Raw genomic sequence first — 279,588 nt, forward strand, 5'->3', positions numbered from 1 at the left:
CGCATATGGGCTATCTTTGGAGATATCAGTGAGATATCGATGTGAGTAAACGTGTTGTGAGTTGAAAGGTGAGTCGGGGAACCGTCGTTAAGAACAATTAGGCTGTTTTCAAGAATTACGCTTTCGATTTTTTTACCCCTTGTTTTTGTGCGCGGTGAACCCCATAAAGGACTCCATGAGCTTAGGTCACCCAGGAGTATTGTGGATCCATTAAGATTTTTTAGAGGATGAGAAAATTTGACTTGGTGGGATGTGTCATCTGATTCTGTTGTGTTGATTTTTGTTTGTAGGTTTGAGGTTTGTGAAGCAATTGATTCGTTAGAGTTGGATCTTGAGGTCATTAATGTATTGTTTTCGTCGTCGTAGGTTTGTCCTAATAGAGCATTTGCTTCCGCCCTGAGGGAGCGAGATCGTGTCTGGGTTTCGGGATTTTTTGACAAGCATAACGGATTCTGTGCTTTGGTTTGCGACGGTCGAGTAGGTAAGCGTGGGGTTATTTGTTGTGTTTTGTTGTTGTTTAAGTATAGTGCGAGCTTCATGGAAACTGCATTTTTTGCTTGTTTTGATGTTAAGCAGTTATTTTTGTGTTTTATATTGTGGGCATTCGGGTGAGGAGGCTGGGTGTTGGGTCGGCTGGGCCGGTGCAGTTTGCACAGAAAATGCGAGTGCATGGCACGGGAAGGTGGGGAGCGAGATTGCATGATACACAGGCGGGTGGGTTCTTGCAGTGCTTTGATGTGTGGCCTAATAATTGACAAGACATACATCTCATCGGGTTGGTTATATATTCTGACACCTTAACTGTGTGCCAGGAAACCGTTAGCTTACTGGGAAGATTGAAACGGTCAAACGTTACGAGAATTTTTCCAAAAGGTTTGGGGGTGCCGTGGATCATTTTGATGAATTTAAATACGCTGTGTAAATTTTGAGATTTTGGTTCCTCAACAATTTCGTTCGTGCCTTTCGTGCATTTCCTTTCGTGCCTTTGACAAAGTTAAGAGTGTTGTAGAGCAAGCACTCGATATCGCATAAGCCAGGTAAAGAGGTCATTTTGATAAATTTGTCACTTACTTCCCTGCAGTTAACCAGCAAGAGAAGGTTACCATCGCGAAGATTAGAGATGGATGTGATGTCTTTGCTGATATACTCAACGGCTCTATGGACGGCAAAGCCAGTTATAGTCGGATATGGTTTTCGGAGAGTTTTTTGATAAGACCACTAAATATCTCGGATTTTTGCACTGCGTTTCAGGGAGGTCTGAATATTGAATGTTTTTGGATTTGCACGTACGCGTTGATAAGAAGATCAAGAAGATAAGATGATAAATATCAATGTAACGGCGATGGTAATCACGCGATAAGCAAAGCGCACACAATTGGAAAGTCACAGACGTCCGCACTCGAAGAGAGATAGTCGGTGACTGACAACAATATTTGAATATATAACATATTTAATAAGGCGAAGTGAGAGCGACTAAGACGACTTCCTAAGTATGTTGCTTACTTGGCATGTCTTGACAGATTTCCCCTTCAGTGAGCGCATCACGGATAAACTCGGTTGTTTGGAATATGTTTATACCCTCTCCGCAGCATTTGAAAGGCTTTTGTTGCTATCATCTAATACAAAAGGTGTCTTAAGTCGGTCAACAGACATCGACATTTCCTTCATTTCAATGAAAAAGATATCTGTATGGCGATTGGTGCCTACGTCATAAAGGATATTGTTGAGAGCAGCCTCGAACTGTTTTCCTGATCCGTTAAAATGGTTTTCGTTGTACTAAAACGCGCAATTCAATGGGTCCAAAAAGCGGTGTCTATCGTCTCGGCAGTAATTCTTAAAGGTTGGCTTCTGGCCAACAGGAGGACCGATCAATCAGTGTTAGACATATCGCAAATTTTGATGAGCTGTCATGAATCAGTTCAGAACATCAATCAGTTTTCGTTAGTCTCCACAAGCCCCATTTTTATTGGCTACCATATGGAGTTTACTTGTTTTCAGAACTATGCGATCTACCAGAATATCGTATAGCTGTAGATTCCTTTATACGCTCGTATAAGATCGTACCAAATTTGCAACATCTTTGATCCCGGAATTATTATTATAAGTGCGAGTCATAGATGCTTCGAACATCTTATTGAAATGTTGTCCAAATCGGATTCCTCCCAGACGGTTAAAATTAGTCGATTTATTTATGATTGTGGTGTCTTTGACAATTTGTTGTTCACCAGAGGACGTGTTACTAGATCCTGCACAGATTAAAAAACACCTTCCTCCGAGTTGATGGTTATCAAATCGTTGAGTTCAACTACAACAAGATTCGTAGGTAAATATTTTTGAAAGGTGTGCTGACACGAGAGGTGGATTGGGTCAAAAATGACCTACCAAACGTCAAACGTTAACAACCTAGAAAAAAGGGAGCGTAATGCGTGGCCCGTGAAGAGTGATGAGGAGAGAAGGGAAGGTGGTCTAAACATTGTCTGATCGTTTTACGATCAAGCTAACAGCAAGCTTGTGAGACAGTAAGGACTGATGACTGACGAACGATACAAACTCATTTACTTTACAGGCACTTAATATTTATTCTCTTTATGTTGATGAGGTGAGAGGCTTACCAAGATCCCATGAACCAAATACGCGAGCTTAGGCTTGCAAACTGGTGTCTGAACATCGGATGCCTCTCCCTCTGCTGTACTACCCCAAGTAGCCAGGTTGCTTGTGAGGTTCGAGTCCGGGGAAATAGGAAAACTATTGTGGAGGAGAGGCTCGTGCACCGCGAAGTCCAAGCGCGGAAGACACCCGCCGACTATGTGAGAGTCTCGAAAACTGGGAAAACCAGCCAGAGGAGGTAGGTGGTCGGTGGTAGGAGGTGAAGCAGCCGGAGGAATAGAACTACCACCCCTAGGGTATCCTAGGTGTCGCGTCAGTGTGCTTCCGCGGTGCTTCCACCGGTTGGACAGGCGGGAACGAGAGCTAATGAAAATGAGCGCACAAATAAACGCTGTGAAGAAGAAGGTAGCTGAGTTACACGACGCAAACTTTTTGCCACTCCGCTCTAACGCCCACGAACCGTACAAAACTACCGCACCCACACTTTTGAAAAATGTTTTGAAATGTTTTTGTAGTTGTCTTGTCTTTTGTAGTAGTCTAGTATCGATATGCCACAACACGCTCGCTCTAACCCCAAAACTCCCACGTCAAAACAAAAATAAAAAATTGATTTGTGACCTCACCTAAGATTTGACATACAAAATTTTGCCGGCAACAAAAATTTTCGATTGGGCAAGGGTTCGATAAGTACGTCGACAAAAGTTATCACGATGGCTTCTATACTGTTGGTGTAACGAAACAAGCAGGTAAAAATACTTAAAAGAATTAATTAATTAATTTAAATGAGGACCAAAAGCGTTGTTTGTAAATAATGCTTTTTAATTTAATTACTTTAAGGGTATATAAAAGTAATTACAAACATCGGAATTAAAACTGTGAAAAAACGCTATATTGTCTCTTAATTGTTTACACAAAATTGTGATAGCAAAAATTTTGGGAAATCGAAAGATTTTGCGGAAATCGATGCGCTGCACGCGCAGAGTGGTAAACTTATGTCCGCATTACTAGGTGGTGGCGCTTGATCTAAAGCTGTATTTTTTTTCTATATCATATGACTTTACGGTTTCTATAAGCCAAAAACAAACACAGGCTATCATGCCCACAATTTTTAAAACAATTTCATTCTTCTTTAAACTGAAATTGATTCAATAAGCTTAACCAAAAATGAAATTTTTATAGATTTTTTTTTTCAAGCTTAAATCATTTATTATAATTCATTAGTCAGTATGAATCGTTCAGTTCCTTCTGATCTTAACATAATGTGTAGCTTAAAAGAAATTATGGATTCTGTTCCTTTATTATAGTGTATACAAATGTACCGTGGAAAGATTATGCTATCTTACGTTTAAGGAGTTCACGGTAATGTATTCTCTTCAGACGTCGGAGGGAAATTTTATCTGGTTTATCTGGTCTCCCAATGGGACAACTTTTAGGTATATTTCGATGGCTCGTTAGCTCACATACTAGGGTATCCCAGACGCATGTAGTGCCGCTCGCGATTGTATTACTCTAAGCCTATTGAGCTGAGAATTAGGGGCAGTTCCCCACACTTGAGTGGCGTAGGTCAGTGTTTGACCTAATATGGCTTTTATTAAGAGAGCCCTAGTTGCCATATGGAGTTCGCTTGAGTGGAAAAGCCAGCCCAGCTTTTTTCAGTTTCCAAGAGGAATTGGCTCTAACTGCCGTTATAGGGGCTTTCCAACTCAGCGTCCGATCAAGGTGAACTCCGAGGTAGCAGTGGGATGAGACGCAGTCAATGGTATTTCCGCCGAAGAGAAGACCTAGGCAGGTTTGAGGTCGCAGGGTAAATGTGACACAGGCAGGCAGTTAATGGCTATGTTCCATTTGGCAGTCCATCGCTCGAATGCATGCAGCCATTCCTGAACTGCATTGGAAGCGAATTGCAAGGATGAGTGCGACGCAAGCATTGCGGTGTCATCAGCGTAGGTAACCAGGATCAGCTGAGCAGGAGCAGCTGTTGACGGGTGTTGGCATGTCAGCAGTGTACAGGGTATACAGGAAGGGTCCAAGCACACTTCCCTGTGGAACCCCTGCATGAATGTGTTCCATGCTTGACCGAGAGTGTCGTACTGCAACATCGAAGGTCCGATCAGCGATGAAGGAGCTGAGGATGGAATAATGGGCTGCCTGGAGGAGATCTTTCATTTTATATAGCAGACCTTCATGCCACACTTTATTAAACGCTTGTTTCACGTCCAAAAATACGCCGACTGTGTAAAGCTTGTGCTGAAAGCCAAGCGTGATATGTTTAACAAGGCGATGGATTTGTTCGGGGCAACCATGAGACTTCCTGAAACTGAATTGGTGTTGTGGGATGTGTTCTCTTACATGCGGCAGTTCCATCAAGCGGGTAAGCAAAATTCGATCAATAACTTTGGAGAAAGTATGAGTCAATCAGTGTTAGTGAAATCCCCAAGATCATTACAATTCGTGCACGCTTCCATTGCCTAGGGAAATTACCTTATCTTAGCATATCATTTAACATTTTCACAAGAGCAAGCACTCATTTTTAAGAAGTGGATCTTTGTCACAGGCCACAAAATTACTTCGGTGACCGCCGAAGTGTGAAGACTTTTTTATCGAGCTCCGCACAAAATCGGTTGTTTTGAGTGAAGTGAACGCCAAATAAAGTAAACTAAATAAAAAATCGGAAATCGAAAGACACGCTCTATGCGATGCCAGATCGCTTAAATATATAGTGATTTGTTATCTTAAATTATAAAACTATGAGTCAGAACGACACTCGCGCTCAGCGTCAGCGCGAGCAAGACGAACGCCGGCTCTCAATTCAACGTAACTGGCCTGCTTACGGGGCACTGCCGACTTCGCAGTCATTTGCATAAGATTGGCATTGCAGACAGTAAACTCTGTCTCATCTGTTGCATGGAGGAGGAGAGCTCTGCACATATATATATATATACTGCACGGCGCTTTCCATTAGGAGGAACAGACTCCTGGGCATGTCGAGGCACAGCTAGGTCAACTGGGCGACCAATCAAAAAATCCTCCAACGGATCACGCCAAAGAATACAAGCAGAAAAGCACAAAAAAGTCACAGTGATTGTTTTCCCACGATGTTGTCGGAAAGATCTGTGAAATTGATGCAAGAACAAGGAGAGCTGCAGAACAAAATACTGCAAGCCATCAAGGAAAAGGCATCTATATCAGCAATAGGTGTATTGGTAGTCCGATTTACTACTAACAACAATGCGCTGGTAAAATTGGGAGTTGGCGATCATCAATATTTTAATGATAAAATATTTATGAAAACTATGGATGCTATCAAGGCCTACAAGGAGTCACTATTAAAGGTAGAAACACTTGAAGAAATATATATACCAAGCGGATCAAAATTATCTGATACCGCATCAGCTCGGAGCTCCAGTCCAGTTGCTAATCTGGTTCAACTGGTGCATAGAAGAGCGGACAGGGTAAGACAACAGATGAGCCTAATCTACGAAACCCTAGATAGTTCAAGTGAGATTGAACTAGTCAAGCAGCTGGCAATGACATACTGAACAGCTTGAAAACAAGTATGACAGAACTTCCATTGATCGAGATGAGGCAGACATTCTGCAATCTGAATTTTCCGCACTAGAGATTGTACTTCAAATGAAGTTGGAACAGTTCAAAAGTTTCAACTACGACGTGCCAGAACTCCCAAAAAATGGACCTTCCAACGTTCAATGGAAATGCGATGGAATGGCCAACATTCTCTGAGCTAATAGACAACAGGAAGGATCTCAGCAACACAAGGAAGCTGCGATATTTAAGAGCCTGCTTAAAAGGAGAAGCTCAAATGGTGGTTAGCCATTTTATAACGGGATCAGCGGCTAGCTATACAGCAGCGTGGGAGCTTATCTGCAAACGCTATGAGAATAGCAGAAAAATATTCTCCCAATACTTCAACAAATTAATGGAACTGGAGTGCTTGCTGCCCCATGATGAGAAAAATTTAAGGAAGTTTTTGGATACTGCGACTGAGAGCATATTCATCATAAAGGAAAAAGGAAAAATAGAAAGCTCTGCTGACGTAATTTTAGCAGAAATTCTACTGCGAAAATTTTCGCCAGAAGCCTTACAGCTGTATGAACAGCATGCAAAAAATGCACGAGCTATACAGTCCTTGCAAGACGTCCTGGAGTTTATTAAGCAACAATACAACTCAGTAAATGCCATTACCAAAAATACCGCTCAGCTTGCTACAAGAAAAGTGCAAGTTAGATCGTGTGCCTTTTGCTCTAAGGATGGCCACGATATGATAAAGTGTCTCAAATTAGAGCACAATCAATCGAAAAAACAAAATAATTCGTTTAAAAGAACAGCATGTGCTTTAGATGCTTTGGAAAGCATAATGCTATCGACTGCAGAAACAAAATTACATGCAATGGATGCTCCAAAGGACACAACAGCCTTCTTTATGAAGACACAAAACGCAGTATCAAAACAATAGCCTCAAGCAAGGCCAAGACACATACAGCTGTTGTTTCAGTGAAAAACAAAGCTGGAGGATTGTGATGGAGAAAATAAAAACCGTGAATGGAATCTTGGGACAAAAAAAAAACAGATTGTGTCCGGAAATATAACTCGAGCAGCACAAAATTATAAGTGCCACTACAACAATAAATCTAAAGGACCTGGAACGCTTTTGGGAATTGGAAGATGAAGCCGATGAGACGATTACAGACAATGCAGAATGCGAAAGAAAATTCCAAGAAACAACTGTCATCAACGAGAAAGGAAGATTTGTGGTTTCAATTCCATTCCACAAAGAGGCAAAGCTGGGAGACTCTTGCAAACAGGCAATTGTAAGGCTTATACAAATGGAAAAGAAGTTTCAAAGAAATCCAAAGAACTGGGCTGCATACAATGAATTCATGAAAGAATACCTTAAGATGGGACATATGGAATCTGTAAAGACAACGGATCAAGGAAAATACTATTTACGCCATCAAGCAATCATCAGGCATGGAAGCTTAACTACGAAGCTACGAGTAGTTTTTGACGCATCCGCAAAGGCGACAAATGGACTAAGCCTAAATGACGTTATTATAGCTGGTCCTAAGATTCAAAAGGATATATTCGATATTCTAATTAAATTGCGCAAGTGGCAATATGTTATGGTAGCTGACATTGAAAAAATGTATCGCCAAATAAAGGTTGCTGAGAAAGACCAAGAATACCAATATATCCTATGGAGAGATGATCCAAAATTGCCGATCAGTGAGTTTAAGTTAACAACCGTAACTTATGGCACATCGGCAGCACCTTTCTTATCAGTCCGATGTCTACGAGAGTTGGCAGATCGCTTTTGCCAAGAGGATAGCGTCTTAGCAAAAACAATTAGAGACGACTTTTATATGGATGACCTCATAACTGGAACAGACACAGTCAACGAGTGCTATGAACTTCAAAGGAAATTGAGACAAGTGATGGAGAATGCCGGCATGCATCTGCGAAAATGGGTTGCAAATGACGAACGTATTTTAGCTGACATTCAGGACGACGGTGCTACGGAGAAAATCTGCATTGAGGAGAATGAATCGATCAAAACCTTAGGACTTCAATGGGATCCGAAGAAGGATACGTTTACGTTTTCGGCAGAAAACCCAATGCTAACACGCATAACAAAGCGGTGAGTGTTATCACAGCTGTCCAGAATTTTCGAGCTCCAAAGGAATTATGGAGCTACATGGATTCTGCGATGCATCAGAGAAAGCATATGCAGCGGCTGTGTATACAAAAGTAGGCGACAGAGTTAGTTTGCTAGCAGCAAAAAGCAAAGTAAATCCTATAAAAAACAGGAAAACAATTCCAAAGTTGGAATTATGTGCTACGCATTTATTAGCAAAGTTATTAGCGAAGGTGCAGGCTATATGGTGCAACAAGATCACAACGCATGCATGGAGAAATTACTGTTGCTTGGATACAGAACAAGCGCAGCAAAGATAAGTTCGTCAGAACTAGAGTAGAAGAAATCAAGAAACTAATTCCCAATGTCAAATAGAATTACGTTAAATCGGAAGACAGTCCAGCAGACGTGGCTTCAAGAGGGATATCACCGCAAGCTCTTAAAATCTGTGAAATTCGGTGGAGAGGGCCTAATTGGCTAGCTATAGATGCACAACACTGGCCAACTCAAAAGGAAACGGAAATTGTTGTGGTATCCACATTGATAGAATCCGAATATCTTCAAAATCATCTTTTATCGAAGTATTCATCGATCGACAAACTTCTTAGAGTAATGGCGTATGTATTACGCTTCATAACAAAGCTGAGAGGAAAATCGCAGCAGCCGTCACATCTTACGGTGGAGGAATTAAAGCTAGCAAAGATTGCCGTGGTAAAGATACAACAATAGCTGGATTTTGGACACGAAGTCAGACTACTCAAAAACAAAAGACCCAAAAAACATTAGACTCAAAGAGCTAAATGGATAGTTATGGCGTACTTCGAGTTGGTGGACGATTGCAAAACGTAATGATACCCTATAATGTAAAACAACCAATTATACTGGATAAGTCACATTTGACTTGGTTAATTGCAAAGGATGCTCATAAAGAAACTCTGAATGGCGGAATTAACATTATGAGAACTTATATTCAGAGGGAGTTCTAGATATTTGGCATACAAAATTCCTTAAAGAAATATTTAAGGGAATGTATTGTATGCAAGTTATCCAACCCATGAACATAGATCCCTTCCACAGTTTATAAACAAATTTAAATTTTCAATCTCGTCGGCATTTCCTTTGTATTTGTTTTTGTCATTGCCTTTGCCAGCACTCAGCTACCCGCTAACATAAGCAACCCAAACTTAACGTAAACACAGCTTCCGCTTGGAGACCAAACCACGGCCAACTTATTGCGCATCAATCAAAAACTGCATCGATCAGCATAATTGAATTTCACAATGCAGTGGAATAATTTCAGCATAAAGCTTTTATCGAAAGTTCGGTAATTTTCCAAAAGAAAAGCTTCTGGCCGAGGTTGATTGGATTAGGACTTAGAATTTGAAGATCAGTCTGAATCGGGACGAGATCGTCAACAGCTTGAAGCTAAAGATAAGCTACCAACAAAGTGTCTCGTAATAGTATAAGTGAAAAAGTTTATCACCGAATAAAAGTTAAATAATAAAAAATAAAATTTATTTTTTTAAATAAATAAAGAGTAACAATTTTAATTTGCATACGATACAAGCAAAAGATGTCCAGTCAACTGATGGGAAATTTACCAGTTTATCGAGTAACGGCTGATTACTCGTTTCAAAATACTGGAATCGACTACGCCGGATTGTTCCAGATTCGCTGCTCAAAGGGAAGAGGTCAAAAAACGTATAAAGGATACATTTGTGTATTTGTTTGTATGGCAACAAAAGCGATACATCTGGAAGCTGTTAGCGACCTTTCCTCAGACAAATTCCTGGCAAGAGTGAGAACCTATACTCAGATAATGGATCAAACTTCGCGGGAGCTTCAAGAGTGTTGGACAAAGAATTTGTAGCCGCCATTAAAAACAATAATGAGTTAGCACCTACACTATAAAATGAAGGCATCAAGTGGCATTGTATTCCCCCGGGAAGCCCCCACATGGGAGGTTTATGGGAAGCCGGTGTAAGATCAGTGAAGCATCACCTTAAGCGAGTTATTGGTGAAAACAGCTTTACATATGAAGAATTCGCATCGCTGCTATGTCAAATCGAAGCAGTGCTAAACTCGCGTCCATTCACGTCACTGTAAAGAGCGAAAACGATGGTGAGGACATATTAACGCCGGGTCATTTACCTCTAATTGGAGCTCCTGAACATTTTGACGAAAGTAAGACAATCAGCTCTTTGGATAGATGGAAGCTTATTCAACGCATCAGAGGTGATTTTTGGAAGAAATGGAAAGAGGAGTATCAGGTGTCATTGCAACAGCGAACCAAATGGCGCCAAGAAAAGCCGAATCTGAAGGAGGGACAGCTGGTTCTTATAAAACATGAGAACACTCACCCTGCAAGATGGCCAATGGAAAGAATCATTAGTACGACTAAAGGACAAGATGATAAAGTACGGGTAGTCACAGTTAAAACAAAAGATGGGGAAGTAAAAAGATCGCGAAACAAGATCTGTCAACTTCCTGTTAGCGAAGCAAAACCATCTGGAGCTGCAACGCCATCTATAACGCAGTCAACGCATAAATGAGAGACGACTACTGGCCGTACACTTTTCCCCCCGGAGAATGTCTAAATATGTGTTTAGACCTGATAAGTAGGCAAACTATAAATATGTTCTATTTATGGGCTGCAATAAACATGTCACGGGACAGCATAAGTGGCAACTACAGATAAGTACGATTGCAGCGGCCTATTGCCGGAGTGTCAAGAGATATGACCGCGCGGGAGGTGATTAGACATAGATTTAAGAATAAAAATCAGCTGCATTTACCAACGCAGACTGCGGCGTCTTACAAGCGCTGCATTATATAATTAGATGATAAGAACCTATGTAAGAATGAGTAAAAGGCGAAGCCCTCGCAGCAGCGAGTCGTTAGATTCAAACACCCGAATTGAACTCATTAAGTGTACGCACAAGTTTATAGTGTGAACATTTTGGTCCTTCGAGAAATTCTGTTGTTTTTCCCCACCAGTTGTAAGAAACACAGAAGAAAAAAACAGCACTTCAAAGTTAAAAGAGCAAGGTTATTCGAGTGATTCTGTTGTTTCCCCCACCAGTGGTCAGAAACACAGAATAAAAGACCAAGCCTTAAAGTACTAGGACTATAAGGTGAAACATTGTGTTCTTGCTTTTCCTTGGCTGATCAATCAGCTGTGATTCGAGGCACAGCTAGGTCCACTGGGCGACCAATCAAAAAATCCTCCAACGGATCACGCCAAAGAATACAAGCAGAAAGCACAAAAAAGTCACAGTGATTGTTTTCCCAAGATGTTGTCGGAAAGATCTGTGAAATTGATGCAAGAACAAGGAGAGCTGCAGAACAAAATACAGGACAGGGTGAGGCAACAGATGAGCCCTAGATAGTTCAAGTGAGATTGAACTAGTCAAGCAGCTGGCCATTATGAAAAGTCATTGGTCCAACGTGACGGACACACTGAAACTGCTTGAAAACAAGTATGACAGAACTGCCTTTGATCAAGATGAGGCAGACATTCTGCAATCTGAAGTTGCCGCACTAGAGATGGTACTTAAAATGAAGTGGGAACAGTTCAAAAGTTCCAACTACGACGTGCCAGAACTCCAAAAATTTGACCTTCCAACGTTCAATGGAAATGCGAAGGAATGGCCAACATTTAACGAGCTGTTCTCTGAGCTAATAGACAGCACGAAGGATCTCAGCAACACAAGGAAGCTGGGATATTTAAGAGCTTGCTTAAAAGGAGAAGCTCAAATGGTGGTTAGCCATTTGATAACGGGATCAGCGGCTAGCTATACAGCAGCGTGGGAGCTTATCTGCTTATCTTCTCATAAGAATAGCAGAAAAATATTCTCCCAACACTTCAACAAATTAATGGAACTGAAGCACTCCAGTTGATGAGATGCCCCATGATGAGAAAAACTTAAGAAAGTTTTTGGATACTGCGACTGAGAGCATATTCATCATAAAGGAAAAAGTAAAAATAGAATGCTCTGCTGACGTAATTTTAGCAGAAATTCTACTGCGGAAATTTTCGCCAGAAGCCTTACAGCTGTATGAACAGCATGTAAAAAAGGCAAGAGCTATACAGTCCTTGCAAGACGTACTGGAGTTTATTGATCAACAAAACAACTCAGTAAATGCCATTACGAAAAATACTGCTCAGCTTTCTACAAGAAAAGTGCAAGCTAGATCGTGTGCCTTTTTCTCTAAGGATGGCCACGATATGATAAAGTGTCTCATATTCAGAGCACAATCAATCGAAAAAAGAAAAGAATTCGTTCAAAAGAACAGCATGTGCTTTAGATGCTTTGGAAAGCATAATGCTACCGACTGCAGAAAGGAAATTACATGCAATCGATGCTCCAAAGGACACAACAGCCTTCTTCACGAAGACACAAAACGCAGTATCAACAGCAATAGCCTCAAGCAAGGCCAAGACACACTATTGGCTACAGCTGTTGTTTTAGTGAAAAACAAAGCTGGAGGTTATAACGAGTTGGGGGTGCTTATTGACGGTGGATCCCAGAAGACGCTGAGTTCAGAGGAAGCAGCACAAATATTAAGGATTCCCAGAATAAGGAGTACTATAGAGGTCGAAGGTATCTCCCAGACAACTCAATTATCCAAAAATAGCTTCCACCTGACGATCAAACCAAAAATTCCAAGCAACTTCAAAACATCAACGGAAGCATTGCTTTTAGAAACACTCCATAGAGCCCTTCCCAGCAAAAAGTTTGATATTGATATCAAGAAAGAGTGGAAGGGCAACAGGCTATCAGATCCACCATTCAACAAGCCAAGCAGAATTGACAAGGTGATGGGTGTGGATCTATTTCCCCTGATTATGATGGAGAAAATAAAAACCGTGAATGGAATCTTGGGACAAAAAACCAGATTTGCATGGATTGTGTCCGGAAATATAACTCGAGCAGCAAAGCAAAAAATAATAAGTGCCACTACAACAATAAATCTAAAGGACCTGGAACACTTTTGGGAATTGGAAGATGAAGCCGAGGATACGATTACAGACAATGCAGAATGCGAAAGAAAATTCCAAGAAACAACTGTCACCAACGAGGAAGGCAGATTTGTGGTTTCAATTCCATTCCACAAAGAGGCAAAGCTGGGAGACTCTCGCAAACAGGCAATGGCAAGGCTTATACAAATGGAAAAGAAGTTTCAAAGAAATCCAAAGAACTGGGCTGCATACAATGAATTCATGAAAGAATACCTTAAGATGGGACATATGGAATCTGTAAAGACAACGGATCAAGGAAAATACTATTTACGCCATCAAGCAATCATCAGGCATGGAAGCTTAACTACGAAGCTACGAGTAGTTTTTGACGCATCCGCAAAGGCGACAAATGGACTAAGCCTAAATGACGTTATTATAGCTGGTCCTAAGATTCAAAAGGATATATTCGATATTCTAATTAAATTGCGCAAGTGGCAATATGTTATGGTAGCTGACATTGAAAAAATGTATCGCCAAATAAAGGTTGCTGAGAAAGACCAAGAATACCAATATATCCTATGGAGAGATGATCCAAAATTGCCGATCAGTGAGTTTAAGTTAACAACCGTAACTTATGGCACATCGGCAGCACCTTTCTTATCAGTCCGATGTCTACGAGAGTTGGCAGATCGCTTTTGCCAAGAGGATAGCGTCTTAGCAAAAACAATTAGAGACGACTTTTATATGGATGACCTCATAACTGGAACAGACACAGTCAACGAGTGCTATGAACTTCAAAGGAAATTGAGACAAGTGATGGAGAATGCCGGCATGCATCTGCGAAAATGGGTTGCAAATGACGAACGTATTTTAGCTGACATTCAGGACGACGGTGCTACGGAGAAAATCTGCATTGAGGAGAATGAATCGATCAAAACCTTAGGACTTCAATGGGATCCGAAGAAGGATACGTTTACGTTTTCGGCAGAAAACCCAATGCTAACACGCATAACAAAGCGGTGAGTGTTATCACAGCTGTCCAGAATTTTCGAGCTCCAAAGGAATTATGGAGCTACATGGATTCTGCGATGCATCAGAGAAAGCATATGCAGCGGCTGTGTATACAAAAGTAGGCGACAGAGTTAGTTTGCTAGCAGCAAAAAGCAAAGTAAATCCTATAAAAAACAGGAAAACAATTCCAAAGTTGGAATTATGTGCTACGCATTTATTAGCAAAGTTATTAGCGAAGGTGCAGGCTATATGGTGCAACAAGATCACAACGCATGCATGGAGAAATTACTGTTGCTTGGATACAGAACAAGCGCAGCAAAGATAAGTTCGTCAGAACTAGAGTAGAAGAAATCAAGAAACTAATTCCCAATGTCAAATAGAATTACGTTAAATCGGAAGACAGTCCAGCAGACGTGGCTTCAAGAGGGATATCACCGCAAGCTCTTAAAATCTGTGAAATTCGGTGGAGAGGGCCTAATTGGCTAGCTATAGATGCACAACACTGGCCAACTCAAAAGGAAACGGAAATTGTTGTGGTATCCACATTGATAGAATCCGAATATCTTCAAAATCATCTTTTATCGAAGTATTCATCGATCGACAAACTTCTTAGAGTAATGGCGTATGTATTACGCTTCATAACAAAGCTGAGAGGAAAATCGCAGCAGCCGTCACATCTTACGGTGGAGGAATTAAAGCTAGCAAAGATTGCCGTGGTAAAGATACAACAATAGCTGGATTTTGGACACGAAGTCAGACTACTCAAAAACAAAAGACCCAAAAAACATTAGACTCAAAGAGCTAAATGGATAGTTATGGCGTACTTCGAGTTGGTGGACGATTGCAAAACGTAATGATACCCTATAATGTAAAACAACCAATTATACTGGATAAGTCACATTTGACTTGGTTAATTGCAAAGGATGCTCATAAAGAAACTCTGAATGGCGGAATTAACATTATGAGAACTTATATTCAGAGGGAGTTCTAGATATTTGGCATACAAAATTCCTTAAAGAAATATTTAAGGGAATGTATTGTATGCAAGTTATCCAACCCATGAACATAGATCCCTTCCACAGTTTATAAACAAATTTAAATTTTCAATCTCGTCGGCATTTCCTTTGTATTTGTTTTTGTCATTGCCTTTGCCAGCACTCAGCTACCCGCTAACATAAGCAACCCAAACTTAACGTAAACACAGCTTCCGCTTGGAGACCAAACCACGGCCAACTTATTGCGCATCAATCAAAAACTGCATCGATCAGCATAATTGAATTTCACAATGCAGTGGAATAATTTCAGCATAAAGCTTTTATCGAAAGTTCGGTAATTTTCCAAAAGAAAAGCTTCTGGCCGAGGTTGATTGGATTAGGACTTAGAATTTGAAGATCAGTCTGAATCGGGACGAGATCGTCAACAGCTTGAAGCTAAAGATAAGCTACCAACAAAGTGTCTCGTAATAGTATAAGTGAAAAAGTTTATCACCGAATAAAAGTTAAATAATAAAAAATAAAATTTATTTTTTTAAATAAATAAAGAGTAACAATTTTAATTTGCATACGATACAAGCAAAAGATGTCCAGTCAACTGATGGGAAATTTACCAGTTTATCGAGTAACGGCTGATTACTCGTTTCAAAATACTGGAATCGACTACGCCGGATTGTTCCAGATTCGCTGCTCAAAGGGAAGAGGTCAAAAAACGTATAAAGGATACATTTGTGTATTTGTTTGTATGGCAACAAAAGCGATACATCTGGAAGCTGTTAGCGACCTTTCCTCAGACAAATTCCTGGCAAGAGTGAGAACCTATACTCAGATAATGGATCAAACTTCGCGGGAGCTTCAAGAGTGTTGGACAAAGAATTTGTAGCCGCCATTAAAAACAATAATGAGTTAGCACCTACACTATAAAATGAAGGCATCAAGTGGCACTGTATTCCCCCGGGAAGCCCCCACATGGGAGGTTTATGGGAAGCCGGTGTAAGATCAGTGAAGCATCACCTTAAGCGAGTTATTGGTGAAAACAGCTTTACATATGAAGAATTCGCATCGCTGCTATGTCAAATCGAAGCAGTGCTAAACTCGCGTCCATTCACGTCACTGTAAAGAGCGAAAACGATGGTGAGGACATATTAACGCCGGGTCATTTACCTCTAATTGGAGCTCCTGAACATTTTGACGAAAGTAAGACAATCAGCTCTTTGGATAGATGGAAGCTTATTCAACGCATCAGAGGTGATTTTTGGAAGAAATGGAAAGAGGAGTATCAGGTGTCATTGCAACAGCGAACCAAATGGCGCCAAGAAAAGCCGAATCTGAAGGAGGGACAGCTGGTTCTTATAAAACATGAGAACACTCACCCTGCAAGATGGCCAATGGAAAGAATCATTAGTACGACTAAAGGACAAGATGATAAAGTACGGGTAGTCACAGTTAAAACAAAAGATGGGGAAGTAAAAAGATCGCGAAACAAGATCTGTCAACTTCCTGTTAGCGAAGCAAAACCATCTGGAGCTGCAACGCCATCTATAACGCAGTCAACGCATAAATGAGAGACGACTACTGGCCGTACACTTTTCCCCCCGGAGAATGTCTAAATATGTGTTTAGACCTGATAAGTAGGCAAACTATAAATATGTTCTATTTATGGGCTGCAATAAACATGTCACGGGACAGCATAAGTGGCAACTACAGATAAGTACGATTGCAGCGGCCTATTGCCGGAGTGTCAAGAGATATGACCGCGCGGGAGGTGATTAGACATAGATTTAAGAATAAAAATCAGCTGCATTTACCAACGCAGACTGCGGCGTCTTACAAGCGCTGCATTATATAATTAGATGATAAGAACCTATGTAAGAATGAGTAAAAGGCGAAGCCCTCGCAGCAGCGAGTCGTTAGATTCAAACACCCGAATTGAACTCATTAAGTGTACGCACAAGTTTATAGTGTGAACATTTTGGTCCTTCGAGAAATTCTGTTGTTTTTCCCCACCAGTTGTAAGAAACACAGAAGAAAAAAACAGCACTTCAAAGTTAAAAGAGCAAGGTTATTCGAGTGATTCTGTTGTTTCCCCCACCAGTGGTCAGAAACACAGAATAAAAGACCAAGCCTTAAAGTACTAGGACTATAAGGTGAAACATTGTGTTCTTGCTTTTCCTTGGCTGATCAATCAGCTGTGATTCGAGGCACAGCTAGGTCCACTGGGCGACCAATCAAAAAATCCTCCAACGGATCACGCCAAAGAATACAAGCAGAAAGCACAAAAAAGTCACAGTGATTGTTTTCCCAAGATGTTGTCGGAAAGATCTGTGAAATTGATGCAAGAACAAGGAGAGCTGCAGAACAAAATACAGGACAGGGTGAGGCAACAGATGAGCCCTAGATAGTTCAAGTGAGATTGAACTAGTCAAGCAGCTGGCCATTATGAAAAGTCATTGGTCCAACGTGACGGACACACTGAAACTGCTTGAAAACAAGTATGACAGAACTGCCTTTGATCAAGATGAGGCAGACATTCTGCAATCTGAAGTTGCCGCACTAGAGATGGTACTTAAAATGAAGTGGGAACAGTTCAAAAGTTCCAACTACGACGTGCCAGAACTCCAAAAATTTGACCTTCCAACGTTCAATGGAAATGCGAAGGAATGGCCAACATTTAACGAGCTGTTCTCTGAGCTAATAGACAGCACGAAGGATCTCAGCAACACAAGGAAGCTGGGATATTTAAGAGCTTGCTTAAAAGGAGAAGCTCAAATGGTGGTTAGCCATTTGATAACGGGATCAGCGGCTAGCTATACAGCAGCGTGGGAGCTTATCTGCTTATCTTCTCATAAGAATAGCAGAAAAATATTCTCCCAACACTTCAACAAATTAATGGAACTGAAGCACTCCAGTTGATGAGATGCCCCATGATGAGAAAAACTTAAGAAAGTTTTTGGATACTGCGACTGAGAGCATATTCATCATAAAGGAAAAAGTAAAAATAGAATGCTCTGCTGACGTAATTTTAGCAGAAATTCTACTGCGGAAATTTTCGCCAGAAGCCTTACAGCTGTATGAACAGCATGTAAAAAAGGCAAGAGCTATACAGTCCTTGCAAGACGTACTGGAGTTTATTGATCAACAAAACAACTCAGTAAATGCCATTACGAAAAATACTGCTCAGCTTTCTACAAGAAAAGTGCAAGCTAGATCGTGTGCCTTTTTCTCTAAGGATGGCCACGATATGATAAAGTGTCTCATATTCAGAGCACAATCAATCGAAAAAAGAAAAGAATTCGTTCAAAAGAACAGCATGTGCTTTAGATGCTTTGGAAAGCATAATGCTACCGACTGCAGAAAGGAAATTACATGCAATCGATGCTCCAAAGGACACAACAGCCTTCTTCACGAAGACACAAAACGCAGTATCAACAGCAATAGCCTCAAGCAAGGCCAAGACACACTATTGGCTACAGCTGTTGTTTTAGTGAAAAACAAAGCTGGAGGTTATAACGAGTTGGGGGTGCTTATTGACGGTGGATCCCAGAAGACGCTGAGTTCAGAGGAAGCAGCACAAATATTAAGGATTCCCAGAATAAGGAGTACTATAGAGGTCGAAGGTATCTCCCAGACAACTCAATTATCCAAAAATAGCTTCCACCTGACGATCAAACCAAAAATTCCAAGCAACTTCAAAACATCAACGGAAGCATTGCTTTTAGAAACACTCCATAGAGCCCTTCCCAGCAAAAAGTTTGATATTGATATCAAGAAAGAGTGGAAGGGCAACAGGCTATCAGATCCACCATTCAACAAGCCAAGCAGAATTGACAAGGTGATGGGTGTGGATCTATTTCCCCTGATTATGATGGAGAAAATAAAAACCGTGAATGGAATCTTGGGACAAAAAACCAGATTTGCATGGATTGTGTCCGGAAATATAACTCGAGCAGCAAAGCAAAAAATAATAAGTGCCACTACAACAATAAATCTAAAGGACCTGGAACACTTTTGGGAATTGGAAGATGAAGCCGAGGATACGATTACAGACAATGCAGAATGCGAAAGAAAATTCCAAGAAACAACTGTCACCAACGAGGAAGGCAGATTTGTGGTTTCAATTCCATTCCACAAAGAGGCAAAGCTGGGAGACTCTCGCAAACAGGCAATGGCAAGGCTTATACAAATGGAAAAGAAGTTTCAAAGAAATCCAAAGAACTGGGCTGCATACAATGAATTCATGAAAGAATACCTTAAGATGGGACATATGGAATCTGTAAAGACAACGGATCAAGGAAAATACTATTTACGCCATCAAGCAATCATCAGGCATGGAAGCTTAACTACGAAGCTACGAGTAGTTTTTGACGCATCCGCAAAGGCGACAAATGGACTAAGCCTAAATGACGTTATTATAGCTGGTCCTAAGATTCAAAAGGATATATTCGATATTCTAATTAAATTGCGCAAGTGGCAATATGTTATGGTAGCTGACATTGAAAAAATGTATCGCCAAATAAAGGTTGCTGAGAAAGACCAAGAATACCAATATATCCTATGGAGAGATGATCCAAAATTGCCGATCAGTGAGTTTAAGTTAACAACCGTAACTTATGGCACATCGGCAGCACCTTTCTTATCAGTCCGATGTCTACGAGAGTTGGCAGATCGCTTTTGCCAAGAGGATAGCGTCTTAGCAAAAACAATTAGAGACGACTTTTATATGGATGACCTCATAACTGGAACAGACACAGTCAACGAGTGCTATGAACTTCAAAGGAAATTGAGACAAGTGATGGAGAATGCCGGCATGCATCTGCGAAAATGGGTTGCAAATGACGAACGTATTTTAGCTGACATTCAGGACGACGGTGCTACGGAGAAAATCTGCATTGAGGAGAATGAATCGATCAAAACCTTAGGACTTCAATGGGATCCGAAGAAGGATACGTTTACGTTTTCGGCAGAAAACCCAATGCTAACACGCATAACAAAGCGGTGAGTGTTATCACAGCTGTCCAGAATTTTCGAGCTCCAAAGGAATTATGGAGCTACATGGATTCTGCGATGCATCAGAGAAAGCATATGCAGCGGCTGTGTATACAAAAGTAGGCGACAGAGTTAGTTTGCTAGCAGCAAAAAGCAAAGTAAATCCTATAAAAAACAGGAAAACAATTCCAAAGTTGGAATTATGTGCTACGCATTTATTAGCAAAGTTATTAGCGAAGGTGCAGGCTATATGGTGCAACAAGATCACAACGCATGCATGGAGAAATTACTGTTGCTTGGATACAGAACAAGCGCAGCAAAGATAAGTTCGTCAGAACTAGAGTAGAAGAAATCAAGAAACTAATTCCCAATGTCAAATAGAATTACGTTAAATCGGAAGACAGTCCAGCAGACGTGGCTTCAAGAGGGATATCACCGCAAGCTCTTAAAATCTGTGAAATTCGGTGGAGAGGGCCTAATTGGCTAGCTATAGATGCACAACACTGGCCAACTCAAAAGGAAACGGAAATTGTTGTGGTATCCACATTGATAGAATCCGAATATCTTCAAAATCATCTTTTATCGAAGTATTCATCGATCGACAAACTTCTTAGAGTAATGGCGTATGTATTACGCTTCATAACAAAGCTGAGAGGAAAATCGCAGCAGCCGTCACATCTTACGGTGGAGGAATTAAAGCTAGCAAAGATTGCCGTGGTAAAGATACAACAATAGCTGGATTTTGGACACGAAGTCAGACTACTCAAAAACAAAAGACCCAAAAAACATTAGACTCAAAGAGCTAAATGGATAGTTATGGCGTACTTCGAGTTGGTGGACGATTGCAAAACGTAATGATACCCTATAATGTAAAACAACCAATTATACTGGATAAGTCACATTTGACTTGGTTAATTGCAAAGGATGCTCATAAAGAAACTCTGAATGGCGGAATTAACATTATGAGAACTTATATTCAGAGGGAGTTCTAGATATTTGGCATACAAAATTCCTTAAAGAAATATTTAAGGGAATGTATTGTATGCAAGTTATCCAACCCATGAACATAGATCCCTTCCACAGTTTATAAACAAATTTAAATTTTCAATCTCGTCGGCATTTCCTTTGTATTTGTTTTTGTCATTGCCTTTGCCAGCACTCAGCTACCCGCTAACATAAGCAACCCAAACTTAACGTAAACACAGCTTCCGCTTGGAGACCAAACCACGGCCAACTTATTGCGCATCAATCAAAAACTGCATCGATCAGCATAATTGAATTTCACAATGCAGTGGAATAATTTCAGCATAAAGCTTTTATCGAAAGTTCGGTAATTTTCCAAAAGAAAAGCTTCTGGCCGAGGTTGATTGGATTAGGACTTAGAATTTGAAGATCAGTCTGAATCGGGACGAGATCGTCAACAGCTTGAAGCTAAAGATAAGCTACCAACAAAGTGTCTCGTAATAGTATAAGTGAAAAAGTTTATCACCGAATAAAAGTTAAATAATAAAAAATAAAATTTATTTTTTTAAATAAATAAAGAGTAACAATTTTAATTTGCATACGATACAAGCAAAAGATGTCCAGTCAACTGATGGGAAATTTACCAGTTTATCGAGTAACGGCTGATTACTCGTTTCAAAATACTGGAATCGACTACGCCGGATTGTTCCAGATTCGCTGCTCAAAGGGAAGAGGTCAAAAAACGTATAAAGGATACATTTGTGTATTTGTTTGTATGGCAACAAAAGCGATACATCTGGAAGCTGTTAGCGACCTTTCCTCAGACAAATTCCTGGCAAGAGTGAGAACCTATACTCAGATAATGGATCAAACTTCGCGGGAGCTTCAAGAGTGTTGGACAAAGAATTTGTAGCCGCCATTAAAAACAATAATGAGTTAGCACCTACACTATAAAATGAAGGCATCAAGTGGCACTGTATTCCCCCGGGAAGCCCCCACATGGGAGGTTTATGGGAAGCCGGTGTAAGATCAGTGAAGCATCACCTTAAGCGAGTTATTGGTGAAAACAGCTTTACATATGAAGAATTCGCATCGCTGCTATGTCAAATCGAAGCAGTGCTAAACTCGCGTCCATTCACGTCACTGTAAAGAGCGAAAACGATGGTGAGGACATATTAACGCCGGGTCATTTACCTCTAATTGGAGCTCCTGAACATTTTGACGAAAGTAAGACAATCAGCTCTTTGGATAGATGGAAGCTTATTCAACGCATCAGAGGTGATTTTTGGAAGAAATGGAAAGAGGAGTATCAGGTGTCATTGCAACAGCGAACCAAATGGCGCCAAGAAAAGCCGAATCTGAAGGAGGGACAGCTGGTTCTTATAAAACATGAGAACACTCACCCTGCAAGATGGCCAATGGAAAGAATCATTAGTACGACTAAAGGACAAGATGATAAAGTACGGGTAGTCACAGTTAAAACAAAAGATGGGGAAGTAAAAAGATCGCGAAACAAGATCTGTCAACTTCCTGTTAGCGAAGCAAAACCATCTGGAGCTGCAACGCCATCTATAACGCAGTCAACGCATAAATGAGAGACGACTACTGGCCGTACACTTTTCCCCCCGGAGAATGTCTAAATATGTGTTTAGACCTGATAAGTAGGCAAACTATAAATATGTTCTATTTATGGGCTGCAATAAACATGTCACGGGACAGCATAAGTGGCAACTACAGATAAGTACGATTGCAGCGGCCTATTGCCGGAGTGTCAAGAGATATGACCGCGCGGGAGGTGATTAGACATAGATTTAAGAATAAAAATCAGCTGCATTTACCAACGCAGACTGCGGCGTCTTACAAGCGCTGCATTATATAATTAGATGATAAGAACCTATGTAAGAATGAGTAAAAGGCGAAGCCCTCGCAGCAGCGAGTCGTTAGATTCAAACACCCGAATTGAACTCATTAAGTGTACGCACAAGTTTATAGTGTGAACATTTTGGTCCTTCGAGAAATTCTGTTGTTTTTCCCCACCAGTTGTAAGAAACACAGAAGAAAAAAACAGCACTTCAAAGTTAAAAGAGCAAGGTTATTCGAGTGATTCTGTTGTTTCCCCCACCAGTGGTCAGAAACACAGAATAAAAGACCAAGCCTTAAAGTACTAGGACTATAAGGTGAAACATTGTGTTCTTGCTTTTCCTTGGCTGATCAATCAGCTGTGATTCGAGGCACAGCTAGGTCCACTGGGCGACCAATCAAAAAATCCTCCAACGGATCACGCCAAAGAATACAAGCAGAAAGCACAAAAAAGTCACAGTGATTGTTTTCCCAAGATGTTGTCGGAAAGATCTGTGAAATTGATGCAAGAACAAGGAGAGCTGCAGAACAAAATACAGGACAGGGTGAGGCAACAGATGAGCCCTAGATAGTTCAAGTGAGATTGAACTAGTCAAGCAGCTGGCCATTATGAAAAGTCATTGGTCCAACGTGACGGACACACTGAAACTGCTTGAAAACAAGTATGACAGAACTGCCTTTGATCAAGATGAGGCAGACATTCTGCAATCTGAAGTTGCCGCACTAGAGATGGTACTTAAAATGAAGTGGGAACAGTTCAAAAGTTCCAACTACGACGTGCCAGAACTCCAAAAATTTGACCTTCCAACGTTCAATGGAAATGCGAAGGAATGGCCAACATTTAACGAGCTGTTCTCTGAGCTAATAGACAGCACGAAGGATCTCAGCAACACAAGGAAGCTGGGATATTTAAGAGCTTGCTTAAAAGGAGAAGCTCAAATGGTGGTTAGCCATTTGATAACGGGATCAGCGGCTAGCTATACAGCAGCGTGGGAGCTTATCTGCTTATCTTCTCATAAGAATAGCAGAAAAATATTCTCCCAACACTTCAACAAATTAATGGAACTGAAGCACTCCAGTTGATGAGATGCCCCATGATGAGAAAAACTTAAGAAAGTTTTTGGATACTGCGACTGAGAGCATATTCATCATAAAGGAAAAAGTAAAAATAGAATGCTCTGCTGACGTAATTTTAGCAGAAATTCTACTGCGGAAATTTTCGCCAGAAGCCTTACAGCTGTATGAACAGCATGTAAAAAAGGCAAGAGCTATACAGTCCTTGCAAGACGTACTGGAGTTTATTGATCAACAAAACAACTCAGTAAATGCCATTACGAAAAATACTGCTCAGCTTTCTACAAGAAAAGTGCAAGCTAGATCGTGTGCCTTTTTCTCTAAGGATGGCCACGATATGATAAAGTGTCTCATATTCAGAGCACAATCAATCGAAAAAAGAAAAGAATTCGTTCAAAAGAACAGCATGTGCTTTAGATGCTTTGGAAAGCATAATGCTACCGACTGCAGAAAGGAAATTACATGCAATCGATGCTCCAAAGGACACAACAGCCTTCTTCACGAAGACACAAAACGCAGTATCAACAGCAATAGCCTCAAGCAAGGCCAAGACACACTATTGGCTACAGCTGTTGTTTTAGTGAAAAACAAAGCTGGAGGTTATAACGAGTTGGGGGTGCTTATTGACGGTGGATCCCAGAAGACGCTGAGTTCAGAGGAAGCAGCACAAATATTAAGGATTCCCAGAATAAGGAGTACTATAGAGGTCGAAGGTATCTCCCAGACAACTCAATTATCCAAAAATAGCTTCCACCTGACGATCAAACCAAAAATTCCAAGCAACTTCAAAACATCAACGGAAGCATTGCTTTTAGAAACACTCCATAGAGCCCTTCCCAGCAAAAAGTTTGATATTGATATCAAGAAAGAGTGGAAGGGCAACAGGCTATCAGATCCACCATTCAACAAGCCAAGCAGAATTGACAAGGTGATGGGTGTGGATCTATTTCCCCTGATTATGATGGAGAAAATAAAAACCGTGAATGGAATCTTGGGACAAAAAACCAGATTTGCATGGATTGTGTCCGGAAATATAACTCGAGCAGCAAAGCAAAAAATAATAAGTGCCACTACAACAATAAATCTAAAGGACCTGGAACACTTTTGGGAATTGGAAGATGAAGCCGAGGATACGATTACAGACAATGCAGAATGCGAAAGAAAATTCCAAGAAACAACTGTCACCAACGAGGAAGGCAGATTTGTGGTTTCAATTCCATTCCACAAAGAGGCAAAGCTGGGAGACTCTCGCAAACAGGCAATGGCAAGGCTTATACAAATGGAAAATAAGTTTTCATTTTCCAGTTTCCATTAAGCCCAAAGAAATGGGCTGCATACAACGAATTCATGAAAGAATACCTTAAGATGGGACATATGGAATCTGTAAAGACAACGGGTCAAGGAAAATACTATTTACCCCATCAAGCAATCTTCAGGCCTGGAAGCTTAAATACGAAGCTACGAGTAGTTTTTGACGCATCCGCAAAGACAACAAATGGACTAAGCCTAACTGACGTTATTATAGCTGATCGTAAGATTCAAAGGGATATATTCGATATTCTAATTAAATGGAGCAAGTGGCAATATGTTATCGTAGCTGACATTGAAAAAATGTATCGCCAAATAAAGGTTGCTGAGAAAGACCAAGAATACCAATATATCCTATGGAGAGATGATCCAAAATTGCCGATCAGTGAGTTTAAGTTAACAACCGTAACTTATGGCACATCGGCAGCACCTTTCTTATCAGTCCGATGTCTACGAGAGTTGGCAGATCGCTTTTGCCAAGAGGATAGCGTCTTAGCAAAAACAATTAGAGACGACTTTTATATGGATGACCTCATAACTGGAACAGACACAGTCAACGAGTGCTATGAACTTCAAAGGAAATTGAGACAAGTGATGGAGAATGCCGGCATGCATCTGCGAAAATGGGTTGCAAATGACGAACGTATTTTAGCTGACATTCAGGACGACGGTGCTACGGAGAAAATCTGCATTGAGGAGAATGAATCGATCAAAACCTTAGGACTTCAATGGGATCCGAAGAAGGATACGTTTACGTTTTCGGCAGAAAACCCAATGCTAACACGCATAACAAAGCGGTGAGTGTTATCACAGCTGTCCAGAATTTTCGAGCTCCAAAGGAATTATGGAGCTACATGGATTCTGCGATGCATCAGAGAAAGCATATGCAGCGGCTGTGTATACAAAAGTAGGCGACAGAGTTAGTTTGCTAGCAGCAAAAAGCAAAGTAAATCCTATAAAAAACAGGAAAACAATTCCAAAGTTGGAATTATGTGCTACGCATTTATTAGCAAAGTTATTAGCGAAGGTGCAGGCTATATGGTGCAACAAGATCACAACGCATGCATGGAGAAATTACTGTTGCTTGGATACAGAACAAGCGCAGCAAAGATAAGTTCGTCAAAACTAGAGTGGAAGAAATCAATAAGCTAATTCCCAATGTCAAATGGAATTACGTTAAATGGGAAGACAATCCAGCAGACGTGGCTTCAAGAGGGATATCACTGCAAGCTCTTAAAATCTGTGAAATTTGGGGGAGAGGGCCTAATTGGCTAGCTATGGATGCACTACACTGGCCCACTCAATAGGAATCGAAAATTGTTGTGGTATCCACATTGATAAAATCCGATCATCGATCGACAAACTTCTTAGAGTAATGGCGTATGTATTACGCTTCATAACAAAGCTGAGAGGAAAATCGCAGCAGCCGTCACATCTTACGGTGGAGGAATTAAAGCTAGCAAAGATTGCCGTGGTAAAGATACAACAATAGCTGGATTTTGGACACGAAGTCAGACTACTCAAAAACAAAAGACCCAAAAAACATTAGACTCAAAGAGCTAAATGGATAGTTATGGCGTACTTCGAGTTGGTGGACGATTGCAAAACGCAATGATACCCTATAATGTAAAACATCTAATTATACTGGATAAGTCACATTTGACTTGGTTAATTGCAAAGGATGCTCATAAAGAAACTCTGCATGGCGGAATTAACATTATGAGAACTTATATTCAGAGGGAGTTCTGGATATTTGGCATACAAAATTCCTTAAAGAAATATTTAAGGGAATGTATTGTATGCATACGATACAAGCAAGAGATGTCCAGTCAAGAGTGAGAACCTATACTCAGATAATGGAACAAACTTCGTGGGAGCTTCAAGAGTTTTGGGCAAAGAATTTGTAGCTGCCATTAAAAACAATAATGAGTTAGCACCTACACTAGAAAAAGAAGGCATCAAGTGGCACTTTAGTAAGAGCAACTACCATAGAAGCAAACCGGAATTTGGGAAAACTGACCCAACAAGTCAGTATTATTGCAGAAACCATGAAGGAGCACTTTATGGTATATAAGGAGTCAATTAAATTCCTTATGTTATCAAGTCAAGTGCGAAACTGGATTGAAGAGGCACAAAGCCCACAAGCAACAGCGATCTCAATGATAACAGACATTAGTGAAGGAAGAATTCATCCAACACTAATTGCGCCTAACAATATTCTGGAGGAGCTCGAAAAAGTTAAGCAAAAATTAGGACGAAAACAAATGCTACCGGGTGAATATAAAGTTATACAATTACCACTGATCTATAAACTGATGACGGCACAAGCTATATTGAAGATAGATAATAATAGACTATAGACTATAAACTTGTGCGTACACTTAATGAGTTCAATTCGGGTGTTTGATCTAACTGACTCGCTGCAGCGAGGGCTTCGCCTTTTATTCATTCTTACATAGGTTCTTATCATCTAATTATATAATGCAGCGCTTGTAAGACGCCGCAGTCTGCGTTGGTAAATGCAGCTGAGTTTTATTCTTAAATCTATGTTTGAGGCCTCCCGCGTGGTCATATCTCTTGACACTCCAAAAAAAGGCCGCTGCAATCGTACTTATCTGTAGTTGCCACTTATGCTGTCCCGTGACATGTTTATTGCAGCCCATAAATAAACATAAACATATTTATAGTTTGCCTACTTATGTCTAAACACATATTTAGACAGACTGCGATACAAATTTATTATTATAAATTCATGCTAAAAACAATTACTATCCGACTACTTATTTTCTGAAGATATAGTGTTTCAGCATTTGGCGACCGTGACAGAGCCAGTGTTGTTTTTGCTAATATTTTGTAATGGCTGTGGTTAACCTCATTCTGTCTCATCACATTGATTTCACTCTAGGCTTTGGGGAGCGAAAACTTTCCACTACATTTTGGGCATGGAAAAATGTCCTCGCAGGAGCAACTTAAGGCTCAGCAAAGCTTATGCGCATGAGCAAATCAGTGAAACCTGGTTTTAATTTATCTCCATTGGAACTATTTTATCGTTCGTCAATTTTGGAATCCTATTTTAGACCTGCATTAACTACTTATAAAGCCATAGAGCAAAAGGATCCACCTGAGATGCAGCGAAATGCTCGTTTTGAAATGGAGGACTTATTTATCCACGCCAAGGTCTGCGTTCAAGAACAACTTGGGCCAGGAGCAAACAACATTGGCATTATTGAATCCATTAATGGATTGGTCACCAATGTCTAAGATCGAGAAGTTCAAGCTGTATTTCAACTGTATTAGAGGAGCATTCCAGGTGACCGCAGACAACTACACGACGGATATGGATCGTTGGCAGCGCTATACCAACTGATCTCTCGTATTCTTTGACAACGTATTGTCCCTTATCGCAATGCCAACAGCCGCCAAGTGAAATGGTCAACAGTTGCTGAGGATCAGGGGAACAAAAGGAAGTGCAATTCTATTCCTTGTATTACATCATCTTGCCTTCGTGGAACAAATGCTTACAAGTCATCGATACCAACTGCTGAGGCCCCTATAAGCCAACCAGGTCATAGTGCCCGCTCGCAAACGAACCAGGCCAGTCTGTACTTCTATTAAAGAGCAAAAACTTATAAAATCTGTTTAGAACTGGACCACAAGTCCGTTGGATGTCCAAAATTTATTAATCTCGTCCTAGAAGTAAAAGCCCAAGCGCTATGCATTAATTGCCTTGGCAAGGGTTATCTTGTAGCTAACTGCCCGTCGACGGAGAGATGCTGCACCTGTAGCACATTACTTGCTGCTTTATCGACTTTCACCTAAATCGACCGCAGTTTGAAGTCTCACAGAACCTCGGTCCGATTGTGTCGTCATTAGCACTGTTCTGGTCAAATAGTTCGGACCAAGGCAGCCACGGAGCAAGCGCTGGTGAAACGCAAACGTAAATTTAACAACATTTAATCTCTAATATCACGTCGAGGCGCTTTTTGTGTAATAGCACGTCAATAAAGCTTAAAGTAGCTATCTACGTATATTGCAAGACAACGTCCCAGAAATCGGATCAGATTTTTAAAGGTCGGACATACCTTTTACCCAGAAATTTACACATTACTCATTCGTTTTCGTATACAACTCTAAACAATCACTGCTAATGTGGTTAAGATGTTACGCCAACTCAACGTGTCACCCGAGGACCGCAGTTTCCAATACATGTAGTTCTTTGCTTATATAGTTTCCTTTTAACAAGTAGTAAAGCTTATAAGTGTAACCAATCATTTATGTTCTTCAAGACTTCTCATTTAATTATTTAGAATTATTACGCAATTTATTATTTAGATTTAGGAACAACCGCTCTGAGCAACAACTTCACTCGACTCGACAATCTTCACTCCCGCTCCCTTTCTATCGATAGCTTGCTCTTGTCTAGGGTTGCATTTTAATCAGGGTTGCTTGTAGAAGTATCGAAAGATCTAATACCTATTCCCACTGCGAGTATTCTTACTCGAACCAATTCCCTCATACATTCCTTGGAGAGCTTGGCCTTCGCAACCATTGACCCCCGTAATGTATGGTACAGCGACATACACATGCATACATACATACGAAGCTTGCCATATCTAGACGAACAATTTATAAACAAATTGAAAATTAGGGCAAAAGCCATCAAATCGTCGTTCTATGAAGATTACTTCTTGGGCGGAGCGGATACGATAGCGGAGGAGCTACATCAACTAAACGGGGAACTTCCATTGATTCTACAGGATGGCCTACAAAAAGTTTTTAGATGACGCTGGAATCAAACATTTGCTGTTGGGACCAAGTACGGAACACATTCACGTTCTCACCAAAAGTAGATTCAGACCAAGCGCATCATTTCGTCCATAGTAACTTTACTGTTTGATCCGTTGGGATCATCATCGTTGAAAAATTACCTGTCAGGAGCTGTGGCAACTAAAACTGCACGGAGACAATTCAGTATCCCAAAGCATACCCTGCTTTCGTCGCTTTCGCAACATTAGTTTATTAAAATAAGTAACATTGTAAGTCCGAATGGCAAGAAATGTCCGAATACTGCATGCATATTTTAAGACCATCTACGTACACAAGAAGGTGTTATTACTAATAGAAGTCATCGTAGGTCCCATGTGGACATTGTTGTAATCTTGAAATAAATCTTATACCCAGCGTGCCACTATTGGCAGCTATGGCGGATGCATGCTTATGTATCCAATAGGAATTTTACATGTGCCTAGCTTACGCAGGAAAACACGTTCTTATCAATGCCAACGTTTCCTCGTAGTCCATCCGCTGTCCTCATAAACAGGTATTACGTGAACGGCCTTTCGTGAACTTGCTCTCTCTGCTGAACTGGAATTATTTCCATTGCCTGCAGCGGGGGAGAAAGTTAATATCGCACAATGGGTAACAATAGTTTGGCATCGCTATGGTGCTGTCATAGCAAATGGGGACTATTGGCTAGCTGAAAATAATTCATCATTTATGGATCTCGATTGATAACATATTGAGATATGAACGGCGTCTTCGATTGAAATTGTTTTTGTAATGACTTAGGATCGATTTTCAAATATTTTCCTTTTCGAAAACTTCAGTTTGGTATTACTTTTCAGTAGAGCGATTAAAGATTTTATCATCTGATTAGCGTACTCTTATGTGGAAATACTTTAAATTAAATGATTTACACTGTCCTCTCTTCTAAAGACCGAGTGGTTTTACCAGCCAGCTTCCTTGTCCGGGTACTAAGACATGATTTAACCGTTCCATGCATTTTTGTGAGAAGTTCTGGAGCTAGGTCGCAGTTATGAGCACATGCCAAAATCATTTGTCACTTACTGTCATATTTTAGATGATATTTATTCAATAAAAAGCATTTGTGATATATTTACAGGGGTAAAATGTAATTCTTCTAAACATTATGAACTACAACTTTTTGTTTAAACCTATCACAGTTTTTAAACAGCTATTAGCGTGTGTATTAAAATAAATTGAATCAAATTAGCGATTGAATTAACACTACGAGAGCTGTATTCTATAACTTAGTTTTATTAGCCAAAAACCTAATGTTCCAGATCGGTTACACATCCAAAACCACTAAATGGTGACTTCTCCATGGCGAGAAGCGAGCTGATAAACTTTGGGCTCCCTGAGTTACATGTCACCTGAAAAATAACATTATAGTTTGGTCAATTATTACTTTCGGTTAAAGAATTATTATTTAATATCCTTCCCAGGTCGCCACTCGCGAAAATAATAATTATTATTATGCATTTTGAACGACTATCGCATATATGTGTCTAACTATCATCAGTTAATGCTGGTTCATTATAAACGTTAAATTTTTGTTTTTAGGCGACAAAAATGGTTTTTTTGCGATATCTATAAAAAAATAGACCGCATTTTGCAAAAGCCTAATTGCAGCTTGCTATAGAATTCGATTCCTGTTTTCTACAGCACCCAACAACAACTCTCGAAATTCCTTATGCTGAGTTATGTATATTTTTGTCGATTAACTTTACTTTGCCGAACGAATGGCAAACTGCCGATCCTTAAAAGCTTTAAACGTTTAAGTAAAATAGCACAAAAAAATTAACAGGTTTATTCTACAAATTTGTAAAATAACTTAAGTGTAAAGAGCTTTTATACCTAAAGAGGATTGGAACAGAATATATGTACAATCAAAGAACGCAGTTGCAATATTTACGGATTTATCTAAGACTGAATACAGAACAGATGCCGAAAAATTCAGGGACCATATGAAGCACTTCGCCACTCCCCATATGCCCGGTAGATTATGGGCTTGAAAAGCTGCAAAGACGAGAAGAATCTGGACACTGTGAAGGACTACCGTGGACCTTTCGAAGTGTCATTAAGGAGTTGAGCACCCCCAAGAGGCCATTAGAAGCGTCCTCCCCCCATCAGAACCCAACCAGCAAAGCGGGTAAAGACCCCCAGCAAAAAATGGAGGAGACGGAAGCCATTCTGGACAACCTTTTAGCGAAGGTCAACCACAAGCGTTAATTTCGCAATGAAAAACTCATTTGCCAGATTGAAGGAGCTCCAACTGAAGCTGCGCACAAAGCAGCCGGAGGCGGAGAATTCGCATTTCGGACGCACCGCAAGCACCGATTCTAGCCAATAGACCACCCCTAAACGTCTCTCCAGCTACGAGGAACCGAGTAAGGGCAAGGACGGTCCTAAACCAAAGAAGCACACGGCGCTGTCCGCGCAGAAAGTCCAGCGATCAGACCCGCAGAAGGCAGCGGGACCTCAGCGCCAACTCAGGACTCCGCCCCACGCCACTGTAGCGGGAAGTAATCCACAAGCCAGACTGCAGCAGCGACCGCTCGAACCGCGCTGGTTATCACCCCATCAGCTGCCTTACCGTATAGCAAAGTGATGTCGAACCCCAATTATATGTTTGATTCAGCTTAACATTAATCACTGCACGGCAGCACAAGACCTGCTAGTGCAGACGGTGTGTGAACGCAGAGTGGAGCTTGCGCTACTTAGCGAGCCCTACCGAACGCTCTGGACACGCAGTTATTCCGAGAGCAGTTCGTACCCTCGCTGAGCAGAGAAGGAGCTGGGCTGACGGTAGTCGCGCTAAAGAGGCACTTGAAGGTCGCGTGCGACGTCAGCATGCAAACGAGCAGGACCCATAGCCGAAAAAGTGCCCCTGTCTACTGGTGGCTATACGAGTTTGCCTATCCGCCAGTCGTCGCTATCATCGCGCTAGAGGTGCGGAGTCCTTTGCCGAACGCCAATCCGAGTATAGAGCCCACAGGAAAGCACTCAAGATACGGGAGAGCAAGCGGAAATGCTTCTTCGACCTATGCGATTCTGCTGACAGCGACCCATGGGGAAGTGCCTACAATGTGGTGGTCAAGAAGACATATACGAGGACTCAATGTGGTGGTCAAGAAGACATATACGAGGACTCCCAAGCTACTGTACCCAGCGATGCTCCGCAGTGTAGCGGATTCCTTTGATGGATGGGTTACGCCCCGCCGACTCAGACACAGGGCACAACGTCGAAGCCGACGCCACGGTCAGCAGTAAGGAGATCCTGGAGCTGGCAAAAATTAGGAAAGAACGGCAAGACTCCCGGACCCGACGACATTCCGATCAGGGCGCTTCGGCTTGCTCTCTACCTCCAGCCAGACTCGTTTGCGAAAGAATTATCCAAGTGCCTGACTGAAGGAGTCTTCCCAAGTTGCTGGAAGATACAAAAGCTGTTGCTCCTCCCAAAACCAGGGAAGCCACCCGAGGAGCCTTCATCGTTTCGGCCGATATACCTCATCGATGGATCTGGCAAGCTCCTGGAGAAACTGGTGTGCATTCGGCTACAGAGGGCTATCGCTGACGCGGGTGACCATGCGTACTGCCTCATGGTCACACTAGACATCAGGAACGCCTTAAACACAGCGAGGTGGGACGGGATCCTAAAAGCATTAATTGGCTTCGGCGTTCCAGCCTACCTAGTCAGGTTCATTTGCAGCTACTTCTCGGAACGGGTCCTACTGTGCGAGTCGTCGGAAGGAGTCTTCAGGCACCAGGTCACCGGTGGAGTCCCGCAAGGCTCGGTTCTTGTCCCACTTCTGTGGAACGCCATATATGACGGGATACTTCGCTTACCGCTGGGTGAAAAAAGCGAGATCGTAGTGGAGACGGCCACTGTCGAAGTAGGCAGTTCCTCGGTGTCCTCCTCGGGCAATTAAGTACCTGGGAGTCATGATGGAGACCAGGCCTCGTCCCGTAAACACCTAGCGTACGCTAGCTCGAAAGCAGCAGGAGTAAATTGGACGTTATCAACCATATTGCTGAATACCAAACGCCCAAAACAGGCGAGAAGACGGCTGCTGACGAACATCACCCGCGCGACCATATGCCGTCCCGGTGTGGCCAAAAGCGCTTAATCAGAAAGCTACGCTCAGGGCCTAAATGTTACCCATAAACTGTCGGCACTACGTATCTGCTGCGCCTTCAGAACAGTGTCCAACGAGGCGGCATTGGTAATCGCAGGAATACCGCCTCTAGAACTACGAGCACAGGAAAACAAAGTGGTCTTCAACCAAACCCACGGTAGAACCGTCTTCTTCAGCCCCAAGAGGTCAATATGAGCAGAACCAAGGCAGTGCATTTTGGAGACATGGAAGCACAGGTGGAGCAACGGGCTAAAGGGTCGCTGGATGCAGCAGCTGATTCCTAATTTCACGCCGTGGATAGAACGGAAGCATGGCGAAATAACGTTCCATTTAACGCAGCTGATCAGTTCGCAGCGACCTTAAGCGCTTTGCACACGAGGAAATGTAAATGCCCATGATGCGGAAGTAGACGGTGCGAAGCCCCAGAGCACATTCTCTTCTCGTGCGAGCGTAAGGAGATCCCTGGAAGCCGTACTTTGCAGCAGATGTCAAATAAACAAATTAAAAAAAAATCTCTTTGCTGCTTGCACTTTTTTCGATGAAATGCTGCTATCTCAAACCGACCACTTCCAAAGGATCTCTTTCTTTCGCAAGGCCAAGATTTCGCTTCTATTCATTTTAAAAATTCTATAAAGTTTTTACAGTCCTAATTTCGCAAATAAAATCGTAAATAGATTTTTCGACCTGTATCTCCAAAGCTGCTTGCTATTAAAGTTAACCCACTTTTGGAATACAGCTTGCAAACAAACTTTATGACAACTCTGCTAAATCTCGCGCTTAAATGGCACGTATGTATCACTATTTTTTGCCGCACTCATACATGCATGTTTACGTTGCAATTTGGTGTCGGGACAACTTAGAACTACCGAGAACGGAGAAGGGTAGATATTGGTTTAGTGGGTTAGGCCACTTTTGGTTGTCTTTCCAGCACAAGATCCAACATACATTTCAGACAACGAAAAATTAATTTAATTTTCCAAAATGTAGATATTTTAAAAAGGCTCAGTAAGTTTCCCGCTTGTGTCTAAGGTGCCCGACATCCATTCCAAGTTTAATGGTGCTTGTGCAAAGAAATGAGAGAACATGAGAACATGGAATTAAGAAAAACAACCCAATTGGGAAACGGAAATTGTACATGTACCGATAAAAATATGGTGTCCTAAGAGTAATCTAGGGTAATCGCATGAAGGTCATTTTTGGCAGCGTTATCTTGGATCGTTCGTGGATGTTCATATCACTTAAACTGACAATGGTAAAAAGTTTGCTGGGCTTTAAGTCCATATACAAGGACTTTATGAATGTCCGGGGGCTCTTATCGTCTCTAAGTATAGTCTTAAAAATGTAACGTACAGCTTTGACAAAAGTTTCTAGTCGACTCCCACAAGCAGGTCCAGGCCTACTTTACCGATCACTAAAGAGATTGAAGAGTAATTAATGCTGTGAGCAGCGCACGGCGAAAAGGTGGTTCCTGCTCAAAAGCTGTTTGCAGAACAGTATTCATTTAGACCCGCTAAGCCTTAGCCCTTTTATGTTAGAGCGGAAGAGATATGCATTGAATGTTGATGAAACTCCACCAACAAAGCAGCTTGAAGCGAAGCATAATCTCCAAAAGCGCATACGCTCCAGATAGCGACGAAAGCGCAGATTCACAGAGAGCGATGAGAGTAATGCTATTCGCATGGCACATGAGAGGGAGGACACGAACGTTGTAATTAAGATTAAGGAGAGAAAGCGGGCGTGGCAACATGGGTCAATAAACTTGTGCACCGTCTTCGTCTCAAAGAATCTGTATGTCGAATCTCGACCTTCTAGCTTTTATAGTTCCTGAGATCTCGAAGTTCATACGGAAAGACGGATAGACGAACATGGCTAGATCGACTCGGCTATTGATCGGCTATTGACTACTTTATGTAGTCGGAAACGTTTCCTTCTGCCTGTTACATACTTTTCAACGAATCTAGTATACTCTATACTATAAAGAGCTGGATCTCTGATACAATGGTAACGCATTTATCGGTGCAGATATATCGTTTCTTTATCAGGTATCATTACAGAGAAGGCGGGATACTGACCGGAAAACGTATAGCCGACGCTGCCGACGTACTAGGCTACGGAGGTAGGTGGTGTAAGAGGTTTGAGTCTTTACGGCTTTTTATGCCTATTTTTGGGGGGACGATTTTAGTTTCTTTGGCCGACAATGTCGACGTACTAGGCCAAGCTACCACGGGTGAATTCCGAACTTATCAGTAATATTTTTTTTTTTTTTTTGGAGTAACTAATTCTATTTATTAAGATTTCAAAAGGAATCGTTCAGTAATTCCTCTGAACTTAACCTAATGTGTGATAAAGATAAATGAGACCAAGTGGTATCTTAATTATAAAGTACAAAAGAAAATGTAATATGTTATGTTATCCTCCGGGTAAGGAGATCGCTGGGGTGTACCCTCTTCAGTCTTCGGAGAGAGATGGGATCAGCTAGGATAGTTGCTAGTCGGTTCGGGTGGGCCATAAGCCTGTCGGCATAACGGCTGCTGTGGAAATTAATCTGATCCCCAAGAAGGGTAACTTTCAGATCTCTTTCGATGACTATGTTCGTCACGTACCAGGGGAGCCCAGATGCGTGACGTGCAGCTCTTGACTGGACCACACGGAGCCTATTAAGCTGGGATTTGGCGGCAGTTCCCCACACCTGGATGGCATAACTCCACGTTGGAGCGAGAATGGCTTTGATTAAAAGAGCCTTAGAGCTCATTTGAAGTTTGCTGGAGTGGAAGAGCCAGTCGAGCTTTTTTAGCTTCGCCAGTGACTTTGATTTGACCGACGTGATGTGGGCCCCCCAGGTCAGTCTCCGATCTAGATGAACTCCTAGGTAGCAGTGCGATCTAGCATTGGTGATAGGGCTTCCATTGAAGGTCAGATCTGTGCAGGTTCCGGGTCGCAGGGAAAAAGTTACACAGGCTGACTTTGAGGAGTTAATGGCCACATTCCATTTGGCAGTCCATTTTTCGATTGCGTGCAGCCAATCCTGGACCGCGTTGGAGGCAGTTTGCAGTGAAGGATGAGACATGTTTTCGACGAGTGGCGTGAGGTGGTTTTTGGACATATACGTATACGAAGTACTGTTTAATGTTGGCCAGTTCCCGTATGGAATATCGTAAAAGCTTCCTAGAAAAAGGAACCTCTGGTTTAGGTGGGCTGGGAGTTTGCCGATGAAAAAAAAACACATTTTGAATAGGTGTAACCAGTAACGTTTAACGAAATAAATTGATTGTAGGCAAGGGAACCTTGAAAGGCTGGTGCACGCTTAAGAGTCCAGTATACGATGTTAGATTAAGATTTATGTAAGTTTAAGAAACATTAAAAAAATTTTTTATTATTCAAGAAAAAAGTAATAATAAAATAGATGCTAAGATGACTAGATACTAAATATATTCTACAAAAATATTTGAATAATTTTTCCCCTATTTCAATTTCTTTCAGTGTTGTTCTTCTTCGCGATATTCTTGTTTCTATGGAAAGCTTTGGTTCAACCTAATAGACGATAGACCGCCACCATAGGGCTCATCTGACCCGGCAGGAGCCAGAGACGACAAGGGCCTGGCGTGGTCAGAAGGGACAGTGGAGACTTTGGTCGGTAAAGGTGGTTCTGGTAAGAGAGTTGGCTTGCACTAACGAACGATACACCTCCGCCACTATAACATCCCTTCTACGACGTGGGAAAACGAAGGCAGGACGATGTAGCAGTAACGCTGCGCAGCAGCCGTCGAGGACTGTAGGAGTCCATTGACCAGATAATAAAGCTTATCTAATCTGAAACCCTATTTTCTCCTTTGTTTAGACGAACAGAAAAGCTTTCTGAGCTGAGAAGAGTCAAGAAAAACTGTTTGTTACAGTGCCTAGTTTATTGATTTTATCGTTTGCAGTAGGATTCGCGGTATGAATATATGTATATAATAATAATATAAATTAAATATAATAAATATAAATAGTATTAAGATATAATTATGTGTTAAAAAGTTAAAATTGATTGCGTTAAGAACGGCAGAGAGACAAGATTACAGTCTATTATAGTAGAACATAATATTCTGTAGTATAGCTAAATGAGCTAAATATCAACAAATCAACAACGATTCAATATTAGGGGTATGTAGTTTCTAGTAAATCTATTTGGAACAGAGAAGTTTAGCCGACAAAACAAGTCGGGACCATCAACTTCCCCACAAATAAGCTTACAAATAAAGACTTTTCCAAGCATCAATTAACGGTTAGCTAGAGAATGTAAATTAATTAAAAGTAGTCTACTACGGAGGTAATATTAAGTTTGCATCCCAATTTATGCGCCGCAAGTCAAACAGTAAAAAGTTTTCCTAGCGCGACTATTTTTACATCGTATCTGCCATTTTGATTTACTTTGCTTAATGTGCATGCATGATCCGCTCAATAACCACCAGGTCGCCTTATATCCCATGACTCGGTTCTTTCCGCAGTTGTAGTTTCTTGGGCCTTCTGAATCTACCTTCTTCTCCATAGCCCAGGTTATCATTTTTCCAACACGTTATCGCAAACTTTGTTCTGCATATCCGGTCAGTGATGTGCTGCCGCTACCTTGCTCGTCCTGGTTTCGAACCCCCGCCTGATGGCGGATAGCGTCAGCCCTTGATTTTAGTACAATACTATCAAAAAGCCGAGCTTTTACAAAGTTCAATCTTATTTTGGTAAAACTACCCCTACTAATGTCTTTCTTATTTATTGACAATTGAAATTTATTTTGAAAAGAATATTGCCTTCTGAAGGATCGTCATAAAATTGAAGGAATATTACTTCAATTTGAACCTTATTTAATGTGACAATTGTGTTTGTAAAGAGGCCTCACATAAAGCAAACATCTACATTTGTTGCGATGATATTTTAAACTAAAATTTTTTTTTTATTCCTAGCCTAGGTGGCTAACATGAAATTCGCATATTCTAATCTTATCTCTAACATTAGAACGTTCTACCAAATTGCCTGCAGGGCTAGGGGCATATTTTAATTTTTGTACTGGCAACGGACGTGCAATGGTTATTGCTTTCATTTTTTGTCTAACAGCACATTTCCGTATGAAAAGTGTTATTAATATTACCATGATTATTAACCAGCATGTCCGAAAATATGATGGAAATCCAAATTTTTCAATTTGTATTGATGCTCTCATATATTTATACACCTCCTTAAGTTCCGTTTTCCTGGAATTCCTAAATTTTCAGAAAGTCCTTGCTGAATTTATCCAATTTCCATTTTAAGCTGATTTGGCCTAAGAATATTTGTATTTGTATAACCTACCAAGTTATAATAATTCCTTATAGACATAATAATTTTCTTTAAGAACTTCTGTCCCACTTTCAATTCATATTTGCATAATCCTCAAATCTGCGTTAACGTCTTCGATTGGTCACTTTAATAAATTAGTAGTTGAATCACTGATATTTGTTTTGGAATTAGTTTATCAAGGTTGTTCTGGCTATCAAAATAATCTTCATATTTTCTTCTAATTCATCTCTGATATTTTTATTTATTATACCAAATAAAATACGATACAATGAACCCATGAATTCCAACGGATCACGCTTACATTTGGATCTTGACTGCATCACAAACAATTTATGGTTTTTGTGGGAACCGGTGCGAGAGGAAGATGAGCGCAACTCACGCCCTCCCGATTAATCTAACATAAGCAGAGAGACGAGCGATCGGGCTGGAGGGAGAGAGGCAGTCGATTAAGGGAGTTGAATGTGAACACACGTATTAGAATACCATTGTGAACTAGTAATAAATAATATAACTAACTGTGAAATAAAGTGTATTGAAAAGAAGACTAAACTACCGAATTATTACAGTTTTCTTCAAGTTCCAATACATATATCTAAGTTAACACGCGCAAGTCGGAGGGGTACACCGAAATGTAACCCGAAACACAATATTGGGCCGGCCTAGTAACGCATTCCGATCTAGCATGAGCGGTGTACAACGGTCAGCATAATAAGGGGCGGGCAGGAGGAGCACTGGGCTCACTAAATAATCCATTTAAAATAATTAGCTAGTCGGTTTAATTTCTAAATTGGTCTTCAGCCTTTCGCAAACCTTATTCGTCCCCATTATAAGCGCATTTTGTTATCATATTAAGATAATTTTATAATATTTTATTTTATAATATATTACCAAATTCCAATAAGTGCTAATAATCTCCACATCTAAAAGATCTAAATATATTGCTGATGTCTTATTAACCTGCCTATGAAATATCTTGGTACCATATTTTTTGGTAATGCCCTAGAAATTGACATTTCAATACAAACGACAACATTGCCACGATAATTTCGATCATGGATGATGTTGCTTTGTTCGGTTTTTGGCCAAATTTTTTTTCAACATTTTATTCATTTTATGGACTTTTTCCATCTTTATTAAATATCGTCTTGCTGGAGGACAATTCTCATCCTTTAATAAAGCTATTTGCCCATATCACACAGAAATCTTTTCATATTTTTTGGATAAGTCTCCGACTATCCAAATTTCTGATTCGTTCACCTTCCATCGACTATTTCTAAGGTCGGTCTTCCAATGATGACCTGGCGTTACCACTTCTTGTTGGTCCATCTCAACAACCATAATCCTTTTTTTTAGTGTCTATATATTTATTTGCACTGGTTTTAGACTCGTTATAACTATTTTCATCTTCTTCGACTTCCAAATAGAGATTTAAATCTTTTAATTCCAGAAACTATCCTTCCGAGATCAGTGTTTTGCCCAAGAAGGCCGTCGAATCTAGTAAACCCCTTTACTCTACGAGTAATTATACTAGTACAGTTAAAGGGAATACTAGATTCGTCATAAAAAGTAGGTGTCGTGGCGAAATTATTTTTATTTTATTATTATTTATTCGATGATAGACTTTTTCACTTATACTATTACAAGATAGTACTATTACTTTATTAATAGCTTATCGTTGATTCGAAGCTGTTCACGATTTCGTTCCGATTCAGGCTGATCTTCTAAATCTTAATCCTAATCCACTCAACCTTGGCCAGAATCTTTTCTTTAGGATTTTCTTGAACTTTTAGATATGTTTAGCATAAAAGCTTTTTACTGAAAAATTTTCACTGCATTGTGAAATTCAAATATGCTGACTGGAGTTTACATTAAGTTTGGTTATTTATCGGGTGGCTAATTGTTGGCGACAAAAACCAGGGAAAAGAAAAGGAAATGAACCATCTCGAGGCGAGAGCGTTAGTTGTAGATTAGAAGACACAGCAGAGTGAACTCGTTGATGCACATAGCCTTACAAAATCGATCAACTTTTCAAGAAAAGATAGACAACAACACTTCAAATCCTGCTTTGACCAGTATAAATAGCCGAGTAGAGTTGGACCTGTCAGTCTATCCGTCCATCTATCCGAATGATGGTCGAGATCTCAGGAACTATAATATCTAGAATGTTGAGATCAAGCATGCAAAGAATACCTTATCCAAAAAGCCATTGGAATTCCATATCTAGTAATCTATTCCAAATGGAAATTGCGTACTTTGTTTATCGACTATTTTTCCTGATATATGGAGTTACAATTTGTACGGTCAATATCATCGGAATCAATTGGGGCCATGAAAAAATATTTTGTCGTTTCCCAACGTAAGTGCGGACTGATAACGGAAGACAATATATCAGTACGATATTCGAACAATACTGTAACACGAATGGCATTCAATTAATAAGGACTTCTCCATATTGACCTCAGGCGAATGTTGAGGTTGAAAATATGAATTGATCGTTAGTAGAGACTAAAAAGTGTCCATTGGAACAAATCCAATTTGTTACAAGCAATCAAGGTGTATGTTATTGCACAACTCCACATATCACGACAGGGACCTCCCCTTCCAAAATAATGTTCAACCGAATGATTGGAGAAAAAATCACTTATGTGTTAGATATATTGTATGAAGTTCATGATTCGGGAAAAAAAGACAACGACTGTATACGGAAACATAAGGGGAAATTAGATACTCATAAAAAGAGAGAAGGCAAAGATATGGTATTCCTTAAAAGGATAACACCAATCTTTGATACCACAACATATGAAGTATTAGAGCGTGAAGGCAGCATTGTTAAAGTGTCAGGTGTTACCCCCAACTCTCGTAACGAATGCTTGACACTTACGAATGCTAGACACTTAAAAAACTTTCAGATGCCAACCACAGAGATTCCATGACAACACCTTATGGAAGAAATTTCCACACAAACCAACGCATCGTCTGGACCTGGGTTGAAGCTCAAGCTGGTCAACAAGGGAGCTATGTGGGAACCGGCAGGTGGATTGGCCCGAAGCGATAAAGCGATAAAACTAGGGTAATTTCCAGAGGATGGAAAAATGTCTGATGACCCAGATAACCCCCTGCGTAACCCTATTTCAGCGCATCAGAACACGTCAATCGAATAACATTAGAAATATGAATTGCTTTTCTGACCTGGGATCCGTCAGAGAAGAGATAACTCGTCAAAAACATAAGTACATTAGCAAATTTACTTTACATCCTAACAACAACTAGAAGTCCAGCGCGGGTTTGCGACCGATCCTGACAGCGCCGTAGCGAAGACAGTTCTTAAGATTATTAAATACTGAACATTAAAAAAATTTGTAAAGTTTGTAGTCTCATAATTTTTGAGAACTATATAAATACTCAGGTGTGTGGCAAATTTGGTAGGTTTGTGGCCGTTAGAGAGGTTACAGCATCTACGATCATGACTGAGGGACACTGCGTTGGACACCAATCGCTCACTGAAAGTTTCGAAGGATAAATATGCTATAGCTTTGGATTTGTTACAAAACAGATTTAATAATCGGCGTCGATGCCGGGTCAGGCAATGCAACGATGCCCTTGCAGAATGCGCCTTCCCCGCATAAGCACCCACATCACCAATAGCATCCTCAGCAAAAGCATTTGCACCAGATGCCGTCCAACCACATTGCCCCGGTGAAAACGGGGTCGATATGGAGGAATCCTTATTAATTGAATGCCATTCATGATACAGTATTGTTCGAATATCGTACTGATATAACGGAAGACAATATTCCGTTATTAGTCCGCACATATATTGGGAAACGACAAATGGACAGCTCCATAAAAACAACATTTCCATGGTTCTAATCTGGAAGTAGCTCTAGTTCATCTTTTGGGCTCATGGTCGGCCTTATTCTTTTCAACAGATTTTTTTATTTCCAAAGAAAAAGTTCAGCAATGGGTCTTGTTTAAAATCCTTCCTTTATCTTTACTTTAGGCACCCGGACCTTATCATCATTCCCTTTGTCGAGCCGCCGACAATATCCAGGGAATGCCTTAAACGCTTATTGGCTTAGACAAATGAAGATGGTTTTATTCTATAGGAAAATAATAGTTTTGCAAGGCATTACACGTTTGACCTTACATCTGTTCTAAATTTTACGCACCGCAGTTTCTCTTCACTCACTCTTGGATATCGTCAGACGAACTGATCTGATTTCTACCTCTCCTTTCTTGCTGTATGACAATTCTTATCCTCTAATGTAACTATTTGACCTTCTACTTTATCTTTTTGTTTCTTAATATCAATCCTTTACTGCACCAGGAAAATTTTGGATAATTCGGTTATCGCAAATGAGGTGATTTTCAGAGGATCATGATTTCTGCTGATGGCCTAGAGCCAGGCTTCAGTTTCCGTTTAATTTATTTTCTAATCAAACCGTCGAGGAGTGAAGTCGTGAAAATTTCGTATCCGAGCTTAAATGGTTTTTATTCTCCTCTCGTGACGCACACCATTCCAAACACAGCTGGAACTGCAGCCGCGCGTAAACAGAAAAACTGCGATTTTTATTTAATTTAATTGCTGGAACATGTATTGATTAAAAAAAGGGAGCCCTAGGTAAAGTAAAGCTCGCGGACGAGAACAATGCAGGGTTAGGAGATATGAAAGCACTGGGAGAATTCCCAGTTTCAGAGAGTACGCGTTTAAATTTTCGGGTTAAATTTGGCAAAGAAAAGTTTATTTAAGTTCGTTTTGGTTCGAAAAATTGAGTGAAAGTTTGTGTTCGTATATTTTGAAAGTGTGCGTGGAAAACGCCACGCTATTATTGCAGCTCTTCTGCGCCGCGAGATCGATCTTTCGCCGAGGATTAAAATTGAGTGAGTTTTATCTGCATTAATATTTCTATTGGAAATAATACACAAAAACACACAGAAAGAAATTAAAAACAACATGTTACAAAGACAACTAAAAAAAAGAACAAAAAATAATACAAAAAATAAGACAATTTTAAAGTTTACACCGGGAAAAATCATGAAAGCTAACTAGGCAAAAGTCAATCAATTTTTTAATTTTTTTTGTGAAATATTTTTGATTTGCTTTCTTTGCTTTCAATATAAATTGAACAAATTTTACCCAAAATAACGCGACTAATAAATACACTGGAAACCATTTGTTGAACTCTAATAATATTTCTGAAGTTAACTGTTAAATATTAATTAAAGCTTAACCGAATAAACCCCCAAGCCATTCGCATAATTTTTTTTATTTTACTGATTCAAGAAACTAAATTGAAAAAAGTCATTGATGAAAAAAGATATCATGAAGAAGATCAACACTGAAAAAACTGAAATAAGGGAAAATTAATATATTTAATTATATTTAATTATAACTATTTTCTTTAACAAAAAAAAAAAAACACCCTTTACTGGACGCATCAAATTTAGTTCAATTTAATATGTACTTATTATTCTTCTTTTGCACATTGTTATTGATTATAAGTCACCAATATGAAAATAGAAATGAATATCTACAAATTTACATACTGAACTCGGCTGATGTTTCTCCGGACATAGGGCACACAAAGGGCCACTAGAGTCATGATCTTGAGGAATATGATTATAGGTAGGGTAGGACACAATTCCACCAGTGTTTCGCAGGCGACGAATTCTCAAGCTTTTCCTCCTGTTCTAGAACTGTCCCCTTCCGAATATATTTATTTGCTTCTTTTATTATATTCTTTTGTCGCAAGCACGCTCAATTCTCGATCTTATTTATTAATGTCTGTAGCAAAAAGGTATCTGTACAAGACAGACCACCACCACCCCCAACGCCGGCGAGCTAGAGCTGGATTCTAAAGCGTGCACCCGCCAGTGCATGTTCCCTTCCATCAATTTATTTCGTTACACGAGATGCTAAATCAACATTGGATTATGATCTGTCTTCACGTGATTTCATTCTGTGTTTGTTAATTTCCAAATGTAATCTGTCCTTCTTCTAATACATTTGATCTTATTTCGACCTCTGTTAATTCAGAGTAATTGTCAATTACTTCACTAAGCAAATGAGCTGCTTAGGGACTTGTCCTTTTATTTGTAATAGGATTGACTAAACTCTGCTCTATAATAGCTAGATATTAACATATTGTCCTACTTTGGCATAGACTACCGTGTATCGGTGTATCTGTATTACTGAAGACCTTTTTGAATTAATCAATCTTGGGATTCGAATTTTCTCTAAGAATAATAAATTATCTTTATATTCTTACTCGTTGAAAAGTGTGTAACAGGTAGAAGGTAGCGATTACGGCTAAAAAAATAACTGTTTATATTCTTGATTGGTATGGCCATGTCCGTATGAACGTCTCAATCTCATGAACTATAAAAGCTAGAAGATTAAGAATAAAGAAGACATAGAGACGTAGGCGCAGGGTAAAATTGTTGACCCATGCTGCCACGCACACTCGAACGCTCGCAAAACTGCCACGCCCACATGTATTGATACTATTTTATTGTTGTATTAGTTTTGTAAGTTTCTATCGATATGCCAATAACTTTTTGCCACGCCCACTCCAAATCCCACCAACCGCCCATTTTTATTATTATATTCGCCAATATCTATCGATATGACGGAGAAAAATAATTAAATGTCGCAATCTCACGGATGAGTAACGGGTATCTGTCTGATAGTTGGGAAACTCGACTAGAGTATTCTTTCTTGTTTTTATACCCCTTACTCGTAGAGTAAAAGGGTATATTCTTGATCAGGACCAATAGCCGAGTCGATCTGGCCATGTCCGTCTGTCAGTATGAACGTCGAGATCTCAGGAACTATCAAAACTAGAAGGTTGAGATTCAGCATACGGATTCTTAAGACAAAGCAAGAACCCACAAACCGCACAAAACTGCCACGCCCACACTTTTTCAAAATGTGTATTTTTACAATGCATCTAGAAAATTTATGAAGATAAGCAAAAGGCATATTTAATTACAGATAGATAGATAGCTTCAAGCTTAAAGAAAACAAGAGGTAATGCTATAGTCGAGTTCCCCGACTATCAGTTACCTTTTACTCAGCTAGTGTGAATGCGAACGCGCATTTTCTTCATTTTTCTGGGATATCGATAGATATTGGGGAATAAAATGAAAAAAAAATGTAAGATTGTTCCAAAGTGTGGGTGAGACCGCTACTCGTTACACTGACTTTCTTCAGCTTCTTTCCTGAATTTATCTATTCTCTTGTTGAGATAGGAACTGTGAACAAGACCACCATAGACGTAGCGCATGTTGGTTGACACACCCACTATAACGACCACAATCCTGTTACGCCCTCACTTTTAAAAAATATTTGTATCATTTTTCATATTTTTATTAGTCCTTTAATTTTCTATCGATTTGATATGACACTCCCACAAACCACCTTTTTTTGTCATTATATTCTCCAATATCTATATCAATCTGTACTTCAACCAAGGTGCGACGTTCTTACAAGATGCCCTGATACACAAAAAGGGTTTATAAGTTTAAAAATCTCAGAAACTAATTTTATAAGAGGTTTCTCCAGTGGGGTATTCCAGTTGATATACACATAAGAGAATTTCAGATCCTGAATATGTTCCTATATAATCACTATATCTTTGATATTCAATTCCAAAAAAAATCTACGTCAATACCTTCTGTAACCTATTTACTTCCTATTTCTCCAATTTTTCCTCTTATTTCCTATTTACAAACTTTATTTCGGCGGTTGCCTGGAATGACCAAGATGTAATCTAAAAATAGTCTACAGTGCAATGATCTAAATGCAATGTTGTATAGCAAATACTTGTCAACAATTGCTTCTTTGAACATTAACTAATGAACCGCTGACCTTGTTTGATGAGATTTTGGATATGTTAACCGGACAAGGCAATGACCGAATGTTTGAAACCCAGCAACGCAGCAATTGTCCGTATGCTCGTGCATAGCTAGCATAGACAGCTCTTTAAATTATTAAATTAGCTTTAAGTGAAAGAATGGGATTAAGTTTGATTTTTAAATTCGATGAATCGTTTTTCTCCTTTTCCCTGATTTTGGACTGTTCTGGATGGAGTGAGACTTAATGGTGAACTTATTTATAATGTACAAAATTTAATTCAAACTTTACTTAAAAGGTTTATGCTCTACTACAGATATATGAGCCAATTAAATGGTTTGGTTTATTGTTACGTAATTATAAAAATAAGTGCTTGTAATATATTATAATAATATTACCGTCCGTGTCCCGTTGGGTAAAATTACATTTTTAAACATTAAAGTTGATTCCTAAATCAACATTTCCATTTAATCAGCTAGTGCATGGAAAAATTATAACTTTGTTGATTTGAAATTGCAAAAAAAAATTTAAAAACGAAACATTTATAAACAATTAAGAGAGTGACAGATCGAACATTTTTTTTAATAGTGTGAGCGTGACAGTTTTGGACGGCTTGTGGACGTGGCTATTTTGCCATATCGATAGAAATTGGCAAGAGAAATCATAAACTAAAAACTAAACAACAACAAAAAAACTGTGTTGTTGAAAAGTTCTGAAACAAACTCGCGAAGTGTATTAGCTTTTATAATTCCCTGGTCCTGGAATTTCGTACGGACAGAGGGACACAATAACATGACTGCATTGTTAATTTAATTCTCAACATGCCATATTGTGGTAATTTCTAAGCTACACCCACCTGTTGCCTTAATGCAGCTGTTCTTCCCTTTTCAAAATCGTTTGCGGAGCTCGGCTCTCGGTGAAACACTCGACTCGTATATCGTCGCCGAGGCAGCATTTTTTTTCATCTGCGCAATAGCGGGTGCTTGTTGAAGTACGGGATATGGAAACAATATCACAGTCTCGCCCCTCGTCGCTGCTATCGCTCGTATCTAATAAAGCAGGTTCCATATCCAGGGCGTATGTTGTTTTTGAACTAAGTGCCGAGTCCTTGACTGTTTGCTTATTAACAGGATGCCTTACAACCGAAATATCATCTAGTAACTTAATATCGCACGCACTGTAAGCATGATTTGCTGTTTCTCCTGCGATGTTTTGAATTAAATTTGCTCGTACATATTTAACATCTGTTATATTAGCAGCTCGTCGGGAAAAGGTAGACATGTGAAGCGTGGCCTTGGTTATTGCATACCCCAAAAGACTTATTCCCAACAGGATGCCACTCCAAAAGCCTAAGGGATTAACTAACGGCAAAATGTTCAGGTAAAAGTTGAACCGCGAGTCCAAGCTGTCGGGCAGCTTTGACATCATCTGAAATAAACAATTCACAATGATGACATCGTAGTGGAAGTGTAGGTACTTACGATTTCAAACCACAACATTGGCACTGTTAGATGATTAAATACAGATACTACTGGAAAATTGCTCAGGTCCTTAAAGTGCATGTTAATTTGTACTTTTACAGAGAGTGACAACGGCAGGCCGGATTCCTAAAAAAAATAAAAAATACACATATTTTATAAGCGCCTTTAGTATTCTTTTACTGATTTATCTCAAAAGTTGTTATTGAAAAGCCAGGCAGCAGACAATTTCATGTAAATATACAATGAGACATATCTCTAATAGATGGAAAGGTAAGTTTGTTCCCGTATTGTTCAAAGGCTTATTTTTTGTCTCGCGTTTACGCTATAGGCGGGAATTAATTCCTATATGTCGTTAAATTGCAACTCTGGTATGAACTGCAATGCACGCATCTTATACATACATATATTAAAGTCTTTATGTCTATACAGTAGTATAAATAGAAGTGTAAGAAGACAAGAAGAGGTTCAGTCACAAATAAACTTTCATAGTGCTCACATGTACATAATCAACACAGAAGTTTTTACCGGGGCATATGTAGGAGTTCCACGTCGTTTATAATTTTGACGGCTAGCGCTCTAAACAGACCTCGCCCACCAAGGAGGCTCAACAGAAGGCAACCGACGTATAAGGTTTTGTAATGGGTCAACTCCATAAACTCACCCAAATAATAATTTATAAGCCATCGTGCACATAAGGGCGGTCGTCTAACAAACTACAGAGAGGGACTGCCTCCGAACAAAACAATTTCGGCCTTAACCGACACGAAGAGTATCGCCACTTTTATTTACAAGCTTAAATTAAAATTTTGTCTTGTGATGCAGAAGGCCCGAATCCTTCACTGTCCTCATAAGCAATGACCTAACCTTTTGGCCAATAACATAATGCAAATACGCGTTACATTTACTCGCTCATATTGAATAGGGTTTGTAACCATAGTAGAATAGAAGCCACTTTATCTCAAGCCTTTCAAGCAAAAATCAGTTTTTTAATTAGATCTGGCCTCTCGGCTGTGCAGTGTTTGTCAGTACTAACTGTCAATGCTAAGAACTATTTGAAGCCACCAAAGAGTATTGTTAAATACCACAAGCCTTGAAAAGAAGTGATTAAATTTGATTATTAATGCTGATTTAGTACTGCCATAATTTTTATTGGCCAATCAAGTGCACCCTTGTTATCGAACCCTTGAAAAGAAAGACGGGAACCAAATATATTATCACATTCTTATAGAGCACCTATTTATAGTTACTTAAGTTAATAAGTTAAAGATTAAAAGAATCGGCCACTTTAATCGGACCGATTTTTGTCTAGGATTATTTTTGTTTTACTTATGGAAATGCCTTTATCAGATCGACCATGGACCAGTGTGACCATATCAAGAAGATATCGATAGGGACCTACTGATAAGAATATCAATGGCTCTGACAGCTGTCACGTATAACAGCTTTGCCATCGCTGATCCAGAGGAGTTTCTGGAACCTTCTTTTTCCAACGAATATAGTTGTGCACAAAAAAAAAAATTTATACGAAAGCCCTTAGCCCCCGAATCTCAGTAATGTGTGCCTGGAATACTAAACGACGATCAGCAAATCTGTTTTGTAACAAATCTAATGCTATAGCATGGTTGCCAGCCAATATATCCAGTGAGCGAATGGTTTCCAGCGCATTGTCCCACAGACCTGATCGTAGATGCTGCAAAAGTTCAATGTTTGTGAGGTCAGGATGGCTATGCATTGTCGTCGTAGCCTCCAGCGAATTTTGGAAGCTAAAGAGGAGGCAGGGGCGGTGCCTTATGTCGGAGTGAACGCTTCTGATGGCCAGAATCACACGGAGAAAGTAGAAAAAGTTGAGTGGAAGTTCAGTTGGGAGACACGCTTTGAAATCTCCCCCGAACCGGGGATTGAAGAGTCACTCAAATTACTTTCAATTTCCTCAGAATCCAGGTTTTCGAGCTCTTTGAGAATTTTCCTAAACGTTTGCTGAAGCTCATCAATCAGCTCCAACCTCCATGAAGAACGGACTCATCAAATGACATTATCACAGAGCTTAGTAGGGAGTCTGCTAATCGTTCCACTCGATTATAAATTGCAGCCGCCTTGAACTTCAAAAATGGCACCCTGTTCGCATCAGCGGTAACGTTTCCAGAATTTGTAGCAGCCATGGCAACAGCAACAACAACGAAACGGCGGAAACAGCGACTCGAAATTCAGTTCAAGCGGGAAGATGAGCGCAAAAGAAGAATTAGCGGCAGCTTCCGTTATTTGGCTATGTACTCGCACATAAGTATTGCAGCGGAGCTTTTTTAATGTTCACTGACTTTAATTTGTCTGAATATTGCAGACAGAAATTGTAGTTCGACATCGCACTCAGCAACAATAGCGAATTAATTGATGTGTTAAAGCTTTAAAACAGCTTTGGAAGATTCGCACTATTTATTGAGAGAGTACAAGAGAAAGAGCTCACGGGGGCTTAGACAAGGAAATATAATGGCACAGCTGAGGTGCCGATAATTTGTGTCTCCAAAGTTGGCATCAAATATAAAAATACCAATATTAGTTGCACGACCCAACATACTCCCGCCAGTTGGAAGCGTGGCTTTCAACAGAATTCCTAAGGGGCAGCAGAGGCATCTTATTCAAATAGTTGTTTGCCAGATTGATAGAAATTTACATTACTAAGAGAAACATAAAAAATAAATAACAGCAAATTTTGCAAAAGTGTGAGCGTGGCCATTTTGGTTGGTTCATAAGCGTTGGTGTGGGCGTGACAACACTAATCAACAAAATTGTCAATGTCTCTGGCAACTGTATGCTTTCAACTTTCTAGCTTCTATAGTTCCTGAGAGCTCGACGATCATGCGGAAGGACGGACAGACGGACATGACTAGATCGACTCGGCTATACTACTAACTACCTTGTTGAGTCAGACTGAAGAGTGTCATAGTGAAAATAAGTGAATAGTTCACACGGAAGTTAAACTGAAGTAATAGGCACAGGAGGACATTGACTGCCAAAATAAGGAAAATAGTGGATTATTTCTCCTACGTGGGAAGACTTGGCCAATAGAGCCGATTATGGGAGTAGACCAGAGAGGGGATCTTCTTAAGAAAGACAGTGGCCGCCATGCCAGTAGGTATCACAAGGGGATCAACCACCTGGTGGTACGCGCCGTAATCGTGACACACTACTGGAAGTGCAACTACACTCTCCACGCGAGGGCGGCTGGAAACAGACTCATAGTTAGGTCATGTCTTTGCTAAGATTGCTGGCTAATCGTAGTTGGGCTGGAGCTGGAAACTCTTAAAATTTGCACATCTCTGGGCCGGACTAAGGTGTCATTCGACACGTGCCGAGAGTCTGCCAGGCTGTGGGGCCGGGAAACAATCGGGCAGCCACAGCGACTGTGGTCCAAGCTGGCCAAGCCGGACGGGCTAAAAACCCATTACCGCAACTTATGACCGGGACGACCCTAACCGTAAGAGGCTGAGCGGGGCTAGAACGATGTGGTATCTTCGTTATCTCCAGCAGGGCAAGTCACCTGCGGAAGCTTTGTCTCGGGCCAAGGTACCGCAGCCGCTAGAGGAAAGGCCCAACTCTGCTTCGAAGCGGTATGCAGAAGTATTAATTATTATATACTTACAGAATTTCTCACGTGGGACTGTGTACCGATCGTGGTAAAAGATGTGGGAGCAGCCAAGAAGACTGTGTTGTCATCGGCATTCTTTGCCGGTGACGAGCCGTTCCCACCGCCCGAAATCACTGCACTGGTTGAACACTGTAAGAAGATGCACTTACCCATCATCATTTGATGTGATGCAAATGCACATCACGGGATATGGGTCAGCAGCGACATGAATCAAAGAGGTGAGTCACTATTAGAATTTATCTTAAATAATAATCTGTCGGAAATGTTCCGAAATTTGTTACTAGGGTAAGATGTGATGTTCTGGACATTACACTTTCCAGCAGATCAGTGGCTTTGCATATAAGCGACTGGCACGTATGTCCTGAGGAGTCCATGTCAAATCACAAAATTATTCGTTTTAACATAGGTCTAAATCTAGAATGTAGCGAGAGTAGGCGCAATCCCAGGAATACGAACTGGGAAGGGTTCAATGCCTCCTTACTGTGAGATCGAGTTCCTGGGGTAACCGGGAAACTCCGTACCACTGTAGAACTGGAGCCCGCCGTAGAAGACATTAACTCGTGTCTGAAAAACGAGTTCAGAGAAAACTGCTCCCTTGGCCGAGCCGAGCTCGCAGTGCCGATCAGGAAAATGCTGATCAGCAGCCTAGCTTTAGGACACATACCTACTGCCTGGAGTATAGCAAAAGTGGTCTTCATTCCAAAAGCTGGAAAGAAAGACATCACTGAACCGAAGTCGTTCAGACGCATCAGCTTGACATCGTTTTTGCTAAAAACGTTGGAAAAGCTAGTGGATGTCAGCATTAGAAGCATTTTGCTTGTAGAGCATCCGCTCCAACGGACGCAGCATGCCTACAGGGCGGGCAGATCAACTGATACTGCCCTATATCACCTGAAAAGCCTTATTGAGGATTCACTTACTCATAAGGAAGTGGCGTTATGTGCCTTCTTAGACATACAGGGTGCATTCGACAATACCTCTAATGAGGCTGTCAACGCATCCATGGCAAGAAGAGGACTAGATGCAACAACCAGCAGATGGATTAAATTACTACTGGCATCTAGGCGAGCCATGGCCACTATAGGAGGACAGTCATCCACAGTATCTACCACAAGGGGTTGCCCCCAAGGGGGTGTCCTCTCGCCTCTCTTGTGGAGCTTGATGGTTGACGAGTTGCTGGACAGACTGACCCGCAGAGGTATACTTTGCCATGGCTATGCTGACGATATTGTCATTATAGCCAGATGTAAATATGAGGAAACACTCTGCAATATCATTCAACTGGGCCTCAATATGACCAGCGAATGGTGCAAGGAAGTAGGCCTGAGACTTAATCCCAGCAAAACTGTTATTGTTCCTTTCACAAAGAGGTACAAGCTACAGAGAATGAAGGCAACCTTGGATTTGGTTCGCAGGGTCTCGGAGTAGTACTTGAGTTTGATTTATTTGTATTATGCATAGCAATGTTCACGAAATTTTGATAGTTTCCCTTATTCTTAGAGGTTTGTTAGGATTGGAATTATTTTGGGGTCTTGTTCTGTCATTGAAAGTTATTTCGTATACACTTTCTTGTTGTGCTATTTGTTTGAGTTTAGATACTGTCGTAATATAAAAACTAGCAAGAGTCATAAAAAAGCTATCGGGCATGATTGTATTATTTAACGCATTTGTGTATAATACGGTATTATTGATATCATTTTCTAGCATAAGTTTATTCGATATCGGGAATGATTTTATTTGTAACTCTTCGTCGAACTTACGGATACTGGATACTGAAGGGTGGGTTGTAAAGACGACGGAGTAGTTCTTCACATGGTGTTTGGGTTTTATATTCGCTGATAAGCTCATTCATTAGGGTTGGCCAGGTTGTTGCTCCGGATAACTGGGATACTCGTTGAGCATCTCCTGCAAGTTGCATCTCAATTACGCTGAAGAATACATGCCTTTTCCTGGTGTCGGTTGATGGATAGAGCTGAAGTATGAACTCGAACCTTCGGATAAAGGCACTGAGTTCTTGGGTATTACCACTGAATGTTGGTATTTGCCTAATTTGGTTTAAGGCTTGATTCGGATGGGATTCCGATAACAGTTTGACTTGCTCGGTTGCCATGGTTGATGATTTTATTTTTATTTTTGTTTTTACACTATGCATTAGGTTTGACTATTGTGTATCAACCACCGATTATACGTAGTTCTTTTGCGGATAAAGAGTTAATTGTATTACGATTTTATGTTCACTTTAGCGCCGATTCGCGTGGTTCAATCTTAAAAGATACGCTTGGTCGTACGAGGATCTTTTGTCACTAGATTAATATTTGTAAACATTCGCACAATTTTTTTTTTTAATTTATCCTACCGACTGCGAGCAGTCTTCAGACCGAGAGTTTAATAAAAGAAAGGACAGAGTTAGGTTTTTTATGTATTATTAAACGTTTTTATTATTTCCAATAAGGGAAGATCTAGAGCCTTTGGATTATCACTAGGTTGGATAATGGACTTCGAAGTTGAAGTGGGCCTAGCCGTGTTATCGCGATTGATAACGTACTCAAAACTGAACTACTGTATGGGGACATGTTTGGGTTTATATAGGCAGATTGGGATAGCTTAAGAGCGAAGCTTAAGAGAATAAAGTTATCAACGTCTATTCTCCCGAAAAGAGAGGTGTCTATTCTCCCGTTAAGAGAGGAGCTCCCGCAAAATAGGAGTAATTTGAGAATCCTGAGACGATTGTGTGGGCGGAAGTTTTTGTTATTTCAGTTGGCTCACCAAGTGATCGAATGTTTAGGGGACGTGGACGTTGGCTCGCCCCAGAGTCTAGACTTAGGACTTTCGACTTTTGCACTTTTCTGTGCGTAAATGACAGCTAAGCATAATCAAAGGGCTCTCGATCTTTGATTACATTTCGTACTTAGACGTTAATGTGTGTGTGTGATAGTTTACAATAGTGTGTGTGGTTGGGGAGTTGTGGGTGTAGATATATTATTGCTGCCATATTTTTTGTTTTTGCCCCACCCAATCTAAAGTCCTAAAACCGCACAAAGCTACCCACTTTCAAAAAAGGTTTAGATTTTCCTTCGTTTTATTGTTTGTCCTGCCAATTATCACCTTTAAAGAATTTTTAATTTTTTCCTCATTTTCATCCCCCATATCTATCGATATTATAGAAAAATTATAAAATTTTGCATTCGCTATGGCTGAGTAACGGGGAACTCGACAATAGAAATCTTTTCGAGGAAATAAATATATGATAATATATAATATAAAAAATATATATTAGATATAAATCGTTTTAAGATCTAATTGTATGTTAAAAGAGTTAGAATTGATTGCGGCAGGGGTCATGCAACTCATTGCATTGGATTCCAAAATTTCAAAGCAGATATAAGATGTTTAGTTAGTAGAAATGCCAACCCGGCATTTGTTATTAAATCAAACAAGAAATATTGTATGTGCCTATAAAATTACGAAAGTTTGCCAGTGAGTGCAAGGAACGCCAGTAAAACGTATTTTGAAACTCTCGGGAGCAAAATTGAAACAGGATATGAGAAATATGTGAAGAGTCCGGCTGAAGACTGGAAAATGAATAGGCGGTCGAATCAATCCAATACCAATTTAGGCGCCGCAATGCAAACAGTAAGAAGTTTTATTTGACCGATTGAATGTCCGAGTGAACTGCGTATTGAGGACTCCAAAGAGGTGATCCATACTCAAGAATCGGACGGACTAGCGAAATGAATAATCCTAATTAAATTTGAAAGTTAATATAGTCAATTTATAATTAACAAGCCAAACCATGGTTAAATTTAAATTGAACTTATGAAAACAAAATAACAGGGGCTGAAAAAAGTTAGTTTCAATTTGTTGTACCGGTTGCACTCACCGGTTGAATGACAAACGTTGATGAGTGTTTATCCGGATCTGGACATATGCCGGTGACGTTTTTTTGGAGCTCCTCATCACCGTTCATGAAGTGTGGAAAACTTAAGGAGATTGGGAATCCGTAATAGCAGTCAGTAACATCAATAAGTCCAACCGGCTGACAGTCACCTAAGAACAGTCAATGATAAAATATCTCTTAATACGTGATATTTAAGACAAAAATTGAAAATAAAGAGAACTGAATAATTCAGTATTATACGTTGATACAGTGGATAACTGTGGTATGCGTACATATATATAGAGTACAATGTACTCAGAATACTTGCATAAATCACTAACATAATTACATACGCATTGGCAGTGCTAGCATAAACAGCCCACTTATGGAGCCGCTATGTTGACAATGTGCGCACAAAGCATTCTCTCTGAACGCTTCTCTGCCGGCTTCACCAGGCAGCGAAGGCGCACTTCATAGCCTAAGAGGAATATTGTATTAGCCCTAAGAGTCAGTCGAGTTTTACAACTGAAAGGAACTTCATTTAAAAATAAACGGAGCTATGCTCCAATAAAAATAGCTAGAGGATTTTATTCATAACATAACACTGAAACAACAAAGTGTACAGTACACAGATTATACAACGAAGGGTGTCTGTGTCCATTGATATTAAATATCTTATCTATCATAGTTTTACTACCGATAGATGAATGTTCAAATGCAACAACAAATACAAAAATGTATTAAAAAACTTTGAATCGGATGTTTTAACTTGAAAAAGTTGATCTCAAGACACTTAATTGGAGATCTAGGCCCTTTAAATCTCCAGAGTGTGTTTGAGAAGAAGACGAAGCCTGGATAACATAATAGAATAAAATAGAATAAGATAGAATATCTTTGCTCGTTTTTTGATAAACGAGTAATTTACTTGATGACTATGCAGACTGAATTGTATGTGCTACATGATCACGGAATTGAGTTTTAATGTACTGGACAGGATATCAAACGATACAATGGTATGTTGTTGTACTTGGGTGTTCTAAAATTACCAAAACTAAAAATGGATGGTCACAAGACTTAAAGCTTACAGCTATAAAAGATTCAATGCCACGCGGGAAGTTTGAAAAAAAATAAGATATGCTTACATTTTATCAAACTATGATAAGCTGTACAAGTACAAGATACACCCATTACTACAGATTGCCAAAAAATGTTGGTTTTTTTTTCCTCAGGAAGAACATCAAAGCGTTGATAAACAAATAATTATTTTTTGATATAAGGTTTACATGAGTAAGCCTTCTGATTTCGTTTTTGCAGGTGGTACTGTACATATGAGTCGTAAGAGGATCGTTTGTTGTAAAATGTGAGATCAACAATAATAATATACGTGTGAAATGGTTTGACAATAATCCAGTTCAACTTATATTCTCATGTCCAAGCCATGATCCCTTTGCAGGGTTAAGGATCTTCTATTGGTGCTTGGGAACATTGGTTACAAATGCTAGACTTTTTTTTAGAAAAAATTTTATTTGAACAAACCAACGAGCAAACACATGTCGCTTATTAAATTTCAAACATAAGTTGCAGAGTACTCCCACTATTACGGTCGAAAGAAAGAGGGGACCACAATCGAATGCCAAAAAGTATTGCTCTATTGTAGTCTTCGATACTATGTCGATAACAGTAGTCTGTCTTCCCCTCAGTCAAAAATCACAGGTTCCAGCTGAATCCATCATAAGTTTTGATAAAATATAACTTAGTGATGTATTTGGTTAATGAGACGTTATAAAACAAGAACACCTATATCCAAATGCCTAAAATGCAAAGTCCATATAACAAGAATGTTGGGGTCACGCAGCCGCCAAAAATTTCTAATACTATTATTTGTTTATTTGATGTCAACTTTGGAGCTCAAATAACGGAAGCGGCTGCTAATTCATCTTTGCGCTCACCTTCCCGCTGAATTTCCAGTCGCTGTTTCCGCCGTTTCGTTGCAACAGAAACAATTGCCGTGGCTGGGTGACATTTTTGAAGCGCAAGGCGGCAGAAATTTATAATCTAGTGGAATTCTTTGTTAAGTTCTGCGTTAATCTCGTTCAATGACTTCGATCTTCGTATAAGGTTGGAACTAATCGATGATAAACATTTAGAAAAATTGTCAACGAGTTCGAAAAACTTGATTTGGATGAAATCGAAAGTGACTTGGCTGAGAAGTTTGATGACATTTTCGTAACGCTTAAATCCTCTATTCCGGGGTAGATCTTAAAACGCGCCTCGCAAGTGAACTCTCACTCAACTTTTGATGAATTGCTATGCATGATTGTGGCCATTAGCAGCGTATACTCAGGAATAGGGCACCGTCGCTACCCCATCTTGTCCTTCCAAAATGCGCTGGAGGCTATGATAACTAGGTCAACATGGGTCCACCCACCACTAAGCTGCCACAATAACAAATGCTCATCAACACGGCCAGTGTCAAGAATAGGGTGCCAGTGATGCACCGGAAATGGTATACCGGAGCAAATATCTCAGGACAACGGAATAAGTTTTTGGGAAGCCCATCAGCAGCAATCGCATGTTGTTGGAGGACCAACCACCGCCGGAACAGGCATCACACGGCGGCGTCAAGACTGTCACAACTAGGACCCTGTGAAATGCTTAAACGACCTTACGGCACCGCCACCGTCACATTGTGGGGTCAACTGGTGTGCCAGGGGCCACTCAGCAGGCAATGCAGAGATGCCCTAGCATTATGAGCCTCTGATATTTATCGGCTACGCAAAGGTTCGTGGCTCGGTATTTCCGTTCAAGGGTAGGCATAGGCACCATAGTCTGTCCTGAATTTACTCGCAAGATAACGGGTGGTCGGGACATTTGATGAGAAATATTTAGAAATATCATACAAACTGGTTGTAAGATCTACGTTGTATACTGTTCGAGGTAATAATCTTTATTTGATATGTTGTATATGTATTATAACTTCATTCGACTACGGATTACTACTTACTAATCGATTACACAACAGCGAAGTTCTAGTCAGGGGTTGCCAGACGTAATTTAAAAGGGGACATGCAGCGTTGCCAGTAATATTAATGTTCTCAAAAGATACGTTTATATAAAAAGTCAATTAACCATAAAACCGTCAAAAACAGCCGTACCATTTTTATCGATATCCCAGGAGAATTACGCATTTACACTAACATCCGTAAGTGAGCCATAGTTTTTATAGGCATGTTTAGCTATTGAGCTTTTTCAATAGCTGTTGCGAATAATAAAAAACCGAAGAAAGTTTGTTTTTATGACGACAGTTTTTATTTTGCGAATTGTTTAAGGCAGCTAAGGCCTAAGCTAAGTCTTTTCCGAAACACGACGAAATGGCAATTGGCGAGCAGGCAGCCGAAATGCAGCGCCCAAGCTTAACGTAGGTAGCTAACAACAACAAACAAGGGATGAGAGCCGTACAGATAAATGCGTGCGAGAGCAGCGGTTTGCACTATGGGCATCGCAACTGCTACCACTGACTAATTTGGCTTAAATATTAACAAGTATGACATTAGTCTACTGCACAGTTTTGGCGGCTGCATGACCCAACAAGGCACATACAACATTTCTTGTTTGATTTAATAACAAATGCCGGGTTAGCATTTCTACTAACTAAACATCTTATATCTGCATTGACATTTGGGAATCCATAGCCATGAAAGCATCATTATAAGACTTAAATGACTCATTCAAAAAAGGGTGTCTGATTATTTTCAATAAGGCCAGAGGTCAAGGGAATTTGATGATCCTTATATGACCAAAACCTTATTTATTTCCCTAGTCCCTTCGATTCTATGGATACCCCGTATAGATTCCCCAATACGTATTTCACTCGGACCCCATTAAATTCGATCAAAAAACTTCTTACTGTTTGAACTCCGACATAATTTGGGATGGAAACCTTATATTACCTTTTTATTCCGGTAGACTATTTTTTATTAATTTACCTTTCCCAGCTTTCCTGGCTCAAAACGGATGGTGACAGAGCGAACGCATTTGCTGAACATTTGTTCTCCACCCCCTTCAAACTGACCGACAACACCCACCGAGAGGAATCTCAATCAGCCCACCCCATGAGATATATCACTCCATAAGAAGTCAGTCTGCACCTGAAGGCCCTGGAAAATAAAGTAAAAATATATAATATATATAAAATATATTTATATATATTATATATAAACTATGCTGAGTGGGAAAAACACACAGTCCGCATCCACTTAGTGTATAGATCAATATCCCAAGCGGACGATCCCACTCCCGAAATAATATAAACATATGGGCAATAGGTGACATAAAAATAATCAGCACTTTCGGAAGAAATAAGAATATGCAGAAGGGGGAATCCCACGCAATGTACACAATCCACATTCGCTAGATCTTTACAATCAATAGAAATAATGTGAACAACTTTCGGAAAACCATGTTAATGAACTACTTTATCAAATCAAGGAGATACCTGAATACGACGGAAACCCGAAAGGATCCAGTAATTACATTACTTAAGTCGAATTTTTTTAGAGTTATACCCCACGTAAGAAGTTCAACAACAACACATTATTTATGGAGCCATTAGAGGGACAATGATTGGCCCACCCCGAGAAGTAATCAATGAAGAAAGGGCAACTAACTGGATGGAAGCAAAAACAGGTTTAATCAAGGAGTTCAAAGATCTCAGACCATATGAAGACCTCATCAGCGATATATACAGGACACCATACCAGTGAACTTACCATCGGTAAATTCGTTAATGATCGGTAATGAATTAAAATTAAGAGTAATTAGAAATTAAGTAATAAAGAAGTTGAAAAAAGATCAATCAGATCAGAATAGTTTACACCAATGCACTAAATAAAACTATCAAGAATTTCATTGAAAGGAAAATTCCCATAATGGTTTATCAAAAAAAAGATATATCCACAATCGGAAACTTAAAAGAAGGGATGTAAATTTGAACATTTGAACACAAAAGAATTGAAATTCGGAAAACTTCAGTAAATAATAATAATACGTGACGAGGAAACTGCAACTTCTGGGTGAAACAGATATCAGCAGACAACTTTAGCCAAGCAGAATGAAGCGCCGAAGGTAAAATTTCGTCCCAATCAAGTTTTTCTCTCCAGATTTGTTGCAGCAGAATTTTGGGCTTCGTTATGACGGGGCAGATAAGACCAAGAGGGTCGTAAAAGCTGGATTGCTAGCTTTTAGAACTGCTTTCTTGGGCGAAATTGAATCCCAGGCGATACCAAGAGTTTTGGTAATGTTGCTGCCATTATCCTTTTCTGAATCGGGAATCCAATCGGTTGAGATCTAATTTTGATAGATTAGGCTCAGCAAACAAGGTGAGGGGGCCGTGCCTAAGAAGTGCGCTGGCGTTAGTACTTCAAGGTCGTGGGGGTGTTCTGAAAGAGTAACTAAAGGTCTTGAATTAATTATTGCCGCAATGTGGCAAATGAGCGTGCGCAGGTCATCAGCGGGCAAAACGGCAGGGCCAACAGCTCGGTAAAAATGATGCTTTGCTGTTTTGACAGCCGCCTCCCAGAGGCCTCCAAAATGCTGCAATCGAGGAGGGATGAATCGCCATTCAATGCTATCAGTCAAGCAGAATTCATGTACTGCAGTTTGATGTGATGTGTTCAGGAACAAACGGTTAGGATCTATCAGCTCATTCCGAGCGGCGACAAAATTGGTGGCGTTGTCTGACCATATGCGTCCAGGCTTTCCACGAGTCAGTATAAATCGACGCAATGCATTAAGAAATGCAAAAGTGGAGAGATCCTGAACCAGCTCATGGTAAACAGCCTTTTTAGAAAAGCAGATAAAGATGCAGATATAGCAGTTGAATGGGCCGCAAAAGTCCAGACCAGTGACCTTGAAGGAATATGAAGCTGTTACGCGGTCCTCATGAAGATCACCCATAATCCCCATCCCATCCCACCCATAATAATGCGACGAGCTGTCTGGCTTGGCTCGAAAACATATGATGCATTTGCTGACTGCACTTGCAGTGGTCTTGCGACCGCCAATGGGCCAGAACTGCAGTCGAATAGAAGCAAGTAGTGCGCTAGGTCAAGAATGCAGATGGCACGAGTGACTGGGTGCTGACGTGGCAATATGCTGTGCGTCATAGTCCAACGATGAGTGCTTCAGTCTGCCACCAACTCTCATAAGTCCAGAGTTGTCAATGATGGGTGCGAGGGATGCAATTAAGCTCGATGATTTTACTTGTCGTCTGTGGAGCAGGGCATTATAGTCCTCGTTAAGGTGTGCCACCTGAATGGAACGAATGATAGCCTTCATGCCTCCGGTGAGATGATTAACAGTCAGGCCAGGGTGCCTGGTACGATAACGAAACTTGAAGATGTATCCAAAAAGCTGCAATTTCGATGTCGGCAGGGGTCTTGAGAGTGATGAGGGTCTTCCTCCTGAGCTCAGGGAGATTCTTTGGGGTGAGACAAGATTCTGGCCAGAGCGATTTGTCTTCTTGAAGATAGTCAGGACCATGAGACCAAAGACTTGACTCGATCAGCTCACTAGGAAGTTCCCCTCTGGAAAGTATGTCCGCCGGATTGCCGGCTGTAGGAACATAATGCCATTCTATGGCATTTAACACCTCCTGGACTAAGAGATGCGATTAGAAATAAAAGTTTGAAGGCGTGATGATTCAACTAGAATCCAGGACAGCACCACAGCAGAGTCTGACCAGCAATAAACAGGGCATGAAATTAAGCCAAGCTGCAGGACTTCCCGCATTAGTTCAGCCAATTCCAATTTGGGCCCCGTGGGGCCACACGAGACTTAGCGCAGAAAAGGTGGGCTACTCGTTGACTTTGAGACATGGAGACTATATAGATGCATCCTCCATATGCATCAATGCTGGCATTACTGAATCCATGGATTTCGACCACGCTATTGGGTACCAGTGCGGGACGAGGAAACTCCAACTTCTGGCTGAAACAGATATCAGCAGACAAATTTAGCCAAGCAGAATGAAGCGCTGAAGCTAAACTTTCGTCCCAGTCAAGTTTTTCTCTCCAGATTTGCTGCAGCAGGATTTTGGCCTTCGTTATGACAAGGCAGATAAAACCAAGAGGGTCGTAAAAGCGAGCAATTGCTTTCATGAGCGATGTGTAGAACAGCAGAATATCCGAACTTGAGTCCCAGGCGATACCAAGAGTTTGGGTAATGTCGCTGCCATCATCAAATTTAAGAAAGGAATTCTTTTCTGAATCAGGAATCTGCTTCAAAATACCAGGATCATTTGAGCACCATTTTATTAATTTAAAATGACCTTTATCTAGAAATCCTATGGTCTGTCGCATGATCTCCAAGACTTTTTGGCCAAATCAGATTTTTTTTCTTCAGATTTAACAGTTAGTTTGGGATGGTTGTCCGCGATAGTAGGAGCTACCAAAGCTACGATATTGGCAACGAACTCTGTAGTTTGAGATATTAATATTTACAATATATTTATCTGATCTAAATCTGGATTCACCAATTCCAGAAACTGTAGCTGCAGACTTGTACTTGGGCAATTGCACAGTGTGTGCCAGACGAGAGGTGATTATGTGTAGTTGCGAGCCGGAGTCAAGCAAGGCGCGACAAGAAACCCAAGATCCTGATTTGAATATTGATGACGGCAGTGGCCAACAACACAAAGTCTGCTACAAGATTTTAATCCACTAAGGAAGAAGATTGACCAAGGCATGATTCCTGCGCAACGACTTCCAGTCCGTTGGAATGAGCATCAGAAGCTAGCGGAGGTTGAGCAGGCTGGAAGCGAGATGGCGACGGCATTGAGCCAAAATGTAGCAATTTGTTGTGCTTACTTCCACAAATACGACAGTGATCGGCATTGCAATTTCGTAGGTGATGTCCACCTTTAAGGCAGATTTGGCATAAAGCCAACCTTTTTGCCTCCTGTAAGCGATCTTGAGGCGACCGTTTTCTGTATTGTGGTCAATCAAAAATTATGTGGTCAACAGCATTGCAGACAGGGCAGCAAGCGACGGGTAGTGGTGACAAATGAATTTCTAGAGTTGTGGAAGGCTTTCCTAGGTTTTACAACCTCTGTCATGATTCCAAGTGCAATATTGATACGTTCGATGTTTTCAACCTTCTGGCATCTTGCCTCCAATTCTTAATAAATTCATTACATTTTGGAAGCCTTTCAGTGGAAGCAGCATCCTCCCATAATAGCTGGGTTTCACGGTCGATTTTTTAGAGAAGACAATAAATGAGAATAAACTCGGATATTTCCACAGGTGTACCCATGTTGTTAAGTGCCCGTAATCGCAGATTAATTTGGTCGGACAGTTCACGCAACTTTACAGAAGATGAACTCTCTACCTTTGGTACGTTCATGATCGCCGAAATGTGAGACTCGAAAATAAGCCGCTTATTGTTGTAGCGCTTATCTAACAATTCTTGGGCAGCCGGGTAATTTGCATCAGTAACCTCTAAAGCACCAACGGCATGCAAAGCGGGACCTTTTAGGCAAGACTTGAGTTGACTTAAAGCTTATCCATGTCAGCCAGTATTGGGTTTTTATCGAAGACAGTGGAAAGCATCGACATAAAATCTGTGTATTTAGTAAAATTTCCACTAAAGGTTGGTAGCTTCAGGTTAGGCACATTCGGTCGTCGAAATAGAGATCCAGAAGGCCACTTAGTTGCTAGATCTTGACGCATAGTTGAACAATCAATCTCTTGCACTTAGCGTCTACTGAGTTCCGTTTTTACAATATACCGCATTTCAAAGACAATGTCTTTCAACTGGTCACGCAATTCGCTTCCCATTTGACTGAGATGCAGGTACTCCATGGAATCGTGAGACAAGTTGAACGAAGTCTCTGTTTGGCTTATTAAGTCCAGCTTTAAATGCAGACCATCATCATTAAGGCAAGTGACCGATTCGGTGGTTAAACCTGCAGCAATTTTTTTAGCGTCGACAAAAATGAAGTTTTCCTTGCGCTTTAAAAATATTATCCTGTCAGCTGGCAAACTGACTGTGTCGTTGTTTGACGTTTTAATTTATTTTAATAATTCACGCACTGAATTTTAATCAGTCAGTGTAAAATGTACGCACAATGGTGAACAGTTTTACAAGCACTGTATTTGCACCGGCAACCAAACTGCACACACAATAGCAATAATGTGTGTAAGCTTATGCACAACGTCAATTTTTTTTGCACAGCCAAGACGATTCGAATTTGGCGGTAGGCAAAGAAGAAACCGAAAACGGGCGAGAGCAAGCGAAACGTGTGCAACTGACGCTATGCGAATAGGCTTGTAACTTATAACTGAGCTAGCTATGCAGAAGGCAAATTAGCAAGATTTACAGAATAAAGATTAATAGCTGTGTTCGCTCTCTATTGAAAGAGAGAGGAACATAGCATAAAGTACAAAACCTATTGCTGCACAGAGCAGTGTATAAGAGCGGTGAATAAATAACCGTAACTAAATAACGGTGAACTAAATAACTAACTGATGAGCTGCTGCTGTCTGCGGGCTGCATAACCAAACAATAACCAAAATCACCAATGATTAATCCAACGAATCATTTAAACCAAAATCATCACCATCAAAAAACTAACCCAAGAAACCCAAATTACAGCTCTGGCTATAATCCAAATTATTAAACTCTCAGCGTGTACCAAATATAAATCAAATTCCACCTCACCTGAGAGGAAACTTTCAAGAAAATTTCAATGAAAAGAATGGTTCATTGGAATTAAAAACTAGTGTAACATAAGAAACCAGTAAAATCTGCCCAATCATATTTTATATACATAAATTCTCAGATAATTACGATATTCTAATAGGCAGAGAGTATTTGAACAAAAGTAAAGCAAAAATTCAATATGAAACAGAAACTAGGGAACATACTACTAAATATCAAATATGATGGAGCAGACGTTAGAAGGGATGAGACCACATCTGAAAGCCTCAACACAATAATTTCAAAAGAAACAATTATTGAAGGTAATGTAAATGTAGTCGTGGCTGTTCTGTGCGGTGTGTGGGCGTTAGAGTGGGCGTGGTACGATGGGCAGTGTCTTTAGAAACTGTATGCTTAATCTCAGCCTTCTAGCTTTTATAGTTCCTGAGATCTTGACGTTTATAAAGACAGTCGGACAGACGGACATGGCTTGATCGATTCGGCTATTGATCCTGATCAAGAATATATATACTTTATTTAGTCGGAAACGATTCCTTCTGCGTGTTACAAACTTTAAAACGAATCTAGTATACCCTTTTACTCTGCGAGTAACGGGTATAATGTAAGCCATGAGGGGATGTTGTCGTAATCATTCCTGGCCTCCATTTCCGGCGTCAAAGATTGTAGCGTCGCACTTACTCTTGAGATGAAAATTGGATATAGGTTGGACCGACTTTATTCAGATGGAGGGTGAAACTTTATGATATTTGCACTGCGGTCATGTGTGTACGAAGTCGTCGTGTACGCCGGGTTGACGCGACCAGAAGTTCGGGACCAAATTCATTTTCCCCGTCTAAAATGAAATTATTGTAAAACCAAAGCTGGCCGTGCTATTCGATTAGACGGGCTTTCAATAGAGCTCAACCATTTCATATATAAACAACATCGAATTTTGATACTTATGGTGGCCGGATAACCCTTCTTAGTCGTACATGCAACCTCGTACAGGTGCGATGGTCACACTCCGTTTTAAATTCTCAAGTGTTTTGCGGCACTCCCAATCCATTCTGAACTTTCTTCAATAGCGTGATCATTAATTGTAATTGTATAAGGTGTTTTTGGGCCGCTGAATATATTTTTATGAAGTAACATTTTTCCCTATAGTCGGATAATTTGGTGTAAGGTACAATGGGTATTCATGGGTAGGGCGATGATTCTAAAGAAGGATGATTCCCTCGTAAAAATGTGGAACCTCATTGAGAATATTATATCTATTCTATTCATGATTGCTATTAATTCTAAGAATTCGTACATAAATTCTTTGATATTTAATATGTACGCCCTGTTCCTCTAATACACAACTCATTTGCTCGTTTCCTGCCTGTCGAATATAAATCTTGAGATAACTCCTATCTTTGTCAATAATAGGCTCTCGGCTGCATCATTTAGATTCAATCCCACCAGTCTATTGTTAATGAAATTCAGCTTTTGCTTTCTCTCAACATCCCTTCTTCTTCCTCCATTTTTCTTTAACTTCCTATTATGGATTTATCCACTGAGCCTAGTCCATTGATTAATCCGCTTTTTCCTTTATTCTTGGGACATATACTTTCCAATTAATAATATTATTCATTTGGTTTATTAATTTTTTTGATCTTTTCCTTGTGGATTTTTTGCGGTTTGATTCTTGTTCTCTTCTCTAAAAACGATGTTCCCTACCTGTAACGGGTCCAATTCCTGTTTGTCTGCATTAGCTAGCTCAATTCTCTTAATTTTTGATTTTCTACCATTTTCTTTATTTGTGGGTATACTTCGGCTTGAAATGCTTTGATCTTCTGCAAATAGTCGTGTTCATTATTGAATGTCTCGTTATTCAGAAATTTTCTTCAATATTTGCCTTTTGAAGAACTGATGAACTGTAAAGAGAAACATTCGTATTTTACTAACTCCTTCTAATAGCTAATAGTCCTTTAGTATTCTTATATATTGAAATGAAACGAATTTTGTTCATTTCCTCCACACTGGTGGTACTGCGATCTAGTGTCTTGGGCTCTTCCTTGTCCTGACCTTGTTATTGGATTTCCTCAGTACCCTAGTCCCAAGACTCCGTCGACTCTGGTGATTTCGGATCCGGATCGGTTTCTTCTAGTGCAACTAAGTTCTCCCTGCAGGCTATTTCAAAAGCTTTCACTATGTTTGGGACTTCTATGCTTTTACTCCGCACTGACCTGAGTGCTATAACTCCTACATTTCACTATTCCTCTCCTTTAATCAGTCCTAATACCTGCTCAATTAATCTCCACTACGTCTATTACCTTGATCGCTTGTCGATCCAATAGCTGCTGTCCCTTATTTTTCCACTTTCTTATGCTAAGCAGCCGCCCTGTTTTCACAGTGCTCTGTGTGCTAATACATGAGAACGAACCCCGATTGCTCGATTTACAAGTGGAAGTGTTAGACAAAGTAATTCTGGAGCCATCTAAACCTCTGGCTGAACAATTATAGTGATAATACCTCCTCTTCCTTCGGTGTCATAAAAGTCTTAAGCGCACCTATATCCGCAGTGACATCCACTACGATCAGCCGTCTTCTTGCTCCCAACTCTATGTGAGTGTGTCGCTGGCTACACTCGAAAGTCAGGTCATCCCGCGACCACATTCGGAACAAAAATTCAATCCAGGGTTTGTACAATATCCTGATAATACTGATGGGTGACGCCTTCATATAACGCTTCATATAGCGTTTCCCATCCTTAAAGTTCAAATGCTTCTCGACACTGATTGTCATCCATATATTCTCTTTGTTAGGTAGCTTCCAAAAAAATGCTTCATTCAGTCAAACGAGACTATCAAGTTATTCCGAAAAAATGCGTTCATACGCCTGACAAGCTTATTTCCAGAGCCTTTGCAAACAGGCCACAGCATGCTGATCACAGCATGCCCGTTTCATTATTCCCTTTTTCCTGCAATATCGATCGTTGAAATCCAGTATTCATGCTAAGACTCGAAATGGTCGAATTGTTCGAAACTTAACCTACTGCTATCGGGTCTCTCTCCATTCTTAACGACACTTTATTTTTTTATTTTCGATTCGTTTTCGCATATTGCCATCAAAAATATTATGCATATACAAAATAAATTAAAATTAAAAAAAAAAATATTTTTACATATTCAATCAAAGTTTTTCAATTTTTACAGTCAGAGACATTTAATTATTAATGAGAATCAAATTGTCTATCTAGGCAATATCACACCTTACTGCCAACCACCCGTTCTTAGTTAGAATGGCTCTGAAGACACTACTGCTGAGTACAAAGTCGGAGCCAATAGTTCGTGCCAATGCCAAGGAATTCATGTTTGGCTATCCCTCCGCCCTGGCCACTCTGGGCAACACCTTCCTTTGAAAAGGTTGGGTTATGTAAAAATGGTTCAAAAATGTGGGCGTGTTTCGGAGGTTTTGAGGCGTTAGAGTGAGCGTGGCAAAATTTTTTTCCAAATCGATAGAAATGTACCAGACTAATAAAAATGTGAAAAGATTTAAAAATGTTTTTCAAAAGTAAGGTCGTGGCTGTTCTGTGCGGTGTGTGGGCGTTAGAGTGGGCGTGGCAACATGGGCTGCGTCTTTGTCTCTAGAATCTGTACGCTTCATTTCAACTTTCTAGCTTTTATACGGACAGACAGACATGGCTAGATCGCCTCGGCTATTGATCCTGATCAAGAATATATATAAGCGCTTTATTCTTTCTTTTACATAATTTTTAACGAATCTAGTATACCCTTTTACTCTAAAAGTAACGGGTATAACAAGAAAAAATGCCAGAGATTCAATGTAAAAAGCGAAGATCACAAAGGACCACATAAGCTAAACACTTAAAAAAAACTCATGACATAAAAACTCGTGTGAAAAGACTTTCTTATACAAATTAGATAGCGAAAAATACTAGAAAACGGTAAAATTTCTTTACCTTTAGAAAATATTATATATGATTTTAACCGATATAGAAGCTATCAAAACGTATCTTTCGAATGGTTTTTCTTGAAATGACTTTTGACTGACTGGTGTGCAGGTATCTCAAAATGTTTTTGACAAATCGATCTGAAAATATGTGAGAATAATCTTCACTTAGTTGAGTGAGAATATGAATAAAAATGTTGGAATCGGACTAACCTTGCAGATCCTAGAGACGCGCTAGTTAACATACCCCCTCTCTCGGTCTACCCAGTACTGCAACGAGAGACAACACCGACCCAACAACAACTGAGAGCCGAGCGAAAGTTCAACGAAGATCGCCAATACGAACTCTGACGAAGATATTTGGGAGATACATATTTGTAATAAAGAATTCATATTATTCTCATTTCACACCTCAAACTGCTCAGTCGTTTTTTTGGAAGCTTTCCTCCCTCGGCCACGGGATTGTAACTGGCGCAGCCGGTCAACGGACAAGGGATTAACAATGCCCACTACGCTTATCGTTCTAATTCTAAAGAGGTGATGAACATGTGACGGCAGTGGTTGTGGGGATTTTATTAGTGAGTGGTGAAATAGAAAGGAATTGGATAAAGCGTATTGAAACATAATAACGTGCAAGTGCAAGTAAAACAAAGGAAACAATTGAAATCAAGTTCAAATTGCTTCACAGGCGACCGTATATGTGTACATCAAACGCTGATAAGGCACCGGGATCGCTTGTGCGGGACAATTTACAACAATTATACCAACAAGTTACTGTGTGTGATGACCGTATATGTGTACATCAATCGCTGATAAGGCACCGGGATCATCCATAAACCCTAACTCATAAAAATGGTAAATTAATCAACAACAAAAAAAATATTAATAAAAAAAAAAAAAAAATTAAAAGAGGAAAAATTTTTTTCTGACATGTTAAACTACTGTGTATGGTTACCATTTGTGTGTCGGAGAGCGCTTGGTGTGTGCGAGAGTATTGGTTGCTCTTTGGTTACTTCATAAGAATGGTAATTTCATCACTATGGTAATATTACATCAGCCTATATTCGCACTGCGAACGGTTGTTGTGTCTCTATAGTTCTGAGAACAACCGTTTGGCGCGGCGACAGAGCGACGTCGCTGCCGCAGAGTGTTGGTCCTTGTGCACAACAGAAAAGAGAATGGTAAAGAACGAGATCAGTCGAATATTAGACTACGTTGTGACCAGAACTCGCTCCGCAAAGAATAAATTTTGGACATCGATCGCCTCCGAGACAACGGGACCTCCTACACAAGAGTTTTTTTTTTTTTAAATAATAATAAATAAATAAATGTAAGTTGTGTGATTAACGACCGAATATGTGCACATCAATCGCTGATAAGGCACCGGGATCGTTTTCACTTAAAAATTTACATGAACACAAATTTTTTTTAACAAATACAGAACTCGCTGCGCAGGAGGTGAATTTGGACATCAGTCGCCTCCAAGGCAACGGGATCTAATTCACAGTGGGTTATAAAAATAAATGTGAGTTGTGTGATTACTTTCTGCTAACATTTTTTTTTTTGTTTTTAAACTTATTGCGTTATTTATTGGATCTTCTCTTTTTGTGAGACTAACAATAATTATTCAAATCTTATTATATAACTTATATTAATTACAATGTGAAGTAATTGTATTAGTTAGAGACGGCCCTAGGATTTCTTTGCTGGGCTGGAGAAACTTTGCGCTTCAGTCGGCACTGACTGTAGACTCGCGTAAGCGACTTCGCGAGAGGATTTTCGTGTCCGGCGAGCTTTGCTTTGTTTACTTTTTTTCATCTGAATTTCCTCATTGACAAGGTTTATGTGGAGGTCTCTATGGATGCTTTCGCTGCGTAGGTACCATGGTGCCCCAGTGATAGTTCGCAGAATCGTGGACTGAGCTCGCTGTATGATTTCAATGTTGGTTTTTGAAGCGTTTCCCCATAGTTCACAGCCGTATGTCCAGATGGGTTTCAGCACGGTATTGTAGAGGAGTACTTTGTATTCCAGACTAAGGGGAGAGTTGTAATTAATAAGCCAGTGAAGATTGGCTGCTTTAAGCTTCATATGAGTCCTCTTAGATTCTATATGTCGCCGGCAGGTGAGGCGTCTGTCTAGGTGAACGCCGAGATATGTTACAACGTCTGCTTGTGGGATAAATGTATTGTTCAGGGTACAGGGTGGGCAGGTTTGTCTGTTCAGTGTGAAGGTTACATGTCTGCTTTTGGTCTCGTTTATCTTAATGCGCCAGTCCGCAAACCATCTTTCCACTATTTTAAGATGGCAGGCAAGTTGCTCTGTTGCCTTTGCTGGGCATCTAGATCGGCTAAGTATTGCGGTATCGTCAGCAAACGTAGAGGTTGTGAGCTGATAGTTTGTAGGCATGTCTGCTGTGAATAGGGTGTAAAAAACGGGGCCCAGTACACTACCTTGTGGGACTCCAGCATTGATAACGCGGTCGTGTGAAGTCGAACTGTTACACCTGGTTGAGAACACTCTTTTGAAGAGATAAGATTCGAACACTTTGTGCGTGTTCTGGGGAAGCAGTTTTGTTATCTTGTACATTAGTCCTTCCAGCCAGACTGGGTCAAATGCTTGTGCAACATCTAAGAATATAGCTGAACAGTATTCCCGGTACTCAAAAGCGGTACGAATTTCGTTTGTGATGCGATTGACCTGTTCGATCGTTCCGTGATTTTTGCGAAAGCCAAACTGATGCGATGGTATTGTATTTCGCCTTCTTAATTAGGGAGTTAGTTGTTTTAAAAATGCCTTTTCAAACAGTTTCGAGAGACACGTTAGGAGACTGATTGGTCTGTAGGATGAGGGTTGCGTTTTGTCTTTGCCTGGCTTGGGAATCATTACTATAACCGCCTTTTTCCACCTTTTGGGATAGTATTCAAGTTTCGTAATAGCGTTGAAAAGATGGCATAAGGTCAGAACCGCACACGGTGGGAGTTCTATGATCATTTTTGGTGCCACCAAGTCATGTCCAGGTGATTTTTTGGGATTAAGATCTTTTATGATAGATGCTATCTCACTTTGGCTGAATGTTACTGGATTTATAGGGGACAAGCTTTTAGTTACTACAGGGAGGACAAATGAGTTGCTAGCAGGATTTGGTTGGAATACTTTCTGAAGGTGATCGGCGAACGCATTAGCTCTATCTTCGTCGCTGCGTATCCAGCTTCCAGAGGGACCTCGCAGTGGAACGACTGTTTCTGCCGGTGGCTGTATGCTTTTGTGTGCTTTCCACAAAGGGTTCCTTTTGCTGGTGGGCGATAGTTGTTTGATATATAGATGCTGGGCGTTGGTTTCCTCAAGCTTAAGTGCCCTGGTTAGTTTACGTGTTGCTATTTTTAGATGTTCTTTAGCCGTTGGGGATCTATGATTCTGCCATTCTCTTCTTAGTCTTCGTTTTTCAAGTACTAGCTGTTCGATTTCACGATTTGTCTTGCTATGATTTGTCATTTTGTGTGTGTCTGGAGGTGTAGAGGCCTTGGCTGCAGCAACAAGTGTTTCCTCTATCGATTTGACCAGACGATCAACATCCTCGTCGGTGAATACTGTTTGAGTTGGTTCCATGTGAGTACAAACATATTTCGCGTACCTTGCCCAGTTGGTTCTGTTGCCTGTCAGCCTGTAGGGCCGCTCAGTTATATGTGGTCGGTGCCAGAGAGTAAGTAGAACTGGAGAGTGATCAGATGATAGTTCTGCAAGTGACTCGGCCGTAATATTATTTCTTGGAATCTTTCTTGTTATTGCGAAGTCAATGAGATCCGGTAGCTTATTTGGATCTGCTGGCCAGTATGTAGGCCTACCCGGAGTCACATGATCGAGCTTGTTTCGCGGCTTAATGAGCGCGTTGTAAAGTTGTTTGCCCTTTGGGGTCAGAAGACGTGATCCCCAGTGCGTATGCTTGGCATTATAGTCACCGGCCGCTATGAATCGCTCACCTAGTGAGTTGAAAAATTCCGAGGATTGGTCCTCAGAAACTACAAAACGAGGTGGGCAGTAGACTGCGGCCAGAGTGAAGGGGCCGCTGCTGGATTGCGTGCTTATGGAAGTGGATTGCAGGTAGTCCATTTCAGTTCTGTTATAAAGGTGGTGTTTGATGCGACTTCTGATAAGTATACCAGTGCCCCCATGGGTTTTGCCGTCCGGATGGTTTGTGGCGTAGAATAAGTATCCTGGGATATGGAAGTTGTGCTTGTCTGTTAGATGTGTCTCGGAGAGGAGCATGATGTCAATATTTTTTTCGAATAAGAACTGGGCAAGTTCGTTTTTATGCCGTGAAACGCCATTCGCGTTCCACATAGATATTTGAAGTGGAGACATTATATTGATTTGGATGACATAAGAAGCTGTATCAGCATATTTTGGTTTCGCATAAGCTCTTGCATTGTGGTTTGCATGAATGTCATAAGCTCCTTTAGGGTTTGCTGGAGTGAGATCATCATCGTTTCAATGCCAGTTGATATATGCTGCGTTTGTTCGTTCAAGGTAGTTATTTTCTGTTCTTCCCGAGTAGAAGTCGACTTTTGTGTTAGCGGATTCACGGATTTAATTCCCGATTTTAAGGCACTAGCGAAGGAAACGCTAGGACTGGTACAATGTGTAGGGGGGGTGCAGTGTAGGACGGGCCCGATTGTGGCGGGGTGTGAGCGATGTGGGTGGTCTGAGCGCGTATTGATTCTCCGCGTTCGTTTAGGCGGTTCTTTAGTTCCTTGTATACTACACAGCCACGCCAGTTCGCTGTGTGACTTTCACCGCAGTTGCTGCACATTTTAACAAAGATGTCTTCCTTGTTCTTTTAGCAGTTCGCTGTGCTATGAGCTTCACTACAGACTACGCAAATAGATTTCAGCGTACAGTACGCCTTAGTGTGGCCATATTCTTGGCAGTTAGTGCACTGCACTGGGCGATTGCGCGTGTGTGGCTCTTCCACTGTGATACGCCGATGCAGTAGGAGCCGTAACTTGTAGATTGGATGAACTTCATTTTTTTTTTCAGTGTCTGGCGCTCTGGCTCCAACTCGATTTTGAACATTGGTTGTGGTTCCTTATTTTTGTTTAATATGTTCATGACCATTTTTGCACTAAAGTTCTTTTCCTTGAGCGCTTCTACGATTTCAGTGGTCGAAACAGTTGCCTCAATCCCTTTGAGAACAACCTGTAGGCCCCTTGCGCTTTTTAGTTGGTATGTATAAAAGTTTTTTCCTGCTTCATCCAAGAATTTGGTTAGTAGACGATGGTTATCCTCGGTTTCAGTTTGAACCTTTGTTTCATTTATGTTCCCTTTTCTTAAGGGTATTACGTAAAATGAGTTTTCTCCTATAAGTGTGGCTATTTTGTTCACTAATGCACTTGAGCTTTTTTCGCGAATGTATATTGGAGGAGGCTTGACCTTCTTAGGTGACTTGCCGGTTGTATACTTTCATCAGTAGAATTTGCCAGCAGCTCAAATCTGTTGGTGTTTTCTGGCGTTTTGTTAGTTAGCATGTTAGCATTGACGCGTGTAATTTTTGATTTGTTTTCTGTTTGTTGACTTTTGTAATTTTGGGAGCTAAGTTTTCTTTTTATTGTTATGTAGCGATCCATTCCAGTCTGTATGGTGGACCCGGCGTTCTTGTTTACGTTTTGGCTTGCTGATAGCGCAGCAGAACCGTTAAATTGCGTTTTTGTTTTGATCGCTGGCTCAGTAGGAGTAAATGCTTGCGTCGACGAAATTGAGTGAGCTGACGATACCGCTCCAGTTGTTGTTGTGATTGCAGTTGCAGTGGTTGTTGTTGTCACAGTACTAGTCACCGTAGGTAAGCGTAAAGAAATTTCGCAAGTGTTTGGAGATTGGGGGTTTTGTGACAGTAGTGAGGGAGAGCAAGAACGCGGTCTTTCTAGAGTTGTTGGCAATGGTAAACTTGTCGGGTTATGGGTGATTGACCGCCTGCTGTCTGCAGAAGTCGCGGAGACGTAAGAGAAGTACGCGTTGTTTCGTTGCAATGAGAGCCGGTGATCGTCTTGCTCGCGTTGTCGCTGAACGCGAGCGTCGTTCTGGCTCATAGTGTAAAACTACTTGCTTATACTATTTCAAACACAGAATATGTATTCGAGCGATGGTGCATCGCACAGAGCGTCTCTTTCGCTTTCGATTTATTTGTTTGCATTATATTAATAACCATTCACTTCACTAAAAACAACCGATTTTATACGGAACTCGATGAAAACACGTCTTCACACGTCAGCGACCGAATCGGGAACGCTAAAATAAGAAGCGATTTAATGTCACTCGCTAGAGAAGCCGACCCTAGTGCACACTCTCTCGCGGCCAAACGCGACCAATACGATAGATTCTGCCTAAATACATTCCTAACTGGATTAAAGGACCCACTTAGGTCAGCCATTAGGAATCAAAGGCCAGAGACAATCGATAAAGCATACGAGTACGGTCAGATTGAATTAAATTTCCATAGAAGCCTGAACAAACACCAAGATAACCGACGACGCGACAGCCCATTTCACAGGAATCACCCATACGCAAAAGGACAACCAACCAATAGCGACTACAACAGTCGCTACATACCACGACAACAGAACTATAATAATGGCAACAACGCTCGTCATGTACCACGATATGATAACAACAGCAACAACAATGATAGCCGCTTTATACAGAGACAACAAAATTTTAACAACAATAATAATAGACGCTTCACACGTCAACATAATTCCCATAACGATAGTAATGGTCGACAAGACAGAGAAACTCTGGGCAGGAACCCCTTCCACAATAATGAACAACCAGATCAGACCCTTAGTCACCAGAACAGGAACAACCATAACCCAAGCGCTCCCCTATGTAACATTAACGATGATGCAAATTTTCTACTAGAAGCCTCGGGAAGCCATTCGGCTACATAAGCAAGAAGACTCACGGATCTTCCTTGCCATTTGTTTTCTTATCACCAAACTCCATGGTGTCAAACCCTCTCAAATTCCTAATAGACACTGGATCTACTTACTCTTTCATAAATCCAGCACTTATTAACGAAGAGCACATCAAAAAATTAACCTCGGATATCAATATCCACACTGTTCTTAATACATTCAAAATTCGGGAATATACCGATAAAATAAATTTCAAACAATTCGAAAAAATACCCAATTTTAAGGTCTTATTATTTAATTTCCACTCCTACTTCAATGGCCACTTCATGGATATCCTATCTAGCCTAAATGCAAAAATAAACCTTGCCGAATCCATACTAGAAACACCAGAAACCGCCATCCCAATCCTCACAAGAGCAAACCCTGTAGACAAATTACATAACCTGCCACAAATTACCAAAATGCTACTTCCGCTCCCAGTAAACTTCATGGAGGGAGATTTTATATATGAAACCACCAATTTGGATAATCAAGTATCCATAACAGGCGGTTTAAACACCGCAAACGCAGGATCAGCTTATTTCGAGGTCTGCAATAACTCAGACCAGATCCAAACACTTTACCTCGAAGAACCGTTACAGGCAGAAGAGTTCTCTTCGCAAACCCACCAATACTTAAACTGCATGTCCGCGGCAACAGATACAGAACGACAAGACGACCAACAATTAAACATTCTGACGGAACACCTCAACAGCGAAGAAAAACAATACATACTTAAACTATGCAAGTCATTCAAAAGACTTTTCCACAACGAAAACAACCAACTAACGTTCTCTAACGCCATTAAACACTCTATACCAACAACAGATAATATACCGATTCACACAAAATCATACCGTTACCCATTTGTACATAATGACGAAGTCCGAAAGCAAATTTCAAAAATGCTCGAACAAAACATCATAAAAAACAGCCATTCCCCCTGGAGTGGACCCGTTTGGGTCGTACCTAAGAAAAGTGACAACATAGGAAATTAAACGAGAAGACTGTCTCTGATAGATACCTTATCCCAAACATTGCAGATATTCTAGACAGCATAGGAAAGACCATGTATTTCACAATTCACCAAGCTAGCGCAAGCCTACCCCCTTAGCAATAGAAATTTAATAAAGGTCGCCGATGCTCTATTACAATTCATAAGTCACTATGGCGCACCAATGGCTAAATTAAACAAGGACGGAGAGACACCAGTACAAGTCGAGCCTAATGATACAATATTTAGAAAAGAAAACCGCAGAAACAAGATAACACCGAAATTTTTAATACACAAAGTAGACACAAAGTAGGGACAAATGCGTCACTTTCCTAACAACTAAAGGTCAAAAGTTACACAAACAAGAAATTAGAGAACAATTACAGAACAAGAACAGTTAAGAAAACAGTGGCAGGAACATAAGAAAGACAAGCACTATTTCATAAATATATTATTATCAAACTATGTAACATAAAAACCCACATTAACAAGAAATAACACTTATTCATTATAAAGTAGGAATAGCTTCAATTTAGACACTTTGATTATCTAAATAAAGTAGTCGATAGCCATTAGCCAGTAAACTAAACATCATCCCTAAACTGTTATTTCATAAGAAACAAATAATAATATAAGATAGAAATTAAGTAAACAAAATGTAACTTTAGAATTAGATGTAACGTTTATATACACAACACTCATGTTTAACATTAAGATACCCATTTCAAAAAAAAAAAACTGTTAAATTCAAAATATCGTCGGAGTTCGTGGCATTTACCAACAACACGCCGCCTAATCACCTTGCTCCGATCCGGCCATTTCCCATTACGGCCTTCTCTTCGGACTGGGGGGGGAGGAGTTAACATACCCCCTCTCTCGGTCTACCCAGTACTGCAACGAGAGACAACATCGACCCAACAACAACTGAGAGCCGAGCGAAAGTTCAACGAAGATCGCCAATACGAACTCTGACGAAGATATTTGGGAGATACATACATATACATATTTGTAATAAAGAATTCATATTATTCTCATTTCACACCTCAAACTGCTCAGTCGTTTTTTTGGAAGCTTTCCTCCCTCCCCACCTTAACAATGCCCACTACTCTTATCGTTCTAATTCTAAAGAGGTGATGAACATGTGACGGCAGTGGTTGTGGGGATTTTATTAGTGAGTGGTGAAATAGAAAGGAATTGGATAAAGCGTATTGATTCTCCGCGTTTGTTAAGGCGGTTCTTTAGTTCCTTGTATACTACACAGCCACGCCAGTTCGCTGTGTGACTTTCACCGCAGTTGCTGCACATTTTAACAGAGATGTCTTCCTTGTTCTTTTAGCAGTTCGCTGTGCTATGAGCTTCACTACAGACTACGCAAATAGATTTCAGCGTACAGTACGCCTTAGTGTGGCCATATTCTTGGCAGTTAGTGCACTGCACTGGGCGATTGCGCGTGTGTGGCTCTTCCACTGTGATACGCCGATGCAGTAGGAGCTGTAACTTGTAGATTGGATGAACTTCATTTTTTTTTTCAGTGTCTGGCGCTCTGGCTCCAACTCGATTTTGAACATTGGTTGTGGTTCCTTATTTTTGTTTAATATGTTCATGACCATTTTTGCACTAAAGTTCTTTTCCTTGAGCGCTTCTACGATTTCAGTGGTCGAAACAGTTGCCTCAATCCCTTCGATAACAACCTGTAGGCCCCTTGCGCTTTTTAGTTGGTATGTATAAAAGTTTTTTCCTGCTTCATCCAAGAATTTGGTTAGTAGACGATGGTTATCCTCGGTTTCAGTTTGAACCTTTGTTTCATTTATGTTCCCTTTTCTTAAGGGTATTACGTAAAATGAGTTTTCTCCTATAAGTGTGGCTATTTTGTTCACTAATGCACTTGAGCTTTTTTCGCGAATGTATATTGGAGGAGGCTTGACCTTCTTAGGTGACTTTGCCGGTTGTATACTTTCATCAGTAGAATTTGCCAGCAGCTCAAATCTGTTGGTGTTTTCTGGCGTTTTGTTAGTTAGCATGTTAGCATTGACGCGTGTAATTTTTGATTTGTTTTCTGTTTGTTGACTTTTGTAATTTTGGGAGCTAAGTTTTCTTTTTATTGTTATGTAGCGATCCATTCCAGTCTGTATGGTGGACCCGGCGTTCTTGTTTACGTTTTGGCTTGCTGATAGCGCAGCAGAACCGTTAAATTGCGTTTTTGTTTTGATCGCTGGCTCAGTAGGAGTAAATGCTTGCGTCGACGAAATTGAGTGAGCTGACGATACCGCTCCAGTTGTTGTTGTGATTGCAGTTGCAGTGGTTGTTGTTGTCACAGTACTAGTCACCGTAGGTAAGCGTAAAGAAATTTCGCAAGTGTTTGGAGATTGGGGGTTTTGTGACAGTAGTGAGGGAGAGCAAGAACGCGGTCTTTCTAGAGTTGTTGGCAATGGTAAACTTGTCGGGTTATGGGTGATTGACCGCCTGCTGTCTGCAGAAGTCGCGGAGACGTAAGAGAAGTACGCGTTGTTTCGTTGCAATGAGAGCCGGTGATCGTCTTGCTCGCGTTGTCGCTGAACGCGAGCGTCGTTCTGGCTCATAGTGTAAAACTACTTGCTTATACTATTTCAAACACAGAATATGTATTCGAGCGATGGTGCATCGCACAGAGCGTCTCTTCCGCTTTCGATTTATTTGTTTGCATTATATTAATAACCATTCACTTCACTAAAAACAACCGATTTTATACGGAACTCGATGAAAACACGTCTTCACACGTCAGCGACCGAATCGGGAACGCTAAAATAAGAAGCGATTTAATGTCACTCGCTAGAGAAGCCGACCCTAGTGCACACTCTCTCGCGGCCAAACGCGACCAATACGATAGATTCTGCCTAAATACATTCCTAACTGGATTAAAGGACCCACTTAGGTCAGCCATTAGGAATCAAAGGCCAGAGACAATCGATAAAGCATACGAGTACGGTCAGATTGAATTAAATTTCCATAGAAGCCTGAACAAACACCAAGATAACCGACGACGCGACAGCCCATTTCACAGGAATCACCCATACGCAAAAGGACAACCAACCAATAGCGACTACAACAGTCGCTACATACCACGACAACAGAACTATAATAATGGCAACAACGCTCGTCATGTACCACGATATGATAACAACAGCAACAACAATGATAGCCGCTTTATACAGAGACAACAAAATTTTAACAACAATAATAATAGACGCTTCACACGTCAACATAATTCCCATAACGATAGTAATGGTCGACAAGACAGAGAAACTCTGGGCAGGAACCCCTTCCACAATAATGAACAACCAGATCAGACCCTTAGTCACCAGAACAGGAACAACCATAACCCAAGCGCTCCCCTATGTAACATTAACGATGATGCAAATTTTCTACTAGAAGCCTCGGGAAGCCATTCGGCTACATAAGCAAGAAGACTCACGGATCTTCCTTGCCATTTGTTTTCTTATCACCAAACTCCATGGTGTCAAACCCTCTCAAATTCCTAATAGACACTGGATCTACTTACTCTTTCATAAATCCAGCACTTATTAACGAAGAGCACATCAAAAAATTAACCTCGGATATCAATATCCACACTGTTCTTAATTCATTCAAAATTCGGGAATATACCGATAAAATAAATTTCAAACAATTCGAAAAAATACCCAATTTTAAGGTCTTATTATTTAATTTCCACTCCTACTTCAATGGCCACTTCATGGATATCCTATCTAGCCTAAATGCAAAAATAAACCTTGCCGAATCCATACTAGAAACACCAGAAACCGCCATCCCAATCCTCACAAGAGCAAACCCTGTAGACAAATTACATAACCTGCCACAAATTACCAAAATGCTACTTCCGCTCCCAGTAAACTTCATGGAGGGAGATTTTATATATGAAACCACCAATTTGGATAATCAAGTATCCATAACAGGCGGTTTATACACCGCAAACGCAGGATCAGCTTATTTCGAGGTCTGCAATAACTCAGACCAGATCCAAACACTTTACCTCGAAGAACCGTTACAGGCAGAAGAGTTCTCTTCGCAAACCCACCAATACTTAAACTGCATGTCCGCGGCAACAGATACAGAACGACAAGACGACCAACAATTAAACATTCTGACGGAACACCTCAACAGCGAAGAAAAACAATACATACTTAAACTATGCAAGTCATTCAAAAGACTTTTCCACAACGAAAACAACCAACTAACGTTCTCTAACGCCATTAAACACTCTATACCAACAACAGATAATATACCGATTCACACAAAATCATACCGTTACCCATTTGTACATAATGACGAAGTCCGAAAGCAAATTTCAAAAATGCTCGAACAAAACATCATAAAAAACAGCCATTCCCCCTGGAGTGGACCCGTTTGGGTCGTACCTAAGAAAAGTGACAACATAGGAAATTAAACGAGAAGACTGTCTCTGATAGATACCTTATCCCAAACATTGCAGATATACTAGACAGCATAGGAAAGACCATGTATTTCACAATTCACCAAGCTAGCGCAAGCCTACCCCCTTAGCAATAGAAATTTAATAAAGGTCGCCGATGCTCTATTACAATTCATAAGTCACTATGGCGCACCAATGGCTAAATTAAACAAGGACGGAGAGACACCAGTACAAGTCGAGCCTAATGATACAATATTTAGAAAAGAAAACCGCAGAAACAAGATAACACCGAAATTTTTAATACACAAAGTAGACACAAAGTAGGGACAAATGCGTCACTTTCCTAACAACTAAAGGTCAAAAGTTACACAAAAAAGAAATTAGAGAACAATTACAGAACAAGAACAGTTAAGAAAACAGTGGCAGGAACATAAGAAAGACAAGCACTATTTCATAAATATATTATTATCAAACTATGTAACATAAAAACCCACATTAACAAGAAATAACACTTATTCATTATAAAGTAGGAATAGCTTCAATTTAGACACTTTGATTATCTAAATAAAGTAGTCGATAGCCATTAGCCAGTAAACTAAACATCATCCCTAAACTGTTATTTCATAAGAAACAAATAATAATATAAGATAGAAATTAAGTAAACAAAATGTAACTTTAGAATTAGATGTAACGTTTATATACACAACACTCATGTTTAACATTAAGATACCCATTTCAAAAAAAAAAAAAACTGTTAAATTCAAAATATCGTCGGAGTTCGTGGCATTTACCAACAACACGCCGCCTAATCACCTTGCTCCGATCCGGCCATTTCCCATTACGGCCTTCTCTTCGGACTGGGGGGGGGAGGAGTTAACATACCCCCTCTCTCGGTCTACCCAGTACTGCAACGAGAGACAACATCGACCCAACAACAACTGAGAGCCGAGCGAAAGTTCAACGAAGATCGCCAATACGAACTCTGACGAAGATATTTGGGAGATACATACATATACATATTTGTAATAAAGAATTCATATTATTCTCATTTCACACTTCAAACTGCTCAGTCGTTTTTTTGGAAGCTTTCCTCCCTCGACCACGGGATTGTAACTGGCGCAGCCGGTCAACGGACAAGGGATTAACAATGCCCACTACTCTTATCGTTCTAATTCTAAAGAGGTGATGAACATGTGACGGCAGTGGTTGTGGGGATTTTATTAGTGAGTGGTGAAATAGAAAGGAATTGGATAAAGCGTATTGATTCTCCGCGTTTGTTAAGGCGGTTCTTTAGTTCCTTGTATACTACACAGCCACGCCAGTTCGCTGTGTGACTTTCACCGCAGTTGCTGCACATTTTAACAGAGATGTCTTCCTTGTTCTTTTAGCAGTTCGCTGTGCTATGAGCTTCACTACAGACTACGCAAATAGATTTCAGCGTACAGTACGCCTTAGTGTGGCCATATTCTTGGCAGTTAGTGCACTGCACTGGGCGATTGCGCGTGTGTGGCTCTTCCACTGTGATACGCCGATGCAGTAGGAGCCGTAACTTGTAGATTGGATGAACTTCATTTTTTTTTCAGTGTCTGGCGCTCTGGCTCCAACTCGATTTTGAACATTGGTTGTGGTTCCTTATTTTTGTTTAATATGTTCATGACCATTTTTGCACTAAAGTTCTTTTCCTTGAGCGCTTCTACGATTTCAGTGGTCGAAACAGTTGCCTCAATCCCTTTGAGAACAACCTGTAGGCCCCTTGCGCTTTTTAGTTGGTATGTATAAAAGTTTTTTCCTGCTTCATCCAAGAATTTGGTTAGTAGACGATGGTTATCCTCGGTTTCAGTTTGAACCTTTGTTTCATTTATGTTCCCTTTTCTTAAGGGTATTACGTAAAATGAGTTTTCTCCTATAAGTGTGGCTATTTTGTTCACTAATGCACTTGAGCTTTTTTCGCGAATGTATATTGGAGGAGGCTTGACCTTCTTAGGTGACTTTGCCGGTTGTATACTTTCATCAGTAGAATTTGCCAGCAGCTCAAATCTGTTGGTGTTTTCTGGCGTTTTGTTAGTTAGCATGTTAGCATTGACGCGTGTAATTTTTGATTTGTTTTCTGTTTGTTGACTTTTGTAATTTTGGGAGCTAAGTTTTCTTTTTATTGTTATGTAGCGATCCATTCCAGTCTGTATGGTGGACCCGGCGTTCTTGTTTACGTTTTGGCTTGCTGATAGCGCAGCAGAACCGTTAAATTGAGTTTTTGTTTTGATCGCTGGCTCAGTAGGAGTAAATGCTTGCGTCGACGAAATTGAGTAAGCTGACGATACCGCTCCAGTTGTTGTTGTGATTGCAGTTGCAGTGGTTGTTGTTGTCACAGTACTAGTCACCGTAGGTAAGCGTAAAGAAATTTCGCAAGTGTTTGGAGATTGGGGGTTTTGTGACAGTAGTGAGGGAGAGCAAGAACGCGGTCTTTCTAGAGTTGTTGGCAATGGTAAACTTGTCGGGTTATGGGTGATTGACCGCCTGCTGTCTGCAGAAGTCGCGGAGACGTAAATGAAGTACGCGTTGTTTCGTTGGAATGAGAGCCGGTGATCGTCTTGCTCGCGTTGTCGCTGAACGCGAGCGTCGTTCTGGCTCATAGTGTAAAACTACTTGCTTATACTATTTCAAACACAGAATATGTATTCGAGCGATGGTGCATCGCACAGAGCGTCTCTTCCGCTTTCGATTTATTTGTTTGCATTATATTAATAACCATTCACTTCACTAAAAACAACCGATTTTATACGGAACTCGATGAAAACACGTCTTCACACGTCAGCGACCGAATCGGGAACGCTAAAATAAGAAGCGATTTAATGTCACTCGCTAGAGAAGCCGACCCTAGTGCAGAGAGAGTCTCGCGGCCAAACGCGACCAATACGATAGATTCTGCCTAAATACATTCCTAACTGGATTAAAGGACCCACTTAGGTCAGCCATTAGGAATCAAAGGCCAGAGACAATCGATAAAGCATACGAGTACGGTCAGATTGAATTAAATTTCCATAGAAGCCTGAACAAACACCAAGATAACCGACGACGCGACAGCCCATTTCACAGGAATCACCCATACGCAAAAGGACAACCAACCAATAGCGACTACAACAGTCGCTATATACCACGACAACAGAACTATAATAATGGCAACAACGCTCGTCATGTACCACGATATGATAACAACAGCAACAACAATGATATCCGCTTTATACAGAGACAACAAAATTTTAACAACAATAATAATAGACGCTTCACACGTCAACATAATTCCCATAACGATAGTAATGGTCGACAAGACAGAGAAACTCTGGGCAGGAACCCCTTCCACAATAATGAACAACCAGATCAGACCCTTAGTCACCAGAACAGGAACAACCATAACCCAAGCGCTCCCCTATGTAACATTAACGATGATGCAAATTTTCTACTAGAAGCCTCGGGAAGCCATTCGGCTACATAAGCAAGAAGACTCACGGATCTTCCTTGCCATTTGTTTTCTTATCACCAAACTCCATGGTGTCAAACCCTCTCAAATTCCTAATAGACACTGGATCTACTTACTCTTTCATAAATCCAGCACTTATTAACGAAGAGCACATCAAAAAATTAACCTCGGATATCAATATCCACACTGTTCTTAATACATTCAAAATTCGGGAATATACCGATAAAATAAATTTCAAACAATTCGAAAAAATACCCAATTTTAAGGTCTTATTATTTAATTTCCACTCCCACTTCAATGGCCACTTCATGGATATCCTATCTAGCCTAAATGCAAAAATAAACCTTGCCGAATCCATACTAGAAACACCAGAAACCGCCATCCCAATCCTCACAAGAGCAAACCCTGTAGACAAATTACATAACCTGCCACAAATTACCAAAATGCTACTTCCGCTCCCAGTAAACTTCATGGAGGGAGATTTTATATATGAAACCACCAATTTGGATAATCAAGTATCCATAACAGGCGGTTTATACACCGCAAACGCAGGATCAGCTTATTTCGAGGTCTGCAATAACTCAGACCAGATCCAAACACTTTACCTCGAAGAACCGTTACAGGCAGAAGAGTTCTCTTCGCAAACCCACCAATACTTAAACTGCATGTCCGCGGCAACAGATACAGAACGACAAGACGACCAACAATTAAACATTCTGACGGAACACCTCAACAGCGAAGAAAAACAATACATACTTAAACTATGCAAGTCATTCAAAAGACTTTTCCACAACGAAAACAACCAACTAACGTTCTCTAACGCCATTAAACACTCTATACCAACAACAGATAATATACCGATTCACACAAAATCATACCGTTACCCATTTGTACATAATGACGAAGTCCGAAAGCAAATTTCAAAAATGCTCGAACAAAACATCATAAAAAACAGCCATTCCCCCTGGAGTGGACCCGTTTGGGTCGTACCTAAGAAAAGTGACAACATAGGAAATTAAACGAGAAGACTGTCTCTGATAGATACCTTATCCCAAACATTGCAGATATACTAGACAGCATAGGAAAGACCATGTATTTCACAATTCACCAAGCTAGCGCAAGCCTACCCCCTTAGCAATAGAAATTTAATAAAGGTCGCCGATGCTCTATTACAATTCATAAGTCACTATGGCGCACCAATGGCTAAATTAAACAAGGACGGAGAGACACCAGTACAAGTCGAGCCTAATGATACAATATTTAGAAAAGAAAACCGCAGAAACAAGATAACACCGAAATTTTTAATACACAAAGTAGACACAAAGTAGGGACAAATGCGTCACTTTCCTAACAACTAAAGGTCAAAAGTTACACAAAAAAGAAATTAGAGAACAATTACAGAACAAGAACAGTTAAGAAAACAGTGGCAGGAACATAAGAAAGACAAGCACTATTTCATAAATATATTATTATCAAACTATGTAACATAAAAACCACATTAACAAGAAATAACACTTATTCATTATAAAGTAGGAATAGCTTCAATTTAGACACTTTGATTATCTAAATAAAGTAGTCGATAGCCATTAGCCAGTAAACTAAACATCATCCCTAAACTGTTATTTCATAAGAAACAAATAATAATATAAGATAGAAATTAAGTAAACAAAATGTAACTTTAGAATTAGATGTAACGTTTATATACACAACACTCATGTTTAACATTAAGATACCCATTTCAAAAAAAAAAAAACTGTTAAATTCAAAATATCGTCGGAGTTCGTGGCATTTACCAACAACACGCCGCCTAATCACCTTGCTCCGATCCGGCCATTTCCCATTACGGGGAGGAGTTAACATACCCCCTCTCTCGGTCTACCCAGTACTGCAACGAGAGACAACATCGACCCAACAACAACTGAGAGCCGAGCGAAAGTTCAACGAAGATCGCCAATACGAACTCTGACGAAGATATTTGGGAGATACATACATATACATATTTGTAATAAAGAATTCATATTATTCTCATTTCACACCTCAAACTGCTCAGTCGTTTTTTTGGAAGCTTTCCTCCCTCGACCACGGGATTGTAACTGGCGCAGCCGGTCAACGGACAAGGGATTAACAATGCCCACTACTCTTATCGTTCTAATTCTAAAGAGGTGATGAACATGTGACGGCAGTGGTTGTGGGGATTTTATTAGTGAGTGGTGAAATAGAAAGGAATTGGATAAAGCGTATTGATTCTCCGCGTTTGTTAAGGCGGTTCTTTAGTTCCTTGTATACTACACAGCCACGCCAGTTCGCTGTGTGACTTTCACCGCAGTTGCTGCACATTTTAACAGAGATGTCTTCCTTGTTCTTTTAGCAGTTCGCTGTGCTATGAGCTTCACTACAGACTACGCAAATAGATTTCAGCGTACAGTACGCCTTAGTGTGGCCATATTCTTGGCAGTTAGTGCACTGCACTGGGCGATTGCGCGTGTGTGGCTCTTCCACTGTGATACGCCGATGCAGTAGGAGCTGTAACTTGTAGATTGGATGAACTTCATTTTTTTTTTCAGTGTCTGGCGCTCTGGCTCCAACTCGATTTTGAACATTGGTTGTGGTTCCTTATTTTTGTTTAATATGTTCATGACCATTTTTGCACTAAAGTTCTTTTCCTTGAGCGCTTCTACGATTTCAGTGGTCGAAACAGTTGCCTCAATCCCTTTGAGAACAACCTGTAGGCCCCTTGCGCTTTTTAGTTGGTATGTATAAAAGTTTTTTCCTGCTTCATCCAAGAATTTGGTTAGTAGACGATGGTTATCCTCGGTTTCAGTTTGAACCTTTGTTTCATTTATGTTCCCTTTTCTTAAGGGTATTACGTAAAATGAGTTTTCTCCTATAAGTGTGGCTATTTTGTTCACTAATGCACTTGAGCTTTTTTCGCGAATGTATATTGGAGGAGGCTTGACCTTCTTAGGTGACTTTGCCGGTTGTATACTTTCATCAGTAGAATTTGCCAGCAGCTCAAATCTGTTGGTGTTTTCTGGCGTTTTGTTAGTTAGCATGTTAGCATTGACGCGTGTAATTTTTGATTTGTTTTCTGTTTGTTGACTTTTGTAATTTTGGGAGCTAAGTTTTCTTTTTATTGTTATGTAGCGATCCATTCCAGTCTGTATGGTGGACCCGGCGTTCTTGTTTACGTTTTGGCTTGCTGATAGCGCAGCAGAACCGTTAAATTGCGTTTTTGTTTTGATCGCTGGCTCAGTAGGAGTAAATGCTTGCGTCGACGAAATTGAGTAAGCTGACGATACCGCTCCAGTTGTTGTTGTGATTGCAGTTGCAGTGGTTGTTGTTGTCACAGTACTAGTCACCGTAGGTAAGCGTAAAGAAATTTCGCAAGTGTTTGGAGATTGGGGGTTTTGTGACAGTAGTGAGGGAGAGCAAGAACGCGGTCTTTCTAGAGTTGTTGGCAATGGTAAACTTGTCGGGTTATGGGTGATTGACCGCCTGCTGTCTGCAGAAGTCGCGGAGACGTAAGAGAAGTACGCGTTGTTTCGTTGGAATGAGAGCCGGTGATCGTCTTGCTCGCGTTGTCGCTGAACGCGAGCGTCGTTCTGGCTCATAGTGTAAAACTACTTGCTTATACTATTTCAAACACAGAATATGTATTCGAGCGATGGTGCATCGCACAGAGCGTCTCTTCCGCTTTCGATTTATTTGTTTGCATTATATTAATAACCATTCACTTCACTAAAAACAACCGATTTTATACGGAACTCGATGAAAACACGTCTTCACACGTCAGCGACCGAATCGGGAACGCTAAAATAAGAAACGATTTAATGTCACTCGCTAGAGAAGCCGACCCTAGTGCAGAGAGAGTCTCGCGGCCAAACGCGACCAATACGATAGATTCTGCCTAAATACATTCCTAACTGGATTAAAGGACCCACTTAGGTCAGCCATTAGGAATCAAAGGCCAGAGACAATCGATAAAGCATACGAGTACAGTCAGATTGAATTAAATTTCCATAGAAGCCTGAACAAACACCAAGATAACCGACGACGCGACAGCCCATTTCACAGGAATCACCCATACGCAAAAGGACAACCAACCAATAGCGACTACAACAGTCGCTACATACCACGACAACAGAACTATAATAATGGCAACAACGCTCGTCATGTACCACGATATGATAACAACAGCAACAACAATGATAGCCGCTTTATACAGAGACAACAAAATTTTAACAACAATAATAATAGACGCTTCACACGTCAACATAATTCCCATAACGATAGTAATGGTCGACAAGACAGAGAAACTCTGGGCAGGAACCCCTTCCACAATAATGAACAACCAGATCAGACCCTTAGTCACCAGAACAGGAACAACCATAACCCAAGCGCTCCCCTATGTAACATTAACGATGATGCAAATTTTCTACTAGAAGCCTCGGGAAGCCATTCGGCTACATAAGCAAGAAGACTCACGGATCTTCCTTGCCATTTGTTTTCTTATCACCAAACTCCATGGTGTCAAACCCTCTCAAATTCCTAATAGACACTGGATCTACTTACTCTTTCATAAATCCAGCACTTATTAACGAAGAGCACATCAAAAAATTAACCTCGTATATCAATATCCACACTGTTCTTAATACATTCAAAATTCGGGAATATACCGATAAAATAAATTTCAAACAATTCGAAAAAATACCCAATTTTAAGGTCTTATTATTTAATTTCCACTCCCACTTCAATGGCCACTTCATGGATATCCTATCTAGCCTAAATGCAAAAATAAACCTTGCCGAATCCATACTAGAAACACCAGAAACCGCCATCCCAATCCTCACAAGAGCAAACCCTGTAGACAAATTACATAACCTGCCACAAATTACCAAAATGCTACTTCCGCTCCCAGTAAACTTCATGGAGGGAGATTTTATATATGAAACCACCAATTTGGATAATCAAGTATCCATAACAGGCGGTTTATACACCGCAAACGCAGGATCAGCTTATTTCGAGGTCTGCAATAACTCAGACCAGATCCAAACACTTTACCTCGAAGAACCGTTACAGGCAGAAGAGTTCTCTTCGCAAACCCACCAATACTTAAACTGCATGTCCGCGGCAACAGATACAGAACGACAAGACGACCAACAATTAAACATTCTGACGGAACACCTCAACAGCGAAGAAAAACAATACATACTTAAACTATGCAAGTCATTCAAAAGACTTTTCCACAACGAAAACAACCAACTAACGTTCTCTAACGCCATTAAACACTCTATACCAACAACAGATAATATACCGATTCACACAAAATCATACCGTTACCCATTTGTACATAATGACGAAGTCCGAAAGCAAATTTCAAAAATGCTCGAACAAAACATCATAAAAAACAGCCATTCCCCCTGGAGTGGACCCGTTTGGGTCGTACCTAAGAAAAGTGACAACATAGGAAATTAAACGAGAAGACTGTCTCTGATAGATACCTTATCCCAAACATTGCAGATATACTAGACAGCATAGGAAAGACCATGTATTTCACAATTCACCAAGCTAGCGCAAGCCTACCCCCTTAGCAATAGAAATTTAATAAAGGTCGCCGATGCTCTATTACAATTCATAAGTCACTATGGCGCACCAATGGCTAAATTAAACAAGGACGGAGAGACACCAGTACAAGTCGAGCCTAATGATACAATATTTAGAAAAGAAAACCGCAGAAACAAGATAACACCGAAATTTTTAATACACAAAGTAGACACAAAGTAGGGACAAATGCGTCACTTTCCTAACAACTAAAGGTCAAAAGTTACACAAAAAAGAAATTAGAGAACAATTACAGAACAAGAACAGTTAAGAAAACAGTGGCAGGAACATAAGAAAGACAAGCACTATTTCATAAATATATTATTATCAAACTATGTAACATAAAAACCCACATTAACAAGAAATAACACTTATTCATTATAAAGTAGGAATAGCTTCAATTTAGACACTTTGATTATCTAAATAAAGTAGTCGATAGCCATTAGCCAGTAAACTAAACATCATCCCTAAACTGTTATTTCATAAGAAACAAATAATAATATAAGATAGAAATTAAGTAAACAAAATGTAACTTTAGAATTAGATGTAACGTTTATATACACAACACTCATGTTTAACATTAAGATACCCATTTAAAAAAAAAAAAAAACTGTTAAATTCAAAATATCGTCGGAGTTCGTGGCATTTACCAACAACACGCCGCCTAATCACCTTGCTCCGATCCGGCCATTTCCCATTACGGGGAGGAGTTAACATACCCCCTCTCTCGGTCTACCCAGTACTGCAACGAGAGACAACATCGACCCAACAACAACTGAGAGCCGAGCGAAAGTTCAACGAAGATCGCCAATACGAACTCTGACGAAGATATTTGGGAGATACATACATATACATATTTGTAATAAAGAATTCATATTATTCTCATTTCACACCTCAAACTGCTCAGTCGTTTTTTTGGAAGCTTTCCTCCCTCGACCACGGGATTGTAACTGGCGCAGCCGGTCAACGGACAAGGGATTAACAATGCCCACTACTCTTATCGTTCTAATTCTAAAGAGGTGATGAACATGTGACGGCAGTGGTTGTGGGGATTTTATTAGTGAGTGGTGAAATAGAAAGGAATTGGATAAAGCGTATTGATTCTCCGCGTTTGTTAAGGCGGTTCTTTAGTTCCTTGTATACTACACAGCCACGCCAGTTCGCTGTGTGACTTTCACCGCAGTTGCTGCACATTTTAACAGAGATGTCTTCCTTGTTCTTTTAGCAGTTCGCTGTGCTATGAGCTTCACTACAGACTACGCAAATAGATTTCAGCGTACAGTACGCCTTAGTGTGGCCATATTCTTGGCAGTTAGTGCACTGCACTGGGCGATTGCGCGTGTGTGGCTCTTCCACTGTGATACGCCGATGCAGTAGGAGCTGTAACTTGTAGATTGGATGAACTTCATTTTTTTTTTCAGTGTCTGGCGCTCTGGCTCCAACTCGATTTTGAACATTGGTTGTGGTTCCTTATTTTTGTTTAATATGTTCATGACCATTTTTGCACTAAAGTTCTTTTCCTTGAGCGCTTCTACGATTTCAGTGGTCGAAACAGTTGCCTCAATCCCTTCGATAACAACCTGTAGGCCCCTTGCGCTTTTTAGTTGGTATGTATAAAAGTTTTTTCCTGCTTCATCCAAGAATTTGGTTAGTAGACGATGGTTATCCTCGGTTTCAGTTTGAACCTTTGTTTCATTTATGTTCCCTTTTCTTAAGGGTATTACGTAAAATGAGTTTTCTCCTATAAGTGTGGCTATTTTGTTCACTAATGCACTTGAGCTTTTTTCGCGAATGTATATTGGAGGAGGCTTGACCTTCTTAGGTGACTTTGCCGGTTGTATACTTTCATCAGTAGAATTTGCCAGCAGCTCAAATCTGTTGGTGTTTTCTGGCGTTTTGTTAGTTAGCATGTTAGCATTGACGCGTGTAATTTTTGATTTGTTTTCTGTTTGTTGACTTTTGTAATTTTGGGAGCTAAGTTTTCTTTTTATTGTTATGTAGCGATCCATTCCAGTCTGTATGGTGGACCCGGCGTTCTTGTTTACGTTTTGGCTTGCTGATAGCGCAGCAGAACCGTTAAATTGCGTTTTTGTTTTGATCGCTGGCTCAGTAGGAGTAAATGCTTGCGTCGACGAAATTGAGTGAGCTGACGATACCGCTCCAGTTGTTGTTGTGATTGCAGTTGCAGTGGTTGTTGTTGTCACAGTACTAGTCACCGTAGGTAAGCGTAAAGAAATTTCGCAAGTGTTTGGAGATTGGGGGTTTTGTGACAGTAGTGAGGGAGAGCAAGAACGCGGTCTTTCTAGAGTTGTTGGCAATGGTAAACTTGTCGGGTTATGGGTGATTGACCGCCTGCTGTCTGCAGAAGTCGCGGAGACGTAAGAGAAGTACGCGTTGTTTCGTTGCAATGAGAGCCGGTGATCGTCTTGCTCGCGTTGTCGCTGAACGCGAGCGTCGTTCTGGCTCATAGTGTAAAACTACTTGCTTATACTATTTCAAACACAGAATATGTATTCGAGCGATGGTGCATCGCACAGAGCGTCTCTTTCGCTTTCGATTTATTTGTTTGCATTATATTAATAACCATTCACTTCACTAAAAACAACCGATTTTATACGGAACTCGATGAAAACACGTCTTCACACGTCAGCGACCGAATCGGGAACGCTAAAATAAGAAGCGATTTAATGTCACTCGCTAGAGAAGCCGACCCTAGTGCACACTCTCTCGCGGCCAAACGCGACCAATACGATAGATTCTGCCTAAATACATTCCTAACTGGATTAAAGGACCCACTTAGGTCAGCCATTAGGAATCAAAGGCCAGAGACAATCGATAAAGCATACGAGTACGGTCAGATTGAATTAAATTTCCATAGAAGCCTGAACAAACACCAAGATAACCGACGACGCGACAGCCCATTTCACAGGAATCACCCATACGCAAAAGGACAACCAACCAATAGCGACTACAACAGTCGCTACATACCACGACAACAGAACTATAATAATGGCAACAACGCTCGTCATGTACCACGATATGATAACAACAGCAACAACAATGATAGCCGCTTTATACAGAGACAACAAAATTTTAACAACAATAATAATAGACGCTTCACACGTCAACATAATTCCCATAACGATAGTAATGGTCGACAAGACAGAGAAACTCTGGGCAGGAACCCCTTCCACAATAATGAACAACCAGATCAGACCCTTAGTCACCAGAACAGGAACAACCATAACCCAAGCGCTCCCCTATGTAACATTAACGATGATGCAAATTTTCTACTAGAAGCCTCGGGAAGCCATTCGGCTACATAAGCAAGAAGACTCACGGATCTTCCTTGCCATTTGTTTTCTTATCACCAAACTCCATGGTGTCAAACCCTCTCAAATTCCTAATAGACACTGGATCTACTTACTCTTTCATAAATCCAGCACTTATTAACGAAGAGCACATCAAAAAATTAACCTCGGATATCAATATCCACACTGTTCTTAATACATTTAAAATTCGGGAATATACCGATAAAATAAATTTCAAACAATTCGAAAAAATACCCAATTTTAAGGTCTTATTATTCAATTTCCACTCCCACTTCAATGGCCACTTCATGGATATCCTATCTAGCCTAAATGCAAAAATAAACCTTGCCGAATCCATACTAGAAACACCAGAAACCGCCATCCCAATCCTCACAAGAGCAAACCCTGTAGACACATTACATAACCTGCCACAAAATACCAAAATGCTACTTCCGCTCCCAGTAAACTTCATGGAGGGAGATTTTATATATGAAACCACCAATTTGGATAATCAAGTATCCATAACAGGCGGTTTATACACCGCAAACGCAGGATCAGCTTATTTCGAGGTCTGCAATAACTCAGACCAGATCCAAACACTTTACCTCGAAGAACCGTTACAGGCAGAAGAGTTCTCTTCGCAAACCCACCAATACTTAAACTGCATGTCCGCGGCAACAGATACAGAACGACAAGACGACCAACAATTAAACATTCTGACGGAACACCTCAACAGCGAAGAAAAACAATACATACTTAAACTATGCAAGTCATTCAAAAGACTTTTCCACAACGAAAACAACCAACTAACGTTCTCTAACGCCATTAAACACTCTATACCAACAACAGATAATATACCGATTCACACAAAATCATACCGTTACCCATTTGTACATAATGACGAAGTCCGAAAGCAAATTTCAAAAATGCTCGAACAAAACATCATAAAAAACAGCCATTCCCCCTGGAGTGGACCCGTTTGGGTCGTACCTAAGAAAAGTGACAACATAGGAAATTAAACGAGAAGACTGTCTCTGATAGATACCCTATCCCAAACATTGCAGATATACTAGACAGCATAGGAAAGACCATGTATTTCACAATTCACCAAGCTAGCGCAAGCCTACCCCCTTAGCAATAGAAATTTAATAAAGGTCGCCGATGCTCTATTACAATTCATAAGTCACTATGGCGCACCAATGGCTAAATTAAACAAGGACGGAGAGACACCAGTACAAGTCGAGCCTAATGATACAATATTTAGAAAAGAAAACCGCAGAAACAAGATAACACCGAAATTTTTAATACACAAAGTAGACACAAAGTAGGGACAAATGCGTCACTTTCCTAACAACTAAAGGTCAAAAGTTACACAAACAAGAAATTAGAGAACAATTAGAGAACAAGAACAGTTAAGAAAACAGTGGCAGGAACATAAGAAAGACAAGCACTATTTCATAAATATATTATTATCAAACTATGTAACATAAAAACCCACATTAACAAGAAATAACACTTATTCATTATAAAGTAGGAATAGCTTCAATTTAGACACTTTGATTATCTAAATAAAGTAGTCGATAGCCATTAGCCAGTAAACTAAACATCATCCCTAAACTGTTATTTCATAAGAAACAAATAATAATATAAGATAGAAATTAAGTAAACAAAATGTAACTTTAGAATTAGATGTAACGTTTATATACACAACACTCATGTTTAACATTAAGATACCCATTTCAAAAAAAAAAAAAACTGTTAAATTCAAAATATCGTCGGAGTTCGTGGCATTTACCAACAACACGCCGCCTAATCACCTTGCTCCGATCCGGCCATTTCCCATTACGGGGAGGAGTTAACATACCCCCTCTCTCGGTCTACCCAGTACTGCAACGAGAGACAACATCGACCCAACAACAACTGAGAGCCGAGCGAAAGTTCAACGAAGATCGCCAATACGAACTCTGACGAAGATATTTGGGAGATACATACATATACATATTTGTAATAAAGAATTCATATTATTCTCATTTCACACCTCAAACTGCTCAGTCGTTTTTTTGGAAGCTTTCCTCCCTCGACCACGGGATTGTAACTGGCGCAGCCGGTCAACGGACAAGGGATTAACAATGCCCACTACTCTTATCGTTCTAATTCTAAAGAGGTGATGAACATGTGACGGCAGTGGTTGTGGGGATTTTATTAGTGAGTGGTGAAATAGAAAGGAATTGGATAAAGCGTATTGAAACATAATAACGTGCAAGTGCAAGTAAAACAAAGGAAACAATTGAAATCAAGTTCAAATTGCTTCACAGGCGACCGTATATGTGTACATCAAACGCTGATAAGGCACCGGGATCGCTTGTGCGGGACAATTTACAACAATTATACCAACAAGTTACTGTGTGTGATGACCGTATATGTGTACATCAATCGCTGATAAGGCACCGGGATCATCCATAAACCCTAACTCATAAAAATGGTAAATTAATCAACAACAAAAAAAATATTAATAAAAAAAAAAAAAAAATTAAAAGAGGAAAAATTTTTTTCTGACATGTTAAACTACTGTGTATGGTTACCATTTGTGTGTCGGAGAGCGCTTGGTGTGTGCGAGAGTATTGGTTGCTCTTTGGTTACTTCATAAGAATGGTAATTTCATCACTATGGTAATATTACATCAGCCTATATTCGCACTGCGAACGGTTGTTGTGTCTCTATAGTTCTGAGAACAACCGTTTGGCGCGGCGACAGAGCGACGTCGCTGCCGCAGAGTGTTGGTCCTTGTGCACAACAGAAAAGAGAATGGTAAAGAACGAGATCAGTCGAATATTAGACTACGTTGTGACCAGAACTCGCTCCGCAAAGAATAAATTTTGGACATCGATCGCCTCCGAGACAACGGGACCTCCTACACAAGAGTTTTTTTTTTTTTAAATAATAATAAATAAATAAATGTAAGTTGTGTGATTAACGACCGAATATGTGCACATCAATCGCTGATAAGGCACCGGGATCGTTTTCACTTAAAAATTTACATGAACACAAATTTTTTTTAACAAATACAGAACTCGCTGCGCAGGAGGTGAATTTGGACATCAGTCGCCTCCAAGGCAACGGGATCTAATTCACAGTGGGTTATAAAAATAAATGTGAGTTGTGTGATTAAGGACCGAATATGTGTACACCAATCGCTGTTAAGGCACCGGTATCGTTTTCACTTATCCATTTACATGAAAAAAAAAAATAATAATAATAACAATCATAATAATACTAATAAATAAAAAAAAGACAAAAAAAAAAAAAAAAAAAATTAAAAAATTTGCACAGTGATACAGTTTCCTTCGGCAAAATCAAGTAAGCATGTATGTGTTTGTGTTGCGCCGCTTGTATAACCCTAGCGACGTCGACGCATCACTGTACATTGGCTGCCGCCAAAAGCTGATGTCGCGCCAGAGTGGCGGCGCGACGCTTGACGCCGTGCTCGCTTGTACACTGTTAAGTTCTGTTCAATTCAGTTGAATTCTTTTCGCACACCACGCACTACAAAAAAAAACCCACTCAATTAATTCAAGAAAAATAATACATATATGTATAGAAAAAAAAGAACAAAAAAAAAAAAAAAAAAACCAACAACTAGCATCACAGAATATAATACAATATATTACTACATTAATATACAAACGAAAACAAAACAAGCCTAACACCCAAAATTTTCCCTAAACAAAAAGATATTATTAATATACCTATTTTTACATATTATTACACATATCATAACCATACCCCAATATATAATTATTCACTATTATTTGCAAACAAAAAATACAGATTTCTTCCCAATACGTGTAAATGTTAGGAAAAAAAGCCAACATTAGTAATACAGTTAGGGGCAGATTAGGGCTAAGAACCGGATCTGGTCTATCTGAGATAAGGGAAGCGACAGGAACTAAAGAGAAAGACCAGTCGGTTCAATCCGAAGACAATAATCCCACCAACGCTATGGATTCCGGTAACGACACAGGGCCAATAAGTCCTATCGTTTAATTCATCAACAAACACAAACCTAAACCTACAACAATTACTAACCCTTGTACATCAACTACCAACCTACGAAGGCCCACCTGACAATCTTGATAGATTCATAGACAGAGTAGATCAGCTCCTTTTGTTAGCGTCATCAGTGGACCAAACAACAGGCGGACAGTACTTACTTGTAACTATCCGTGACAAAATTAAAGGCAGGGCAGACGAAGCACTGAATGTCTGCGATGTACTACTTACTTGGGATGACATCAAAATAAACCTCAAGCAAATATACTCTAGCAAGAAAACAGAAGAAATGCTTGTTAGAGAGCTACACAACCTTCCGGACGGACTCAGTATGGGAAAATTGTATTACTCAGCTGCTAACATTTTTTTTTTTTGTTTTTAAACTTATTGCGTTATTTATTGGATCTTCTCTTTTTGTGAGACTAACAATAATTATTCAAATCTTATTATATAACTTATATTAATTACAATGTGAAGTAATTGTATTAGTTAGAGACGGCCCTAGGATTTCTTTGCTGGGCTGGAGAATCTTTGCGCTTCAGTCGGCACTGACTGTAGACTCGCGTAAGCGACTTCGCGAGAGGATTTTCGTGTGCGGCGAGCTTTGCTTGATGTTTAATTTTTTTCATCTGAATTTCCTCATTGACAAGGTTTATGTGGAGGTCTCTATGGATGCTTTCGCTGCGTAAGTACCATGGTGCCCCAGTGATAGTTCGCAGAATCGTGGACTGAGCTCGCTGTATGATTTCAATGTTGGTTTTTGAAGCGTTTCCCCATAGTTCACAGCCGTATGTCCAGATGGGTTTCAGCACGGTATTGTAGAGGAGTACTTTGTATTCCAGACTAAGGGGAGAGTTGTAATTAATAAGCCAGTGAAGATTGGCTGCTTTAAGCTTCATATGAGTCCTCTTAGATTCTATATGTCGCCGGCAGGTGAGGCGTCTGTCTAGGTGAACGCCGAGATATGTTACAACGTCTGCTTGTGGGATAAATGTATTGTTCAGGGTACAGGGTGGGCAGGTTTGTCTGTTCAGTGTGAAGGTTACATGTCTGCTTTTGGTCTCGTTTATCTTAATGCGCCAGTCCGCAAACCATCTTTCCACTATTTTAAGATGGCAGGCAAGTTGCTCTGTTGCCTTTGCTGGGCATCTAGATCGGCTAAGTATTGCGGTATCGTCAGCAAACGTAGAGGTTGTGAGCTGATAGTTTGTAGGCATGTCTGCTGTGAATAGGGTGTAAAAAACGGGGCCCAGTACACTACCTTGTGGGACTCCAGCATTGATAACGCGGTCGTGTGAAGTCGAACTGTTACACCTGGTTGAGAACACTCTTTTGAAGAGATAAGATTCGAACACTTTGTGCGTGTTCTGGGGAAGCAGTTTTGTTATCTTGTACATTAGTCCTTCCAGCCAGACTCGGTCAAATGCTTGTGCAACATCTAAGAATATAGCTGAACAGTATTCCCGGTGCTCAAAAGCGGTACGAATTTCGTTTGTGATGCGATTGACCTGTTCGATCGTTCCGTGATTTTTGCGAAAGCCAAACTGATGCGATGGTATTGTATTTCGCCTTCTTAATTAGGGAGTTAGTTGTTTTAAAAATGCCTTTTCAAACAGTTTCGAGAGACACGTTAGGAGACTGATTGGTCTGTAGGATGAGGGTTGCGTTTTGTCTTTGCCTGGCTTGGGAATCATTACTATAATCGCCTTTTTCCACCTTTGGGGATAGTATTCAAGTTTCGTAATAGCGTTGAAGAGATGGCATAAGGTCAGAACCGCACACGGTGGGAGTTCTATGATCATTTTTGGTGCCACCAAGTCATGTCCAGGTGATTTTTTGGGATTAAGATCTTTTATGATAGATGCTATCTCACTTTGGCTGAATGTTACTGGATTTATAGGGGACAAGCTTTTAGTTACTACAGGGAGGACAAATGAGTTGCTAGCAGGATTTGGTTGGAATACTTTCTGAAGGTGATCAGCGAACGCATTAGCTCTATCTTCGTCGCTGCGTATCCAGCTTCCAGAGGGACCTCGCAGTGGAACGACTGTTTCTGCCGGTGGCTGAATGCTTTTGTGTGCTTTCCACAAAGGGTTCCTTTTGCTGGTGGGCGATAGTTGTTTGATATATAGATGCTGAGCGTTGGCTTCCTCAAGCTTAAGTGCCCTGGTTAGTTTACGTGTTGCTATTTTTAGATGTTCTTTAGCCGTTGGGGATCTATGATTCTGCCATTCTCTTCTTAGTCTTCGTTTTTCAAGTACTAGCTGTTCGATTTCACGATTTGTCTTGCTATGATTTGTCATTTTGTGTGTGTCTGGAGGTGTAGAGGCCTTGGCTGCAGCAACAAGTGTTTCCTCTATCGATTTGACCAGGCGATCAACATCCTCGTCGGTGAATACTGTTTGAGTTGGTTCCATGTGAGTACAAACATATTTCGCGTACCTTGCCCAGTTGGTTCTGTTGCCTGTCAGCCTGTAGGGCCGCTCAGTTATATGTGGTCGGTGCCAGAGAGTAAGTAGAACTGGAGAGTGATCAGATGATAGTTCTGCAAGTGACTCGGCCGTAATATTATTTCTTGGAATCTTTCTTGTTATAGCGAAGTCAATGAGATCCGGTAGCTTATTTGGATCTGCTGGCCAGTATGTAGGCCTACCCGGAGTCACATGATCGAGCTTGTTTCGCGGCTTAATGAGCGCGTTGTAAAGTTGTTTGCCCTTTGGGGTCAGAAGACGTGATCCCCAGTGCGTATGCTTGGCATTATAGTCACCGGCCGCTATGAATCGCTCACCTAGTGAGTTGAAAAATTCCGAGAATTGGTCCTCAGAAACTACAAAACGAGGTGGGCAGTAGACTGCGGCCAGAGTGACGGGGCCGCTGCTGGATTGCGTGCTTATGGAAGTGGATTGCAGGTAGTCCATTTCAGTTCTGTTATAAAGGTGGTGTTTGATGCGACTTCTGATAAGTATACCAGTGCCCCCATGGGTTTTGCCGTCCGGATGGTTTGTGGCGTAGAATAAGTATCCTGGGATATGGAAGTTGTGCTTGTCTGTTAGATGTGTCTCGGAGAGGAGCATGACGTCAATATTTTTTTCGAATAAGAACTGGGCAAGTTCGTTTTTATGCCGTGAAACGCCATTCGCGTTCCACATAGATATTTGAAGTGGAGACATTATATTGATTTGGATGACATAAGAAGCTGTATCAGCATATTTTGGTTTCGCATAAGCTCTTGCATTGTGGTTTGCATGAATGTCATAAGCTCTTTTAGGGTTTGCTGGAGTGAGATCATCATCGTTTCAATGCCAGTTGATATATGCTGCGTTTGTTCGTTCAAGGTAGTTATTTTCTGTTCTTCCCGAGTAGAAGTCGACTTTTGTGTTAGCGGATTCACGGATTTAATTCCCGATTTTAAGGCACTAGCGAAGGAAACGCTAGGACTGGTACAATGTGTAGGGGGGGTGCAGTGTAGGACGGGCCCGATTGTGGCGGGGTGTGAGCGATGTGGGTGGTCTGAGCGCGTATTGATTCTCCGCGTTTGTTAAGGCGGTTCTTTAGTTCCTTGTATACTACACAGCCACGCCAGTTCGCTGTGTGACTTTCACCGCAGTTGCTGCACATTTTAACAGAGATGTCTTCCTTGTTCTTTTAGCAGTTCGCTGTGCTATGAGCTTCACTACAGACTACGCAAATAGATTTCAGCGTACAGTACGCCTTAGTGTGGCCATATTCTTGGCAGTTAGTGCACTGCACTGGGCGATTGCGCGTGTGTGGCTCTTCCACTGTGATACGCCGATGCAGTAGGAGCTGTAACTTGTAGATTGGATGAACTTCATTTTTTTTTTCAGTGTCTGGCGCTCTGGCTCCAACTCGATTTTGAACATTGGTTGTGGTTCCTTATTTTTGTTTAATATGTTCATGACCATTTTTGCACTAAAGTTCTTTTCCTTGAGCGCTTCTACGATTTCAGTGGTCGAAACAGTTGCCTCAATCCCTTCGATAACAACCTGTAGGCCCCTTGCGCTTTTTAGTTGGTATGTATAAAAGTTTTTTCCTGCTTCATCCAAGAATTTGGTTAGTAGACGATGGTTATCCTCGGTTTCAGTTTGAACCTTTGTTTCATTTATGTTCCCTTTTCTTAAGGGTATTACGTAAAATGAGTTTTCTCCTATAAGTGTGGCTATTTTGTTCACTAATGCACTTGAGCTTTTTTCGCGAATGTATATTGGAGGAGGCTTGACCTTCTTAGGTGACTTTGCCGGTTGTATACTTTCATCAGTAGAATTTGCCAGCAGCTCAAATCTGTTGGTGTTTTCTGGCGTTTTGTTAGTTAGCATGTTAGCATTGACGCGTGTAATTTTTGATTTGTTTTCTGTTTGTTGACTTTTGTAATTTTGGGAGCTAAGTTTTCTTTTTATTGTTATGTAGCGATCCATTCCAGTCTGTATGGTGGACCCGGCGTTCTTGTTTACGTTTTGGCTTGCTGATAGCGCAGCAGAACCGTTAAATTGCGTTTTTATTTTGATCGCTGGCTCAGTAGGAGTAAATGCTTGCGTCGACGAAATTGAGTGAGCTGACGATACCGCTCCAGTTGTTGTTGTGATTGCAGTTGCAGTGGTTGTTGTTGTCACAGTACTAGTCACCGTAGGTAAGCGTAAAGAAATTTCGCAAGTGTTTGGAGATTGGGGGTTTTGTGACAGTAGTGAGGGAGAGCAAGAACGCGGTCTTTCTAGAGTTGTTGGCAATGATAAACTTGTCGGGTTATGGGTGATTGACCGCCCGCTGTCTGCAGAAGTCGCGGAGACGTAAGAGAAGTACGCGTTGTTTCGTTGCAATGAGAGCCGGTGATCGTCTTGCTCGCGTTGTCGCTGAACGCGAGCGTCGTTCTGGCTCATAGTGTAACTACTTGCTTATACTATTTCAAACACAGAATATGTATTCGAGCGATGGTGCATCGCACAGAGCATCTCGATTTATTTGTTTGCATTATATTAATAACCATTCACTTCACTAAAAACAACCGATTTTATACGGAACTCGATGAAAACACGTCTTCACACGTCAGCGACCGAATCGGGAACGCTAAAATAAGAAGCGATTTAATGTCACTCGCTAGAGAAGCCGACCCTAGTGCACACTCTCTCGCGGCCAAACGCGACCAATACGATAGATTCTGCCTAAATACATTCCTAACTGGATTAAAGGACCCACTTAGGTCAGCCATTAGGAATCAAAGGCCAGAGACAATCGATAAAGCATACGAGTACGGTCAGATTGAATTAAATTTCCATAGAAGCCTGAACAAACACCAAGATAACCGACGACGCGACAGCCCATTTCACAGGAATCACCCATACGCAAAAGGACAACCAACCAATAGCGACTACAACAGTCGCTACATACCACGACAACAGAACTATAATAATGGCAACAACGCTCGTCATGTACCACGATATGATAACAACAGCAACAACAATGATAGCCGCTTTATACAGAGACAACAAAATTTTAACAACAATAATAATAGACGCTTCACACGTCAACATAATTCCCATAACGATAGTAATGGTCGACAAGACAGAAAAACTGTGGGCAGGAACCCCTTCCACAATAATGAACAACCAGATCAGACCCTTAGTCACCAGAACAGGAACAACCATAACCCAAGCGCTCCCCTATGTAACATTAACGATGATGCAAATTTTCTACTAGAAGCCTCGGGAATCCATTCGGCTACATAAGCAAGAAGACTCACGGATCTTCCTTGCCATTTGTTTTCTTATCACCAAACTCCATGGTGTCAAACCCTCTCAAATTCCTAATAGACACTGGATCTACTTACTCTTGTATAAATCCAGCACTTATTAACGAAGAGCACATCAAAAAATTAACCTCGGATATCAATATCCACACTGTTCTTAATACATTCAAAATTCGGGAATATACCGATAAAATAAATTTCAAACAATTCGAAAAAATACCCAATTTTAAGGTCTTATTATTTAATTTCCACTCCCACTTCAATGGCCACTTCATGGATATCCTATCTAGCCTAAATGCAAAAATAAACCTTGCCGAATCCATACTAGAAACACCAGAAACCGCCATCCCAATCCTCACAAGAGCAAACCCTGTAGACACATTACATAACCTGCCACAAAATACCAAAATGCTACTTCCGCTCCCAGTAAACTTCATGGAGGGAGATTTTATATATGAAACCACCAATTTGGATAATCAAGTATCCATAACAGGCGGTTTATACACCGCAAACGCAGGATCAGCTTATTTCGAGGTCTGCAATAACTCAGACCAGATCCAAACACTTTACCTCGAAGAACCGTTACAGGCAGAAGAATTCTCTTCGCAAACCCACCAATACTTAAACTGCATGTCCGCGGCAACAGATACAGAACGACAAGACGACCAACAATTAAACATTTTGACGGAACACCTCAACAGCGAAGAAAAACAATACATACTTAAACTATGCAAGTCATTCAAAAGACTGTTCCACAACGAAAACAACCAACTAACGTTCTCTAACGCCATTAAACACTCTATACCAACAACAGATAATATACCGATTCACACAAAATCATACCGTTACCCATTTGTACATAAAGACGAAGTCCGAAAGCAAATTTCAAAAATGCTCGAACAAAACATCATAAAAAACAGCCATTCCCCCTGGAGTGGACCCGTTTGGGTCGTACCTAAGAAAAGTGACAACATAGGAAATTAAACGAGAAGACTATCTCTGATAGATACCCTATCCCAAACATTGCAGATATACTAGACAGCATAGGAAAGACCATGTATTTCACAATTCACCAAGCTAGCGCAAGCCTACCCCCTTAACAATAGAAATTCTATAAAGGTCGCCGATGCTCTATTACAATTCATAAGTCACTATGGCGCACCAATGGCTAAATTAAACAAGGACAGAGAGACACCAGTACAAGTCGAGCCTAATGATACAATATTTAGAAAAGAAAACCGCAGAAACAAGATAACACCGAAATTTTTAATACACAAAGTAGAGACAAAGTAGGGACAAAGGCGTCACTTTCCTAACAACTAAAGGTCAAAAGTTACACAAACAAGAAATTAGAAAAACAGTTAAGAAAACAGTGGCAGGAACATAAGAAAGACAAGCACTATTTCATAAATATATTAATATCAAACTATGTAACATAAAAACCCACATTAACAAGAAATAACACTTATTCATTATAAAGTAGGAATAGCTTCAATTTAGACACTTTGATTATGTAATAAAGTAGTCGATAGCCATTAGCCAGTAAACTAAACATTATCCCTAAACTGTTATTTCATAAGAATAATAATAATAATAATATAAGATATATATATATATCTTATATAATAATATAAGATATAATATAATAAAATAATAATTAAGTAAACAAAATGTAACTTTAGAATTAGATGTAACGTTTATATACACAACACTCATGTTTAACATTAAGATACCCATTTCAAAAAAAAAAACTGTTAAATTCAAAATATCGTCGGAGTTCGTGGCATTTACCAACAACACGCCGCCTAATCACCTTGCTCCGATCCGGCCATTTCCCATTACGGCCTTCTCTTCGGACTGGGGGGGGAGGAGTTAACATACCCCCTCTCTCGGTCTACCCAGTACTGCAACGAGAGACAACATCGACCCAACAACAACTGAGAGCCAAGCGAAAGTTCAACGAAGATCGCCAATACGAACTCTGACGAAGATATTTGGGAGATACATACATATACATATTTATAATAAAGAATTCATATTATTCTCATTTCACACCTCAAACTGCTCAGTCGTTTTTTTGGAAGCTTTCCTCCCTCGACCACGGGATTGTAACTCGCTCGCACCGCAAGTATGTATTGGAAGATTGTCAAGCCCACAAATTATTGCGCACACACTTTTGAGAAATGTTTTGATTCCCAACGGAAATGGTAGGGCGATTTATATGTAGCGATTTCGAACGATCATGTTTTATTGGTTTTAGCGAAATTTGAAATAATTAACGACTTAATAGAGGGAGCGGGACAGAGGGGAGCTTATATAACAAAGATATTGCTGCACAGCTGTGTAATGTTTAACTGTGTCACCAAAGTTGGCATGTTTACAAATAACAAATATAGGAATTGCTGGCGGCTTCGAGACCCGACATATCCCCCCATTGGGGGCATGATTTTCAACAGAAATTTTAAAGGTCAGCAGACGCAGCACATTTACTGCTCGCTTCGTTGATCCGGCTGCTGTATAATCTTTTGATACAATGAGTGTATTTCGGTCACTGAATCCAACGAATACTTCTCCAGCTGATCATGTACTCCACGAAGGTCACTGTGTCCACACTGCGTGAAAGCTAGGCACGCCAGCTTTGCCAATAAAGGCTATTCCACGAAATTTCAGTACTGGCTTCTTGGTTAATGTTGTAGGTGGCAAAGCAGGCCGTGAAGAGACTGACGTCGGCATTATCCGAGTCACAGGCAAGCGTTTCTTCAGCCTGTGATCTTTCATGTTGTGAGGCCAAATTTTCCAGATGAAGCAAAGTGTGGTGCTGAGATCCTCACACACGGCAATGCTGGTGTTGCACTGTCTCACTTGATGCCCAGTCTTGAGGCAATTTAAGCAAAGAGCCAGTCTCATCGCTTCTTAGAATCGACTTACTGGGTTCAGGTTCTCAAATCATTGGCATTGATGAATTGAGTACCAAGAAGCATTGCAGAAGGCACAGGTCGCAGATCTGAGGATTGTGGCAAGATGGACGCACCTACGCAGTTGATCCATTACATCCCACGAGTAATTGGCACAGGTAAAAAAAGCAGGACATTGACTCTCAAAATAGGGATTATTGTGAATTATTTTTCCTACGTGGAAACACTTGGCCAATAGAAACGATTATGGGATTAGACCAGAGAATGCTTTTAGACGGTATAAAAATTGTCGACAGGGAATCCTCTTAAGAAAGACAGTCTTGAGAAGGGATTTTTTTCGGTCTAAAAAAAAAGTTGTGATATTGTGATGAAGTACACCGAGAGCGAAGAGAAGTCATCGTCGCCCAGAATTCCAAAGTCCTGGGCTGGAAAGATACGGGGCAAGCCAAAGGACACATCGTAGAAAAAGATTTACTGTTTCAAACCAACAGATAGGAAGTCAAGAGGTCACATGGTAAAGGAAGACCTGCCATTCAGAGCAAGATATAATAAAGTTGAAGATGAGCTGCAAAGAGTCTGAGGCCTCTAACAATACGGACAATGTGATCAGAACCGTGGAAGTAATCAACCACATGAACGAGATCCTAAAGACAAAGACGCAGCGTAAGTTTGTTGGCCCATGCTGCCACGACCACTCTAACGCCCACAAGCCGTCCAAACTGCTACGCCCAGACTTTGAAAAATCTTTCGATATTTTTTTGATTTTCTATCAGTCTTGTAAGTTTTAGGGGCAATAGCAGCTGTGGTTTTTTTTATTATTATTCGACTTACGGTAGGAAAATTAAAATCTTTTAAAGATACCACCTACCGTACGTAGATGGCATGCACGATTCATAAACCCTATGGGAATTATGCCTACGTACTAAAACAAAAACCTCCGATTGCTGCCGGGACTGCCAATCAAGGAATGACTTCGGTGGGCAGGATGTGAGGCCAGGTCGCAATTAGGTTGTAGTCCAAGCATTTGTGTTGGCACTCTGCTCAAACCGTCATCTCTGGGATGAGCTGATAAGTCCACCTCCCCCGTCGCGACGTTTGCCATCTGCTCTGCCATTCACCCATTAGCCATTATGAGCCCCTGCAAGTGGCATTGCTCCAGATTGGTGCAGCGTATAGCAGCGAAGCCTTTGCTACCTGGCCGGGTGACTGCTGTGACTGCTGCCTTCTTGCTGGCGTAGCTCGCGTGATCCCTAAACGATAGTCTGTGGTCTATCATTACCCCCAGGTACTTTAGGAACTCTTGGGAGGTCACCTGTGTGCCATTGACGGAGACAAGCATGTTCTCCACTTTTTTCCTGCTGCTTAGTAGGACTGCTTCGGTCTTGTGAGCCGCTATTGCTAGCCCCAATCGTAGAGTTGCATTTGTCCTCCAACCCTGCGATTGTTGTTGAGACAGCTGTGATTGCCACATCGTCAGCAAAACAGTGCAGCTCTACTCCTACGGGCCTGTTGATGCACAAGATCCCATCGTACATAATGTTCCATAGTATTGGTCCAAGTACCGATCCTTGGGGAACACCTGCCGAAACTCGGAATCTTTTTGGGCCATCTTCCGTATCGTACCATAGGACCCGGGCCCTAAAGTAGCTGCCAACGACTATCCTTAGGTACTCCGGGATACCCATGCGGTTCATGGCTGCGAGGATTACGGGCCATCTGGCGGTGTTGAAAGCGTTCCTTACGTCCAGAGTCACTATTGCGCAGTATTCCTTCCTGCCCCCAAACCATCTATCACCAGAAAGAGCGGTCTTGGCGATGTTACTAACGGCAGAAAGAGCGTCCAGTGTGCTCTTTCCTTTCCAGGCCGTTGATGCTCTCTGTGATTGCCTCTATTCTTGTATACAGGATACGTTCGAACAGTTTTCCTACTATAACTAGTAGGCATATAGGGCGGTAGCATTTTGCAGCATGTGCTGGTCCCTTGCCTTTCGGCAACAGGACTAGCTTCTGGCTTTTCCACCTTGTTGGGAAGATTCCGTCCAGAAGGCATTTCTGGAAGGTGGCTCTGAAGATTTCAGGTCTACCCAGCGCCACTGCTTTTATAACAGCTCCAGGAATACCATCTAGTCCAGGGGCTTTGTTGGGTTTGATGCCCTTGGCTGCCTCGACGACTTCAAGTTCTGTGACGCTCGGGAAATCTGCCGTGCTTGAACTCTACGCGTTTCCTTCGGAAAGCCTCCAAGAGTTCCGCGTGGTGGGTACTGCCTCTGGCTCGTTGCGCCGTTCTCCTAGCCCTGAGCTTAGGGAGGCACTCCCCTATTTTTCCTTGGCATGGTTGCGTCGCAGATTCTTCCCAGCATATTCATGAGGCCTGAGGCCATACTCTCTGGGTCCCCATTTGCGATCTTCCTGGTGTCCCATGCTTTCCCGACTGTTCTACTCTGCCGTCTCCTGGGCATGCCCTCCGGAGAGAGACTGAAGGAGATCAGGGCGTGGTCGCTCAGCGTTATGACCCTCTGTTGACAAAGGTAACGTCAATAAATGACGTTGTTAAACGTCGGCTTCCGTTCGTCGTTCAGCAGTATAAGGTCCAGCATTCCCATGGCGTCAATCACAGCTCGGGCTCTGGTGTTGGATGTCCTGCTGCACCATTAGACTGCCCAGGCATTAAAGTCGCCGGCAATGACCTTCGGGCTTCGCCCTCTCGCATGGTCCACGAGCGCCTCCAGAAACTCCTCGAACTGATCGGGGGTGTTTTAACTTCGCATAAGCGATACCCCGCATAGGTAAAGCAGCCAGTTCCTGGACGTGGAGAGAGCTGCAGCACTTGATAGCTGCTTTACCTGTCTCGTCAATGATCATGGATGATTGTCCACTACCAGAGACGTAGGGTTCGCTTAGCAGCATGATGTCTACATTGCGCTCAACCGCAGTCTGGGCCAGGAGGCTCTGAGCTGCTGCGCAATGATTGACATTGAGCTGTACTACGCTAATATGGGCGTGCATTAAGGTAGCTCTTGGCTTCTTTTAGGGTCGCTCTGTAGGTCGGGCACGCAAAGCTACCCGTCGGGTGGTTTCTGTCCACCTAGCTGCTGCAGATCAGGCATTTTGGTGCTGCAACGCACCCCTTTGCCTTGTGCCCACGCTCACCGCATCTAAGACAGCAGTCTGCCCTGTCAATGTCCTTGCAGGTTGCTGATCGATGACCATAGCCCAGACACCTGTAGCATCTCGTGGGTCGGACGTCCTGGGTGATGCGACATCTTGACCATCCAACGATTAAGGTGCCCTGTTTAAGGACTGGTATCGCAACGTTCGCGTTCAGCAGCACTGAGGCTATCTGCGTACCATCCCGCATTCTGCGAAGACCCCTGATATCTTCAGGATTTACCTGCAGGCCCTGGAATTGGGCGACCATGCAGCTGTGGAGCTCCTCTGCTGTCGTAGCCTCGTCCAATCCGCTGCAAGATAGAGCTATTCTTTGCGCTCCCGTGCGCACAGAGGCCAAGTCATTGAGCGCCACTTCCAGGTCGCTCTTAAACTTGGGAACGCTTTCCGAAGCTTTCCCCTCTACCTCAAGCAACAGCTCACCTTTCTGAGTTCTCCGGATTTTTCGTACGTGACTGCACAGTTCACTAAGGCTCGGGTCCGATCTTAGCTTCCGCAGCAACTCTGCGTACGAAGCCTTACCTGTCTTTTTCACTATCAGTGCCTCAGGTTTTTTACGCAGGCGCATAGGCTTCACCTTGGTCCACTCTGCACCCGTGCTACCATTCTTGGCGACAGATGCGTAGCTGCATGGCTTGGACTCGTTAGGTCTGGATGTCTCCTTTTCTTCACCGTTGCCACCTAACGTAGGGTTGCTCGGCTTGCGCGCCTGGTCGTTTGGCGCTTGCCCTTGGGTACCTGCGCATTGTGAGGAGCCTTTTTGGTAGGCTTTTGTACCTCCGTCTGGATAGCACTGCTCTTCAAGCGGTGCTCGCTAGTAGTACCTTCGTACAGCTCTATCGCCCTGTTGTTAAGGGCTGAGAGTTCGGAAGCTATGCCCTTTGTCTCTCGTGTCACGTGCCGTTGGGTCTCGAATGCGGATAGCAGGATGTTGATCTTGCCATTCATCCTGGTGAGTATGCCCCTCAGGTCCTCGTTCTGGAGAGCCGTGGTCAGGTCCGAAGACCGATGAGGGGATCTAGCTGGGATCCCTCCCGTCTTTTGCGATGGCACGGCCATCGTCTTCTGACTTGTCGCCAAGTTCTCCACCTTTAAAGCATCGCTGCAGTCGCTAGTCAACGGCGGCTGGGGGCCTGTGTGCACACCCCTCGCCACCGCCGGAACCGAGATTACGTCACCATGAGTCGGGTTACCGACTTATCTGGTGGGGGATCTCGAAAGTCGGGAGCTCCTCCTAAACGGGTCGTTGCGATCAGGGGGACTGCCCCCCAATGCGCTGTCCATCAACTAAAGGATGGCCTACAGTTACCTAGGCGAAGCACCAGCCTTAGAAAGGGGTTACCACGTAGGCCACGGATTTCCCCCTGGCTTTTACGGATGGAGGTTTGATCCGCCTCGACTCGGACAGCAGAGCCTCTGCTTAGGCACCAGCACAGTGAGAGGATGATATTTGGTCTGTCCGCGACCATTGTGCCTTTTAAGAAAGGGGCTTAACGACTGGTGCGCTCCCAGTAACCAGTATCAAAATTAAATTAAATTAAATTTCAACGGTTTAATTTTTTAAATTTGATTTTGAATTTCGCGCCGTACTGTCGCAATACAACACTGATCACACGGTTGATCTGGCAACGCCTCACTCTCCATATCACACGCTGCGCCAAGTTGGCAGCGCTATCATCTGTTTTATCCGCTGCAACGATCGGAAGCTAATAAATTTCCTATTTACCTGAAACAGGCACACAATTAACTCGCGTGATTGCAGCGCAAAACTATGGCGCGACTCCACCGTGTTGGTTTTGCCAGTTTGCCACACACACCGCCCGACACAACTTCTTTAACTTCGAGTATTTCGCGCTGCGTTAATTTAAGACGTCCGTCTTCACGGCGATGTAGACTTGGTCTCAAGTGTGTGTGTGTCATATAGCAGATGTGGTGCCGCAATCAATGTGCGTTGATTCGTGCGCCACTGGTTTCAACCTCCCATCTCAAAGAATGACCGACAAATATCGATAGTTCAGCTGCAGACATCGGAGGGAACTGTTGCTCTCGCAGCCGCGTATCTGTCAAAAACTATCTGTTAAAATCTGTCTTTGAGTCCCAGCTAGCTCTGCTGGGTAAAAAAATGTATAGCATGTGGTGCTTAATTTTAACTGAAAACACGGTTGCTCACACAATTCTAGAGGCAAGTTAATGCAGAAAGCCATGGCTCAGTACCAAACCAATACCAAAGTCTGTTTACATAATCTAGATCCTCAAGTCAAAAAAACGAGCCCCTCCTATAGACCAATCAGACTCCTATAGACTTATTCCGTCCCTTGCCACCGCAAATATGCCCACCCATACAGAAATTAGCAATTGTAATCGGAATGAGCCTTTCATTCAAACATATGCTGATGACAGCTTATGCTTAAAAATAAACAGCTGAATTAACCTAGCAACTAGCTGACTAAAGCAGTACCTATACACATTTCAGAATTGGACTGCAAATTGGAACATCGGCATTAATGCAGATCACTTACTGGATAGTTTTAAAGCATAAGACTAATTACAAATACCTTAATGCCATACTAGAAAGAAGATATGCCTATGAAAGACACATCGGCACAGCAATCATTAAAGTCCAAGATTGCAAAATTGTACTGGCTGATGGCACCAAGAAAAAAGATGTCCTAAGAAAATAAAATTATGATCTGAAGGTGCGGTGTACGATATTTCTGCCAAACCCCACCTGAAAAAAATACGAGTACTACAATCGAAATCAGAAGCACTGATATTTAAAGTGATCTCAAGATCACAAAAGTAGGGGACAAAATCCAGGAGGTTGCCAAAAAAATACTAGACGGATTAACACCCCAACAGACTAGCAAGACCGGGCAAGAACAAGAAGAAGACTCTAACGACACCATCTCCAAACTTGCCATGTATGAAAGTTCCCTTTAATGTTATTTATGTTATCTATAGCCCCAACACAATTTAACTCTGTATAAATATGTAAAAGAAATAAATAATCGTATAAGTCAATTTTCGCATTGCCTATTTGTAGTAGTTCTTGTTTTCTATAAATTACCATTTCCATTAAAGGTTTAAAACAAAAAAAATCAAGAGATAGTCGAGTTCCCCCACTATAATATTCCCGTTACTCAGCTGGTGGAAATGCGATTTTTTCAGACAATACAATACAAACAATAAAACGAAGAAAAAATAAAAGCTTTTTTCAAAAGTGTGTGCGTGGCAGTTTTGGGCGTTAGAATGTGGCAAAAAGTTGTTTTGCAAATCCATAGAAATTTACAAAACTATTAAAAATATTATTAAAACATTTACGTGAAAATGTGCTCTCTTCAATTTAGCAATTTTCTGGTTTTTTTAGATTCCGAAATATCGATATTTAAATGAAATTTCTATTGCTTTCATATCTCAGTTTGAACCAGTAAAAATTATATACATACTTGACACATAATATTGTGAGGCATTGTTCAGCATACTGTACATTAGCATAATCCAATTGGTCCCAACACCCAACGGTTAAAGAAGTTAAATGTAAGTAGAAGTGTAATGTGAGATCAGAGCTCCTTCATTACTTACCTTTTCTACAAAAACATTTGTTAGCTTCATTAGTTGCCCCATTATCAAAGGCGTTATCCTCAAATACATAATTATATCCTTTAAGGCTCCCATAGGTTTTTTCGTTTCCCACCCGATACTAAAAGACAATATAAATTAGTTAGAGCTTGACACAGAATTTTTGTTAAAAACATACCAAGTTTATCGGTCTACACATGCTTTTTCGGAAGAACTTAACGGTCTCGTTTGGCTGAATGAAACTTTTGAACTTTGTACCATCAGATGCAAACTCTATATTGCTGCAATGGTCCCCGTCCCATTGTGGAAGCGTTGTCTCTCCGCGATACGATGCATATAATCCCGACAGCGCAGGATTGGGCACGCCTGTGTAGAACGTCTCGAAATCCGTTGAAAAGTCGTACATGCGATCGATAAGCCCAACCTTTTCAAAGGAAATCCAATTTGGAAGGAATGTGTTGCCGAGAGTGGCCAGGGCGGAGGGATAGCCAAACATAAATTCCTTGGCAGTGGCACGAACTATTGGCTCCGACTTTGTACTCAGCAGTAGTGTCTTCAGAGCCATTCTAACTAAGAACGGGTGGTTGGCAGTAAGGTGTGATATTGCCTAGATAGACAATTTGATTTTCATTAATAATTAAATGTCTCTGACTGTAAAAAATGAAAAACTTTGATTGAATATGTAAAAATATTTTTTTTTTTTAATTTTAATTTATTTTGTATATGCATAATATTTTTGATGGCAATATGCGAAAACGAATCGAAAATAAAAAAAATAAAGTGTCGTTAAGAATGAAGAGACCCGATAGCAGTAGGTATTTTTTTTTTTTTTTTATTACTTTGCTTTTTATTTATTGAATCTTCTTGTATAAGAACTAACAATAAGTTTAAAAATCTTAACTATAACAAGTATTTTTTGAACAGTTGTATTATTTTTCCAACTGTTCTATGATTAAACGGCCCTAATAATTTATTCGCTGGGTTGGTAGGTACTTTCGCCGGAGACGGGAACGGCTTCTGAGCTGGATTAGACCTCGCGCTAGGTGGTTGGGGTGCGTGTAAAGCTTGCTATGGTATTTTTCCTTAAGTTCCGTGATTGCGTTGGTAACTGATGGGATATTTAAGTCTCTTTGGATGTTTTCACTCCGAACGTACCACGGTGCCCCAGTGATGGTTCTCAGAATCTTTTATTGTGCTCGCTGTATGATGTCAATATTGCTGTTGCTGGCATTCAATATAGAATTGTAGAGCAAGACCTTGTGGTCTAGGCTGAGCGGAGAACCAGAGTTGATGAGCCAGTGTAAGTTGTTGTCTTTGAGTTTAAGCTGGGTTTTTTTGGCTTCAATGTGCCTGCGCCATGTGAGTCTTCTGTCAAGGTGTACTCCTAGGTACGCTACCTCATCTGCTTTCGGGAGTGGTATATTGTTCAACAAGAGCGGAGGACAGTCTTGTCTGTTTAGCGTAAACGTCACGTGCTTGCATTTTTGCTCGTTTACTTTTATTCGCCAGTCAGAGAGCCCCTTCTCAATGTCGATGAGGTACAGTGCCAACTGTTCTGTAGCTTGGATAGGGGACCTTGAACGACTAAGGATAGCTGTATCGTCGGCAAATGTGGATACTGTTAAGCGACTATTTGTAGGGATGTCGGCTGTATAGATGAGGTATAAGGTTGGCCCAAGAACGCTGCCTTGGGGGACTCCAGCCTCAATTGTATGATCAGTGGAAGTGGCAGTGTTGCACCGCACTGCAAACTTTCTGTCATAGAGGTAAGACTTTAGAAGTTTGTGTGTGCTTTCGGGTAGGGATGTTTTAATTTTAAAAATTAGGCCGTCGAGCCAGATTCTGTCGAATGCTTGGGATACGTCTAAAAATACTGATGTACAGTATTCGCGATATTCAAATGCAGTTCTTATTTCCGTTGTAATACGATTCACCTGTTCAATGGTTCCATGGCTTTCGCGAAATCCAAATTGGTGGGCTGGGATTATATTGTGGTATATCAGATGTTGATTAAGTCGGATCAGTAGGCATTTTTCGAATAGTTTCGAAATACATGAGAGTAGACTTATTGGTCTGTAAGATGAAGCGACTGTGTGGTTCTTACCAGGCTTTGGGATCATTATGATAATCGACCTCTTCCATCGTTTTGGAAAGTAACCAAGTTTGGTGATGGCATTAAAGAGCTTGGTTATGTAGCGAACTGCAGAATGTGGCAGCTGGATGATCATTTCCGGTGTTATAACGTCGCAGCCGGGGGATTTTTTCGGGCTGAGATTGTCTTTGATTATTTTAGTTACTTCTTTAGGACGAAACACAATTGGGGTGTGTTGCTGTTGGCGGTTTACGGGATAGGACGGTAGCGCGAATGTGCTAGTAGCCTGGTTTGGCGTGAACACATATTGTAGGTGAGCGGCAAATGTGGTGGCTCTGTCTTCATCACTACGGGCCCAACCACCTGAAGAATTCCTTATCGGCAAAACGGTTTCAGTCGGTGGGCGAAGAGTTGAGTGGGCTCGCCACAGTGACTTTTGTTTTGTGCCTGTTGGTGTGAGTTGCTCTATGTATCGGCGCTGATCGTCGTCCTCTTCTTGTTTCAGAGCGTTGGCCAGTTTCCGTGTGGCTACTTTTAGCTTTTGTTTTGCAGTTGGGGATCTGGAAGATTGCCATTCTCTGCGTAAGCGTCGTTTTACGTGGACGAGTTGCTCGATTTTTACGTTGGTCTTTTTTGAATTAATTGTATTATTTGTTATTTTGGGTGTTGCAGTAAGAGCTGCTGCAGTAAGGATGGATTGCAATGCACACGTGCAGCTCTCTATATCAGATTCAGTATTGAGTTTTGGGCTTAGCTCAATATGTGAACTTATATATTTTTTATACCTGAGCCAGTTTGTTTTGTGAGAAGTCAATCTGAATGGTGGTTTCACGTTTTCTGCGTACCGGCGGAGGTGAATTAGTACAGGCGAGTGATCAGATGACAGATCCGGCAGTATACGGCCGCTAGTGTAAGGAGAGTGTTGGAAGCTGAAGGAGCTGAATGTTGATAGATGTGGCCTGAAGATTATTTTCCGCAAATTCTTTGTAAAAGTGGTGCTTCATACGGTTCCTTATGAGTATGGCGGTGCCACCGTGTGCTTTTCCGTCGGGATGATTTGTACCGTAGAAATGGTAGTCTCTTATTTGAAAATTGTATTTGCTTGTGAGATGAGTTTCCGAAAGAAGCATTACGTCGATATGCTTCTCATGTAGGAATTGAGCTAGCTCAAGTTTGCTCTGTGAAACGCCATTGGCGTTCCACGTAGCTATGCGTAAGGTAGCCATTATTTATTTGATTGTTGGGCTACAAGCATTTGTATCAAAAGGTTTTGATTACGCATCATGTCTTGAATGGTGGTCTTCATAAATGTCATAAATTCCATCATGCTCTGTTGTAAGTCTTGCATCATAGCTTCAGTTTTTGTTTCCTGCTGCGCAGCTGGGTTATAGATTTGTTGTGTGTCTAATTTTGTGTGCACTTCTTGTGGAGTTCGTGAATTTTGGGTTGGAGGCGTCATACCTGATTTTAAAATGTTTGCAAATGTTATCTTGTTAGTGTTGGATGTAGGCCAGGAGCGAAACTTGCTGCTTTCGAGAAAATTACTTCAGGATTTGTCTCTGATGGTATCAGCGTAGCTGTTCCTTGGTGTGCCCGCGCCGTGTTCATTCTTTTGTGAAGACGGATTTTCAGCTCTTTGTAGATTGGACAGCCTCTGTAGTTTGCTGTGTGATTGCCCCCACAGTTATTGCATTTTTTCTCGCATGCATTTTTTTTGTTAGTTTGACACTGTTTGGAGTCGTGGAGATCTCCACAGGCTACGCACACCGGGCGAAGTGTACAATACGACCTCGTGTGGCCATACTCTTGGCAGTTTGTACATTGTACAGGAGCGTTACGTTTGTGCGGCTCTTCTACCGTGATCCTACGGTGCAGAAGGAGCTGGAGTTTGTAAATTGGGTGAACCTCGTTTTTTCTAGGAGGCTTGTTTTCTGGTTCAAGCTCAATCTTGAAGAGTGGTTGGGGCTGCCTGTTTCTGTTTTTGATATTGAACACGCTTTTGGCGTAAAATCCCTTTTCCTTTAGCGCCTCAGTTATCTCTTCGGGCGTAACATCAGACTCAATGCCCTTCAGGACTACTTGCAGGCCCTTGCTGCTTTTAAGCTGGTAAGTGTAGAAGCCTATTTTTTGTGCGGTAAAATAGTTTGTGACTTTTCTGTAGTTGTCCTCCGTTTTCGTCTGAAGTTTGATTTCATTGATAGTACCTCTTACGAGGGGAATTATATGAAAGCTATCTTTTCCAATAAGGCCAATCAAAGTATTTACAAAACCGCTTGTGCTCTTCTCGCGGATGTATATTGGCGGAGGTTTTGTTTTCTTCGGTTCGATATCAACGGATCCCAGCGGCACGTCCTCAGCGGTATCTACCAGCAAGGCAAATCTGTTGGTATTTGCAGGGGCTACATTTTTGATTAAGGTAGAGTTGTCGCGTGTATTTTTCGGCTTGTTTTCCAAATCTGAATTTTCCGGGCTGAGCTTTCGCTTTATTGTAATGTAGCGGTCCATTCCAGTCTGCCAGGTCGACCCAGCTTTTTAGTTTACGTTTTCGTTTTGTTTTGCTGGTAGTGCAGCAGTACCGTTTATTGCTTGCGGTTTTGCTTTCGCTGACTCAGTCAGAGCGTGAGCGGGTGCAGCCGATGACGAGGTAGAGCGGGCTGTCGGTCTATCTCCAGCTGTTGTTGTTGGAGGTAGCGGGGCTTCTGTCGGAGCTAAGAGAGCGGGAGAGCAGGAGCGCGCTCTTTCTTGATTTGTTGGTAGAAGAAGGTTTCTTGGGCTATGGGTTATTGACCGCTCGATGTCTGCGTTTGGGGTTATCGGTGAGACGTAGGAGAAGTACGCGTTGTTGCGTTGAATTGAGAGCCGGCGTTCGTCTTGCTCGCGCTGTCGCTGAGCGCGAGTGTCGTTCTGACTCATAGTTTTATAATTTAAGATAACAAATCACTATATATTAAAGCGATCTTGCATCGCATAGAGCGTCTCTTTCGCTTTCGGATTTTTTATTTAGTTTACTTTATTTGGCGTTCACTTCACTCAAAACAACCGATTTTGTGCGGAGCTCGATAAAAAACGTCTTCACACTTCGGCGGTCGGATTATGGCTTTTTGCAGTAGGTTAAGTTTCGAACAATTCGACCATTTCGAGTCTTAGCAGGAATACTGGATTTCAACGATCGATATTGCAGGAAAAAGGGAATAATGAAACGGGCATGCTGTGATCAGCATGCTGTGGCCTGTTTGCAAAGGCTCTGGAAATAAGTTTGTCAGGCGTATGAACGCATTTTTTCGGAATAACTTGATAGTCTCGTTTGACTGAATGAAGCATTTTTTGGAAGCTACGTAACAAAGAGAATATATGGATGACAATCAGTGTCGAGAAGCATTTGAACTTTAAGGATGGGAAACGCTATATGAAGCGTTATATGAAGGCGTCACCCATCAGTATTATCAGGATATTGTACAAACCCTGGATTGAATTTTTGTTCCGAATGTGGTCGCGGGATGACCTGACTTTCGAGTGTAGCCAGCGACACACTCACATAGAGTTGGGAGCAAGAAGACGGCTGATTGTAGTGGATGTCACTGCGGATATAGGTGCGCTTTAGACTTTTATGACACCGAAGGAAGAGGAGGTATTATCACTATAATTGTTCAGCCAGAGGTTTAGATGGCTCCAGAATTACTTTGTCTAACACTTCCACTTGTAATTCGAGCAATCGGGGTTCGTTCTCATGTATTAGCACACAGAGCACTGTGAGAACAGGGCGGCTGCTTAGTGGTAGAAAGTAGTAGAAAGTGGAAAAATAAGGGACAGCAGCTATTGGATCGACAAGCGATCAAGGTAATAGACGTAGTGGAGATTAATTGAGCAGGTATTAGGACTGATTAAAGGAGAGGAATAGTGAAATGTAGGAGTTATAGCACTCAGGTCAGTGCGGAGTAAAAGCATAGAAGTCCCAAACATAGTGAAAGCTTTTGAAATAGCCTGCAGGGAGAACTTAGTTGCACTAGAAGAAACCGATCCGGATCCGAAATCACCAGAGTCGACGGAGTCTTGGGACTAGGGTACTGAGGAAATCCAAAAACAAGGTCAGGACAAGGAAGAGCCCAAGACACTAGATCGCAGTACCACCAGTGTGGAGGAAATGAACAAAATTCGTTTCATTTCAATATATAAGAATACTAAAGGACTATTAGCTATTAGAAGGAGTTAGTAAAATACGAATGTTTCTCTTTACAGTTCATCAGTTCTTCAAAAGGCAAATATTGAAGAAAATTTCTGAATAACGAGACATTCAATAATGAACACGACTATTTGCAGAAGATCAAAGCATTTCAAGCCGAAGTATACCCACAAATAAAGAAAATGGTAGAAAATCAAAAATTAAGAGAATTGAGCTAGCTAATGCAGACAAACAGGAATTGGACCCGTTACAGGTAGGGAACATCGTATTTAGAGAAGAGAACAAGAATCAAACCGCAAAAAATCCACAAGGAAAAGATCAAAAAAATTAATAAACCAAATGAATAATATTATTAATTGGAAAGTATATGTCCCAAGAATAAAGGAAAAAGCGGATTAATCAATGGACTAGGCTCAGTGGATAAATCCATAATAGGAAGTTAAAGAAAAATGGAGGAAGAAGAAGGGATGTTGAGAGAAAGCAAAAGCTGAATTTCATTAACAATAGACTGGTGGGATTGAATCTAAATGATGCAGCCGAGAGCCTATTATTGACAAAGATAGGAGTTATCTCAAGATTTATATTCGACAGGCAGGAAACGAGCAAATGAGTTGTGTATTAGAGGAACAGGGCGTACATATTACATATCAAAGAATTTATGTACGAATTCTTAGAATTAATAGCAATCATGAATAGAATAGATATAATATTCTCAATGAGGTTCCACATTTTTACGAGGGAATCATCCTTCTTTAGAATCATCGCCCTACCCATGAATACCCATTGTACCTTACACCAAATTATCCGACTATAGGGAAAAATGTTACTTCATAAAAATATATTCAGCGGCCCAAAAACACCTTATACAATTACAATTAATGATCACGCTATTGAAGAAAGTTCAGAATGGATTGGGAGTGCCGCAAAACACTTGAGAATTTAAAACGGAGTCTGACCATCGCACCTGTACGAGGTTGCATGTACGACTAAGAAGGGTTATCCGGCCACCATAAGTATCAAAATTCGATGTTGTTTATATATGAAATGGTTGAGCTCTATTGAAAGCCCGTCTAATCGAATAGCACGGCCAGCTTTGGTTTTACAATAATTTCATTTTAGACGGGGAAAATGAATTTGGTCCCGAACTTCTGGTCGCGTCAACCCGGCGTACACGACGACTTCGTACACACATGACCGCAGTGCAAATATCATAAAGTTTCACCCTCCATCTGAATAAAGTCGGTCCAACCTATATCCAATTTTCATCTCAAGAGTAAGTGCGACGCTACAATCTTTGACGCCGGAAATGGAGGCCAGGAATGATTACGACAACATCCCCTCATGGCTTACATTATACCCGTTACTCGCAGAGTAAAAGGGTATACTAGATTCGTTTTAAAGTTTGTAACACGCAGAAGGAATCGTTTCCGACTAAATAAAGTATATATATTCTTGATCAGGATCAATAGCCGAATCGATCAAGCCATGTCCGTCTGTCCGACTGTCTTTATAAACGTCAAGATCTCAGGAACTATAAAAGCTAGAAGGCTGAGATTAAGCATACAGTTTCTAAAGACACTGCCCATCGTACCACGCCCACTCTAACGCCCACACACCGCACAGAACAGCCACGACTACATTTACATTACCTTCAATAATTGTTTCTTTTGAAATTATTGTGTTGAGGCTTTCAGATGTGGTCTCATCCCTTCTAACGTCTGCTCCATCATATTTGATATTTAGTAGTATGTTCCCTAGTTTCTGTTTCATATTGAATTTTTGCTTTACTTTTGTTCAAATACTCTCTGCCTATTAGAATATCGTAATTATCTGAGAATTTATGTATATAAAATATGATTGGGCAGATTTTACTGGTTTCTTATGTTACACTAGTTTTTAATTCCAATGAACCATTCTTTTCATTGAAATTTTCTTGAAAGTTTCCTCTCAGGTGAGGTGGAATTTGATTTATATTTGGTACACGCTGAGAGTTTAATAATTTGGATTATAGCCAGAGCTGTAATTTGGGTTTCTTGGGTTAGTTTTTTGATGGTGATGATTTTGGTTTAAATGATTCGTTGGATTAATCATTGGTGATTTTGGTTATTGTTTGGTTATGCAGCCCGCAGACAGCAGCAGCTCATCAGTTAGTTATTTAGTTCACCGTTATTTAGTTACGGTTATTTATTCACCGCTCTTATACACTGCTCTGTGCAGCAATAGGTTTTGTACTTTATGCTATGTTCCTCTCTCTCTCAATAGAGAGCGAACACAGCTATTAATCTTTATTCTGTAAATCTTGCTAATTTGCCTTCTGCATAGCAAGCTCAGTTATAAGTTACAAGCCTATTCGCATAGCGTCAGTTGCACACGTTTCGCTTGCTCTCGCCCGTTTTCGGTTTCTTCTTTGCCTACCGCCAAATTCGAATCGTCTTGGCTGTGCAAAAAAAATTGACGTTGTGCATAAGCTTACACACATTATTGCTATTGTGTGTGCAGTTTGGTTGCCGGTGCAAATACAGTGCTTGTAAAACTGTTCACAATTGTGCGTGCATTTTACACTGACTGATTAAAATTCAGTGCGTGAATTATTAAAATAAATTAAAATGTCAAACAACGACACAGTCAGTTTGCCAGCTGACAGGATAATATTTTTAAAGCGCAAGGAAAACTTCATTTTTGTCGACGCTAAAAAAATGGCTGCAGGATTGACCACCGAATCGGTCACTTGCCTGAATGATGGTGGTCTGCATTTAAAGCTGGATTTAATAAACCAGACAGAGGCTTCGTTTAACTTGGCTCACGATTCCCTGGAGTAACTGGATCTCAGTCAAATGGGAAGCGAATTGCGTGACCAGTTCACAGACATTGTCTTTGAAAAGCGGTATGTGATACAAACGGAACTCAGTAGACGCAAAGTGCGAGAGATCGCTTGTTCAACTATGCGTCAAAATCTAGGAACTGAGTGGTCTCCTGGTTCTCTATTTCGACGACCGAATGTGCCTGACCTGAAGCTAAATACACAGATTTTATGTCGATGTTTTCCACTGTCATCGATAAAAACCCAATGCTGGCTGACATGGAAAAGTTTCAACACCTCAAGTCTTGCCTAAGAGGTCCCGCTTTGGATGCCGTTGGTGCTTTGGAGGTTACTGATGCAAATTACCCGGCTGCCCAAGAATTGTTGGATAAGCGCTACAACAATAAGCGGCTTATTTTCGAGTCTCACATTTCGGCGATCATGAACTTACCAAAGGTAGAGAGTTAATCTTCTGTAAAGCGGCGTGATTATTGTCTTCTCCAAAAAATCGACCGTGAAACCCATCGCTAACTACATCGATGTGAATTGCCTTAGTAGTTAGGCATGCAAAATTGGCAACCTAGGCCTTTGCGATCCGTGGGCTTCTTCCCTTGGACTCGGCTGGCTGGAACTTGGGGAATGGGCAGAGCACCCATAATTTGGTGACTATTTCTCTTACGTTGAAGCAGAATTTTCAGTGGAATCTTCCTGAAGATTTTACAGTAATTCTCGCTTTGTAGGAGTACGGCTCCCATCGAAACAGTTGAGGGGCTGTGCAGGTTCGTAGCACCGATCTTCATCTGGCAAGGATTCTAAAAGGCGAGAACAGTTTGAACTCCATTTTCTAAATATAAATTTCGACTCTTCTAGCAGTCGTAGGCCAGTTGTTTTAAAACTCAAACCGCCAGAAACGAGGATGACGCCAAACCGTAGGTAACCGTCAAAAGGCGAAAATAAAGCAATGATGTAGGCTTTGGAGACTAGGATCCCTCGAAACAATTTTACGATATCGGCGCATAGTACAAATGTAAGTTAACACCACAAATTTTTGATAAGAACATTTGGAGCTGCACGCTCGTCAACAAAGGTACTTGGGTTGCGAAACATACGTTGCACCTGCATAACATAAAAGTGCAGACGTAGCGTCTGCCCAATTTCCGTGAGAATCAGCGAGCCAGCGAGTGCAGCAAAAATCAAAGCAGCGCAGCACCGACGCCGGCAGCATAGGTGGGTAGGCGAAGTTAGGTAGGGACAAATTTGTCAAACTAAAATCAGTTCTGTTTTTGCAATCAATTAATAAACCCCTTACGGTCCTAACACAATTAAAAATTTTTTTTTTATTTAATTGAAACTCATTTGGAGTTAACTTGTATGCTGCCGGAAGCGTAAGCAAACTCGAAGAAGGTCACGCTGAATCGGCGGTCTAACCTGAAGCCGGTCATTGAGGGACATTCCAGAGCTGTCCTTGCCAGACCACGTCCATCAATGACCTTGATTGGGTATAATTTAGCGTCAATACATTGTGACACTTTGTCATAATAAATATAAACATACAAATACACAAAACAACTAAATACATTTTTCCACGAGTACTCTTTACACTGGCTAGGTTGGGTACTGGCCATCTCCATAAACGACCGAACCATAGTGTCAAGATCCGCGTAATCAGTAACCGCAGATTCTGGGTGAGCATCACAATCAGGGTACGAAAGTGCAATAACCCAACCAAAGACTGTATAGAAAGCAATAGGAAAATCGTCAACAAACCGACCAGAGTTGCTGTTCTAACAATGACATTGATTGATCCCGGCGTTAAGAATGTTGGATCTGCTAAGGGAAACTCGCTGATCTGCCTCCACGTAGAAGAAGCCGTTTAAATCAATTGGAAATTGGAAGTGATGACGTCAGCGATGTTAAAATTAAAGAGGCCACTTCGAGTGTATGATCCAAATTGCGAGAGTCCGGAGTCCTTGGGTAACTCCAGCGCTGTTGGCTTAGATACCTAGAACGGAAATCCTCTGAACAAATGATTTGGGGGCAAGTGTTATTATAGACACAGTGTCTAGTACCATCATACACGTCGTAATATTTCCCCAGGCGTCGCGGACGTCTGCAAGAATTTTAATCTTAGATTAACATCGTCCTGCGGACGTTTGGTAAGTTGAAATTTCCGTGGATCAGTGCGAAACCAACTTAAGACGGTTGTCGAACCAGTAAAAGCTCGAATTAATTGGAAGGCGGTAATTGTTTGGAGATACTTAGGTAGGCTTTCATCCCTGTCAATAGACATTCGCCATCTCCTTCCAGTACGTTACGTTGTAGCAAAGTGAATTTGAATTTAAAAACGAGCTCGTCGGGTTCCGGCATACAATACTGACCGAGCACCTTAGATTTGTGACGCGTTTGGGGCACTCTGCGCTGTTGTGACTTGATTACTTTTATAGGATGTCGCACACTGTTTGAGCCTGTCGGGGTTCTGAATGTATTCGGCGGCAATCTCTCGTAGTGTACGTGCTGTGCCATGCCGTTAAATAGATACCGTTGCTTATTTAACGTTTGAGTCAAATTATAAGCCACAGTTGTGGTTGTTGTGAAGCTAGACGCCGATCTGTAGGCTTAATGTTGAAGTTATGCACTCCACTCCGATAAGCGGCTGTCCGAGAGCCGGTGATGAAGACTCTTGAGGTTTCCCCACATGCACTGGGTTTTCATGATCAAGAAGTAATTCTGCCGTAGCCTTCCCAGCTGCTGTCTCCTGCAAGTTGGTACTGCAGTCGCAACTCCAGTTATCGGCGCTGCCTGTGATATTAGCGCCAACGCACAAGAAATAGTACCACAAGTTGTAGTGTTTATTTTTTTTTTTTGCCGCAACAAGTGGTGATTTCTTAATTATTAGTAAATGTGTTTGCCAAAGATTTTGCACGTATAAATGTTGTTGGGTCATGCAGCCGAAAAAACTGTGCAGTAGACTAAACTATATTCTTTAATATTGTAAGCCGAATTAGTTAGTGGTAGCAGTTGCGATGCCCATAGTGCAAACCGCTGTTGTCGCACGCATTTATCTGTACGGCGCTCATTCCTTGTTCCTTTTGTATCTACCTACGTTAAACTTGGGCGCTGCATTTCGGCTGTCTGTCCCGCCAGTTGCCAATTCTTCGTGTTTCGGAAAAAAATAAACTTGTGCATTCGATATAGCTCTTAGTCGGCCATAGCTGCCGTAAACAATTCGCAGAATAAACAGTGTCGTAAAATAAACAAACTTTCTTCGGCTATTTATTATTCGCAACAGCTATTGAAAAAGCTCAATAGCTAAACATTGGTGACCCCGACGTGATAGTGTTAATTTGCATGCATTAATTAATGCACTTATCCCGTTTATAAATAAATATAAATGCATTAAATCGCAATCGGTTGGACAAGTGAGTGGTGATTTCGGTGATAGTGGCTGTGTTTAAGCGAGCTAGCATTGCATATATACATACATTGCTACATATATCGGTACGTGCATTGACTCCGCTTGCATTTTCGGCATTTATTTTGTGCTCATCTTCCCGCTGAACCGAATTAAAGGCGATTTGTTGCTATGCCCGCTGAAGGTGAAAAAAACAGGGTGACCTTTTTAAAGTGCAAAGCCAATGCGCTGTTCAGCAGGTTGCAGAGGCTACAAACGTAGCTGCCTAATGAGACGCTAAGCGGCAATTTACAGACTTAGCGCCAGTAGATCGTCTGCGCGAGGCAAAGAGACTAGCACTTTGCCTAAATTGCCTAAAGGCAGGTCACCGAGCCGCTGCCGCACCTGTGGAATCAGGCATCATACGCTGCTCCATCTAGATGGTCGGCCTTCCTCGCAGCCACGTGTTCCGGTGTCTTCAAGCTCCCACACTGAGCCTTCTGCCCCGCTTTCGAATTCTTCTACTCTAATTGCCCAGGATCTCGGTAGTGACCTTGTGCTGCTAGCCACTGCAACCGTTCTAGTGCAGAATCGATCGGGACTGTTCGTTCCCTGCAGGGCCTTGTTAGATTCTGGCTCTCAACTGCACTTGGTCACCTCTCGGTTTGCAAATCACCTGCAACTTAAGAGGTCGAGGTCGTCCGGCTCCGTCACTGGAATCGGGGATTCCAATTCCGCGACTGATGGATTCTCGGTAGGAATTGCGATTCGGTCTGTCACTTCGGACTTCTCAACGAGCATAACAGCAGTTATCGCTCCCAATATCACGGATCACCAGCCAAGTTCTAATGTGGACATTGGGGACTGGAAGATTCCAGAAAACCTGCAGCTCGCCGACCCGGAATTTCATAAAGCTCAGCGTGTTGACATGTTAATAGGAGCTAGCCTGTTTTATGAGCTGCTGTGCGTAGGTCAGATAAAGTTGTTGCCAGAACTGCCCCTGCGTCAAAAAACTCGTCTGGGCTGGGTTGTGTCTGGAGGCTGGGCGCGCCCTTGCGGTAGCGCCTTAATAGCTTCACGCGTTCCTTCTTCAGCCAGCAAGGAAAACATATTTGTGGCAAATCGGGTTGCTGCCATTCAGGCGCTGACAGATGTCACGGCTTGGCGTAATGTTCCAACAGCTTTAAATCCGGCTGACATCTTATCCAGAGGATCCCTGCCGTCTGAGCCTAGCGAATCGTCACTCTGGGCGCATGGACCCGCCTATCTTACGGAACCTGAAAGAGATTGACTAACAGCTGTTTGTCCTGACAAACCGGTGCTTGAGCTTCGTCGAAGTGTGTTCATCGTAAAGTCGCCGTACGTGGATGTAATTGCTAGCTCCAAATTTGCAAATTCTTACCCCTCACTGCAACGAGTGTTTGCATACATCTAAAAATTTTATTATGGAATTCGTCATCCTGGGCTCACCGTCGCACACATTCAAGAGGGTACTCATATGATGCTGCGGTTGGTGCAGCTCGCGCAGTTATCGGAGGACCTGCAGTCCCTAAAAACGCTGGGAAGAGTTTCCTCGTCTAGTCCCATATCCTCGTTCTCGCCGTTCCTGGATCAATTTGGACTTCTTAGAGTAGGCGGTCGCCTCCGGAATTGGACTTTGATGGCCGCCACCCGAAAATCCTTCCAAGGTCCCATCCGGTGACTCTGGCAATTATTTCGCATTACCATGAAAGCGATCTTCATGCTGGACCTCGAGCTCTTCTGGGTGCAATGCGATCCCAATATTGGCCTATTGGGGGGAGAAAGACGGTTACCAAGGCCGTTAACAGGTGCATCTGATGTTTTCGGATTAAGCCGCGGCTGATAGAGCACATAATGGCGGACCTTCCCAAGGAGCGCTTGGAAGGATCTCACGCTGTTGAGATTACTGGTATAGACTTCTGTGGACCCTTCTTTCACAATTCGGATACTCGCAACAAGCCCGCGGTTAAATGCTACGTCTGCGTATTTATATGCTTTGCAACCAAGGCACTGCACCTGGGGGTGATCAAGGATCTCTCGACAGTTGCGTTTCTGTGCGGACTCAAGACGTTCATATGCAACCGTGGACAACGTCGTTCTTGTTAAGGGCGAGAATCTACCCCCAATGAGATGCCCTTTGGTGAGAGTCATGCAGTTGATTCCTGGCAGAGACGGCGTCGCTCGAGTTGCAGAATTGAGGACCGCGTCTGGAGTAATAAGGCGGGCAGTGAACAAGCTGTGTCTGCTTCCCCTTGAGGACTCTGTTGGAAGCCAAGCTTCCAACGGGGGGAGGATGTTGGGTCATGCAGCCGAAAAAACTGTGCAGTAGACTAAATTATATTCTTTAATATTGTAAGCCGAATTAGTTAGTGGTAGCAGTTGCGATGCCCATAGTGCAAACCGCTGTTGTCGCACGCATTTATCTGTACGGCGCTCATTCCTTGTTCCTTTTGTATCTACCTACGTTAAACTTGGGCGCTGCATTTCGGCTGTCTGTCCCGCCAGTTGCCAATTCTTCGTGTTTCGGAAAAGACCAAACTTACGCATTCAATTATCGCTATCGTAAAAGAATAACAATTCGCAAAATAAACAGTGTCGTAATAAAAACAAACTTTCTTCGGTTTTTTATTATTCGCAACAGCTATTGAAAAAGCTCAATAGCTAAACAAATGTCTTTCGCCAAAATAAGTATTAAAGAATGTTGAGTTCGCGGACGCTAAGAAAGAGACGTTTCTAATAGCGGCCGAAATAAGTTCGCAGAAATTTGTACTGTTCAATATTTATTTTCACTGTGCAGTGAAAATAATTTTCGGATCGCTTTAAAACTTCGTTTAAGTCGTCCGTAGCACAACTAAATTCAGCTTTGTGAAGATGTGAGTTTAGAAAGCGTCGCAAGTAGCGGTTCATATATACTATTAATAAGTGGACAACAAAAACTGCACTATGGGCTTGGTTGCTAGTTTCGGCTGCAACAAGCGCCGTCAGCGTACTTGCGTGGGTGGTTGGTGTTAGGGCTGGTAGCAACAGGAAGCGTCATATAACTGTTTAAAAACGATCGGATTATAAGAGAGGCTTGGTCATATCGTTGCTGTAGCCGCTCTCAAGTTTTGGTGTTTATTCCTAATATTGTTTGCCTCACGCCCTAATTTTAAAAATAACAATTGTAATCTGTAATACCAAAATATCTGTACACTTGTAAATACATATTTTACAGATAAATGCTATTCGGAAAATTCCTACGCTCGGGTCACCATATTGCCATAAGTAGTAAGTAAGTAAGTAGATAAGTAGTTTTACGAATTTCACGTTAGCTACCTTAGCTAGGACTTATACAAAATAAATGCAGCTTGAATTTAACGCTCGCATTGATAAGTAGTTTTACGAATTACATGTTAGCTACCTTAGCTAACTTATACAAAAAAATTCAGCTTGAATTGAACGCTCGCATTGTTAGCAATCGATGCCGTAATCATGTCCGAAAAATGTTTCCAATCCTCATAATTCCCGGATTAGGTAGAAAGTTTATTTCGACTAAAAGTCGTTTGAACGACGCTCAGATACTGTTGGTCGTACCATAAGAAATTCTTCGAGGGTATGGCTAAGAATCGCGTATGTAGAGTATTAACGACTTTGATGCGTATGAGGAGAGGCACGCTAATACAAATATGTAAGAATTTCAAATAATGTAGTCAAAGTGTGGGCTGACGGACATGGCCAGTTCGACTCGGCTATTGATCCTGATCAAGAATATATATACTTTATATGGTCGGAAAAATCTGTGTAAACCGGATCAACGTAAAAAGGGCCTCAAAAGCTTTCATGCTGTGAGAATATTAGTGAATATTGATAATTTGGTAGTGGTTTAGGCAAAAACCCATACTAATTTCAATAGATATAAGCATGAATTAAGAAGGATATTTGTTTACAAAGTATTGCTGACTTCAGTAATTACACTGCAGTTGGAGACAACAGTTTTACTACCATTTTTGAGAATCGTCAAAAACGCAGCCATATTTATTCTAAAAATATAAATAGCCATTTATAATGAGGACAATAAAACTACGAGGATGCAGAAGACTCGAAACACAGTTTTTAAGAAGGGAGGCTTGAAATCTATCATTAAAGAGCAACATCGATTCAAAAATGTCGTCTTCAGTAATATCAACCGACACAGCATTGAAGATTTCCGGAATAGTGCCTAAAATATCTTGGGTAGAGAAATAAGAAGACGCATATAGGTTACAGATGCTGACAGTATTAACAAAGATTTCTTTTTAGAATTAATAAAGCTTTAGAATGTTAAGGCGTTCATCCTGAGGCAATTTTTAACATCAGAGATATACTGATTATACAACATTTTATTCAGGAACCTAAAGTACCGTCTGTGTTGTCTGTACCTCTTGCCTTTTCTTCATATGAATTACAGCATTGGAATTTTTATCTTCTGCCGGGCTGTTAGCCCCGCACCTTTGTTGAATGCCAGCATTCGAAGATATAAAACGCTCAAACTAACGTTAAATACAATCCCTATTAGCATCAAAGGTAGAAGTATTAGGATTTAATTTTGTAATTAAATAAGCTAATGGCACAAGATTTATAAATTTAATTTAGGAACTCAATTTGGAAATATAGTGACTGGTGATGTACAACACAACAAGAAATAGTAAATTCAACAGAACTAATCTAATTTAAATCAAGTAGATTTTGCGAAATTTTGAAAACAACAATTAGAGTGACTGGTTTAAACAAAAAAGCTTGTTTAAGTTCCAGACCGTTATTGTCCGAGGACCCCTCCCATCTGTTAGCGCTGACATCAAGCGCTTTTTGGTTGGCGGACCCTTACTGAAATAAGAAATAAAAACAATGAACTACCTGCCAATGGCGATAGTTTAGGCCGCGGTCTAGACGCCCTCTAGTATATTTTAATTCAAAGCAACTTACCCTTTGTGACCAATTCATTTCTAAAGAGCATATCCAAAAGTTTTTTAGGCTTCTGTCGGTCGAATTATGCAAAAGAATTATGCAACAACAAATTATTGTTATTCTAGTTTAAATAAAATTTAAAAAAATGGTATCTTTTAAGAGTGTCAATACTATAAAGCGGTTGAAATTTTGTAACTTTTGATATATAAAAAGGCACTCTAAATAATGCACAACAGGTCGATTTAAAAGCAAATTCTACGAATTTTCTACTTTTTTTACTTTACTTGTAAGTAAGAAGTGTGGCAAAGTGTTGCCTGGTTTATTTAGATTAAATTAATGTGTCCTCCTGGTCACTCCAGAAACACCTCGCAGACATAGAATTATTCTTATTAATTAAACTAGAAGAAGCCAATTTAACAATACAGCTTAATAAATAAATGGTTTTTTTAGGGCACTTCGTAACCTTGGGGTAGTTGGTTATTGCAATTGCAGATGTGTTGCCGTTGCCACACCGCAGGAACACTGCCCGAAACTCCGAACCCAAATGCAGTTGCTCCACCACTCAGCCCTAATATATCTGCTTATGAATCAGCTTATGCCGATAAAGCCGTCCGCCCCGTGGGTATAAATAAATCAAATTCCAACGTTTGAATAAATTTATATATCTCCAATCCTTGTTGAGCTAATGAAGAGTAGATTTTATTAGCTATTTTTAGGAATAAAACAATTTAAAATTAGCGTTTTTCGAATGAATGTACTTTTTTAGTTTAGTTGGATAAAGCAATGATTGAAGATAGATGTACTATGCATAGGTTACGAAAGAGAATGACAAGAGGGCCTTAGATGCGAGCATACAGGAGAAAGCTGAGCCAAAAGTAATAGCGAGTGGATAAAAGAAAGAGAGAGCGAAAGATTCATCTAAACAAAAAAAAAAAAAAAAAAAAAAAAAGATCCAGAGATGTACTGTGTTTTTGGAAACCATTATTACTATATATTAGTATTATAATCCTTTATTTAAAGGTTTAAGGTCCAGCAAGTGATAACGAATAATAGTACTAAAACAGCGGGAAAAGAGAAACTCAATTCTTAAGTATAACAAAAGTATAGAAGTGCAAGTCTATTACATCTTAGTTTTCTGGACAACCAGGTCTAGATTTTTTAAATGTCATCTGAGGGGGAAAAATCGTTGATTGGAATTTGCGATTTGGAAAGAGCGAAAACGTAGACCATATTCGTACTCCTCTAGTATAAAAATATGAAATTATGGCTACGTTTTCTGCAGCATGTAACATGAAAATACATTCGCAACGGAACTTTTTTGAGAATTTTTTTTAATTTTGAATTAGTTCAAGATACAGTTCTATTGCATTTGTGGTTACTGATCACCTTTTACACGAGACTTGTATAACCCACTATATACCTATTTGTTCACAAGGTATTCAGTGTAATGCACGGGTAGATGTGAAAGATTTGAAGAAATTTTTATCAATGAGACGTACTTCCCCAAACCACGGGAGCTGTTAGAAAGTATTACCATACTCGTTTACGGACAAAAACAGTAGGGGAAGTTTCCGAAACAGGATCAGGAGCTGGTGCAGCAGGAAAGGCGTGATTAAGCTGAAGATTCGGACACAAATCGTGGCAAATCGATACAAATTTACAAGACTAATATATGTGAAAAATTATCATATTTTTTAAAAATGTTGGCATGGCAGTTTTGTGCGGTTTGTGGGCGTTAAAGTGCGCATGGCAACATTGGCAACATCCTAGATTTGTAGTTCCTGAGATCTTGACGTTCATACGGACAGACGGACATGGCTAGATCGACTCGGATATTGATCCTGATCAAGAATAATATGTATACTTTTTATAGTCGAAAACGGTTCCTTCTGCCTGTTAGATACCATTCAATGAATTTAGTAAATCCTTTACTCTACGAGTAACGGATATAAAAAAAGTTGTATTGTTAGAAGTTGGATCTTTCGCCTCAAGAAGGAAGAAACGGAAAATTACCCAAAGCTCGCAGTAATCTGGATACAGTTAGAAGCAGGAAATCCAGGCCCTTTCCGCTGCATTTCGTCCATGCTCAGACTTGCGAAAAGGTGTTCGCTTTTCGGGTTCGCGAACTTTAACGCATAGGAAAGGTCAACTAAGAAAGTCGAGCAGGGAGAGTAGGCCAAGTCCAGAAAGAACCAGGCCAACCGGATCACGCCAAAATCCCGAAACAATTAAGGGTCAACAAATGGTCTTTCCTCTTTGACGGATCCCTTCGAGATCCTGGAGCAGGTGGAGTGATCCGCAAACACATATGGCTTTGCTTTGAGCATGCTTATGCTTTGCGGATGAGCATAAATTTAGACGAAACAAAGCCGCGGCCGCAAAATAGGTCATGTGTAGAAGGTGTGAGGACGCAAACGAACTAGGCACACAGGCCCAGGAACAGTGGGCGCAATCTAACCCGGTTCAGTCCAGGCGGCAGAACACAACCCTATGGAGATCGGCGGGCACTACCCAGAGACACAATTGAACGACACCCTGGGGCAACTCGGGTCAGAACCAAACTTAAATTGTTAATCCCCAAGAAGCCTGTCGCCGGTGCGGTGGACATGGACATTGGGCAAGAGGCTGCCGAAACCAGAGAATGCTGTTCTGCTGGATTAGAAGTATAGAATGTTGCCAGAGAGCGGGAAATGGCTATCTCAGCCGCAGAGAGACTAGCGGGGTCGCAAGGTGTCGCCTCTCCAAATTTACAGGCAAGTTAATCGAAGAGGAGCTCCAGTTCTCCGCAGCGTTGACGATTAGTGGGGACACATACAAGGCAACGATATACCGGGGACACCGGGGCAACAGCAAGCTTCGTAAGGGAAGAACTGACGGACAAGCTGGTTGCCCGTGAAACGATTACAAGAATAAGACGGCAAGTTAGGTTGGCAGGTGCAGCGAGATCAATACTTAGCTAAAGGTATTACCAGGGGTAGTGGATGCGTTGGCGCTGGGATGAAATTTCCTCACACAAGTCGGGGCCGAAATCAGGTGCGGCGGTCATGATATAAAGATACCGGCAGAATCACGGCCTTCATAGTTCCACAAAAAGGGCTGTTTCAATGGCGAGTGCCGTTTGGGCTTCCTTCCGCATCTGCCACATTTCAACGGGCACCGAACCAGGTAATTTGATCAGAAATGTCATTATCGTGATTGGTCGCACCCTAGAAGAGCACAAAAGAAACCTTAGGGAAGTGTTCTGCCGCTTGAGAAACCCAAACCTAAGGATAAACCCAGAAAAATGTCGATTCTCTAAGCAAGAACTACTGTACCCAGGGCAACGCGTCACAAGCAAAGGCATAGGTATGGACCCAGAAGAGGTAGCAGTCATATTCCAGTTAGAACCACCCTCATCGGTCCGAGAACTGAAGCAATACCTTGCAGTTGCATCTTGGTACTGACTTTTCATGCCTGACTTCGTAGGCATTGTGAGGCCACTCAACGACCTCCTCTGCAAGTGTGCCAAGTGGACTTAGTCACAGGACCACCAGGAAGCTTTTTAGGAGGTACAAGCTAAATTGGCCAGAGACCAAGTCCTGGGGTGCCCCGACTTCGAAAAAATTTTCAATCTGCAAACGGACGCCAGCAACTACGGGATAGGCGCAAATCTCACGTACGGTTAAGAAGATGGCGACAAAGCTATTTCGTACTTTAGCCGGACCGTAAATGGAGCCGAAAAGAACTACTCCACAACTGAGAAGGAGTGCTTGGCCATTGTGTGGGCAATTCGGAAATTAAAGCAATACCTGGAGGGCTACCACTTTAAGAAAGAAAGAAAGACCGCCGTGGGGGTTGTGGAGAAAAAGGGTAAGTTAAACGTGGTGGCAGATGCATTATCGAGCCAGCCAGTATCAGAATCGGTGGCCACAACACCAGAGACACTGCGAAGAACGCAGGATACAGAGGCCAAAGTAAAGTGCAACTGAATCACGAAAATGCTAGAGAAGATAAAGGCACATCCTTAGATGTTCTCAGACTATATATGCGAGGGCAGCACTCTGTACGGGCAGATTCCGCATAGAGCAGGGAACAAAGATGTGAAAGCTATGCATTTCGCGGCAACTAAGGGAAACCGTCCTGCGAGAGAACCACGACTACCCAGCAGCCGGTCATGTGGGCAGACGAAAGACAATAGCGCGGTTGGCAGCACGGTACTACTAACCAGGAATGCAGAGAGACGCAAGGGCGTACGTTCGAATATGCGAAGAGTGCGCAAGGTTTAAACCAAAACCAAATAAAATTTTGACGCAAATCCCGGATGTGCCCTAGGCAACAGTGTGTGGTGAATTCGTCGGACCATTGTCGAGGTCGAAGCACGGAAACAGTTGACACGGAAAACAGTTGTTTGTGCTGATCGACAGGTTTCCTAAATGGACTGAGTTTGTAACTTTGCGAACAGCGACGGCGGAGACGTTGCAGAAAGCGTTTAGGGAACACATAGTCGCGAGGTTTAGAATCCCGCAAGTGGTGACTACGGACAACGGCGTGCAGCTTACAAGCCAAGCTTTCAAGAAGTTTCTCAGCGACATGGGGATAAAGCAGCAGCTTTCGGCACCATACACCGCTCAGGAGAATCGGACGGAGAGAGCGAACCGCACTGTAAAGACTATGATACAACAGTTCACGGGACAGAACTAGAGGAATTGGGATGAAAGATGGCCAGAAATTATACTGGCTGTAAATTCCAGTGTATCAGTGTCTACAGGCTACTCACCGGCGTTTTTGACACACGGCCGCGAGCCGAGGATACCGGCAGCCTTATACGACAGAGAAACGCTTGGTACAAGAAGGTAGCCAGAGTCGCCAGAAAGAAAGGTTGCGAAGGTTGCGACTAGCAAGGCGTGTGGCATGAGGAGTGACATCATTTTAATTTTGCATTAAAGAATGATTATCTTTTAAGTATAGGTGATATGATTTTTGTTAAAATGGTCAAAACCGTCATTTAGTAGACGAAGCGTTTGGATAGAGATGATCAGCTTAAGTTATTTAGAAAGACATAATTTCAAGAAAAATATAAATATTGCATATGAAAAGAAGACGACTCAGTTCAATTTGTCAACACGACCAATTATCTATAAAGTGGGGCCCCAACCCCTAGAGGAAATTTCACTAAGAGTAATTTTACTAAAGCCCGTATAAGCGAACAGCAAGAAATTCTTATTACCAATTAGAAGATTAACAAGGTCAGATCCTTAACAGATGTATTTGAAGCTTCGCCCATAGATAAATAAAATTTGTGTTAAATTCCTTATATCAAGAACTATTTCACTTTGTCAGATCAAACAAGATTTAGAACGCGGAAAAAATGACTAAGTGGTTAAGTGATTTTTTTAAAGTCATCTAAACACGCACCAAAACAAACAATCTATATTTAGAGTTCTACCCCTGTCGCCCTTCCAATGTCAAACTATCTGCAGCGAAGTCACTGAAATGAAGCTTTTAGGGCAAACTCATGAGTCTACATGAGTCTATAAAATTGACATAGCGGATAATTTAAGTGTTGTTTAAGTTGTGGGCACATGTGGTTGATTATACAGTGTACGGCAGCATAATTTCCTTTTTTCAGAACTCAATGAAAATTATTGTAGACATCGGAAAATATGAATTTATTGTTATAATTTATATACATGTCTAAAGTTTTTATTTATATTTTTTTGAAGATGGAATCTGATAGGTGACGTCCCCTATTCTCCATACATTGCGTAAACCGATTTCTAGCGTTCGTTTGATCATCATGAAGAATTATTCTCACAGAACGATCGGATAGTCCAAGGGCAGACGCGTGTTTGCGCGCAGAACGCTGTGGAGATCGCAATATTGACGCTCTCACTGCTTCAATGTTCTCAGGTGATCTAACGGGTAGAGGGACTCCAGTTCTTCGTTTTGTCGCACTTGCAGTTTGCCTGAATGTAACAATTGACTTGAGGTCTGGGACGAGAGCCCACGGGGCTAAATTAAAGCGATTTCGAAATGCACACTGTGTTTTAATAACCGAACATCCAATTGAAAAGTAGGCCTCAACGGCAAAGACACTCTCCTCACTATTCCAACGCATTCAGTCACCAAAGCGTGTCGTGACAAAATTTTGCAGTAGCCCCTCTTGAACGGGACCACTAGCGATCCGCTATGACATCAACTTACTGAATGGCGCTCATTTAAAAAAAGGAAGTTATGCTGCCGCACCCTGTACAAGTGAAATCGTGCATTATGATTAAAGAGTTTTTATACACTCTCGAAGCAGTTTAAAGCAATGCCCTAATCAATGTCTTAAATCATATCATAACAGATGGCCTAGTCCCAGTAAGTTTCGTTCGATAACCAGCAAACTCTCACACTTAACTGGACGCATAAACATGGTTTTTGAGTGAACCCACATAAAACTGAGCGAGTGCTGATTATCCAAAAATATAATATGATATTAATCCTTACTACAAGCTAGGAATTTTACTAGAAAAGGATTAAAAAGCATTCGTGAGCTATCTGCAAATTGGGGTCTAGATTATAGGGAGTTACAGCGACTTCTGAAAATCTGGCTGAGCAAGGGAGGAACCGGAGACTGAATTATCTAGTTCATATTTCTGGGGACGTGGTCAAACAAACAAGCAAAACAAGAGAGAATGCTATAGTCGAGTTCCCCGACTATCAGATACCCGTTACTCAGCAAGTCTTCAGGATAGCGTCCCTTACGGTAATTTAAGTTTCTTCGATTCATTTTCTATGTGATATTCGACCATTTGGATGAGTAAATTAAATATATAGTGCATATAAAGACTCAGCACACTCATACAATGACATGATTTATAATGACATGAAATAAAAATCTGCTACAGTTTTCTGTAGCTGCAAAAAACTCAATAGCAAAGTCAAACGAGCAAAGCTACCTAATGGGACCTGTGGTGTGGATCCGTATAGGAAAAATGCATGCCTTAAGAGGGTCTGGGTAGATAGAAAGTTGGTAATCAAGTTACATATATTTCCTAAAAGTTTTTAACACAAGGTTTTATTAAATATTAAATATGTATTTATAAATATATATTTATTAAATATATTATAAATTATTAAATATTACTTATACAATAAATACTCACCAGCATGGCAATGTTGAGCATTACAACCTCATCGTCCTCACGACAGTTCCCAGACATTTCCTCCTGCCAGACTAAGGGATGACTGGGAGTGCTGGACATGGTGTTGTTCGCATTGAACGTTACATTCTCATGGGTCATTATCTCTCTAAAAGCCATAATTAATCATTGGTATTAATTATTTACTTTACACCTAACTTACTTATAAACATAGGGACCAACTTGTTCGACTCTAAGCTGCTCGCGACCCGCTAAAAACGCTTTGGCATTGGTTATGTTGAACAAATATATCTTAATATACAGATCGACTGGAGGCTGGGCCCACAGATTAAAGATCTCACCTCCCTCTGTCATGATTAACTTCTGCAAGAAGAAAGTTAGAGTAAATGTGTAAAAAGTTGTTTGTGTCTTACCCATTTAAATATCAAATCATATGGTTCCAAAACTTTAATCAGTGTAGCTGTTATAATAGCCAAAAATCCGATGACTAGAAGTATAAATAAGCCTGTAAAACACATAATTAATTAGATTGTAAGGCTCGCTTACGTTTATTGCTTTAAAATTAAATTATTTAATGAGTTCGTAATCACTTGAAATAATAATTATAATTTAAATGCCTTTTAACAATAATTTAACCGTAACTGTTACCAACTTGCCTGTTGAATATAATTGTTTTTATACCCGATACTCGTAGAGTAAAATTATATACTAGCCCCGTTGAAAAGTATACACGAGGCAGAAGGAAGCCTTTTCGACTATATAAAACATATATATTCTAGACCAGGATCAATAGCCGAGTCGATCTGGCCATGTCCGTCGTCCGTATGATCGTCGAGATCTCAGGAACATTAAAAGCTACAAGGTTAAGATTCAGCATATAGATTCTAGAGACTTTGGCGCAAAGAATGTTTGTTGACCTATGTTGCCACACCCACTCTAACGCCTACGCCCTTTTGAACAATGTGTTGATATTTTTTCACATTTATATTAGTCTTGTAAATTTATACCGATCTTCCAGAAAACTTTTTGCCTCTCCCACTCCAACGCCCTAAAGCCGCCAAACAAATCACGCCCACACTTTTGAACAATTTTTAATTTGTTCTCATTTTATTCCGCAATATCTATCGATATCCCAGAAAATGAAATGAATGAAATTTCACGTTCGGATTCACACTAGCTGAGTAAGCGGTATCTGATAGTCATGGAAATCGACTGTAGCATTTTCTCTTGTTTTAACTTTATATTTCGAATTTATAATAATAACGGTCACGAATTAATAAAATGAAAGAGAAAAAACAAAATCTTGGCGGAATTCGTTTCTACTTTAATTGTAAAAATATTTAATTAATACTAGATTCGTATTACATTATATATAGTCATGTATACCCTTACATACCCTCTTATTAGATTAAGTTATGTTAGAATACACATGGCGCTAAGCTTTTTGTCTGAGCTTAGCTTTATTTTTAGTCAGTAGATAAGAAGACCTCGATCTGTACACATCATTGAATAAACCCTCAATTTGTTAAGCGAAACCTTTCGTTTTGTTTTAACCCCTCTTTAATCGACAAAGAAGTCGATGGGTGCTTAACTGAGGAGTTCAACCTTCAACCTACAGACGACAACGAAGTCGTTTCTGGAGGCAACGATCTTTTGGACACAACGGTCTCTGCTCGGAAGGCCCTATCAACCTTCCACATAACTGGCGACGAGGATCAACACAGAAAAAATAAGGAAACCAGCCATACGTCAAGAAATTCAATCGGAACCACAGTAAGCTGTTCTTATGTAATTTAAGTCCGGAAATCTTCAATACGTTAACCAATGCACGTGGCCGAGTATAAAGAGGAACATAAAACATAACTGGAAAGCTTTGGAACACCTGCATGTACGGAGTGACGAAACCCAACCTGGAGAAGAAGAACTTAAGCTGATAAAATTTTTTTTTCTTCGACAAAGCTCTTTATACTAGCTAAGATAAGAAACTAAAAGCTAACTATTAATACTTGCGAACCTCGAGAGAAAACAAAGAAATCTAAAATGAACGAAAATAGCTTAGCCGCATTTAACTCAACAATGAACTGCATCAAGTTAATACAAAATTTTGATGGTACTGATACAAATCAATTGCCAGATTTAATTACACAAATAGAAAATATCCTTCCTTCTTTTGATGTTTTCGACACGAATACAAAAAATATTTTGTTTGGCTTTATAAAAAATAAATTTGTGGGATTATGCAGGCCAGTGATTCATAGGCATGGAAATATGACAGAGTGGGAAAGTTTTAAACGTGTAATTCTGAAAAATTTCGGGGAAAAAGAAACAAGCGATGTCTTAATGGATATGTTAAAATTGTGTCGAGTGGAATCAACTATAGAAGAATATTATAACAAAATTAATGAAATTTCGAATAGGGTACACAACCGGATACTGATCCATGACGACAAAACATACACCACATTAGAAGTGAACCGAATTGCACTCCGCGTTTTTAGAGACAACTTGCCTGAACCTACAAAAACGTTAATATTCGCGAGAAACCCAAATTCCGTAGAGGATGCCTATAAAATCATTGAAGATGCTCGGCATCAAAGCTACACATTATACGGACCAATTCGAAGAAATAATAGGTACAATAAACCCAACTTCAGAACCAATTTCAGTAATGATAATAGAAATGTAAACGAACCAGTCGTTACAGAAAGAAGCCTTGATGAAGCCAATAGGTTTCAACAAAATAATGTTGAACAACAAGAAAATTCAAGAACTGAAGGTACGCCTAGGGTAAATAATAGAAGGCATGGATATCAATATCAATCGAATAATAGCTCAACTTCTAATTCTGCTCGAGTCTCAACAAATAGTCGAAATGTGCAAAGCTCTGAGCAAAGCAGGCGTAGTTTCGAGCCAATGGATATTAATCAATCAAGTGTAAATTTTCAGATAGAGGATCAAGACGAATACCATATATAGAAGTTCAAGGTAAAAAGAGGCCATTATTATTTATTATTGACACTGGAGCAGAATTCAGTGTAATAAATGATAATTTGTGTCACCCGAAGTGGAAAACAGACATTGACATAGAAGTAAAAGCAATGGGAAACAAAATTAAAATAGGAAAATTATGCAGGTTTCCATGTTTTCAAGAATTTGAAGCTGAAGGTTATATTTGTGAATTTCTAGAGTATAATTTTCACAACTATTTCGATGGGCTAATTGGCTGTAACATACTTAATGACTTGCATGCAGTCATCGATTACTCAAACAAAAAGATTCAACTCAATAATGTTTATTTAGATCTTTTAGTTCAGGAAAACCACTTGGATCTTGGCATACATAACTTAATTCCAATGAACTTAATTTGTCCACAGGCCAGATCCTCAATAAATGAGCTTATACAAAAATTCGAACATATTTTTTACAAAGAAGGCCAAGACCTAAGTTTCACAAGTGAAATCAAACACAGGATTATTACAAAGAATGATCTTCCCATTTATTCGAAAACATACAAATACCCAGAAATTCACAAAGACGAAGTTAACCGGCAAATAGCAGAAATGTTAGATCAAGGAATTATAAGACACTCTAAAAGCCCATATAATAGTCCTTTGTGGGTTGTTCAGAAAAAAATGGACCAGTCCAATAAGCAAAAGTGGCGGCTCGTCGTAGACTACCGTAAACTTAATAAGGAAACCATTGAAGATCGATTCCCGATCCCAAATATAGACGAGATTTTCGACAAATTGGGCGACTGTAAAATTTTTTCAACTTTAGACCTTGCAAAAGGTTTCTATCAGATAGAAATGGACAACAAATATGTGCACAAAACAGCCTTTTCAACAACCAGTGGCCATTACGAGTTCCTTCGTATGCCTTTCGGACTACGGAACGCACCTTCAACATTTCAAAGGCTAATGAATAATATCCTTAGCCCCTATACCGGACAATTTTGCATTGTTTACATGGATGACATCCTTATATTTTCTAAGAATATAGGGGAACACGTCAATCATTTAAGCTGTATCTTCAGCTGTCTATCTAAGGCAAATTTAAAACTCCAATCAGACAAATGCGAGTTTGCCAGAGAGGAGATTGAATTTCTCGGACATACCATTAATTCAGAAGGTCTAAAGCCAAGTCAGAAGAAAATTGACGCAATTTGTAAGATAAATTTACCGACAAACCAGAAACAAATTAAAAGTTTTCTAGGCATCACAGGTTATTTGAGGCGCTACATAAAAGACTACTCCAAAATTGCCCAGCCCTTAATAAAATACTTAAAGAAAAATTCTAAAATAAACACACATGATCAAGAATACGTAGAAGCTTTTCAAAAAACTAAAAATCCTAATAACAAGCGATCCGATAGTCGTTTACCCAGATTTTAACAAACAATTCACGATAGTTACAGACGCAAGTAACTATGCATTAGGCGCCGTGCTCATGCAAGATAATAAAGTAATTTCTTATGCTAGTCGTTCTCTTAAAAATCATGAACTTAATTACAGTACAATAGAAAAAGAGCTTCTTGCAATCTATTGGTCAACAAAATTCTTTAAATATTATATTTATGGAAGAAAGTTTATAATTAAAACCGACCATAGACCCCTAGTTTGGCTTAATAATCTAAAGGAACCCAACCTAAAGTTACAACGTTGGAAAGTGCAATTAAACGAGTTTGATTTTGACATAACATTTATAAAAGGTTAAGAAAACGCGTTAGCAGACGGACTTAGCAGAATTGTCAAAGCATCAACAGAAGAGTATGATAAAAATGCCCAAACAAATATTATATATTATACAAATAGTTACGCCTAAGACAAAAATTATAAATGAAGATTTCTCGAAAGATCTAATTCATATATTTGCCAACGATATTGACGATTTGGAAACTATTCACAGTGCGGACTCAGACGATCTTAATTTTATTAGTATTACAACTAATTGTCTAAACGTTTTTAAAATCCAAATACAAATAATAGAAGCGGAAAGCGATTTAAGTACCTTCAAAATTTTGCATAACAAGAAAATACGACATATCTTTAAATCAAGCGGAAATCAGGAAAATATGCTTAAGTTCATGCAAGAGAAACTGCCAGAAAAAGGCTTAGTTGTAATATTTTGTGAAAATTTAAGTTTATTTGTAAAATTTCAAGAAATTTATAGGCAGTATTTTTCAAGTAATAAAAATTTAAGAATTCTAAAGTCAGGTACATTGTTAGAAGACATAAATGATAAAGAAAAACTCCTGAAGATTATCGAAAACGAACACATAAAGAATAATCACAGAGGCATTAACGGAATTTTTATATCTATAAGAGAAAAATACTATTATCCAAAAATGCAAAAGTTTATTCAAAATTATATTAACAATTGTAAAATTTGTAATTTAGCCAAATATGATAGACAACCTATAAAATATAATTTTAATATTACAGAAACGCCAGATAAAATAAACGATATAATTCACATAGACATCTGGTATCCTAAAAGAAACATTATGTACGTTACATCAATTGACAAAATGTCTAAATATGCCACTGCTCAACATATTAAAGACAGATCTTGGATTTCTTTGCTTAACGCAATCAAATTAAGAATTCAATACTTAGGAAAGCCGAAAAAGATTGTAACTGATAACGAATTCGATATTGTCGTAATTAAGCAATTTCTCCTCGAAAATAACATAGATATACACTTTACAACTCCTTATAAGAAAACTGGAAACTCTGATGTGGAAAGATTGCACTTAACCCTAAATGAACATATGCGATTGTATAATGCTGATCCAAACAATTTTGACACTATTCAAGAAAATGTTTATAAAGCAATTGTTTGCTATAATAACACAATTCATTCAACCACAAATATTAGACCGATAGATTTATTTAATAATATACTTTGTCACGAAGACATCTCTAAACTATCCGAAAAGCTAGTAAGAAACAAACAAACTTTAAATGCAAAACAGGATAACATAAACGAGTCAAACTTCTCAAATATATTTGTAAAAAATAATCAAGTAGGAAAATCAAATCCAAAATATAAAGAAATAAGTAATTACACTCAATACGGTAACTACTTGATTAATAATAAAGACAATAAACGAAAAATCTATAAGGATCAGGTGAAACGGAAATATAAATATCAAAATGAAGATTGTGAAACCTAACATTTCTGTACTCCTATTATTTACATATGTATTACTTAATGAAATAATTTCAACCACATACTTGAAACTTACGCTGGGGGAGTCATGTATACCCTTACATACCCTCTTATTAGATTAAGTTATGTTAGAATACACATGGCGCTAAGCTTTTTGTCTGAGCTTAGCTTTATTTTTAGTCAGTAGATAAGAAGACCTCGATCTGTACACATCATTGAATAAACCCTCAATTTGTTTTGTTTTAACCCCTCTTTAATCGACAAAGAAGTCGATGGGTGCTTAACTGAGGAGTTCAACCTTCAACCTACAGACGACAACGAAGTCGTTTCTGGAGGCAACGATCTTTTGGACACAACGGTCTCTGCTCGGAAGGCCCTATCAACCTTCCACATAACTATATTATGTTAAAATATAGGCTTCTCCGAGCGTATAGGTATAGTATATAAGATATGACTTAAAGATGGACGCGGCAAGGTAGTTGCCCGCGAACTCCTCCGCCTGCACCGTTGTTGCAGGGGGATGTCAACGTGGCACGTTGCTGCTCACGTAGTTGCTGAAGTGCGTTGCGGCGAGTTGCTGCCCACAACACAGTCACCTCGTTGTCGCCTCTGTAGCTGCGGTGTGGTGCAGAGTGCGGATCAGGACCAGGTAGTGGCCACGATCGGTGACTATAGCTGAAGTGACCAACTGGAATAAGCCGGTAGCAGGGTCGTAAATCCGACTTCATATTCACGGCAGGTATTTTACGATAACGTCACTTTATTTCGGATGTTAGATCAGAACTATATAATACAAAGAGAGAAAGCTTAAGATTACCATATCTCGCGCAGATCACGGCCGCCGACCAGCATCCGAAGTATAGCTTCGTGTGTCGTTCGTCGTCACACGCAGCTTTTCCTGATGTTACTTGTTAACTTATATATATATACAATGTTTTCACATAATAAGCACTGTCCATAGAAATAAGAATATGATGAGTGCCAAAACCGCAAGATCCACATCCACCTATTGTATACCATCATTATCCCAGGCGGACGATCTCGCGGCCGAAATAATTTTAACAAAGGGGCAATAGGTGACATATTAATATAATCAGTACTTTCGGAAGAAATAAGAATTTGCAGAGTGGCGAATCCCACGCAATGTACACAATCGAACTGTGTAAACGGTATACAATCAATATCCCAAGCGGGAGATCTCGCTCCAGAAATAATCTAAACAAAAGGGCAGTATATAAAGATTTTTGTCACTAACATTAAGTTTTAAGATGAGATCAAAAGAATTAAGACGCGAAAACTAACACTCCGATATTTTTTTATTTCTTAGCGTTGTCCTTAGTTAACTGACGGGACTCAAAATATTACAACTATTTTACTATATATATTCTCCTTCGCCACACACCACCCTCAATTGTTGCTAAGCGTTTATTTTTAAAATCTTGAACCACCTTCTTTGATAACCACGATTTTAATACCTTCTATGACCTGCTATGATATAAGCCAAAACAATTTCAACCAGAGATAAGGACATACTTAAGAGTAGTGATCGGCACGCTCTACCGGTCCACGGTAAGATTTTTCTCTGCTGCGGCAGAAAATGATATTAATTTCTATTCAGTCGTCAAATAAGAACTGCCCAGTCGGAAGGGACCGCGTTGAAAAAAAAAACGGCCCCAGGTTAAAATACCACGAATCAATGGGCAGATACACCAGCATTTTTCAAGCTGAAGTCTGTGCTATTGGACGCTGTTTAATCTGCAAAGGAACTATCATGGCAAGGACATTGCTATACTGTCTGATAGTCAAGCAGCCATAAAGGCGCTCAGCAAAGCTAAGATAACATATAAGCTAGTAAATGAAGTGAGGACAGCCCTAGACAAACTGGGAGCTGTCAACAAACTCACAATTAGGTGGGTCCCGGGACACAACAACATCCCGGGAAATGAGCTAGCGGACAACCTAGCCAGAAAAGGGGCAGAGAACCTTCTAATTGGGCCCGAACCATTCTGTGGTGTTGGTCACCACAGAGTACTGGGCTTACTTAAGTCAATAGAGGAAGAAAAACGTCTGTCCTTCTGGGAACACCTACCAGGACTTTGGCAGTCTAAGATTCTCCTTCATGAATATAACCACAAAAGATTCGAGACCTTAATGACACACGCATTTTAACTGGCCTTCTTACGGGGCACTGCCGACTTCGCAGTCATATGCATAAGATTGGCATTGCAGACAGTGAACTCTGTCGCTTCTGCTGCATGGAGGAGGAGAACTCTGCGCATATTATATGTGACTGCATGGCATGTATGTAGTCCCACGGGAAACAATTGCAGCCCTGAACCCTAAGAAAATTCTGGCATTTATACAGTGCATTGGACCTCAGGGCAATCTTTGACTCATGAACGACTGGGTCGCATTTCACATACAAACCCACTTAATAATAATAATTGTCCGAGATAGTTTGGCCGAGATGTGTCCTTATACTGAAGGTATAATTTAACATCGTCTGTGTACATAAGTACAAAAGAATGTTTTATTACTAAAGGAAGGTCGTTAATAAAAAAAGGTAAAAAGAAGCGGACCAAGGTGGCTCCCTTGTGGGACACCGGATGTCACTCGGAGAATAGAAGATAGAGAATTTTTAAAGAGGACTTTTTGCGTCCTGCCATTCAGATAACTTGAAATTCAATTAAGAAGGAAATTGGCTTTAAATGGTTAGGTGTTGTTGATCTGCGTTCCATGAAACCGTGTTGGCAAGGTGATCAAATTGACCTAGAAAGGAACTGCAAATGAGGAGTGACATCATTTTAATTTTGCATTAAAGAATGATTATCTTTTAAGTATAGGTTATATGATTTTTGTTAAAATGGTCAAAACCGTCATTTAGTAGACGAACCGTTTGGATAGAGATGATCAGCTTAAGTTATTTAGAAAGACATAATTTCAAGAAAAATATAAATATTGCATATGAAAAGCAGACGACTCAGTTCAATTTGTCAACACGACCAATTATCTATAAAGTGGGGCCCCAACCCCTAGAGGAAATTTCACTAAGAGTAATTTTACTAAAGCCCGTATAAGCGAACAGCAAGAAATTCTTATTACCAATTAGGAGATTAACAAGGTCAGATCCTTAACAGATGTATTTGAAGCTTCGCCCATAGATAAATAAAATTTGTGTTAAATTCCTTATATCAAGAACTATTTCACTTTGTCAGATCAAACAAGATTTAGAACGCGGAAAAAATGACTAAGTGGTTAAGTGATTTTTTTTAAAGTCATCTAAACACGCACCAAAACAAACAATCTATATTTAGAGTTCTACCCCTGTCGCCCTTCCAATGTCAAACTATCTGCAGCGAAGTCACTGAAATGAAGCTTTTAGGGCAAACTCATGAGTCTACATGAGTCTATAAAATTGACATAGCGGATAATTTAAGTGTTGTTTAAGTTGTGGGCACATGTGGTTGATTATACAGTGTACGGCAGCATAATTTCCTTTTTTCAGAACTCAATGAAAATTATTGTAGACATCGGAAAATATGAATTTATTGTTATAATTTATATACATGTCTAAAGTTTTTATTTATATTTTTTTGAAGATGGAATCTGATAGGTGACGTCCCCTATTCTCCATACATTGCGTAAACCGATTTCTAGCGTTCGTTTGATCATCATGAAGAATTATTCTCACAGAACGATCGGATAGTCCAAGGGCAGACGCGTGTTTGCGCGCAGAACGCTGTGGAGATCGCAATATTGACGCTCTCACTGCTTCAATGTTCTCAGGTGATCTAACGGGTAGAGGGACTCCAGTTCTTCGTTTTGTCGCACTTGCAGTTTGCCTGAATGTAACAATTGACTTGAGGTCTGGGACGAGAGCCCACGGGGCTAAATTAAAGCGATTTCGAAATGCACACTGTGTTTTAATAACCGAACATCCAATTGAAAAGTAGGCCTCAACGGCAAAGACACTCTCCTCACTATTCCAACGCATTCAGTCACCAAAGCGTGTCGGGACAAAACTTTGCAGTAGTCCCACTTGTTGTTAAATTTTTGACAGATTTCTACTATGCTAGTTTCAGTTAAATTCCATGTTAAAATTATATTTGTCTCAACATATTTAATCATTTCTTTTGAGGGGACTTGAATGAAATTGCGAATTGGATTTATACTTTTAATTATGTTTGTGATGCAATCATTATTTATTTTTTCATTTTTTTGATTAAAGATTTAATTTTTATTTTCGAAGTTAGACTTATGGTCTGAGTAATCCAACTGGTATCCCTTTTGATCAGGATGAGGGATAATTTTAATTGTGTTGTTCAGTGTTTGGTTAATGGGTATTCGCACATATGATTAGTAATTCGTTGTCTTTGGGATTCATCCAAGTTGATGTTTTAATGAGTAGTATGTTTTAACTGTTAACGTTATTTAATTTGTCGTAAGCAAGTAGTTTAGGGTTGAACATAGTTCATTTCATGAAGTTGTATCGAATTTTCAGCGATTGAAGCTAATTTCTCTTGAAAAGGCACTCGATCATTCTCATCAACGTTTAATAGTCCATGCTTCTGTCTATTTTTTTGGTGGATAGTTATTCCGTTTAATTCTTTTAGTAATTTATTATACAGATATTTCATCCGGTGTGTGTCTGTGTTGTTTAGTATTTTATTGTCGAAATAAGTAGTTAAAGTGTTTATTTTAGATAAATTAATTTTTAGGCAATGATGTTCAAATGCTGATGGTATTTGAATTGGTTTACTTGTAAGAAGAAGATAGCCGTGATTGGTGTCAATGTTGTTTATTTGAATTTGTAACATCATCATTATACGCCAGATTCCTTTGAAATTGGGACTTTATTAAACGTTTTCTTTTTCTTAAACTGTGTTTTATAGTAATGAGTGACTCTATTTCGATTTGTGATTTTATAATGATCGGAGTCTATTTGTTCTACATTTTTGTTTGCTTTAAATGGGTTTTCCAATTTTCCCTTCTGTAGAGGACCTTTTCAAAATCGAGTGTCTATATCAAATTCTTGTCTGTTACTATTTATTTTTCCTATTTGCCTCTCTTTAATTTTTTTAGTGTCTAAAATTGGTCGACCAGAGAAAAAAAAAATGTGAGCAGCGGTCTGTCCAGTAGTGTCATGCTTAGTTTTGTGATTGTATATGCGAAGAATAGTTTCAATTTTGCTTAGTTTAGCTTCCTTATCGTTAGATTAATTAATTTTGTGTTTAGTCGTAACTCAATCTCCTCACTTTCAAGCCATCGCTTAAAGACTAAGCTGGAGAATGCGCCGTCTCTATCTGTTTTTAATAATATGGGCTTGCCTAATTGATTAAAAATTCGCATTAATGCATTTCTACACTCTATCCAATCTTTTGTTTTAATTTGTTCACTACAACTAATGTAGTGTTTGACTTCAGATGAACATGACATTTAGTCTATTACAAATTTATCTCGACAGTGTTCAGGATTTGGTGTAATTTTGAAGGGCATTTTCGTATTTCTGTGCTCTGTTTTGGTCAAGTTACACAAGTAGCATTCATTTATTATGTTTTGAATTAGAGGTTGACAATTTGGAAAATAGTGGCTTTCTTTAAATAACTTTGTCATTTTTTGGATACCGGGGTGCAATAGTTTTTCATGTGATTGCAATATGATTTCTTTAAATTCTGCATTAATCTTCGAATAATCTTTGTGTAGTTGGTTTAATGATTTCTTTGTGTGCTGCTTGTATAAGTTCAAAATCTGCATCACTCATAATATACATGGCAATGTATTTGTAAATGAAATGGTCAAGTAAAAATTGTTTTGCTCTTTCTCTTGTCATTTTATCATACAAAATACTACTTTATTTTGATCTGTTTTAACGAATATGATTTGTTTATTAAAAATGTTTATTGGTTTTTCTGTTAAGTGAATAAGTTCACTATTGTCTTCCTCTGCACTATGTTGGGTGGCTTTGCTATAATGATTCTCTTCAATTTTAATCCGTGAAAATGCATCAGCTACTACGTTCTGTTTGCCCTTAATATAGTCGATAGTAAACTGAAATTCTTGTAATTTAGTTCTCCATCTTTGGAGTTTAGCATTTGGTTCTTTTAATGTATGTATCCATCTAAGAGGTTGATGGTCGCTAGCTATTTCGAATTGTCGTCCAAGTAAGTAGTGGCGCAAAGTTTTAGTTGCCCATACTATGGCGAGTAATTCCTTTTCTATCGCACTGTAATTTAATTCATGTTCGTTTAGTGTTCTGCTGATGAAAGATCTTGGATGACCGTTTTGAGAAAGAACGGCACCAAGGGCTACGTTACTAGCATCTGTAGTAAGTACGAATTTTTTTTCAAAATCGGGGAGTTGTAAAATTGGTTCGCTCATTATCAAGGCTTTTAGTTTCTCAAATGCATCTAAATAATTTTGATTTTTTGTGTCTATTTTCATTCCTTTTTTTAGACATTGTGTCAGAGGTTTTGCTATGTCAGCGTAATTAGGGATAAATTGGCGGTAATAACCGGTTAGTCCTAGGAATGCTCTGATCTCTTTTACTTTAGTTGGAATTGGGTATGAAACTATAGATTTTACTTTAAGAGGGTTTGGTTTAATTCCATTCGGAGTTACAATATGACCAAGAAAACTGTCTTCTTTTTTTAAGAATTCGCATTTGTTTATTTGCAATTTTAAATTTGCTTCGGACAATTTATTAAGAACCAATTGTAATGAATTTAGATGTTCATCAAGCGATGAAGAAAAAACAATTATGTCATCTAAGTAAACTAAACAATGCTTGTAGAGCAGTGGTCGGAGAATGTTATTCATGCACCTTTGAAATGTTGCGGGTGCGTTTCTGAGACCAAATGGCATCCGAACGTATTCGTAATGTCCGCTCTTGGTGGAGAATGCAGTTTTCTGAATTGAGTCTGGGTACATTTCTATTTGGTGGAAGCCTTTCGCTAGATCTATTGTTGTAAAATTTTCACATTGTCCTAGTTTACCAGGTATTTCATCTGTTTGGCCTTGGATATCTATCTGGAATTGTTATTTCGTTCAACTTCCTATAGTCATTTACAACTCTTTATTTCTGTTCACCTGAAGCGTCGAGTTTTTTTGATACTACCCAAGTAGGACTATTGTATGGTGAATTACTTTCTCCTGGTGGTGATCTCCTTCTTGATATTAAAGATTCTTGAATTTATTTAATAATATTTTTAATTTAGAACTTTCCTCTTCATTTAGATGATTTAATCGAAACAATTTAAAATCTATTTTTTTTAAGAAAGTTGGAATTAATTTCCCATCTGATATTGGTATTTTTTGTTTTTGAATGTAAAAAGAATGATTTTTATTTGGGTATGAATTAACTAATGGGTATACTTTATCATAAACTGAAACTGTGAAATTTTTATAATTTATAATGGAATGTCCATCACTGAGTAATTTTCTGTCAATTAATAAATCATAATCTTCTGAGAAATCATGTATATAAAATTGTTCAGGCCTATTAAAAATATTGTTACTGGATATGGTAATAAACTTGTTCAATATTATGGGATGTAAAAACATCTCATTTAGTGTTTTGAATTGGGATACTAAAGATCCTGTGTCAATGACACAGGATTGTATTGGTGTTGTCCGTGCTGGTAACCAAAAATTTCCGTTAGATTGAGAAATATTTTCATTTAATTGTGAAAGCGTTGTTAGTTGGTTACTGTCAGCCTGGGTTTGGTATGGATTGTAGTCAAGAAGTTCTTGTTCATAAAAGTGTGGATTACAGTTTGGGTCAGTTGGTTCATATTCTTGTGCGTCTTGTAGTCTAAGTTCGTCGATAGACATTCTTGATTGATCGCTGTCAGCTGGTCTAGGACGTTTAATAAGTTGATTAATGTTGAAATTGGGGTTATTAGTTATAGTTTGTTGCTTTTGTGGAAATGGATTCCTATTAAAATTAGGTTGGTCTCAATTAGGTCTCATGGATGGTCTGTTGAACATTCGTCGTTGTGGAGTTTGCATGAGTGGATATTGTGATTGAATGGGTGGATACTGGTATGGATTAGGAAAAGGCTTGTTGTTGATATGGTGGATATCTGGATTGATAGTAAGTTTGGAAGTTTGGGTATATTTTACTTGTATTTGCATGGAAAGTATTATTTTCAATTTTAGTTTAAATATTTTTTTTTCGAAATTTTGCTTCATATAAACATTTGCGTGTTCTTCATAAATCCCCTCATTTTGTGCTATGTTAATTAAGGTTCTTAAATCGGGAATTTCATGATGAGCCAAAATACAGAACAAATTAGTTGTTAATTTTGAATAAGTGCCTTAATAGAGTCCCTAATTGCTTGCAATTAAGGGTGAGGTCGGCATTATTACCTTCTAGATGTAGTTTAGTTATTAAGAGTTGACGCCTACTTTCAGCTTCCTCGCAGAATGCTCGTAAATTTCCTTTATATGGTGTCTCTCGGAAATTTTCCAGAAGTTTGAAAATTGGCGTTTGGGGTTTGTATTTAACAATTAACCCTGACCTCAAGCTGAGTCAGTCCTCGATGTTTATTACTTGTCAATCTATGTTTCGTTCTACAGCTCCGAGTAAAATGCGTGATTGTCGCTGGTCGTTATCGTAATCCACTCTATCTTACGTTCATTAAAGCGCTGATGGATCTCCATTAAATGGGAAAATGTCTTTCAGCTGTCTTCGCGCTTCACTTAGGTTGTTTTCGTTTAGGGTTACGAGTTGTGGTGCGGCAATCTTAGGTTGTTTTGTTTAGGTTGTATTTTGTTTTAGTTTTATTTCGATAGAGTTTATTAAGTTTTCACGTTTTATTCTTCTGGACTTTTTTATTGTTTTGATTTTTGCTTTTCTTATTTGGTAGCTTACTTGAAAAAATGTTTACTTTTCTAAAATTTTATTATTTGTAATGTTTCTCTCCCCTGCCGTTGGACTTATGGAATGAATTTTATATGGGGATTTTCTTTGTTTTCTTCTACTTTATTGGGCAAACCGAAATGGATTTAAAATCCAAGTTGAAGTAACGAAAATCACAAGCGTAATTGTAATTGTAATTGTTCACGTCTAGCATAATATAAAAGTTAATTTATTTTCCACTCGCGGTTCTTTTCTTGTTCGGATACCGACTGCGCCAGTAAAATAGTTTTTGTTTTGACTCAAATAAATGATCCGTATTTAACTAAGATCAACGCCGAAATAAATAAAAACTTCGAATGAATCCGCTTTGTGTTTTTATTAATTGAAAGTCGGCTCAAGACTGAAACAAATGGTGTGAGAAAATCTTAGATTTACTGGGTTAGTGGGCTTAAGGGGTTTACTTGATCTGCGCGAGAGCGCTTCTTGCTTCTGCTTATGTGCATACATATGGAACAAGAATTCTTATGTAGTACGTGGCTATGTGCCTGCCCAGTGGCTGGGTTTTGGTTACGGCTTGAGTGGATGCGCAATATCGGGAAATGTTTGTTTATTTAAGGTGGAATCGATACGGCGGACCACCGCGGTCGATCTTTTTTATAAGTAAGTTATGATGAAGACATCATGAAGACATTATGAGTAAGACATGTATGCTACATACATATATTCTTAATCGGGATTAATAGCCCTGTCGATCTTGCTCTGTATCTCCGTATGAACGTCGAGATCTCAGGAACTATAATAGCTAGGATGTTGAGAATAAGCATACAGATTGTAGTGACATAGATGTTTGTTGACCCATGTTGCCACGCCCACTCGAACGCCCACAACACGCTTAAAACTGCCATGCCCATACTTTTAAAAAATGTTTTGATATTTTTAATATTTCATAGTCTTGTAAAATTTATCGGTTCTGCAAGCAAATTTTGGCTCGCCCACAAACCGCCCGAAACGATCACGTACACACTTTTCTATCGATATTCCAAAACAATCATAAATTTCGCGTTCGCATATTAACTAATGGGTATCTGATAGTATCTGATAGGTAGGGAACTCGACTATAGCATTCTTTCTTGTTTGTAATAAGAAACGTTTTGTATTCCACAACTGGGAAAGGATACGGCACTCAAACCAAATGTCTTACGTTTAGGACCCGAAGCACAGAAAATTGACACCGTTCCCAAAGTGGAAAAGTCAGTCGGTAAATTGTCAATCGGTGCATAAAACCGATTCAGCAACCAATAACAAGGATATCAGTTGCACTTATGGACAAAGTAGTCGAGAAATTTGTATTGATATTATTGAGCCAGTAATAGGTCATTCTCTCTTGATATTACCCATGGAATTTACATTCATAAGGAATGGTGACATCAGGATTTGCATAGATATGAATATAAAGCAAGAGAGAATTATCCACCGCCTGTATTTAAGCCATTAAAGGCGAAATTAAGGGGAGCTAACTACTTCACACGATCCTAAAAACTTATTGTCATAAGATTGAGCTAGAAGAATCCAGCCGGAAAATAACCACGCTCATAACCCCGATTAGGTTAGTCAGGTACAACAAATTTATGTTTGGTGTTAACTCGGCTCCTACAACATGCTAAAATGTTATAAACGATATCTTTGGGAAAAACGAAAAATTGCTTGACTCAGTACAAAAAATGAAAGATATTCTGAAGGTAAACAATGTAATCTTGAATGATGAAAAATGTGTTTGGAAAGCACAGTAAGTTAAATTCTTGTGGTACATTTTATCAGATCCCGAAAAGGTGAAAATGATTCTTTTATTCATAAACCTCAAAAACAAGATGGAAAATCGAAGGTTCTTAAGACGCTACATAGTTTGGCAAATACATCCCCGTCGTACAAAGCAGGAAAAACGGAGATTGCTAAAAAGGGAAATTAAATTTAACTGGGGCGAGAATATGAAGTCCTAGAGCTCTATTTAGCAAATATTCCGAGATTATTATATTTTAAGCGAAACAATAAAAAAGGATTAGAAGCAGATGCCAGTCCAGTTGCGCTAGGATCAGAACTTCTTCCATTCGACACCACCGACGATGCGAAGATTGTTCCGTTTGCAAGCCGTAACTTGTAGAAGTAGAAAAATGGTACCGACTGAGAAAGAGAGCCTGGCTGTAGTGTGGGGAGTCAAGTTATATTTTTATTTAGCCGGACTAGAATTCAAATTGGTGACTGACCAAAAGCCGTTAAAAATCGTCTTTAAGAATGATTTTATTCCGACATGCCTTTAAATTGAAAGTAATCTTCAAAGCGGGTAAGGAGAACATTTGGTATGCTCTATCCCGACTATGCGAGTTTCCACCAATTGTATACATTGTCCCTACATCTTAAACATGGGAGACCTGCATTGACCTGTTTGGATGCAATCTTCTGGGATGCTGGTGCATATAACAGCTTCTAACTATTTGTTTCAAATGGAAAATACGACCTTTGTTTATCGACTATTTTTCCAGATATACGGAGTTAAAATTTGTACAGACAATAACATCGGAATCAGTTGGGGCCATGAACAAATATTTTATATATTTATGCCCAACTCTCGTAACGAATGCTAGACACTTAAAAAACTTTCAGATGCCAACCACAGAGATACCATGTCAACACCCTATGGAAGAAATCTCCGCATACACCAACACATCGTCTGGACCTGGGTTGAACCTCAAGTTGGTCAACAAAGGAGCTATGTGGGAACCGGAAGGTGAATTGTCCCAAAGTGATTAGGGCAAAGCTATCACATTTTTCGCAGCTATCACAAAACTAGGGTAATTTCCAGAGGATGGAAAAATGCCTGATGTCTGACCCTCTACGTAACCCTTTTTCAGCGCATCAGATCGGTTTTTAAGAGAATCATGGAGCTATTGAAGACGTCAATCGAATAACATCAGAAATATGAATTGCTTTCGAAAACAGAAGTATTTCAATATTTATTCAACAGGCAACGCTGTTCTCTGAAATAATAATAAAGCAATAAAGGAAATCCTCTGGTAAACATTATAGGTAGCCAGAGTTATTATTGTGTTCATTCGCCATATATGTTGTAGAAGGTGTCTCATTACATTCCAGTACGTTACGTTTTAGAAGAGCGAATTTGAATTTAAAAACAAGTTCGCCGATTCAATTTCAACTTGTTCCAGTGGGTTTGTAGAGGCGTCCAGTCTGTGGAGTATCTCTTTCGAGTTGGACTACCTGTTACGTACTTTAAAGGCTCACAATGCGTGACAAGCAATCAGTATGAAGACAGAGAATAGGGGACGATTCTTTACGATGTGACTAAACGCGATAAGAACTCAGTGCGTATCGTCCACGGGTTAAGACAACGATCGGCCTGGAACCACCTATGCCGACCACTGACTCCACTGTCCCTTTCAAGCACGACAGGTCCTTGTTTCACCACTTCAAGGATCGATCTACACTTGTATTGCTCGTCTGTGTCCTGCCCGACACTTTCATAGTTGTTTTTCGCTGACCGCCACTTCCACCGTGCGTTCTCGATTCGTGACCTTCTCCGCGCGTTCTAACTCACTGTCTATCTTCGACTCCGTTCCGACTGAAAATCGTACTTATGGCTCCTCGCGTGTTGTGATCCCGGCCGCGGGGATCCCGTTCCTTCCCCTTTTGCGCACTGCCCGTTCGGGTACAATGTCCAACTAATTTTCCGTTAGTTCACGGTGTGTCCGCTTTGAGCGTGTTCAAAGTCCTCACCGGTACCGTTCGTCCTTCGGTCCCATAGCCGGCTTCAAGATCCAGCGCGGTACCGTTATTTCACAGTCTCCCGCTTTGCCGGGTTCCAACGTCCATTAATTCCCGTTCGACCTGATCGCCCTTGTTACTTTTCGCATTCCAGCCGTCTTCGCCGTTGCGAGGCCGGTCCCCGCTTTAAGACTGCTCACAAAACAATAACGAAAAGAACACTTCTCTTATTGATACCGGAAGCAAATATAATTTAATAACATATGCTACTTACAATAAGCCTAACAAGTCAAAATTAAGTGACTCGGGTTTGGTAAGTCAGACAAAACTGGATCAAACCTTCAGTATCGTTTGAGCATAAAGTGCATAATTTGAAACAAATGATTGGCTATTCTAGCAGAGTTTTGCAATCAATCACAAGTTACAGCACACAATGACAGAGTAAGTTGTACAATGATCGATATTCTATTGTAGAAAACAACACTATACTTCCATGAAGCAAGGTCTTTTGCACAACGAGAGCGAACTCGTAGCTGTTCCTGCGGCTATGCAAGGAGATATCATTAAACAAGCACATGAGCACAGCTTTTTTTCAGTCAAGAAGGCTAAAGACGTAATTGGGAAAGATTGAAAAGAAGATCCTGAAATGCATACGCTGCTGCATACCATGAATTGTAAGCAACAGTTTACACTGCTTCACCTAACCTAATCCGACCAAATCAAGACCATTGCAAGATTTTAAGATCAAAGCAATACGACGTCAAAAATATGGGCGTAGAGTGGGCGTGGCAAAATTTTCGTTTCAAAATATCAACAGGGTGCTGCGGGCAGTATCTTTTATAACATTAATATTAAGTTCATCAATATTTGAACTTATAAGTCAAAAACACTTTCGATCTGGAATTGTTATTGTAAGGTATTATAAGTCATTATCATAAGACGGTCACACTTAAGCACATGCATGTCGTGTAAATGCTTGTACGGGGTCAGATAGTAAAATTATAATATTGAAAATGCGGGAAAGTTGTCCTCTGCTACCCAGAGCGCATACCCTTTACTTACAAGTTTCTTTGCCTATATCGCGGTTGGAGAACCCGATTTCATGAGGCATAAGGGTATATACAAATACAAAACAAATGCGTTTTTTTAAACTACAATTTTTACTTTCTGGGGCTTTTACTAAATTCTGTTAAAAGTTTGTTATTAAATTCATCCAAGTCGTCAATAATTAGTCATCGATGACTCATAAATTGCGTGCTGAATCGAATCAAGAACAGTCATCTCAGATGGATTTGTTTCCTTACAGCGCCACATTTGTTGCCAAAGCTCAATTTCATTTTTCAGGCTGGGTAAATCGTAAAACTGAGAAATTATTTCGCAACTTTTTATAAGTGTGTCTGCTGACATTATTTCCATTTTTGCCGGATGTAAATAGAACAAAGAAAATGATACATTATTCTTAACGGAAAACCGATTATCGAGTAAGGAATAGTCAATGACCTCCTCCACTACTCTGAGCTATTTTCAGCTGGGTGGTTTTTTCGGTGACATTGCGTGCTAAATATACTGGGAAGTGGTGTTATATCCTCCTCCAACCAAATTGTCTCTGCAACGACTGTTGCATCTCTTAATACTTCATCCGTTATACTATCAGGATCATCTCTATGGCTTCTTAACAAGTGTATTATGCGTTTAATGTGCTGAGAGGCATTGACCGCATCCAAAGCCGTTGATTGAAGCATGTTGAATACCGGCTCCAGCATCGCCGAGTATTTCGCAATTTTCGTTAGACACATAATAAATGTTATTCTGGAAGCAGCGCTATAAAGCCAGAAGGCAATATTTCGGGTAGCAGCATTGCCATCAGGTGACAACCCTTGCAATGCTTCCATTATATCGCCGAAATTTTCCTTAAAACGTTTGATAGCCTTGTATTTTTCGATCTATCTCGTTTCACAAACCTTGGATATGTTGGGAATTATATTCCTTCTCAGAACAGACTCGCGGAAAAATGTAATAATGTTTTTCGTTTTTCCAATGGTTTTCCGAATATCTGGCAGTGCATTAAGGACGTTGATGACTAAATTTAGGTTATGCGACGAACAATGAAAATATAAAGCTTTCTTGTTTTTATTGCGTAAGATTGCCTGCACACCGCCCTCCTTTCCAGCCATTGTTGAGCAGCCATCCAATCCCAGTCCAACGCATTTGTCAGGATTGAGATCTGCTTTAGTTAAGAAATCGTAACTAGCATTAGCTTTTGCATTTAGCATTTGGCAACCAACGTTTTTATTTCCACAAGCCCGACAAACGATTCTTGGACTTCGTTTTTGCCTTCATGAAAATACCTCAACCCTACTGACAATTGCTCTGTTCCAGACACATCAGCAGCTTCATCAGCTATAACGACATATGCGTATGCATTTTGAACTAATTGTATAAACTGTTTTTTTTAGGACTTCACCACAAAGGCTGATGATTTCATTTTGAATTTCAACTGATCGAAATCTTACATTTCTTTTTCCATGCTCCATATGCTCTTTTCAAACATTGTCTCCAGCGTCTATTCTAAGCTTGTATAAGTCCTCTACAATTCCTTCACCGAAGTGCTTGCCTCGCAACACCATTATAGATGTAATTACCTTTCTATTTTTTTGGGAGTATTTATTTATTTGTGCGTCCACAGGCACATTCTCTAGAAATAATCTAGCAGCTTCTTGCCGTCTTATGAAAGTGGTGTTCCAAGTGTTATTTTCTATGTTCGTAGAAATCTTTAAACTTGCAAAATGACTTAACGACAAAAGAACCCAATACTCCGTGAAATGAATTGGGATTTGGCGGAAATAAAGCGCGATATTTGCAAAAGGAACATTTTTGGCAAAGTGAATATACCAAACATGGCGAATACGCTTCTAACCACGCATAGTTGAATTTTCTTTTTAAATTCTTTGCGTCCAGGAAAAAATTATACGTCTTGGGCGGTGTCAAGCATTTTTTGAGCAGTTCGGTCTTTTTTTCATAGGATAAGAGCGATGAGCACCAACATATCGGCCAATATAGTTTTCATTGCAATCATCCTGGGCTAAATCTTCCGATAAGTTTGGTCTTGCCATTTTGGTTGAAGTGACCGCAGCACCTTTAGATATACCAATACCTATGTAAGTCGGGAGCAGGCACAGCTCTCTCAATTTCGTTTTCGTTTCTTCGTTTCGTTTCTTTTTTGTCATCGTCATTGTTGTTACTTTCTCCACCTTTCGTCACACTTTTTTGCTAAAAAGCCAACCAATAAAATATTTACGAACTTTGTAAAATAATAGCGCCAAAACAGAAACATTGATTTCTGAGGTCAACTCATACCTATTTACTTATCATAATCGGGCCTGCCTTAGTTCAACGCTTTTACTTGTTTGTTACTTGTTACTATATACGTACTTACCAAAAAATTTTCTTATGTCCATTGTTTGTACGTGCTGGGCTTATGCAACAAAATGTTTTTATTTCCAGAAATCGTTTCACAATTGAATTGAATTGCAAGCTTGGTACAAGTGTATAACGCAACACTTTAAGGCTAGATACGCGCGCTGTCAACCATGATCCAACAGCACAGGTCCCGCCGATCTCCGTCTGAAATTCGTCGTGTTCTGCACTGCCCACAATCGAATCCATTTTCCATGCATGTGGCGGGACCTGTGTAGTTGGATCATGCTGTTAACGGCACTTTTCCAATCAACGCGCACAAACTCCCGTTTCGTATCGTTTCAACATCTGGCAAGACTGGCAGAGCGGAGCGCAGCTAGCGTCTGATATCAGCGTTTAGAACTGTGTGGCCTTCAATCGCAGCTGCAGAGCAGGCCAAAGGTCACTGGCTGTCTATCCGGAGCGCGGGATGGCCACTCGGCCTGTGTCATTGGCAATAGTATGTACATCTTCGGTGGATTCGTCGATGAGATCAATGAGCTCAGCAGCGATGTGCATTCCTTTAATCTGGACACCATGGAGTGGCGATATGTTCAGACATTTGGCGTACCGCCCAGCTACAGAGATTTTCATTCGTCGGTGGCCTATGAGCAGGAGCGCATGTACATCTTTGGCGGGCATGGCGACTAGCACAGTCCGTACCACAGCCAGGAGGAGACCTACTGTCACGAGATCGTCTACCTGGACATAAAGTCTTCGGTGGCTATAATGGCCTGCTGGATCAGCAATTCAACGATCTGTACACCTTCGATTCGCGCACCAAGCTGTGGAACCTGATACGGGCCAACGGCAAAGCGGCGACGGCGCAGCGGGGACAGTGCGCCATTGTGATCGGCACTAGGATGTTTCTGTTTGGCTTCACCAGTCCGAGGAGCGGCTCCTCCAGCTCGCTGGCAGCTGTTTCACCCACTCAAGAGGCGGGCAGAGTTCTACCGCCCAGTGCGGCGCTTATCGACTACAGCGATCTGCATGTGCTCGACTTTGAGTCCACTCTGAAAACCCTGGCCACCATGGTGGTGCTCAAGCACATCAAGACATCTCGGAGCTGCCAAGGAGCTTACGCTCGGACCTGCAGATGCTGACACAGCCGAACAGTATTATCCGGCCCATCAACCAAGCCTTCTAGCGTCCAAAGCCGTAAGGAAATAGCCGGAGTCGACTGCCACAAAATGGAATGAGGTGGAAAAGGGTGTATCATCGAGGAGCCACTAGTCCGGTTCTTTGTATTTGAGCTCGAATAACATTTACGGGAGGGATGACGAATGGAGGACCTGAGCGAACGAGGGAGAAGCCCCAGTAATTACAAACTAGAAACTTGCTTTTAGAAACTTCTGATAGCTGCTAAATAATACACAATAATTATGACTATTCGAATATAGAATATACTTCATGAAACATTAAAAATCGTCCTTAAATGATACACAATAATTATGACTATGCGAATATAGAATATAATTCATGAAACTTTTATAAATCGTCTTTTCGCCAAACCGCCAGAAAATGAATATAATATCTCAAACTCATTAAAAACAAAACTTAAAACCCAGTAGAAAATTTTCTGCAAAATCATCTTCCAACACTGGAAACTCCTAGTGAAAGCACGTAGCAAACAGCTTATGTATGGGAAGCAGATCGATAGAAGTGGAGGCAGGTTGACTAAGAGAATAAGAACAGTATATAGCGTAAATAAACAAAGGGAAGTTTGCCTAAGTTTGCCTGCCTATTACGTCAGCAAGATATAACATTTCTTTAACATTCCTTTTAGGTAGAGGAGGGGGCAGCTGCCCTCCATTGCCCTACCCTGGCGACGCCCTTGTGTCCTACATAGCTTGTGGAGTCCACACTCACCGTTATGTGTTTCTAGGGCAAATCTAAGGCGAAACACAACGAAGGCAAAGGCAAATGCAAAGGCAAAAAGACGAAAGGCAAAGGTAAAGGCATGCAGAAAAAGGCATTTACGCATTGTGGCTGATGAAAGCATTACTCTGATGAATGCAATTACAAAGGCTATGACTGTCGTAATTGTGGCAAAAGGGGGCATCGGGCAACAGTTTGTAAATTAAAATCTGTAACTCATGTTTCAAAATTAAATAATTTAAATGTTAACTCAAATTTATTTAGTAAATTAATCAAAATTTTCAGTATTAAAAGTGGCTTCAACTACTACTATTTGTGATGCATATACGTTACCTGTTGATGAATGTCACATGAAAGTTGTTTGCGGCACTGGTGCACCTTGCACATTTATTCCAAAAGCAACATATGAAAAAGCAATTATGAAGCGGACACTAATTGTTGGTGCGTACGATGCAATGATTGAATATCGAGGCATAAAAAAAAAAACAAATGATAGTCGTAGTTACAAATACAACGAGTCCAGCTTAGCTTGGTAGGACATTTTTAAGAGCCTTTTACTTTGATTAAACAGCATAAATGTGAACGAGCAATACTCTTTATTTAAAACCGATTTAGGTTTATTCAACGCAAGTAAAGTAACATTGCATTTAAACCAATATTTTTCAAGCCAAGGCAGTTACCACTAGCCTGGAAAGATACAATTGAACAAAAGCTAAGAGATTTAATTGACTTAGGTGTTTTAGAGCACGTTAACAGTTCTGATTGGGGAACTCCATTGGTGCCAATTTTAAAACCAGATGGTGATATTAGAATATGTGGTGATTATAAATTACTTTAAACAAATGTCTGATTGATGTTAGTTACCCATTGCCGAGAATAGACGACATATTTTATATTCCCTTCAAGGACGCACATTATATACAATGCTTGATTTAAGCAACGCAAATCTTAACTAAGATGTACTTGGAGCACACACATTGGTATTTTAAAAGTAAAGCGATTACCTTTTGGTATAAAGACAGCAACAGCTATTTATTTATTTATTTACTTTGCAAGGCTTAGTAGTTTATCAAGATTATATTACTGTGACTGGTGCTAGTTTGCAGAAACATATAATAAATTAAAAAAATGAGCTTAGAAGGTTGAAGTCAGTAAAACTTAAATAAGTAGGTAACTTAAATTAAATGTCAAAAAATGTGAATTTTTCGTGTCCAAGATCCGTTATATGGGACTTTCTATCGATAAAAACGGTCTGAGCAAGAGCAAAGACAGCTTTTTTTATAACATCTGGACGATTGCAAAGGTGGACATTAATCTTATCTGGTTTTCAATTCTTAATTGAACACATTAATGGTTTGTCGAATGAAGCAGATAGCTTGTCATCATAATTCCGCAAATCGGAGTGATTGATAAGAATGATGATTTTAATTATGTCAACTTTAAACAATCAAACAGTCCATGCACATTGAATTTCACGAGTATTGCTCGTGAATCACGACATGATTCGATCTTGTCAAAAGTTTGTGAATCTTTAAAATTTGGATCACTACAAAAATTAAATAAAAATATATTTTGTACTTCATCAATAATGCCAATGAATTGCCTGTAGAATATGACTGTATAATGTGGGGTCATCGGGTCACTATCCCAACTAAACTTAGGCAACAGATTCTACAAGAATTTCATAAGTCACATCTTGGTATGCTGAAAAGCAAAAGCTCATACGTATGGTGGCCAAATATGGATTTAGAAATTGAAAAGTTGATTAGAAAATGTATTCCGTGTCAGGAGCAACAACCAAGCCCAGAAAAGTCTTCATTAATTCCATGGAAAACAAATGGACAAATTTCAATATTTCAACCTATAAGTCAAAAAAAGTTGCGATCTGGAATTGTTATTGTTAGGTATTATAAGTTTATCATAAGACGGCCACACTTAAGCACATGCAAATAATCAAACCCATAAATTTAGCAATCTGCCCCAGTTGATAAACAAATTTCAAACTCCAATCTCAGCATCATTGCCTTAACCCTTGTTTTAGTCGCCAACACTTAGCCACGCTTTGCCCTTGTTTTTGTCGCTAACACTTAGCCACCCGATAAATAACCAAAATTAAAGTAAACACAACCTCCACTTGGAGACCAAGCCATGAACAACTTATTGAGCTTCAATCAAACTGGACCAGTCAGCAAATTTCAATTTCACAATGCACTGTGGTCCAGAAGTCGATTTTTTTGGCATAAAGTCTAAAAATTGAGCTACAGACTTGAAACTTTGTACATTTTGTTGTTAAATCACAAATAGCTTGCGCACAAAATTTGGAGTCTGTGCGACCACGCCCTCTCTTGCCTCCCATATTAACTACTGGAATGACTCAGGAGTCAACGAAATTTCATTGTTTTTTTTTTTTTAAAGGTGTGTATATTGTTGTTTTAAAAATAATCGCCCTCTTCTTCTTTTAGTTCTACATTATAAATTTCCGAATCTGAACTCGAATCAGAATCAGAATGTGAATCCAATATTTTGTCTCATGGATCAGGTTTAAAATTAGACTGTATTTCCAAAAGACTTATACGGCCTTCGGAAGTGGTTTTTCCTATTTTTTCTCTCTCTTTCTTTTAAACAAATTGTTGATAATATTGGCTCCGAGGAATCAATCGCTCTGAGGAAAATATCACTCATCCTATTGATCCGACTATTTTTCCTTGCATGTGATAGTCGGTCCCTTTTGTAAAGTTTATTCCAGTCTTCGCTCGCATTTTCAGTTTCCTTCTTAATCTTTCTCCTGCATTTTGGTAAGATAAGTTTCGGCGTCCCATTTGCTGGGGTGTCTTGGAGTTTTCAAAATCACTAACAAGAATTGTTATCTTAGACGCCATCCACTTGGTATGTTTGGAAATAAATCGGTCTAGTTGTCTGTTTCACTCGGGCAGTTTTCTTTTAATAAATAATTCAAAATTTACTATTTTTTTGTCAATCTCTTCTGTCTTTTTCGATTCCTGATTATTGTTGTTGATTGCGGAATAAACGTAATCCGAAACATAATTTATTTGCCTATTGTTACGCCTCCAAATGTCCAGGAGGTCGCTATGTCTGAACTCGAACTTGAACTAAAATCAAATTTTTAAGAAAACGAGCAAAAATGGCCAAAGATATTACTTTACCGTGAAAGACAATAGTTAAAGGTACAAACTGACGTTTTTAACTTTTGTCAGAAATTGTCAGAAAATTAGTTATACTCCACGAAACACAGGGGACACGTTAGAATTTTCTGTTAAAATACACATAAATTGGATGTCACACAACATAAAAACAGTACAACTATACATATATTACCTACATAAATTAAAAACATCACACCTTGGCATTTATTTTCCATATTTTACTATAATTTTTGGATGCGTATTAACGATTGTACTACGTGCAAAAGTAAGCAAATAATTTGGCTGGAATTGCATTCTCTCAATCAGCTGTTTAACACTGCACCTTTTAAAGCTCATAAAAAGATTTAGTGAAGCTTTCGGTCAATTTTGTTTTTGGTTTTTATTTATATAATATATAATTATATAATAATTGCTAAATTACGATATATTTCCATAAAAATTTAGACTTTATGCCAAAAAAAACGAATTCTGGACCATAGGGCAATGTAGTGAAACAACTTCAGCTAAAGCTTTTATCCTAAACATAACTGAAAGTTCAAAAAGTTCAAATAAAAATCTTCTGACCGAGGTTGATTGGATCAGGATTAAGGATTAGAAGATCAGACTGATTCAGTCTGATCGGGACGATATCGTGAACGGCTTCAAAACAAAGTCAAGCAAGTAATAAAGTTTCTTGTAATAGTATAAGTGAAAAAATCTATCACCGCCTAAAATATAAAAACTATTTTTTTAAATAATTAAATAGTAACTTTTGAAATTTGTAACATAAATTTTCCAAAAAAGGAAAATACATATTAAAAATATATTTCATAAAATAATACAAATATAGATAGTTAAAAGTTCATATTTGTAAAATAAATACAAATATGAGACCAGCTCAATGCAAAATTAATTTTATGAGACACGACGTGCGGTCATAAGCACCTACGAATCGATGTCTACTGGACAATGTCTAACACGTCGCAAGCTGAATATTCTAATGACAATTGTTTTAAGTCATTTTTGAAATTTATTTTGTAATATTATGTACATATATTCAGCTATTACTATTTCTAAGCTATATTTAAATAATAATAACGTTAAGGCAATGCAAAGAACGCTATCAACATGTTTTGCAGCTATCACAAAATTAGGGTAATTTCCAAAGGATGGAAAACTGTATGATGACCCTGATAATCCCCTACGTAACCCTATTTCAGCGCACCAGGTCGGTTTTTAAGAGAATCATGCAGCTATTGAACACGTCAATCGAATAACATCAGAAATATGAATTGCCTTCGAAAAACAGAGTATTTCAATATTTATGGATGTGTCTCAGCAGTAACATTGACATTATTCAAAGGGCTTAATCGAAGTTACAGAGAACAATCACTAGAGCACCCTGGCTTATCCGAAATGAACATATGAAAAGAGACCTGAGAACCGTCAGAGAAGAGATAACTCGACAAAAACATAAGTGCATTAGCAAATTAACGTTAAATCCCAACAACAACGAGAATTCCAGCGCGGGTTGGCGACCGATTCTGACATCGCCGCAGCGAACACAGTTCAGAAAATATAAATAAATATTTAACATTAATAAAATTTGTAGTCTCATAATTTTTGATAAATAAATAAATAATTAAAGCAAAGTTATGTTAAAACAAAGGAGAATGCTATAGTCGAGTTCTTCGACTATCAGATATCCGTTATTCAACTATTGCGAATGCGAACGCTAAATTTCATCATTTCTGGGACATCGATAGATATTGGGGAATAAAATGAATACAATTTAAAAATCGATAGATATTTACACGACTAATAAAATTATGAAAAAATATCGAAATATTTTTCAAAAGTCTGGCTGTGACAGTTTTGGATGGTTTGTGGACGTTAGAGCGGGTGTGCCAACATGGGTCAACAAACTTTCGCTGCGCCAAGTCTCTAGAGCTCAACAAGGTACGGACATGGCCAGATCGATTGGGCTATTGATCCTAACTAAGAATATGTATACTTTATTTGGTCGCAAACGTTTCCTTCTGCCTGTTACATAGTTTTCAACGAATCTCGTGTACCCTTTTACTCTTTTACTCTACGAGTAACGTATACAAAAGAAACAAGGAAGCATGCTTGAAGCATTGAATAGAAAGCTTATTATACTGCTTTATAATGCATTTAGTTTTTAGATAAATAATAATAATAAATAATCCGATGATTAACAATTGCTTACATACTTACAATCGTGAATTTTCGGGTCAGACCGAAACATGTTTTGTATATAAACAATTTCTGCAAAAATAGTTGAACCTTTTTCACTTACATTTTAAGTAAACAATGCAGTCTTTTTAATAGATAATAATAATATACAATTTCGAACTAATAGGAATTGTTAAGGATTTGGGTCGGGTCCCACAGCTGCCTGCTGGTTCCAAAATTTGTTAAATGTAAAAGTGTCAACTTTGAAGACACAATTTACCTTATTTGTGCGATAATATTTGGCTAAGCGTTCTCCTGTTAAACTAAACATAATCATTTGAAATCTCTACACACATAAATCGTCTTTCATTAGCTTATTAGCTCAACATGTTTGTGACCCCGACGTGATTTGAGTACTAGGTAATACATTGTGTATACAAAGCTGTTTACGGCTCTAAATTTGATTATATCGCTGTTGTTGCAGTGTGTTGTTGAACAACAATATTGCTTAGCCATATTCATATGAACTTAAAGGCAATAAAAGCAATTCCGTTGGTAACGCAAATTTCATATACATGTAGGAATCAGAACCACGCAAGAAGAGCAAATTGGCCGACGCGGAGTGGTCGTCAGTTACAATAATGCCACAAGAGAGCGTGAGAGAATGGAGAGATAAATAAAATTAACGAGCAGTCGGTGACGAGATGTGTTACGCACATGAATCAAACATTTTTGTAAACTCAATAAAGTTAAAAACCACACACATACGTTTTGTTAATTATTAATAATATAATAAACAATTATAATAATACAACGTCGTCGCAGGAGTTTTTGTCATTAAATGGAAAACTGGGGCCACAATTTTGGGGGCTCAACCGGGATATTTGCAAGATCTGTCATCAAACGAAATTGTGTGTAAAGTGTGTGATATTAAAGAAATTATAAAACTCTGATGCGAAAACAAGAAGGCAAAAGGATTTGCAAAAAAAAAAAACAATTTAGATGGGCTATTTGCATCAGTAACATCTAATAATGTGCAGATAGGTCAACGTGTTGGGCGTAAACGGAATCCAGGTTAAGGTGGGAAGGATGGCCAAGTAGAAATTCTTAATTTAGAATGGTTATGGTTTACATTGAAGGATGTTAATAAAGGTGTATCACAGTTTTCGGGAAAAGTATCTGTACGCGTTAATGAAATTGGCCAAGCCAATTGATTTGATGATGAGAGCGTGATCGAATACTTTGTTGAAGGTATTCCAGACTGCAAGGTGAACAAGGCTTTATTATATCAAGCGAAAACTATGAGGCAGTTAAAAATTCAGATTAAAGCATATCAGAATATGAGATCATCGGTAAAGCAAGTCAAGTATAACTCTCAGGTCATTAAAGGTGAGAAAAATGTAGCTAAAGTAGTTGAGAAGGTTAGAAAATGTTTTAACTGTGGGGATGAGTCACACGTAAAAACAGATTGTCAAATGCAATCAACCAGGATAGGACGGTCCAATGCAATGTGGACATGGTAGCCAAACAGGAAAAGAACATAAATTTAGTACAGGTTAAGTTAAAAACAACTTTACTCAGTAAACCAGTTTCGACCATTCGGACGCTTCTAAGCTTGGGTTCGGCGCAGTCCTGTTGCAAAGGGATAGAGGAGACAGTCATTTACATCCCGTCGTGTACATGAGTCAAAAGACGAAGTCGCGTAAGGAAAAATGTCACTCATACGAACTGGAAGTTCTAGCAGTCATTGCAGCACTGACAAAATAGCGTGTGTAGGTGGGCAATGTTTTGACAAGACTATGACAACGAAATCAACATCGATCAGGAACAAAGACGAGGCATTCAGAAGAGAAAGGACGAGAAGCAGTACCAGGCAGTACAGGAACCAAGCCAGAAGAACAAATAGGCCGAGAGGCGCGGAGTGGTCGTCGGTTCTAATAACGCCATAAGTGCGTGAGAGAATAGAGAGAAGAGAGATGAATAAAATTGACGAGCAGTCGGTGCCAAGATCTCAAGCGTAACACATGAACCACACCTTTTTGTAAGCTTATTAAAGTTAAAAAAAATGTATTTGGCTCAATCTGAACAAATATCGCCCAAGTAATTGTCCAAAAGCTGGATCCGGCGAGTCATGCGAGCATTTGGAGGACCCAGTGTTCAAAAATCCAATAATATGGACATCCACACGCAAAGGATTAAGAGAACGCTGCCAGAAATTACCTTCATGCGATGAGTAAAACTTTCTTATCATCGCAAGTGGCCGTTTACTCTTAGGACACAATTTTTGTATCGTGTAACGAACTGTTTTCAATGGTTCTGCTCCCTACGAGTTGCAGCGGGTAGCTCAGAGTTTCTCTGTTCGTCCCACCAACTTTATGATTTGTGTGATAACCCGACCAAAGAGAAGACAGAGTTTTAGAATAAAGTCGCTTTATTGTAGTATTTCACAGCTGACTCCTCCGGTGATCGCCGTCTGCTGCGCGGGTTTGCTCCTGCTCCTGTGTGCCTTGCCTTTTTTGGCCTGTGTGTCCTTGACAATGGACCACGAGCGGGTCGAATGTTACTGTTGTAACTAAGAGGAACGGCTAAAGCTTGTCCTAGCACCCAGGCTAGGAAGCTGGCTGGTAAAATCACTCGGTCTTTGGAAGAGAGGATAATAAAATCTTTAATCGCTCTACTGAAAAGTAAGACCAAGCTGAAGTTTTCGAAAAGGAAAATATTTGAAAATCGATCCTAAGTCATTACAAAAACAATTTCAATCGAAGACGCCGTTCATATCTCAATATGTTATCAATCGAGATCCATAAATGATGAATTATTTTCAGCTAGCCAATAGTCCCCATATGCTATGACAGCACCATAGCGATGCCAAACTATCGTTACCCATTGTGCGATATTAACTTTCTCCCCCGCTGCAGGCAATGGAAATAATTCCAGTTCAGCAGAGAGAGCAAGTTCACGAAAGGCCGTTCACGTAATACATGTTTATGAGGACAGCGGATGGACTAAGAGGAAACGTTGGCATTGATAAGAACGTGTTTTCCTGCGTAAGCTAGGCACATGTAAAATTCCTATTGGATACATAAGCATGCATCCGCCATAGCTGCCAATAGTGGCACGCTGGGTATAAGATTTATTTCAAGATTACAACAATGTCCACATGCGACCTACGGTTAATTATTGATGACTTCTATTAGTTATAACACCTTCTTGTGTACGTAGATGGTCTTAAAATATGCATGCAGTATTCGGACATTTCTTGCCATTCGGACTTACAATCATTACTTAACCTAAATGGCTCTGTAAGCCTTCTTATTTTAATAAACTAATGTTGCGAAAGCGAGGAAAGCAGGGTATGCTTTGGGATACTGAGTTGTCTCCGTGCAGTTTTAGTTGCCACAGCTCCTGACAGGTAATTTTTCAACGATGATGATCCCAACGGATCAAACAGTAAAGTTACTATGGACGAAATGATGCGCTTGGTCTGAATCTACTTTTGGTGAGAACGTGAATGTGTTCCGTACTTGGTCCCAACAGCAAATGTTTGATTCCAGCGTCATCTAAAAACTTTTTGTAGGCCATCCTGTAGAATCAATGGAAGTTCCCCGTTTAGTTGATGTAGCTCCACCGCTATCGTATCCGCTCCACCCAAGAAGTAATCTACATAGAACTACGATTTGATGGCTTTTGCCCCAATTTTCAATATGTCTATAAATCTGACGAATGGAGTAGTGAATAAGCTGGGTCTGCTCCAGCTTGCGGACGCAGTTGAATGCCACGTTCCCCAGGGAGAAAGTATGTCGGGTCTCGCTGTCGGCAGCGGATTTAAAATGTATATCCTTTTTTTTTTAAAGGGAACTAATTCTATTTATTAAGATTTCAAAAAGGAATCGTTCAGTAATTCCTCTGAACATAACCTAATGTGTGATAAAGATAAATGAGACCAAGTGGTATCTTAATTATAAAGTACAAAAGAAAGAAAAATCTAGTCTAGTTATCAATTACTTGAAATGTAATATGTTATATTATCCTCCGGGTAAGGAGATCGCTGGGGTGTACCCTCTTCAGTCTTCCTGTAATCATGTCAACTTTTTATTATTATTTCATTATTATTTTCATTACGTGAATATACAGAGAAGCATTAATGATTATGGGTTCACCATCGCCCAGCAATCAAGGCTCTCGATCTATTTCACAATCGTAAGCTATGCATATGGGTAAGCAAACTTATATAAAATCTGTTTTTTTCGAAAATCTTTACATTTAAAATAGTAACAGTTAATAAAAATAACTTGTTAGTTCCAAAAAAAGTTTACTTATGACAGAATATTAACACTTATGCAATGGAAATTAATTCATTCAGTTAATTGCCTTTTTATATCCGTTACTCGTAGAGTAAAAGGGTATCCTAGACTCGTTGAAAAGTATGTAACAGGCAGAAGGAAGCGTTTTCCACCATATGAAGTATATATATTCTTAATCAAGATCATTTTTAGTCTTGTAAATTTCTATCGATTTGCCAAAAAACTTTTTGCCACGCCCTCTCTAACGCCGTAAAGCACACCTTTGAACAATTTTGAAATTTTTTTCTCATTTATCTCATTCTTCCACCAATATCAATATCCCAGAAAAATGATGAAAGTTCGCATTCACATTAGCTGAGTAACGGGTTTCCTCGTTTCTGTGCTCTTATTTATATCGGGACTACTTCTCGCGAATCGAGCCGCACGAAAATAAAATGGTCCTGATTGAGGAGAACACGGGGAATATGAGTTTAGCGTCAAAATTTAAAATGTTCTGAAATAATTAATAAGTTCTAGGAAAAACAATTGTCAACATATCTTGCATAATTTACGAGTTTTTAATTCATGCCAACATAACTATCGTAAAATACCTGCCGTGAATATCAAGTCGGAGCTACGACCCTGCTACCGGCTTATTCCAGTTGGTCACTTCAGCTATAGTCACCGATCGTGGACACCACCTGATCCCGATCCGCACTCTGCACCACACCGCAGCTACAGAGGCGACAACGAGGTGACTGTGTTGTGGGCAGCAACTCGCCGCAACACACTTCAGCAACTACGTGAGCAGCAACGTGCCACGTTGACATCCCCCTGCAACAACGGTGCAGGCGGAGGAGTTCGCGGGCAACTACCTTTCCGCGTCCATTTTCAAATCATATCTAATATTCTACATGAAGTTGGAGGCGAATTTTGACAACCGGGAGGTGTGTGACTTGATGATAATACTCATATTGATGGGTGAATATAAAATGTAAATATATGACTTGAGGGACCAAATAATGGCATGAACAAATTCTTATTTGCTTTCTCTCTCGTTGTTTTTTAACTCGTTTCTGCGTCAGATGAAAATTCCATATCCAACTTGTTTGTTGTTTTCTTTTTCAATAACAGTGATATTAAATTTACCCAGCCTTCACCCCACACCAATTTGAATTTAAATGCACTTATTCATAAAGCTGATGTCTTCGAAAGCTTAAAAAGTCCCAATTCTCATTTTCAACAGGACTTGATATGGTCCCTATTTGTATTCTTGAATATTTTGCAAACTGTCTTTTTCGTCAATGTAATTTTCCCCCTTAATGTAATAAGTTATTTGCTGTTCCGCTTTTTAAAATGGGAAACAGGTCAGGCATCGCTATCGCTGCATTGCTAGGCTCAGTTCTAATCCAAAATTATTGAAAAATTGTTCACTAAACAATAGTCACACAAATTCTTGTTTTTGTTGTTCTTGTAAATCTTCTGACTCAGTTACCAATAGAGTACTTAATGATCCAAAATGGATTGATAGTATATATCGATCTTAAAGAAGAGAATAACGTCAGCGCATGGAGCATACTAGTTGACAACGACAACAATACCCGACATGTGGCAAACTCGACTCTAACTCGCTTTTTCCAACAATACATAAAAGAATTCTACATTACTACCAATGAGGAACTGGAACATGGAAAAACAGCAAGGGCCATTATGTATCATTATGCATCTTGAAACCAGTAGCAGCAACCGAACCACAATTAATTGGTACACACTTACACTTACTTATGAATTTGCTATCTATAACCTTCTGGATTCAGAATAAATAAATAAATAAATTCATTTTTCAATCGAGTACAAGAAGCTTTGTAACATAAGATAGTGACCAAAAAGACCTCGATCGTCTCCTTACATCCCATATCCGACTTATCAGTATGGTAAAATAAGAAGAGTATGAACAAAGACACTAGAATAACAAGATGCGTAACGCCATACGATTTTTTGGCACACGATTTTTTGGCCGTGGCTCTAGACGTGGCTCCAGGCTCTCTCGAGTTTTTGTTCGAGAGAGAAAGAGCGGAGAGCGCTACAGCAAACAGCTCTTTTCTACGCATACAGTGATAGCATACAACTGTATGTGTGCACACGTATGCTCATGCATTGTAAATTTGACAAAATATGCCCTTCACCTTAGAAGTGCTTAGACTTTAAATCTATATTATTTTTGATCAATTGGCACCATGTACCAAATTCTTGTTTGGCATTGGCTTAATGTTATTATTATTTAAATATTGCTTAAAAATACACATTAATGTTTTTGAAATATTTTTAAAAATAATAAAAAACAAATGTGTATAAAAAAATGTATTGTTGAGCAATGCATTAAGTGCACAAATGAAAGTAGTGCCTTCTCATTATGTTTTTATGAAAATAATGAATGTTATGCACATAGAACAGATCTGTTTAACAAACTTATAAAAGTTTTCCTTTTTAAGCATTGCAAGTGGACTGTGATGATAGCTGATAGACAAAACAAGCAAGCTAAGCTCAGCATTCTATCTCATAATTAGAAAAATGAGCGATATTTAAATAATTGGCGACTGAAAAATGGACGCAAAATATAAAAAAAAAAGTATAGTTAGAAAAATAACTTAATTGGGGAAATTGGAAATGTTTTAATGTTAAACATTAAAATATTTCAAGTCGACTCGAAGGCCTAATAAAGGACCCCATTACAATTGTAATGGCCTCCCCGTGGTGTTCCCTGAGTACCGATTATTACATAAATTACACATAATTAATTAACATAATATAATATAAATAAAATAAAAATACATAAATATAAATATGTAAACGGTAGCTAATTCGAGCAGCGATTTTAACAAACGAATTTAAAAAACTTTAAAATTATTATTATTTTAGATGATGAACTAATTGCTACGAAATTGGCCACAACTCCAAATATGTAAATTCGTTTCTTCGATCAGAAATGATTTTGGCCCGAAAATCGTCTTCTAGCATAAGTACGCACACATACACACGTTCTCGTCTATTGTTTTTATTCACACAAGCAAGCAAATTTTTCTATTTTTAGATTTCTTACGCTCTCAGCGTAAGCGAGCGGACAGAGAGCAATATTGGCCTTCACCAAAAAAGTGGCTGCCAAACCAATGTATGGCCATCTCATCTTGTTATTCTAGTGTCTTTGGTTTCACCATATTTTAGGCCATGCTGCACTAATTGTAGGATTATCAATCATGGTAATTATTACGCGTCACTCGTAGAGTAAAGGTATTAATATATTTGCGCAAAATACTATACAGAAGTAAATAAAAATCTGTGGTTGTCCGATCATAACGGGATATACAATAATCGAAAAAAAAAAACAAAAAACAAAAAGGGAATACTTAGGCTTTAATATAATTTAACGAATAAGTAGGGATCACTGAAGATCTACAATCGGAGCTAGTGGAGCTGGTTTATTGTAATAGCCCGTTTTGCTAAAATAGATATTGAATAACGCACACCTCTAAAAATTAGCCCAATGTGTTTGGAACTTACAAAAATTACAAATTACAAAAATGGTTGACTGTTTTTTTTGTCTGGAAACAAAACTTCTTATCAAGACATTGCTGATATTAAGAATGGAAAGGATGCTAGCTACGACTTGCCCAAATTATTTATATATAAAAAAGATAAAATTGGGTATACCGAATAAGCCAGCTTAATGATATAATTGACCGATTTTTTCAAGTTACACCCAAATATACGACCGACTTTACAATAGAATTTTTGTAACTTTTCTGAATTCTTGTTAAAAGGGACAATTTTTATGACCAGGTGAGGAAATGCAATATTACATATCAATTATATTTTAAAAAAATCAAAACATTTCTTAAACGCGCTAGCGTGGCCGTATACATGGGCCGGTTTGTGGGCCTAAAATCAACTTGTAAGGATATCAAAAGAAATTGACAACATACATAAATTATACAATTAACGGGTTGAGGACGTTTGATCAGTGCTTAGGCGAATCCAAGGTCTGCATGCTTAATCGAACATTTTAGCTTTTATTGTTTCTTTTAATTTACGGGTATATTAATTATGTATATGTCATTAGATTGATTCATTAATTACATTTTTTATAATTACACATTCTTTGCTTCTCTCTCTAAGCGTTTGTATTTCTTAAATACTTGGTAACCGTTTAGTTTTTGCGATAGCTTTGATATGGTAATATCAGGTGGTGTGACCGGCCGATTACAGCAAAGTCGGATTTCCATCCACAGTAAGGGCAAGAGCTGACGCTATACCCGAAAATTAAAAATACATGGCTCAGCTAGTGCTGGGGAGGAGTTGCATCATTTTGGTGACATAGAGACACAAATTGGCAAAGAATAAACACAATAAACCAATAATTTACACAAGTGTGCGCGTTGCCAACATTATATTGGCATAGCAACAGGAAATGGGAAGAGAAATTAATAAATTAAATGCCTTGAAAGTTTTGGACTGTTTGTGGGAGTGTCAATATTTTAAAGCAAACCTGCGCTGCGTCTACGTCCCCAGAATCACCAATCCACGTCCCTAATCTCAACTTTCAAGTTTTTATAGTTTCTGAGACCACAGCGCTCATATGTACTGACAGACAGGCTGGTAGACAAACGGACAAATTGACTTAAAATCTCATTGATAATACTCACAAGGTTTTATACTATACTACAAGAACAAGTTTTTTTTCTGTTTGGCGTTATCACATACGTACCACAACATGAAATGACGCCGAAGTCATATCATGTTATACATACAAACACTTCAATAATATATAATATATACTTCTTTCGCAATATGAATCAAAACCGGAAATTTTTTAATCAGGTTCAGTTCAAAAACTAACTTACAAACTACTTCTTTCGTGTTTTGCACCAATATACAATTATCAAACAATTTCGCTTCGAATATATTTAAAAGCATATTATAAACGATACAGCTATACAAAATCCGGTTGTTACATTTAAAGAAAAAATGTAGTCCCATAAAATAAAGTGAAAATAAGGAGAATTAAGCGAACTGAGTTGAAACGCAGCGATCTATAAAGGACAATCTTTGGGAGTTTTTCATTAGAATATATTAAAATATATAAAAACAAGGTTTATTCTAATTTGAAAATGCGTTTCTTTTTCATACTTATCTTATATTAATAGCTGATACTGTACTGAAATACATTTTGAATTAGTAAGCACACATATTCTTGCCCGGCGAAGCAATACAGACAGGCTTAACATATGAGATTTTAAAATTCACGTATATCAGGTTTTAATATTGCGGTAGGTAGGGTATTAATATTGGGAATACCAGATTTGTTAAAAAGTATGTAACAGGTCGAAGGAAGCGTTTCTGACCATATAAAGTATATATATATTTTCTTGATCTATAGATCCTGATCCGAGTGGATCTGGCCATGTCGGTCTGTCTGTCCGTCCGTATGAACGTCGAGATCTCAGGATCTGTAAAAGCTAGAGGCTTGAGAATATGCACGCAGCTTCCAGAGACATAGACGCAGCGTTCCCATGTTGCCGAATCTAACGCCCACAAACCGCCCAAAACTGCCGCACTCACAGTTTAGGAAAATGTTTTGATATTTTTTTTATTTTTGTGTTAGTCTTTTAAGTTCCTATTGAATTGCAATACAACGTTTTTTCATGTCCACTCTAACGAACGAACATGCCACGCCCACACTTTTGAAAAGTGTTTTGATTTACCTTCTTTTCATAGTTGTCTTGCCCATTTCTATGGGTATATGTACCAAATACACTGTGGCCACGCCCCTTCTTACACCTACGAAATGGTCACGCCCAACTTTTGAACGATTTTAAATTTTTTCTTCACTTTATTCCTCAATATCTCGATAGATATTATAATATCTCGTATATTGGGGAATAACTTGAAAAATTATGCAATTTCGAGTTCGCATTCTCAATAGCTGAGTTAACTGGTATTTGATAGTCGGGGAACTCGACTATAGCATATTCGCTTTTTGTTATTTTATATTTTTAAGCAGATATTATATTTGTTTCAAAAAATGTTCGACGATCGTGCCGCCAATGTTTATAACCATTTTTGTATTTAATTTTATTTGTCAAGACACATTGAAGCAGGAAAGATTTCTAAAAATTATAAATAATGTAAATTGTTATTACTATTTGGAGAGTATCAGTAATACTTTAGAACAAAATAAACGGACATTGTACGGCAATCAAATTCATAAGAATGTTACGATTTCGATTTTGATCTCGAAAAATCGGTGCTCCGGTTCTCGAATTCGTAAGAATTATTTGATTTGTAAAACGGGCACTTTTGTCTGGCCGAAATGAAAAGAAAATTCCTTTTTTTAGATTAAATCAGATTTAATTTACTAAGGAAAAAAATAGGGTACCCAGTGGTCTATTGATGTTTATGTTTATTCCATGATATTATTTCTGAACCCACCTCTGATTTGACATACAAAATTATGCCGTCGGCAACAAAAATTTTCGATTTGGCAAGGGGTCGATAAGTACGTCGCCAAAAGTTATTGCGAAGGCTGCCGTACTGTTGGTAAAACTAAACAGGTGAAAATACTTATAAGATATAAAAGAATTCATTAATTAAGCTAAATGAGGGCCAAAGGTGTTGTTCGTAAATAATGCTATTGAATTTAATTACTTAAATGGTCAAAGTGCGGTAAAAAAGTAATTGCGAACACAGGAATTAAAACTGTGAATAAGGTGGCCGCTCTGAAGCTTACACAGCTTCTTACTATTTACGAAACATTCCGATAGTAAAAAGTTTGCTAAAAAACGAAATCAAAAACTTTTGACTAAATCGAAATAAAAAAAAATTACGAATACCGGACCATGCTTAGCAAACGTACGCATTTCTCGTTGCTTTTCATCTAAATTCGCAAGTAAAAGGAAAATAGACAGACCTATGTCCTCATATCGGCAATCCAGTAGAAGGTGTGAAGCGGACCATTACCACAAGATTGCGCTGCGTCTTCGTCTCTGGAATCTGCATATCTAATCTCTCTAAATATATAATTTCTAGCTTTTATAGTTCCTGGGATCTGGACGTTTATACCTGTTACATACTTCTCAACGAATCTGGTATTTACTCTACGATTAGCGGGTATATCGATTGTGTGAATGCGAATCAAAAAGTCGCGCAAAACAGTCGTCAAAACTAGGTGGATATTAAAACTGTTGTACTGAAGGTGCATTTTTTACCCCATGGCATATGTATCTTTAAAAGTGTGAAGATTTTACATTATACATTATTGTATATATATAAAAACTTGAAAATTAATTACAGGTAATTACAGGTCAAATTGTTATTAAATAATTAAAAAAAAAAACTTGTTCACATCCAAGTGCTTAAGAAAATCAATTAAAAATAGGGCATCGTAATACTAGACGAATTAAAGTATCACTTAAATCCAGTTTTCATTATATTTGGTTGATCTTTTTTAATGATTCTTACAATATAATGTGATGAAATTAAATGCCAAACATTTTTACATACAATTTTTTAGGAACTGCGTCCAATATTTATATATACATTTATAATATATATATAATTATATATATAATATATATAATAAAAATTAAATTTGTATTCTAAAAAAAATCGTAGCCAAGTGAAAAACACTTCAAAATTGTTGCATTAAATGTAAGTATAAGTTATAAATAAGTAATAATATACTATTTAATAACCTGTATGGTTATCGACTCAATATCCCCTTAAATTTTATCACAAAAACTTTCGATTTGCTTATATAAGCAAGGTCGTCAGCGCAATTTAAGGTCACCTTCGATCATTGTCGCCCTCTTCAGCATACTATGCAACAAGTCAAGTCAAGCAATCGTATTTGTCTCACTACTCATATAAGGAAAGTAACATGTTTTAAATGTTTCAGTTTCTGGTTGTTTGGGTTTGCTGTATGGTCAAGTTCAGGGTCGAACGGAATCCGTAAGTAATTGATATATGTAATTTGTTCACGATATTTTGTGGTTTGACAAGATAGTCAGCGAAATCGGAAATCCAAAATATTCCATTGTCGACATTGCTTTTAATTTTATTCGCTTTGATATTTAACAATCAAGGCAAAAACAAGCATAGAGTGCTATGCTAAACAACTTTAATGACTCTTTATCAGGTTTTTGTTGTCCCCCCAATGCGAACGATTTAAAGAAAATGTGTAAATTTAATCGAGAAAGCATGGTTCTCTTGATTCATAAAAACTCACGGGTAGGAACTCGATTCCGTTTGCCTTGGATTGGCTCGTTGAAAAAGCTGCTTAGTATGTCTATCGGATTCATTGAACGATTTGCCTTGAGACTTTTGCGGCGCTGGATGCGTTGCAGTGCTGCCTGAGCGGCACAAGCCACCGCAGGATCTGCGTCTGTGCTCAACCCAGATCCAGGGGCCACTGCTGAGTGCCGATGATTGCTGGCCTCTACGTCTCTTGATACTGAACTATATCGTCGCGCAAACATTTTGCTAAACTCCTTCATATTGGCTGTTTTTTTCTTTTTCAAATCATATATAGAGTTTAGTTTTTAGTTTAAAATATTGGTCAGAGATTTGGATTTTAGATTTTCTCTTCTGCCACGGCACTTAAAAACTTTCGTAAGCCTTTGCTGCTGCAGCTTCTTGTACATACGAGTACAATTTCTTTATCAAGGTATCTTTATCCCGTATCGCGTTGTCGCCCGTTCGCAAGCATTGCCCGCTTATGAATGAAAGCACGGGCGACATTATATGTTCAGTATTATCATCAAAAGAGCACATTCAGAAAGAGCGACAAAAGGAGAGGATCAGACAGAGAGCGCCCGCACTAACAGTCTAGGGTCGCGCGGATCGACATCTCAGCTGTTGCATTGTTTTCTGCCGGTCTTCTGATCTAGGCAAAAGACAAATCTCAATAGTTATCTTAAAGCAAAACCAGTTTAAGACCCTGTTGGAAGTTCGCTGGCCTGTCGTTGGCAAAGTACCATATCAGCTGCGTTTTCCAAAGAATTAACATTATATTGTTCTGTAAGTTTATTTGTCAAATTATAAATACCCTAAATTACCCTTTGTCCAGTCGTGTCGTGTAAGATAGTAATTAAGTACGTACACTCACAAGAAAATGTTGCTTACGCTAAGATTTAAGGAAATTAATAGAAGTCGAGCGCCTAAAAACGAAATATCGGTACTGTTATAACAAAGTTACCACACCACAAATAAATTTGCACCTGCTGATATCAGTTAAAAAATTTGGTTTCGGATGAAATTATATTTACATTTAATTACATCAGGCTTATTTATAAACCTGATGCTGACATCAGTGTTTAGTATTATAATACTTAATCTGCTAACATTTTTTGTATAACAATTCGTATTTACAGATAAAACAATCTTTAGTTAAAAAAAATCGTTAAATATACGTTACAGATTAAAGAGTTACGGTGGGCACAGGCAAATTGTGAACTTAAAATTATTTACGTAGGGGATTATAGTCTCCATGAAAATTCCCAATTCTCTTTTATTTTGTATACAGTTCCCGATATTACAATTTTATTACACAAATTCAATGTGAATAGACATATAATACATACATACATATGTACCATATGCTGTCGAAACGATGGATATTGCTGTTATGTAAATACTTATAACTTATACGACATACTATTTTACTCAATGAGTATCGCATCACAATATTACCATGATGTCAATTCATTGATTACTACGAAAAAATAGTTATTGATGGCTTCCAAGAAACGCAAAAACTAAACAATTCCTAGGGATTAATTTACAAAAAACATTTAAAACAATACAACTCTACAGGTATTGGGAGTGCAAGAAATACATTTTAGGGAACAATATATATTAAAAATATATTAAATGGGAGTGGCCAAAATGCTTTTGACATATCGATAAAAATTAACACAGAGACATTAAACATGAGAAAATGATACATATAGTCAAGTTCCCGGACTATCAGATACCCGTTACTCACCAAGTGGAAATTCGAACGCGAAATTTCATCATTTGCCTCGGATATCGATATATATTATGGAATGAAATTAGAAAAAAAAATTAAAATTACTCAAATTGGGCTTTGGAAGTTCGGTAAAGTAAATGAGGTGCGTAAGCAAATTGATTTTTTTGGTATACCGAAGGACAAGTGTGGCGTGGCAATTTCGGGCAGTTTATGGGCGTTGCAAAAAGTTTTTCAGCAAGACGATAAAAATTTACAAGGATAATATAATTTATAATAAATATCCATAATAATTTCAAAAATGTGGGCGCTGCAAAAAGTTTTGGAAACTCGATAGATATTTACACGACTAATAAAAATGTGAAAAATATCAACACACATATTAAAATAGCAATCCAGTTTTGTGCGGCTTGTGGGAGTTAGAGTAGGCGTGGCAACATGGGTCGGCAAACTTGCGCTGCGTCTTTGTCTCTAGAATCTGTATGCTGAATCTCAACCTTCTAGCTTTTATAGTTCCTGAGATCTCGACGTTCATACGGACAGACGGACATGACCAGATCGACTCGGCTATTGATCCTGATCCAGAATATATATAGATGGATATACTTTATATGGTCGGAAACGCTTCCTTCTGCCCTTTACACACTTTTCAACGAATATAGTATACCCTTTTACTTCTCGAGCAATGGATTTAAAAATTAAAAACATGTATTCGGCTGACCTGCCGGTGATACCGAGCCAGTACATTATGGCAGCCACTTACGCCGATGATACTGCGTTCCTAACAACAGCAGATACCCCAGCAGAGGCCTCCCAGACTATGCAGGAGCAACTAGATCTACTGAACACGTGGCACACGAGATGGAATATATCGGTAAACAGCGACAAGTCAACCGCTACCACCTTCGCAACTAGACGCGGCACTTGCCCACCAGTCAGTTTCAACGGGTTCCCAATCCCAGAGGTAGCCAATCCAAATTATCTTGGCTTTACACTGGACAGGAGACTTACATGGAGACCACACCTGCTAAAGAAGCGGAAACAGGCGGAGAACCGAGTCCGTGAATTCTACTGGCTGATGGGCAGACAATCTAAGCTACCGACTTCCACTAAGCTCCTTATCTACAAAGCGATCATAAGGCCAATCTGGACGTATGGCATTCAACTGTGGGGCACTGCATCGAAAAGTAACATCAACATTATCCAGACATTCGAAAACAAAACGCTCCGCACAGTCACAAACGCTCACCCTTTCCACGATAATGCCACTATACACGAGGTCCTCAGCTTCCCCTGGGTGAAGGATGAGATTAAGAAAAGCAGCAGGCAGTACATGCAGAGGCTTCAAGACCACCCAAACAACCTGGCACAAGACCTGCTGGACACCAGTCAACGCACCAGGAGGCTGCACCGATCACACCCTTTGGACCTCTCTGGGATTAGACACGCAAATTAAATTAAATTATATACATACATTATTATATACATCATACATACAATATCGACAGTTATTGTATAGTTTCGCAACAATTTATGTAATCAATTAATTCTCTACCGTTAAGTTTAGTCATCAAATTTAATGATTGTCCGCGAAGGACAGTTTTAAATTAATATATCCAAAAAAAAAAAAAAAAAAATGTTTTTAAGTGGGCGTGTCGACGATCTTATACAGAGTTGGACCAAAGACAGTATAATAACAAGATGCATAACGGCCATACATTGGTTTGGCACTATGCAGCCACTTTTTTGGTGAAGGCCAAATTTGATCTCTTTCCGCTCGCTTACGCTGGGAGCGTAAGAAATCTAAAAATAGAATTTTTTGCTTGTGTGAGTAAAAACAAGAGACGAGAACGCGTATATGTGTGCGTGTTGTGCTAGAAATCGATTTTCGTGCCGAAATCAATTCTGATCGAAGAAACGAACTTACATATTTGCAGTTGTGGCCAATTTTGTAGCAATATGATGATGGCGCGCTTTTTAAAAATATCAAATTGGAAAAGAACAAAAAAAAAAAAATAGCTGAACGCTGAATATAATGCGCTTTTTAAATAATAAAAATGGCTCATTTACATACATCATATTAAGTCAAATGACTTAATAAGTATACTAAATAATTAAAGCAAATACAAAGGAAATTATTATAACTACTGTAATTTGAAACATAAATTTTCCAAAAAGAAGACATTACATTGAGAAATAAATATTTCATAAAAATATGAATTATTTTTTAATTTCATAAAAGACAATAATTTTATTAACAAATAATAAAAATGATAATATTTCATAATAATAATTCATAAAAAATAATAATACGTAGTAAAAAATAAAAATTATTAAAATAAATAAAAATATGAAAACTATTTATTGCAAAAGTCATATCTGGAGGCACGAAGTGCGGACACAAGCACTCAACAATCATTGCCTATTAATTTTTCACACGTCGCACGCTCAATACTCTAATGACAAAAATTCTACTATAAAGTCATTTTAAAAATTTATTTTGTGATATTATGATTCTGCTATTACTATTTCTAAGCTATATTTAAATAATAGTAGCGTTAGGGCAAAAAATAATATAGACTTAAAGTCAACAAACTTCTAAGGTGAAGGGCATATTTTGTCAAATTTACAATTTACTGCTATCACTGTATTCGTAGAAAAGAGCTGTTTGCTGTAGCGCTCTCCGCTCTTTCTCTCTCGAACAAAAACTCGAGAGAGCCTGGAGCCACCTCTAGAGACAAGACCAAAAAATCGCGCGCCAAAAAATTGTATGGCGTTACGCATCTTGTTATTCCAGTGTCTTTGGTTGGGCAGCATGAGCGTCATGAGTTGGGGTTAAATAATAGGTGTGCCGGTTAAGCAAAAAGTTATTTCTCACTTTTATATTTTTCTTATTTTTTTCTTCTTCAGTTAAGTGAATAAGTTCTGTTTAAAGATGAGACGTTTTGTTTAGTCCTCGTCTATCGTTTAATTCTTTCTCACAACACAGTACTGTCCGGAGGCTAGATATTATTCGGGAAATGATTTCTTTCATATGTCGTAGTGCAAAATAATGATCGGTGCTCCTGTACTATGGTTACAAACGTGATTAATACTAATCAAACGCAATTAATAATTACATTTAATGTAACGAGTGGTTGGCATTTTGGCCTATTGGCCAAAAGGTTAAATCACTGCTTAGGAGGACTGTCAAGGATTCAGACTTTATGTAGGGGGCCTGCACCGTAAAAAAAACTTGTAACTTAAAAGTACATAACTAATTAAGAAGTTAGAAGACGAATCCAGGACAATAACCTCATTTCAAGAAGTCAAATACAAATTGCCTTGCAAGAACAGTTGAATTATGGGTACTGTTATGATTTGGATAAGTTTTTCATGTTATGGAGTTCAGTCGATATGCAAATTTAAAACCATCATGGATTGTTAGGTATCTGTCAACATTTTTAACAACGTGGTTCTCCCATATGCCATCTGATAATGATCTACGACATACAAATAAATGTGCCAAACAATACCATCACTTTTTACGCGTTTCGGAAAAAAAAATTAAAACGATATCATTAAACTTTGGTAAACGGCACAAAGTTCCTAGAATCCAATGACGGCGAAGATTGGCCATTGGCCAGAATGTAGTTTTTAAAGACGCTATGCGCCCTTTAATAAAAAGGAAAGTGATGAAACAAAATACAAAAATTAATTATTTTGTTTTTTTATTTTTTTTTATTAATTTTTGTTGACACTTTTAGTGCCCAAAAACCACTTAATACTGCAGCGCACACACTTAACAAAATGCTTAATATTTTTTCTTATTTTTATTAATCTTGTAAATCTCTTGTTTAAGATCACCTGCTATTAGTTTTAATCATTCAATATTTAAGTTATTTTTTTTGCTTTGATGATTTTTCCATGATCTACAACTAGTAATATTATTTTGACCGAGTAATTTTATGCCCCGTTACTCGTAATGTAAAAGGGTGTACTAGATTTCTTGAAATGTATGTAAAAGGCACAAGGAAGCATTCGCGATCATATAAAGTATATACATATGTATTTTTGATCAGGATCAATAGGCAAGTCGATCTTGCCATGTCCGTCTGTCCGTATGAACGTCGAGATCTCAGGAAAGCTAGAAGGTTGAGATTCAGCATTCAAATTCTAAAGACAAAGACGCAGCGCAAGTTGACCTATGTTGCCACGCCCACTCTAACGCCCGCAAGCCGCAAAAAACTGCCACGCCAACTCTTTTGAAAAATGTTTAAAGTTTTTTTCGTTTATTCTTTGACTTGCCAATTTATATCTGTGTACAAAGACACTGTATCCACGCCTTTAATTTTTTCTCATTTTATTCCACAATATCTATCTATATCCAGAAAAATGATGAAATTCGCGATCGCATTCACACTTGCTGAGTAACGGGTATCTTATAGTCGGGAAACTCGACTCTTTCATTCACTCTTCTTTTTAGGAGTGATTTTCCTTTTGACGCCTTAAATATATTGGTTTTGTTTTCGATTTTTTAAAAGAAAATCTAAAAGTTTTTATTTCGGGAACACTTTTCTGATTGCGTTAAAGAACTTTTTATGCAGGCACAATACAATGCAATACTTTCTCCATTTTATATGGATAATCCAGAAAAATTATAAATATTTTTGTTCGCCTTCCACTAGCTGAGTAACGGGTATCTGATAGTCGGGAAACTCGATTGTAGCATTGTAGGCAGCATTGAGTACACCGTAATTAAAACGGAGAAAACCAGTTCTCATAAATAAACAACAAAATTGTATATTTTGTAAAACCTTTAGTCGGCAATAGTGGCCACTATAGTCGAGTATCAGATATTCTTTACTCAGTTAGTGGAAGTGCAAACGAGAAATTTTAAAATTCTCATATAGAAATTGGAAAGAAATATAAAAAATTTAGATAGAATTCAACAAATTTTCAGTTTTTGGCGGCTTATGGGCGTTAGAGTGGGAGTGTCAACGCTCAAAAATCGCTTGCTTAAAAAATAATTGTAAGGGGAGAAAATATCAAAGGAATATTGAATTTTCAGTTTGCAAAAATTTAAATTGAAAATGGATTATTTTTTTTTAACTCGTAACTGTGTAGCCCTTACAATAACTTTTTATAACAAATTTCATAACCATGCTCTTTTCAATGCTTTGGAGTAACAAAACAGAAAAGTTCGTAATTCAGAACCATTTACACCTTTTAAGCAATTTATTTTTAATGTCCTCATACAAACGTTTTTTTTAGGCCAATGGATGTCAAACTATGCAAACCAAATTTGCAGATCGACAAGACTGATAGGTATTCTATATGTTAAATATTTCTTAAGTATATTAAGAAATTTAAGAAATTTACTGTATAGCGTTGAAAATTTCGTAATTGATCATATTATCATAAAAATGGCCACAAAAACAAACATTATGCGATTATTCAAATTATTTAAAGAGAGATAGTTAGTAGAAGAAGAAACTCTAGTACATAGAAGGATGGAACTAATCTTATATTGCGTAATAAGTCGATAAAGCAGCTATATGACCCCAGTAGCAAAACCCATCCAGTATCGGCAAAGTCAGGTTAAGCTCAAAAGGCAACCCACGTGAATGTGTAGAGGCGATTGAAGCGGTAAAATAATATAGTTCCCGATAAACAAACTTTAGGGAGCTTGCGCTCAGCTGTTACATACTAATTTAGGGTCATACTAGATGCAGTATTATGCAGCGGGAATTTACTAGACGGGATGCAACCCTTTTCAGCTGCACCCGGAAAATTTGGTTATCGTAAATAGAGTGAGTTTCAGCTGATCGTGATTTCCGGCGATGGCCTACACCTACACCACGGCTTGAGTTTCCGTTTTTTTTCTTTTCTAATGAAATAGTCGATGAGTCAAGTCGTGAAAAGTTCGTGTCGTGAAAAATCATAACCTGCGGGCGTGAGATTTTTTTTTTCTCTCTTCGCTTAAAATATTATTGCAGTGAGTTTTCCTCTACACAAAACGGTGCGCGGGTTAAGTTTTGCGTGTGTTTTCCAGGCATAAATTTAAGCTGGAAAAATCTTCGCTTGGCGTAGCCATCGCGCAGCACCATCGAACTTTTTAGGCGGGCAGAAAGAAAGAAAAGAACCTAGTCAGGCCGTCTAGTGGAGCGCCCTTCCCATCGATGGGCAGAAGAGGAGAAGAAGCAGCAGCGGGACCGCAGTCGAGGATAAGTCGAGACCTTGAGATGCGTATTTAATTTAATTGCCAAAAAAATGCATAACTAAAGAGTACCCCAAAGTGAGGTTAAAATCGGAAAAATTATCGGGATTCGGAGTCCAGAATACACAGTGCGAAGTTCCTGATGAAGTATACATGGGAAAAATCTAAAATATATGTGAAAATGCTTGATGAGCCCTGTCTGACATAACCCCACCTCGAAAAATTTATGAATCCAAGAATCGCATGAATTTTGCACTGAAAGAAATGAAGTTGTATTCATAAATTATTATTAGTGTTACCAGTATTCACAATAAGTTATAAAATTGTTTACTCGAGGAGGAGGCTTAGTTTATATCAAATTTGTATTTCTTAATTGTATTTAAATTGAATTCCTTTTAGTATTTAATAATTTTTATTTTTATATAAGCTAACCTAAATCTAATTATTTTTCTCAGATGAGTTCATTTTCAGAGAGTGCGCGTTTAAATTTTCGGGTAAAATTTGGAAAAGTTTGTTCAAAGTGTTCGTGGAAAATGCCACGCTTTCATTTCAGCTCATTTGCGCCGGGAGATCGATCTTTCGCCGAGGATTGAAAAGTTGAGTGAGTTTTATTTACAAAAATTTAGAAAAATTACTGAAGGTCACCATTTTGTTGGCGAACAGAATTTCATATTTATTATTTCATACACACCAGAAAAAAAAAACATAGAAGCTAAACAGTAAAAGTAAATAAATTTGGGAATTTTTTTTTATTAATTGTTAAACTTTTCTTTCCATGTGTTTTACGAGAAGAGAAAGAATTCGAATGAACACACTGCGTATAAATTATTTGTTCCTAATGGAGTGGCGGAAGTAGCCGGAATATAAAAAGAAAAATCTAACTGAATTTACTCTCGACACATTCTCACACTTCTTTTTTTATTTTTCTCTTTAATAATTCGTTATAATAATAATAATGATAGTAATTCATGAAACGAGATTATAGAGAAGAAAACTGCACTGGAAATTATGGGAGAATTTAACCAATTTAACCCTATAATTATAACTTTCTTGAATATCGTAATAAACCGTTTTTTTCTAAATTCGCAACAAAAACCAAAAAAAGAAGAAAAAACAAACAAAAACGCTTTGCCTTATATTCCCTCTATTTACTTTAGTTCGTATTTATTTACTTTATATTTTTACTTATAAATATTGTTATTAATTAATAATCGACAATGAATACAGAAGATATGAGTTTCTTTAAACTTAAATACTGACTCGGCTGATGTTTCTCCGGACGTAGGGTACCAAAGGGGCCACTAGAGCCATTCTCTTAAGGAAAGTGGTCATAGGTAGGGTAGGGCAATCCGCGAACACGATTCCACTGGTGTTTCGCAGACGATGAATTCTCATGCTTTTCCTCCTGTTCTAGAACTGTCCCCTTCCAAATATATTAATTTGCTTCCTCCGATTTTGTATACTATCTCCTCTATTTTGTTGTTGTAAGCACGCTAAACTCTTGATCTTATTCATTAATTTATGTAACGAAAAGATATCTGTACAAGCAAGACCACCACACCCAACGCCATGAGCTAGAGCCGGCCTCTAAAGCGTGCACCAGCAAGTAAAGGTACTCTCGCCTTCCATCCCTTTATTTCGTTACACGTTACAGTTTAGTTAAAAATAATAATAAATAAGTTAAGGTGGCGCCCAACGTGTGGGGCCTTAGTGAGTTTTTCAATTCATTTTCACTCTCGAATTAATATCTTCAATCCTTTCTTTTAAATTTTCCGTTTCAGTTTCATACTTCCAAAATTGTTGTGTTCAGAATTAGTTGTGGAGTCCACGTCAAGTTAATACTAGTATTGCTGACTGGCCATAACTAAGACTTATCCCAAAAATTATCCTAAGTGTAGCAAACGGAAAGGTGGATTTTGTTGAGGAAAACAGAGTAACAAGTAACTCCGGTTTGGTTTCTGTCCCGGTTTAATATACTTCGTTGAGCTAACTGAACGATATTCTGAAAAAAAAGATCCTTAATGTAACATGAAGGAAAATCTTGGTATCACTCGAGAGAAATGCCATATCCTCATATAGTTGATTTTCTTCTTCTTCACTATTCTTCTAAAATAAGATAGAGTTTCCTCTAGGTTGGAATATTCGTGTTGGTTTCGTTTTGAAATTTAGTCTAACAAATGGAATATCTTCTTTAAAGAAAACACCTTCTACGTCTTCTTGAGAATTTTAAGCTGAAATAATAGACAGTACTATGAAAGGAGAACATCAAGCCAAGAGTTCAGTTTTATTATCTTTCTCGCACCTTATCGTTAATTTTTTTTTGTATACAAATTTATTTTATATTTCTCTCTATTTTGGAAAGTGAGATTTTTCTGAAGTATGAAGTTGACAGAGAAGATGACAGATTTGGTACAAAACGCTATCACCGCAAGCATGCAGCGAGTAATGTCCAATCCCAGTCCGGTAGTATTCGTTACAGCCAGTGAAATGTCCGCTGATCAACCAAGTGCCTATGAGAGGCCGTATTTAGCAACGCCAAATCATATTCCTTCTTTACGAAGCGATACTTCCGATTTGTTTGATCGGCCGGATAAAGTCGTCCGCATACTGAATGGTTGGAAAATAAAATATTCCGGAGTAGGAGTGTCAGTGGACAATTTTATATAGAGTCGAAGCACTTACTAGGCAGACGTTGAATGGAAATTTCAACTTGGTATGTAGGAATATTAGCGTATTGTTTGAAGTCAAGGCTAATGACTTCTTTTGGCGCTATCATAAAGCCAACGGAGAATTCTGTGGGAAAGGTTTTGTACAGCTCTACAGACTGCAATTTCGACAGAGTCGCGACGATGGTGACATAGAGGAGTTGATTAGGAACACTAAACAAAAACCAAATGTAACTCGTTTAAACGTGAGATATCCGAGGTCTGTCATTAGATAAAAAATGAGGTGAGGTCAAAATACGGAAGTGAGAACGACATTGAAGCTTTTTAGGAATTGCCGAGTCGAAGGACACCGCTATCAAGAATTTCTATTGATTGAAATTGTTTTGGAAGAACTTTAAAATGTGTAAAGCCAGTTTGGATTATATTAGTTCTATCCCGACAGGACCTCGAGACCCTCAATTGTTCTTACCGATTCCTGTATTGAATCCCTGGTTTATGGATTGTTGGATTCAGGCTCGTCGATTAGTGGTATTGGAGGAGGGAGTTCTACCCGCTAACTTGAAAATAGCTTAAATATTGCCGCCCGAGCCAAGCCAGCAAGCCGTGATGGATCAGCACGAATAATGCGAAGGTGACAAAGATAAGTTAGCGAATGTGATCAATTGTTTTCCCTCATTTAGCCAGGAAGGGTAAGGTAAGACGAATTTAATCTCTTACTCGATTGATGTGGGAACAGCAACGGCCTGTGAAGCAACGGCATTTCTCTGTCTCCCCCGCTTTAGAAAAGACGATGTTTGCTGAAATTGACAGGATGTTGCGATTAGGGGTAATAGAAGAGTCTGAAAGTGTTTGGTCTTCGCCAATCGTGATGGTAACTAAGCCAGTTAAAGTAAGAATTTGTCTTGACTGTCGCAAGGTCAATAGTTTTACAGAAAAAGACGCATATCCGTTACCCCAAATAAACAGGATATTGAGTCGTTTACCGAGAGCCGAGTATATATCGAGCCTGCATCTAAAGGATGCATATTGACAGGTCCCTTCGGAACCTAAATCTCGAGACAAAACGGTTTTTCCGTCCAAGAGACCGTTATATCAATTTACAGTCATGCCTTTTGGGCTATGTAACGCCACAAGCACTATGTCCCGATAAATGGACAAAGTAGCGCCTGCTCATTTGAGAAATTAAGTTGTTATCTATCTAGACGAACTGTTGATAGTATCTTCCAGTTTTGAGGGCCATTTAAATGTACTGAGGGAGTTAGCCCTGCACATAAAGCGCGTGGGCTTAACGTTAAACGTCGCTAAAAGTCACTTTTGTATGCGACGAGTACGTTTGGGCCACATTATCGGAGACGGGGGAATACGAACGGACCCTGACAAGGTAGCCGCGATCACCGATTTTCCATTGCCGAAGAGTTTGAAAAGTTTGCGGAGCTTCATGGGATTGTGTGGATGGTACCGGAAATTCGTCGCAAACTACGCAACACTTTCTGAACTATTGACTGGCTTAATGACTACGAAGCGAATGTTTGGCTTAACGAAGGAGGCAATTGAAGCGTTCAGCAAACTCGAAGAGTGTCTCAGTAAAGCTCCGATCCTGTGTACTCCGGATTTTGCGAAGCCGTTTGCAATACATTGCGACGCTAGTAAGTCAGGCGTAGGGGCGGTGTTGGTGCAAGTATCTGAAGAGGGTGACGAGCGTCCCATCGCCTTCGTCTCAAAGAAACTGAATAAAGCTTACGCAATTACACAGTCACAGTGCAGGAATGTTTGGCCGATATAGTAGCTCTTAAGAACTTCAGAGCTTACGTGGAAGGACTCCCTTTCAATATGATAACTGACCATGCGTCGCTTAAGTGGTTAATTTACGACTAGCGCGAAGGGCATTAGCTTTGCAAAGATTCAATTTTGAGATTGAACACCGTAAGGGTTCTTTAAATGTTGTCCCGGATACATTGTGTCGTGTAAGCGAAGAGATTGTGTCCGCTGTGGATTGAAAGATAGCTTGATTATTGATTTAGATTCAGAATTTTTCCAGTCTAGTTTTTTTTTTTTATTATTATTTTTCTTGAAATTACAATCTGTTTTTTTTAAATTAATAATAAGTAATTGGTTGACTAGATGTGAAGAATAAAAGAAGCGGGCCTTCCCAGTGAAAGGATACGCTAATACATTAATAATTTAATAGTTTAATTCTTCATTATGTATATCTTCGAATCAAATGTACCATTCGACTTTTGTGATTATTCTAAGCATTTTTGATTGCGTTCACTGACTTAGCTGTAAGTGGGATTTACTGTCAGTTCCCCAGAGTTATATTCCATACGTCCATATTGGTTTTATTATCGCCTTGTATATTGCTATTTTATTATGTAATTATAGTTTTGAGTGTTTTCCTATTAGCCAGTTAAATTGTCGAAATTTGTTTTTCATTTTATTTCGTTTATTTAGAATGTGTTGTTTCCATGTTATTTTTGAGTCAATAGTTAGTCCAAGGTACTTGGCATATGGGTGTAATAATATTTGATTGTCATTGATTTTAATTGCGAAGTTTTTGGGTTGTCGTTTTGTGTATATTACTTGTTGAGTTTTGTCTTTATTTATCTCTATACCCCATCTCTTAAACCAGGATACTGTTTGTATCATGATTTGTTGTAGTGTACTTGAAGCTGTTCTTTTGCACGCGCTTGACGACATTAACACAGTATCGACCGCGAACGTCGCAATCATTGATCCAGGGGTAGTTGGCACTGGAATATCGGAGGTATAAATCAGGTATATGGGCCCAAGCACACTACCTTGGGGAACACCCGCTGACACTGGCATAATATCTGAGCATTCATTGTCGTATTTGATATAGAAATATCTGTCCGTTCTATAGCTTTGAAGGATGGTATATATGGTAATATATTTCTTAGCTTAGGCAGCAGTCATACTTTGTCAAATGCTTTAGCAGTGTCCAAGTACACAGTATAGCAAAATTTCTTTTTGTCTAAACCGTCACTTATTTTGTTAATTACTCGATGGACCCGTTGTACACTCGAGTGCTGCTTTCGAAAGCCGAATTGGTGGGGAGGTATTATGTTTTTTTGCTCTAGGATTGGCTCGATTCTATTAAATCGGACTTTTTCAAATACTTTTGAGAGGACAGGTAATAAGCTGAATGGTCTGTACGAGCATACAGTATTGGCGTTTTTGTTTGGTTTTGGAATTACTTTAATTTGGCCTACCTTACAAGTTTTGGGAAAGTACTGCAATCGAAAGATTCCGTTAAACAAGTATGTAATATAGCGTCCGGTAGTTCTTTAAGAATTTTTCCTCCAATTAAATCATATCCGGGGGCTTTCTTGTGTTTAATTTGTTTTATGTCAGATTTAATTTCTGCCTTTGTTATAGTTTTAATTGCACAATTTAAGTTGGTGATTTGTCTTGGAAGCTCAGCATTGTCGTTGTCCATGTCATTAGTAAATGATGTTTTAAAGTGCTTAGCAAGAGTGTCTGCTTTTTCTTTGTTTGATTTCGACCATGTGTTGTTGTTTCTTTTTATAGGTGACTTGTTTATAGTTGAGTTCGTCAATTTTTTGGTCACTTTCCACAGGGAATTGTAGATAAGGAAGTACGAAGTTTGCTAAGGTAGTTGAGGCCGGTTATCTTTGTCTTTCCTGAGAGTTCTCTTGAGCTCGTCTGTTGCCCTTTGCCATATCCTCCTAATTATTATCCATAATCCTCCTAAGTTTACGCTTTTGTCTGATTTTGTCTCTAATAAAATTGGGAGTTTTCTTTTTTTCTTCTTTAATGTGATCATTTTTACAGATGGTGTCGATTGCGTGGCTGCATAAATGATGTTGTCATTTAAATATGCTACTGCAGAGTCCAGTTCGTTGTTTGTCTTTAGAGAGATATTTATTTCCATGTTCTGTTCCAAAATGTCGCGAAACATGTTCCAATTTATTTTGTGGTTAAATAAAGGGGAGTCGTTTTCGTTTTCGTAATTAATATTGGGGAATGGTCGGAAGAGAGGTCTAGGCATGATTTTTTTGTTAGTTTCTCGCTTGTTATATTTCTTGTAAGTCAATTAAGTCCGGTAGTTTATTTGTGTCAGTTGGCCAGTATGTCGGCATTCCTGTGCTTAGAGCACGTCTATTATTATTTCTTATTGCTTCATACAGTTGACGTCCCGTTGCAGTGGTATGTCTGGACCCCCAAGTTATGTGTTTGGCATTATAGTCACCTCCTGCCAAGTACCGATTTCCCAGTGATTTTAGGAAATCGAGGTATTGGTCTTTTGTATTATTAAATTTAGGCGGGCAATAAACTGCCGATATATTTATTGGATCCGATGTGTCTGAGGTCGATATAGTAGTAGTCTGTATGTAGTCATACAGCCATCGAACTCTATGCACTTGATGCTTTTTTTAATTTTTACTGCAGTACCACCATGGGCCTTACCGATTATTAGTAGAGAAAATATTATAGTTAGGTATGTTTATATAGGTTTTCTCAGTTGAGTGTGTTTCAGAAATGAGCATGACGTCAATTTGCTTTTTATTTAAGAATGTTTTTAGTTCAAGTAAATGGCGTGAAAGTCCGTTAGCATTTGTTAGGTGTAGCGATTGTTAGGTGTTTATTTGTCAAGTTTAGATAATAAAACAGTGAAAATGTTCATCATATTTGTCATTTGGGCTATAAATTGTTTCATCATTTGTTTAAGTTCGTCAGAATCATTATGTGCAGTTTAGCTTAATTGAGTTGAAGCAGGCTGTATATCAGGTACAATAGTAGGTTGAGTTGGTTTGATGGCTAGTTACTTGGTTTTTATTTAAGCCTTCGGCATAGGATAAAGCTGGCGTCTTTAAGCTTACTAACTTATTTGTTGCGTTGTATTGTGTCGTTTGATGTGTTGTTTCTGTTACAGGTATTTCTTTTTTCCGAAGAGTTGGGTATTTTTGAATTTGCAGTGCTTTGAACACCATACAACCTTTATAGTTTGCAGTGTGGTTTCCACTGCATAGTGCACATTTAATGCTTGTTCTATCCGATCTTGTGTTAATAGTACAGTATGATGAGCTGTGTTTTCCAGCGCACTTTACACAAGTAGGGTCTTTGGTCCAGTAATTTTTTGTATGTCCATATTTTTGGCAGTTTGTGCATTGAGGAAGTGTTCGCTTTGGTCGCGATGGCTTAAAGATTACTTTGCAACGCATTGGGAAAATGGAAATGTTTTAATGTTAAACATTAAAATATTTCAAGTTGACTCGAAGGCCTAATAAAGGACACCATTACAATTGTAATGTCCTCCCCGTGGTGTTCCCTGGGTACCGATTATTACATAAACATAAATAATATAATAACATAACATAAATATATATAATATTATTATTATTAATATTAAGTTGGTTTCTATGTGTACTGCGACCCAGTAGGATCTATTGTACTACCCCTTCATGACTCAAAGATCTCCCTGAAGTCCAATGCACTGTATAAAAGCCAGAATTTTATTGGGGTTCAGGGCTGCAATTGTTTCCCGTGGGACTACATACATGCCCAGGAGTCTGTTCCGCCTGATGGAAAGCGCCGTGCAGTCACATATAATATGTGCAGAGCTCTCCTCCTCCATGGAACAGAAGCGACAGAGTTCACTGTCTGCAATGCCAATCTTATGCAAATGACTGCGAGGGCCAGTTAAAATGCGCACGGTGTTTTTCCCGTGTGTCATTAAGGTCTTGAATCTTTTGTGGTTATATTCATGAAGGAGAATCTTAGACTGCCACCTACCAGTGTTCCCAGAAGGACAGACGTTTTTCTTCCTCTATTGACTTAAGTAAGCCCAGTACTCTGTGGTGACCAACACCACAGAATGGTTCGGGCCCAATTAAAGGGTTCTCAGCCCCTTTCCTGACTGGGTTGTCCGCTAGCTCATTTCCCGGGATGTTATTGTGTCCCGGGACCCACCTTATTGTGAGTTTGTTGACAGCTCCCAGTTTATCTAGGGCTGTCCTCACTTCATTTACTAGCTTAGATGTTATCTTAGCTTTGCTGAGCGCGTTTATGGCTGCTTGACTATCAGACAGTATAGCAATGTCCTTGCCATGATAGTTCCTTTGCAGATTAAACAGCGTCCAATAGCACAGACCTCAGCTTGAAAAATGCTGGTGTATCTGCCCATTGATTCGTGGTATTTTAACCTGGGGCCTACAACCCCCAGCCCACTTCCCTCGTCGGTGAGGGATCCGTCTGTATGCCACTTTATTGTTTGTGGTTTCATAGGGTGTACTTTCCCCAGGGTTGTCCAACTGTTTTCATTACTGAGATGAGTGCTGAAGTTCTGAGCGAACCTGTGTTCAGCTGGCATCTCATCCCTTGGTTGCATCAGCAAAGGGATATCCCTTTTTAGGCTTTCAGCATCCTTTCTTGTAAGGTTGCACTCATTTCCTGCTCCCTCAATTCTTATTAAGGTGGCTTTCCATTTCATTTCAATGACGATATGAAGCGACGTTCCCTCCATTAGTACTTCTAGGGCTGCAGTGGGACAGGTGCGCATTGCTCCTGTCATGCATTTGCAGGCCATTCTTTGGAGCTTATGAAGTTTCACCTTAATGGGCTCCATCACTCCAGGCTATTACTCCATAGGTTAGTATGGGTCTGACTACCATGAGGTACAGCCATCTTATTATGCGTGGTGAGGTTCCCCACGATTTTCCAGCAATTTTCCTACACGTGAAAAGTGCTCTGGTGCACTTATCAATTGTGTTATCGACATGAGTTTTGAAGCTATGTTTGGAGTCGAGGGTTATCCAAAGATATTAACTTCTTTGCTGGCCTCTTTGCGACATTCTGATATGGTTATTGCCTTCATTCTCTGTAGCTTGTACCTATTTGTGAAAGGAACAATAATAGTTTTGCTAGGATTTAGGCTCAGGCCTACTTCCTTGCACCATTCGCTGGTCATGTTGAGGCCCCACGATTTTCCAGCAATTTTCCTACACGTGAAAAGTGCTCTGGTGCACTTATCAATTGTGTTATCGACATGAGTTTTGAAGCTATGTTTGGAGTCGAGGGTTATCCAAAGATATTAACTTCTTTGCTGGCCTCTTTGCGACATTCTGATATGGTTATTGCCTTCATTCTCTGTAGCTTGTACCTATTTGTGAAAGGAACAATAATAGTTTTGCTAGGATTTAGGCTCAGGCCTACTTCCTTGCACCATTCGCTGGTCATGTTGAGGCCCAGTTGAATGATATGTTTTTTCCTCATATGTGTTTCCTCATATTTACCTCTGGCTATAATGACAATATCGTCAGCATAGCCCTGGCAAAGTATACCTCTGCGGGTCAGTCTGTCCAGCAGCTCGTCTACCAACAAGCTCCACAAGAGAGGCGAGAGGACACACCCTTGGGGCATCCCCTTGTGGTAGATACTGTGGACGACTGTCCTCCTATAGTGACCATGGCTCGTCTAGATGCCAGTAGTGATTGGTCCATCTACTGGCTATTGCATCTAGTCCTCTTCTTGCCAGGGATGCGTTGACCGCCTCATGAGAGGTATTGTCGAATGCACCCTGTATGTCTAAGAAGGCACATAGCGCCACTTCCTTATGAGTAAGTGAATCCTCAATAAGGCTTTTAAGGTGATATAGGGCAGTATCAGTTGATCTTGATCGGTAGAGCGGATGCTCTAGAAGCAGAGTGCTTCTAATGCTGACATCCAGTAGCTTTTTCAACGTTTTTAGCAAAAACGATGTCAAGCTGATGGGTCTGAACGACTTCGGTTCAGTGATGTCTTTCTTTCCATCTTTTGGAATGAAGACCACTTTTGCTATACTCCAGGCAGTAGGTATGTGTCCTAAAGCTAGGCTGCTGATCAGTATTTTCCTGATAGGCACTGCGAGCTGATTTAGCGCTCGTTGTAGCAGGATTGGCTGAATGCCATCTGGACCAGGAGATTTGTAGGGCTGGAATGAACCAATTGCCCATCTTAATCTCTCCGTTGTTACTATTGATTTTACTTTGGCCCAATCAGTAGCACACGGTCTACTTTAAGCCGTTACCGGCGTATTCCCATTCGTTTGAAGCGTGCTTCCCGGAAAGTGAGTTGCCAGTAGTAGCTCAAGTTTCTCCTTACTTCCTATAGTATAGGAGTTATCCTCCGTACGTAGTGCCTGATTTGATTCTGGCACTCCTTTGGAGATTGCTCTGTGAAGTCTTGCGCCTTCACATGTGTTTACTATTGCCTCACAGAAGGTTCTATAGTTCCTTCGTTTGGCTTTCCTGATCTCATGGTTATACATAGTCAGTTTATTCCGGTAGGCATCCCAGTTCCCTTCTCTTTTTGCTTTGTTAAAGAGACGCCTGGTCGCTTTCCGTAACTTCTCCAATTGGTCGTTCCACCATGGAGCATCTTTTTCCCTCTTGGCTCGACCAAGGGAGCAGTTATCTCGAAACGCGTTAGTAAGCCACGAGTTAGTATCTTTTACGGCGGCCTCCAGTTCTAGAGTGGTACGGAGTTTCCCGGTTACCCCAGAAGCTGGATTCCGCAGTAAGGGGGCATTGAACCCTTCCCAGTTCGTATTCCTGGGATTGCGCCTACGCTCGCTACATTCTAGATTTAGCCCAATGTTAAAACGAATAATTCTGTGATCTGACATTGACTTCTCAGGAGATACGTGCCAGTCGCTTATATGCGAAGCCACTGATCTGCTGGAAAGTGTAATGTCCAGAACATCACATCTTACCCTAGTTACAAATTTCGGAACATTTCCGACAGTTAGGATTTCTAGATTATTATTTAAGATAAATTCTAAGAGTGACTCACCTCTTTGATTCACGTCGCTGCTGCCCCATATCACGTGATGTGCATTTGCATCACATCCGATGATGATGTGAGTGTGATGATGGGTGAGTGTGTCCTCTTGCGGTGGGCACGCCTCGTCACCGGCAAAGTATACCGATGCCACCACAGTCTTCATGGCTGCTCCCACATCTTCTACCACGATCGGTACACAGTCCCACGTGAGAAATTCTAATTAATACTTCTACATGCCAGGATACAGGCTCTAGGGCTAGAGGCCCGTTGATCCCAAATTACCTTGGCGTTCTTCACGTACAGTTCTTTTATTCCCTGGTTATACCAGGGTTCCTGTACCAGGGCTAGCCAAAGATATTGTTTGGTGAACATCCTTGCCAGCACAGCCGAGGCCGCCTTGGCGCGATGGATGTTCACCTGAGCTATCCCTGTACTTCCGACCATTAGATGATCGGCTCCATCGTCGGCGTTGCTGATCTGGAGATACCCAGATCACCATCCACCGGTATCGCTTCTTCCTTACTCAGCAGGTCTAGTTCCATGCCTAGCTCCTGAGAGGATAAGGGGGCTGATCCCCCATCTCGATGATTGTCGCATCAAGGTCCTCATCATCCGCCAGATCCTCGCTGGATTCGGAGAGCTTATTGGGCTTCTCCTTCTCCGCGGAGACTGGTGGATTTCGAGGAGTCTCGACCTGTCTTGTGCCGGATTTGATCGCTTTGGCCTTTTTTAGACCACAAACTGAGATGTCTCCAAACCTGAAGCTCAGCTTGTGGTCACTAGAGATAATCTTGGCGCAGGAGTTGTCATCAACTCCAAGGCTGAGGAGCGAGCCTTCCTTCTTCCTTGATATAAGACGCCAGTTCTCAGTGTCCAAGTCATTCTGTTTCTTGATCAATTCCATGATCCACTTTGTTGTTTTGGCCCCTGTCCTAGGGCAGAAGATGGTGATGTTGTGTGACGATGTCAGGTCGTCGCCCATCCTTACCTCCAGGGAGACACCGCTCCACTTACTGAGGCTGATTGCAGCCACTCAGTAGTGGTTGCGTTGCGGCTGTCCACTATCAGGTGGCCCACCCTGAAGTGGATTCCTCCAAACTTGATTGGAGAATCCCAACCAGAGAGGACTAGTTCCTCCAGTAGTGCGTCCTCGAGCTGTGAGAGGTTCTCACTGCTGAGGATGACTTTGGGTAGTCCTCTGGTTCGACCGTAACCTTAATGGCCCCAGTTACGGTCGCATATGATGGCTTGCGTACCTCAGTTGCCTTTGCATCCCTTGAGGTACTTGGGCCATCGAAGGGAGCAGTCAGTGGCCTGCTCTTCTCCACCTTCTGCCTCTTAGGCGTTTCCGTCGGAGGCGTCAGGGTGGTGTTTGCCCCCTTCGAAGCAGAGTTGGGCTTTTGCTCTAGCGGCTGCGGTGTCTTCGCCAGAGACAAAGCTTCTGCGGGTGACTTGCCCTGCTGAAGGTAACGAAGATACCACTTCGTTCTGGCCCTGCTCAGCCACTTACGGTTAGGGTCATCCCGGGCCCCAGGCTGACCAAGTTGCGGTAATGGGTTTTAGGCCCGTCCCGCTTGGCCGGCTTGGACCACATTCGAGTGACTCGGTGTGGCTGCCCGATTCTTCCCTCTCGCAACTGGGCGTGCTTGTGCCGTTGGCGCACTCCGTTTAGGACAATTTTTTGGTGTTACCACCGAAGTAGGCCGCTCTCCGTCAAGGAGACGGTCCTCGTAATGTCTTGCGACATTTCCCGCAGTCAAGGCCTGCGGTATTTAAAAATTATTTGGTCTATTGCTCATAGTACCCACGAGTTGCAAAGAAATAAAAGGTCAGCCCGGGCAAAGATCCGCAGTACCCGGGTAATGCTAACTAGACCGGGCGAACGCCACTTGCCCGGACTCTCCGTTATCGACTGGGCTTGTTATTACACGGGCCCCTAGCCTGGCAGACTTTCGGCACGGATCGAATGACACCTTAGTCTGGCCCGGAGGTGTGGAAATTTTTGAGAGTTACCAGCTCCAGCCCAACTACGATTAGCCAGCACTCTTAGCAGAGACATGACCTAACTAAGAGCCTGTTTCCAGCCGCCCTCGCATGGAGAGTGTAGTTGCACTTCCAATAGTGTGTCACAATTACGGCGCGTACCACCGTTGGTGGCGCGTTGATATCCTTGTGATACCTGCTGGCGTGGCGGCCAAGTGTTGGCATTAATTTAAAGTAATTGCAAATTGAGTAGTTTTTACTATGCATAGAAGGTACAGTTTTCAGCGGACTATTTTTTTACTATTTTTCAAATAGTAAAATCTGAGACACGTGCAAGAACACTGTGAATAGATAAGCACTTAGCTTAGCGCCTAGCTTGGCGAGCGATCAAATTTTTCTTACCTTTTTCTTGAATTCTGCACTTGTTTGCATTCGGACTTTGTATATGTGCGGGACTGCCAAATACCTTGACTGCGGTTGTATGAGCGAGACAGAGTCTGAAGAATTGGTTGATCAACTGAGTAAACTCGCTTTAACCGACGAGGCCGAACGTATAAGAAAGAAGACATACAATATGGATCCACAACAACTACAGGCAGTCATAAATGTAGCGGTATCGGCTGCATTAAATGTGCATAGAGAAGATTTTGAAAAGAAGTTGGAGGAAGTCAAAAATAAGTTTACCGCTTCAACAATATATGCTCCTGAGATTGCAGCCTATTGCTGTAACCGGCAATGTGAGTTGTGATGAAGGCCTCGGTGCGATAAAATCATTGCCAGAGTTTAATGGGTCTCAGGGAAAATATGTTTCTTGGCGACAAGCAGCAGCAGCTGCATATGAATTATTCAGAGAGTATAGGGGTAGTTCTAGGCATTACCAGGCTGTTCTCATAATCCGTAACAAAATTAGGGGATCTGCTGACTCTGTTCTTTCTTCATTTAATACAGTCCTTAATTTTGACGCCATTATTAGCCGCCTTGACTTTACCTATTCCGATAAACGCCCATTACATTTGCTCGAGCAAGAGCAAGAGATGTCAGTTTTATGAGGAGGTTGAGAAGAAACTCTCACTCCTTACAAACAAGACAACCATGACATATGAGACGGACCATGCCCGATATATGAATGATAAGCATAGGTCTGATGCTCTGCGTGTCTTTATTTCTGGGCTAAAGAGAAACTTAACTGATGTTCTATTTGCTGCTCAACCTGCAGCCCTAGCAATGGCTCAGGAAATAGAGGCAAATCACGAGAGGCATGCCTTTGCGACACAATATGCCAGGTCCATAGAAGAAAAATATCTCAGGCAGGCTCAAAATCGTCAATTACAAAGGACAACAGAATCCAACCATGAACCGACGTTCAAAAAGTGGGTAAAAAATCCATTTTTTACAAGGGACAATGGTGGACGACCCGTTGTTGACAATAGACCATTAGAGAAGATGGACGTAGATCCAACATTGTCGAGGTTTCGTCAGCTGACAAACTTTCAGCGCCCTCAGGGTTTTTCCATGCCACAGGCGCTTGACGCACAACAGCAGAGTGCACAAAATAGACCGACTAGCTCTCAAAGAATGTCTGATTTCAAGCGTCAAAGGGTTAACCATCTGTTTGAAGAAGATAGGAATGATCAAAAGGAGGATCATTATAATCAGATTGCTAACGATGCGGTGGATGACATAGGCGGTGAAGAGGAAACAGACTATGAAAGCGATTCCGTACATTTTTTAGGGGTTCATCCCTACTTCCGTTCGTCCAGGGAACAGTAGCGGGGGAGCAACGAAAATTTCTAGTGGATACGGGAGCCTCTAAAAGCTATATCAAGAAAGAGATAGGATTGCCGACTTCAGTTCCCGTCGATTCACCTTTTATTGTTAAGTCACTTCATGGCTTTGAAAAAATAGAACGCAAATGTGAGCTTAACCTGTTTGGTGTAGAGAGCCATTTCTTCTTATTACCCGGACTTATAACATTTGACGGCGTAGTTGGCCTTGACCTTTTAGCTCAGGTAGGTGCGACAATTGACCTCAAGGTCAGCAGATGATGTGTAAAAACTCGAGACCCTTTGATGACTCCAATGAGAAGTTACCATTCAACACAAATGTTGTAGCGACCAATCGAACAAAGGACAATGAGCCAGTTTATTTAAAATTGTACCCGTTTCCTATGGGTGTTTCCGATTTCGTGAATCGGGAGATCAAAGATCTACCCAGAAATGGCATTATTCGGCCATCCAGGTCGCCCTACAATAAATTTAAAATTTGCCGATATTTACCCGATGCCGAGTATAAATATGATACTGTCGAATCTCGGGAGGGCAAAATTTTTCACCAAATTTTTTTTTCATTTTTGCGGTCTCTGACAAGAACCCAAAATCAAAAATTAAGCGTTGGAAAGCCCGAATCGAAGAGAGCGGTGCAAAGGTTATGAATAAACCGGGGAAAGAATATTGCGTTGCGGACGCTCTGTCGCGACAAAATATTAATGCTTTGCAGAGCTCATCAGAGTCAGATCGAGCCACTATTCACAGTGAAGAATCCTCAACATTTGTCATTGAGGTCACGGAAAAGCCATTGAACTGTTTCCAAAATCAAATCAAATTGAAGGAGGCATCCGTGCCGAATAAGCGACTATTTTTAGTATTTGGTACTAAGACACGTCATCAAATCGATTTTACTGATTGGGAGACATTAGTGGACTTAGTGAAAGACGTAGTAACACCCATCGTAGTGAATGCCATACACTGTGAGCTTCCAGTCCTGCCCCGTATTCAAGATAGTCTGGTTCTGGTTTTGTAAGTCTTGGGTGGCGGACGTTATCAAGCCTGATGAACAATAAGAAATTGTAGTTATTGAACATAACAGAGCTCATAGGGCTGCTCAAGAGAACGTTAAGCAAGTGCTACTTGACTACTATTTTCCAAAAATTTAACGTTTTAAACTGCAGGGTTTGCCAAAAGGCAAAACACAACAGGCATCCAGTAAAACAGGAATTAGGTATAATCCCAATACCAACGCAGGTTGGGGAGATGTTACATACATCTTCGCAACAAGGGGAAAGTACTTCCTCGCGACTGTTGATAAATTTAGCAAGTTTGCGGTGGTTCAGCCAATTGCATCGCGTTCAATATCGGATGTAAAGGCCCCAATCCTTCAGCTGGTCAACCTTTTTCCTAATGTTAAATCGATATATTGCGATAACGAGGCATCGCTTAACTCCGAAACAATACGATCCATGGTAAAAAATCAATACGATATTACAATAGCAAATGCCCCACCTTTACACAGTAACAGGTCATTTCATACTGTCACGAATAGAAAACCTGTCGAGATCATCCATGCTAATGCAGACTTTGCCCCTGATATTATCATGAGCCTAAAGAAGGCACAGGTGGAGCAGTTAGATCGGAATAATCCGACTAGGCAGAAGACAGTATTTGAGAGGGGTGAGAAGGTGTAAGTTAAAACCAACAAGAGACTGGGGGATAAATTTACGCCCCTGTATGTCGAGAATAGGGTTGATGCTGATATAGGGACAACGGTCCTAATTCAAGGGAGGGTGGTCCACAAGGACAATATTCGGTAAGGCCACTTACAAGATTGATTTATAGGCTAAAAAGTTGTGGAAGATACTCTGGCGTTTTACCCAAAATTCAGGCTCGTATAAATGCTCACGCAACCATGGCAGTAAAACATTAATACTTTGTAAATTCAAATTTATTTAAATTAAAAAAATTCATATATAGCATTCTATATTTTATATTGCATATATTTTGCATTCTTTGAAGTTGCACTCTTGACCCAAATGCGATTCTAAATCGGTTTTACAACTGTTAACCTAAAATACTAGCAAATACTATGTTCATTACTAAATCTTGTACAATTAATTTAAGTTTGTATTGTAGATAATTTGAAAAGCGCACACCGACCGGATATCACACCTCGATGAAAACAAATGAATGCAAGGTCGAACTAGAAGCGTTGCTATCAGCTCATGGAATGGGGTACAATTAACCGTTTGCAGCTTGTTGGTCGGCTTATCTCATCGACCTAGCACGCACATCAAGGATAGGCCAACTACTCTTCGTCAACTTGCACCAGCAGCCTTAAGCCTGCCCTTTCTTCACTAGTCAAACGAAGAAGTGCTGCAGAATATAACTGGTTCAAATGCTTACCATCAGATGCCACCTTCACCAACATCAATCCGCTTTGCATTCTACGTTATGTTAAATATCATGATTTATCAGGCGGCAAGTGGAGCCTCGATGTCGACAACGCAAATCCTTGATAACATAGACATGGACGAGGACGCCCATTTTTAATGTGATAGGGAGTAGTTAACAAGTAACATCAGGAAAAACTGCGTGTGACGACGAACGACAAACGAAGCTATACTACGGATGCTGGCCGTGATCTGTGCGAGATAAGGTAATCTTAAGCTCTCTCTCTTTGTATTACTTAGTTCTAAACTGACAGTCGAAATAAAGAGACGTTATTGTAAAATACCTGCCGTAAATATAAAGTCGGAGCTACGACCCTGCTACCGGCTTATTCCTGTTGGTCACTTCAGTTATAGTCACCGATCGTGGCCACTACCTGGTCCCGATCCGCACTCTGTACCACACCGCAGCTACAGAGGCGACAACGAGGTGACTGTGTTGTGGGCAGCAACGTGCCACGTTGACATCCCCCTGCAACAACGGTGCTGGCGGAGGAGTTCGCGGGCAACTACATTGTCGCGTCCATCATTAAATCATATCTTACATACCTGGGAAGACTTCGGAGTTAAGTATCTCCGGCTTTAACCAAGTCTCTGTGAACACTATTATATGGGATGCAAAGGAAAGGCTATCACAATACAATTTCGTTAGTTTGCTACGCAAGCCTCTAGCATTTTGATAGGAAGTATTATTTTACAGACGATGCGGACATAAGATTCCCTATAGGGGTATCTGTGTGTTCTTTCAGCCAATCTGATTTTAAGTCTGCATGATCTAGGATATTTGGACTGACAATACTGATTTTCGCCATACTCCATCATTAGCATTCTATTCCTAGCCAGCAATGTCTCATATAAATGGCCCGTGTCAATTTGGGTATTTTTATGCGTTTTCAAGATTTGATTTACAGTTGTTGTTAGTTGACACGACTTTGTATTCTAGTATTAATTTTGATTTGCCTATTGTTTGGCTGTGTCAACTGCCACTCTGTGAACCTAACTCTTTCTAGATCGCCATCCTGCGTCCCCGCTACTACCATTAGCATTGAGCTCAGAAAATCTAAGCTCATTGCGATTCTGTGGTGGACTCTTAACGAATCCAGCGTGTCCCGAAGGTGCGAGGTGTCCACTTCTAGCAACTTCCTCATGTGAGACTGTGGAAACATCTCGTCCATGCTGCTTGTTTCTTCTATTACGCGCATGTATTCCGAAAGATTTGCCGAGTGGGTCACGCTCCTCACACACCAGGATCTCTCCATCTATGATGGGGATATACCTTGTTTGTGAATAGTTAGGTATGTGCGCTGATGGAAATGTATTTTTTAGTCCCTTTTTCTTGTTCGCTGAGGTTTAACCCATAACCAATTAATTTTATCCTAAAACTAAAACATCGTGCCTTTGGCAAACGGCTGATGATAGGTAGTAATAATAAAAAGTTTAAAATTTAGCGAGAGAGTCATATTAAGTTGTCTTTGTGGACCACCCTCCCTTCAATGAGGACCGTTGTCCCCAGGTCTGCTTGTATGGCTCATACAAGTTTATTGCCAAGCCTTCTATTAGTTTTGACCAAAACCCGTTCGCCCAATTCGAAGACTCTGTTTTGTCGAGATGCATTCTCTCTAGACCTTAGCGCGCCTTGAGCACTCTTTTTGTCAGCAATCCGCGTCGACTGGCCTCTTATCGATGACCGAATGGATTGATTTGTTATGTCTGGTAGTGGCTAACAAGATTATCTCCACAGTATCACTTATGACCTTGTAAATTTCTCTAGTAGAGTGCTGTGAAAACGTTCCACATGCCCGTTTGAGACACTGTGAAGGGGTGGCGCATTCGTGATGCTGACGCCAAAATGGTTGTATAGAATGGCCATGATCGTGTACGATTTTAACGATGGCTCGTTGTAGCAGTAAGTCCCTGGCCTGTAACAAGGCCGGTTTCAAGTCCTCAATTGTTCTTGACGGCACATGCTGTACGGCGGCGAATTTCGAAAATTTGTCAATGCAAGTAAGAAAATATTTTTTTCTCCTACACGAGAAGGAATCGGTGACTCGCCAATCTCTTGTTTCTTCAGATGCCTATCATATTTAGCTTTCGCGCATGTTTTGCAGTTTTGGACAATTTCATTGGCCATTTTGACTATTTTTGGGAAGTAGTTTTCTGCGAGAACCTGCTTCACATTTTCTTGGCCTGACCGGTGGGCTCTACTGTGTTCTGCTAATATGACTTCCCTCCTTACCTAGACCCCAAAAATATCTGTAACACGGTTTTTGCAGTACCAAAATGTTGTAGTCGGGAATCTCCGCACCAAGTCGTCCTGCACCGTTCCTTACGTGTGTAAATCGCAATGGAGGGCGTTTACGCCCTTGGGGACTATTGCATCCGCAAGGTCATTAAGTAATGACTACTTGTCGGTGAAGTTGAATCGCGTGTCGTTCCTTATTTTTGAAGAGAACGAAAGAGCGTTTCTGCGGAAAGCGGGCCTCTTCTAGAATTAGTTGGTTCTGAAAGCAGTTTAGGGGCTTATTCGTGGTTTCTATGGTGTGGGGGACGGAAATCTCACTGTGAATGGTCGCAAACACAAGATTATGCGTCCTGTTTTCCAATGGTATTAAATAGCTGCCTAGACAAGGCATCAGCAATCAAATTTTCTTTTCCCGGTTTATATACTTCGCACCCGTTTCCTCGATGCGACCCTTCCACCTATTAATTTTGCGTTATGTTTAGAATCTGATACCGAGAATGATAATGGCTGATGGTCAGTGAAGATAGTTATATCTTTCACCGCATATAAATAGTGTCGCAGTTTGGCCAACGCCCAAACGATGCCTAATAATTCTCTTTCATTTGTGGCGTAGTTCATTTCCCTATCCTTTAATGTCCTCGAGATCATTGTAATAGGACGGTTCTCTTGCGAAAGCACTGCTCCAATACCGTAGGCTGAAGCATCCGTCGTTAGATGGAATGGCTTCTTGTAATCCGGGTATCTGAGCATGACATCTTCTGATGCCAAAATGTTGCGCAGTTTTCGGAAAGAATTTTTAGCGCCTCATTGAATTGTACTTGGATGTGTCGCGATCTATGTCTGCTTACACTTCCATTTTCGCCTTTAAGATGTCCGAAATAGGCCTTGCTATAGCTGCACAGTCCTTAATAAAGCATCTGTAATAGCTCGCGCGACCTAGGAATGATCTAACCTCAGATACTGTCTTTGGTTCGGGGAACTCTCTTACGGCCCTGACCTTTTCTGGGTCGGTAGTGGTGCCATCACTGGTGACTATAAAGACAATAAAATTTACGCTTTCTTTAAAAAACGTAACTTTTTTACTAAGACTCTCATATTTGCATCGCTTATGGTTTTTAAAACCCAATCCACGTGCTTGATATTCCATCATCGACGTAGACATAGCTAGTCTTTCCGATTTGCTCTCTAAGAATGTCATCAATGGCTCTCTGGAAGATGCTACATTTCTTAATCCAAAGGGAAGCCTCTTGAATTCGTACTTCCCTCCGTTTACGGAGAAGGAAGTTTTTTGGCGGTCATTTTCCGCTTAGACGATCTGGTGATACCCGGACTTGAGGTCCAGTGTCGTAAAGAATTTGGCCTTGTCCAAGTTGCCCAGTATCATGGAGATATCTGGCATCGGGTATTTGTCCGGGATAGTCCTTTCGTTTAGCTTACGAAAGCCTATGACTAATCGTCTATTTTGATTGCCGGCCTCCTCGGTTCCTTTTTTATCAACCACCCATATTGAGTTGTCATAAGGAGACACCGACTTCTGAATTATAGCATTTTTAAGCAGGTCTTGGATGTCGTTGTTTACGAAACCTGCTGCCCCCATGGGGTATGGATATAATTTGACGTAAATGGGCTCTTCGCTAGTCGTTCTAATCGTGGCCACTACCGATGTGTTATATGGCAGGGCCTCGTTGGGATCTGCAAATGCGTTTTTTCGGCTTTTGATCATTCTCAGAAATGCCTTCTTCACCAAAGGTGGTGGATCTGCGCACTCCAAGCTCGTTACCCCACTTGAGTTGGGCGGAAGCAAGGCAAAGTGATGCGCTGGCCTGTGTTAACAGGTCGGCCTTGATTATCCCGTCGAATGTTGTAAAACCTGGTAGAATGAAAAAAAGTCGCTTTTAAATTAAAAATCGAGACGAAGCATTTTTTGTTACAGTGGTGGCGCCATGAATTGAGTGAACTTCGAAAGGAGAGTCCACTGGGCGGATACCCTTCAGCTCTTTGCGAGGTCGGATGCAATTTTTTGACGTGCCGGTTTCTAATAGGAAATCCATTGGTCTCTTCGTCTGATGACGGGTAACAAGGATTTTCCCCTAAAAAATTGACGTGGTCAGAGTCATACTCGGCAATGGCATCGTCGTCTATTTTCGATTCCGCTTTGGCGGCGGCGGCAGCATATGCTCTTGACTTTTCTTCCGCATTCTGCGAAAAGAAGTAAATTCTTTGCTGTTTCCTCACGGCGCCTGTGCGCTCAGAGGTTGCTGGCCTTCTATTCTGGTAGCCATTCGCCTGGGGCGGCTGCAGCAATTTATAAGATGAGGGATCGAGCTCCATAGGCTCTGGTGTGCCGTTGTTTTTGTAATTTTTGACATTTTGCGGGTCGGCGTGAGCCTGTGCCGTTGCTGCCTATTGAAATACGGATTTTAGGTATTATTATGTTGTGGGTCATGGTGGTCGTAGTAGTCAAGTTGACGACCCTGCGCTTTTGCAAAACTGTCTGCAAAAACATACCTTTCGTGGTTAGATTCCACTTCTTGCGCTAAAGCCAGAGCTGACGGCATGTCTTTCGGCTTTGCCGCGAAAAGCATGTCAGTAAGGTTGCGTTTAAGTCCCGAGATGAAAATACGCAACGCGTCCTCTCGGAATTTTTCGAACAATATTTTTGCCGTCGATGGCTCGTTAGACATATGAGCTTTATTTGTGAGTAAGGTGAGTTTTTTCTCGACCTCATCATAATATTGTAACGCTTGTCACTGTAAGTGAAATCGAGACGATTTACAATGGCATCGAAATTCACTACAGTGCACTGTGGTTTTTTATGCGTTTTTTTTGGCAGAAAGTCAAAAAAATTTTTGAACGGAATAAAAAAATTTTTAGTTTCTTTATATTTAGGATAGTCTAATTAGATAAAAAAAAGTCGATTTTTACTTTTTTATGCAACACTGGCTTATTGTCCACCTCTCAAAGACAGGTGATTGTCGATAGCATGCGTAAGACAAAATTGGCGGCAAATCATTTTGCAACATTTATGGTTAATATTTCCTCAGAGAATTAAAAAGTTTAAGGTGGTGTCATGGAAAACAGTAGGCCAGGTATGTAGATTTGTAGTTCAGTAAAATTTTTGTGTATGTTATATGTTTTTGTGTAGTTGTATCGTGTTTTGTTTATGTACCTTTTTTACAGTCAACTTAACAAATGTAGCTGTGTTTCGTGGAATATAACTTTTGTATGGCAAACCACTGCAAAAGAATTTTAACGGCAAGTTATTAACTAACATGTGTATAATATTATACAACTGGTTTCATTTGCACCTTTTTGTTCCTTTTTGAAAAAATTACGTTTTTGTAGATGTATACTTGTTTGGGCATGCAGAGCTGCTTGACATTTGGAGCAACAATAGTCGCTCTGAGGATGCAGTTAGGCAGCATATATTTAAAAAAATTGGTCAGAATAATTTAAATGAATGTTGTATTTCATTGATAAATAAAAAAGTTAAGTCCTTCTTTGATTACATAAGGAAACATTTGCCAGGTTGCAATAGATCGCTGGACAGGTTGAAGAAAAAACACTTCAAATGGCTGGCATGTAGTATTTGTATAATCGCTGATTGGAAAACTCCAAACAAAGTTGGTCGTCCAAAACTAGTTCATGAAAAGGCTAGTGCCATTAAAATTAGTAGACAATGAAAAAAAATAATTTGGATCAACAGATCGCCACAATCTATACGGTTTTGTCGTCCTTTAAAAATTGAATTTATTAAGGAAACTCGAGATTAGCAGAAAAAGAAAACTTGGATACCCAGATTTGTAATCTGCACATATATTTTTTCATAAAATAAACAACATTAAAATACTTGTAAAATATGTCGGTCAAATGACACTAATAGACGGTAAAGTCTTTAACATATTAACAGGATGTAACTCTTGCCAATGTTGCCCGATTTGCGGAGCAAAGTCAACGCATTTAATGAATGTGAATGATTTTAATTCAGATATTTTTGATGCTAAATATGATGCTAATATAATATAATTAAATATAGATACAAAATTTTTTTTTTTTTTGGTAAGGTAAATATATATCGGCCAGATCATTTATATGGCAGATATATGAAAGCTGACCAAATCACTTGAAACTTTGTGAATCATCTTGGGGGAAGAAAAGAGTAACACAAACCAAATTTGGTGAAGATAGGTCATCATTTCGAATTTCTGCCAAAAAAAACGCATAAAAAACCACAGTGCAGTGGCAAACGAGGATAAAACGTTATCGGCCGCGCCCTTAACTTTGTTTCTAATAATTGTCACTGCCTCGTAATGGCGAGATGTGCCGTTGAAATTTTTGAATATGCGATATGCGGCTATCGCCGCTTGTCGCCACGAAACATGTTATTCCTGTAACCCCGAGAGGGGTTAAATATTTAACGGCGTCTAAAGTCACGCCACATGGAAAGTTATTAGGTATATCTGTGGGTTCGTTGGTTCTGATTACGGGGGCCACGGCTGAGGTGGGCGCGACATATGCTGCTGCCAACCCGCTGGCCAGCTCCTGAATTTTCTGAGGCATTTCATTTTGTGCGAGTTCGTTTTTGGCGGCCTCCTCCGCTAAAGTACTGGCCACAATTGCCTGTATTACAGCTTTGAGCTGTTCTGGATCTATCGCCATTGCAGGGGGATTCGCGGGTTCACGTCTTAGAGGGGGAGCTTGATTTTCGCTATCGGACTCTGAGTCGGTGGAGTATGGTCTATTATTCCTATACTGTGAGAATCCAGGCTGCGTGAGCAGTCCAACTCGCTTAGGTATGCAAAAGCTGCCTGTGTGGGTGGCAGTTGACCAAAGACAAAGGAACAATAAATAAAGACAAAGGCTGCAGCGTCGAATGTCGCGCTTGAATCGAATGGAAATATAAAACGACATAAATAAATAAAAAGCGAACGTACGCGCTGTTTAAAAAAAAATAATTATATGATTTTTTTTTATTGTTTTGTTTAAAATATTTTTTGTTGGAAATAATTTTTTTTCACTGTAACATTGGCGTTAATTAACAATGCATTTTTTTTAACGCTTCTGTGCAGCGGTTTGTGGTACATAAACATATTAATAGACTTAAAATGCGTTTAGCATCGGTTCCCTTTCCCCTTCCCACTCACATGATTTTTTTTGGGGGTGTGTGTTATTTCGTCACTTATTCCCTTCACTTTTCCCGCGCCGCTGTCTTTTGCTTTGCCGCAAATTTAGAAGCTGTGTGGGCGGTGTTGGTGATGGTTAGTGGTGAGTGGTGGTTTTTACCACTAGTTGAGCGCCAATTATTTAAAGATTGATCGCACCGTCTTGCGATATTGTCGTCCGTCAGGTTTCATCCAGAGGTGAAGGGCTTCCTTCGCTGGCTGCTCCGAGGAGCAGAAGAAGATTATTTTTTACGTTGAGATGAACTTTCCTCTTTTAACTGCCAGCCTTGTGGTCTGGCAGAGTAAGTAATAAAAATGTGTTTTACGACGCTTAGACGAAGTTGACGAGCTGCCGCTCTTTATTCTGGCAAATGCAAATTCAAACTGAAACTTAAAATGATTCTTAAAGTTAACAAAGATTCGCAGCTGCGGACGGGTTTCCGGCCCAATGCTGGGTCAGCACTTTGATATTATGTTTCGCACACTAAGCCAACTGTTCTAGTTCGTTGGCTTGCGATAACTTATACATCGTAAAATATGACTAGCGCCAAAATACCGTTGCGAGTGAGGCGACGGCGTTGTCACGCTGTTGCCGAGTGTAGTCCAGCTAGCGTGTGTGAAGCATAGACGATTGAACACGCCGGTTGGAATTCGCTCCACTCGAATAGTTTGAAAGAATACTTGAATAGCCACAAGAAAATAATAACTCTCCGTCTGTATGAACGCCGAGATCTCAGGAACTTTAAAAACTAGAAGGTTCAGATTAAGCGTACAGATTTTAGAGACAAATACGCAGCGCAAGCTTGTTGACCCATGTTGCCACGAACACTCTAAAGCCAAAGACACTAGAATAACAAGATGCGTAACGCCATACGATTTTTTGGCACACGATTTTTTGGCCGTGGCTCTAAAGGTGGCCCCAGGCTGTCTCGAATTTTTGTTCGAGAGCGAGAGAACGGAGAGCGCTACAGCGAACAGCTCTTTTCTACGCATACAGTGATAGCAGACAACTGTATGTGTGCACACGTATGCTCATGTATTGTAAATTTGACAAAATATGCCCTTCATCTTTGAAGTTCTTAGACTTTAAATCTAAATTATTTTTGATCAATTGGCACATGCGAAAAATTCTTGTTTTGCATTGCCTTAATGTTATTATTATTTGAATAAAGCTTAGAAATAATAATAGCCAAATCACGAAAAAAATTTCAAAAATGACTATATTAGAATATTTGTCATTAGAGTATTCAGCTCGCGACGTGTGAAAACTTAATAAGGCAATGATTGTTGAGTCAAAGACACTAGAATAATAAGATGCGTAACGGCCATACATTCGTTTGGCACTATGCAGCCACTTTTTTGGTGAAGGCCAAATTTGCTCTCTTTCCGCTCGCTTACGCTGACAGCATAAGAAATCTAAAAATAGAATTTTCTTGCTTGTGTGAGTAAAAACAAGAGACGAGAACGCGTATATGTGTGCGTGTTGGGCTAGAAGACGATTTTCGGCCGAAATCAATTCTGATCGAAGAAACGAATTTACATATTTGGAGTTGTGGCCAATTTCGTAGCAAATGATGAACTAAAATAATAATTAATATAGATAAAAAAAAAAATTAAACTGCAAGCTGAATATAATGCGCATTTTTAATAATAAAAATGGTTCATTTACATACATCATATTAAGTCAAATGACTTAATAAGTATACTAAATAATTAAAGCAAATACAAAGGAAATTATTATAACTACTGTAATTTGAAACATAAATTTTCCAAAAAGAAGACATTACATTGAGAAATAAATATTTCATAAAAATAATTAATTTTTAATATCATTAAAAAATAATAATTTTATTAATAAATGTTGAATATATAATGAACATATATGTATAATGAACAACGATGCATGTATTAAAGAATCACTCAATTACTTGTGTACTCAAACACTCAAGTCGCCTGCGAGCAACGCTTAATTCCTTTTCGAGTGTTTTCGCTACTAATTGGCGATCACTCTTTGTTCGCATATTTTGACGCTGCCTGTGTGCAGCAAGTATACATAATTTGAATTCAGTTACCAATAAACCTCTGCGCTGTAAACACATTTAATAATAAATAATAAATAAAAATAAAACTAAAAATAATATTTCATAATAATTCATAAAAAATTATAAGACGTAGTAGAAAATAAAAATTATTAAAATAAATAAAAATATGAAAACTGTTTATTGCAAAAGTCATATCTGGAGGCACGAAGTGCGGACACAAGCACTCAACAATCACATCGCAAGCTGAATAATACCCTAATGACAAGTATTTTAATATAAAGTCATTTTCAAAATTTTTTTTGTGATGTACATAAATTCGTTAATATTAACGTTAAGGCAATGCAAAACAAGAATTTTTCGCATGGTGCCAATTGATAAAAAATAATATAGATTTAAAGTCAACGAATTTTTAAGATGAAGGTCATATTTTGTCAAATTTACAAAGCATACGTGTGCACACATACAGTTGTCTGCTATCACTGTATGCGTAGAAAAGAGCTGTTTGCTGTAGCGCTCTCCGCTCTTTCTCTCTCGAACAAAAACTCGAGAGAGCCTGGAGCCACCTCTAGAGCCACGACCAAAAAATCGCGTGCCAAAAAATCGTATGGCGTTACGCATCTTGGTATTCCAGTGTCTTTGGTTGAGTGTTTGTGTCTGCACTTCGTGATTCAAGATATGACTTTTGCAATAAACAGTTTTCATATTTTTATTTATTTTAAAAATTTTAATTTTTTACTACGTATTATTTTTATGAAATATTTATATCTCAATGTAATGTCTTCTTTTTTGAAAATGTATGTTTTAAATTACAGTAGTTATAATAATTTTCTTTGTATTTGCTTTAATTATGCAGTATATTTAATAAGTCATTTCACGTAATATGATGTATGTAAATGAACAATTTTATTTATTTAAAATGCAAATTAGATTCAGTTGTTTTTCAGTTTAAGTTTTTTTTTTATATTTCAATTTGATATTTTTAAAAAGCGTGCAATTTCATCATATTGCTAGGCAATTGGCCAAAACTTCCCAAATATGTAAATTCGTTTCTTCGATCAGAATTGATTTCGGCACGAAAATCGATTTCTAGCACAACACGCACACATATTCGCGTTCTCGTCTCTTGTTTTTGCTCACACAAGAAAGCAAATTATATTTTTAGATTTCTTACGCTCTCATCGTAAGCGAACGGAAAGAGAGAAATTTTGGCCTTAACCAAAAAAGTGGCTGCATAGTTCCTAAACCAATGTATGGTCCTTACGCATCTTGTTATTCTAGTGTCTCTTATTTTATTGAAAACGATATTAAATCATTTAGGATGAAAATATGATTAGATGTTGATGACAGGCAAACATTTGTCATATCTGAAGTAACAACCCCTGCCATGTTATCTACGGTTTTTCTTTCCGTACAATATTAAGTAACGCCTTTAGAATAAAGCAATCTGATGCGAAGAAAATCCCAACGCAAATGGTCTACTCTTGGTTGATGACATTATTAAGCGTCCGGCTGAAACCGAATTTGGCAAAAAACAGCTCCAGTGCTTTGGTGGGTTGCAGAGCCGGTTAAAATCCAGAACCACAACAAAAAGTAAATTTCACCAACTTTCAACCTTCGCAGGATTTATTAAACAACTGAGTCAGGTTCATACAGCACGATAGCACTTTGCCACGCCCACAATATTGAATTTTGTTTTGATATTTTCGGATTTTTTTATTAATTGTTTAACTTTTTGTCACACCCATCAAAACGGACGCCCACTTACGAAATTTTGTTTTTAATTTTTTTTCTCAATTTCTACCGATATTCCAAAACAAAAAATTTAAATTTCTCCTTCACACTTCAAACTTATTAACAGGTATCTGACGGTCGTATATCTCGACTATAGCGTTCTCTATTAGACCTTGCAGTTGGTTAAGCCCGAAAATATGACCAAATTAACGGTGCTGAAAGCAGTGACCAAAAAATCGCTGGAGACAATCATTTATTGTTAGCCTTACATTACTTCGTTCTGAATGAAACTATATAAAGAAAAGTTTATTAATAGAAAGAATAACAATATTTAAGTGTCTGTATTAATGAGAAATGTCTGTAGATCTACCAGATAAAACTTTCAATTAAAATTACATTTTAAGAACAATAATATTTGTAAAATATTTGGATTACCTGGTTAATAAATTTTCTAATAAATAAATGAAGTCGCTTAATATAACGCTATTCATTTCAAAATACAGCTCATTTTGAATATGTATGTGACGGTATTGCAAAACCAAAGTTGTTAATTGATGTATATTTCTTCCAAAGCTGCTATCTCCTAATATTAACCGTGTGTCCCAAACAAAAGATTCTATGACATTCTTTTTTTCCAAGAACTCCCAATGCTCCAGATTGCTCCTTAACTCAGGGTAGCGTGCTGATAGCACAAGATGTGCAAGCCGGCTCATTTCAGGGGTTATACACGAAAATTGAGTTAGTTTTTCACATTTAACTAAAATATCCTTGTAAAACTTTGAAATGATTCGTATGACCAACAGAAAATCGTCTGCATTTTGAAATCCATACTTGTGTGACGAACGAAGAGTTTGTTCGTCAGTAATATTTCCAATCAGGTAATCTATAGCCAAGTGAAGAATCTATTAAACTTTATTTCAATTATAGCAACTACATTGTAATGGGTTTCTTACCTCAATTATTATTTCTTTATTATCAATGAATTTTAAGGTGTTCATTTTCTTAAGAATTATCTTACTTCAAATATACATCTGAAATACATATACATCACAGTATTGAGGGTTTATTATCGACAACATTGGAACAGTGGAATAATAGACAAACATCCTCTTCCAACATGGTAGCTTTCGCATCAAAAGTGGACAAAAAGTGGAAATCAACGAATATTACATATTTTTCCCTATGTCATATTTGAACGAAGCGGAATACCTGTAGTTTTTCCAAAAATCTATCGAAAAAACGACACGTATTCAAATATATCATGAGATCCAAGAAAATAGTTCTTTATTTTTTTTTTTTTTTATCGCACGGGTCCCACGGCCACACCTCCCGCCCAACCGACCGAGGGGCGCTGCCGTGTATCGTACGGCTCGATTCGCGAGAAGATATAGACGCGATATAAAAAAGAGAACAGGAATGAGGAAATGAATGTAATGTGAAATAACTATGTTAAATATTTGTGTTAGTAGGATCTAATTATGTAATAGAAAAGTTAAAATCGATTGCTTTAAGAGCGGCAGAGAATCAAGATTACAGATAATAGGATAAAGTCTATTATAGTCAGAACATAAAACTCTGTAAGGGTCGTGCAACTCATAGTTAGATCTACAATGATTTAAGATAAGGGGTATATAGTCTAGATCGGATTGTAAGTCCAAATGCCAAGAAGTGTCCTTGTACTGGAGGCATAATTTAACATCGTCTGCGTACATAAGTACACGCGAATGTTTTATTATTAAGGGGAGGTCGTTAATGAATAAGGTAAAAAGAAGTGGACCAAGATGGCTTCCTTGTGGGACACCGGATGTGACTCGGAGAGTAGAAGATAACGAATTTTTAAAGAGGACTTGTTGTGTCCTGCCATTCAGAAAGCTTGAAATCCAATTTAGAAGATCAACAGGGAAACCTATGAGATCAAGTTTTTTTTATTAGTAGGTAATGATTAACAGAGTCAAATGCTTTACTAAAATCAGTGTAAATGACATCTGTCTGAAGATTATTTTTGAAACCCTGTATTACGAAAGAAGTAAGCTCCAACAGGTTAGTGGTTGTAGATCTGCGTTTCATAAAACCGTGTTGACACGGTGATATGATTGATCTACAAAGGTGCTGCAAATGAGGAGTGATAACATTTTCGAAAAGTTTTGGGATAGCCGACAATTTAGAGATTCCTCTGTAATTGATTGCAGCCAGGTTGCTACCTTTTTTGTGAAGAGGAATCACAAGGGACTCCTTCCATATATGAGGAAACTGTGAAGATTCCAGAGACAAGGTAAACAGTTTCAGTAAAGGCTTGCACAAGGCTTCCGCACAGAATCTGAGAGATTCCATCGGGACCCGGCGAATAGAGCGGTTTAACACCCTGAAGATCGTTAAGCAGTGAGCTTTCGTTTATAGTGGGGCAGAATATTAGAATCGACTTATATACCGCATAAGAGTATGGCTGTTCGGAGTGAGGTAAACTAGAATATGTTGTTTGAAAAAACTTGGCGAATAGATCGGCTATTGCCTGATCCGATGTTATCGTAGTGTTTTCAAAAAATAGCGAGGAAGGGTAAAAACTTGTTTTTCGCTTAGTGCTAACGAAATTGTAAAACTGTTGTAAAAATGTTGTTTGAAAAAACTTGGCGAATAGATCGGCTATTGCCTGATCCGATGTTATCGTAGTGTTTTCAAAAAATAGCGAGGAAGGGTAAAAACTTGTTTTTCGCTTAGTGCTAACGAAATTGGAAAACTGTTTCGGATCCTGTGCAAACTGGAACTTACAACGGTTTATATAATTTTTGTAGCACTGAGCATTAAGCACGGTAATGTTTAACCGAGCGCTTAAATATTTACAAAGAATGGACTGAGAACCGGTATTTTTAAATTTTATATAGAGTCTGGACTTTACATTTATTAGGTGTGTCAACTCTTTATTAAACCAAGGAGATTTAGAGATTGACGTATAATACATTGGAACACAAGAGTCAATGTCGCGAATCGAATATTGTTATCGATAGGCTAGTTAGTATTTTTGAGAAGTCCGAATGTGGAAGGATTTGTAAGCCCATATGTGTCTGGGCACATTGTTTTTTCGCCATTGTAAATTTAGCTTTTCATTGTCGTGTAAGAGTTGGAGGACACACTGCGGTGAGCTAATAAGTTAAGTTAGTTGCAATTGTGAAACATTGAATAAACGTGTTCTACTACCACGGATTAGTCTGCCCTTTCTTTCGGGAACTAATGCGTGGTGTAGCCGTTTAAGGCAACTCCATGTGACGCACGACGACAGTCAAAAAATGATTTAATTGCGGTATAAAACATATTAATCGCATCCGCCATTATGTTGCAGGAGTAAAGATCGGACCAATTAAAGCCAGCTATAAAATTGTTTAGCCTCCGAAAATTTGCCTTGCGAAAACAGGGAATGCGCTTTGTTGACTTCTCTGAATTTACTTTTAATACCGTACCTAAGTCGGTTTCCACCTCGAAAGTAGGATGATATTGATCTTCAGGTTGAGTAAGAGGTTCTACAATGGACAGAAACACACTTTCAGGACTTGTTACAATACATAGATCCAACAGTCGACCAAGAGAGTTTGGAATATAATTAACTTGCGACAGCGATAAGTCGAGCAAGCCGTCAATAAAGTAATGTTGTGCTAAAGGGAGAAGGATATTCCATTGTTTTTCAGGGGACCACATTGTGCCAGGTATATTAAAATCACCTAGAACTACCAATTGGTCCCTGTCAGACAGTTTATTCAAGATGGACTGGATAGCGGACAGATGATTCTGATATTCTGGGAATTCAGAAGATGGCGGAATATAGGAGCACGTAATATAAACTGATCTGTCGGAAAAAGACAGCTTTACACATACGAATTCCGAGTTAGGGGAATCGTCCAAAAGTAACTCCTCCGACGCGAAGGTAGATCTAACCGCAATTAAGACTCCACCTCCCCGTCTGGAGGGACGGTCAAACCTATATATAGTGTACATACCTGGGAAGACTTCGGAGTTAAGTATCTCCGGCTTTAACCAAGTCTCTGTGAGCACTATAATATGGGATGCAAATGAAAGACTATCACAATACAATTTGATTAATTTGCTACGCAAGCCTCTAACATTTTGATAGGAGATAGTAAGTTTTGTAGTTAGGTTTTTGAAGAGGAAGAAGATGAAGAGGCGGATGGTGCAGTGGTCTGGCCACGTGAGGGAAGTTTAATTCCCACGGGCACCTTTTTCTTATTTTTGATATTAGCTTCAAACTCTTTTACCACCATACTATCCGATCAAAAATCACCCGAACATATGGTCGAAAAGAGCTCGTTTGGGACAGTTATCTTGAAAGATGATATGTCCCTAGCGTAAGAAAAGTTAAATTTTTCCACTTTTATATTATCGGCTTTTGTTTTGTCTTGTATATAAGACAATACATCCGACGATGTTTGATCAGGGGAAGCCGAGAAACAAAAATTTGTTTCTTTAGTGGAACCACCGCGAGGGGTTTTGGCGCTGCAGATTGTATTTCTGAAGCGCCAACTTGTGCCGGTAGTCCGGACTCAATGTTCCCTTGTGGTGGTAAACTAATCGAGACAGGTGGAATCACTGGTTGAGAAACCAGTGCAGACAATTCGGAATTTTTAGCAATCACAGGGTGGGGTCCATCCACAGCTGATTGATCGGATTGCTCCGAATCTTTTTTAGCTGCCGATCTTAGCAGCATATGTGGATTTGCTGCGATTGACAGCTGATCAGTTGCGGAGTCCTGTTGATCAGTTGCCTGTGGTTGCGGGGCCTTAGGCAGCCTACCACCAGCGGCTTTTTTGCGCTTTGGAGATTCATCTAATAGCTTAAGGCCATTAAACTGTGAATTAAGCGCGGAAAGAAGATCATCGGCTCGACGAAAACTATCTCTAGCTACGCCAAAACTGTTAATCAGTTCTTTCAAGCCACCTTTAGTTTGGCGCATAAACGATTTCATCTCGTTCGCAACCACAAGGCAAGCATCACAACAGTAATTTAGATTTTTACCCTTTGCTAGGTCATCGCTTGTACGGCCATTATAACCAGCGCACTTAGTATGCACCATTCTATCACATAGCCAACAAGTCATTTTTGGCTGCTCAGGTTTTATAACCTGGCAACAATTTTTATAAAAGCAGACAACATTTACGGTTTCCATGTTTAACTGAAATCAGACCACTGTGCACGAAAACACAAGACCAAAACTTTCAAGCGAGCTGTTAAAAGAACCGCACGAGAGCAGTCTGCACGCTGAGAAATTTAGATTTTGTGTGGGAGAGCGAAAGAGAGATAGAGTGAGAGCGAAAAGTGCGGTTTATGTGCATGCAAAAATCAACACCAAACACCACTGCGAACAACGCACAAAAAGGGAGAGTAAACAAAACAAAGAGTCGAAAAATGCAAACTACTTTGTATATTTGTTTAAACTACTGCACAAATCACAAAAGAATCACTCGCGAAGCGAACGGATCTTTAATAATTATTGTTTGGGAACGAGACACCCTGTATATGCGAACAAGTCACCCTTTATCTTTGTTTACATTATCATTTGTCTGCAGCTTCAGCGGAGCTTATCAGCGGAATCAATGTAAGCATCGCACCGCTGTAATTGTCCGCGAGCTTGCCCAGTACTTTTCCAAACTTCTAACTCCCTTCTAACTGTAACTTGTTTACGTCTTATGCTAGTTTAATCGTATGGCGTGAGTACAGCCAAAGCTTAAGTTAGTCACATTTTTGATCTGCGAGAAAACGTACGCATCGGTGTCGAACTAATTAATATTAAGTGTCTGAAATTAACCAATAAATCAAACTAAACATTAACACTGGCGGGTTTATTTATGAACATAAAAATTGGTCCTTCGAGCCGGATTACTGCGTTTCTTTCGTGCATTTGATTTTGATTATTGGCCTTTTGGCAAACGATGATCTATAGATTCCTACATCGTATAGAATCGTTCCCTTCTTTCGACTACCATGCGGAGTGTGATTCAACAACGGGGCTTCTGCATAAGCCAAATTACTCGTGCGCATAATAATGCCTTAAAATTTGTTGATGACATTCATTCAGTGCAAAAAATAGTTGTCCGCCTGGCGCAACTACAGGAAAATTATTTGCGGTTCGTACGGCTCTCGGAAGAGCTGTATTCATTTAAATCGGAAGCCGATTGGGAGAACCCTGACGAGGATTTTGCCGCATATGAGGACAAACATTATGCTACACACGCTATTCTCAGCAATACTTTGGAGGAGTTGAGACGGATGTCACCTTAAACAGTATTGATGCCACAGTTCAAGCCGCAGACACATCCCAGAGAAGTCATGTCGATTTTCAGTTCGAGCGAATTAAACTTCCGACTTTTTCTGGAAATTATGAGGACTGGAAACATTTTTCGGACATGTTTATTGGATCGATTGCTTCCAATTCGAGCCTGACGGATTGCCAACGATTTCATTATTTAAAATCGTACCTTGCCGGAGACGCGCTTGCATTAGTTAAACATATTCCAGTTACTAATGACAACTATCGGGAAGCATGGGATCGGCTGGAACAGCGATATAACAAGCAATCGCTGGTCGTGGTCTACGAGCTCTTGATTGCGAAGAGAGGGATCCCTGGCTAATTTTTATTTTACTTTCAAAATTAGATAGCGATACCCGCCAAGCCTGGGCTCAGTGCGCAGAATCCGAGGAAAAAGGTGTGACCATCAACCGATTCTTGAAATTTCTCACGTCACGCTGCGATACGTTGGAGGCTTTTAAATTAACTCGATCAACCCAAGCTCGACGCGCAGCTACCACGCACCACGCAGACACGCATCCAAGACGGGAAGAGCCGAAGTGCACATCGTGCCAGCAGAATCACCAACTGTTTAAGTGTCCTCAATTCATCGCACTCGACATTGCATCTCGCCGAGACTTCCTCAAATCAAGAAAGCTCTGTTTCAATTGCCTCAGCCCGGCTCATATGATGGGCAACTGTACATCGAGGCATACTTGTCGGATCTGCCGCCGCAAGCATCATAGTTTGGTTCATGGCTCGTCGCAGCCAATTCAAAATGGCAACAACATTGACACAGCAAGTGTTGACAGCCGCGATCGACCAGCAGTCTCACATGCGGGATCTACAATTGGCCACAATCAACCGCTAGCTCGAGAAGGTCATCGCTTGGGAAGCGAGACTCCCGCGGAAAACAACTTTACGCATCATACTCTGGAGAATATTCCGGCGGCTGGTTCTCAGACTCTGTTGCCAACCATCCTTGCTGACGTCATCGACGCCTGGGGACACACTTCAACCTGCAGGCTGCTCCTGGACACTGGATCTACAATAACCTTGGCATCGGAATCATTTGTTCAGCGAATAGGCGTGCGTCGAACGCACGCACGGATTTCTATTCTCGGTCTCGCCGCCAACAGCGCGGGCGTTACCCTAGGACGCGCACATATCAAGCTGCGCTCTCGTCATTCGGGCCAAACTGTCGAATTGATCTCGTTCATTCTCAACTCGCTGACGTCATCACATCCTGCCCAAGTTATTGACACCTCATCCTCTACGTGGAGGCAAATCTGCGAGCTTCCTATACACAGGAGATCGAAAACACTTTGGTAACGACTTTCCTATCGCTCTCAATACTGTATTTGGTTGGATTCTGGCAGACTCTTACTCTGCATTCGATGATCACCCTACTTCTGCGGTTACTCAGCACGCGGACCTAGCCACGATGGTTCGTTCATTCATGGAGATGGACAGCATTCAGCCTAACCAGGCTCTCCTGGACGCCAGCGATCCCACAGAGCGTCATTTTGCTGCCACACACAAGCGCTCGACGGACGGGGTGTACGTCGTCGAGTATCCCTTCAAGGAGAAGGCACCGCCTATTGATTCGACCTTGCCACAGGCCATCAATCGCTTCTTCTCGCTGGAACGCAAATTTCGTCGGGATCCAGAATTGAAGCAGCAGTACGAAGCTTTCCTGGACGACTACTTGCAACGTGGACATATAGAACAACTGACCTCGGCTCAGGTTGAGGAGTCCCCAGACACCTGCTTCTATTTGCCGCACCACGTTGTTATCAAACTGGACAGTCTGACTACCAAATGTCGTGTAGTTTTTGATGGATCAGGAAAGGACAGCTCTGGAGTATCGCTCAATGACAGACTACATATTGGTCCACCGATTCAACGCGATCTTCTTGGCGTTTGTCTACGCTTCCGGCAGCACCAATATGTTTTATGCGCAGATGTCGAAAAGATGTTTCGAGGCATTAATATCTTTAAGCCACACACCAATTTTCAGCGCATTGTTTGGCGCACGATTGAGAATGAACCTCTGCTTCATTTTCGCCTGCTGACGGTTACCTACGGATTGCCACCGTCACCATTTCTGGCTGTTCGAGTTCTAAAGCAACTTGCCGACGATCATGGCCATGAATACCCTGCAGCAGCTCACGCTCTTCTGCACGATGCCTATGTGGACGATATCCCTACAGGACCCAACACATTCGAGGAGCTTATGATTCTCAAGGACGAGCTTATAGCCCTCTTGGATAAGGGAAAATTCAAGCTACGCAAATGGAGTTCTAATAGTTGGCGTCTTATGAAATCATTACCAGATGAAGATAGATGTTTTGAACCTATCCAGCTCCTCAACAAATCAGCTGCGGATTCACCTGTCAAGGTTCTTGGTATCCAATGGAACCCTGGGAAGGACGTTCTGTATCTCAACCTAAAGGGATGCGATGCGACCATTTCTCCGACGAAAAGAGAGCTCTTGTCTCAGCTATCAAGAATTTGTGATCCGCTTGGACTGGTAGCGCCGGTCACAGTTCTACTCAAGCTAATCTTCCAAGAAAGCTGGACAAGTGTCCTGCAGTGGGACGACCCCATTCCTGAAAGTCTACGTACGCGCTGGAGAGCCTTAGTAGAGGATTTGCCAGCACTTACGCAATGCCAAGTACCACGGTATATTGCGTCACCATTTTGAGATGTTCATCTACACGGATTCGCCAACGCATCCTCGCACGCCTACGGTGCGGTAGTTTACGCTCGAGTTGCAGTTGGATGCAGCTTTCAAGTAACTCTGGTTGCCGCCAAAACCCGGGTGGCCCCGATCAAGCCCGTATCAATTCCACGTTTGGAGCTAAACGCTGCGTTACTTCTATCTCGATTGCTTTCTATTGTCAAAACATCACTAACAATTCCGCTTTTCAGCACGAGCTGCTGGACAGATTCAGAAATTGTGCTACACTGGCTTTCAGCTCCCCCTCGACGGTGGAACACCTACGTCTGCAACCGAACTTCTGAGATATTGAGCGACTTTCCCCGTAGCTGCTGGAACCATGTTCGCACGGAAGACACTCCTGCAGATTGTGCTTCCCGAGGACTTCATCCGTCAAAGCTTCTGGAGCATCGACTGTGGTGGAAAGGTCCGTCCTGGCTGGCCACACCCACCTCTGAGTGGCCACCTTCTACAAGCAAGTTCAGCGTATCTTCAAGTTTCGATGTCAACACCGAAGAACGAGCCATAAAGCCCACGACTCTACATAACTTTCCTGATAAAAGTATACACGAGTTACTCATCCACAAATTCTCAACCTGGACGCGTCTTATAAGGGTATCTAGCTACTGTCATCGCTTTATTCACACTCTTCGATCCCATCATAGGAATTCGGCACCATTCCTTACGTCTGAAGAGTTGCTGGACGCACAGCGCCGACTTATTCGACATGTGCAACAAAAATCCTTTACCAGAGAATATGCGCAGCTAGAGAATCGACGTCAGCTTAACGCTAAATCGGATCTTATCCGGTTTTCTCCGTTTCTGGATGATTATGGAGTAATGCGAGTCGGTGGTAGAATCGAGCAATCTACACTCAACTACAACGCCAAGCACCCGATTCTGATACCTAAAGATACACCACTAGCTGGACTGCTGGTTCGACATTTTCATGTCTCCTATCTGCACACTGGAGTTGATGCAACGTTCACCAATCTTCGTCAGCAGTACTGGATTCTGGGAGCCCGCAATCTCGTCAGAAAGGCAGTCTTCCAATGCAAATCCTGTTTTCTTCAACGAAAGGGCACAAGCAACCAGATCATGGGAGAGCTACCAATTCCTCGAGTTCAAGCTAGCCGCTACTTTCAACACACAGGGCTGGACTACGCTGGACCGATCGCAATCAAGGAATCAAAGGGAAGAACTCCACGCATCGGAAAGGCATGGTTTTCTATTTTCGTGTGCCTACTACAAAGGCACTTCACATCGAGGTTGTTAGTGAGCTAACTACACAGGCTTTCATCGCAGCCTTTCAACGATTCATTATCCGCCGAGCGAAGCCTTCTGACCTGTATTCGGACAATGGAACTACATTTCATGGAGGCAAGCAAACTTTGGATGACATGAGACGTCTGGCCATTCAACAAGCCAAAGATGAGGAACTAGCAGGATTCTTTGCCAATGAAGGGATTTCTTGGCACTTTATACCCCCGTCTGCTCCCCATTTTGGAGGGATGTGGGAAGCTGGAATTCGCTCAATTAAACTCCATATGAAACGGATACTTGGATCAAAGGCATTAACGTTTGAGGAGCTCTCTACTGTCCTGACCCAAATTGAAGCTATCCTGAATTCACGCCCGCTGTGCCCAACTGGGGATAATCCTTTGGATCCACTGACGCCTGATCATTTTTTGATCTCTGGATCTCTGTCGTCTGGATATGCAAGTCAATCGATTGGAGAGGTGGAATCAGTTGGAAGCCATGGTTCAAGGCTTTAGGAAAAGGTGGCATATGGAATACCTGACATCTCTTCATGAGCGGACAAAGTGGTATCTGGAAACCGAGAATCTGAAGATCGACACACTGGTAGTACTCAAGGAGCCCAATCTACCGCCCTCTAAATGTATTCTTGGCCGCATCACCGCAGTGCACGCAGGAATCGACAACAAGGTCCGAGTCGTTACAGTGAAGACTGCTCACGGATTATACAAACGCCCAATTGCCAAAATCGCTGTACTGCCTCTCTGCTGAACAACCGTTCAGGGGGGCCGGTATGTTTGGGAACGTGACACCCTGTATACGCGAACAAGTCACCCTTTATCTTTGTTTACATTATCATTTGTCTGCAGCTTCAGCGGAGCTTATCAGCGGAATCAATGTAAGCATCGCACCGCTGTAATTGTCCGCGAGCTTGCCCAGTACTTTTCCAAATTTCTAACTCCCTTGTAACTGTAACTTGTTTACGTCTTATGCTAGTTTAACCGTATGGCGTGAGTACAGCCAAAGCTTAAGTTAGTCACATTTTTGATCTGCGAGAAAACGTACGCATCGGTGTCGAACTAATTAATATTAAGTGTCTGAAATTAACCAATAAATCAAACTAAACAGTAACACTGGCGGGTTTATTTATGAACAATTATGTTTAAATATATGATAATTAAAGAAAATTATTTAAAAACCACGGCTGGTTTTACGCATAGGTACAAGAAATGCACATTTGACCATGACCGGATCATCCTTTGCACAACCCGTGGTGTGGTTAGGTGGTACATCTTTTACCAATATTTTGTTAAACCAAGAATTACTAACCTCGAGCCAAATATTTAAAAAAAAATTGGTGTCGTTAGCAAGGTGTCGTTAGGACACCTTGGTGTCGTTAGGAATTGACAAGATAAATAATAAAACATAAACGAAATAAAAATGAAAAAGAGAGTGAAAAAATAACTTATTTTGCAATTGTTGCATTTTGCAAAACTTATCGTCAACTGCCGTCTGATTTCCAAAATAGCGCTTCTATTCTCCTTTTTAATAGTTGGAATATAAGCTATACACCCTTTAACTGGGTGCCATTTCAGAAGGTCCTCGATGTTAAGGAATGCCGAGGACGCACATGTTTCAAGTGTGACGAAAACATCAATTTACAAACGGGCATTCTCTGGTAATCGCTGCCACCCTTTTTCGAATTTGTATGAACTTTTCGATTTGTAAGTCGGGCACATTTGTCTGGTCGAAAAAAAAGATAAATGCCTTTTTTATATCAAATCAGAATCAGGATATTTAAAAGAAAATGTATTTGTGACCACATTTACAAACTTTACTTTACAAATTTTACCGTCGGCAACAAAAATTTTCGATATGGCAAGGTGTAACGTGTAACGAAATAAATTGATGGGAGACGAGAGTACCTGTACTTGCCGGTGCACGCTTTAGAGGCCGGCTCTAGCTCATGGCGTTGGGTGTGGTGGTCTTGCTTGTACAGATACCTTTTCGTTACATACATTATTTAATAAGATCAAGAAATTGATCGTGCTTACAACAACAAAATAGAGGAGGTAGTATACAAAGTCGGAGGAAGCAAATTAATAAATTCGGAAGGGGACAGTTTTAGAACAGGAGAAAAAGGTTGAGAATTCGTCGCCTGTGAAACACCGATAAAATCGTGTTCGCGGATGGCCCTACCCTACCTATGACCACTTTCCTTTAGAGAATGGCTCTAGTGGCCCCTTTGGTACCCTTCGTCCGGAGAAACGTCAGCCGAGTCAGTATTTAAGTTTTTAGAAACTCATATTTTCTGTATTCATGGTTGATTAATAATTAATAACAATATTAACAGCTAAAAATAAGTACATAATAAAGTAACTAAGTACATAAATAAATATGAACTAAAGTATGTGGGAATTTAAGGCAAAGGGTTCTTTTGTTTTTGGTTGCGAATTCAGAAAAAAAAGGTTTATAACGTTATTCAAGAAAGTTATAATTAGGGGTTTAAATGGTGCAGGTTGCTAAATATATATTTAAAAGAAGGAACTAAGCATTTATTTAAATGTTGCCATAATTTCCAGGGAAGTTTTCTTCTCTATAATCTTGTTACATGAATTACTATTATTATTATTGTTGTAATGAATTATTAAAGAGAAAATAAAAAAAAAATTGTGAGAGTGGGTCGCGAATAAATTCGGTTAGATTTTTCTTTTTATATTCAATCGGCTACTTCCGCCACTCCATTAGGAACAAATAATTTATTTATATAGTGTTCACCGAATTCTTTATTTTCTTGTAAAACACATTTTTTTTTTCGCACGGGTCCCACGTCCACACCTCCCGCCCAACCGATCGAGGGGCGCTGCCCTTTTTCGTACGGCTCGATTCGCGAGAAGTTAGACGCGATATAGAAAAGAGAACAGAATCGAGGAAATGAATATAATGTTAAATAACTATATTAAATATTAGTGTTAGTAGGATCTAATTATGTAATAGAAAAGTTAAAATCGATTGCTTTAAGAGCGGCAGAGAATCAAGATTACAGATAATAGGATAAAGTCTATTATAGTCAGAACATAAAACTCTGTAAGGGTCGTGCAACTCATAGTTAGATCTACAATGATTTAAGATAAGGGGTATATAGTTTCTAGTGAATCTACTTGGAACCGATAAGTTAAGCCGACTAATCAAGTCGGGACTCTCAACATCCGAATAAGCTTACAAATAAAGACTGTTCCAAGCATAGTTCTACGGTTAGCTAGGGACTGTAAATTAATTAAAAGTAGTCTACTGGAATAAGGAGGTAATATACGGTTTGCATCCCAATTTAGGCGCCGCAAGGCAAAAAGTAAGAAGTTTTTTTGGACCGATTCAATGCGGTCCGAGTGGACTGCGTATTGTGGACTCCAAACTGGTGATCCGTACTCGAGAATCGGACGGACTAACGAAATAAATAAGGTTTTAGTCATGTAAGGATCATCAAATTCCTTAGACCACCTTTTTATAAAAGCAAGCACACCCCTGGCCTTATTGACAATAGACGAAATATGGTCAGAAAATTTTAGTTTTGGGTCCAGAAGAACACCAAGATCATCAACTCGTGTTATTCTGTCCAGAGAGCACCCACTTAGAGTGTAAGTCGTGCGTATTGGGTTGGCACGACAAAAGGTCATAACTTTACACTTGGAGCCATTTAAGTCTAATATGTTATCACGGCACCATATTTGAAATCGGTCTAGATCGGATTTTAAGTCCAAATGCCAAGAAGTGTCCTTGTACTGGAGGCATAATTTAACATCGTCTGCGTACATAAGTACACGCGAATGTTTTATTATTAAGGGGAGGTCGTTAATGAATAAGGTAAAAAGAAGTGGACCAAGATGGCTTCCTTGTGGGACACCGGATGTGACTCGGAGAGTAGAAGATAACGAATTTTTAAAGAGGACTTGTTGTGTCCTGCCATTCAGAAAGCTTGAAATCCAATTTAGAAGATCAACAGGGAAACCTATGAGATCAAGTTTTTTTATTAGTAGGTAATGATTAACAGAGTCAAATGCTTTACTAAAATCAGTGTAAATGACATCTGTCTGAAGATTATTTTTGAAACCCTGTATTACGAAAGAAGTAAGCTCCAACAGGTTAGTGGTTGTAGATCTGCGTTTCATAAAACCGTGTTGACACGGTGATATGATTGATCTACAAAGGTGCTGCAAATGAGGAGTGATAACATTTTCGAAAAGTTTTGGGATAGCCGACAATTTAGAGATTCCTCTGTAATTGATTGCAGCCAGGTTGCTACCTTTTTTGTGAAGAGGAATCACAAGGGACTCCTTCCATATATGAGGAAACTGTGAAGATTCCAGAGACAAGGTAAACAGTTTCAGTAAAGGCTTGCACAAGGCTTCCGCACAGAATCTGAGAGATTCCATCGGGACCCGGCGAATAGAGCGGTCTAACACCCTGAAGATCGTTAAGCAGTGAGCTTTCGTTTATAGTGGGGCAGAATATTAGAATCGACTTATATACCGCATAAGAGTATGGCTGTTCGGAGTGAGGTAAACTAGAATATGTTGTTTGAAAAAACTTGGCGAATAGATCGGCTATTGCCTGATCCGATGTTATCGTAGTGTTTTCAAAAAATAGCGAGGAAGGGTAAAAACTTGTTTTTCGCTTAGTGCTAACGAAATTGGAAAACTGTTTCGGATCCTGTGCAAACTGGAACTTACAACGGTTTAAATAATTTTTGTAGCACTGAGCATTAAGCACGGTAATGTTTAACCGAGCGCTTAAATATTTACAAAGAATGGACTGAGAACCGGTATTTTTAAATTTTATATAGAGTCTGGACTTTACATTTATTAGGTGTGTCAACTCTTTATTAAACCAAGGAGATTTAGAGATTGACGTATAATACATTGGAACACAAGAGTCAATGTCGCGAATCGAATATTGTTATCGATAGGCTAGTTAGTATTTTTGAGAAGTCCGAATGTGGAAGGATTTGTAAGCCCATATGTGTCTGGGCACATTGTTTTTTCGCCATTGTAAATTGCCGGGAAAATTTAGCTTTTCATTGTCGTGTAAGAGTTGGAGGACACACTGCGGTGAGCTAATAAGTTAAGTTAGTTGCAATTGTGAAACATTGAATAAACGTGTTCTACTACCACGGATTAGTCTGCCCTTTCTTTCGGGAACTAATGCGTGGTGTAGCCGTTTAAGGCAACTCCATGTGACGCACGACGACAGTCAAAAAATGATTTAATTGCGGTATAAAACATATTAATCGCATCCGCCATTATGTTGCAGGAGTAAAGATCGGACCAATTAAAGCCAGCTATAAAATTGTTTAGCCTCCGAAAATTTGCCTTGCGAAAACAGAGAATGCGCTTTGTTGACTTCTCTGAATTTACTTTTAATACCGTACCTAAGTCGGTTTCCACCTCGAAAGTAGGATGATATTGATCTTCAGGTTGAGTAAGAGGTTCTACAATGGACAGAAACACACTTTCAGGACTTGTTACAATACATAGATCCAACAGTCGACCAAGAGAGTTTGGAATATAATTAACTTGCGATAGGGATAAGTCGAGCAAGCCGTCAATAAAGTAATGTTGTGCTAAAGGGAGAAGGATATTCCATTGTTTTTCAGGGGACCACATTGTGCCAGGTAATTAAAATCACCTAGAACTACCAATTGGTCCCTGTCAGACAGTTTATTCAAGATGGACTGGATAGCGGACAGATGATTCTGATATTCTGGGAATTCAGAAGATGGCGGAATATAGGAGCACGTAATATAAACTGATCTGTCGGAAAAAGACAGCTTTACACATACGAATTCCGAGTTAGGGGAATCGTCCAAAAGTAACTCCTCCGACGCGAGGGTAGATCTAACCGCAATTAAGACTCCACCTCCCCGTCTGGAGGGACGGTCAAACCTATATATAGTGTACATACCTGGGAAGACTTCGGAGTTAAGTATCTCCGGCTTTAACCAAGTCTCTGTGAGCACTATAATATGGGATGCAAATGAAAGACTATCACAATACAATTTGATTAATTTGCTACGCAAGCCTCTAACATTTTGATAGGAGATAGTAAGTTTTGTAGTTAGTTTTTTGGAGAGGAAGAAGATGAAGAGGCGGATGGTGCAGTGGTCTGGCCACGTGAGGGAAGTTTAATTCCCACGGGCACCTTTTTCTTATTTTTGATCTTAGCTTCAAACTCTTTTACCACCATACTATCCGATCAAAAATCACCCGAACATATGGTCGAAAAGAGCTCGTTTGGGACAGTTATCTTGAAAGATGATATGTCCCTAGCGTAAGAAAAGTTAAATTTTTCCACTTTTATATTATCGGCTTTTGTTTTGTCTTGTATATAAGACAATACATCCGACGATGTTTGATCAGGGGAAAGCCGAGAAACAAAAATTTGTTTCTTTAGTGGAACCACCGCGAGGGGTTTTGGCGCTGCAGATTGTATTTCTGAAGCGCCAACTTGTGCCGGTAGTCCGGACTCAATGTTCCCTTGTGGTGGTAAACTAATCGAGACAGGTGGAATCACTGGTTGAGAAACCAGTGCAGACAATTCGGAATTTTTAGCAATCACAGGGTGGGGTCCATCCACAGCTGATTGATCGGATTGCTCCGAATCTTTTTTAGCTGCCGATCTTAGCAGCATATGTGGATTTGCTGCGATTGACAGCTGATCAGTTGCGGAGTCCTGTTGATCAGTTGCCTGTGGTTGCGGGGCCTTAGGCAGCCTACCACCAGCGGCTTTTTTGCGCTTTGGAGATTCATCTAATAGCTTAAGGCCATTAAACTGTGAATTAAGCGCGGAAAGAAGATCATCGGCTCGACGAAAACTATCTCTAGCTACGCCAAAACTGTTAATCAGTTCTTTCAAGCCACCTTTAGTTTGGCGCATAAACGATTTCATCTCGTTCGCAACCACAAGGCAAGCATCACAACAGTAATTTAGATTTTTACCCTTTGCTAGGTCATCGCTTGTACGGCCATTATAACCAGCGCACTTAGTATGCACCATTCTATCACATAGCCAACAAGTCATTTTTGGCTGCTCAGGTTTTATAACCTGGCAACAATTTTTATAAAAGCAGACAACATTTACGGTTTCCATGTTTAACTGAAATCAGACCACTGTGCACGAAAACACAAGACCAAAACTTTCAAGCGAGCTGTTAAAAGAACCGCACGAGAGCAGTGGGAGAGCGAAAGAGAGAGAGAGTGAGAGCGAAAAGTGCAGTTTATGTGCATGCAAAAATCAACACCAAACACCACTGCGAACAACGCACAAAAAGGGAGAGTAAACAAAACAAAGAGTCGAAAAATGCAAACTACTTTGTATATTTGTTTAAACTACTGCACAAATCACAAAAGAATCACTCGCGAAGCGAACGGATCTTTAATAATTATTGTTTGCGAACGAGACACCCTGTATATGCGAACAAGTCACCCTTTATCTTTGTTTACATTATCATTTGTCTGCAGCTTCAGCGGAGCTTATCAGCGGAATCAATGTAAGCATCGCACCGCTGTAATTGTCCGCGAGCTTGCCCAGTACTTTTCCAAACTTCTAACTCCCTTCTAACTGTAACTTGTTTACGTCTTATGCTAGTTTAATCGTATGGCGTGAGTACAGCCAAAGCTTAAGTTAGTCACATTTTTGATCTGCGAGAAAACGTACGCATCGGTGTCGAACTAATTAATATTAAGTGTCTGAAATTAACCAATAAATCAAACTAAACATTAACACTGGCGGGTTTATTTATGAACATAAAAATTGGTCCTTCGAGCCGGATTACTGCGTTTCTTTCGTGCATTTGATTTTGATTATTGGCCTTTTGGCAAACGATGATCTATAGATTCCTACATCGTATAGAATCGTTCCCTTCTTTCGACTACCATGCGGAGTGTGATTCAACAACGGGGCTTCTGCAAAAGCCAAATTACTCGTGCGCATAATAATGCCTTAAAATTTGTTGATGATATTCATTCAGTGCAAACAATAGTTGTCCGCCTGGCGCAACTACAGGAAAATTATTTGCGGTTCGTACGGCTCTCGGAAGAGCTGTATTCATTTAAATCGGAAGCCGATTGGGAGAACCCTGACGAGGATTTTGCCGCATATGAGGACAAACATTATGCTACACACGCTATTCTCAGCAATACTTTGGAGGAGTTGAGACGGATATCACCTTAAACAGTATTGATGCCACAGTTCAAGCCGCAGACACATCCCAGAGAAGTCATGTCGATTTTCAGTTCGAGCGAATTAAACTTACGACTTTTTCTGGAAATTATGAGGACTGGAAACATTTTTCGGACATGTTTATTGGATCGATTGCTTCCAATTCGAGCCTGACGGATTGCCAACGATTTCATTATTTAAAATCGTACCTTGCCGGAGACGCGCTTGCATTAGTTAAACATATTCCAGTTACTAATGACAACTATCGGGAAGCATGGGATCGGCTGGAACAGCGATATAACAAGCAATCGCTGGTCGTGGTCTACGAGCTCTTGATTGCGAAGAGAGGGATCCCTGGCTAATTTTTATTTTACTTTCAAAATTAGATAGCGATACCCGCCAAGCCTGGGCTCAGTGCGCAGAATCCGAGGAAAAAGGTGTGACCATCAATTTCTCACGTCACGCTGCGATACGTTGGAGGCTTTTAAATTAACTCGATCAACCCAAGCTCGACGCGCAGCTACCACGCACCACGCAGACACGCATCCAAGACGGGAAGAGCCGAAGTGCACATCGTGCCAGCAGAATCACCAACTGTTTAAGTGTCCTCAATTCATCGCACTCGACATTGCATCTCGCCGAGACTTCCTCAAATCAAGAAAGCTCTGTTTCAATTGCCTCAGCCCGGCTCATATGATGGGCAACTGTACATCGAGGCATACTTGTCGGATCTGCCGCCGCAAGCATCATAGTTTGGTTCATGGCTCGTCGCAGCCAATTCAAAATGGCAACAACATTGACACAGCAAGTGTTGACAGCCGCGATCGACCAGCAGTCTCACATGCGGGATCTACAATTGGCCACAATCAACCGCTAGCTCGAGAAGGTCATCGCTTGGGAAGCGAGACTCCCGCGGAAAACAACTTTACGCATCATACTCTGGAGAATATTCCGGCGGCTGGTTCTCAGACTCTGTTGCCAACCATCCTTGCTGACGTCATCGACGCCTGGGGACACACTTCAACCTGCAGGCTGCTCCTGGACACTGGATCTACAATAACCTTGGCATCGGAATCATTTGTTCAGCGAATAGGCGTGCGTCGAACGCACGCACGGATTTCTATTCTCGGTCTCGCCGCCAACAGCGCGGGCGTTACCCTAGGACGCGCACATATCAAGCTGCGCTCTCGTCATTCGGGCCAAACTGTCGAATTGGTCTCGTTCATTCTCAACTCGCTGACGTCATCACATCCTGCCCAAGTACTTGACACCTCATCCTCTACGTGGAGGCAAATCTGCGAGCTTCCTATACACAGGAGATCGAAAACACTTTGGTAACGACTTTCCTATCGCTCTCAATACTGTATTTGGTTGGATTCTGGCAGACTCTTACTCTGCATTCGATGATCACCCTACTTCTGCGGTTACTCAGCACGCGGACCTAGCCACGATGGTTCGTTCATTCATGGAGATGGACAGCATTCAGCCTAACCAGGCTCTCCTGGACGCCAGCGATCCCACAGAGCGTCATTTTGGTGCCACACACAAGCGCTCGACGGACGGGGTGTACGTCGTCGAGTATCCCTTCAAGGAGAAGGCACCGCCTATTGATTCGACCTTGCCACAGGCCATCAATCGCTTCTTCTCGCTGGAACGCAAATTTCGTCGGGATCCAGAATTGAAGCAGCAGTACGAAGCTTTCCTGGACGACTACTTGCAACGTGGACATATAGAACAACTGACCTCGGCTCAGGTTGAGGAGTCCCCAGACACCTGCTTCTATTTGCCGCACCACGTTGTTATCAAACTGGACAGTCTGACTACCAAATGTCGTGTAGTTTTTGATGGATCAGGAAAGGACAGCTCTGGAGTATCGCTCAATGACAGACTACATATTGGTCCACCGATTCAACGCGATCTTCTTGGCGTTTGTCTACGCTTCCGGCAGCACCAATATGTTTTATGCGCAGATGTCGAAAAGATGTTTCGAGGCATTAATATCTTTAAGCCACACACCAATTTTCAGCGCATTGTTTGGCGCACGATTGAGAATGAACCTCTGCTTCATTTTCGCCTGCTGACGGTTACCTACGGATTGCCACCGTCACCATTTCTGGCTGTTCGAGTTCTAAAGCAACTTGCCGACGATCATGGCCATGAATACCCTGCAGCAGCTCACGCTCTCCTGCACGATGCCTATGTGGACGATATCCCTACAGGACCCAACACATTCGAGGAGCTTATGATTCTCAAGGACGAGCTTATAGCCCTCTTGGATAAGGAAAATTCAAGCTACGCAAATGGAGTTCTAATAGTTGGCGTCTTCTGAAATCATTACCAGATGAAGATAGATGTTTTGAACCTATCCAGCTCCTCAACAAATCAGCTGCGGATTCACCTGTCAAGGTTCTTGGTATCCAATGGAACCCTGGGAAGGACGTTCTGTATCTCAACCTAAAGGGATGCGATGCGACCATTTCTCCGACGAAAAGAGAGCTCTTGTCTCAGCTATCAAGAATTTGTGATCCGCTTGGACTGGTAGCGCCGGTCACAGTTCTACTCAAGCTAATCTTCCAAGAAAGCTGGACAAGTGTCCTGCAGTGGGACGACCCCATTCCTGAAAGTCTACGTACGCGCTGGAGAGCCTTAGTAGAGGATTTGCCAGCACTTACGCAATGCCAAGTACCACGGTATATTGCGTCACCATTTTGAGATGTTCATCTACACGGATTCGCCAACGCATCCTCGCACGCCTACGGTGCGGTAGTTTACGCTCGAGTTGCAGTTGGATGCAGCTTTCAAGTAACTCTGGTTGCCGCCAAAACCCGGGTGGCCCCGATCAAGCCCGTATCAATTCCACGTTTGGAGCTAAACGCTGCGTTACTTCTATCTCGATTGCTTTCTATTGTCAAAACATCACTAACAATTCCGCTTTTCAGCACGAGCTGCTGGACAGATTCAGAAATTGTGCTACACTGGCTTTCAGCTCCCCCTCGACGGTGGAACACCTACGTCTGCAACCGAACTTCTGAGATATTGAGCGACTTTCCCCGTAGCTGCTGGAACCATGTTCGCACGGAAGACACTCCTGCAGATTGTGCTTCCCGAGGACTTCATCCGTCAAAGCTTCTGGAGCATCGACTGTGGTGGAAAGGTCCGTCCTGGCTGGCCACACCCACCTCTGAGTGGCCACCTTCTACAAGCAAGTTCAGCGTATCTTCAAGTTTCGATGTCAACACCGAAGAACGAGCCATAAAGCCCACGACTCTACATAACTTTCCTGATAAAAGTATACACGAGTTACTCATCCACAAATTCTCAACCTGGACCTTATAAGGGTATCTAGCTACTGTCATCGCTTTATTCACACTCTTCGATCCCATCATAGGAATTCGGCACCATTCCTTACGTCTGAAGAGTTGCTGGACGCACAGCGCCGACTTATTCGACATGTGCAACAAAAATCCTTTACCAGAGAATATGCGCAGCTAGAGAATCGACGTCAGCTTAACGCTAAATCGGATCTTATCCGGTTTTCTCCGTTTCTGGATGATTATGGAGTAATGCGAGTCGGTGGTAGAATCGAGCAATCTACACTCAACTACAACGCCAAGCACCCGATTCTGATACCTAAAGATACACCACTAGCTGGACTGCTGGTTCGACATTTTCATGTCTCCTATCTGCACACTGGAGTTGATGCAACGTTCACCAATCTTCGTCAGCAGTACTGGATTCTGGGAGCCCACAATCTCGTCAGAAAGGCAGTCTTCCAATGCAAATCCTGTTTTCTTCAACGAAAGGGCACAAGCAACCAGATCATGGGAGAGCTACCGATTCCTCGAGTTCAAGCTAGCCGCTGCTTTCAACACACAGGGCTGGACTACGCTGGACCGATCGCAATCAAGGAATCAAAGGGAAGAACTCCACGCATCGGAAAGGCATGGTTTTCTATTTTCGTGTGCCTACTACAAAGGCACTTCACATCGAGGTTGTTAGTGAGCTAACTACACAGGCTTTCATCGCAGCCTTTCAACGATTCATTATCCGCCGAGCGAAGCCTTCTGACCTGTATTCGGACAATGGAACTACATTTCATGGAGGCAAGCAAACTTTGGATGACATGAGACGTCTGGCCATTCAACAAGCCAAAGATGAGGAACTAGCAGGATTCTTTGCCAATGAAGGGATTTCTTGGCACTTTATACCCCCGTCTGCTCCCCATTTTGGAGGGATGTGGGAAGCTGGAATTCGCTCAATTAAACTCCATATGAAACGGATACTTGGATCAAAGGCATTAACGTTTGAGGAGCTCTCTACTGTCCTGACCCAAATTGAAGCTATCCTGAATTCACGCCCGCTGTGCCCAACTGGGGATAATCCTTTGGATCCACTGACGCCTGATCATTTTTTGATTTCTGGATCTCTGTCGTCTGGATATGCAAGTCAATCGATTGGAGAGGTGGAATCAGCTGGAAGCCATGGTTCAAGGCTTTAGGAAAAGGTGGCATATGGAATACCTGACATCTCTTCATGAGCGGACAAAGTGGTATCTGGAAACCGAGAATCTGAAGATCGACACACTGGTAGTACTCAAGGAGCCCAATCTACCGCCCTCTAAATGTATTCTTGGCCGCATCACCGCAGTGCACGCAGGAATCGACAACAAGGTCCGAGTCGTTACAGTGAAGACTGCTCACGGATTATACAAACGCCCAATTGCCAAAATCGCTGTACTGCCTCTCTGCTGAACAACCGTTCAGGGGGGCCGGTATGTTTGGGAACGTGACACCCTGTATACGCGAACAAGTCACCCTTTATCTTTGTTTACATTATCATTTGTCTGCAGCTTCAGCGGAGCTTATCAGCGGAATCAATGTAAGCATCGCACCGCTGTAATTGTCCGCGAGCTTGCCCAGTACTTTTCCAAATTTCTAACTCCCTTGTAACTGTAACTTGTTTACGTCTTATGCTAGTTTAACCGTATGGCGTGAGTACAGCCAAAGCTTAAGTTAGTCACATTTTTGATCTGCGAGAAAACGTACGCATCGGTGTCGAACTAATTAATATTAAGTGTCTGAAATTAACCAATAAATCAAACTAAACAGTAACACTGGCGGGTTTATTTATGAACAATTATGTTTAAATATATGATAATTAAAGAAAATTATTTAAAAACCACGGCTGGTTTTACGCATAGGTACAAGAAATGCACATTTGACCATGACCGGATCATCCTTTGCACAACCCGTGGTGTGGTTAGGTGGTACATCTTTTACCAATATTTTGTTAAACCAAGAATGACTAACCTCGAGCCAAATATTTAAAAAAAAATTGGTGTCGTTAGCAAGGTGTCGTTAGGACACCTTGGTGTCGTTAGGAATTGACAAGATAAATAATAAAACATAAACGAAATAAAAATGAAAAAGAGAGTGAAAAAATAACTTATTTTGCAATTGTTGCATTTTGCAAAACTTATCGTCAACTGCCGTCTGATTTCCAAAATAGCGCTTCTATTCTCCTTTTTAATAGTTGGAATATAAGCTATACACCCTTTAACTGGGTGCCATTTCAGAAGGTCCTCGATGTTAAGGAATGCCGAGGACGCACATGTTTCAAGTGTGACGAAAACATCAATTTACAAACGGGCATTCTCTGGTAATCGCTGCCACCCTTTTTCGAATTTGTATGAACTTTTCGATTTGTAAGTCGGGCACATTTGTCTGGTCGAAAAAAAAGATAAATGCCTTTTTTATATCAAATCAGAATCAGGATATTTAAAAGAAAATGTATTTGTGACCACATTTACAAACTTTACTTTACAAATTTTACCGTCGGCAACAAAAATTTTCGATATGGCAAGGTGTAACGTGTAACGAAATAAAGTGATGGGAGACGAGAGTACCTGTACTTGCCGGTGCACGCTTTAGAGGCCGGCTCTAGCTCATGGCGTTGGGTGTGGTGGTCTTGCTTGTACAGATACCTTTTCGTTACATACATTATTGAATAAGATCAAGAAATTGATCGTGCTTACAACAACAAAATAGAGGAGGTAGTATACAAAGTCGGAGGAAGCAAATTAATAAATTCGGAAGGGGACAGTTTTAGAACAGGAGAAAAAGGTTGAGAATTCGTCGCCTGTGAAACACCGATAAAATCGTGTTCGCGGATGGCCCTACCCTACCTATGACCACTTTCCTTTAGAGAATGGCTCTAGTGGCCCCTTTGGTACCCTTCGTCCGGAGAAACGTCAGCCGAGTCAGTATTTAAGTTTTTAGAAACTCATATTTTCTGTATTCATGGTTGATTAATAATTAATAACAATATTAACAGCTAAAAATAAGTACATAATAAAGTAACTAAGTACATAAATAAATATGAACTAAAGTATGTGGGAATTTAAGGCAAAGGGTTCTTTTGTTTTTGGTTGGGAATTCAGAAAAAAAAGGTTTATAACGTTATTCAAGAAAGTTATAATTAGGGGTTTAAATGGTGCAGGTTGCTAAATATATATTTAAAAGAAGGAACTAAGCATTTATTTAAATGCTGCCATAATTTCCAGGGAAGTTTTCTTCTCTATAATCTTGTTACATGAATTACTATTATTATTATTGTTGTAATGAATTATTAAAGAGAAAATAAAAAAAAAATTGTGAGAGTGGGTCGCGAATAAATTCGCTTAGATTTTTCTTTTTATATTCAATCGGCTACTTCCGCCACTCCATTAGGAACAAATAATTTATTTATATAGTGTTCACCGAATTCTTTATTTTCTTGTAAAACACATTTTTTTTTTTCGCACGGGTCCCACGTCCACACCTCCCGCCCAACCGATCGAGGGGCGCTGCCCTTTTTCGTACGGCTCGATTCGCGAGAAGTTAGACGCGATATAGAAAAGAGAACAGAATCGAGGAAATGAATATAATGTTAAATAACTATATTAAATATTAGTGTTAGTAGGATCTAATTATGTAATAGAAAAGTTAAAATCGATTGCTTTAAGAGCGGCAGAGAATCAAGATTACAGATAATAGGATAAAGTCTATTATAGTCAGAACATAAAACTCTGTAAGGGTCGTGCAACTCATAGTTAGATCTACAATGATTTAAGATAAGGGGTATATAGTTTCTAGTGAATCTACTTGGAACCGATAAGTTAAGCCGACTAATCAAGTCGGGACTCTCAACATCCGAATAAGCTTACAAATAAAGACTGTTCCAAGCATAGTTCTACGGTTAGCTAGGGACTGTAAATTAATTAAAAGTAGTCTACTGGAATAAGGAGGTAATATACGGTTTGCATCCCAATTTAGGCGCCGCAAGGCAAAAAGTAAGAAGTTTTTTTGGACCGATTCAATGCGGTCCGAGTGGACTGCGTATTGTGGACTCCAAACTGGTGATCCGTACTCGAGAATCGGACGGACTAACGAAATAAATAAGGTTTTAGTCATGTAAGGATCATCAAATTCCTTAGACCACCTTTTTATAAAAGCAAGCACACCCCTGGCCTTATTGACAATAGACGAAATATGGTCAGAAAATTTTAGTTTTGGGTCCAGAAGAACACCAAGATCATCAACTCGTGTTATTCTGTCCAGAGAGCACCCAATTAGAGTGTAAGTCGTGCGTATTGGGTTGGCACGACAAAAGGTCATAACTTTACACTTGGAGCCATTTAAGTCTAATATGTTATCACGGCACCATATTTGAAATCGGTCTAGATCGGATTGTAAGTCCAAATGCCAAGAAGTGTCCTTGTACTGGAGGCATAATTTAACATCGTCTGCGTACATAAGTACACGCGAATGTTTTATTATTAAGGGGAGGTCGTTAATGAATAAGGTAAAAAGAAGTGGACCAAGATGGCTTCCTTGTGGGACACCGGATGTGACTCGGAGAGTAGAAGATAACGAATTTTTAAAGAGGACTTGTTGTGTCCTGCCATTCAGAAAGCTTGAAATCCAATTTAGAAGATCAACAGGGAAACCTATGAGATCAAGTTTTTTTATTAGTAGGTAATGATTAACAGAGTCAAATGCTTTACTAAAATCAGTGTAAATGACATCTGTCTGAAGATTATTTTTGAAACCCTGTATTACGAAAGAAGTAAGCTCCAACAGGTTAGTGGTTGTAGATCTGCGTTTCATAAAACCGTGTTGACACGGTGATATGATTGATCTACAAAGGTGCTGCAAATGAGGAGTGATAACATTTTCGAAAAGTTTTGGGATAGCCGACAATTTAGAGATTCCTCTGTAATTGATTGCAGCCAGGTTGCTACTTTTTTTGTGAAGAGGAATCACAAGGGACTCCTTCCATATATGAGGAAACTGTGAAGATTCCAGAGACAAGGTAAACAGTTTCAGTAAAGGCTTGCACAAGGCTTCCGCACAGAATCTGAGAGATTCCATCGGGACCCGGCGAATAGAGCGGTTTAACACCCTGAAGATCGTTAAGCAGTGAGCTTTCGTTTATAGTGGGGCAGAATATTAGAATCGACTTATATACCGCATAAGAGTATGGCTGTTCGGAGTGAGGTAAACTAGAATATGTTGTTTGAAAAAACTTGGCGAATAGATCGGCTATTGCCTGATCCGATGTTATCGTAGTGTTTTCAAAAAATAGCGAGGAAGGGTAAAAACTTGTTTTTCGCTTAGTGCTAACGAAATTGGAAAACTGTTTCGGATCCTGTGCAAACTGGAACTTACAACGGTTTAAATAATTTTTGTAGCACTGAGCATTAAGCACGGTAATGTTTAACCGAGCGCTTAAATATTTACAAAGAATGGACTGAGAACCGGTATTTTTAAATTTTATATAGAGTCTGGACTTTACATTTATTAGGTGTGTCAACTCTTTATTAAACCAAGGAGATTTAGAGATTGACGTATAATACATTGGAACACAAGAGTCAATGTCGCGAATCGAATATTGTTATCGATAGGCTAGTTAGTATTTTTGAGAAGTCCGAATGTGGAAGGATTTGTAAGCCCATATGTGTCTGGGCACATTGTTTTTTCGCCATTGTAAATTGCCGGGAAAATTTAGCTTTTCATTGTCGTGTAAGAGTTGGAGGACACACTGCGGTGAGCTAATAAGTTAAGTTAGTTGCAATTGTGAAACATTGAATAAACGTGTTCTACTACCACGGATTAGTCTGCCCTTTCTTTCGGGAACTAATGCGTGGTGTAGCCGTTTTATGCAACTCCATGTGACGCACGACGACAGTCAAAAAATGATTTAATTGCGGTATAAAACATATTAATCGCATCCGCCATTATGTTGCAGGAGTAAAGATCGGACCAATTAAAGCCAGCTATAAAATTGTTTAGCCTCCGAAAATTTGCCTTGCGAAAACAGGGAATGCGCTTTGTTGACTTCTCTGAATTTACTTTTAATACCGTACCTAAGTCGGTTTCCACCTCGAAAGTAGGATGATATTGATCTTCAGGTTGAGTAAGAGGTTGTACAATGGACAGAAACACACTTTCAGGACTTGTTACAATACATAGATCCAACAGTCGACCAAGAGAGTTTGGAATATAATTAACTTGCGACAGCGATAAGTCGAGCAAGCCGTCAATAAAGTAATGTTGTGCTAAAGGGAGAAGGATATTCCATTGTTTTTCAGGGGACCACATTGTGCCAGGTATATTAAAATCACCTAGAACTACCAATTGGTCCCTGTCAGACAGTTTATTCAAGATGGACTGGATAGCGGACAGATGATTCTGATATTCTGGGAATTCAGAAGATGGCGGAATATAGGAGCACGTAATATAAACTGATCTGTCGGAAAAAGACAGCTTTACACATAAGAATTCCGAGTTACGGGAATCGTCCAAAAGTTACTCCTCCGACGCGAAGGTAGATCTAACCGCAATTAAGACTCCACCTCCCCGTCTGGAGGGACGGTCAAACCTATATATAGTGTACATACCTGGGAAGACTTCGGAGTTAAGTATCTCCGGCTTTAACCAAGTCTCTGTGAGCACTATAATATGGGATGCAAATGAAAGACTATCACAATACAATTTGATTAATTTGCTACGCAAGCCTCTAACATTTTGATAGGAGATAGTAAGTTTTGTAGTTAGTTTTTTGAAGAAAAAGAAGATGAAGAGGCGGATGGTGCAGTGGTCTGGCCACGTGAGGGAAGTTTAATTCCCACGGTCACCTTTTTCTTATTTTTGATCTTAGCTTCAAACTCTTTTACCACCATACTATCCGATCAAAAATCACCCGAACATATGGTCGAAAAGAGCTCGTTTGGGACAGTTATCTTGAAAGATGATATGTCCCTAGCGTAAGAAAAGTTAAATTTTTCCACTTTTATATTATCGGCTTTTGTTTTGTCTTGTATATAAGACAATACATCCGACGATGTTTGATCAGGGGAAAGCCGAGAAACAAAAATTTGTTTCTTTAGTGGAACCACCGCGAGGGGTTTTGGCGCTGCAGATTGTATTTCTGAAGCGCCAACTTGTGCCGGTAGTCCGGACTCAATGTTCCCTTGTGGTGGTAAACTAATTGAGACAGGTGGAATCACTGGTTGAGAAACCAGTGCAGACAATTCGGAATTTTTAGCAATCACAGGGTGGGGTCCATCCACAGCTGATTGATCGGATTGCTCCGAATCTTTTTTAGCTGCCGATCTTAGCAGCATATGTGGATTTGCTGCGATTGACAGCTGATCAGTTGCGGAGTCCTGTTGATCAGTTGCCTGTGGTTGCGGGGCCTTAGGCAGCCTACCACCAGCGGCTTTTTTGCGCTTTGGAGATTCATCTAATAGCTTAAGGCCATTAAACTGTGAATTAAGCGCGGAAAGAAGATCATCGGCTCGACGAAAACTATCTCTAGCTACGCCAAAACTGTTAATCAGTTCTTTCAAGCCACCTTTAGTTTGGCGCATAAACGATTTCATCTCGTTCGCAACCACAAGGCAAGCATCACAACAGTAATTTAGATTTTTACCCTTTGCTAGGTCATCGCTTGTACGGCCATTAAAACCAGCGCACTTAGTATGCACCATTCTATCACATAGCCAACAAGTCATTTTTGGCTGCTCAGGTTTTATAACCTGGCAACAATTTTTATAAAAGCAGACAACATTTACGGTTTCCATGTTTAACTGAAATCAGACCACTGTGCACGAAAACACAAGACCAAAACTTTCAAGCGAGCTGTTAAAAGAACCGCACGAGAGCAGTGGGAGAGCGAAAGAGAGAGAGAGTGAGAGCGAAAAGTGCAGTTTATGTGCATGCAAAAATCAACACCAAACACCACTGCGAACAACGCACAAAAAGGGAGAGTAAACAAAACAAAGAGTCGAAAAATGCAAACTACTTTGTATATTTGTTTAAACTACTGCACAAATCACAAAAGAATCACTCGCGAAGCGAACGGATCTTTAATAATTATTGTTTGGGAACGAGACACCCTGTATATGCGAACAAGTCACCCTTTATCTTTGTTTACATTATCATTTGTCTGCAGCTTTAGCGGAGCTTATCAGCGGAATCAATGTAAGCACCGCACCGCTGTAATTGTCCGCGAGCTTGCCCAGTACTTTTCCAAACTTCTAACTCCCTTCTAACTGTAACTTGTTTACGTCTTATGCTAGTTTAATCGTATGGCGTGAGTACAGCCAAAGCTTAAGTTAGTCACATTTTTGATCTGCGAGAAAACGTACGCATCGGTGTCGAACTAATTAATATTAAGTGTCTGAAATTAACCAATAAATCAAACTAAACATTAACACTGGCGGGTTTATTTATGAACATAAAAATTGGTCCTTCGAGCCGGATTACTGCGTTTCTTTCGTGCATTTGATTTTGATTATTGGCCTTCTGGCAAACGATGATCTATAGATTCCTACATCGTATAGAATCGTTCCCTTCTTTCGACTACCATGCGGAGTGTGATTCAACAACGGGGCTTCTGCAAAAGCCAAATTACTCGTGCGCATAATAATGCCTTAAAATTTGTTGATGACATTCATTCAGTGCAAAAAATAGTTGTCCGCCTGACGCAACTACAGGAAAATTATTTGCGGTTCGTACGGCTCTCGGAAGAGCTGTATTCATTTAAATCGGAAGCCGATTGGGAGAACCCTGACGAGGATTTTGCCGCATATGAGGACAAACATTATGCTACACACGCTATTCTCAGCAATACTTTGGAGGAGTTGAGACGGATGTCACCTTAAACAGTATTGATGCCACAGTTCAAGCCGCAGACACATCCCAGAGAAGTCATGTCGATTTTCAGTTCGAGCGAATTAAACTTCCGACTTTTTCTGGAAATTATGAGGACTGGAAACATTTTTCGGACATGTTTATTGGATCGATTGCTTCCAATTCGAGCCTGACGGATTGCCAACGATTTCATTATTTAAAATCGTACCTTGCCGGAGACGCGCTTGCATTAGTTAAACATATTCCAGTTACTAATGACAACTATCGGGAAGCATGGGATCGGCTGGAACAGCGATATAACAAGCAATCGCTGGTCGTGGTCTACGAGCTCTTGATTGCGAAGAGAGGGATCCCTGGCTAATTTTTATTTTACTTTCAAAATTAGATAGCGATACCCGCCAAGCCTGGGCTCAGTGCGCAGAATCCGAGGAAAAAGGTGTGACCATCAACCGATTCTTGAAATTTCTCACGTCACGCTGCGATACGTTGGAGGCTTTTAAATTAACTCGATCAACCCAAGCTCGACGCGCAGCTACCACGCACCACGCAGACACGCATCCAAGACGGGAAGAGCCGAAGTGCACATCGTGCCAGCAGAATCACCAACTGTTTAAGTGTCCTCAATTCATCGCACTCGCCGAGACTTCCTCAAATCAAGAAAGCTCTGTTTCAATTGCCTCAGCCCGGCTCATATGATGGGCAACTGTACATCGAGGCATACTTGTCGGATCTGCCGCCGCAAGCATCATAGTTTGGTTCATGGCTCGTCGCAGCCAATTCAAAATGGCAACAACATTGACACAGCAAGTGTTGACAGCCGCGATCGACCAGCAGTCTCACATGCGGGATCTACAATTGGCCACAATCAACCGCTAGCTCGAGAAGGTCATCGCTTGGGAAGCGAGACTCCCGCGGAAAACAACTTTACGCATCATACTCTGGAGAATATTCCGGCGGCTGGTTCTCAGACTCTGTTGCCAACCATCCTTGCTGACGTCATCGACGCCTGGGGACACACTTCAACCTGCAGGCTGCTCCTGGACACTGGATCTACAATAACCTTGGCATCGGAATCATTTGTTCAGCGAATAGGCGTGCGTCGAACGCACGCACGGATTTCTATTCTCGGTCTCGCCGCCAACAGCGCGGGCGTTACCCTAGGACGCGCACATATCAAGCTGCGCTCTCGTCATTCGGGCCAAACTGTCGAATTGGTCTCGTTCATTCTCAACTCGCTGACGTCATCACATCCTGCCCAAGTTATTGACACCTCATCCTCTACGTGGAGGCAAATCTGCGAGCTTCCTATACACAGGAGATCGGAAACACTTTGGTAACGACTTTCCTATCGCTCTCAATACTGTATTTGGTTGGATTCTGGCAGACTCTTACTCTGCATTCGATGATCACCCTACTTCTGCGGTTACTCAGCACGTGGACCTAGCCACGATGGTTCGTTCATTCATGGAGATGGACAGCATTCAGCCTAACCAGGCTCTCCTGGACGCCAGCGATCCCACAGAGCGTCATTTTGCTGCCACACACAAGCGCTCGACGGACGGGGTGTACGTCGTCGAGTATCCCTTCAAGGAGAAGGCACCGCCTATTGATTCGACCTTGCCACAGGCCATCAATCGCTTCTTCTCGCTGGAACGCAAATTTCGTCGGGATCCAGAATTGAAGCAGCAGTACGAAGCTTTCCTGGACGACTACTTGCAACGTGGACATATAGAACAACTGACCTCGGCTCAGGTTGAGGAGTCCCCAGACACCTGCTTCTATTTGCCGCACCACGTTGTTATCAAACTGGACAGTCTGACTACCAAATGTCGTGTAGTTTTTGATGGATCAGGAAAGGACAGCTCTGGAGTATCGCTCAATGACAGACTACATATTGGTCCACCGATTCAACGCGATCTTCTTGGCGTTTGTCTACGCTTCCGGCAGCACCAATATGTTTTATGCGCAGATGTCGAAAAGATGTTTTGAGGCATTAATATCTTTAAGCCACACACCAATTTTCAGCGCATTGTTTGGCGCACGATTGAGAATGAACCTCTGCTTCATTTTCGCCTGCTGACGGTTACCTACGGATTGCCACCGTCACCATTTCTGGCTGTTCGAGTTCTAAAGCAACTTGCCGACGATCATGGCCATGAATACCCTGCAGCAGCTCACGCTCTTCTGCACGATGCCTATGTGGACGATATCCCTACAGGACCCAACACATTCGAGGAGCTTATGATTCTCAAGGACGAGCTTATAGCCCTCTTGGATAAGGGAAAATTCAAGCTACGCAAATGGAGTTCTAATAGTTGGCGTCTTCTGAAATCATTACCAGATGAAGATAGATGTTTTGAACCTATCCAGCTCCTCAACAAATCAGCTGCGGATTCACCTGTCAAGGTTCTTGGTATCCAATGGAATCCTGGGAAGGACGTTCTGTATCTCAACCTAAAGGGATGCGATGCGACCATTTCTCCGACGAAAAGAGAGCTCTTGTCTCAGCTATCAAGAATTTGTGATCCGCTTGGACTGGTAGCGCCGGTCACAGTTCTACTCAAGCTAATCTTCCAAGAAAGCTGGACAAGTGTCCTGCAGTGGGACGACCCCATTCCTGAAAGTCTACGTACGCGCTGGAGAGCCTTAGTAGAGGATTTGCCAGCACTTACGCAATGCCAAGTACCACGGTATATTGCGTCACCATTTTGAGATGTTCATCTACACGGATTCGCCAACGCATCCTCGCACGCCTACGGTGCGGTAGTTTACGCTCGAGTTGCAGTTGGATGCAGCTTTCAAGTAACTCTGGTTGCCGCCAAAACCCGGGTGGCCCCGATCAAGCCCGTATCAATTCCACGTTTGGAGCTAAACGCTGCGTTACTTCTATCTCGATTGCTTTCTATTGTCAAAACATCACTAACAATTCCGCTTTTCAGCACGAGCTGCTGGACAGATTCAGAAATTGTGCTACACTGGCTTTCAGCTCCCCCTCGACGGTGGAACACCTACGTCTGCAACCGAACTTCTGAGATATTGAGCGACTTTCCCCGTAGCTGCTGGAACCATGTTCGCACGGAAGACACTCCTGCAGATTGTGCTTCCCGAGGACTTCATCCGTCAAAGCTTCTGGAGCATCGACTGTGGTGGAAAGGTCCGTCCTGGCTGGCCACACCCACCTCTGAGTGGCCACCTTCTACAAGCAAGTTCAGCGTATCTTCAAGTTTCGATGTCAACACCGAAGAACGAGCCATAAAGCCCACGACTCTACATAACTTTCCTGATAAAAGTATACACGAGTTACTCATCCACAAATTCTCAACCTGGACGCGTCTTATAAGGGTATCTAGCTACTGTCATCGCTTTATTCACACTCTTCGATCCCATCATAGGAATTCGGCACCATTCCTTACGTCTGAAGAGTTGCTGGACGCACAGCGCCGACTTATTCGACATGTGCAACAAAAATCCTTTACCAGAGAATATGCGCAGCTAGAGAATCGACGTCAGCTTAACGCTAAATCGGATCTTATCCGGTTTTCTCCGTTTCTGGATGATTATGGAGTAATGCGAGTCGGTGGTAGAATCGAGCAATCTACACTCAACTACAACGCCAAGCACCCGATTCTGATACCTAAAGATACACCACTAGCTGGACTGCTGGTTCGACATTTTCATGTCTCCTATCTGCACACTGGAGTTGATGCAACGTTCACCAATCTTCGTCAGCAGTACTGGATTCTGGGAGCCCACAATCTCGTCAGAAAGGCAGTCTTCCAATGCAAATCCTGTTTTCTTCAACGAAAGGGCACAAGCAACCAGATCATGGGAGAGCTACCGATTCCTCGAGTTCAAGCTAGCCGCTGCTTTCAACACACAGGGCTGGACTACGCTGGACCGATCGCAATCAAGGAATCAAAGGGAAGAACTCCACGCATCGGAAAGGCATGGTTTTCTATTTTCGTGTGCCTACTACAAAGGCACTTCACATCGAGGTTGTTAGTGAGCTAACTACACAGGCTTTCATCGCAGCCTTTCAACGATTCATTATCCGCCGAGCGAAGCCTTCTGACCTGTATTCGGACAATGGAACTACATTTCATGGAGGCAAGCAAACTTTGGATGACATGAGACGTCTGGCCATTCAACAAGCCAAAGATGAGGAACTAGCAGGATTCTTTGCCAATGAAGGGATTTCTTGGCACTTTATACCCCCGTCTGCTCCCCATTTTGGAGGGATGTGGGAAGCTGGAATTCGCTCAATTAAACTCCATATGAAACGGATACTTGGATCAAAGGCATTAACGTTTGAGGAGCTCTCTACTGTCCTGACCCAAATTGAAGCTATCCTGAATTCACGCCCGCTGTGCCCAACTGGGGATAATCCTTTGGATCCACTGACGCCTGATCATTTTTTGATCTCTGGATCTCTGTCGTCTGGATATGCAAGTCAATCGATTGGAGAGGTGGAATCAGCTGGAAGCCATGGTTCAAGGCTTTAGGAAAAGGTGGCATATGGAATACCTGACATCTCTTCATGAGCGGACAAAGTGGTATCTGGAAACCGAGAATCTGAAGATCGACACACTGGTAGTACTCAAGGAGCCCAATCTACCGCCCTCTAAATGTATTCTTGGCCGCATCACCGCAGTGCACGCAGGAATCGACAACAAGGTCCGAGTCGTTACAGTGAAGACTGCTCACGGATTATACAAACGCCCAATTGCCAAAATCGCTGTACTGCCTCTCTGCTGAACAACCGTTCAGGGGGGCCGGTATGTTTGGGAACGTGACACCCTGTATACGCGAACAAGTCACCCTTTATCTTTGTTTACATTATCATTTGTCTGCAGCTTCAGCGGAGCTTATCAGCGGAATCAATGTAAGCATCGCACCGCTGTAATTGTCCGCGAGCTTGCCCAGTACTTTTCCAAATTTCTAACTCCCTTGTAACTGTAACTTGTTTACGTCTTATGCTAGTTTAACCGTATGGCGTGAGTACAGCCAAAGCTTAAGTTAGTCACATTTTTGATCTGCGAGAAAACGTACGCATCGGTGTCGAACTAATTAATATTAAGTGTCTGAAATTAACCAATAAATCAAACTAAACAGTAACACTGGCGGGTTTATTTATGAACAATTATGTTTAAATATATGATAATTAAAGAAAATTATTTAAAAACCACGGCTGGTTTTACGCATAGGTACAAGAAATGCACATTTGACCATGACCGGATCATCCTTTGCACAACCCGTGGTGTGGTTAGGTGGTACATCTTTTACCAATATTTTGTTAAACCAAGAATGACTAACCTCGAGCCAAATATTTAAAAAAAAATTGGTGTCGTTAGCAAGGTGTCGTTAGGACACCTTGGTGTCGTTAGGAATTGACAAGATAAATAATAAAACATAAACGAAATAAAAATGAAAAAGAGAGTGAAAAAATAACTTATTTTGCAATTGTTGCATTTTGCAAAACTTATCGTCAACTGCCGTCTGATTTCCAAAATAGCGCTTCTATTCTCCTTTTTAATAGTTGGAATATAAGCTATACACCCTTTAACTGGGTGCCATTTCAGAAGGTCCTCGATGTTAAGGAATGCCGAGGACGCACATGTTTCAAGTGTGACGAAAACATCAATTTACAAACGGGCATTCTCTGGTAATCGCTGCCACCCTTTTTCGAATTTGTATGAACTTTTCGATTTGTAAGTCGGGCACATTTGTCTGGTCGAAAAAAAAGATAAATGCCTTTTTTATATCAAATCAGAATCAGGATATTTAAAAGAAAATGTATTTGTGACCACATTTACAAACTTTACTTTACAAATTTTACCGTCGGCAACAAAAATTTTCGATATGGCAAGGTGTAACGTGTAACGAAATAAAGTGATGGGAGACGAGAGTACCTGTACTTGCCGGTGCACGCTTTAGAGGCCGGCTCTAGCTCATGGCGTTGGGTGTGGTGGTCTTGCTTGTACAGATACCTTTTCGTTACATACATTATTTAATAAGATCAAGAAATTGATCGTGCTTACAACAACAAAATAGAGGAGGTAGTATACAAAGTCGGAGGAAGCAAATTAATAAATTCGGAAGGGGACAGTTTTAGAACAGGAGAAAAAGGTTGAGAATTCGTCGCCTGTGAAACACCGATAAAATCGTGTTCGCGGATGGCCCTACCCTACCTATGACCACTTTCCTTTAGAGAATGGCTCTAGTGGCCCCTTTGGTACCCTTCGTCCGGAGAAACGTCAGCCGAGTCAGTATTTAAGTTTTTAGAAACTCATATTTTCTGTATTCATGGTTGATTAATAATTAATAACAATATTAACAGCTAAAAATAAGTACATAATAAAGTAACTAAGTACATAAATAAATATGAACTAAAGTATGTGGGAATTTAAGGCAAAGGGTTCTTTTGTTTTTGGTTGGGAATTCAGAAAAAAAAGGTTTATAACGTTATTCAAGAAAGTTATAATTAGGGGTTTAAATGGTGCAGGTTGCTAAATATATATTTAAAAGAAGGAACTAAGCATTTATTTAAATGCTGCCATAATTTCCAGGGAAGTTTTCTTCTCTATAATCTTGTTACATGAATTACTATTATTATTGTTGTTGTAATGAATTATTAAAGAGAAAATAAAAAAAAAATTGTGAGAGTGGGTCGCGAATAAATTCGGTTAGATTTTTCTTTTTATATTCAATCGGCTACTTCCGCCACTCCATTAGGAACAAATAATTTATTTATATAGTGTTCACCGAATTCTTTATTTTCTTGTAAAACACATTTTTTTTTCGCACGGGTCCCACGTCCACACCTCCCGCCCAACCGATCGAGGGGCGCTGCCCTTTTTCGTACGGCTCGATTCGCGAGAAGTTAGACGCGATATAGAAAAGAGAACAGAATCGAGGAAATGAATATAATGTTAAATAACTATATTAAATATTAGTGTTAGTAGGATCTAATTATGTAATAGAAAAGTTAAAATCGATTGCTTTAAGAGCGGCAGAGAATCAAGATTACAGATAATAGGATAAAGTCTATTATAGTCAGAACATAAAACTCTGTAAGGGTCGTGCAACTCATAGTTAGATCTACAATGATTTAAGATAAGGGGTATATAGTTTCTAGTAAATCTACTTGGAACCGATAAGTTAAGCCGACTAATCAAGTCGGGACTCTCAACATCCGAATAAGCTTACAAATAAAGACTGTTCCAAGCATAGTTCTACGGTTAGCTAGGGACTGTAAATTAATTAAAAGTAGTCTACTGGAATAAGGAGGTAATATACGGTTTGCATCCCAATTTAGGCGCCGCAAGGCAAAAAGTAAGAAGTTTTTTTGGACCGATTCAATGCGGTCCGAGTGGACTGCGTATTGTGGACTCCAAACTGGTGATCCGTACTCGAGAATCGGACGGACTAACGAAATAAATAAGGTTTTAGTCATGTAAGGATCATCAAATTCCTTAGACCACCTTTTTATAAAAGCAAGCACACCCCTGGCCTTATTGACAATAGACGAAATATGGTCAGAAAATTTTAGTTTTGGGTCCAGAAGAACACCAAGATCATCAACTCGTGTTATTCTGTCCAGAGAGCACCCACTTAGAGTGTAAGTCGTGCGTATTGGGTTGGCACGACAAAAGGTCATAACTTTACACTTGGAGCCATTTAAGTCTAATATGTTATCACGGCACCATATTTGAAATCGGTCTAGATCGGATTGTAAGTCCAAATGCCAAGAAGTGTCCTTGTACTGGAGGCATAATTTAACATCGTCTGCGTACATAAGTACACGCGAATGTTTTATTATTAAGGGGAGGTCGTTAATGAATAAGGTAAAAAGAAGTGGACCAAGATGGCTTCCTTGTGGGACACCGGATGTGACTCGGAGAGTAGAAGATAACGAATTTTTAAAGAGGACTTGTTGTGTCCTGCCATTCAGAAAGCTTGAAATCCAATTTAGAAGATCAACAGGGAAACCTATGAGATCAAGTTTTTTTATTAGTAGGTAATGATTAACAGAGTCAAATGCTTTACTAAAATCAGTGTAAATGACATCTGTCTGAAGATTATTTTTGAAACCCTGTATTACGAAAGAAGTAAGCTCCAACAGGTTAGTGGTTGTAGATCTGCGTTTCATAAAACCGTGTTGACACGGTGATATGATTGATCTACAAAGGTGCTGCAAATGAGGAGTGATAACATTTTCGAAAAGTTTTGGGATAGCCGACAATTTAGAGATTCCTCTGTAATTGATTGCAGCCAGGTTGCTACCTTTTTTGTGAAGAGGAATCACAAGGGACTCCTTCCATATATGAGGAAACTGTGAAGATTCCAGAGACAAGGTAAACAGTTTCAGTAAAGGCTTGCACAAGGCTTCCGCACAGAATCTGAGAGATTCCATCGGGACCCGGCGAATAGAGCGGTTTAACACCCTGAAGATCGTTAAGCAGTGAGCTTTCGTTTATAGTGGGGCAGAATATTAGAATCGACTTATATACCGCATAAGAGTATGGCTGTTCGGAGTGAGGTAAACTAGAATATGTTGTTTGAAAAAACTTGGCGAATAGATCGGCTATTGCCTGATCCGATGTTATCGTAGTGTTTTCAAAAAATAGCGAGGAAGGGTAAAAACTTGTTTTTCGCTTAGTGCTAACGAAATTGGAAAACTGTTTCGGATCCTGTGCAAACTGGAACTTACAACGGTTTAAATAATTTTTGTAGCACTGAGCATTAAGCACGGTAATGTTTAACCGAGCGCTTAAATATTTACAAAGAATGGACTGAGAACCGGTATTTTTAAATTTTATATAGAGTCTGGACTTTACATTTATTAGGTGTGTCAACTCTTTATTAAACCAAGGAGATTTAGAGATTGACGTATAATACATTGGAACACAAGAGTCAATGTCGCGAATCGAATATTGTTATCGATAGGCTAGTTAGTATTTTTGAGAAGTCCGAATGTGGAAGGATTTGTAAGCCCATATGTGTCTGGGCACATTGTTTTTTCGCCATTGTAAATTTAGCTTTTCATTGTCGTGTAAGAGTTGGAGGACACACTGCGGTGAGCTAATAAGTTAAGTTAGTTGCAATTGTGAAACATTGAATAAACGTGTTCTACTACCACGGATTAGTCTGCCCTTTCTTTCGGGAACTAATGCGTGGTGTAGCCGTTTAAGGCAACTCCATGTGACGCACGACGACAGCCAAAAAATGATTTAATTGCGGTATAAAACATATTAATCGCATCCGCCATTATGTTGCAGGAGTAAAGATCGGACCAATTAAAGCCAGCTATAAAATTGTTTAGCCTCCGAAAATTTGCCTTGCGAAAACAGGGAATGCGCTTTGTTGACTTCTCTGAATTTACTTTTAATACCGTACCTAAGTCGGTTTCCACCTCGAAAGTAGGATGATATTGATCTTCAGGTTGAGTAAGAGGTTCTACAATGGACAGAAACACACTTTCAGGACTTGTTACAATACATAGATCCAACAGTCGACCAAGAGAGTTTGGAATATAATTAACTTGCGATAGCGATAAGTCGAGCAAGCCGTCAATAAAGTAATGTTGTGCTAAAGGGAGAAGGATATTCCATTGTTTTTCAGGGGACCACATTGTGCCAGGTAATTAAAATCACCTAGAACTACCAATTGGTCCCTGTCAGACAGTTTATTCAAGATGGACTGGATAGCGGACAGATGATTCTGATATTCTGGGAATTCAGAAGATGGCGGAATATAGGAGCACGTAATATAAACTGATCTGTCGGAAAAAGACAGCTTTACACATACGAATTCCGAGTTAGGGGAATCGTCCAAAAGTAACTCCTCCGACGCGAGGGTAGATCTAACCGCAATTAAGACTCCACCTCCCCGTCTGGAGGGACGGTCAAACCTATATATAGTGTACATACCTGGGAAGACTTCGGAGTTAAGTATCTCCGGCTTTAACCAAGTCTCTGTGAGCACTATAATATGGGATGCAAATGAAAGACTATCACAATACAATTTGATTAATTTGCTACGCAAGCCTCTAACATTTTGATAGGAGATAGTAAGTTTTGTAGTTAGTTTTTTGAAGAAAAAGAAGATGAAGAGGCGGATGGTGCAGTGGTCTGGCCACGTGAGGGAAGTTTAATTCCCACGGTCACCTTTTTCTTATTTTTGATCTTAGCTTCAAACTCTTTTACCACCATACTATCCGATCAAAAATCACCCGAACATATGGTCGAAAAGAGCTCGTTTGGGACAGTTATCTTGAAAGATGATATGTCCCTAGCGTAAGAAAAGTTAAATTTTTCCACTTTTATATTATCGGCTTTTGTTTTGTCTTGTATATAAGACAATACATCCGACGATGTTTGATCAGGGGAAAGCCGAGAAACAAAAATTTGTTTCTTTAGTGGAACCACCGCGAGGGGTTTTGGCGCTGCAGATTGTATTTCTGAAGCGCCAACTTGTGCCGGTAGTCCGGACTCAATGTTCCCTTGTGGTGGTAAACTAATCGAGACAGGTGGAATCACTGGTTGAGAAACCAGTGCAGACAATTCGGAATTTTTAGCAATCACAGGGTGGGGTCCATCCACAGCTGATTGATCGGATTGCTCCGAATCTTTTTTAGCTGCCGATCTTAGCAGCATATGTGGATTTGCTGCGATTGACAGCTGATCAGTTGCGGAGTCCTGTTGATCAGTTGCCTGTGGTTGCGGGGCCTTAGGCAGCCTACCACCAGCGGCTTTTTTGCGCTTTGGAGATTCATCTAATAGCTTAAGGCCATTAAACTGTGAATTAAGCGCGGAAAGAAGATCATCGGCTCGACGAAAACTATCTCTAGCTACGCCAAAACTGTTAATCAGTTCTTTCAAGCCACCTTTAGTTTGGCGCATAAACGATTTCATCTCGTTCGCAACCACAAGGCAAGCATCACAACAGTAATTTAGATTTTTACCCTTTGCTAGGTCATCGCTTGTACGGCCATTAAAACCAGCGCACTTAGTATGCACCATTCTATCACATAGCCAACAAGTCATTTTTGGCTGCTCAGGTTTTATAACCTGGCAACAATTTTTATAAAAGCAGACAACATTTACGGTTTTTACATGTTTAACTGAAATGTGCACGAAAACACAAGACCAAAACTTTCAAGCGAGCTGTTAAAAGAACCGCACGAGAGCAGTGGGAGAGCGAAAGAGAGAGAGAGTGAGAGCGAAAAGTGCAGTTTATGTGCATGCAAAAATCAACACCAAACACCACTGCGAACAACGCACAAAAAGGGAGAGTAAACAAAACAAAGAGTCGAAAAATGCAAACTACTTTGTATATTTGTTTAAACTACTGCACAAATCACAAAAGAATCACTCGCGAAGCGAACGGATCTTTAATAATTATTGTTTGCGAACGAGACACCCTGTATATGCGAACAAGTCACCCTTTATCTTTGTTTACATTATCATTTGTCTGCAGCTTCAGCGGAGCTTATCAGCGGAATCAATGTAAGCATCGCACCGCTGTAATTGTCCGCGAGCTTGCCCAGTACTTTTCCAAATTTCTAACTCCCTTGTAACTGTAACTTGTTTACGTCTTATGCTAGTTTAACCGTATGGCGTGAGTACAGCCAAAGCTTAAGTTAGTCACATTTTTGATCTGCGAGAAAACGTACGCATCGGTGTCGAACTAATTAATATTAAGTGTCTGAAATTAACCAATAAATCAAACTAAACATTAACACTGGCGGGTTTATTTATGAACATAAAAATTGGTCCTTCGAGCCGGATTACTGCGTTTCTTTCGTGCATTTGATTTTGATTATTGGCCTTTTGGCAAACGATGATCTATAGATTCCTACATCGTATAGAATCGTTCCCTTCTTTCGACTACCATGCGGAGTGTGATTCAACAACGGGGCTTCTGCAAAAGCCAAATTACTCGTGCGCATAATAATGCCTTAAAATTTGTTGATGACATTCATTCAGTGCAAACAATAGTTGTCCGCCTGGCGCAACTACAGGAAAATTATTTGCGGTTCGTACGGCTCTCGGAAGAGCTGTATTCAGTTAAATCGGAAGCCGATTGGGAGAACCCTGACGAGGATTTTGCCGCATATGAGGACAAACATTATGCTACACACGCTATTCTCAGCAATACTTTGGAGGAGTTGAGACGGATATCACCTTAAACAGTATTGATGCCACAGTTCAAGCTGCAGACACATCCCAGAGAAGTCATGTCGATTTTCAGTTCGAGCGAATTAAACTTCCGACTTTTTCTGGAAATTATGAGGACTGGAAACATTTTTCGGACATGTTTATTGGATCGATTGCTTCCAATTCGAGCCTGACGGATTGCCAACGATTTCATTATTTAAAATCGTACCTTGCCGGAGACGCGCTTGCATTAGTTAAACATATTCCAGTTACTAATGACAACTATCGGGAAGCATGGGATCGGCTGGAACAGCGATATAACAAGCAATCGCTGGTCGTGGTCTACGAGCTCTTGATTGCGAAGAGAGGGATCCCTGGCTAATTTTCATTTTACTTTCAAAATTAGATAGCGATACCCGCCAAGCCTGGGCTCAGTGCGCAGAATCCGAGGAAAAAGGTGTGACCATCAACCGATTCTTGAAATTTCTCACGTCACGCTGCGATACGTTGGAGGCTTTTAAATTAACTCGATCAACCCAAGCTCGACGCGCAGCTACCACGCACCACGCAGACACGCATCCAAGACGGGAAGAGCCGAAGTGCACATCGTGCCAGCAGAATCACCAACTGTTTAAGTGTCCTCAATCCATCGCACTCGACATTGCATCTCGCCGAGACTTCCTCAAATCAAGAAAGCTCTGTTTCAATTGCCTCAGCCCGGCTCATATGATGGGCAACTGTACATCGAGGCATACTTGTCGGATCTGCCGCCGCAAGCATCATAGTTTGGTTCATGGCTCGTCGCAGCCAATTCAAAATGGCAACAACATTGACACAGCAAGTGTTGGCAGCCGCGATCGACCAGCAGTCTCACATGCGGGATCTACAATTGGCCACAATCAACCGCTAGCTCGAGAAGGTCATCGCTTGGGAAGCGAGACTCCCGCGGAAAACAACTTTACGCATCATACTCTGGAGAATATTCCGGCGGCTGGTTCTCAGACTCTGTTGCCAACCATCCTTGCTGACGTCATCGACGCCTGGGGACACACTTCAACCTGCAGGCTGCTCCTGGACACTGGATCTACAATAACCTTGGCATCGGAATCATTTGTTCAGCGAATAGGCGTGCGTCGAACGCACGCACGGATTTCTATTCTCGGTCTCGCCGCCAACAGCGCGGGCGTTACCCTAGGACGCGCACATATCAAGCTGCGCTCTCGTCATTCGGGCCAAACTGTCGAATTGGTCTCGTTCATTCTCAACTCGCTGACGTCATCACATCCTGCCCAAGTTATTGACACCTCATCCTCTACGTGGAGGCAAATCTGCGAGCTTCCTATACACAGGAGATCGAAAACACTTTGGTAACGACTTTCCTATCGCTCTCAATACTGTATTTGGTTGGATTCTGGCAGACTCTTACTCTGCATTCGATGATCACCCTACTTCTGCGGTTACTCAGCACGCGGACCTAGCCACGATGGTTCGTTCATTCATGGAGATGGACAGCATTCAGCCTAACCAGGCTCTCCTGGACGCCAGCGATCCCACAGAGCGTCATTTTGGTGCCACACACAAGCGCTCGACGGACGGGGTGTACGTCGTCGAGTATCCCTTCAAGGAGAAGGCACCGCCTATTGATTCGACCTTGCCACAGGCCATCAATCGCTTCTTCTCGCTGGAACGCAAATTTCGTCGGGATCCAGAATTGAAGCAGCAGTACGAAGCTTTCCTGGACGACTACTTGCAACGTGTACATATAGAACAACTGACCTCGGCTCAGGTTGAGGAGTCCCCAGACACCTGCTTCTATTTGCCGCACCACGTTGTTATCAAACTGGACAGTCTGACTACCAAATGTCGTGTAGTTTTTGATGGATCAGGAAAGGACAGCTCTGGAGTATCGCTCAATGACAGACTACATATTGGTCCACCGATTCAACGCGATCTTCTTGGCGTTTGTCTACGCTTCCGGCAGCACCAATATGTTTTATGCGCAGATGTCGAAAAGATGTTTCGAGGCATTAATATCTTTAAGCCACACACCAATTTTCAGCGCATTGTTTGGCGCACGATTGAGAATGAACCTCTGCTTTTCGCCTGCTGACGGTTACCTACGGATTGCCACCGTCACCATTTCTGGCTGTTCGAGTTCTAAAGCAACTTGCCGACGATCATGGCCATGAATACCCTGCAGCAGCTCACGCTCTTCTGCACGATGCCTATGTGGACGATATCCCTACAGGACCCAACACATTCGAGGAGCTTATGATTCTCAAGGACGAGCTTATAGCCCTCTTGGATAAGGAAAATTCAAGCTACGCAAATGGAGTTCTAATAGTTGGCGTCTTCTGAAATCATTACCAGATGAAGATAGATGTTTTGAACCTATCCAGCTCCTCAACAAATCAGCTGCGGATTCACCTGTCAAGGTTCTTGGTATCCAATGGAACCCTGGGAAGGACGTTCTGTATCTCAACCTAAAGGGATGCGATGCGACCATTTCTCCGACGAAAAGAGAGCTCTTGTCTCAGCTATCAAGAATTTGTGATCCGCTTGGACTGGTAGCGCCGGTCACAGTTCTACTCAAGCTAATCTTCCAAGAAAGCTGGACAAGTGTCCTGCAGTGGGACGACCCCATTCCTGAAAGTCTACGTACGCGCTGGAGAGCCTTAGTAGAGGATTTGCCAGCACTTACGCAATGCCAAGTACCACGGTATATTGCGTCACCATTTTGAGATGTTCATCTACACGGATTCGCCAACGCATCCTCGCACGCCTACGGTGCGGTAGTTTACGCTCGAGTTGCAGTTGGATGCAGCTTTCAAGTAACTCTGGTTGCCGCCAAAACCCGGGTGGCCCCGATCAAGCCCGTATCAATTCCACGTTTGGAGCTAAACGCTGCGTTACTTCTATCTCGATTGCTTTCTATTGTCAAAACATCACTAACAATTCCGCTTTTCAGCACGAGCTGCTGGACAGATTCAGAAATTGTGCTACACTGGCTTTCAGCTCCCCCTCGACGGTGGAACACCTACGTCTGCAACCGAACTTCTGAGATATTGAGCGACTTTCCCCGTAGCTGCTGGAACCATGTTCGCACGGAAGACACTCCTGCAGATTGTGCTTCCCGAGGACTTCATCCGTCAAAGCTTCTGGAGCATCGACTGTGGTGGAAAGGTCCGTCCTGGCTGGCCACACCCACCTCTGAGTGGCCACCTTCTACAAGCAAGTTCAGCGTATCTTCAAGTTTCGATGTCAACACCGAAGAACGAGCCATAAAGCCCACGACTCTACATAACTTTCCTGATAAAAGTATACACGAGTTACTCATCCACAAATTCTCAACCTGGACGCGTCTTATAAGGGTATCTAGCTACTGTCATCGCTTTATTCACACTCTTCGATCCCATCATAGGAATTCGGCACCATTCCTTACGTCTGAAGAGTTGCTGGACGCACAGCGCCGACTTATTCGACATGTGCAACAAAAATCCTTTACCAGAGAATATGCGCAGCTAGAGAATCGACGTCAGCTTAACGCTAAATCGGATCTTATCCGGTTTTCTCCGTTTCTGGATGATTATGGAGTAATGCGAGTCGGTGGTAGAATCGAGCAATCTACACTCAACTACAACGCCAAGCACCCGATTCTGATACCTAAAGATACACCACTAGCTGGACTGCTGGTTCGACATTTTCATGTCTCCTATCTGCACACTGGAGTTGATGCAACGTTCACCAATCTTCGTCAGCAGTACTGGATTCTGGGAGCCCGCAATCTCGTCAGAAAGGCAGTCTTCCAATGCAAATCCTGTTTTCTTCAACGAAAGGGCACAAGCAACCAGATCATGGGAGAGCTACCAATTCCTCGAGTTCAAGCTAGCCGCTACTTTCAACACACAGGGCTGGACTACGCTGGACCGATCGCAATCAAGGAATCAAAGGGAAGAACTCCACGCATCGGAAAGGCATGGTTTTCTATTTTCGTGTGCCTACTACAAAGGCACTTCACATCGAGGTTGTTAGTGAGCTAACTACACAGGCTTTCATCGCAGCCTTTCAACGATTCATTATCCGCCGAGCGAAGCCTTCTGACCTGTATTCGGACAATGGAACTACATTTCATGGAGGCAAGCAAACTTTGGATGACATGAGACGTCTGGCCATTCAACAAGCCAAAGATGAGGAACTAGCAGGATTCTTTGCCAATGAAGGGATTTCTTGGCACTTTATACCCCCGTCTGCTCCCCATTTTGGAGGGATGTGGGAAGCTGGAATTCGCTCAATTAAACTCCATATGAAACGGATACTTGGATCAAAGGCATTAACGTTTGAGGAGCTCTCTACTGTCCTGACCCAAATTGAAGCTATCCTGAATTCACGCCCGCTGTGCCCAACTGGGGATAATCCTTTGGATCCACTGACGCCTGATCATTTTTTGATCTCTGGATCTCTGTCGTCTGGATATGCAAGTCAATCGATTGGAGAGGTGGAATCAGCTGGAAGCCATGGTTCAAGGCTTTAGGAAAAGGTGGCATATGGAATACCTGACATCTCTTCATGAGCGGACAAAGTGGTATCTGGAAACCGAGAATCTGAAGATCGACACACTGGTAGTACTCAAGGAGCCCAATCTACCGCCCTCTAAATGTATTCTTGGCCGCATCACCGCAGTGCACGCAGGAATCGACAACAAGGTCCGAGTCGTTACAGTGAAGACTGCTCACGGATTATACAAACGCCCAATTGCCAAATTCGCTGTACTGCCTCTCTGCTGAACAACCGTTCAGGGGGGCCGGTATGCTTGGGAACGTGACACCCTGTATACGCGAACAAGTCACCCTTTATCTTTGTTTACATTATCATTTGTCTGCAGCTTCAGCGGAGCTTATCAGCGGAATCAATGTAAGCATCGCACCGCTGTAATTGTCCGCGAGCTTGCCCAGTACTTTTCCAAATTTCTAACTCCCTTGTAACTGTAACTTGTTTACGTCTTATGCTAGTTTAACCGTATGGCGTGAGTACAGCCAAAGCTTAAGTTAGTCACATTTTTGATCTGCGAGAAAACGTACGCATCGGTGTCGAACTAATTAATATTAAGTGTCTGAAATTAACCAATAAATCAAACTAAACAGTAACACTGGCGGGTTTATTTATGAACAATTATGTTTAAATATATGATAATTAAAGAAAATTATTTAAAAACCACGGCTGGTTTTACGCATAGGTACAAGAAATGCACATTTGACCATGACCGGATCATCCTTTGCACAACCCGTGGTGTGGTTAGGTGGTACATCTTTTACCAATATTTTGTTAAACCAAGAATGACTAACCTCGAGCCAAATATTTAAAAAAAAATTGGTGTCGTTAGCAAGGTGTCGTTAGGACACCTTGGTGTCGTTAGGAATTGACAAGATAAATAATAAAACATAAACGAAATAAAAATGAAAAAGAGAGTGAAAAAATAACTTATTTTGCAATTGTTGCATTTTGCAAAACTTATCGTCAACTGCCGTCTGATTTCCAAAATAGCGCTTCTATTCTCCTTTTTAATAGTTGGAATATAAGCTATACACCCTTTAACTGGGTGCCATTTCAGAAGGTCCTCGATGTTAAGGAATGCCGAGGACGCACATGTTTCAAGTGTGACGAAAACATCAATTTACAAACGGGCATTCTCTGGTAATCGCTGCCACCCTTTTTCGAATTTGTATGAACTTTTCGATTTGTAAGTCGGGCACATTTGTCTGGTCGAAAAAAAAGATAAATGCCTTTTTTATATCAAATCAGAATCAGGATATTTAAAAGAAAATGTATTTGTGACCACATTTACAAACTTTACTTTACAAATTTTACCGTCGGCAACAAAAATTTTCGATATGGCAAGGTGTAACGTGTAACGAAATAAAGTGATGGGAGACGAGAGTACCTGTACTTGCCGGTGCACGCTTTAGAGGCCGGCTCTAGCTCATGGCGTTGGGTGTGGTGGTCTTGCTTGTACAGATACCTTTTCGTTACATACATTATTTAATAAGATCAAGAAATTGATCGTGCTTACAACAACAAAATAGAGGAGGTAGTATACAAAGTCGGAGGAAGCAAATTAATAAATTCGGAAGGGGACAGTTTTAGAACAGGAGAAAAAGGTTGAGAATTCGTCGCCTGTGAAACACCGATAAAATCGTGTTCGCGGATGGCCCTACCCTACCTATGACCACTTTCCTTTAGAGAATGGCTCTAGTGGCCCCTTTGGTACCCTTCGTCCGGAGAAACGTCAGCCGAGTCAGTATTTAAGTTTTTAGAAACTCATATTTTCTGTATTCATGGTTGATTAATAATTAATAACAATATTAACAGCTAAAAATAAGTACATAATAAAGTAACTAAGTACATAAATAAATATGAACTAAAGTATGTGGGAATTTAAGGCAAAGGGTTCTTTTGTTTTTGGTTGGGAATTCAGAAAAAAAAGGTTTATAACGTTATTCAAGAAAGTTATAATTAGGGGTTTAAATGGTGCAGGTTGCTAAATATATATTTAAAAGAAGGAACTAAGCATTTATTTAAATGCTGCCATAATTTCCAGGGAAGTTTTCTTCTCTATAATCTTGTTACATGAATTACTATTATTATTATTGTTGTAATGAATTATTAAAGAGAAAATAAAAAAAAAATTGTGAGAGTGGGTCGCGAATAAATTCGGTTAGATTTTTCTTTTTATATTCAATCGGCTACTTCCGCCACTCCATTAGGAACAAATAATTTATTTATATAGTGTTCACCGAATTCTTTATTTTCTTGTAAAACACATTTTTTTTTCGCACGGGTCCCACGTCCACACCTCCCGCCCAACCGATCGAGGGGCGCTGCCCTTTTTCGTACGGCTCGATTCGCGAGAAGTTAGACGCGATATAGAAAAGAGAACAGAATCGAGGAAATGAATATAATGTTAAATAACTATATTAAATATTAGTGTTAGTAGGATCTAATTATGTAATAGAAAAGTTAAAATCGATTGCTTTAAGAGCGGCAGAGAATCAAGATTACAGATAATAGGATAAAGTCTATTATAGTCAGAACATAAAACTCTGTAAGGGTCGTGCAACTCATAGTTAGATCTACAATGATTTAAGATAAGGGGTATATAGTTTCTAGTGAATCTACTTGGAACCGATAAGTTAAGCCGACTAATCAAGTCGGGACTCTCAACATCCGAATAAGCTTACAAATAAAGACTGTTCCAAGCATAGTTCTACGGTTAGCTAGGGACTGTAAATTAATTAAAAGTAGTCTACTGGAATAAGGAGGTAATATACGGTTTGCATCCCAATTTAGGCGCCGCAAGGCAAAAAGTAAGAAGTTTTTTTGGACCGATTCAATGCGGTCCGAGTGGACTGCGTATTGTGGACTCCAAACTGGTGATCCGTACTCGAGAATCGGACGGACTAACGAAATAAATAAGGTTTTAGTCATGTAAGGATCATCAAATTCCTTAGACCACCTTTTTATAAAAGCAAGCACACCCCTGGCCTTATTGACAATAGACGAAATATGGTCAGAAAATTTTAGTTTTGGGTCCAGAAGAACACCAAGATCATCAACTCGTGTTATTCTGTCCAGAGAGCACCCACTTAGAGTGTAAGTCGTGCGTATTGGGTTGGCACGACAAAAGGTCATAACTTTACACTTGGAGCCATTTAAGTCTAATATGTTATCACGGCACCATATTTGAAATCGGTCTAGATCGGATTGTAAGTCCAAATGCCAAGAAGTGTCCTTGTACTGGAGGCATAATTTAACATCGTCTGCGTACATAAGTACACGCGAATGTTTTATTATTAAGGGGAGGTCGTTAATGAATAAGGTAAAAAGAAGTGGACCAAGATGGCTTCCTTGTGGGACACCGGATGTGACTCGGAGAGTAGAAGATAACGAATTTTTAAAGAGGACTTGTTGTGTCCTGCCATTCAGAAAGCTTGAAATCCAATTTAGAAGATCAACAGGGAAACCTATGAGATCAAGTTTTTTTATTAGTAGGTAATGATTAACAGAGTCAAATGCTTTACTAAAATCAGTGTAAATGACATCTGTCTGAAGATTATTTTTGAAACCCTGTATTACGAAAGAAGTAAGCTCCAACAGGTTAGTGGTTGTAGATCTGCGTTTCATAAAACCGTGTTGACACGGTGATATGATTGATCTACAAAGGTGCTGCAAATGAGGAGTGATAACATTTTCGAAAAGTTTTGGGATAGCCGACAATTTAGAGATTCCTCTGTAATTGATTGCAGCCAGGTTGCTACCTTTTTTGTGAAGAGGAATCACAAGGGACTCCTTCCATATATGAGGAAACTGTGAAGATTCCAGAGACAAGGTAAACAGTTTCAGTAAAGGCTTGCACAAGGCTTCCGCACAGAATCTGAGAGATTCCATCGGGACCCGGCGAATAGAGCGGTTTAACACCCTGAAGATCGTTAAGCAGTGAGCTTTCGTTTATAGTGGGGCAGAATATTAGAATCGACTTATATACCGCATAAGAGTATGGCTGTTCGGAGTGAGGTAAACTAGAATATGTTGTTTGAAAAAACTTGGCGAATAGATCGGCTATTGCCTGATCCGATGTTATCGTAGTGTTTTCAAAAAATAGCGAGGAAGGGTAAAAACTTGTTTTTCGCTTAGTGCTAACGAAATTGGAAAACTGTTTCGGATCCTGTGCAAACTGGAACTTACAACGGTTTAAATAATTTTTGTAGCACTGAGCATTAAGCACGGTAATGTTTAACCGAGCGCTTAAATATTTACAAAGAATGGACTGAGAACCGGTATTTTTAAATTTTATATAGAGTCTGGACTTTACATTTATTAGGTGTGTCAACTCTTTATTAAACCAAGGAGATTTAGAGATTGACGTATAATACATTGGAACACAAGAGTCAATGTCGCGAATCGAATATTGTTATCGATAGGCTAGTTAGTATTTTTGAGAAGTCCGAATGTGGAAGGATTTGTAAGCCCATATGTGTCTGGGCACATTGTTTTTTCGCCATTGTAAATTGCCGGGAAAATTTAGCTTTTCATTGTCGTGTAAGAGTTGGAGGACACACTGCGGTGAGCTAATAAGTTAAGTTAGTTGCAATTGTGAAACATTGAATAAACGTGTTCTACTACCACGGATTAGTCTGCCCTTTCTTTCGGGAACTAATGCGTGGTGTAGCCGTTTAAGGCAACTCCATGTGACGCACGACGACAGCCAAAAAATGATTTAATTGCGGTATAAAACATATTAATCGCATCCGCCATTATGTTGCAGGAGTAAAGATCGGACCAATTAAAGCCAGCTATAAAATTGTTTAGCCTCCGAAAATTTGCCTTGCGAAAACAGGGAATGCGCTTTGTTGACTTCTCTGAATTTACTTTTAATACCGTACCTAAGTCGGTTTCCACCTCGAAAGTAGGATGATATTGATCTTCAGGTTGAGTAAGAGGTTCTACAATGGACAGAAACACACTTTCAGGACTTGTTACAATACATAGATCCAACAGTCGACCAAGAGAGTTTGGAATATAATTAACTTGCGACAGCGATAAGTCGAGCAAGCCGTCAATAAAGTAATGTTGTGCTAAAGGGAGAAGGATATTCCATTGTTTTTCAGGGGACCACATTGTGCCAGGTATATTAAAATCACCTAGAACTACCAATTGGTCCCTGTCAGACAGTTTATTCAAGATGGACTGGATAGCGGACAGATGATTCTGATATTCTGGGAATTCAGAAGATGGCGGAATATAGGAGCACGTAATATAAACTGATCTGTCGGAAAAAGACAGCTTTACACATACGAATTCCGAGTTAGGGGAATCGTCCAAAAGTAACTCCTCCGACGCGAGGGTAGATCTAACCGCAATTAAGACTCCACCTCCCCGTCTGGAGGGACGGTCAAACCTATATATAGTGTACATACCTGGGAAGACTTCGGAGTTAAGTATCTCCGGCTTTAACCAAGTCTCTGTGAGCACTATAATATGGGATGCAAATGAAAGACTATCACAATACAATTTGATTAATTTGCTACGCAAGCCTCTAACATTTTGATAGGAGATAGTAAGTTTTGTAGTTAGTTTTTTGAAGAAAAAGAAGATGAAGAGGCGGATGGTGCAGTGGTCTGGCCACGTGAGGGAAGTTTAATTCCCACGGTCACCTTTTTCTTATTTTTGATCTTAGCTTCAAACTCTTTTACCACCATACTATCCGATCAAAAATCACCCGAACATATGGTCGAAAAGAGCTCGTTTGGGACAGTTATCTTGAAAGATGATATGTCCCTAGCGTAAGAAAAGTTAAATTTTTCCACTTTTATATTATCGGCTTTTGTTTTGTCTTGTATATAAGACAATACATCCGACGATGTTTGATCAGGGGAAAGCCGAGAAACAAAAATTTGTTTCTTTAGTGGAACCACCGCGAGGGGTTTTGGCGCTGCAGATTGTATTTCTGATGCGCCAACTTGTGCCGGTAGTCCGGACTCAATGTTCCCTTGTGGTGGTAAACTAATCGAGACAGGTGGAATCACTGGTTGAGAAACCAGTGCAGACAATTCGGAATTTTTAGCAATCACAGGGTGGGGTCCATCCACAGCTGATTGATCGGATTGCTCCGAATCTTTTTTAGCTGCCGATCTTAGCAGCATATGTGGATTTGCTGCGATTGACAGCTGATCAGTTGCGGAGTCCTGTTGATCAGTTGCCTGTGGTTGCGGGGCCTTAGGCAGCCTACCACCAGCGGCTTTTTTGCGCTTTGGAGATTCATCTAATAGCTTAAGGCCATTAAACTGTGAATTAAGCGCGGAAAGAAGATCATCGGCTCGACGAAAACTATCTCTAGCTACGCCAAAACTGTTAATCAGTTCTTTCAAGCCACCTTTAGTTTGGCGCATAAACGATTTCATCTCGTTCGCAACCACAAGGCAAGCATCACAACAGTAATTTAGATTTTTACCCTTTGCTAGGTCATCGCTTGTACGGCCATTAAAACCAGCGCACTTAGTATGCACCATTCTATCACATAGCCAACAAGTCATTTTTGGCTGCTCAGGTTTTATAACCTGGCAACAATTTTTATAAAAGCAGACAACATTTACGGTTTCCATGTTTAACTGAAATCAGACCACTGTGCACGAAAACACAAGACCAAAACTTTCAAGCGAGCTGTTAAAAGAACCGCACGAGAGAGCATGCAAAAATCAACACCAAACACCACTGCGAACAACGCACAAAAAGGGAGAGTAAACAAAACAAAGAGTCGAAAAATGCAAACTACTTTGTATATTTGTTTAAACTACTGCACAAATCACAAAAGAATCACTCGCGAAGCGAACGGATCTTTAATAATTATTGTTTGGGAACGAGACACCCTGTATATGCGAACAAGTCACCCTTTATCTTTGTTTACATTATCATTTGTCTGCAGCTTTAGCGGAGCTTATCAGCGGAATCAATGTAAGCATCGCACCGCTGTAATTGTCCGCGAGCTTGCCCAGTACTTTTCCAAACTTCTAACTCCCTTCTAACTGTAACTTGTTTACGTCTTATGCTAGTTTAATCGTATGGCGTGAGTACAGCCAAAGCTTAAGTTAGTCACATTTTTGATCTGCGAGAAAACGTACGCATCGGTGTCGAACTAATTAATATTAAGTGTCTGAAATTAACCAATAAATCAAACTAAACATTAACACTGGCGGGTTTATTTATGAACATAAAAATTGGTCCTTCGAGCCGGATTACTGCGTTTCTTTCGTGCATTTGATTTTGATTATTGGCCTTCTGGCAAACGATGATCTATAGATTCCTACATCGTATAGAATCGTTCCCTTCTTTCGACTACCATGCGGAGTGTGATTCAACAACGGGGCTTCTGCAAAAGCCAAATTACTCGTGCGCATAATAATGCCTTAAAATTTGTTGATGACATTCATTCAGTGCAAACAATAGTTGTCCGCCTGGCGCAACTACAGGAAAATTATTTGCGGTTCGTACGGCTCTCGGAAGAGCTGTATTCATTTAAATCGGAAGCCGATTGGGAGAACCCTGACGAGGATTTTGCCGCATATGAGGACAAACATTATGCTACACACGCTATTCTCAGCAATACTTTGGAGGAGTTGAGACGGATATCACCTTAAACAGTATTGATGCCACAGTTCAAGCCGCAGACACATCCCAGAGAAGTCATGTCGATTTTCAGTTCGAGCGAATTAAACTTCCGACTTTTTCTGGAAATTATGAGGACTGGAAACATTTTTCGGACATGTTTATTGGATCGATTGCTTCCAATTCGAGCCTGACGGATTGCCAACGATTTCATTATTTAAAATCGTACCTTGCCGGAGACGCGCTTGCATTAGTTAAACATATTCCAGTTACTAATGACAACTATCGGGAAGCATGGGATCGGCTGGAACAGCGATATAACAAGCAATCGCTGGTCGTGGTCTACGAGCTCTTGATTGCGAAGAGAGGGATCCATGGCTAATTTTCATTTTACTTTCAAAATTAGATAGCGATACCCGCCAAGCCTGGGCTCAGTGCGCAGAATCCGAGGAAAAAGGTGTGACCATCAACCGATTCTTGAAATTTCTCACGTCACGCTGCGATACGTTGGAGGCTTTTAAATTAACTCGATCAACCCAAGCTCGACGCGCAGCTACCACGCACCACGCAGACACGCATCCAAGACGGGAAGAGCCGAAGTGCACATCGTGCCAGCAGAATCACCAACTGTTTAAGTGTCCTCAATTCAACGCACTCGACATTGCATCTCGCCGAGACTTCCTCAAATCAAGAAAGCTCTGTTTCAATTGCCTCAGCCCGGCTCATATGATGGGCAACTGTACATCGAGGCATACTTGTCGGATCTGCCGCCGCAAGCATCATAGTTTGGTTCATGGCTCGTCGCAGCCAATTCAAAATGGCAACAACATTGACACAGCAAGTGTTGACAGCCGCGATCGACCAGCAGTCTCACATGCGGGATCTACAATTGGCCACAATCAACCGCTAGCTCGAGAAGGTCATCGCTTGGGAAGCGATACTCCCGCGGAAAACAACTTTACGCATCATACTCTGGAGAATATTCCGGCGGCTGGTTCTCAGACTCTGTTGCCAACCATCCTTGCTGACGTCATCGACGCCTGGGGACACACTTCAACCTGCAGGCTGCTCCTGGACACTGGATCTACAATAACCTTGGCATCGGAATCATTTGTTCAGCGAATAGGCGTGCGTCGAACGCACGCACGGATTTCTATTCTCGGTCTCGCCGCCAACAGCGCGGGCGTTACCCTAGGACGCGCACATATCAAGCTGCGCTCTCGTCATTCGGGCCAAACTGTCGAATTGGTCTCGTTCATTCTCAACTCGCTGACGTCATCACATCCTGCCCAAGTTATTGACACCTCATCCTCTACGTGGAGGCAAATCTGCGAGCTTCCTATACACAGGAGATCGGAAACACTTTGGTAACGACTTTCCTATCGCTCTCAATACTGTATTTGGTTGGATTCTGGCAGACTCTTACTCTGCATTCGATGATCACCCTACTTCTGCGGTTACTCAGCACGTGGACCTAGCCACGATGGTTCGTTCATTCATGGAGATGGACAGCATTCAGCCTAACCAGGCTCTCCTGGACGCCAGCGATCCCACAGAGCGTCATTTTGCTGCCACACACAAGCGCTCGACGGACGGGGTGTACGTCGTCGAGTATCCCTTCAAGGAGAAGGCACCGCCTATTGATTCGACCTTGCCACAGGCCATCAATCGCTTCTTCGTTGTTATTAAACTGGACAGTCTGACTACCAAATGTCGTGTAGTTTTTGATGGATCAGGAAAGGACAGCTCTGGAGTATCGCTCAATGACAGACTACATATTGGTCCACCGATTCAACGCGATCTTCTTGGCGTTTGTCTACGCTTCCGGCAGCACCAATATGTTTTATGCGCAGATGTCGAAAAGATGTTTCGAGGCATTAATATCTTTAAGCCACACACCAATTTTCAGCGCATTGTTTGGCGCACGATTGAGAATGAACCTCTGCTTCATTTTCGCCTGCTGACGGTTACCTACGGATTGCCACCGTCACCATTTCTGGCTGTTCGAGTTCTAAAGCAACTTGCCGACGATCATGGCCATGAATACCCTGCAGCAGCTCACGCTCTTCTGCACGATGCCTATGTGGATGATATCCCTACAGGACCCAACACATTCGAGGAGCTTATGATTCTCAAGGACGAGCTTATAGCCCTCTTGGATAAGGGAAAATTCAAGCTACGCAAATGGAGTTCTAATAGTTGGCGTCTTCTGAAATCATTACCAGATGAAGATAGATGTTTTGAACATATCCAGCTCCTCAACAAATCAGCTGCGGATTCACCTGTCAAGGTTCTTGGTATCCAATGGAACCCTGGGAAGGACGTTCTGTATCTCAACGTAAAGGGATGCGATGCGACCATTTCTCCGACGAAAAGAGAGCTCTTGTCTCAGCTATCAAGAATTTGTGATCCGCTTGGACTGGTAGCGCCGGTCACAGTTCTACTCAAGCTAATCTTCCAAGAAAGCTGGACAAGTGTCCTGCAGTGGGACGACCCCATTCCTGAAAGTCTACGTACGCGCTGGAGAGCCTTAGTAGAGGATTTGCCAGCACTTACGCAATGCCAAGTACCACGGTATATTGCGTCACCATTTTGAGATGTTCATCTACACGGATTCGCCAACGCATCCTCGCACGCCTACGGTGCGGTAGTTTACGCTCGAGTTGCAGTTGGATGCAGCTTTCAAGTAACTCTGGTTGCCGCCAAAACCCGGGTGGCCCCGATCAAGCCCGTATCAATTCCACGTTTGGAGCTAAACGCTGCGTTACTTCTATCTCGATTGCTTTCTATTGTCAAAACATCACTAACAATTCCGCTTTTCAGCACGAGCTGCTGGACAGATTCAGAAATTGTGCTACACTGGCTTTCAGCTCCCCCTCGACGGTGGAACACCTACGTCTGCAACCGAACTTCTGAGATATTGAGCGACTTTCCCCGTAGCTGCTGGAACCATGTTCGCACGGAAGACACTCCTGCAGATTGTGCTTCCCGAGGACTTCATCCGTCAAAGCTTCTGGAGCATCGACTGTGGTGGAAAGGTCCGTCCTGGCTGGCCACACCCACCTCTGAGTGGCCACCTTCTACAAGCAAGTTCAGCGTATCTTCAAGTTTCGATGTCAACACCGAAGAACGAGCCATAAAGCCCACGACTCTACATAACTTTCCTGATAAAAGTATACACGAGTTACTCATCCACAAATTCTCAACCTGGACGCGTCTTATAAGGGTATCTAGCTACTGTCATCGCTTTATTCACACTCTTCGATCCCATCATAGGAATTCGGCACCATTCCTTACGTCTGAAGAGTTGCTGGACGCACAGCGCCGACTTATTCGACATGTGCAACAAAAATCCTTTACCAGAGAATATGCGCAGCTAGAGAATCGACGTCAGCTTAACGCTAAATCGGATCTTATCCGGTTTTCTCCGTTTCTGGATGATTATGGAGTAATGCGAGTCGGTGGTAGAATCGAGCAATCTACACTCAACTACAACGCCAAGCACCCGATTCTGATACCTAAAGATACACCACTAGCTGGACTGCTGGTTCGACATTTTCATGTCTCCTATCTGCACACTGGAGTTGATGCAACGTTCACCAATCTTCGTCAGCAGTACTGGATTCTGGGAGCCCGCAATCTCGTCAGAAAGGCAGTCTTCCAATGCAAATCCTGTTTTCTTCAACGAAAGGGCACAAGCAACCAGATCATGGGAGAGCTACCAATTCCTCGAGTTCAAGCTAGCCGCTGCTTTCAACACACAGGGCTGGACTACGCTGGACCGATCGCAATCAAGGAATCAAAGGGAAGAACTCCACGCATCGGAAAGGCATGGTTTTCTATTTTCGTGTTCTATTATCCCCAACTGGGGATAATCCTTTGGATCCACTGACGCCTGATCATTTTTTGATCTCTGGATCTCTGTCGTCTGGATATGCAAGTCAATCGATTGGAGAGGTGGAATCAGCTGGAAGCCATGGTTCAAGGCTTTAGGAAAAGGTGGCATATGGAATACCTGACATCTCTTCATGAGCGGACAAAGTGGTATCTGAAAACCGAGAATCTGAAGATCGACACACTGGTAGTACTTAAGGAGCCCAATCTACCGCCCTCTAAATGTATTCTTGGCCGCATCACCGCAGTGCACGCAGGAATCGACAACAAGGTCCGAGTCGTTACAGTGAAGACTGCTCACGGATTATACAAACGCCCAATTGCCAAAATCGCTGTACTGCCTCTCTGCTGAACAACCGTTCAGGGGGGCCGGTATGTTTGGGAACGTGACACCCTGTATACGCGAACAAGTCACCCTTTATCTTTGTTTACATTATCATTTGTCTGCAGCTTCAGCGGAGCTTATCAGCGGAATCAATGTAAGCATCGCACCGCTGTAATTGTCCGCGAGCTTGCCCAGTACTTTTCCAAATTTCTAACTCCCTTGTAACTGTAACTTGTTTACGTCTTATGCTAGTTTAACCGTGAGTACAGCCAAAGCTTAAGTTAGTCACATTTTTGATCTGCGAGAAAACGTACGCATCGGTGTCGAACTAATTAATATTAAGTGTCTGAAATTAACCAATAAATCAAACTAAACAGTAACACTGGCGGGTTTATTTATGAACAATTATGTTTAAATATAAGTTACGAACCCTCTTCTTGCGCCCTTCGTCAGGTCTCACCAGCGCTCGGTTCTCGTGTTTTCGGGCCCCATCAGCAGGCGACTCGGGGCCTGTCTAGTAACATGTTTGTGTAAGTTACGGACTCACCAGCGCTCGGCTCTCGTGTTTTCGGGCCCCGTCAGCAGGCGACTCGGGGCCTGTCTAGTAACATGTTTGTGTAAGTTACGGACTCACCAGCGCTCGGCTCTCGTGTTTTCGGGCCCCGTCAGCAGGCGACTCGGGGCCTGTCTAGTAACATGTTTGTGTATGTGTGCATTCGGAACAAATGCCGTTGGTCGCACTCAGGGTGAGGGGTCAACGGGGGAAGCGTATATAAAAGCAGCGGGACGGGAGAAGAGCAGGTCAGTCTCGAACGGACACATAACGGAACCGCTAGCAGATCGCGAACTGAACCTTAAAATAAAGCTAATCGTAAACTCGAACCCTCTTAACTATGTTGACTATTATTTGGAGAACCACAGCATGTTGGTTGTCATATCAAGGTGAGGTATGCGGCAGCGAGTGCCGAGAACCCTAATGCAAGTGCAACTTGCGTTAACTTATATGATAATTAAAGAAAATTATTTAAAAACCACGGCTGGTTTGACAAACACAAAATAAAAACAGGGGAGCAAAAAAAAAAAAAAAACACGATCGTTCGCTTTGAAAGCTGAAAGACGTCTTGTCTTTTACGTCTTTACGCATAGGTACAAGAAATGCACATTTGACCATGACCGGATCATCCTTTGCAGAACCCGTGGTGTGGTTAGGTGGTACATCTTTTACCAATATTTTGTTAAACCAAGAATGACTAACCTCGAGCCAAATATTTAAAAAAAAATTGGTGTCGTTAGCAAGGTGTCGTTAGGACACCTTGGTGTCGTTAGGAATTGACAAGATAAATAATAAAACATAAACGAAATAAAAATGAAAAAGAGAGTGAAAAAATAACTTATTTTGCAATTGTTGCATTTTGCAAAACTTATCGTCAACTGCCGTCTGATTTCCAAAATAGCGCTTCTATTCTCCTTTTTAATAGTTGGAATATAAGCTATACACCCTTTAACTGGGTGCCATTTCAGAAGGTCCTCGATGTTAAGGAATGCCGAGGACGCACATGTTTCAAGTGTGACGAAAACATCAATTTACAAACGGGCATTCTCTGGTAATCGCTGCCACCCTTTTTCGAATTTGTATGAACTTTTCGATTTGTAAGTCGGGCACATTTGTCTGGTCGAAAAAAAAGATAAATGCCTTTTTTATATCAAATCAGAATCAGGATATTTAAAAGAAAATGTATTTGTGACCACATTTACAAACTTTACTTTACAAATTTTACCGTCGGCAACAAAAATTTTCGATATGGCAAGGTGTATCGTGTAACGAAATAAAGTGATGGGAGACGAGAGTACCTGTACTTGCCGGTGCACGCTTTAGAGGCCGGCTCTAGCTCATGGCGTTGGGTGTGGTGGTCTTGCTTGTACAGATACCTTTTCGTTACATACATTATTGAATAAGATCAAGAAATTGATCGTGCTTACAACAACAAAATAGAGGAGGTAGTATACAAAGTCGGAGGAAGCAAATTAATAAATTCGGAAGGGGACAGTTTTAGAACAGGAGAAAAAGGTTGAGAATTCGTCGCCTGTGAAACACCGATAAAATCGTGTTCGCGGATTGCCCTACCCTACCTATGACCACTTTCCTTTAGAGAATGGCTCTAGTGGCCCCTTTGGTACTCTTCGTCCGGAGAAACGTCAGCCGAGTCAGTATTTAAGTTTTTAGAAACTCATATTTTCTGTATTCATGGTTGATTAATAATTAATAACAATATTAACAGCTAAAAATAAGTACATAATAAAGTAACTAAGTACATAAATAAATATGAACTAAAGTATGTGGGAATTTAAGGCAAAGGGTTCTTTTGTTTTTGGTTGCGAATTCAGAAAAAAAAGGTTTATAACGTTATTCAAGAAAGTTATAATTAGGGGTTTAAATGGTGCAGGTTGCTAAATATATATTTAAAAGAAGGAACTAAGCATTTATTTAAATGCTGCCATAATTTCCAGGGAAGTTTTCTTCTCTATAATCTTGTTACATGAATTACTATTATTATTATTGTTGTAATGAATTATTAAAGAGAAAATAAAAAAAAAATTGTGAGAGTGGGTCGCGAATAAAT

The 279,588-nt window shown here is 40.5% G+C and overlaps 2 protein-coding genes, 2 long non-coding RNA genes and 1 pseudogene across 12 annotated transcripts; 2 read left to right on the forward strand and 3 right to left on the reverse strand.

The window, feature by feature from the left end:
• Positions 1-31,308: 31,308 nt before the first annotated feature.
• On the reverse strand, positions 31,309-181,457 carry LOC116800190 (scavenger receptor class B member 1). Of its 4 annotated transcripts, none has more exons than XM_032713827.1 (10): positions 180,970-181,457; positions 139,341-139,432; positions 139,130-139,287; positions 138,931-139,075; positions 114,572-115,000; positions 114,397-114,514; positions 56,526-56,692; positions 49,003-49,128; positions 48,378-48,949; positions 31,309-31,590 (listed from the first exon to the last, which is right to left on the reverse strand). In XM_032713827.1, the coding sequence occupies exons 1-9, from the start codon at positions 181,235-181,237 to the stop codon at positions 48,386-48,388; spliced, it is 2,067 nt and encodes a 688-aa protein (XP_032569718.1). In that variant the 5' UTR covers positions 181,238-181,457; the 3' UTR covers positions 31,309-31,590; positions 48,378-48,385. The 4 variants fall into 4 exon arrangements, with proteins under 4 accessions (XP_032569718.1, XP_032569717.1, XP_032569720.1 ...); XM_032713826.1 differs by having other exon boundaries at positions 139,130-139,290; XM_032713829.1 differs by lacking the exons at positions 31,309-31,590; positions 48,378-48,949; positions 56,526-56,692 and having other exon boundaries at positions 139,130-139,290.
• Positions 161,537-162,488, forward strand: LOC6620535 (annotated as a pseudogene).
• LOC116800192 lies at positions 176,834-179,778 on the reverse strand. The gene is made up of 2 exons (XR_004361187.1): positions 179,653-179,778; positions 176,834-179,288 (listed from the first exon to the last, which is right to left on the reverse strand). It is a non-coding gene; the product is annotated as an uncharacterized LOC116800192 (long non-coding RNA).
• Positions 181,458-181,557: 100 nt separating the features above from the next.
• On the forward strand, positions 181,558-206,862 carry LOC116800191. 4 transcript variants are annotated; one of them, XR_004361183.1, is made up of 4 exons: positions 181,558-181,760; positions 187,963-188,016; positions 189,364-189,509; positions 206,253-206,862. It is a non-coding gene; the product is annotated as an uncharacterized LOC116800191 (long non-coding RNA). The 4 variants fall into 4 exon arrangements; XR_004361186.1 differs by having other exon boundaries at positions 206,265-206,862; XR_004361184.1 differs by lacking the exon at positions 181,558-181,760 and adding an exon at positions 187,263-187,889.
• Positions 206,863-217,711: 10,849 nt separating this feature from the next.
• On the reverse strand, positions 217,712-218,795 carry LOC116803538. Of its 3 annotated transcripts, none has more exons than XR_004363644.1 (2): positions 218,709-218,795; positions 217,712-218,638 (listed from the first exon to the last, which is right to left on the reverse strand). XR_004363644.1 is itself a non-coding variant. In XM_032727246.1 (2 exons), the coding sequence occupies exons 1-2, from the start codon at positions 218,751-218,753 to the stop codon at positions 218,187-218,189; spliced, it is 516 nt and encodes a 171-aa protein (XP_032583137.1). In that variant the 5' UTR covers positions 218,754-218,783; the 3' UTR covers positions 217,712-218,186. The 3 variants fall into 3 exon arrangements, 1 of the variants encoding a protein (XP_032583137.1); XM_032727246.1 differs by having other exon boundaries at positions 217,712-218,657; positions 218,709-218,783; XR_004363645.1 differs by having other exon boundaries at positions 218,575-218,665; positions 218,709-218,780.
• Between the last annotated feature and the right edge of the window lie 60,793 nt (positions 218,796-279,588).

Source organism: Drosophila sechellia, chromosome 2L (genome assembly GCF_004382195.2).
Source record: "Drosophila sechellia strain sech25 chromosome 2L, ASM438219v1, whole genome shotgun sequence".
Lineage (NCBI taxonomy): Eukaryota > Metazoa > Arthropoda > Insecta > Diptera > Drosophilidae > Drosophila > Drosophila sechellia.

Bases quoted from the DNA above. Each gene is read 5' to 3' on its own strand.
- LOC116803538 (XM_032727246.1), bottom strand. From the start codon at position 218,753: ATGAACACCTTAAAATTCATTGATAATAAAGAAATAATAATTGAG. The intron at 218,658-218,708 runs GTAAGAAACCCA...AAAGTTTAATAG, and splicing joins ATAAAGAAATAATAATTGAG to ATTCTTCACTTGGCTATAGA.
- LOC116800190 (XM_032713826.1), bottom strand. From the start codon at position 181,237: ATGAAGGAGTTTAGCAAAATGTTTGCGCGACGATATAGTTCAGTATCA. The intron at 139,433-180,969 runs GTGAGTTTTTAT...TGTGTTTTACAG, and splicing joins ACGGAATCGAGTTCCTACCC to GCTTATTTATACTTCTAGTC. The intron at 139,291-139,340 runs GTAAGACACAAA...TTCTTCTTGCAG, and splicing joins ATGATTTGATATTTAAATGG to AAGTTAATCATGACAGAGGG.